This window comes from Larimichthys crocea, chromosome XVII (assembly GCF_000972845.2).
Source record: "Larimichthys crocea isolate SSNF chromosome XVII, L_crocea_2.0, whole genome shotgun sequence".
NCBI lineage: Eukaryota > Metazoa > Chordata > Actinopteri > Sciaenidae > Larimichthys > Larimichthys crocea.
Window position 1 is genome coordinate 20,086,193 of NC_040027.1, and position 243,793 is coordinate 20,329,985.

At 40.7% G+C, this 243,793-nt stretch overlaps 7 protein-coding genes across 19 annotated transcripts in view; 2 read left to right on the plus strand and 5 right to left on the minus strand.

Annotated features, from left to right (window-relative positions):
* The window catches only part of osbpl9 (oxysterol binding protein-like 9), a 29,649-nt gene extending 8,369 nt beyond the window's left edge, over positions 1–21,280 (minus strand). The window contains exons 1-9 of one of the 8 annotated variants that reach the window (XM_010743830.3): positions 21,097–21,279; positions 18,805–18,855; positions 15,725–15,803; positions 8,193–8,269; positions 4,220–4,315; positions 3,808–3,855; positions 2,587–2,616; positions 2,441–2,491; positions 1,863–1,901 (exon numbers count right to left, since the gene is read on the minus strand). In XM_010743830.3, the coding sequence (XP_010742132.1) occupies positions 1,863–1,901; positions 2,441–2,491; positions 2,587–2,616; positions 3,808–3,855; positions 4,220–4,315; positions 8,193–8,269; positions 15,725–15,803; positions 18,805–18,855; positions 21,097–21,207 (582 nt within the window). In that variant the 5' untranslated portion in view covers positions 21,208–21,279. Of the gene's footprint in view, positions 1–1,862; positions 1,902–2,440; positions 2,492–2,586; positions 2,617–3,606; positions 3,760–3,807; positions 3,856–4,219; positions 4,316–5,279; positions 5,523–6,738; positions 7,099–8,192; positions 8,270–15,724; positions 15,804–18,804; positions 18,856–20,361; positions 20,602–20,735; positions 20,854–21,096 lie in introns of those variants that run through there. The other 7 variants (XM_010743833.3, XM_010743834.3, XM_010743831.3 and 4 more) reach the window with 7 other exon arrangements.
* A 3,057-nt stretch (positions 21,281–24,337) lies between these two features.
* On the minus strand, positions 24,338–48,135 carry abl2 (c-abl oncogene 2, non-receptor tyrosine kinase). 4 transcript variants are annotated; one of them, XM_010743836.3, is made up of 11 exons: positions 47,315–48,135; positions 35,249–35,410; positions 32,274–32,569; positions 31,872–32,144; positions 31,572–31,656; positions 31,259–31,436; positions 30,939–31,123; positions 30,686–30,838; positions 30,354–30,443; positions 30,029–30,211; positions 24,338–28,358 (listed from the first exon to the last, which is right to left on the minus strand). In XM_010743836.3, the coding sequence occupies exons 1-11, from the start codon at positions 47,529–47,531 to the stop codon at positions 26,527–26,529; spliced, it is 3,654 nt and encodes a 1,217-aa protein (XP_010742138.1). In that variant the 5' UTR covers positions 47,532–48,135; the 3' UTR covers positions 24,338–26,526. The 4 variants fall into 4 exon arrangements, with proteins under 4 accessions (XP_010742138.1, XP_010742137.1, XP_019118394.1 ...); XM_010743835.3 differs by having other exon boundaries at positions 35,249–35,413; positions 47,315–48,134; XM_019262849.2 differs by lacking the exon at positions 47,315–48,135 and adding an exon at positions 35,623–35,841.
* A 340-nt stretch (positions 48,136–48,475) lies between these two features.
* On the minus strand, positions 48,476–56,006 carry soat1 (sterol O-acyltransferase 1). The gene is made up of 16 exons (XM_010743839.3): positions 55,869–56,006; positions 54,882–55,027; positions 53,881–53,939; positions 53,180–53,328; positions 52,948–53,007; positions 52,673–52,780; positions 52,284–52,569; positions 52,028–52,106; positions 51,817–51,901; positions 51,687–51,732; positions 51,461–51,590; positions 51,227–51,324; positions 51,043–51,141; positions 50,737–50,872; positions 50,473–50,618; positions 48,476–50,372 (listed from the first exon to the last, which is right to left on the minus strand). The coding sequence occupies exons 2-16, from the start codon at positions 55,024–55,026 to the stop codon at positions 50,295–50,297; spliced, it is 1,704 nt and encodes a 567-aa protein (XP_010742141.3). The 5' UTR covers position 55,027; positions 55,869–56,006; the 3' UTR covers positions 48,476–50,294.
* Positions 56,007–57,984: 1,978 nt separating this feature from the next.
* On the minus strand, positions 57,985–73,952 carry LOC109139317 (collagen alpha-1(I) chain). The gene is made up of 60 exons (XM_019262613.2): positions 73,929–73,952; positions 73,434–73,472; positions 73,240–73,293; positions 73,036–73,089; positions 72,206–72,313; positions 71,993–72,038; positions 70,682–70,735; positions 70,550–70,594; positions 70,390–70,443; positions 70,191–70,235; positions 70,055–70,108; positions 69,928–69,972; positions 69,797–69,850; positions 69,672–69,716; positions 69,505–69,558; positions 69,363–69,407; positions 69,132–69,185; positions 68,929–69,036; positions 68,780–68,833; positions 68,619–68,672; positions 68,488–68,532; positions 68,338–68,391; positions 68,089–68,133; positions 67,849–67,902; positions 67,409–67,462; positions 67,263–67,316; positions 66,982–67,035; positions 66,766–66,819; positions 66,617–66,661; positions 66,306–66,350; positions 65,619–65,726; positions 65,067–65,120; positions 64,861–64,914; positions 64,623–64,676; positions 64,385–64,492; positions 64,108–64,161; positions 63,912–64,019; positions 63,322–63,372; positions 62,985–63,038; positions 62,794–62,847; positions 62,632–62,685; positions 62,409–62,516; positions 62,272–62,325; positions 61,857–61,910; positions 61,594–61,647; positions 61,456–61,509; positions 61,271–61,324; positions 61,064–61,117; positions 60,924–60,977; positions 60,762–60,815; positions 60,615–60,668; positions 60,483–60,536; positions 60,357–60,374; positions 60,170–60,232; positions 59,795–59,980; positions 59,518–59,656; positions 59,307–59,413; positions 58,776–58,856; positions 58,465–58,674; positions 57,985–58,192 (listed from the first exon to the last, which is right to left on the minus strand). The coding sequence occupies exons 3-60, from the start codon at positions 73,266–73,268 to the stop codon at positions 58,040–58,042; spliced, it is 3,864 nt and encodes a 1,287-aa protein (XP_019118158.2). The 5' UTR covers positions 73,269–73,293; positions 73,434–73,472; positions 73,929–73,952; the 3' UTR covers positions 57,985–58,039.
* An 11,907-nt stretch (positions 73,953–85,859) lies between these two features.
* Positions 85,860–180,714, minus strand: cacna1ea (calcium channel, voltage-dependent, R type, alpha 1E subunit a). The gene is made up of 50 exons (XM_027290347.1): positions 180,631–180,714; positions 180,168–180,262; positions 169,945–170,507; positions 148,948–149,214; positions 140,110–140,215; positions 139,856–139,995; positions 123,869–123,972; positions 123,304–123,462; positions 122,011–122,201; positions 117,823–117,926; positions 116,985–117,100; positions 116,668–116,721; positions 115,248–115,289; positions 113,850–113,945; positions 113,411–113,620; positions 113,197–113,309; positions 112,895–113,007; positions 110,884–111,015; positions 110,214–110,283; positions 109,938–110,055; positions 109,479–109,546; positions 109,173–109,264; positions 105,520–106,428; positions 103,825–104,072; positions 103,296–103,407; positions 103,066–103,195; positions 102,445–102,504; positions 101,805–101,911; positions 101,578–101,589; positions 101,284–101,380; positions 100,246–100,406; positions 99,325–99,462; positions 98,412–98,613; positions 97,932–98,096; positions 97,062–97,172; positions 96,893–96,973; positions 96,606–96,791; positions 96,326–96,417; positions 95,390–95,552; positions 95,021–95,148; positions 93,152–93,248; positions 91,823–91,928; positions 91,570–91,677; positions 91,179–91,279; positions 90,699–90,805; positions 90,346–90,520; positions 89,949–90,077; positions 89,478–89,625; positions 88,718–88,893; positions 85,860–88,541 (listed from the first exon to the last, which is right to left on the minus strand). The coding sequence occupies exons 3-50, from the start codon at positions 170,472–170,474 to the stop codon at positions 87,987–87,989; spliced, it is 7,629 nt and encodes a 2,542-aa protein (XP_027146148.1). The 5' UTR covers positions 170,475–170,507; positions 180,168–180,262; positions 180,631–180,714; the 3' UTR covers positions 85,860–87,986.
* A 1,489-nt stretch (positions 180,715–182,203) lies between these two features.
* On the plus strand, positions 182,204–214,245 carry cep350 (centrosomal protein 350). Of its 3 annotated transcripts, none has more exons than XM_019256833.2 (38): positions 182,204–182,606; positions 185,192–185,279; positions 185,474–185,517; positions 185,625–185,733; positions 185,853–186,018; positions 187,345–187,994; positions 188,161–188,274; positions 188,831–188,956; positions 190,531–190,650; positions 191,873–192,609; positions 192,724–192,842; positions 193,481–194,445; positions 194,619–194,760; positions 195,034–195,191; positions 195,341–195,518; positions 197,174–197,364; positions 197,572–197,735; positions 198,121–198,231; positions 198,334–198,474; positions 198,659–198,798; positions 199,014–199,121; positions 199,219–199,436; positions 199,548–199,762; positions 199,937–200,215; positions 200,326–200,475; positions 200,672–200,826; positions 202,412–202,534; positions 204,233–204,483; positions 204,639–204,832; positions 205,206–205,356; positions 205,890–206,050; positions 206,138–206,271; positions 206,379–206,440; positions 206,542–208,361; positions 208,837–209,379; positions 209,934–210,080; positions 210,297–210,419; positions 210,783–214,245. In XM_019256833.2, exons 2-38 carry the CDS (start codon positions 185,204–185,206, stop codon positions 210,948–210,950), a joined length of 9,453 nt encoding a protein of 3,150 aa, XP_019112378.2. In that variant the 5' UTR covers positions 182,204–182,606; positions 185,192–185,203; the 3' UTR covers positions 210,951–214,245. The 3 variants fall into 3 exon arrangements, with proteins under 3 accessions (XP_019112378.2, XP_019112379.2, XP_010742142.3); XM_019256834.2 differs by having other exon boundaries at positions 190,534–190,650; XM_010743840.3 differs by lacking the exon at positions 202,412–202,534.
* Positions 214,246–216,434: 2,189 nt separating this feature from the next.
* On the plus strand, positions 216,435–243,387 carry qsox1 (quiescin Q6 sulfhydryl oxidase 1). The gene is made up of 13 exons (XM_027290184.1): positions 216,435–216,961; positions 217,664–217,764; positions 218,685–218,733; positions 218,953–219,052; positions 220,093–220,183; positions 220,422–220,567; positions 223,324–223,458; positions 223,547–223,676; positions 231,339–231,461; positions 233,744–233,888; positions 234,978–235,154; positions 240,707–240,868; positions 241,519–243,387. Exons 1-13 carry the CDS (start codon positions 216,670–216,672, stop codon positions 242,310–242,312), a joined length of 2,445 nt encoding a protein of 814 aa, XP_027145985.1. The 5' UTR covers positions 216,435–216,669; the 3' UTR covers positions 242,313–243,387.
* Positions 243,388–243,793: the final 406 nt, after the last annotated feature.

Sequence of the window (243,793 nt, forward strand, 5' to 3'; positions counted from 1 at the left end):
CACTGCCCGATGCTCGCCTGGTCCACGTGCCTCTGTAAAAGTAAGGCAAGGGCTGCTAATTATAGCCAATTACAGAAATATTGGTCTGTCATGGTGGGACCAGCTCGTGGCCTTGTAAAGCTAAAGCAAAAGCAGCAGCATCAGAGTTAGAGCTAAAAACGGCTGTAAGCACTGTGTCGTGATCGATAGATTTTTTTTTAGTGAATGTAATATTAATGTGGCAGGTAGCTGGAGGAGCAGAGCGGACCTAAACCAATCATGGAACATAAATTATTTTGACAGATAAATACTGAACGGGCTTGGTTTAAATGATTACTGTACTTTACAGCAATTCTCCCAGTGGTGCGCAGCTTGACAGGGTCAATCAAACATGCTGCTTGTGCTTCAACTATCGTAAACGAGGGTCTGCAGTGTGTTTTATATTTGCTCCACATTATGAGCAATGCAGGCAACGTGACAGATATTTAGACCTTCAAAGCTGTTAAGATATCTTTTACCACAAAGCTTATCGTATATATGTACAGTTAGATGTGTCGGCAGAGCTTATGCTGTGCTATTTATATAACGTAATACTGTACTTAATGACTGTGAGATTAAGTCAGCTATAAGAGTAATGCAGGCCTGTGAGCTGTACAGCCGCTGTGGGATTCTTGCTTCAAGGACCACACTGGAGGGTTTTAATGTGTCAGTCCATTATCTACAAACAGTTCACATTACATTACCCACCATTTTCTGAAGCGCAGTTTTTAGATTGATTTTTTTTAACCTTCCAGGTTACCCACTGGGTTTTGTTCATTGCAGAGTGATCTAAGCTCTCAGTACACGTTTCATTTGGCCTTCAGTCCTCAGTTTTAAATTTCTAAACTCCCCAACCTTGACACTAGTATAAAAAACTACATGCAACTCTTCTGTTGCAATAAATTGCATGGTAATGCTGTTTTGAGGCAGGACTGTCCAGAAAAAACTTTCTTAGTGGTGTTTTTAAATGCTCCAACGTCTGATTGAAACGTCGATACTTGAAAGTTTATCATTTGGCAGCCCATTCTCAAATTGCAGTTATCTTAAATTACCTTAAACAGGAGAAATCACTGCTTACAACTGCATTACCACAGGATTAAAATGTTGTTTAAAACTTCATGTTTACCGTGAGAGATCATCATGGCATATCTAAGGCAGTCTTTTTTGCAACAAACTACTAGGAATGGAAACAAATGACTCCCTGTAAGATAAGAAATCAATCTAAAAACTGACAGTGAATACTTTGGAAAATAATCGTCTGCAATTTAAAATACACATGATTTTTAGATAAAACACGAAAACCCCCTTGGCACGAAGACAGGACACCTGCAGAGGCAGTAAAGTGATTTCTGAATGGATTTAGTGCTCGATGGTTCAATAAGCAGGCAGTGTGTACATGATAAATCAATGGTGAACTAGTTGACTCTAATTAGTGGGTGAAATGAAGTGCAACATCCTCTCACAGACACACATGCAGTAGAAGTACAGTCCATGTACACATAAGTGTGTGCCTTTTCTATGTTAAAAGGTTTCTCTCACACACACATACACACACAGATATACACATTTTCTATCTTGATGAAGAAAAGAATAGTTCCCAACCACTGCTCAAAGAATTCAAATCTCAGATTAAATCAGGAAATTATTAATTTGTTCAACAGGACAGTGGTGGCAGACATGAGGGAAAGAGTTTGAGAAAGAGCTTATCTCCAAATTAGACGGCATGCACTACAGAGATCTGATTTATCTGATTCTCTACAGTGGAAAGTAAATTAAGCAGGAAAAGAAAGTTAGCGGTTTGCTTGATTTCATTTTTTGTCATGGACAGAGAATGTCAAACTTACTATAAGTCCGTTTGCGTGTTGCTGTTCGTTACTTTGGTCCTTAAAATTTTGAGAAGACAATGTTAGACTACTTGTGTAGGAAGAGTCATTTCATAAAGCAATCCTGAGCACCTGTGGTGTAGAGAGCAATGAGATCCATCCCTCTCGTCATAATGGAGCTGAATAATATTCACTAGCTTGCCACATGCAGTAATCCTTTCATCACATGGTAAAAGCCCTGATTTCTGTCAGTATCAATGAGAACAGGATTGCTCAGTCTGTAAAGTCTCCACACTATCGTGTATCTTATTCATGTGTGGAAGAAAAAAAACAACAAAAATGCGTCACCTAACAACAGCATGAAGCAGAAATGATTGCTCCATTTCCCTTTTAACGGGCTGAATGGAACATGTGATGAAACAAGTACTGGGCTACACCCTCATCAACCACCGACCCAGATAGCAACTGAAAGCAGGGAACTACGCCAGAGACATATGGCAGGTAACAGAGTGAACACACTGATATGGTCTCACAAGAACAATAAATGTGGTGAAGTGGCAGACCAAACTACAGAGAGCGATGACTCAAAATGTGTTTACCTTGGCGATTTGCAGCAGTACAATACAGTGCTTGATGGACTCTACCATGCTCTGAAAGACAAAGACAGAAAAAGAGTTCAATAACTAGGAACTGGCTTTACAACTTTAAAAAGAGGGGAAGGATAATGTGTCAAGTTCTGACTTACACACGTAGTCTCTTTCAAATTTTCAATTTTCTGTAAGAAAAAAAAAGAGAGAAGAAAAACATCAAACAGCAATTTAAAAAACAAGAGCAAAGGTCAAAAGTAGATGCGCTGAGGCAACCAGTTTAACAGCAAATGAAGCATAACTGGGAGAAAACATCAATGTAATGATGTCAAACTGCAGCTGTTTTTGTGTTCTTTCGAAATCTGTAAGATTGTTTCCCATACGGAGAAGAATGGTGAAGTCACAATGACAAAAAAAAAAAAAAGTCAAAGTGACCAAAAGTATTAATGTCACTGAGGAAGTGAATCACACAGCTGCCGGTAAACACCTGAGACACCCTGAAACTGAACTCCTCCAACAATGCAAAACTGCTTTACAGAATAACTTGACTGAGATAATCAGTAATTTCAGTTATTTATGAAGCAAATGTCTTCTGCCACAGCTTCTCAGATGTGAGGATTTGCTGCTTTTCTCTGTATTATGTCATCATATCATAACATATCAGGTATGGAATTAATCTGTAGATTCTTCGGTTCAACATGAGACCAAACTTTTTTTTGGACGTCTGTTTTGGAGCTACCTCAAAAGGCCAAAATGTGTTCTGCAGCAGACTTGGGAAGCCTTGCTTTTAGCCCAACTGATGGCCAGAAATGTGTTTTGTCATGCTGTAACGCATAATGTAAAATACTGAATACTGCACTCCTACCAACCAGTCGACAGTCAATTAAAAAGGTTTTCCAAAAATGAATTACTGCAACCACGTCGCAGAGCATGAAGTCATAATGTGCACAAAATATTATGTTGATGCATCCAGTGGTATACAATATTAGATGCACACAGATACACAGAAGTGAGCAAATGCATGATTTAATGCTGTATGCATAAAGTATTAAAATTATTAATTGCAAACTTGGAACCGTTTTGCTAGCTTTGAAAAGCTAAAAAGCTAAAATTCTTCTTTTTCAACACAAACACTGAGGAACCGGCCATAATTAATTAGTTTGAACCAATGCACTGACCTTTAAAAATATTCTCACCGCTTCAAACCGACTAGCGACAGATATCAAACGTCTGCACCACACTGACAGCTATCATTTTTCGTTCCTGATCGCCGTGTGTCAGCTTGCTTCCCCCTGCTGTTAGCCCGGGCTCTAATGACAGCGAGAACAGCCGACCAGAGAGCTGACACACAAGGACAGAGCAGCACTGCTGGTACTCACTCTGCGTGATTCATCCTCTTTGCAGTCCTTGATCTTCTCATCAAACAGCTGTGTGTGAGAGTGACAGAGAACAGGAGATGAAAAGGGGGGAAAAAAGAGAGAGGTAGAGAGCATGAGCTAAGATTGGTACACAGATGAGTGTAGAAATAATCAGATCTCCTCTCACAAAGGAAGAACACTTGCAGTGTTTTTTATTAAGGCTTTCTGTCTGAGACAACATGCTACTACTTCTTTAAAAGACATGGTTTTCTGCTTCATCACCATGCTACCACAAAACTTATTTTTATTAACTTCTGCTTCATGTGATCAATATGCAATATGATCAGTTTACAGTACTGTACTACCTCTGGATGTTACCTAAACATGAAAGTGTTAAATATACCTGGTGTGCTGTTGCTGCATTGAGTCCTACCTTTAACTGGTCAATCAGAATCTGTAGGTAAGCGTCAGCTTCAGCTAGCTTCTTATCAAAGTCTTGAACACTCGGAACAAATCCCGTCTCAGCCTCCTGATGATGGAGAAACAAACACAGCTTAGCATTAGTGCAGCCTTAAACAAATCATAAATGACAAAAGGCCATGCAAGTATTTGCATAGTCAAAAACAAAAATACACAGCTACAACCAATAATATAAATCACATCATGTATTCACATATTATCCATTCATTAAAAAAAACAGCTTGTCTCGTTCACCTCCTGGCCAGGTGAGCTTTGTAAACTGTTACACAAAATGGTGGACAGAAACATCAACAGTTCAGGAGAATCTTCCAGCAGCGTACTGTACTGAGGGAGATATGGACACTATTGTTTAAAGGCTAGCCTACATAAAAGGCCAGCAGGTCTGTCTGCCTACCCGCCTGACTGGAGGCCAGCGAATTTCAGGCTTCAACAAAACTGAATCAAGGAACTCCAGGCTGGAGAGAATGTAGCTATTGACAGAGAAGCGTGTGTGTGTGTTAATGGACTGAGGTGCACTTAGATTCATCGTTTGTTAATTAGCTTCCCTTAACAGCCCCCTATCAGAATCAGACTCCCCACACACTCACACATGCAGAGAAACTCAGGCACAGACGATTTCATTACATAATATCCATTAAAAGGTAATTACTAGACTATTGGCAGGACAGACGTGACCAAGCATCTGTCTCTATCTGTCTGAGCTCAACCAAGCAGGAACAATCCAGTTGGCTGCGACACAAAACCCAAAACAGGAAAAAGAGCAGATAAATGTGCACACAAGACTTCCTTAAAAAAAAGAAAAAGCTACATATTTAACACTGGAGCCTGTCAATAGCAAGGACACTAATGACAACACAATAACCCCTCTACGTCAAGCCGCGATGACTAACACAGCGCGTGTCAATGTAATTTACTGCCACGCAGCAGTTACTCTGACGTGGGACAAAACACAACACCTTTTACGTGAAAAAGGAGAGAAACAAACAATAAAACTGATCGACAATTAATCAAACCGTGTTGGGTGCTACCACTGCTTTGGGTTTGCTGCGTGGCATAGTCCTGGTGTGTCCTGAGTCTGTGGGGGCTTTTCTTCCTGCTAAAGACGATCTCACAGGAATGTGCAGAAAAGCCATCAACACCTAACACCGTTGTCAGCTGCCTCGGCTCGAGGCGTTGCTAAAGTTTAAACTGTAAAGACATGGTGACTTTATAGAGAACAAAGTCTGAGCTAACGCAGCAGCCATGAAGCATTCAGTTAACTGGTCAAACTTCCTCAAAAAGGTTCAAAGGTACTTTCACTGTTAACTCTGCAAAATATAGCTGGCCACATGAGGGCCTGAGCAAAAGTCAGAAACTATTTTGGAGCAAATGTAAATGTTTTTATATTACATTATATATAATGTGTGTGTATGTGTGTGTGTGTGCGCATGTGTGTGTGATTGGTACATTAATTTCAAGTGTGAGTAACCTACCCTGTTTTCTCACTGGAAAAATCAAAGAAAATGAGCTGTTATCTTTTATTTTTACTTCCAACAACAAAACATCTGGAAAAAATCTGCAGGTGCTGAGGTAAACACAGGGTGTGGACTACCGTGTGAATCACATAATCCTCTAATCTTCAAATTTCATAGTGGATTGTTGACATTTATTTAGCTGTTCCACCTCAAGATATCGTGGGGATAAACTCCATCCTGAACCTCCACTCCAACATTACAGTATTTATAAAATAACACAAACACCTTACAGTACAATAAAACACCAAAAGTGTAAAAATACTGTTGAATTAAAATGTTACATGCATCTAAAAAGGTAGTATTTACCACAGAGTTTGTATATTTGTCTGCACTTGTGGTGTGCCATACATTACTTCACAGACCTTGTGAAAAGAAGCTAAAACTAAATTAGAGCAGGAAAAAGAAACCTGACACAAAACAGGACAGAGCCCCTATTATTACGTGAACAATATGTTTTGTCAACACGCGCATAATGGAGGGGAAGTGTGTTTTTTCTTTACAGTCAGAGCAGATAAGTTTGGAAGCAGTAAGTCAGAGGCAGGTGGTTGGTTTTATAAACAGCCACTGTACCATCACGTCATGGTGCTCACGTCGTCACAGTTCCTGAAATATTCCCAGACGTCTGCACCTCCTCTCACACTCATTCCCACCATACAGGCAATGCATCCCTGTGTGTGTGTGTGTGTGTGTGTGTGTGTGTGTGTGTGTGACTGTGACATAGTGAGAATATTTTAAAGCGGCTTGCAAAGACTCACACATAAACACCAACAAACCCACCTAATCACCCCAGACTCTACAAACAACACTGCCCTGTCACCCCGCCCCTCCCCTCCCCGTTTCTATTTGTCTTTCCACGCTGTGTGACCCACTTTAAAATGCTGCTGCCCCAGCAGCGCACTGCAGCCGTTAAACTTCTCCTTGCTCTGGTGCATTGGCGTCTGTGTGTGTGTTTACTTACTGGGTGCCTCGCTCCAATGGACATGCTGCGTTAAACCTCGCACATCTCTCCCATCAGGCCATCTCGCCTGACACAAGATCGTTTTCTCTTTCTCTGCTTCAGTTATTCTATTTTCTCTCTCCTACAGCAACAAACCACCAGCTCTGCTGAAGTTAGCGTTATGTCTCCCTCCTCCTCTTCCTCCACAAACAGAAAACAATCTCCACTGCAATATAAACCACAGCAGCAGACTGTGAGTTAGCTGAGCAGCCTGTCTGGCTAGAGCATATCCTTCGGCAGCAGTTATCAGCTGAGCGTTAGGTATGAAGGCAGACTGAGCCGAGTTAATCCAAGACCCTCCCCTGGCAGGAAAGGCACACTTCCTCTCACGCAGGCAGTAGAGAAAACACACAAAGCAGCAGCAAATGCTGACAGGGACCAGCATTAACAGCCACTCTCATTGGCTGAGGCAGGACAGGCAGATGTTTGGTTGATCAAGCAAGCAGGTATCGGATTGGCCGCTGCTGAGTCACGTGACGCTACGACAGCAGCGCGCTAACACTGCATAAGTGTGTGTATGTGAGCACCGAGCAAGCAGGCACACGTAGCACATCAGAAGGATTTGCCACAGGAGGGAGGGGAAGGTGGGGGAAAAAAAAAAGGAAGGAGGGAGGCAGAGCAAATGAAAAGACTGGTCATGAGGGTGGAAAGAGCTGTACGTAGATGATGATGAGAGGGGAACAAGGAGGACGGTTTGGTTTCATGAAGGAGAGCAGGAAATAAGGTTGGCCAGAGACACGCAGGAAAAAGAAGTGGCTGAGACATATTCTCAAAAATCATTAAAAAAAAGACACAAAATAAAAAAAATGACAAACCTGGCAGCAGTAGAACAACCAGGGAAAAGTATTTCCAGAAACCTAAGCCTGGTGCGGATACCTGTCTACAACAGCCACACAACGTGCCCCAACATCCTCCTTTTATGATGACTTCACTATCAAGGACTCATCACTGACTCACCTGGTCTGTTGACCAGATAAAACGTGCCAGACACTTAAAAGTAAAAAAAAAGTGCTAATAACGAGACATGAGCTGTGAAGTCCCTTTCAAAGTCGTCATATGGCTGTTGCAATGCAGCATAGTATATGATTTACAGAGTATGCAAACGCGTGCAATCTGAGGTTCAATAAAAATCCCACAAGAAAAGCTTTGGTATCTTGGTAACCCATTTATCTTCACTTCAGGGTTTGGAAATTTACACTCTGAAACTATTCCAGTACATTCATCGTGTATTTGTTTAGGAAAATAGATGGTAAACAGTAAACCTGCATTGCTGACATAGGAATTAGTATAAACAGACATACAAACAGCAAGGAGCCCCACAGCATAACGACTTCTTCTTGTAACTACAGAGGATGACTTAGACACACAGACTCCCAGAAACACACACATGTACAAACAAGTGCAAGGTGACATACCCGGAGTTGGAGGGTGTGACGGAGGATAGTTCCCTCTAAGGCGTGGATCCACTTCTCCCGCTCGTCTGCATCTCGGGCTGAGGGCAGAAACACACAGACACGCCCAGTGAGCCATGTTTTCCATACAGACAGCCATTACACATGTATTACACGCTGATGGCACCGAAACACAAACACTGAAATGACATGGAGTACTGGTGAAGCAGTTGATGAGGCTGTGTATTCATGTAGAAACTTTAGTGTGCTTTCAATCTAAATTCTGCTGAACCTCATGTTCAGGGCTGAAGAATTGATATTCATACATATATGCAGTTTCACAAATAAGACAGTAAGACTATGAGCTAAAGTAAACACACAGATAAAAAAGAGGCAATAAAAAATAAACAGATTTAGATGAGTACATACGTTTATGGCTGAAAATCAAATACAGAAAGATGTCTGGAGATAAATATTCTTCGACGAACAGCTTGGCATTTTGGGAATATGCCCGTTCACTTTAGTGCTGAAAATTAGATGAGAAGATTGATACCACTCTTTCATTTGTCACTTAAACATAAGGCTACAACTAGCAGCAGTTAGCTTAGCATAAGACTTGAAACATGAGGAGACAGCTAGCCTGGCTCAAAGGTATACAAAAGTTATGGTTTAGCTGAGCAGAATCTTTAAATAACAGGTATCTAAATTATGTTCTCCTGAGCATCTAAAGCTGAAGTGTATGTACGTAGGTTAAGCATGTTGTTCAGGTGACAACAAAACTGCAGAAAGTCAATGCGCCTGCACAGAGTCAGGCCAGCTGTTTCCTCCTCCTCCTCCTCCTCCTCCCAGTCTTCATGTTTAACTAAGCTAAACAGCTCCTATATATTTAACAAACAAATGTGAGAGTGGTGTCGATCTTCTCATCCAACTCAAGAAACAAAACCAATAAAAAGAAAATAACAGGTAGTAATAGTCGTACTACAATACTGGTTACCCAAAATATCGAACTATTCCTTTAAATTAGAGTAATGAGCAATGCTGTGTGTAAATAGCAGCTTCAAATTTAGCAGCTGTGCTGCTGTACTAAAATATAAAAAAAGCTAGTTTTAATATGATGGATTTAAATACACACTAATCTGAGAATCTCTAAGTGAAGCATGATAGGACTGTACCTAAATATAGCAAAACATGTATTTAAGCTGACTTAAGCATTATCTGATCAAATACACAAACACACAGAATGTGACCAAGCGTTCACATTTTTGTTGGGCGTATGAGGGATTTTGATACCCGGCCCTGTGTATGATAGTGATGGGTGAATCGATATGTTTGAGATCGTTGTAAAAATGAGGCATTAAAGCGCCGTCAGAGTGGTAAGGTACTACCGCTTCCTGTCTGTTTGCTTTACATGGAGGCTTTGGGGTCTGTGTGTGAGATGGATCTGGGCGAGGCTGCACCCTCAAAGCAAAGAGAGAACAAACAGACTGGCAGTGACATTAAACAGTGACCCAATAAGGCCCTGACATGTGCCACACACCCACACACACACACCAGTGACATACAGAGATGTCAGATTTTGTCCCCTGCCAACACACGGCCAGACTGAATCCATTCAGGTTATGAGTGCAAGTGTTTCATGTATTCAGAGGCTGAATTTCCAAGTATTGGATTTTCAGTTCTTGCATGGAAAGTAGCTTTAGTGTGTACGTGGCAGAATTACAGTCCAATGCTGGTAAAATAGGTGGCTGGTGGATTTGCTTCACTCACCAGCTGAAGAAACGACGGTACATTTTTGAAAGCTGGTCAAATCTGAACACACTTCCATTTGGATGGTTCATTTTGCCTTCTGGTATGTGGATAATGGTTACCACAGTCAAAAAAAACAAACAAACTATAACTCTACAAGCTGTGAAAGAAGAACTTAACAAGATGGATGCCATTGAATTAGCTGGCAAACTATATTCCTGTGCAAGAGTCATTTTTCATTGAGCTGGAAACAAGATGAATGGCTGTGCAAGCACAGAGCAGTGCTACAGCAGAAAGGCTTTTAAAGACATTAAAAGGCAGCAGAGGCTCAGGCCAATCCACTCAGACAGCGCCTCGCTGGCCTCTCACTTTCCCCTCAGCCAAACAGACTCTCCAGAGGAACAGATTACTGCGGCTAATGTTGTATGGCTCTATTCATGACACAGGAGAGGTAGTAGCGGGGTCACTGAACCAAAACAAATACTGTAACTATATGAACTGGGTCGCCAGGTTCAATCTTTGTCATTGTCTCTGGCTCAGGTGCTCACACCACGATTTATATTCTCAGGTGGAGATAAACGGTTAACTCAACAAATCTACAATGTTAGCCTATCAGCGAGCAGGTCAGTTCCCTAGTAGGCTAGTCACATGAGGCGACACGCTGCAAAGCCTGACAGTGACTGTCATCATGTGCCCCCTTCGGAAATTCAGAATTACATATTTAAACAACCTGCAAGTTGTTTGTCCTTTAAGTATTTACCTGTCTTAAGCTAAGGGGAGAACGAGCCAAAGCTCAAGTAATGTACAAGACAGGATGAGACCGGGGTCTGATTTACAGCTATCTGAGCACAGCGTGGTACGGCAGGTATCGTGCTTCCTGGTGAGTCGTAACAGTTGTTAGTGGTGCTGGAGAAACAAAGACTTGTAATCATAAGTCGTAATAGAGCCAGGGAGAACTGAAAATGTTTTTTACTAAATGCTTAAGGTATTACGTGTTTTTCAATTCTCTCGATTGTGAGATGAGTAATGAGGAGACTTTTACAGTGAAAGTGGTTTAAAGGTCTTGTTACGTACTGTGTTGCAACGCTTAGAAAATTTCATAGAGGAACAAAAGGGGCAAAAGTCAGTCATTTTTTCTCCTATAACCGCACACCTGACCCTAACAACACACACTTTTGTTTTTACGATGCCGTTTTAGTCCGCGAAGAGAGAACACAGTCTCACAGCCTTGCTGCTAATGAAGGTGTGCTGACTAAACCTTATTACTGTAGGCTCTGATGTTTCTCTGCTAAAAGGAAAGCATAGAGGAACAGCAAGGCTATCACAAGAAGGAAGACATACAGGAGGGTGCTCTACCTCCAATAAACTGCAACCTATCCACCCACACACACACACCTTCCTAATAACTACAGACAAACCCTGTCAGATATTGGATCAAGACCCAGGATAGATAGATATTCACAGCACCAATAAGGCCATAGTTCTAAAATACCAAATGAAACACTGAGGTTCCAATCCACATTGACAATGGAGGTAACATATCAGACTGACAGCAGTGTGTAAGTCAACTAAACCTTAATATAGAGATCATCTGAAGTTAATCTAGAGCCACTTTGTACTCCAAAAAGAACCTACGGTAATACTTCACTTAAAAATGTGACATACCTTTTACGAAACTGCAATTACATATCTCCGTTTAGGAACCAGGACCGTCCTACTCAATTGTAGAAATCCATTTGCTCCTCTCCCATGAGCCTTCTGAAGTCAAAATCATGTAGGCCTTAACTCTTTCTCTAACAATGATGCAGTCAGTGACTGAACATATATTTTACTTCTCAGGGGGAAGTTACCAACTTCCACATACAGTGTGATGTCATGCGAATGCCCTCTGTTCAGTCTACTTTTTTCATACTCATTTCATGTTTTCAGTATCTTTACCTTTACTACAACAGACTAAACTAAAGTAAAGAGCTGGATGGAAGTGAGGGGAGTTAAAACAGACATGCAAGGCTGCACTTGAACCAAGGACATTGCAATTATGTTGCATCTCAAACCCTCTGGCAGGCATAATACCGCTCTTCTATAGCTATATTCTGAAAATGCAATAAAATAGTGTTATTATACATCATATACACCAATAAATCGGCTTACTGCTTGCATCAGCATACATTCACAAGAAAAGTAATATTATTATTGGTCCAGTATCATTTTTATGCTGATACTTGGCCAACTGTAAAGCAAGCAACACTGTGATAAAGTCTTCTAAGAATATGTCGCTATACTACTGCCAAATTAGTAATTGACTTAAAGTATCACAGCCCTCTTTTACATTTATCAACATAGACATGCCTGAAAAACTTGTTTTTCACCTGTTGTACATCCTTTGTAAATGTTTCTTTAGCGGGTTATTAACCAGAAAATCTGCTCCACTGTTGCCTGGTTATATCTGCTACTGTGTTCAACAAAAAGTAAACAAAGAGATGGTGCTTATATCTATATCTAGCTTATACAATAACCACACACGTAGACAGCTACTGTGTTCAGACAAATGGACAAATGAACACACTAAGCAAACATCACCAGTGGTGTATTCCTAACCCAAGGATTCTCCTCTCATCTCAGTGGTCAGGGTAGATTTCCCTTTACAATGCTCAACCTCTCCCCATAATGCTGCTCCTCCTTTCTCCAAAGGGCCTGTGTGAATTATTCATCCTCCCCTCTTCTTTCTCTGCCTGCCATCTTCAGACAAGCTGATGAAATGTTTCAATACATGCTCCAGCGGGGACTACAGAGGGTCTGATTCTCAGGACTGCAACCAGCCATTAGGCAGTAGCTACCCAAAATCCACAACTTCACAATGAATACAATCTGAAGTCACATTTTTGAAATAATGTCAGAAACTACGAGTGGCTGTTCAGTACTTTGCTCAGTTGATTGTTCTGCCGACTGTGTGTCAAATTGCAAAAAGATCACATCATCATATTCCTTTGGACTGACTGAGTCATGCATGTGTGATTTAGTTAGAAAAATGATGCACTTGGGAACACCTTTCTAATGAAATACACAAGGTATACAAAAAGGGCAGATGCAGTCCTGAAAACAGTGGTGAAAAAATGATGACTCAGGTAGGACATTTAAAAAAAAAAAAAAAAAGGGATGAAAGCATACGGTGCAGGTGATAACAGGGTGAGGGAGGACCTTGGAGACAAGGGAGAGTCCACAACAGGGGTCTCTCATCCTGGACTGATGCTCCAGGCAGTTTGGGGCAGTCTGACAAAAAGGGAGGGGAAGACAAGAGATTGATAGCTACTGTAGATAAGAGGAGGCGAGCGAGGGCAGACGGGGGGGGGGGCTAAAGGGCTCTCAGGCAACTCTGATGCACCACCGGGGGAGAGGGGCTGATGAATAATGGATGCTTCTCCAAATAGAAAGACAGTAGAGAGCTAGAGAGCTGCACTCCAGGCTAGCACAGAGGCCGGCTGCTTCAGAACTACACTTTAACCTGTGAGCTGGACTGTCCCTTTGAGAGAGTACTGGGTCTTGGAAAAAAAAATTTTTTTTACATGAAAAAGTAAATCTGGTATCTATAGTGTCTTTCTTTGCCCACAGATAATGATGCACACACACACACACACATGCCGCTGTGAATCCTGGGAGACTTACTGCATAACATGCTCAGACCAGGATCGTTTTACAGCAACAGAGAAATCTCCTCCTGCCCAACATCCTGTGCATCTCTTCATATCTAAGCTAACAGCTGATGTATCCAGAATCTCGTGTTCAGCACACATTCAGTGCTAATTTACTGCCCCGTTCCTGCATTGGTGATACATGAGATACATGACTCCTCTGGGTATCTGGAGAACAGATGTGTGTTACAGTGACATATGTCATTGTTGTCTCTCAAACAAAAAGATAATCATGGGGGTGGTGGTTCACAGTGTGCTGCAAAGATTCAAATTGTCCTGTGTAAAGATATGCTGCCTTCAAAGGCTTATTGCCACACGGCTGACCACTTAGCTGAAAAGTTTAAACTTTAAACTTTAAAGGATTAGTCAAGGGGTGTTTAAATGATAATGATAAAGGGATGTTAATGATATTTATAAATACCAATACCTTTCAGTACTGCATTGTCACTTTTATTTATTGTAGCTGACTGCAGTAATGAAGGTGTTTAAATAATGCTTCTAAATTAGGTCTCATTAAATTATAATCAGAATATAATTTGCATACATTTCTGCTGTTCTCCTCTTAGTCTCTCAGACAGATAATATCCACCAACAACAGACCATATAAAATTAGAAGAAGAAAAAAAAAAATCAAATGACTGCACGCTTCACTGACATTATGGCTGATGCCAAAGACTCAGACTAAGTGGAGCACAGAAACTTCTAGAATAAATTGAGACCATGACATTTGAGTTATAATTCATTGACAAATATCTCTTTAAAAAAGGTGCATACAATTATATTTCCTGATAGAAAAAGAGATTATATCATTGTTTAGTCAAACTAGGACAAACACCAGTAACATCCTTTTCTGAATAACACACCTAGTCTTTGCAAACATTTGACTGATTCGGGACGCTGGACACACTCTCTTCTCCTTTTTCATTTCTCATTGCCAACAACCAGTAAACAGAATACTTCACACTGCTCTGAACTGTCCTTGAACCATGATAACAAACCAAAACACCCGAGAGCTACAGAGCGTACTGCTCCACCCTAACTGCACATCCCAGAAGACAAACAAACAACGCCTCCTCTCGATCCTTTTGCCCAGGATTGGCATGCATGCGGACCATGAGACGTGCACGGTTTTCTCCTTACCCTTCCGTTTGTAGAACCACAGCATACAGCTTCGGAACACAGACATGGGAGAGGGCATGGAGGAGGTGAGAGTGGCGGGGGGCCCATGGACTGTGGCTGGTGACCCTCGAGAAAGAGGTGAAAGGGGGGTGCTGGTGGTGAAGTGTGAGGGGTTTGGTGTTGCAGGAAGGGGGGGGGGGTACAAATGGACAGATGGAAGGACAGAGATGAAGGAAAGGTGGAGGAGGTTAGTTAAAGACCTGGTGGAGTGATAGAATAAAAAAAAAGGGTGTCTGCGATGTACTGTACTGGACAGCTCCCTGTCAAAAAAGAGGAAAGGGTTGGCAGGACGGGAGGGGGCGCGATGCTGTAGCCAGGAGCCAATCCTGTCCCTATGAAGTGACTGGTTGGTAGATAGTGAGCGGTGGTGGCGGCGACGACGGCGGCGGCAACGGAGTAGCAAAGGGCGAACAGTGGTAGCAACCAGAGACCTGAGCTCAGCTTCCAGCTCAGCAGTATTCCCTTATTATTCCCAGAGGCTCAGCTGCAGAGAAGAGACACAAGCAGCAATCTTCCTCCGCAGCCACAGTCGGGAGGACCGAGGAAAAAATAAATAAATAAAAAGCCTTACTTGCTCGTTCTGTTCCAGAGGAATCTGTCTAGCTTGCAGTGGAACAAATCATGTTTATATAGAGAAATACGTGTCAGTCCAACTTCACAGAGCTGCTTGGAGAGAAAAAAGCTCAGATGCAAGCAGCACGCTTTGACATTGTGTAGATGCCTGTGTGCATGTGTTTCCTGGCATTAGTGCAGACCAATCCAAGTCTTTAAAAGGTGGGGAGGGATAGAGGAGTGAGAGAGAGAGTGAGAGTAGGCGAGAGAGAGAGCAAATGAACAGCAGGGATGGATCCATAAGAGAGAACACGGAGAAAGGACGCCGGTGATGGGAACACAGAGCAGAGCGGGCATAAAGAGAACAAAATGAAAAGGGGGACATCTCACCTTGGAAATGGAAAGTCTTCTGGTCCACAGTGATGGTGAATGTGCTGTCGTCCTCGTCATCGATGCCGATCACAGCTCCCTGGGCAAACAGAGAGGGGGTGGGGTGGTGGGTTGGGGGGAAAGCAGATAGTCAGACAGCAGGACACGTCATACTCCACTTTCCATTTCTATCCTCGTACCCTCCACATGTTCCAGCAACCCCTGATCAGCTCTCTCGTATAAATTACCCTTGGTCTGTCTAGGCACCTCTCCCCTTCACAAGCTCCTCTTGCCTCATCATCTCCTCCTCACAATAACTCTGTGTTTCTCTCTAAGACACATCCGAGTGCAGCCTTTTGGAACATGGGAGAGAAGAAGGGAGGGGAGGAGGAGGTGGGATTTGGGAGAGCGAAGGAGGAGAAAGGCAGTGAAGGGTGGAGAGAAACAGACTTCGGGGACCGGCAGCTAGCAGACAACGGGAGAAAAAGAACTGCAGAGGAACGGCCTGCTGGCTAGCTGGGACATTAGCTCCTAGCAACAGAAACAGGGTGTGTGACTCATATAGCAAACCTGCAAATAATAAAAACAGCAACAACAGGGGATGAATAAAAGAATATGAACAGCTGTAAAATATTTTGCAGTCCAGCACAAAAGCTCCCCATAAAATCCACAATTTAAAAAGTTATTATTTTTAATTAATATTTTATTTCAGAGACTCGTTGAGGTGTAAAACGAATACATAATCATCATCATAAAGTATAGTTGCCTGGCTACGTCTCTTTACAGCATTGTGAAAAACTAAATCCCACAGTGTTACATTTTCATTTTATAAAAATACATTCTGATTATAACAATGATATCCAGCAAGGCATGGCCTTTACTTCTGAGTGTAGTCAGTTTCGTAAAAAAAAAAAAACTTAAATAAATACAAACATGTGGCCTGGTACAGTATCTTGTAATGTAATCAGGCTCAACAAATGAATAACACAAGATCTACTTGGGATATTCTCTGAAGGATCCCATGCTTGGTGTTTTCTCTGAACCTCCCATGACATCTTGTAGAAAAGCCCAAACTATCAGGGATGCGTTGTTGTTAGAAAATGATATAAGAAATGATCTGTCAGATATAAGGACAGGTATTAAAACTATTAATGTTCCTCTGCTCTCTCTGTAAATGCCAACATATGGGGCCTGGAGAGGGATTTTCAAAATGAATGCATATATCAAGGTCTGCATGAAGAAACAGATTACAGATTACTCTACAGACACTCCTCATGCCTGTGGCTCATGACTGGGATGCATTATACTACGGTCTGATATGATCAGTGTGAAAATGTGTATCTGTTATCATTTTGTTATCTGATAGAATAATGTTAACTTCAATGGCATTATCTATAAAAAAATAAATAATAAAAAAAAAAATCTTATCTCTCCCCTTGTCTTGTTGAGACCAGTCAGTATTTTAAACCTCTAAGTGGCCAGCTGCTTTCCTTGTTCTGCCCAAGAGTGCTTGAATGCTTCCCTTTACTGACCACAAAGTATGGCCTCATAAATTACCATAAAGTGTGTCACCAAAAACTGACACATAAAGGTAATGATTCCTTGAAGGCTATTGCAGTGACCTTATTTATTTTATTTTTTGAAAGACGGTGGATCATTTGATCCAACACAACCAATATAACACTACATTAAAAGGCTATCACTACACTGTTATTTCAAACAAGAAGACTACGCATGCCTGAACCTGTGGGGGAAACACTACAAAGTTAAGAACAATATAACGATCAGGGTCTGACAAAAGCACATTTATAAAAATGTCAAAACAGACAAGGTTGTTTATTATAAAGCATTCAATTTTTATTTTTTTAAATTTATTTATAATGTTTTCATCAAAGTGTAGTTTTTCTTCCATTCATCAATGTCAAAAATCCTGTTTCAAAGCGTAAGGGAAGTGACTATTTTCAATAGCCTTTGTAATTGAGAGGGATTCATTTTTCAGCTCCATGATGCACATTATCAAATTACCGTATCACAATTAATTGTGTCACATTGATCCAGCCCCATCTGAAACCTCCGACCTTTGACAATGTGCCCACAAATGACCCTGGATCCTGTTTTGAAGGTAGTTTCAGTTGATACTTCCTCCCTTTAGTGTGTCAACACCTAAAACATTTAATATGGCTTTTACTACTGCTTCTGTAAAAACTCATAAGAAACTTCACCTCCTCGATTTTAGATGAACCATGTGACCAATAACATGATGAGAGACACTCAGTGTGTGGCTGACAGGCTCAGTCCAGGCAAGTATACAGGTTCTGGTGTGGGAATGCTGCAGGTGGTCTTCAAGCTTACAATGTATACAGGTGAAAATTTGAATGAGGAAGAAAAGCCCAGCCCTGCTTTTATACAAACTTGAGGACCGCCTGAAAAAGGTAAAGTAAGGAGTAAAGATACCATAATGAAATTTCATTCAACTTGCTCACCTCACAACTATCAGTAATAAAGAATCGATAAAGAATAAAGTACGAGAAATCAATGTTTCATAATTCATCAATTTAAACCAATATATGTAATCCCAGCAGGTCTGCCATCTTGTAGAATAAATACAACATCGTATAGTTTCAAGAAATTAAGAGTTCATTAAGCAAATTACCTTACTAATGTAGGCTCAGTCCGTTCAAAGCCATACTGCATTAGTCTCTCTTTATAAGAAGTAATTTAACAGATGCCGTAACAGGGCAACTGCTGCCATCTAGTGGACATTACTCGAAACTGAAAACACATTGCTACATGCAAATGCCTTCACTGGGGGAGCAGAAAAAGTAGTGCAACAGAGCTGTGGTTATGGCTGCAGGAAAGTACTGACACCTTTTAGAAGTAGGCCAATAAATCAGCATTAGCATCCGATATAGAGCAGAGACCTTCTCAGAAAGTCACACATGGGATGTGTTGTACTGCACTCTGAACAACAACGCCCTGTGGAAATGATTCCAAATACCAAGTAAAGCAGGGCCGCAACTCAGCCAGGCACGCAGAGTATGTGTTTAATTTATCAACAGACAGCTGCAAAGACCAGGACAGTCTTGATCCTGAGATCTTACCCTGAGTCGCACGCAGCCTCTTCTGGATCCTCGCATCATCTTGTCCTTTGACTGCAAATCAACAACAGAACAAATTAGGGATTAATAAAGTCAGTATGCAGGGCAGGGTAGAGGATCTTCATAGTTATTTTTCCACTGAAGACTATGATATATGACGATGACGGGAAACTTTCAGGACCTCCTTATTGTGCGTCCTGCCTCACTGTCATTTGGCTTTCTGGGGCAGAGCCATCGCTAACATAATTAGTAACACGTGCTTTTTCTGGTATGACACTTCAAAATGTCTGCGGTGAAAAAAGGCCTACAGCTACAACAGAACAAGTTGTTTTGGTTACGTTAGGAATATTCAACAGACCGGGCTGCACATTATGTACAAAACATTTTGTACATAGTCAGGTTGTCCTGTATGTCGTCAGGCTATTAATATCTACGAACTAACTATAGTCTCAGAGTCCCTGCTCTTAATAAGAGTCTACTTCCTTCTGAGCCTTCAGAGAGTCTTCTCTCTGAAGGCTCAGAAGGAAGCAGAGAAAAATGGGACTAAAAATCATACGCTGAGAGAAGGCAGATGAGGTGGTGTGAAATCATATTACTTGATCTAAAATCTAATGAACTGGTTGAACACTGGACATGTTGACTTATCACAGTAGGAAAAAAAAACACAGGTTGACTGGTTGACTAGTGACGATGGCTCAGTTCCATTTAAGTGTTCCTGAAACAGCACGCACAATAGTTGAACCTCCCCAAAGTGGAATGCAGCTCTCGCAAAGATACCTATGAGATACCTGTTTTACGTGTGTGCAACCAGTTGTTTCACTATTCAGACATGATTTATGATGACTTTATGATGTAAGAAGGGGGGACTCATTTGAAAATGTTGATACATTTTGCAACACATCAGAGTGGGACTGCAACTAATCGATATTTTTATGGTGAATTACCACCAGATGATTAAATCATTCTGTCTACAAAATGTCAGATAACATTGCCTAACACATTATCTCAATCAAACATGACATAGTTCCAAAGTGCTTGTTTTTAATCAGAGCAACGGGTCCAAAAGTCCAAAAAGATATTGACTTTTTTAAATAAATAAATAAAATAAAGCTGCAAACTATCACACTTGAGAAACTGAAAGCAGCAAATATTTGGCATTTTTTTTGTTTTGGGGAAAACCAACTTGTTGTTTCAGCACCAAGTCAGACACGGTGGGATTGATCATAAGACTCTTGTTTTGTTTCGATTTGACGTCTTATATTTGTGACTTGTTCACAGCTCTGGATCAGTGAGGCTTTTTTTTCTTCATGAAATATACAATAGCTGCAGGTTTATTCTAACGACTCACCAGTCACCATATCTCGACCAGGACTCAGGCTAGTGTCTGTACATCCATTAAAGACAATACAGTCACTGATTGTTGCTCTTAGACTTTCTGTTCTGTTTCTGACTTCAGATTTAGGATGTGAGCTTTTTCTCTGGATGTGAAACAACGCCTCTGGACGACTGAGGCTTTGCCATGAAATATTCAATAACTGCAGGTTTGTTGTCACAACTCACCAGTCATCATATCTCGACCGAGGTCCATTGTAAACACTGAGGTCACTGATAAAACTACTGCTGTGCAAGTAAATAAGATAAAACTAACTTTCTGAGAGGCGTGGACAGCCCTTAGTTGTTCTTCTTTCTCTCTTACCACCTGTTTCACCTTCAGTAACACTGACAGCTTGTTTTCTAGCTCGCTTTCATCGCCGTTAATCAGATTACAGCCGGTAATTTCCGTTGGACTTCTCTAAAATCGAACTAACGTTCACCTAGCAACCAACTGTCTCCGCGCGCCTTGTCTTGTTAGCTCTTCAGGCTAACAAGACAAGCGAGTGTCGGGACTTATTTAACTAACTGACACGTGTCGTCTCACCCAAAAAGAAACATACTTAAGTTTGCCTCTCTCGTTCTCTCCTCCATGGCTGTGAAACTGTTGTCAAAAAGTGTCTCAAAGAGTCTGTGTGTTTTAGCGTTTTAGCTTCGCTGGCTAACTGGTTAGCTCCATTAGCGGAAGTGTGGAAAGAGTGCCGCCGTTTGATTGGTCAGTCGGTCTTCGACGAGCGTTCCTATTGGCTAGAGCGCGGATCCGTCGCGACAGGGACCCGCCTGTTTTGCCAGCTGAGACTCCCAACTCCTGACAAACACAAGGCCCCTTATCCCACTGAGGGTCTGACAAGCAGCGACAACTTCTGCAGTGTAAGCGCAGGGACGGACCCGTTCAGCGTTTACAAACCATTGCAATGAACGTACCGTGTAGTATGACAGCAAGCCGGCGTTGTAGTCCAAAACGAACCAGCGATACTGCCAGCCTTTCATAACGTTAGTCCACTTGCTTAGCGGCCCCTCCATGATGGACGCCATCTTTACAATAGGCTACGGTCGGGGAGGAGTCGGATAAGGTGTGGGCAGGCGTCAGAGGCGGGATGCTGCTGCTGGTGGTGGTGGTGCTGCTGCTGCTGCTGCTGCTGCTGATGATGATGATGCACCCCATATCAGGGATGCTTACCCCCTGGCACTGGTGGAAGTATTGAGAGATCCTTTGTAACAATACCATATTACAAGTAAAAGTACTGCATTGAAAATGTTATATTCTATATATATATATATATATCTATATATTATTATATATATCTAATCTATATATATATATATATATATATATATATATATAAAATCATGGAAATGTACTTAAAGTAGTGGTGTGCGATAATGCAAGTAAATACGGGCCAGTATCGCAGATACTGATACCGATACTTCTCAATAAACAAGGTGGATGCATCATTGAACTGCTAAATCTCAATTCATTTTCATGACCTTAAGTGTGTTTTGTGATGTTTCCTTTTTAATATACTGTTACTGGTTATATTTAACTGTTATTTATTTCAAAAACTAAATTTCTCATATCTCACTGTTACCTCACTGTTACTTGTTTTTTATTTTTTACAGTTACTGGTTCTATTTAACTGTTATTTATACATGTGTAGTGTGTATATATTGTTTAAAATAGGATATTGTATAGGGTATATTGTTAAAGCTTTGTTTTCTTACTATTGTTTTTCTTGCTATTACTTACCGTTTGGGAGCTGCGGTAACAAAAACAATTTCCCTACGGGGATTAATAAAGTACTTCTGATCTGATCTGATTATTCTTAAATACTTAAAACCCAGGAAAGAATTAGGACAAAAATTATAATTTAATAGAAAATGCTTTATTATCAAATCTTAAATTAAAGTACTTGCAAACCAGTAAACAAATTAAAACAAACATATACTGTTGAGAAACTGTAATACAAAAATTTAATTTAAATTCTCAACAACAAAAACAACAACTGGTGAAAACGACCAGCGATCTGGCTGTTTCCTCTTTGCCGAAACTGCAGCATTGCAAACAAGAGCGTAACTTAAAGAAAACATTGATCTCACCAGGCTTGTATCGATCCGATACCGATACCGACTTGGTATCGATAATATCGATATTTGGATCGATACGCCCACCACTAACTTAAAGTACTTAAAGGTGCAATGTGTAAGATTTAGGTGGCTCTATTTAGAGGCCATGACAGCGACTGAGTGTAATGTGTGTATGTTTTCATTTCATTAGTGAAAACATACACACATACATAGTGTATAATCACCTGAAAATAATCAAGGTTTTGTTACCTTATAATGAGCTTTTTTTTATCCACAGAGACAGTGGGCCCACCATATTAAATATATTTCTACAGTAGCCCAGAAGAGAGACACTAGATAGATAGATTATTAATATATGCAACTTATTATTATCTTCAATGTGTTAATCTGATGATTATTTTCTCTCTCTTAATCAATTAAGTGTTTGGTTTGTAAAAAATAATTACCCAGAGGCCAAATCGACACCTTCACAACGCTTGTTTTGTCCAAATTGTTTAAATTTAACATTATAAAAAATAAAAATAAGATATTCGCATATGTGGTGCTGAAATCCCCAAAAAATGATTTTAACTATTTATCAGGATATTTTCCAATTCCTTTTTTATCAATCGACCAACTGATTCACATATTTTATTAGCTCTTTTGTAAGCAGAACTAGTAACTAACAACATCAAATAAATGTTGTGGAGTACAATATTTCCCCCAGACATGTTTTAGTTCAAAAGTATAGCATCAAATGGAAATACTCACGTAAAGTTTTAACATATTTAAAAAACATGTTAAAGGTTTGCTTAATGAAGAGGCTAATGTGCCCTCTGCTCTTGAGCCACAGACACTATTTGTTTAAAAGTGATTAAAGTGTTTGGAGGAAGATGAACAACCAAAAGTGAAACAGTATTCATCAATATCTTTATTATTTACAATAGGCTTAACACTGATAAGCAAAACTTCACAGTAATATAACGTGAGCTTTAAATAAAAAAAAACAAAAACACAAAATATATATTTTGCACAATAAAAAAGTTAATGTTAACATCTCTGCCATTTTTCATCCCTGTTTAGATTCACATATTTCCATAACTGTGTGTGTTTGTTTACATTGCACTCGTACAACTGAAGAAGTGGCCTTTGGTATAATGATGTGTACACACGTTCTCCAGAGCTGTTCTCCAAAACAGGGAGACAAAAAAACAAAACAGATACAGAGGATAAATGCAGGCAACATAAAGAAAGACAATGCAGAAGACTGGTGATGAGAATGAGAAGAAATCTGTGGTCAGTTCAAATATGAAACAGCATCGCTTCAGATATGAGATTTGAGGAAAAAAAATCATACTAAATTATATTATTGAATCAAGTTATGTAATCAATGATTGAATGTCTTTAAAAAATACAGTCCAGAGTGGAAATGTGTTTGATTCTGGGAGGTTTTTCTTTCACTATTTGATAAGGCTTTTAAGTGAAACCTACTCCAGAGAGATGCACTACAAATCGACGGAAACTTAAAGGAAAAAGAGGCCAGACTGCAGCTTGGTAATTGTAAAGAGACAGATTATGGCGACAGAGCAGTTTGGGTAGAGTGCAGCAGACTCAGTTGTTAGAGAGGAAACATGGCGTGGCTGCACTAACAGTGTCAATGGCCACCAATAAATAGCCTTAGTAACTGAGTATCTAGATTCATAATCTTAATAGACAAAGTGCACCTTTCGGTTTCAAGTTTGCATTTGACCATTAACCTCCTAAATAACAGAAATGCATGCTGTAGTGATACCCTTATCACGATCTCATGGCAAAGGAAAGATGGGTTTCCTTTCCTTAAATCCTAAAGGAAATAAAGGACTTTAGCCATAACTGTGAGTCCTCGCAGTGATAGTGTACTGTACTTAAATTATTTCTTCACAAAAAGGCACCAAGAATCATGAAAAACACAAAAGGAAAAAAGACGATGGCATTTGTTAAACTCACATTGAGTAGAAATTTCATCATCAGTTTGTCTCAAAGGATGTTTGGCAAGAAATTGGACATTTATACTGACACACAGTAACATGAAATGATGATATGAAATGCACCACAATACAAGTTGATAAAAACTTTTACTTGGCAATCCATCAAGTGTCATTAACAGGCATTTTGAAAGTGTTATGGACCTGCAGTGTTTACAGATTCGATTTTGTAGTATTAGTATGCAACATGTGTCAGTGAACCAATGTGTCTGAGGCCTTATCCAGTGTACATTAAGATGTGAGCCAAAGCAAAGAAAATAAAGACATCTGTGAGTTGAGTGTGTGTGTGTGCTGTACACAGTTTTGTTTGTGCTCAAAAAAACAGAGCAGCTGTTTCTGGATTTTGAATTCTTTAGTGTGACCAAAATTCCAAAAGTATGGGCCAATAAAACTATTACAATAAATTAAAAAAAGAAAGAATGGCACCGTAAGAGATTAAAGAGTCATGCAGATGAACATTCGACCGGATTCAGAACGGAAGAATAATACATTCATAAAGCAGATATTCAGATCTGGGTGGATGCGCCTCAGGCTTGCAATACATCTCTACAGTCCAAAAACATTGCTCTTTATGCTGTAACCACACATAAATCTTTTGTTTCCTGGATATGAAATAAATCAAATATTTACATAACTTTTTTCTCTCAAAATAGGTCTGTGCTTTTAATAAAAAAAAAAAAAAAAAAAAAAAAACAGGAATAATTTAAAATTCAAGTTCATACATAGACATTCTAAAAAGCATTTTTTCTTTGAACCAAATAATGTACAAATCGCTCATGTGCTGAAGACATACTGCAGTTTGTTTGTTGAGAGATCAGTACTGTGTGATTAGTGTGAAGTAGGTCTCTGCGTTTCGCAGTGTTCATACATTGAAGAATTTGAGGCACTGAGGCCACGACAAGGCTACAGGGAATCCAGCACTGTCCATACTCAGGACATTTATAGAAATACTGTCCCACTTCACCTCCTCATGCGCTACCCTGTGCTCTCCCTCTCTCCTCACTCTACTCTTTTTATGCTCCATCATACAAGGAAGAAATGTAGTGTGCAAGGATAACTGGTCATAAATATTGAAATGCTTTAGGGAACTGGGGATCCCCCCCCCCCCCATATATCTGTGGCACTGTGTTAACGTGTGAACATTGGTCACATCACTGAAGCGAAGACAAACGCTGTGCATATGATAAGACGCCCCACGTTCATTTGTTATGTTTTAGTATTGTGGGGACTAAATAAAATAGATTCATATCAATCTTTTCTTTTTCTTCTATAGATTTGATAAGCCTGTATTTGGTATTACTGAAACGTAAACCTGACGTCTCATTTCAGCTTATTTACACGCTCGTCAAATGCACACAGCTTTCGATGATGTACGTGATCCCTTCAGTCTTTTTTTCTCAATGGTCGCACCTTGTGTGGACACACGGGAATGTCAGCGTTAAAAAGCAGGTGATTATTCTCTATTCAAAAACAAGGCTTTAATCTGATACCAACAAAAGCAGTTTTGGGGGGAGATTTATAATTTTATCACATTTGTCCGTCTACCTTAAAGTACTGACTGTCAGTTGCAGTCTATGAAATGATATTAGAAGAAGAAAACAAAAACATCTGCACATAAAAGTGTTAAATTGAGACCCCCAAAACCCTGTTAAATCCTGATGTTGAATTCTTTAGAAAACAATGGCTTTAAATAAAATGGCTTATGGTCACTCAGTTCCCCAGACGCTGAGCAAAATACTCCCAACCGATGATTCACGATTCACGCATTTGTGAAACACTGCTTGAGCTTACTCTGTGAAAAGAGTTGAGTTGTCTGGCGTTCTCAGTAAGGCCGGGAACAACCACCATCATTCTCTCTCAGTATGTGACAGACTGACAGATATCAGAGTGAGCTTAGACCTACTCTCTGGGCTGGCTACACACAGCTGATACACTCGACATTCATTGAACAAAGAGGCCTTTGTCGAGGCCTGGTGGAGACGTGGGGCTAAACATTTCATGGTGTGACTTAAACCACATTTAGTTTGGTATAAACATTTCTCAATATGTACAGATCAGAGCAAAATTAGTGTCAACACTGGCATTTTATGAAACGGTTGTTGTAAACAATAAAAAGATTACATTTTTGTAGTGATTTCTCTGAGGTACTCTGAGATTTTTTTCTCATTTCGTCCCCCAAAAAGCTGTCAATAGAACCAGAAACGTAAAAAAAGGGAATATAAGCGATCTGTCTGGTAGTTAGAGGTGACAGTTGGTGTCACAGTGGCTACCTCTGTACTACGTCACTAATCTCTTTAATACAGCTGTGCAGGTTGTCCAGTACAGTGTTGGGCCCCACACTGCTCAGCCCTCCGCCTCCTGAGGACGAGGCCCTCAGTTCCTGCAGGCTGAGCTCCAGCTTCCCCACTGCCTCTCGGAAGGCAAATTTGTTCCTCATCTGAGGGATGCAGTCCACATAACCTGAGCAGTAGTCTAGCAGCTGGTGGCCAGCATCCAACACCTGGCTGCTGGCGGGGCTTTCGGAGCTGGCGTGGAGGGCGCTGCTCAGGCACTCAGCACACTCCAGCAGGGCCTCGCGGCTCACCCGCTCCAGAGGCACCCTCTCCGCTTGCTGCCTGATCCGCCGGAGTGCCACTTTGGAACCGGCAGACGGTGCTGTGTGTGTGGAGGAGGCAGTGGTGGTGGCTCCGTTGGCCATTTTGGTGGGAGTCGTGTTGGTGGTGGCAGAGCAAGACGAGGAGAAGAAGGAAGAAGACGCAGGAGGCACTTGTGGTGGTGGCACTGACGGTCTGCCCGTCGTTGCTCCTCCTGATGTTCGCCCTGACCTGTGACCTTTTAATGTGTCTCCGTTCACCTCCACAGGTGCTACTCCTACCTGCTCCTCCCCGTCGCCGCTGTAGGAGTGCTGCAGGCTGCGCAGAGTGGGAGGGGGAGGAGGAGCGCACTTGGGTTTTACAAGTCGCGGTCTGTCCCGGTCTGCTTGGTGTTCAGACAGCAGTTTGAAGCGGTTCCCCTGAGAGTCCAGCCCGACCAGGTGCACGTCAGCTGGGCTGTGCTTCAGCGTCGGGGAGATCAGGACTGGAACTTTGTGGTTGTGAGTCGGTGCACCTGCTGCAGCTGATGAAGCACTGGAACTAGAGGTCTTAGAAGGAGATGACCAACTCTGCTGTCTGTCTAGCCCTCCCCCACTCTCCTCTCTACTCTCCCTGACCCGAGACAGACTGTCCGATTCCCCCACCTCCCCCCCGACCCCTGGTGCCCTCACCCCTACAGCAGAGCCCCGGGGAAGTAGCTTGGCTTTGGGTCTTTCCCTGATCTGTGCAGTCCCCTCATCCATCCTCCTCAGCAGAGTTTCTGAGGGCCGTGCGGCCCCGTTCTCTGGCTGGGAGGTTGTAGAGGCAGTCCTCTCTAAAGGGGGTTTAGCACTACGGTTCCTGGGTAAAGTCAGAGCCATGCGCTCCAGGTCTGGCAGCCCAGCAGACATTGAGGAGGTAGAATTGGACCTAGGGAAGGGTTTAGACCCTCCAGCTATACTTCCACCATCCTCTGAAGAGGTTGTCTTTCCTGTCCGTAGCCCCAGGGTCTTTTTAATGAGTCTAGGGGTGAAAAAACCAGCTAACCCACTCCAACTGCTGCCGCTTGTCACCTGTGAACCGAGGCCCCCGCTAGAGGGTTTCTGGCCAAAAGCAGCCCCACAACACCGTGACTGACCCTGGGTGGGTTCCCCATGGGAGTGAGAGGGAGAGGCAGAGAAGCCGCCGAGACTGTCCGACTGGGGTAGGGGAGGAGGAGCGCTGAAATCAGCCGTAGGCTCGTATTTCTTGTGAGGCTGCGTTTCCATCTCGCGGAAAGAACTGCTCCTCTTGGGTGGCGTCGGGAGGTTGTGTTGGAGCTGAGAGGATGGTGAGGAAGTAGAAGAGGGAGGTTTCTTCCTTATGAAGGAGCTAAAGAAGCCAGTCTTGCGGTCTCGTGTAAATGTGCCCATATCCTGTGCATCCTCTAAAAGGTTGGCAGGAGATTTATCTCGTGGCTGCTGTTTTCTGGGTAGAGCTGGGGAGCCTGACCGGCCATCCCCTCCAAACAAAGAGGAAGCCCAGCCTAAAAAGAGAAGAGAAGACTAGGATTAAAACAATACAAGGCTGGGCTGAACTCATCAGGCAACTCAGCGATCTTTGTTTGAAGGTTGCTTAACATCTTGCAAAAAAACAATGAAGAACGCTCTGAATTCTTTTAGTCTCTCAATATGTTTGTCTATACATTAGTGTCATTCATTGTTTCAGACAGCCGTGCGCTGTTGGGATAAGATGGACTATTCCCTCTCTCTCTCTAAGCTTTTTTTTTTCCCCCTCCGTGGGGACTCACGAATAAAGAAAAGCATTTCAGAATAAAGGATGTAATGTCCTGAAGTCATGCCAGTCAATGTTTCAATGATGAAGTTGCCCTTGTAAAACTGGATGGCTAATACACTTCTAAGACTTAACATATACCAAACAAAAGATGCCCAACCCTTAGTAATAGGAGGGCTGTTGTGTAACTCCACTCAAAGAGAGATATTCAATTTTACTGTTGTGTTGGCATTTAAATCAGAACTGTGTACAATGTTCTCGAACTAGGTAATGAACTAGGAAAACTGCAAAACCTAATAAATTTAAACTACAAACGTGTGATTTGACTAAGGCCACCAATCCTTCACTCACACATAGTATTTCATACATGACATGGTGAAAAGCACTTGCATGTATATAGAGATGTATACAAACAACCATTTTTTATGAATATAAATACAACAACAACAACAACAACATGAAGTAAATACATGCTGAGGTTGGAATGTTCAATGAAATGTATACTTCATATTTGATAGGAATTTTGTTTTGTGCTTTGTGACATTTGTGCATGTTCACACAACTTTAACTGGATTTAGAACATGATGAATGAAACGATTCATCTTCATATTTGTGAACCAAAACATAAAAGCTTAAACAAAATGGCCACAATGGAAGAAGAAGTGAAAAGAAAGACAAAGACAGACTTCAGAATATCTTCTTTACACATCAGGTAAACGCACAAAAAAACAAACATTTTATTTCCAATATATAACAAATAAATAAGCAATAACTTAAAACAAGACAAGACAAACAACAAATAGTATGGAGATTTAATATTAGAGTTAGGGTTAGCAAATAGGAATACACAATGGGTTGCCAAGTATTGATTGTGATGTGAGTACAAATAGACAAGACATTATCAACTTCATTTCATCACATAACACGTGTATGTGTGTCAGAGACAAGGATCAATGGATCAGTTGAATATGTAATGTGTAATATTTTATGGGATGTAGACAGTCAGATAATATTTTCTCCAAGTACTACATGAGGTTGGGTGATGTAGAAGGAGATTATTTTAGTTTTTGTGGAATACATTTTCATTTTGTGTATGAATTAAGATTTGAATGTTATAGATTTGTTTTACTATATATTTAACATGAGACGTGAGCACTGACGTTTCATTGCTCAGGCGCTAACACAGTTGTGATTCTAGGCCAACGTATGGGAACTACATCAGGCCGTGCTTGCATGATCGTCCCGATGACAGATGCTGGCACCAGTGTCAGTCTGAAAGAAAAATGACTGCTCTTCTTTTTAGACGGCGGGCTTGACGGCGCTGCAGATGACTCTGTGAATCGGTGTCCTCTGGCATACCTGCAGAATTATAATGTGGTGCATCTGACTGGTTGGCAGTAAGGTAGGGATGACTGGCAGTACCTGAATGACTGTGAGTGCCGTGATCAGGTCGTCCGTCGAGTCCACCCTCTATGTTTTCTTTGTTTTCTGTGTGCTTGTGGAGTGTGCGAGATTTGGAAGGCAACAGGGGCATGTCGTGACTGAAAGAGTGTAGCGGTCCGCAGTGACCAGAGGACGCGGTCTTACATAGCTCCTCTGCTACCTCTGCAACGCACAAAAAAGAAAGAAAAGAAAGAAAGAAAGTCTATTAGAAGACAGTCATTTTCAAATTTTACACAGCTGAGCTAAATATAATCGGTGCAGCGTTTTTTAGACACTTAATGAAAGCAGGTATGTGTTACCGTACCTTCAGAGATGCTGGAGTCATGGAACATTGTTTCAAAGGCTTGGTGGATCTCTGCAAACGAAGGCCGATCCAATGGGCTCCACTGCCAGCCTGTGGAGAGACAGACAAAAAGGGCATGTTACTACAGGGCAGTATTCTATTTTAAGATTAAATACAACTTAAAATCATATTTTAAAAAAGTTTTATAATAACAGGAAGGCAGTAAACTGTGATATATCAATGATTTTGACAGATATCAAGGAATAGCTAAACTTTTTTAAATCCATGCTGTTCACGTCTCCCCACTGGAGTGGGTGAATAAGTAAGGCGTAGATAAGACAGCTACTACTCACATGCTCTCATGAGTTCATAAACTTTGGGTGGGCATCCCTCTGGCTGTTCCATACGGTAACCTTTCTCCAGGAGGTCATAGACCTGAGACAGATCGATGCCAGGATATGGAGACATGCCATAGGTGGCGATTTCCCATAGCAGCACTCCAAAGGCTGTAAAGGAAGATGAGAACCAGACATCAGCACATTGGAAACAAGCTACAAGAAAGAGAAATTAACATGTAGTATGAAAGTACGGCCATGTATTGCTCACCCCAGACATCCGACTTGATGGAGAAGGTGTTGTACGCAAGGCTCTCTGGTGCAGTCCACTTGATGGGGAACTTGGCCCCAGCATGGGCAGTGTAAGTGTCACCGGTCATCAACCTGCTCAGCCCAAAGTCTGCAACCTTCACAACATGATTCTCCCCGACTAGGCAGTTCCTCGCTGCAAGATCCCTGAGAGAGGACAGTAAAGCAAGCAGAGGAGAGCGAGACAGAAGAGGAAGAGGTGGGAAAGCAAGAGACATTAGACTACTTTGGCATATGAGGTGGACAAATGCATGGACAAACAAAACTAGACTATCCCCTCACCTGTGTATGAAGTTCTTTTTCTCCAGGTATTCCATGGCAGAGGAGATCTGTGTGGCCATGTACAGCAGCACCACAGCATTCACCTCCTCCTTGTCACAATCTCTCAAGTAGTCCAGCAGGTTCCCGTGTGGCATATACTCTGTGACGATGTAGAACGGAGGCTCCAGCGTGCACACACCTGTGAGAGTGGGTAACAGTTAAAATGAATGCAGATGCCAACAGCAACTAGTGTCAGATTTATTAAAATACATATTGTTTTTGAAAACAAAAGGTTCATCAATAAATACAATCAGTGGGTTTCAGCAATACTGACCTAGTAGCTGAACGAGGTTTGGGTGTTTAACCTCCTTCATGACTGCTGCTTCTTTCAGAAATTCTTCAACTTCCATGGTGTCCTCCTGTCATTATAGAAAAAGACATTTTATCAGTGGGCTGGACAGACATAGCAGTTTTTAACAATATATAGTGATAACAACGTGTAATACTAAAGTCCACCTGCAGGGGGCGATCTGTAACCATTATTCTATGTGTTCAGATAAAAACCATCAGGATACTTTTACAATTCAGATTAATGTTCAGTGAAACTTTAATAATGCCATCAGGGCCTTCATACCTTGAGTGTTTTGACAGCCACTGTGAGGTTGTACTTTTTCCAAACTCCCACATACACCTCTCCATACTGGCCTCCACCTAGCTTGTGCTTCATGGTGATGTCTGTGCGCTCCATCTCCCACTTGTCATGGATGGGTGACACACCGTACACTGTGGGTTTGTTACATTTGGGCGCTGGGTAGTGCAGGGTGGTGACCAGGCCATCGGCTACAGTGGAGTGGTGGTGGACCAGCTCGGCCAGGGTGGCAAAACGGCTCTCAGATGTCACGTACACCTGAGGAGGAAGGAAAGGAGGAAGCATGGAGGAGAAAAAAAGGAGGGACACAGTTAATAAATGCTGCCAAAGCCTTAACACCAACTAAAGCTAACAGTGCCACACCACTGGACTCTTATTTGACTCTACCTTTCCATCAGAGGCTGTGTTAATCCGATAGTGGTAGACTCTCCCCTCATAGCGCAGAGAAATTGACAGCTGTCCGGGGCTGCTCTCGCTTTCTCTGACTAGGAAACTGCCGTTGATGAGGGATGAGAGCAGGTACTCTGCAGCGCTGCGTGAGACTGGTCCATGGTACCAGCTATGCTTCTCCAGACTGTTGACTGGTGTGATGTAGTTGGAGGGCACCCAACCCTGGCCGTTCTTTGAGCGCACTTCACTCCATTCTCCATTCTGGTTGTAGCCCAGCACTCGCAGCTTCTCACCTGAACATAGGAGTGGCAACTTGTAAGTCTTGATCTATTGGTAGCAAGTCCTGGTTAGAAAGATTATTGCTAAGCAGTAGTTGTGTGAAGTTAAAGATTCTCTAATAATAACTTAAAGAGAAGATGTTTTATGATTACATATCTGCCATATGACTGCAGGATTTCATTTACTCAAATTCCTTAGAGAGACAACAAAGAATGAATGTTCTCATCAGGTCTCAGCTTTGGTCATAACACCTAAAAAACAGATCGTAAACAAGAGAGAGGAGTCATGGATACGACATGCCTCTCCTTGAAACTACATCAAAAGCTATGGAACAATGATAGGGTTGGGTAAAGGGCATATCTGTCATAGAGGGCTAGGCAAAACCAGGCGTGTAGTGACTTGGTGTGTTGCCTCTGCCTGTCTCTGACGCAAGTGCAGACATAAGACACAAAGGAGCAGAGCAACTGATGTGCTGGAGACAGTAAGAACGAGGGAGCTATCTGTACAACAAACAACAATGAATGAAGCAGTGATCAGTCCAACCGGTTGGATGGTGGATTGGAGAAATAGAACAGGGGAACATGAAAGAGAAAGAAGAAGGTGGTGACTCTCTCTGCCAGCCTGGAGAGGGAGGCAGAAGTATCTACCCACCTCTGCACTTCCACCACAAGTTTACTACCTTTTCTTCTTGTCTACACTCATCTTTATCTCCCTCTGCATTCAGACTCAAAGTTTCACACGCAAAGTATTCTTTAACACCTTGAATTCTTCTACTTTCAGCAGCTCGGAGCACTACATGACACGTTACCCTTTAGTGTGCGTTCAGAATCAAAACAGACCTGTGTTGCTGTGGGTGTTGTTGCTTCAGATACAGGTGAGGCAATTAAATTGAATCCAGGTGGAGTAACAGATTAATGTGCTTAAAGGCTTGTCAGATGCCAAAGCACTGCAGTGGAGAGGATTTCACAACTGGAAACATGGCAACACTTTGATCTTTCGTTGAGAAGGCAAATAGTAGAAAAAAAGCCTTTCAAAATCACAAAAAGTTATCCACCAAGAATGTGTGCTTGCATGTATTTGGCTGGTTCACAGCAGCACCATGTCGAATGACGTCGTGTTGCAGAAAAAGTTGAGCCAGGTTCAAATTTTTATGCCGGATGACCCTGTATTTTTTGGCAAAAATTGCACCGCCCAGGCTCAGGCCTCATACAGATGTATGAGGTGACTGTGGTTTTTCACTTAGGGCTAGAGGTGATCTCAATGCAGCTTCAGGCTATGCATTAAACTATGAGAAATAGCAGACACTGAACATCACTGAGTATAGTCAGTAGGACAACTGTGGCCTGCTAACATATAACCTCTAACCAGAGCTGCAGCAGTCCACAGAACTGCATTAAATAGAGATGGTTATCCACAACCAGCCCACCAATTCATCAGTCTCCTCTGTGTCTGTAGGTTTTGTGGGAGTGGAAACACTGACTGCCTCCCTGCTCCGAACTAGGAGCAATATGTGCCCGAAGCGGGGCTCTGGTCTGGCCTAGCCTGGTTTGGCCTGGCACGGAGAAGAGACAATGCTTAGCCCCAGACAGGGGTCTGCTAAGTCCTTCTCTGTGATCAGCCTGTGACCGCTGAGCTCATCCACCTGTTATTATTACAGTTGAACGTATTCCATATTAACGTAGCATTCGAGGCATGCTGGGTTGTTTCCACAGAGCAAAGAGTGGGAGAGATAGGAAAAGTGCAGCGGAGCCTGGGAGTGCACATGTGCTTGCATGCATGTGGGCAGGAATATGAGATTTACTCCATGAGTCAGGGTCTAAACATCATTTCCATCCCAGGCAGCTGCCGTGGAAGTCCTAAAACGATGGATAATTAACACACTCTGCCACGTTTAATGCTTTAGATCGGGTTGGGGACACGAGCCTGGCTGTCTCTGGATAATATTATGAGGATATTTTTAGCTCATTACTCAGGGGAGAGCTGGTTGACTGGTTAACTGCTGCTGGTTGAAAGAGAGGAGGACTGGACTGAAAGAAAGAGTGTGCGTAATGGAGAAACAGTGAAAAGATATAAGCATCAACAGTATTTCAGTCATGCTGTCTGCAGAGGTTAACATTTCATTGTTACAAACTAATATTATTATCTTTCAACTTCCGGGCTGGTGGATAATAAAAAATTGCTCACAGGTGGTGCAATAGACTCAAAGTACAGAGTGAAACAGGGGGGTGGGGTGAGTGGGCGGTTGACAAAGATGACTGTAGGCTGGGTCGGATACCTGCTGACGTCACAACAGGGAGAAGAGGCATAACGGGTCTCTAAGCTCTATTGACACACCACATTCTTCTGGCATAATTATACTTTTACTCATAACACATTCTTTCTGGGAGTTGCTGACCTGCCAATCACGGACACTGCCTGAAGGATTTTAGAGATGACTCTTTGCCACACGTAAGGAATCCCTTTGTTCTGTTGCAACATGTGTCAACAGGGTTGCTCAGAGAATTAAGTAACATCACGTAGCTAAGTAACAACCATCAGTGATGATGCATGGAAAAAGTGTACTGGAGGACATGTCTTTCAAGTTTCAGCACATAACCCAGAGACAAAAATCTCTTTTGTGAGTCACGTGGAAGTTAATAAGTAATCAACATAAACATAATCAATTACAGCCATAGCGCCGTGCCATTGTTTACCTTTAGTGATGCTGAGAGTGTTGTCTCCGCTGGCGACAAAGTCATAAAGTGCAACAAAGAGGTTAGGGTCGCTCTCGGCCGCCCCCAGCAGGTTCTCCTTGGAGCTCCAGCGCACCGCCTCCGTCAACGCCGCTGAGTCCAGGCCGAACGGCCGGTGGAGAGCTTCTGGAGGAAGACAAGGGGCAGGGGTCAGAAAGAGAGGAGGGAAACTGTGAGACAAAATGTGACTGAGAATGCAACATAATTTGAACAGGTAAAAACTGTGGAAAAAAACAATTTTGAGACAGAGCCCTTCAGTAGCATCACAGCCAAAAGCCAAATACTACAAATTGAATTATCCATAACCCCAAGACTCTATTTCACAGATGGTCTACCTGTCTGTCCAGGTGGGTTCCCCTGCCTGAGCCCTGTGTGGAGATGACAGCCGCTTAGAGCAGCCCACTCTTCCTCGAAACTGCTGCTTGCCTGCAGGCACCTCAGAAGCATTACTTTAACCAGTCCACTCACTGACAAGCACTGTAATCACTAGCTACACACAGAAGCCTGCTGTGTCTAGCCCAAACCAGGTAAAATCTGAGGTGGGAGTGTTTTTGTGTGTGTGTATATACACTGAGAGCGAGAGGGAGGAGCTCCAACACCGGGATAAGAAAGCTCCCCTCTCCAACACAGGATACAGTGATTACCATGGTGACATTACACACACCCACGGACAGACAATCATCAACTAGTAGCCGGCATACGTACTGTATTCAGCACCTGCTGCCAAAGTCACTGCGTGTGTGGACAGCTGCTGAGCGGGTGGGAGAGGAGGGTGGTGAAGAATGAGAGTATACAGGCAACACGGGCAAGTTTAAAACAGAAAAGCAGGTATAGAGCGAGGCTTTTCAAAATAAAGTGAAAGTGGTGACGCAGACCTTAAACTAATGATCCTCTATTTATTTGTTAATATAAGGATTTTACCTTGTCCATAGCATCTGTGCAAAGCCTAGCACATTCAGGAAGCACCAGCTGTAATCTTAAACCTCTTTTACTAAAAGATCCAAAACAATCAGCCATGTTTATTTAACTCTGTGGTCTTTCGGGGAGTTGTAGTTAACGTTATAATTGTAGAGGATTGTGTTATCCGTGTAAGACAAATATTGGGAAACAACACGGGAAGCAACATAAAAATATATGACTTGTATACATGCAGCTCAAAATAAAAAAGTGGTTTGGCAGTCAGCTACATTAGCACAGACTACTCATTATTTCTTAATGATGGTGTGGTCCAATTTTTTTATTTTAGTCAAAATGCAAATAAATAGTTAATGTTGAAATCTTTTTTTTCTGGGAACCACACGGGTATGACTTTTTATTTTAGCAGAAAAAGTCAACATGAAGCACTTACAGGGATGGCTAAAGGTTATCTTCCGGTTTTCAACATCTGCTTAAGGCTACCACCTACACATCCCGGCAAAAGTATGACGAAGAAACTAGTTGATTTATAACAGTTTCTTCCTCCTGCAGCAGTTGTTCTGTATTCTATTCACTTTCAGCCTCGGACAAATTACACCCTCATGTCAGTAATATAAATGGTGCTTTTAATAAGCACTAATTAGCAATCCTGTCGTATCGTCTTTTCACCTTGAAGCACCATCGACTGATTCTGCGGTTGTAATTACAGCTGGCAGTCCAACATTGAATGTAATACTCTTAACATAGCGTTCATTATCGCCATCAAGGTCAGGCCTTGGTAAAAAAAAGAAAAAGAAAACTCTGCGGAGTGTGCGCCCCAGGTACGAAAGCTCAGTTCTTGCCACAGCGGCCCAGCGTTTGAATCCAACCTGTGTCATTCCCCCTCTCTCTATCATCACTTTCCTGTCACTCTTCAGCTGATACAATACAATCAAGGTTCAAAAAGCTCAAAAATATTTTTTAAAATAGTATGAAAAGCAGCAAGAACTGATGTCAATGAGAAAAAAAAACGTGCAGTGTAGATATCAGAGATATATCAGAGATATCTACACTGCAATGAGAATGATGGAGGCTTTTCACTCCCAGCTTCTGAGACACTGGCCATTAAACAATGTTAAATACTTTTAATTGTTCCGTGCAAATTCAAAGTATTGTGTGAAAACTGTGTGTCATCGCTCTAATCTTGTAAAGCTGGCAGAAGTTCCTCTCATAATTAAGCATTTCCCATTGTTAGTCTACACCATGTGGCAGACACATGCCATGCATACGGAGGGGAGCAGGGAGATTTGAAGAGAGAGTTATGCTCAAACTCAATATCTTTCTACTAAAAAAATAAATCTGTAACCGGTCCACATCTACACACAAGGCTTGCCCACCTTTGTTTTGGACCAGCATGCACTGCAGCGCAGCGCTTGCTGTGACCTGGCTCAGCCACAGTTCCCAGTACATCTTCTGCTCCGGTCAGGTCAGCTATCCAAAGAAACACTGCAGGTTTTCCCGATCCCCTGTGCTGTCTCTGAGCAGTTGTTTTAAAAGCCTGACTGTGTCTAAGACGACGGAGACTGAAAAGCACAAGTGTTCATTCTTCTGGCAAAAAAATAAATATATATATATAAAAAAATTTAAAAAAGGAGCACAAGCTACTTCTCTAAACTATCTCCTTCACTGTGGGAGCGCAAATGCTGTACACGAATGGAGAGAAACGGAGACCCCCCACACAAAGTATTTACCCACGCTGTCCTTGAATCAAACCACCTAAACTTCTGAAGTTACAGTAGTGACTAGCAGCCTCCTGCTGGGAACTCCCAACTAGCTTTGATGTGGCCTAGGGGAGTCAAGATTTCCAAGGTCCATCTGGAGAGCACAGACATCCATGACTGATGTTCTCTGCGGTTTAATGCGCTGTAAGGGACGGCAAAACGTGGCAGAGAAAGGGAGCGAGAAAGGCGTGCGGTGGTGGTCGTATCTGTATATACAGAGGAGGGGTGGTGGTGGTGGGTGGGTGTATGGTATGGAGGAAAGTTGAGCTGAATGTGACGTGTGTGCATTTGTGTGTGTGTGTATATGTGCGGTGTGGAAGTGTGTGTGAGGCCTGGACCAAGAGCACTGTGGCCAACAGCAGATGGTCGTTCTTGTTCCCCTTGGAGGGGGGGTGGGGTGGCGGTGTGTGTGGAGGTCCTAATGACCCACACTTTTCCTCTGTGTGTGTGTGTGTGTGCATGTGAATAAATGTGTGTAAATGTGCATGACTGCAACTGCCATAGCCAGGCTGAGCCAACTGTCAGAGCTGCTCCTCTTACACAGCTACGTATCACATCACTCTTGTCAGGAATGTTTTTAATGAAATAGAGATATTATGCCATACGCATTTGTCAAAGGTCTCAAAAGAGTAAGACACGAAAAAGAAACTCAATCACAGATTAGTCAAGTATTCCGAGGCCCAAATCAAATAACCTAATTACATCAAATTGTTTTCATAGCATGATCCAGATTCATTAAGTTGATCATATTTCTTAAATTGCTTCTAAATCCTTCTTACGCCAGACAAAAAAAAAACAAAAAAACAAGATGCTGTTCCACTTGGCCGAGCCTAAACCCCTCGTGCGCTGAGTCGTTTTGATTGAGGGAGCAGTTGGTCTGCGTGGGGTATGTCGTGTGCCCGTCCGGGTGCCTCACGGTGTGTGTGTGCTGTGAAGTGTAAGCACATGTGCGTTCTGAAGAAAACTACGGCTTTGTGTCGAGCGGAGCACGCCAAGCCTGCAACCCCCCTGAGACAGCTGGGACAGAGGTGACCCTGGCCCTAAGGCGCACACATGCGTAACACGTAGACACACATCAATGGTGAGACTATTTCCTTGGCTGTCCCACGATCCTGCTGCTTCCCCCTGCAGCTGTTTGTATGAGTTTGTGCCTCCATGTGTCTATAAAGCTTTCACTTCACCGACCCGCCACCTTGTGCCAAAGTATTAAAACACAAGAATAACATCACTTACACGCTCTAATCAAAAACAATACAGTTTGTATCTGAAGCCCATGACCAGCGAGGTAAGGGTGTATTTTTAGCTGCTGGAGAACAAAACATAGCAGCATGACATCCAGAAATAACTCTGCAGAGCACATAGTGATGGTAGTGCGGAGATAGATGGCCGGCTGCCTGCAGGAAGTCCTAACAAAAACCTGAGACAATGACGCGGATGAGACCCACGTACACAAGACATTACGTAAGCCTACAGGACGGGCCAGATCAGGTCCTGTGGCAGACTGAGACAGAAAGGCGAAGAATACAGGAGAGTGGAGCCAGAGAGACTGATTAACAGTGAGATCTGCTGTATGCTGTAATCTAGTACCACCATTTATTTGTCTTCTGATAGTCACTCAGTGAATATTGAAGTTGTAACAACTTGTTTGACCTGACTCATGACACTAAAACACACAGAGTTCATGATATCACTGCGGAGGATTTGAAGGACCATTTTAAGACGTGATTACCACGAGAAATTTTAAAAAAAGTAGGGAGAGGTGTGGGCCAGGTTACACCTTGATGTCTTTACAGTCTGTACAGCATAAGAACCCCATTAACTCTTCCTTACCAGTGAATCGGATGACCCACGTTAAATGTGGTGTCAAACTAAATTAAGCAGTAATTATTTAGACAGTAAAAGATAAAATCAAGAAGAAAATGGTTCAAATGTATCAGATTTTCTGCTTTTCCTGTTTTACATCTTTGTAAACTGATCAACTTTGGAGTTTAGACTCTTGGACGCCGAACAAGGTATTTGTAGATATCGTCTAGTTCTCTGGAGTGTTGTGATGTGTATTGTTTTCAGATGATTTGAAGACCACCAAGAGAGCCAAATACTGACGATTAACAGAGAAAATAATCAACAGATTAATCAGTAATGAAAATAATCATGAGTCACAGCCTTTTATAGTATTCGACCAGGGAAAATGAAGTATCAACGCTACTAAATACAGAAGAAATAAAGTTTAAAGGGTTGTCACGCAGGCTGAATGTGGGCTGAGATGAAATGTCAATCAACCAAAACACCCTGTGGATTTATTTGCTTGGTTTAAATGTTTGACATAAAGAATGTGACTTTAGCCATATGTTTCTGAAGGGCTGTTTTGAAGCTCAAAATCTGTGCTGCTGGCCACTGCCATAATCTAAAAATCAGAAAAGATGTGGATCATCGGGGGACCTAAGGTGGGCCGGATTACTCCTGTGTGCTCAAACAATCTGTAACGGCACCTAACTGTCAATCAAAGCAGCCATTCTGTTAATGTATGTATAAATTTAAGCCTTAATATAATTTGAACAGGTGAGTTAAAAAGAAATTTAGACTCAGTACAGTTTTCATGAACGGTGAAATTAGCTATAGAGACCAAAACTGATTTTTGTACCAGGCTGTAAACATGTTTATTTCTGCTGTGAAGTTGGACAGTCTAACATGGGGACTTATGGAGATTGACTTGTTCTGTAGCCAGCCTCAAGTGGACGTTTGAGGAACTTTAGTTTTTGGCACTTCAGCATTGGCTTCACTTCAGAACGCCGCTCGGTTCAAAATAACGACCAAGGGAAATACAATGCATGTTGAACATGTTTTTGATAGGTTTACTTTGTAGTCTGGATTAGTGATGTTAGACATACTATAGAATAAAAGTTCATCAGATTTATCAATCAGTATATCTAGTATAATCAAAACAGTGAAAAAGAAATTGTATGTAAGTTAACGTGCATGTCTCTAACATTTCACCAACAGGATTTAGGAGCAATTCATCTACTGTCTGAGAGGCAGTCCATCGAGAATCCACGGCCAGAAAGGAGAGAGGAAAGTCAGTTGTTGTTCATGAGGACTGGACAAAGGACAATAGCCTCATTAATGCCACATCACAAGTGTGTGTGTGTGGACAGACTCAGGAAAATATTCCCTTGTTTATGGAGGACAAGGAATGTATCGTGTGAAAACACAATACTTCTGCTTGCTGATATCAGTCTGAAACACCCGATGAGTTTATCAGCACTGGGACTTGTGTATACAGTCCCATAGTATAGCATATATACATGTCTATACCGGCAGATTCACATGCCTCACATTACCCAACACATCCGGGTGTTGAAAACCTCTGAGTAAGTAGTTACGCACTCACATGCAGGCCGCTGCCGGGAACGCGAGTGAATGTTCTCTATTCAGCTCTGTCTATATGGTCATCAAGTCTGCTGTGTACGTGGAAATACATCAATCAGTGGACAAACACCAGTCTGGGCCTAAGGGCCTGTGGATCATCCTGCGATGGAGAAGAATGGAGCTCTAACCCATGCCATGCCCTGCCCCTCTCAGGGCTTGTTATGGGTTAATAATGGACTCTAAGTGCTTCCCTTTAGGTGTGCTGGAAACAAAGCTAAGTGCTCCTTTATGTGACAGCACAGAGGATGAGTGACTTGAAACAAACTCCTCATCCACACTAGCTAGAGTGATCTGCTTCACACACATAGGCCAAATACTGTGCAAGCAACTAATTATATATTTTAATAGATTGGTTACATTTAAAAACATGCACAAAACAGAGAGTACAGTGTTTTTAAAAAACATGTCTTTGGATTGTTAACAAGTATTTCTACTTCGGAGCTTGCTCAATTCCCAAGTCCAAAAGACAGCCTGTTTTTCTGTCTAGCAGGAGCCATAAATTTACACAAAAGTACACTGAACGGAAATTTTAAACTGACATGACTACACTAGATGTCAGAGCACCATCCTCCACTGCAGATCTGCCCGCTCTTGCCCAAACCGTCATGCAATACACGTGGACGGTGTAAAAAAATGTCTACGTGAGGTGTGTGTGTGTGTGTGTTTACGTTGTCGAGGTGTGTTCGCCACAGCAGATCTCCTGTAAAGAGAGAGACACCCTCCTTGCTGCCTCCTCCTGCTTGCTTTTCATCTTTCTTCGCGGCGAGGGTTTACAGAAGAATCCGTAGACTAATCTTGAGGTCTGAACAGCTAATCTGTGTGCGGTGTGGTTAAGCTGTGCTGGGATGCACATTTAAGCTGCTTTACAATGACTCGGTTTAAAAAGAACCGACTGGACCCCGGTAGATTTTACTTTCACTGTGCTCTTTAGTTCAGATAGCTGAGATACCTCTGGCTGCCAAACCAGCCCAGTGAAACATCTACATTCAATGTGCAGTATGTGCCAAGCCATGCCATTCCTCGCTATGGTTTCTCTACTCGTCTTACAGATACAGTTTCAAATTCAAACTGGATTAACTGGATTATTTGCCTTGTGTAATGATAACATATAACACGACAGTGTAGGACTAGGGTAGCAAAGTCATTAGTCACTCGAAAAACGAATTAGCCGAGGTTGACAAGTAACCTGAAATCCATCTGAGGAAGTGACTCAAAGTAAAAATCAACAACTTATAGCCGTCTCTTCTCACAGGACATTTGAGGACAGCAGTGCCACAGGACGCCCAGATTAAGGTTTTCTGACTGACTGGTCAGCTGGTGGGCGATTACACAAGGAATGGGACGTGCTTGATAATCCCTCGAAAGAGCTGCGCCACATTACAACTTCAACGATGAGACTGAAAGAGAGACAGTGCGACGGAGAATGTGTATATATGCATGAGCATGCGTGTGTGGGTGTTTACAGTAAGTGTGTGCAAAGTGTGTGTTGCCAGCCAAGTCTCCAGCCTGCAACCCACAAGATAAGCAGCAGTGATAATGCCAGCAATGGAGGACTGATCCTGGAAGCGAATCAATGCTTAACAGGCTTGGCACAGGGACTGCCCCCCCCTTTTCCCACTCCTAATTTATTTTTCCCCCCGCTGCACCATTGCAGCCTAAAGACTAAAAACTGTGATTTAACCAGGAGCCACTGAAAAACAATTTGGCTAGACCTCCCCACAAAGTCTAAAACATTTGGTGTTTTTGAGCCGACAGATGCAAGGGATGGTTTCACCATCTGCACAGCCAATCGCTCACTGTTCTGATTAATCCTCACTCTTTAATGATATAAACTGCGGAGAGCCGAGGCCAAGGAATAAAAACTAGGACTGTGGTTTTGGGAACTACAGAAGGTTGACTGGTAGCAGATGCAAAGGCTCAAGGCTGCAACTGGGAGTTTGGGTACAGACGCACACAGCGACAAAAACTTTACGGGGGGAAAAAACAACAACAAAAAAAACTCAGCTCTGCTAAACTTTGTTTTAATTATATGATCAGTTTCATGCAAATAAGCCAAAACTCTTAATTTTGTTTTCCGTGTGGTCGTATTAGATTACGGCATATTACAGATTATGAATGAATCTGTATTTTGCTCATTTTTAATGGAATAACTCATCATGGAGAGATTTATAATAGGCTGAGGTTTAACATTGATTCTACGCAGGCAGAGCTGGTAAACTGCAGGGACTAATAGCAGAAGCTCAGGCTGGGGTATAAAGACGCTTGGCAGTCAGTTGTAGTACAGCGCAGGCTGGCGACGAGGACGAAGGCACAGAGAGACATCAATTATTTAACAACCATTACACAGTGCACAGTGGTACACGCAGTCTTTAGACATGAACCGTGTTTGATTTTGTTAAAGCTACCTGCACAGAGACACCCTTTGCTCCTGCAAACATCCATCTAATCCCACTCATTCCCAACTCTGAGACTATCAGTCAGACTCCTCAGTTTGGCCCTAATTTCAAGGCAGTTTCACCCAGAGGAGGTGTGTCCATGGCTCCTCCTAGTGGTTAATGGCAGTCACTAGGACTGACTAACTAGTTTTTTTTTATTAATCAACAAATCAAATCATCTTTACTCCAAGATATTATCTTTTAAAAACCTGTTAAAGTCTCACCCATGGCATCTAAAATTTGATTTCCCCCAGATATTGCAGTGGCTGTTGTGTGACTTGGTGACTGGTTGTTGGGGTTTTAGCACATAAGACTCCACATAAAAGTGGATTTGTCTCTAATCTAATTTCACCCATGATGCAAATCAGCTTAGGTCCTTGGATCCTGGATCCAGGCATCTCTCTTCTCTTCTGAGGAGCTTAAGCAGCGCAGCACTTTAGGTATGACAATCGCGATCAGTACTGCTGCCAAAAAAAATATTCAAATCCACTCATCTGCCCCAATTTCTATGATCTGTTATAAGCAAAAATAGATTAGCCCATCACTTTGTCGATTTTATAAAAAGAATCTTAAGAAGTACCGGTACCCGTTACACAAATATAGGAATCATTTAACGAAAGCAAAATATAAGACGTGTAAAAGTGACAAATACTGAAACTGTAAAACAACGCTGCAGTATCATCATTTCAGCAATTTCACCTCACTATGACACTTCACAGGACTACCCCCACTGCAGTGTGTGTATCAGATGAACCCACTGCAGAGACGGAGATCTCTGAACTCCTGACAAGGCCAAAAAAAGGTGAAACCGTCAATATGTTGCAGCCACTGATTCACCAATACAATACTGCACTTCAACCAATACTGAGAGGTGGCTGTCTCCCTTTGAATCAGCACAGAGGCAGGATGCTCCCTGTCCGTCCTTGTTTAGCTCAGTGTTTTCGAGCTGGCCTGTCTGTCCAGGAGGGTAAACATTGTCTTGTTTGGAGACAGGGCAGCTAAATTAGTGATGAGCTGGAGAGAACTGCTGTACACCTGAAAGGGACAGGAGCTGACTCACTTTGTCTAAAGTGTAGAAAAAGAAAGACAGCCCAAAGCTGGTATCTATAGATGTTGAAATATTCACTACTACTACTACTAAGGAGAGAGACGTGAAGGGAAAGGGGAAGTAGAGGACACTGGGCCAGGCATATTAACAGCCAATTTACACCAATGGCCTCCAGTCTCTTGTTTGTTCCCTTAAAGTGACACAGTGGTTTCAGGCATACTGATAGAAACTCTAGTGGAAGCATGTGCTCATATGATACCCACTGGAAAGACAGGCAGCGACACACACAGGCATGACTTCAACAGAGAAAAACGCATTCTTTGTAGACTGGCACCTTTCAATTACATACCAAGAAGGCATCGCTTAGTCTCATGGGTATGCTAGTCTGTTATAAAGCTGAATTAATAAAAACCGCTTCGACATGTTGAAGCCATTCTGCCTACGAAAACACAATTAGATCCTAAAACTTGAAGCAGATCTGCTGTCAAACAAACACCAAGTAGTCACGCTGGCTGACTGTCAACTATACTATGCATCTGTTCTCTTCTGCTTCCTCTTGCTGCTGTGGCACTTCAGTTTCCTTGCATGGGATCAATAGTTTATCTTATCTTAACTTCCTCTTCATCAAATCAACAGAAATCAAATCTAGTCTAATTGTCGTGGAACAGATTACTCAGATTGTGTCATTTATCCCATATATGACACTGGATACATTCCTATATAGTCAAAGAGATAGTCACTTAGATTTTTTTTTTTAAATTATACATCACGCTATAGTATAAAATAACATACTTGACGGGTGATAACGATACATTTTTGAGCCCATTCGAACAATCCAAATTAAGGAACAGAGACATGTGCGCTAACGCTGCATCATTATCACATAAATAGACTACTAGAAAAGGGGCACTTTGATAGTCAGTGCACAGTCCCAAGCACCCTTACTTAAGAGTCTTTGTTCTATTATTGTGTGCTTTGAAGAGTAGCAGTCTCTCTCTGCAGAGTGACTATGTGACTGCATCCCGGCTGCTATAAAAAGGCCACTCCTGCCCCGACATCGAAGAGAACAGAACAGCGCAGACACTGAGTGGTGCTGCACTTAGTAGGTCTGTCTGTCTGTGTATGTACTTCAAGATGGCTTTCGAGATGTGCCAGCTACGACTTGAAAATGTGTTCCATTCCTTAAAGCTTGCACCTTCTTATGTGCCCTTTTCTCTGCAATGGCGTAAGGGAAGTTTCTGGTCTGGGACGTCAGCGGAAACTAGGGAAAAAAGTCATGCCAGCAGCTTTACATCTATGCCGCAAATATGAAGAGTGAAAAAAAAACAGCCAACTGCAGGTAGACGGACTTTAAGCATCCCACCGAGATTACAGTCAAAGTTGAGCACATGGTGTCACAAACACACACACAGAGAAGAAGGAAGAGTAAACCTGCGCTGTAGTGGTGATGATGAGGATGATGATGTTATGCACGCCGCAGTTTAGACATCCTGTCATCCTTGTTACTTTTAAGCCCAGATCAGCCACTTAGAGATCCTGCCTAAGGGGAGGAAAGAGGCAGGCCATCTAGGGCACAGGGGGGGTTAGTGCCGGGCTATTTCTCCATGACTCACAGAGCCAGATAACAATATCAATGCCTAGTGGTTGCTCTAAGGCAGGAACACTGGTGATGGCAAGTAGTGCCACACCTCTATATTGTGGCCCTTTTTTAAAAAATTATTATTATTCCTGTAATACATGAGTCACCTAACGTATTCCCTGATCGTGTGGGAAGACAGACATAGGATATTAAAATATAATCACATAAGACTAGCTTTAAACTTTGATGTTTTGCGTGAGCGTAATCTTATAATGACACAGAGGGTGACTTAAATAATTCACACAGATTTCCCCCCCAGTGGATCAAAGTGTGCAGTCAGCTTGCTTGAGTGTTTGTAACAGTAGACATTATCAGACAAGAGGATGTAAGCGAGCATGTGAAAACCACTAGGTACTGTAATGTGAGCCTGTTAGTGGCTGCTATAGTGAGTTAATGGGGTGGAATTGCTACTCGACCTCCGGAGGCAAGAATCACTGTTTACCAAAGCAAAGTATCACACAGAGGAAAAACACAACGAGCCAACCCTCCAGCTTTGACCCTGAGGCTGAGCACAGTGGACTGCATGCAGCACATACATATGCTCCCGACATACTGCTACAACTGAGCAAATTATGTTCCCGCACAAACGCCCCTGCGTGTCTGTACACACAGACAATGGACAAATTAACACACACACGCCGTAAAATGGATGAGACACACAAAGCTAAGATTGGTTGGCATGGCTATTTCCGCTAACGCGTCGTTGTCAAACTAGCACGCACTCGGCTAGCAGCAGCAAACATACATCAAAGTAAAAAAAAACAAAAAAAAACACCTCTTTCATTAACGTGTTTATCTTGTTACCTGAATGCTGCGTGAATATATTGATCCCTGGGTCAGGCACGTTGGCTGCAGCAGCCCTGCCCGGCGGTGTCCCGGTGCTACTGCCGGGTTCTCGGGGTCTCCTCCCGGCGCCGCTCCCCCGGTTCCCCTTCCCTTGGTGCGGTTGGGACGCGTGGGGCTGTGGTGGCTGGAGTCCGGTCGATGTGCCCTCACCGACGCGGCCTACCTGCTGTCCCATCCCGGTTGTTTGGCGTAAGGACGTGTGGGACGAAGCGAGCAAACCCCCCTTGCGTACCTCTGTGTTCACATTCCCCCCCCCAAAAGCTGGAGCGGCCTGGCCCGAATAGTCTTCCTCAATCCCCTCCCCGCTCTTCTTCACCGAGCTAACGCTGACTAGCTCGCTCGGTTAGCCTGTTAGCCTAACGTTAGCAGCTATCAGAGAAACCCACCCACCCTGCCTTTAACAATAAAATCGCAACCCCGGCGTGTGACAGCGATTGTCTCTATCCCGGCGATCCAGATGGTATCCGAGCAGATATTGACGGTACCCAACGAGCGGGAATCGGTCAAATCGGGAGCTTTTTTCAGGATCGTTTTGCCGTTGTCCGGCCGCTACGCGCCCCCTCTGACGCCGCCATCTTTACCGCAGAATAGAAGATGTGTTGCACAAGGCGGGGGGTTCGATCCCCTGTCACCGTGATCCTCCACCTCTCCAGCACCGACACCAACCGGGTCCCGACAATCCCCCAAAACCGGTTCCAACGGGCTGAAATGGTGCCATCTGAGTCCAGAGTGCTGGAAATGCAGCAAAGCTTAAAAAAAAAAACACCAGCTCCATCAGCTATTGTTTTATAAAGCAAATGCAGGGTGGTGATTTAAAATAAGTACCTCAATATGTATAATAAAACAAAACAATTAGAGATTATGTTTGCTGTACAAGTACATAATTATTCCAATAATATAAAACTATACAACAATTCTGCTGATGAACCTATGGTAATATAACATACCCACATAAATAAATGTATAGACTATAGCTTTCATTACACTGTATACATTTGAATAGAGCTTCATCTTATTGGTACTCTATCTGATTATGTGCAAACCAACTCTAAATAATCAATGCTAATTATTAACCATTTAATTCATATCGTAACAAAGTTAAAAATAAAGACATAAAAAGAGGTCATACTTCATTTTTAATTCTTAATAGTTGTGTCTACATCCAAAAATAGAACAACATACTGATTCATAAAATTGTCACCTGACACAATGAGCTATCCAAGGCCAGAAAAAAAAATCAGAGATCAGAGATCACAATCAGCACAAATATGACAGTAAGTAAGCAGACAATGCTCTGCTCCCAAAAATAATTATCTTATCTAAATAAACAGCCTTTCTATAACTTGGCTCTTTTCACTACCATAAATATTATCCTTATTAACAAAATCTCAAAGGCATAAAGCGAGATTAAAGCTTCAGCCAAATGTGGAGTTCTCAGAAGTTTCTCAGTATTAAGTACCACAGGGTATTCCAATAAGTCTGCTATTATCTGTACATATTACAAAAATAAGTTGCTGGTACTTGTATTGGTTCATATAAAACTGGTAAGGGACTCTAGGGAAGCCTCTCTTGCTCCTGATCACAATCCACAGTCAAATTGAGCAGAGGAAAGATCAAAAGTAAAAGCTTTTAATACAGTGCCACCTTGTGGTCATAAAGTTTTTTGGAAAGTGCAGAGATTTCCATTGCTGGTTTTCTTTACTTTACATTGTGCATCTCATTATTCACATGGTCTCTCCCTGCATTGAAATACGTCAGAATTGGCACCATTAACTGTGCAATAACTTTGTGAATTCCTCGAAACACAACAAATGTGTGCACACGTTATTTCAAGACCACATGAACTAAAAGCACAGAGAGCATATATTCCTTATTCCATTAGTTTGGCGTGGAATTTACAGTTCAGTAAAATGTATGATTTAAACAAACACCGTCTCATGTAATGTAGTCAGAATCTGACAAAGCAAACCGTAGCCCTTAGTGCTATTTGAGTATCATCACTCTTTAAATGTTACAACGTTCTGGCAGCCAGCTGCAACAGTTACAGTTGGTTATTCTTTAGTGATTTCACCTTCACATAACGGTCAACAATGCTCAAAATAAAACATAATTTACACTCTATAACAAACATGTGTGCAAAGCAATTCAACTGAAAGTATTCAAATCATCAAGAATACATTCAGCAGTCACAAAATATATTAACTCCATACAGCAGAACTGTCACCTCTGATTTGTTTGTTTGAGATAAAGAGAAGTTAGTATTAAATTTGGGATCAGTTTATATGTACTACAACCTGTCTATGTTCTTCATTACACAGTTGCAAATTTACTATAAATTAATGTCCCAACTCTATCAGCGTGTCAAATGCCACATTCATATTCCTCTTTAGGGAAGTTGACTGCAGTCTTGAAGTTATGATAAGGACGCCACAGTTTGTCATAGATTTATACAAAACCCCAAAAAGTGGCCATTTTACAAAATAAATGTTATTGGCAGTGAATGTCTTTCCAAACAACACACTGAATGGTATTTATACAAGAGGAGTAATTGCAACCTTTGTTAAATATTAACTATTACTGCATATGCAAATGATGCTTGAATAGTGTGACCGTTTGTATTCAGCTGCCATCATATTGGCACAAGAAGTGGTTTCACAGTTGATCAAGCCAAGCATAACTGGATTACAAACGAAAAATTAGTAATACATAAAAACTAAAAGAGTTCACATTTAGTTTTATGTGAATTTTCTTTTTGAAAACATAAAATGGGCAAATAAGGCAACACTCTGACTTTGCCGTTAGAGTAAAGAACATTTTGGTAGACCTCAGTGCAACAAAATAAAACAAACACGAAAGACCAGAAGTTATGACAGTAACAGAAAGGCTGGTCAAACTTAAAGTGATCAGTGAAGGTCCTCTGCAGTAGTCCAAACATAAATCAGAGCCTATTAGAGTCCGCCATCAGGCCTTTCTGACAGCTCCAGGAGCGAGGCTTCAGTAACTCAAAGAACGAAGGCTGAAATACAAACAAAACAACAACAACAAAAAACATCATCGCATGAAGCTAAATTTGTGTCTATGCTCGGAGAAGCTGTAAGGCAATACTGCTTGTTTACCTCCTTCAGGGGGCAGTAGAGCTGGGCATACCACTCTTGGGAGTACAGACAGATAATGACTCCCTGACCCAGGAACAGAGCTGTCCACATGATAATGTTCCAGATAGGTCCTTTCCTTTGGTCATGTAAAATGAAGTTGAACATCACTGCGAGAAAGAGGGTGGAAGCATTATGAAAAGATAAATACAGATAACTTGATAATAATATTTAATAGCTTTAGCTGAATTTTGGTGTGAGAATAGTGAGGGAGCTCTTTTTCCATACTTCCAAAACACATGAAGAGGCAGAAGAGCACGGGGTAGAAGAAACCAAAACAGATTGCAAGAATGTACTCGTGGACCACTGCGGACACCGTAAAAACAAACAGCATGGCGGCTGGTCTGAAACGCTTCTGAGAGATCTAGAATGACAATGACAGACAGAACAAACAAATCAAAAAACAGTGGCGCACAGCTTTAATCTGGTCATTAGTAGTAACTTGAAAAATGTGTTTAAAATCGTAGTGAATTTATAATTTATTCTATCATTTGAAAATAGTAAATGAAAACCAGAAATAGCAAAACTACTCACCCACAGGAAGTCCCGGTACACATAGTAGTACAGCCAGTCGTGGACCACTACGTTCCAGGTGCGATAGTAATTGGCAAAAGAGGTTGAATTCCACCAATCCTGGTGATGTGTAACAAAATGAATCAAGACAAAGATAGAAACTTCATTTAAAAAATGCTGTAGCTGGCAGTGACAGCTGAGGTACCTTGTAAAACATCCTGTCAGCAAAGCGGAGCATCTCAGCAAAAGCATTAAGCCAACAGTGGAGGAAGGCAAAGAATGCCAGGAAGAGAACCAACACTCCTGCAAATGAAAAAAGACAGAAACTGTGACTGGTGTGTTACTACTGCACTCCCTTTAGTCTGAGCAAGGGGTGTATGAAAGGGTATTTGTTGATGAGAGTATAAACATACACACATAAACTAGTTGCCGATCTTACCTGGCAAGATGGAGTTAAAGACACAAAGGACCATGGCCCTCGGGTCAAAAATCTGCAGACTGATGCTGCGGAACTGAGGGATGCACAGCCGCACGAACACGTAATAGGCATAAAACAGACTGCCTAGTACCTGTGGGGTGGGAATAGTTCAAATTGTCAGGACAAAACTGGCTTTTGCTTGCAATATTAAATAAGTTTAGCCTCAAAATGTGAAGGAGGTTGATACCTGAAGTAACTTTGTGGCTACGTAGCCCCATCTGATCACTGGATTCCTAAATTAAGTAAGAAAAGTTTTTTTACCAAACACACAAAGCTGCTGTATGAAAAATGTATAAACAATGAGAGGATCTGCTTACCTGGGGTACTTGTCTCTGTAGATGAGTGTGGGTGCAAACAGAAAGTAGAGATACTGAGAGACCTGAGGGACCACTGGGCTGGGGCCTATACATGACAGAAGAGACTACTTATCAACATCAGAAAAAAGGAACACATTAGCTACGAGAAGAAATTGTATGAATTGGCAAGTAAGAACATGGACATGGATACTGTTGCTAGAAAGTTACATACTGCTCTTGTCTTTAGCCCAGGTCAGGATTCTTGGCACATTCTCCCTGACAAAGGAGTGGGCTTTCATCATTAGACGCACCTGGAATTAAATAATCAAATAATAAAGTCTTGTACAGTAGATTACAACTCTTGTCTACATACTCAATTCAAAAAGGGAAGGTGTGTCTATATATCAATTTTGGCACAATATAACATAACTGTGGATGTGGTTCGACTGATCAAACAAAAAGAAAAATCAGCCGTGCTGGTCATCTACCTGTTCTAAGATAATGATGAAGCAGGATGCAGGTGGCAAACTGTTGGTCACCACCACATATGTAGGCAGGAATCCCAGACCCAGAGCTTGGTAGAGCAGGAATACAGAGCCGAACAGCAAACTGTGCAACCTTGGGTGACGAGAAGACCCAGACTGAGTCTGTGACCACAGCTGGAACAGGGTGTAGGGAACCAGCAAAGCAGACAGGAACATGCAGATCCATGTGCACACCACCAGAGGGAACTGTCCAAATGCATAGACCAGCAGGTCAAAGTCTAGCACCAGTCTGACGTAGAAGGAGACAATTTAAATAATTATTAAAAGCTAAATTTTGGCAAGTTGAGTGTCTTAATTGACAAGGTAAAACATTATACACAGCAGTACATTACCTGCCTTCATCAATGAAATCTACCACCAGTGTACTGAGGATAAAGAGAATGAGCAGGGCGATAAACATGTGGTAGATAGTCCGGATGTGGTTCACCTCAAACAGCTCACTGCAGAAAAACAGATGATTAGACTCTGTACAGCCACACTGAGGTGGACAAACAACCAAAGCAGCAGAAATCTCAAAGATATACACTACGTCAAACAAACGTTTCAGTGCACTTCAGGTTTCAGGTAGCAATATTTACATTTTTTTCAGATCAATGTGTCGACTTACTCTAGGAGGGACCTGCGACTCACGAAGTGCTTGCCCTGGCCATGAGGAGGCCGAAAATGCCTAAAGGAAAACAGAGTGACATCAGCAACCAGCAAATTTGTCTCTGCTGGAGAAAAAACATGTGTATGACCAAGAGATGAATGGAGAAAGTTTGTGCTGAAACCCCACACATCTGGTATCAAGTACAACTTAAAACAAAATTTGCTTTGATAGTTCAGAGAACAGGCAGTACCTGAGTTTGCTCCTCTCCTTGTCTGACAGCGGAGGTGAGAAAACGGCAGGTACAGGTGCAGGCTCCAAGCTGGCCGACTCCTCAATGAGACTGTCCATGAAGTCATTAACCTGACTGTCAAACTGACGCATCAGGTCACTCTTCAGGTACTGAGCAACAGCAAAAGACACATAAAGATCTGTCATCAAGTTATCATTATTTATGTGGCAATAATGATGTTCCTTCTTAAAAAGGAGAACTGGAACAAAGATTTGGTGTTAAAGGTGAACATATGAGAAAATCATCATGTTCCACAGGCAGAACACGTGATAAACTTGATTTCAATGTATTTATTCACTTTTATCAACGGTCATGCTGTTCTTTCTTTTAGTCATTAACACTTGCTTAAGTTTACAGATAATCCACATTTTCTGCTGTCAAGAGTGAACAAAGTGGATTTAATGACACGGCTCATGGAGGAATGAGAGAGACTGAAATCAAACAGAGATTTGGTCTTAAACAATGTCCCATTAAAACATAAATAAAACATAAAGTAAGAGCTAAAACGCTGCTACTGATAGAAATAAAACATAAATGGGATGATAAAAGAATCATATATCAAACAGGAGGAAACCCAAGATCAGATCTTAGAGGTTGTTCGATGTGACTAATTCGAAACATGCAGACTGAGACTTTTCTACATTCATTACTGATTGACTAACCTCTGCTTTTCTTTTCAGCTGCAGCTTTTTGCTGATCACATGTTCCACTTCAATTTTTCCTGAAATTGGAAAGAGAACACACAAGTCTGAGTGTGTTATAAAACAAATGATGTCAACACAGTTATTTGCAATCTTCCAATATTATTATAAAGCCAACATTGACAGAGCCAAATGAGTTGCCAGGTTACCTCGACTCCACAGAACTTCGACCTGGGAAATGCAAACATCAATTCACGCCGTGTCCAATATTTTAATAACTGACCAGAAGATAATCTACTAAGGCTATCTGTGGGTCTTTTGAGGAGATGGCTCTGGTGTTTTTAATAACACACATAGCCCAATGTAAAATACTTTTTATTACTAGACTGAAATCTGACAGTGATTGAAATACTTCATATGGTGCTAGATAGTCGAGTACTGTAGATTTCAGTCATTGGGCAACAGTCTGGAAAATAGCAGAAGTCAAATTGCATCTTCGAATGTAGTCATATCCTAAAGGGACACACCTATGACAGTGTGTATGTACAATCAGAAAAGGTTACTGTAGGTTATTAAGTGTAGACAGCTGTCTGATGATGAACAAGTTTGTTCTGTTACCGAGGTTAATCACAGTGATGAGCAGCAATATCACTCCACCCATAAAGCACACAGGTCAATATTTTTATTCTAAATGCACAGAGAGTTGATGTCAGTGTGACTGTTTTTACAGTCATCATATCACATGATCACTTACTGTCTGTGTCACCACAGTAAGCAGTCTCTACACTGTCATTTTCTTGCCCTGGTAAACCGAACAACTGTGCCAAAGGTCACATCACATTTGCTTAAGAGCAACTCATCCTATGACATAGTTCCAGTGAGCAACACTTCAGGGGAAATTCACTAAAATCAAGAAAAGGAGGAGGAAATGAAATGACATGCACATCGCTTCTCAAATATCACTTAAGGTCAATGTCCTCTCCCTCGCCCCCGATAAAGGAAGTTGAGATTTATTTTCTCACCATTAGCAGTAACGTGGTTGTCTCCGTTGCCTTGCTCATGTTCTTCTCGGTTACACCCCTCATCCAAAGAGTTATCCAAATCAGGGAAGGTGGGGATCTTGGGAACGGCTCGGCAGCGAGACCGGAGGACGCTGTCATTCTCCATCCTAACAGAAACAAGAAAAATAAAGTGAACGCATCACATCATAAATCATAAGCAGCTCGCAAACACGACTCTTTAACACCAGCATGACTTAATATAGATATAGATGCTGCTGCTGCACTATAATTTCCCAGCTTGGGATAAATAAAGTATATCTATCTATCTATCTATCTATCTATCTATCTATCTATCTATAGCACTGTTAAATTTTTAGATATATAGATATATACATGACACACATGATTCGACATGCATATCCACATATTTGAAAAGGTGTATATAGTAAGATAAGATAAGAAAGGGGAAATATATAGAAAAAAAAGTCATGCTGGTGAATAACATTTCATTTTATTCTCAGTATATCTTAGATTTATTTCTTATTTATGAGTATTTTTCTTATCTTAATTGTGTGTGAGCTGCTGTAACAAGTGAATCTCCCTGGTGCTGGATCAATAAAGTCTATCCTATCTCATCAGTGCTCACACCACCTCACATGGATTGAGGATTTAAATGGACAAACAAAGCAAACCCAGTTGACAATCACTCTCACATGACAGCCAGCAGACGGACGGACAGCTAACACTTTAGTTAGCGGACACGAAGAGTCTGAATTCACGAGATAACAACAACAACACAGCGTCGAGCTCAGAAATCAGCTTCATGTTGGCTGGTTTACAGGAAAGTGTCCCGGTGACACATCGCGGCTGCTAGCAGGGTAACCTCTAGTCAAATTAGCCAACTTGTTGACGTCCATCGTTAGCTATCACCGCTCAGGTTCACAGACACCGACTCGGATATTTAAAATAAATAAATAAATAAATGCGAATGACTTTGTGGATACATACTCGCATCAGCCGCCGGGTGCTCTCCTCTCAGGTCGACCTCCGTCGTAGCTGAGTTCAAACTCAGATGTGTTTAATCACAACAATCTGCTGCCGCTCACCTTCCCCATTGTGGAGATGAGGAGCAGGGAAGCGGACGCTGATTGGTGGAAAGTCTCTCCTCCTTTCGACGTCATCGGCGAACACAGTGTTGACCGTCACACCCAGCAAACATGTGCAACTAAACATGACATCCATCACACATGCAGGGCTGCAGACCGAGGCGTAAGTCATCAGGTTTATGGTTGCCATGTTGTACATTTTGATTTATATAAAACAACACACGTCTTCTGTTTTTATGTTCTTCTGTTTCCTTGTTTTATCCTGCTTTGTTGGTTCTCTGTTGCTATTCTTACTTGACTATCCTGTGTGTTCCTGTCTGTTTATAAAGGTGCTATATAAATAAAGGTATTATTATGATCATTAATAATGATTAGCATTGAGGGGGGAAATATTATGACTTATTTATGTATTATCTAGTGTAACTGTAATTTGTGTACTTTTGTCAACTTTTTATTTTTATTTTTTAAACTTTTTATTTGTTATTTTGTTTTATGTGTATTGTTTTAAATGTGTAACAAATAAGAGACTCTGTAGACTCAGTAGAAATGTGCATCTGAAGAAAACTGTCACCAAAAATAATCTAAATTCTTCCCCCTTATTTGCGTATTCTATTAATTTATTCAAATCATTGGCGATTGGCAGTTGTCCACTTTGCTTTGTTTGAATTCAGCCAGGTTTATCTTTTCTTTCAGAGGTGTATATGATATAGTATTTCCCCAAATTCTGTGATAAAAGTGCATGAAAAGTGCATAAAAGTGTGCATGTGTGCCATCCAAGCAAAGCTTTATGGGTCATAATCACAAATTGAACTGGTCTTATGAGCTCAGCGTGGAAAATAGAATTAACTGAAGACACAGGGACACATTTAAGAAAATCATGAACTACTACATTATCTAATACGTCTTCAACTGATGACACACATAACCACAGATTTACTTTCAGACTGTGTTGTGCATGATTAAAGGTTAAAAAAAGGATCATGAGTGCATTTGGCGGGGAGCAAGGTGGGGGCTCTCAACATGATTAGTAAAAAGACAGTTATCATACTTGAACGATTCTATATGGTCTGTTGGAAGAGCTGAGACCATTTCAGCTACCTTGCTTCAGGCCTTTTCTGTCACAACAAGGCCACTTTGTGATGTGTTCTGGCAGTGGTGCACAACCAAATAGGCATAAAATGTGTCAGATGTTCCCATGGTTATTATACACCCAACAATATTTGCATATCTGGGAATTCCTGAACATGGACACATGGTAAGTGGTTACTCTATTCAAACAGACTGCACTTGTGATGCAAAACTGGGAATTTACATTTCAGGACTTTTCTCTGACGCAAACCGGAAAGCCACAGCAGAGTTCAATGGTTCTCATGGATCACAGCTATACTGAAATCAGGGCTTGATTGAGTTTGCTGCTGTGTGGTCCTGTTCGACACCTACTACAAATTAGTCATATCTCCATTACATTTTTATTGTTCAAGGTATCTAGTTTAATAAGGATCTCAACCTACAGATTCTGTAGTCACGTCAAAAATCTGGTTACAGTTCAATGCTCACAGTGGAAAGAGCAAAAATAAACATTGTAGAGTAAGTTGTAAATATTTTAAGGTCATGATCTAATGTGCAGGTCAGCTTCAGTAGAATTACAACAGACACACACATTACAACATTTTATTCCACATGTTCAAAGTCACAAATTTATTTTGATAGTGCTCAAAAACACATTGCACAACATTCCCCTGTGAGGATGATAAGACACTGAATACACTGGGTTGCAATATAAACAATATAAGGTCATTTTTGTTGCTACATAAACATTTAATAACAGTTTATAAAATGCTTCATATCATCAGCTTATGACAATTCAATAAATATGCATAAAATACAGCAACATTAATCCTGACTAAAGTGTTCATGTAAAATATCTAGACACCATATATCCCTGCTTTCTATATGAAAGAGATATTTACAGAATGTCAACATGCACACACCCACCTACACACACACACATGCACAAGCACACACACACACACGCACACACACACACACACACACACACACAATCATTATAGGTCACAAGAAGCAGAGGGGTCCCAAAACAACAGTGATCTCAGGCACAAGAAGAGATAACGACCTCATCTCGACACCCAGATCTCTGACAGGAAGTAACTCCATATCACCTCGATGTAGTTCTGTGCTCCCCCGAACCTTCACAGCCACCTCCACCTGCAAAATGATATGTATACTTTCTCGATATGTGATATGCGTTCCTCCTGGATTTATAACTTCAGAATCATTTCATGGCGCAGTGGCAAATGTTTTTTGTAGCATAAAACATCTAAAAACAGCATAAAATCTACAATTGATTAATTAAATCACATCTAAAAACAGCATAAAATCTACAATTGATTAATTAAATCTCCTTCGTTGTTAGAGAAAAACTTCTGAACTGACAAAATTTGTGTTTTTTTTACAGCAAGTAAATATTGCAGTCTTACCTCGCAGCCTTTCTTGGACACGGTGGTAAGGTGTGAAATAATTTCTTTGCCAGAGTCCCCCAGGAAGTGAATAATCCTATTGGCTGAATTAGCCGTGCCAGCAGTAGTGGACTGGTTTGCTGTACAGCTGACAGTCATGTGCTGGAAAGATGTGTGGCTGTGTAACCGCAGAAATCTCAGCTGGACAACATCCACACCAGCATACTCAAACTGTCAGAGACAGATATTTCATTTTAAGTCTGAGGAAATGGCTCACTGATGTTAGATGTATTAAATGTTCCTCCATATATCCACAAACGTTACAGTCTTACCTTGTTTTCATCATGCTGCTGACTAAACCACTGGATAGACATTTTTGACTTCTCCATTTCTGGTTCCCAACTTAATTTAATCTAAAGAATAGAATAATACTTATATTTTTAAAACCACCATGTATTTAATTAATCAAAATATCAATAGCAGTATCAATAGCAAAACCCATCTTTCATATCAGTTGTTTAATTAATATTTATCTTAGTACCAAGCCCATACTGCCTTGGGTAAAACACTTCTGCAGTCTGCTGAAAAATCACTTAAAACTGCAAATATTGGACTCACAAACTTTGTGAATTTAAATCTTTGCTGTGAAAAATTAGGGTAATCTTAATTAAATGTTATAATGTATGCTATGTAACTATATTGTAGCATAAAACCGCAGGATTTACATATATGTTGTTTTTGCTGCTGAAAACAAGACATTTAATGTTTTCTATGTTCTTGTAACTGTGCTATGGCCTACCAAAAGAAAGTAAACCCATTCCTCAAACAGCACTTTGTGTAGTTGTAAGTGAAAATTAGTGTACCTGCGATTGTAAAGGGTCAATACAGGTTGTCCCTCCAGCTGTGAAGTTACAGAATACCTTCAAAGCATCATAGGGACAGCCTTGGTTTGGGTCCATGTAAAAGGAACCTGAAAGATAAATGCACAATTACTAGGACTACTTTGGTATACAGTGTATTGTCTGAAACAGGTTCATATCACGTCAAAGGTTATGAGCCTTTTCAGACCCTCACCATCATTCAGATGTGGGTGTATGAGCCCCAACTCGTAGCAGGTGGTGGCAGGGTCGTCTTTGGTTCCCTGGGGCCAGCTGAAGGATTCCTCAGCCTCCTCATCTCCTTGAAACCATCTACTAGACCCCGGCCTTGGCCTCTACAGTGGAAACCGTCATTTAATCAGACAAGCACATATTTAATCATAATACGGCTCCTTTAATATAAAGCATAATTGAACACAAAACAAATGAGAACATTGTGTAATTAAAGACATGAGAAGAAAGCTTGTACCAACTTTTTTTTGTCCTCCCCTTCGCTTCAGGAGGCTGGTTGTTTGTCTCAATCTTGGCACATTATTCAGTCTTGATCTTGTACTGGGTCTTGTTTTAGGCCGTATCTCCTTTCTTTGACCTGGTTTCGGCTGAGGATTTGATCCCCATCTGTGTGTAGGTCTGCGTTTTCCTGGTGCACCTGGTTTTCCCTGTAAAACAAATGACTTAGTTTTCAGAGCATGGTACAACCTCTCTGAAATTAAGCAGTATTCACTGCCAACATGCTCCAAACATATGTTAAAACCTAACAGTATGATACAGATAAGTATGTGTGTTTATCAGGTCAAACATTTTTTCACTTGTTTGTTTACTTGTATCATGTGAGCAAAATATCTTACAGGAGGTCCACGCTTGCCCTTCACTCCCTTTGGTCCACTCCCACCTTGAACACCTTTCATCCCCTGTAAAGGAAACCAAGGTCGTTATAGAGCCAATTAAAAATGATGAGCGTCTGAAATCATTTTAAAGTGCTGCCAAAGTGAACACTTAATACTATAACTCCAATTTCAGAATGCTGTCTCTCACCTTCTTTCCAAGCTGACCCTGGAACAAAGACAGAACAGAAATAACTTGTAATAAGATGTTTGTTTTTTAGGTTTTATGCTTTTTAAAAAAGAAAAAAAAATGGGGTACAGGAAATACAGTACGTACAGGAAGTCCAAGGAAGCCTTTTGGACCACGTGGACCAGGAGGACCGGTATGCCCCTGTGGAAATCAGTCAGCTGATCAATAACTTTCTACCTACTAAAAACAATGCGAAAAGAGAAGTGAAACACATCTTACCAGCTTTCCTTTATGACCTCTCTGACCTTTTAGCCCCTGCAAACCAGGATTCCCCTGAGAAAAAAGTTAGTAATGTGGAAGATTAACAAAACTTAGGCCTTTTCTGCATTTTAAAACTATTTTATATTTCAAATAGCTTCAACCAACCTTTAGCCCAGGTGGCCCGATTGGACCCAGTATACCTGTTTTACCTGGGAAACCCTGTAGGTGAAGAAAAGACAGATGACAGATTAAAAACTGCTTCACAATTACAATATAGTAAGAGTAAGTGGTAAACAGTTTAGTTGGTGCACTGTGTCTGACTTTTACCTTTGGCCCAGTACGTCCAGACTCGCCCTTCTCTCCTCTCAGTCCAGGAATACCCTGTATTAAGATCAGTGATGATTACTCGAGAAATTATTCAGTTAATTATTAGTGATCTTATTAATATTCTGCTGAACAAATTATACCTTAGGCCCCATTGGTCCAGGCGGCTCTTGTTTTCCTTTTGGTCCAGCTTTACCCTGAGAGACACAACAGGACATCAGTAAGACACACACTGTTTTTCCAGACACAGTGAATTACATGAATGAAAAATGATAATTTAATACATATATTCACAGTGAATACACTGTAAGTATTATCTTAAATTTAAAAAAAATGACATGTTTTTGTACCTTGAAGCCTGCTGCTCCGGTGTTTCCCCTGATCCCAGGAGGTCCAGGTTTCCCCTGGAACATATTTACAGATACATTTGATATAATAATTTGTAGGCCAAAGTATCACTAGACATTTAGGAATATAGGAAAATTGGTTTTATAATGCAGGATTTCATATTATCCATGTCTGTATTAGAGCTTACCATTTTGCCAGGCCTGCCAGGTAATCCAGGAGCACCTATGAAACCAATATCACCCTTTGGGATGAGCATGGGAGGGACTGAATTTAGTAAAAAGTTTTTAAAAACCCACTAAATTGCAGTATGGTGCATTTTTCTTACCGGATCGCCTGGATTTCCCTCAACCCCTAGCAACCCATCCAAAGCGCTTAGGCCCTATGACCAAGATCACAAGACAAGAAACCAATCGCAAAACATTTCTCACTTCCTGCTAAAATACAACAATTTAACATAGACTAAACTCTTTGGTTTGTGTATTTCTTTAATTTTAATACTTGAAATGGGCAGTGATTTCAGGTTGTAGTAATGGATTCTGTATAAATTGTATGTATGTATGTATTTTATCTGTCAAAAGGGATACTTGCGGGTTTTCCAGGTGGTCCAACAGGTCCTGGTCTACCCAGTGGGCCTTCTGCTCCCTACAAAACAGACTTCATTAGATGATGAACTGACTCTGAGGCCAAGGGTAAAATTGATTTGGTGATTTAATCCTACCTTGAATTCATTTTTGATCTGAATTGTTCATCATTTCATGATATGAAGTACATTACTCAGGAAATGTAATAAAAAAATGTGTGAATGGGGGATCTTAGGCCAATCCAGATATGTTAGCATAAAGTACTGTACAAGCTATAATTTTTCAATTCTGTGTTTGTTGTCTGATTTTGACAGATAGGGAAGTAGAGATTAACTCAAAGACCACAAGTTATCTCAATCAGAACAATTGTATCCAGTGTTTGTTTTATTTTTTTCATTATTTCACATTAAAATCAAACTCACAATTTTTCCAGGAGCTCCTTTGTTTCCTTTCCTTCCAGGCTGGGCTCTTTTTCCCTTTATAAAAACATTATGACAGCTGTTTTATTTCTTCTTATATTTTAGATTTTCATCTGAGCTGAACAATGGCTTCCTCTTACCTTTGACCCTTGAATTCCTTTAGTTCCTGGAAGACCTGGAGGACCACGAGGTCCAGGTCGACCTTTAGCACCTGGAATGCCAATGAACCCCATCTTTCCCACAGTCCCCTAAAACACACACTCACAAACATAAATTATGCTATAATATGACTTGATTTTTTAAATGATAGAATACTAGAGTAATCACGAACACAGAGAAGCTGATAATACTATGTTTTCTCACCATTATTCCTCTGGTCCCAGGCTCTCCTTTTGCACCCTTTTTACCTCTAATGTCCTAGGGATTACACACAGACACTCTGTCACTGTGGTTACATCTTTAGACACACCATTAAATATGCTTGACCAGAAAACCAATGCCCACAGGCTGCAAATGAACTCCTACCATCTCTCCTTTGATACCAGGAAGACCGGGTTTTCCTTTCTCACCATGAGTTCCCTGAGTTGCACAAACACACAGCAGAGACATCATGAAATTCTGAAAACTTCATTAAGTGAACCTTTACAGCTGGACAGATCAAACTTGCAGCACTGATACATTTCACTGCATCCAAATGAATAAATGGTACATTACACCTTTGGTCCAAGACCTCCTTTTTTGCCTTCAACACCTCTGTTGCCTGGCAAACCCTAAAAAAAAAGACACAAATTTGTATTTTCTGTCCTATTTGATTAAATTAAATCAAGATAGTTTCAATGCACCTTCAAAAATACATGCTGAGAAACTGCTTTTGCTACCATCTAGTGGCTGCACTTGTAGTAAACTTAAAGATCAGGATGGCCTGCGTATAACTGGGATGAAACTCATAAAAGTCAACACAACCATATATATAATGCTGTAAATGCTGTGGGGTTTCTCTTGAATATTATGTGTTAAACATGTTTATGCAATATTAAATCTAATAACACATACTGGTGTTGATGGTCCAATTTGTCCAGGGGGACCTATACTGCCATGGGGGCCCTGAAATCAGAAGGTATAAACACTATTATATACAGCATCCCTTAAAAGCAATTACCTGAATCACAACTAAATATATAATGTATACGTTTTAGTAACCACTGACACTTAAAGGACCAGTGTGAAGGATTTAGTGGCATCTTTGTGTGTAGCTGACTGCAACCCTTCTTCTTTCTAGTTTAAAAGAGAAACTACAGTGGGTGTATGATACCTGGAAAGGATATCTAGACCCAGTGTTTGTTAGTTTGTCCATTTACAAACATGGTGGACTCAATGGAAGAAGCCCAATGTCCGTAGATATAAAAGTCTAATTCTAAGGAAACATTTTTTTTTTTAGGTGATTATACAGTAATGATAACATAGTTATGCATATTATGTTCCATTTCTGCCATATTCTGTATAGAGAGTCCTCTAAATCTTACACACCGGACCTTTAAGACAAAAAAGGCAAGCTTGCTCCAAGGATATAATACAGATAAATAGAATGTGAAGTTGTTGACCATCAATCATTGACAATCATAGAATTCAAGTGGGTTACTAACAGTGTGTCCCTGGAGCCCCTTATGGCCTTTGGCCCCTGCTGCCCCAGTGTTGCCACCTGGTCCAAACTGTCCAGGTCTGCCTGATGGACCTCTGGTACCTGGTTCACCCTGTGAATAAATCGTGTTGGACTCTATACCAAACATTCAACAATCACTTTGCAGACTTTTACATTGCCTCTGATTGGAAAAGACTGACCTTGAGCCCTGGAACACCTAGTTTCCCCCTGTCTCCTCGTGCACCCCTGTATCCCTGCAAAAGAGGGTTGATGGTGAAGACAGGCGTGTCCTATTTTAATTCACACTCATCAGCACACTCCAGTTAGTCTCAGAGGTCTGCATTAATATTTTAGACATCAGTGGCTGCCTGACAGACTAGAAGTTTTAAGGATGCAGATCATTATCTCGCACTGTATAAAAGTAAGAAGGGTTACAATTTTCTCATAAAATATACTTTAGAAACAACTCCTACCCACCTGTTTCCCTGGTGGCCCCTTTGCTCCCTGTGGCCCTTGGTTACCTCTGTTTCCTTCAGTTCCCTTTGGCCCCTTTTGTCCAGGAGGTCCAGTGTTCCCCTTGTCTCCCTAAAATGTAAGTAAAATAAATGGGCTTCAAACTTTGATTGGTACAATTATATTTGATGTACTGACAGGGGCCATGAGGAATATGCAATAGAAAAATGATCCACCATGACACAAAATGAAATTTACTCACAGATAAGCCTTTCTGTCCAACTGGCCCCTCAGGTCCCTTCTGTCCAACTGGACCCTAAACACAAAAGCCCTGGGTTACTCGTACACATGATCAAGTTATAGTTGTCTTTTTGTGAAGTGAAACCTAAAGGTCTTTAAATCTGTGTTTTTAGAAAATCTGACATTGTAGCACGTTTGTATTGCGTTAAATGAAAAAGATAGAAATCAAATCTGTGACAAACACAGTCTAATCAATCTACCTCCTCACCATCGAGACCAGCAACTCCCTCTGGTCCCAAAATTCCTCTTGATCCCTGAAAAGATGACAGAGACAAGCAGAAACAACTGTGATGTGTGATGAATTATCGAACTTCTTGTTTACAGCATTTTCTGGCACATATGAACAGCCATAAACTGCAGATATCTGAAGCATGTTCAAGGTAGCTGTACAAAAGAAAAGCTTTACATTATCTCCTTTGACACCAGCTGAGCCAGTTGGTCCTTGAAGTCCATCTTTACCCTAAACATAGAGAGTAGAGCAGCATTTGTACAAAAAAGACTAATGGACTTCATATTGATATTCATATATTATAACAATTGTGGAGAACATGTCTCCAGGAAATAAAAGAGGCAAATGCTGTAGGGTTAGCTAGGGATGTAGTGATGTCTACACCCTCAATGGGAATCCCGAAAATAGTAGTAATTAGATTAGGCTCAACTGTTTACCACAAATACATGAGAAGGCCTTAGAAGCCCCCAGAATGTAGTCAAATCTAATCATTCCCAAAACATGTGCCCGACTGTTGCTGGATAACAAATGGCACCTAACAGAAGTGAGATCAAAATTGGGATAATTTGGACACCTTCTCTCTCGTAAAATGGAGATGTCAGACACAGGTGAAAGTTTTTGTGTACTTTTATTTATTATACTAAGTTTATTATTACAGACAGCAGGGACAACTCTGTTTATGCTCAGGCAAGATTATACTTGACAACAAAAGCATAAAAATAAACTTACTGGGTAACCTGGAACTCCAAGGGGGCCAACTGGACCATGTTGCCCTGGGTCACCTGGAAGGCCACGGGGCCCAATTTCCCCCCATGGTCCAATGTTACCCTGAACACCCTGGTAGAAAAAAATATGTAAATGTAAATATGTATTCATAAAACAGAAAAACACAAACTATTTGTGTATCAGGACAAATTTCAGGTCAAGTCAGGTTTATTTGTTCACCAAGTTTCAATTTTCAATTGACTCATATTAGAAATATAAGAAAATAGATACAAAAACTTAAAGCATGAGAAACAGTCTTGTAAAATAAGCTCACTGCTGCTTGTAGAGTTTTTAGTAGTAAGTGTGACATAGGGTCGAGTGTCATCTGCATAGAAGTGCACAGTGCCAAAAAAAGTGTGGTCAATCAATGGTAAGCACATAGTATGTATAAGAAAACACACACTTAAGACTAATAATGACTGAAATAAATGAAAAATGAATGGAAAAGTGACAGAAAAGGGAAGTATATCTACTGTATATTTTCCATTAAGAGTTTACAAATCTCTCAACAATCTAAAGCACATCTGTTATATGGGTGAGCAGGAAAAACACTCACACACTGTCAGCACAAAATGTATTAAAGTCATGGTAGGACAATATTTCAATCAAATACATGTTGACTTAATGAATGAGGAAGTGAAATACTCTTACAACAGATCCTCTGTATCCCTGTGGTCCAGCCATGCCCATCTCACCCTGAAGGACAGCAAGACATGATGTTAGTAAAGACAGCAGAAAAAAGTTTCAAGTTTCAGGTTTATTTATCATATGGAGGTTAACACAAGGTCAAAAATACAATGAAATGTGTTGGACAAGAGGAACCATTCAGCTCAGCATTAAGAGTGGTAAGTAGTAATGTAATTAATTCAAACTTATCATAAAATTGATATCATAATATAACGTAGACTTTGCACTATATAAACTGTAGCAGTGAAAAAAAAAACATAAAATAATTCACTTACTGGGCTGCCCTGTTTCCCCCTTGGTCCATCCTCTCCTCTCTTACCCTTCACAACAGATATAACAAAGTGACCAACATTTGTCAAACAACATTATGCAATACTGACTGATATACAGTAGTATTAACATGAAGCTCTGAATAAATGCTTACCTTTAAGCCTTTACTTCCTAGAAGCCCTCCTGGGCCTTGTTTACCTTTAACCCCCTAAAGAAAACCAACAGTCATTTAATCTCACCATCATCATGGCAAGATAACTCATCTTTTCTCAACAATCTCAGTATCAGAGCTTTTATTGTGTTGTGCTACCACAAGACAGAGTTTGCAGTGTAACATCCTAGAAAGCGAGATGATGATGTTGTAACTTACTCTTCCCCCTGGCTTTCCTGGTGTCCCTTCCATTCCTCGGCTGCCAGCTTCTCCCTGTTGATTGACACAAACATACAGCTATATAAATTAAGATATTCCATCAGCACCACATATTTATATATTTTACAATGCTGAGTAGCCTAAAGTGATGTGGTACGGCTACATAACTACACATGAATGACATTAACAGTTAGTGTCTTGCTTCCATACAGATCTTCCAATTCACTCTTGACAAACATGTGACCTTTTGTTTCATTCAATAAGAATCTAATAACACTCACACTCTTCCCAACAGGTCCTTGAAGGCCAGAAGCTCCAGTCTTCCCAGGTAATCCCTGTGTAAAATATGTAGTAGAGTATCAGGTATTGATTTTTGACACTGTGAGGCAAGCACATTTACTTGTTTATTATAGATGAGTGAACTCACTTTTGGTCCAGGAGGTCCGGTGTCCCCATTCATTCCTTTTGGACCAATGGGCCCCTAAATGAAAGATGATATTTTGATATTTTATCACATATCCATTCCTATCCTGGTTACCTCTTTATTAATCATATCAAATATCAAATCAAATATAGACCACTATCTTTAAAGTTGGTGCATTCATCAACAGTTTTCTTATATAGTTTGTGCTGTGTATCTCCAGGAATATCAATTACATGGCCAAAACAAACAAACAAAAAAATAAATAAATTATACACTCTTCATGGATTCTGAAAAAGTCATATCAACATACACAGCATTTCATTGAAACGTCTTTCTTCTCCTGGAAGCCAAGGCTTCATTTATATAATATAAACCCTATGAGGTGAAGTGTGATCGGACAAAGACAGAAATATGCATGCTAAAACATTGTTTGGGGGTCTTACCGCAGATCCAAGAGGTCCATCCTGACCCCTGTTACCTAAATGACCATGAAACCCCTGAGATGGGACACAGTGACACAGTGCATTAAATATCATTTATTAGAAGTGAAAGGTTATATGACATCCTTTGACTAATACAATTACAAAAAAACAGTACATCATCCTTATTTTCAAATGAGACATGATTTCAATAAGTTTATTTCACAATACCTGACAATATTTATATACTGTAATTCTGATCACCTTTTGGCCTTTAGGTCCAGTCACTCCTGGGACTCCAGGTGTTCCCTACACAAAAGGAGTAGACATATAAAAACACATAGCCTCATTCACAGTCACAGACAATACTAACTTACATTAACATATTCATTTTGCATTGACCTAACTGTGTTAAACTCATTAAGCCATTAAATAATAAATACTGTAAAACTATTTGTGATGTTTGGACTGAACACCATAGTCACAGAATAAGAAGGGTAGCCTTATAGGAACCTTAATACCAGGTTCTCCTTCACGTCCTCTCTCTCCAGATTTTCCCATTTCTCCCTGAAAACAGAAAATACAACCACATGAATCATATTTATTTAGCGTATTACTGATTACTGTCTAGAACAAGCTTAATCTTCATTAATTCATACTCACAATTGGACCTGGCAATCCAGAAAATCCTGCCCGACCTTCTCGACCCTTTGACAGGAAAAATTAAATTTAAATTTTTTTTCTTCCATTCACTACACATTAATTCAATTATTTACCACCCATCTTTGTCCTACCTTGTCGCCTCGAGGCCCAGGAACTGCTTGAATACCGCTTGGTCCTCGATCTCCCTGCAGTAACAAACATGTATGTCAACGCATGCACATTCACAATTTCACAAACATTTATTTTCCAAAAACATGCAAGTCATGATTCTTTAACTTTTCTATAAACCGACCTTCAGTCCATCTTTTCCCTGCTTTCCTTGCTCCCCCATGATGCCATCAAACCCCTACAATGATAAAGGCAGGTTTAAAGACTTGGTTATTACAGACACAATATGATCGACATCGAACATGTCTTCATGATAAAGTTTATTTCACTCACACTATATCCAGGAGGTCCTGGTGGCCCTGTTGGTCCTCCAAGTCCCTCAAGTCCTAAAGGACCTTTACGCCCCTTAGATCCTTGTTTTCCTGGAGGCCCTGGAGGTCCCTGCACTCAAACAAGTTGTTAAACTAATTCAATGATCCAATCAATGAACTGACCAGCAATCAACTGAACAGATAGAGAGGAAAGATTAAACTCACCAGGTCTCCCTTAAAACCTAGATCACCCTTCTGACCTTGCTTGGCTTTAGCCCCCTGGTGGAGAAAAGCATGCACACACACAAACAGAAAAAAATGCACATTAAGATCAACATTTAGGAGCCAAAAAGGCTGTTACAGCTGGATATAAGATCATTAAATATTTGCATACAGTATATTTGATGAAAACATGTTAGCTGCAGTCAATATTGAAATTGCTTTAAGTAATCTTACGGGATCACCTGAGGGTCCAGGCTTTCCTGGATTCCCATTGGCTCCCTAAAATGAGAAAAAAAAAACAAATACTCCAACATGACAAGCATGTGGATTCATATATTCATATCTTCGCTGGTAATTTTTGTCCTTGTTGTCTTACATTAAGTCCAGGTGGTCCAGGTTCCCCTATGTCCCCTTCATCTCCTAGATCACCCTGGTGAAACACACAGATGGCAAATGACAAGAGTGACCCTAAAGTGAAGGCTACAATTTACTGCTGCATTTACAACTTTTGTTTCTGGTTGTTTCTCTTTAAAATGTACTCACAGGGTCACCTTTAGGACCAGGAGGTCCATCTGGTCCTGGCTTTCCCTGTGAGGAAAAAAAGTTTCTTTTTTGTCTTCATGTGATAAAACTGGAAAATATCACTGCTTCAACATGGTTCGTTATACCTGAGGGCCACGGATGCCGGGAAACCCAACCATGCCTCCAGGACCAGGCTCTCCCTGAAGCAATACAAGTATATACAGGTTAAAGATTAATCATTAGATTATCATTATTCAGTCTTTGTGTGTCATGTCACCTGTAGTCCAGCTGCTCCTCTGGGGCCCATTTCACCTTGATGACCCTGATTGACAAAACATTATTTCACGATTGTATTCATATTACAAATTTTTGATTACAAATTGATCAACTAGTTGCTCACTTACGGGAGGTCCTTTAACTCCTATGTGACCCTTTACTCCTATGGGTCCCATTTTCCCCTGAGCAGAAATCAGATTAATAAATGTACTCTATTTTATGAAGACTTTTTTTTATGATTGTATGTTATGTTAGAAAACTTACAGGTGGGCCTGGCGGTCCACTAAAGCCTGGAGCTCCAATCTCTCCCTGAAAATAATCAGCACAGCAGTATATCAAACAAGATATCGCTATCATTAAAAGCAACAGGCTGTGGGCCTGATGATCAAGATGGAGTATATTTATATATAGTTATTGTTATTCATATAGATAATTGTCACCCAATGAGCTGTCTGACACTGACCTGAGGTCCTGATGGTCCTGGAAAACCATGAGGACCCCTGGCTCCAGGATGTCCCTGCAAACATAAGACAGTTCAGATGTTGCAGGTTTACACAAATGTCGTGATTAATGAGTCATGAATATTTCACTTTAACAGCGATCAATAACAAAAAGTTACTTACTATGTAGCCGGGGACACCAGCGAGGCCTCTGACTCCTTTATTTCCCTGCTTACAGAAAAGACAGGAAGATTAAAATCACATGTACCGGTTCTCTACTGCAGGAAAAAGTGTACAGAACATGCAGAATCCGACCTTGTCTCCTTTTTGACCTCTGTTCCCCTGTGGACCAGGCTCCCCTTGATAACCCTAAAGACAGAAAACAAAATGTTTTGACAAATAACTATAAATAGAATTTACCTGTTGGACAATATAGTGACAACTTCACAAAAGTTTTTCAGTGTTTGCACAATACTTGTGTAGTACCCAGTGCTAACAACTCGACACGTGAATATGAGCAACTAAAAACAGGATAACAGAGCTGCATGGAATAAAAAGCAAAATGCAACAATACATAGACATTTAGGCAGAGAGATAGATATACAGGTATACCGTATATACAGATGAGTGACAAATTAATGGAAAAATCAACATGTGTGTCTTTGTAAGGTGTTGGGCTACAAGAACAGCTTCAATGCACCTTGGGTCTCTGAACTGTACTGGAGGGATGAACACCATTCTTCCAAATGATATTCAATCATTTTATGTTTTGATGATGGTGGTAATGAGTACAGTCCATCATCTCATAGGTGTTTAATGGGGTTGAGATTAGGTGAGATGACATTTTCATACTCAAGCTCTTTGGATTGGGGCATTGCCATGCTGGAAAAGACCAATCCCATCAGGGTTTTATCATTAAGTTGAATAGAGCAACTTTCAGGCCTGTGCATTTCTTGGTGTACGTCACACATGTATTTGGCCATTTGTCAATAATATGGTGAAGGATGGCTCATCTGACAGTATAATTTTTTCCACATATCTGTAAACCGGTGCCGATAGTTTTTACACCGCTGGACTAAGGAAAAGTTTATCTACTGCAGCCCTACTGTAATATCTCTGTATGTAATTGTTGAGACTGCTCTTGTTGGCAGTCTGACCACGTCCTGTATTGATGTCAGACTCAGTTGTTTCTGGTCTTCCTTACACATCATAGTCATCAAATGTGTGCTGTTGACCACCCTGTTTACTGATGTCTTTTCCATAGATCTAAATGCAGATGTCAGTTTAGTTACTATCCCTATTGAAACCGCTGGTTGAGCAGTTTTTGTGATTGAAACTGTTGTCTGTGCCTCTACAATGAACCCTCTTTCAAACTCACTTTGATATTTTCCTCTTACCACCTTGATGCAAAATCACAACTAATTTGACCTGATTTGATTTGTTTTTAATGGATTTAAATTCTCTCATTGTACCATGCACTGCACCTGTGTGGAAGCATCTGCATTTGTTATCTTTCTTTACTCATTTATGCAGTTTTTTCCATTAATTTCTCACACGTCTTTACTCTGACCTCCATAATTTTAATATCCATAACATTAGAAGTCCAGGTCAATCTTACCCACTCACCCAGCTCCCCTTTGCTGCCCTTCTCTCCTCTGTAGCCTGTGGGCCCCTATGGAGACAAGCACAAAGTGAATTTATTAAGCTGCATTAGCATTGCACTCACACACACATACACACATGCATACATGGGTGAAAATACATAAACCAATATATAAAAGACCCTTTTAATAGCATTACAAATACATACATATTTTACATGTCTCTCAGCAGATTTACCTGTTCTCCAGGTAAACCTGGTGGGCCTGGATCAGCGTTCCCTCCTGGGGTCCCCTCTTCTCCGGGTCGGCCCTGGGGACCCGGCAAACCCTGTGGTCCAGGACTGCCCTGAGGTAAAACAAAACATGTAATGCAGTTTGCTTGGTTAGCTCTCATGAGAACTTTGATGGAGCACAGTTAGGGTTTGATGCTCAAGGGCACTTCAGCAGCATCCAGGAGGTGAAGTGGCATCTCTCCAGCTACCAGTGCACTCCATACTGCTGGACTGCCACCCACTGGTTCCAAACAGACTGAGCTACTGCCTCCCCAAAAAATCTTTGACTGGATAGAGGGAACTGAGAATCGAACTAGTGACCCACCACAGCTGCCCTTTATTGTATTGTACCATATTCAGGTTTTATGTGTTTTTATTGTATTGCTATTGTTTATGCTGTTAAGAAATATAATAAGTAGTGCTGTGTATTAGGACACCCAGGTATTCCAGCAACTATCCAGAGCAACCACTCAATCATACTGTGGCAGCAGCTCTGAACACTTATACAACTTAAATGCTGTAGCAACCATTCGTAACGCCAACTATGTAGCAGCATCACAGTAACCACCTTGTGATATTTGCTAAGTCAGTAGAACATGAGCATTCATTTTTCTGTTTTGTTTGTAGTTAGACTATCACACTATCACATTATTTGCAGTTTAACTTTATGTTGTTCTTCATAAATCAGTCCATAATCAATCAAAGTGACAGTCAAGTGTTCAACGTGAAGGTGTTATCACAAGTAGTGCCACAATATACTGTGCATAAAGCTTAACAATAAAGTAGAGATACCTACGATTTTCCCTTGAACTCCTTTTCGTCCTTGTTTCCCAGGAATTCCAGGTGGCCCCTGAAATATAAAATAAGGACAGAACAAGAGTTGTTTTACAGTCTGTATGTTTGGTATTGTCATGATATAATCAAACCTCAATAAAAGATAATATAATAATGATATAAATGTTGTCTTTTGAAGTAATCAATAACACTTTTGTCTACTTACAATTGGACCGTCATCACCAGGAGGTCCATGCGGCCCTGGAGGCCCCTTAAGTTTCTGAAGATGAAAAAAACACAGTCTTATCATGGTATATATGTACTTTTTGCAGCAGACACACTGCAAATAAAGTAATAATACATTACGTTGTTGTAGTTAGTTGAGGGAATTCCAATTACGTTCATTCAAAAAACACCTACCGGCCAGGTAGAAATCAGCTTTTTATAGAACTTCTCTTTCTGTGAGGAAATGACAGATAATATATGTTTTTTATATTGTAAACATATTTCTCTCACATATGATCCTTACTCAGACTTGCATTGATTATATCAGATATATATCAGAACAATAACTCAAGCATGGGAACGTGACAATGTAATTATCAACAAAAAACATTGACCTGACCCAGTTAAAATATTTATAAAATACATATCTAAACAAACTTGTAATAATAATGTTTTAACACCTTTATATCATTATATATTAAATATATTTTTGACACAAACAAACAAACAAATACACAAACAAACACTGTAAATATTCATGCGAAAACCAAACTATGTGTTGTTTTTTATTTTCTGTATACTGTATTTAATTCAGCCACTTATTTCACCTGATCAGTAGTCATATTTAACATATATTCAAACAAGTGTGTAGCAGCACAGGTGAGTGGTGGTGCCACAATAGTAGCTTACCTTGAAAGCCTCCCACTCTTCTTCAGAGGTTTTAAATACAACAATGGCAGGCATCCCAGGAGGACCAACGGGGCCCCTATATCCTGTCCGCCCAGTCCTGCCCATAACACCTTGATAGCCCTGAGTGGAAGGAAAATCAAATGTTTGTTTGTGTGGAAAACGGGATGAGTTAAGATTACATTATTTAAAAAGTTCTGATTCAAGGCTGCATTGAGCCATTTTAACCACTAGGATGCAGAAGAACCCCACAAAAAGCTGCTCTTGGGACTGTTGTTGTGTCATTTAGCTTCAGCTTAAGTTAATGATTTAAAATGTTAAACTTTCAAGCATCATCTTCTCAAGTTAAATCTTAAATCTGACTGATTGTGAAACTTATACTGCAGATGTGGTCAAACATGAATTAACTAATAAACTATCAAAAGTCATGTATATGAAAACATGACCTATAGTATTTCACAGTGTAATGAGACCTCAGAGATTTCATCGGTTAATTATAGTGGATACAGGTCACGTGGAGACAGAATTTACGGTTGTATATTATGTTTTACAGTTGGGGAAACTCTTAATGTGTATGAAATTCATATTCTATCTGCATTAATTGATTTTGTGATCATTTGGCCTACAATTGAAAGTAAATATGAATGAATCGATCATTTAATGTATTAATAAGCAGTTCCCACTGATTGTAACACACAAGTTAATGTTTGACTCTCAATTCAGCTAAGTCTGTTTAATGTTTAGTCACAATGCCACAGCCCTTATGGCTAACCTGTAAAATACTCATCTATCTAGCTGACACAAAGCCACGTGAACATCCGGACAATTGTAAAGATAATATTTACTCACGCCTCCCTGGTGAGAAAACTGTAAATCCAATACTTTAACTGTTTATACACTACATATAGCTAACCATGTGAAGTGTTAATCCATTGCCTTTGGGTGACCAGCTATATATTTAAACCATTTATCCATTAGATTACTTTCAGCCAGCTATTTCAACAGTTTATCCATTACTGGCCAACCTTTTCAATGATTTGTCACTTTTATTTTTTTCCTTATACCAATTATACCATTTATACATTAGCTTTAGCAAACTATTTGAACTGTCTCTCTATTAGTTTCATTCCTAAGCTTTCAACCAATCCATCACTTTTAGCCAGCTGTTTCAACTTCTGTGCTTGCTTGCTAGTTCTTACACATTGTTGAAATGTGGTGTTCAGGTGTTTTAGCTGACTCTATAAGAGGATATGTTAGGATTTTTTCTTTTTTTTTGTATTTGTTGAGCTAATCCACATTTCTTTTTTACATGTACCGCCATGCAACTGCAGAAATACCCTCTGGGGCATGAGTACCCTGCTACATACCAGGGCTGCATAGTTGGGCAGTATGTTGAACACTCTTTGGTAATATGTGCATTCCTTTCAAATTACACAGAGTCATTTAATTCAGTGTTGATACAAATTTCCTACAGCTTTTCTGATTAATTAAAATACATACTTTGTCTCCTTTAGGCCCTGCTGGTCCTGATAGGCCAGGTGGACCCTGCAACCCAACCTAAAAGAGTGAGGTGAAATAGTTAGATATGGACAATCATCACTACCAAAAATAATGCACTGTAATCCTTCAAGATTTATTGATCAAAGAAGGGTGGGACTAAAAAGTTAAACATTAACTGTGCTGGTTAAACATTATCCCCTGGACAAAAAACAGTGAAACTAGAGCAGATATGCCAATTTATTATGTTTGACTTATGATTAAGCTCATATTTGTTTATTGTGATGATGGGTAAGAATAAGCGTTAACATAGTTTGTGAACTTCTGGCATAAAATAAACTATATACAGTCTTAATACTGAGATACCAGAAGCCTGCACAATTGAGTACCACAGTGTAGCCAGAGGAGGGAGATAGTGGCTTTCACCGAAGAGACTAACCCCTCCTTTCTACCACACACACAAACACTAACACACACACACACACACACACACACACACACACACACACATTTGCATGGCTTTCTAGGTGCTAGAATTGACACAGATATATGTTGCCATCTCCGTCATCAAATCAGCGCCACGCAAACTCAATTTAATCCAAGGTCACGACAGAAAATGAGATGAGAATATCGCACAAATATGATTAAAATTTCCTACGTTGTTTGTTTATGCATTTATAACACCATTAACACTGTGTACTCAGCACCACTGTGGATAAATCAGACGTTTAAAGTATGCCAAGACCTATAAAGATAAAAATAACTTTAAATGTGAAACCCAGCTTTGATTATTTATATGACTAAATGTAAAAAAAAAAAAGTCTTACCCTTTGACCTCTGATGTTTGGTTGTAATCTTGCCTTGTCATGTCTGACTGTGTATGTAGGCAGCTGAGTGGTTACTTCAACAGTCTGCTGTGCTGATTCACCCTCTGATTGGATGAAGGGATCTTCAGTGGTGAACTGGGAGATCCAATCAGGTGAGGACTGAGTAAAGTCTTCAAAGATGACAGTGTCATTCTCATAGCTGTCTCTCTCCATCTCTGCATGTCTCTGCACTTCTTCCTCCTCCTCTATCTCAAAATCCATTTCATCTTCATCTGTCTCTGTCCCACTCCCCAGTTCTTCTCCAGGAAGTTGTTGTTGTGGTGTTTCTGTGTTGGGTGAAGCAGTTTCCAACCTGTCTTCAATATCCTCTTCTTCTTTTATCTCACTGACTGATACATTACTCATCTCATCTTCCATGTTCCTGGTACTTAATGCTTCACTGCTTTGTAGAGTAGGAGTGAAAACAGTCAGGTTTGAGGCTGGATCTGTCTGAGGTGCAGCAGAGCCCTCAGTTGCTGTTCTGCCTAGTGATACATTTTCCTCTGTCTGTCTTAACAGTTTAACTGGTGGGTCTTCTGAAACTAAAGGTGTTATGACTAGTGGTGATGCCTCCTGTCTCTCCTCTTTTACTCCTCCATCAGATGAAGGGTACATGCTGGAAACGACTAACCCTGATTCTGTGATGGGCCCTGAGATGAGAGTAGATGGAGTAGAAAACTCAGAGTCCTGTGGGCCATTAGACAAAGATCTCTCTGTACTTGCAGTTTCTGCACCTCCTGATAAGACTCCTGGAGCTGTGGGGTTCTCTGGTTCAACATTCGGGCTTGAAATGGCAGTCTCAACACTTTCCAAGACAGATGCATCCTCTGATCTAGAGCCCTCCTTTGCTGGTTGATGAACTTGATGAGGAGTTTGAACTATGTGGAGAGAAGGAATCCTGGTTATGATACTTCCTTCTGTGCTCCATGGTTTCTCCATCGTCTCTAATATGTCTGGGTGCAAATTAGACACATGCTCATTTCCATTCAGAGTCTCTGCACCTTGATTTACTTCCTCACTCACAGTTGTTGGTTTGGGCTTTTCTTTGTTGGTTGAGCCTTCAGTGTCTGTGTCAGCCTTAGTTTTCACTAACGCTTTGGTGTCAACATCCTCTGGAGCAGGATGTGACTTCAGAGGGGAAGCAGTGCTCACTGGATCCAGTCTTGGTGTCAGCTTGGTGGGGACAGCCTGTAGAGTTGTGTCCTGAGAGGAATTTGATGGCTGAATGGTCACCTCATCTATAGTTCCAACTTCCTGGCAAAGGTTTACATAAAGAAACACATTATTCTGTATCCCCACCCTGCACTGTGTGTGCTGAACTCCTCCATTTCACACATTTTAGTGAGAATAACTGACAACAGGAACATTTTTAATAGCCAATCTCCTCAGTCCAATTATTGAATAGCTCTAAACAATCATGGATTAGTCCATTCGAGGACAAGTATATTTAACAACCTATGCCCAAACAATCTGCATACAAAAAAAAATGAAGACCATAGCTCCAAATTGTAAAGCAGAAATTACAGTTCAGGTCATGCTCTCTGTGATGGTGTGAAAAGAGTCTGTCCAGAAATGTAAACACTCTTCTGGGATCACACACAAATATAACATGCAGGTAGAGTCCAAAGCAAATCAATTCTCTATGATGTTAAACATCTCTGAGACAATCACTCCCTGTGTGGCTTCCACAGACAGACAGGAATGGTGCTACCACAAATGCTTTAACCAGCAGAGCACTGTGGATAAATATTATGAAGGACCATACATTCACACTAACATGTCATCACTAAATAAAAAGAACTGCTACTGTCTCATCGAGGGCAGGCTTACGTTTGAGAACTGCAAACATAGGATGGATGTAGTGTGGCTGAGAGAGACCGTTAAAGGTCCTAAACACCCTCAGTTCACCAACACAGGTGTTCTCACTTATTTTACCCAATCACACCTCTTCTAATTAGACTGTGTACAGACTAAGCTTAGTTGATATCTCCCTGAACTGTCTATTAATTTTGTTGCACAGGTTTGGTGAGCTCACATTATAACCATCATAGCTCCACCTAACTTCAACCGGTTCATGGGCAGCTTAGATCAAAGTTCAGATAAGTCTGAAGTCATGAATTGTGGGTAAATTAAGACGTTTTTTTTTTTTTTTTCAAAACAACTGCTACGGCAGAAAATGTGTGCCTGTGTGTACTCATATACAAATACAAAAATAATACAAAAGACTTAAAATCTCAGTGTAGTGCAAGCTAAGGGTGGGTACTAATATACTAAACTAAACTAATAAAACAACAAAAAAACAATCTATTTTTGGATGAACAGCATTAACAACTAGTCTATTTACAATTAAATATCCTTTATTTATTATCTGTTATGCCCGCCTGGCTGTAAAGTTTAGAGTATCAGAAAAAAAGAGCAACAAAAGAGATGTTATCAGGACGTAAACCTTGTGAATAATACCCCACAGTTCAGTGTCTGGTAGGCAACAGTGGTGTGTTGTTTGTACCTGTGTGTCTGTCAGAGTTGAACAGGTGTCGCTGTGATCTCGACAGTGCTGCTCTGCTGCTGTAGGATCTCCTGAGACAAAGATCATTTGCTGGATGGAGCCCTGAACACACACCACAGACACAGAAACACACAAAGACAGAAGATGACCAGTTACTAGTCACTCTGGACGATGGCTTATAGCTTCAGAAAAGTGAGTTGTATTGTTATGATAGCAGTCAGTGTGTATTGCTGTCTGCTAGTGTCTTTTTTATCTCACTAGGGGGCGCTATGGTTGGAAACATCCAAATGTTACACAACAGGCTGTAAAGGTTTCCACAGTGTTATTCCAAACTTTTATAACTGAACGACTGTGATGCAGCAAATACAAACATTTAAATTCCAATGACCATAAAGATTAATATATTTGGAGCCCACTCCCATTGGGCTGACTGTGCCATGGATTACATACTACTGCTAGTTTTTAGCCTTTTTTCATGCAGAGAAAGTGGAGAAAAAAATTAGAAATGGACAGATGGAATTTGCACTTGATTATGTATTCATTGTTTTATTAATTTACTCATTGTTAAGGTGTGAGAGGAACACTCTTGACTCATTATATAACTAACTAACTTTGCTGACAGACTAAATTGTGAAATAAAAACAGCTTTAATGACAGTTATCAGGTGAAATAAGGACAAAGAAGATATCAAGAGGAGTCATGACAAAAAATGTCATTATGTAGCACTGAGTATGATAGTTTATCTACTGTTTCGTAAGGGCTCACTGCATCCTCATTTGTCTATTTTCTAGAATTAAATACTTCTCTGCAGGTTCACCATTATTGATACAATGCTTAAAGTTTCCTGTGGTGACAGAATTGGATGACATTTTCCAGTTACAGTTTTTTTTTTTTTTTTAACGAGATTTACTCGTTGATGTGAAAACCTCTCCTTTGCCTCTTATCCTCTCACATGCACATGTAAGAAACCCGCAAACCTGATGCAGAAATATTTGAGCTTCTGGTGATACCGCCACACGAAGAAACTCACATACAGCCAATCATAATGTCTAAATTTACAGAAAACTTAGTCAATTGTGATTTTAAAGGTTATGAGATGATGTACTCTATCAAAGATACACTAACTGAGTGTTTTGACAGCATATTCCAATGTGGCATGAAACAAAGTAAAACTCAAAAGACAAGAACTCAAAGACGATGTAGTCAAAAGCACTCAATAAATAACACTTTTAGGAATCAAGCAAGGCTAAAATCTATCTACAGCAACATTGTTTGATAATAACAGTGCTGGCAAGCTTTTTGCATTAATAATTTATATAGACATTCAAAATCTAAACAGACACAGTTAATCCCTCTTCTTCTCAGTTTTACCACAAGTTGCCAGAAAGTTAAAATCTAACCTGAATCCATCAGCAGCAGTTTAACAGAGACCAATTGTACAGACAGTCTGACTTACGCAGCTCAGTAGCAGTAGCACCACCACCACAGCACCCTGCATGGCTTCTGATAAAGGCAACTTCTGGACTCCTCTGACTCTCAGCTGCCTTACACACTCTTCCAGAGGCTGCACTTTAAAAAACACACACCCCTCCCTGGAGGACTGAGCCCAGCACTGGTCTGACTGACCACACCATTTACAGCCCAGAGAAATGATGAAATCAACAGACCAAGCCAGACAACCAAAGTCTGATATAAGCACGCACAGCATAAAACACACATCCACACACACTAATATAAACCCTCTGCTTCCTGTGGCAGCACAGTGCCAGACAGGCCAGTGTCCACCACTCTGAAAGTTAGCAAGTGAATCACGCCTCAGAGTGTGAACAACAACAGACACAGGTGTTTTGTCTACTGGGTCTGTCGCTGTGCAGTAGGTGTAAGTCCTTTGTTTCCCACGTGGTCCAGACTGTGAAATCAGGCCAGATTGATGGTGAAAGTGAAACTTTATAGAAAACACTGCTGTCACTAATGGGCTTGAGATGACTTATTCCTACTCCAACTTCATCGGTTCACACAAAAGACCTAAACTTACAGATCTTTACATGTGCTGTATTTCCTCTTTTTCCGCAATGATTTCATAAATGCACAGCAAGGACAGATAATATGATTATATTGCTCAGAGATTTAATTATTTTAACCGATTAAACCTTTACTATGGTAGACTTTGTGCTTAATTCATAATAAATTAATCATCTGATGACTACATTGCCATTGAACTTCACGTTAAACCCTCCCTCCTTCATCTTATTTTGTCCAGGGTCAGGAGGGGAGGACTGTGGCCCAGGTGAGGAATGTGGCATGAAGATCAGAAGAGCGAGAGGCTGCAGCCTGAGGAGGGTTGTGTCGGGTGAGGTTGGGGCTTACGGTAAAGGGTGTGTGGTTAGGACGTGAAGCTCCTCCCACGAGTGTCAGGCCTAAAGTGTCGATCTGAGGTCCTAGGCCCTGACGCCAGGGGGTGCTCTCTTGTAGACTACAGTCCAGATACAACTCCAGTCTGGACAAAGATATGGACAGCGAGAGGGTGTGCCAGAGTCCATCCCACAGAGGAGCAGCAGGAAACCTGTCAGAAACACCTGTAAGAATTTTATTTTCACATACAGCAAAAATGGCCATTGCCAGTGTGTTCAAAGTCTTGACCTAACAGCAGGATGAAAAATAGTGTTTTACTGTCTGACCACAACCAACGGTGATGCACTGACACACCCTGGAGTGCACTTTTACATCACAGGCGAGATGTTAAATCACTGCAGGTCACAAGTCAAAACATTTTCACGGGGTGTTAAATTGCTCAGTGGTAGTATCAGAAGATGAATGGGACAAAATGCTGAAAGCAACACAGACACAGAACAAATGTCCCCAAGATAATAATAATCAGCAACTCTGCACATAGTAACTTTAAGGCTCGCTATGCTTTCACTTTCAGGTTTCAGGGAATGAGTTTGGGGTTGAGCAAATTGGTTAAAATCAATGAGCACTTATGGGAAACAAGGGTGCTGGCTCCAGAGAAAAATCCAAAGATGCAGACTCTGTGTCTATGCGACTTATGCTGGGTTTTTAAGTTTTCAGGAGACTAACATTCAAACTAATATCTTCGGTTTTAAGTAGCGATCACTGACAGTAAAAGAATGGACAGAGTATACGTGACGTCATCTACAGGTTTCTGAAGAGCCGTTTTGAAGCTCAAAATCTGTGGCTCTGTTTTCACTCCTGCCTTTTCTGGCTTCCGACTAACCTAAAAATTGGCAAAAATGTGGATCATTAACAGACCTGAGACAGGCTGAATGAAACCTGTGTACTCAAACATGCCAATTATAACGGCACCCACCATCAATAGACCAACATGTTTATTTCTGCTGTGAAGGACATTTTAACGTAGGGGCTTATGTTCTGTAGCCAGCTTTGAGTGAACTGCAGTTTTTGGCACTTCTTGTGTATCTTTGAGGAAAGTGTACCACACATAGGTGTAATTCCTACTGTTTGCCTAAAGGGGTTGATATTGTTAAAGACAACTGTAAAAAATAAATATTTTTTCCCTATAATACTCTCTTTTAATCATTCACTTATATGTATATTGTATGTGCATGTGTGTTTTGTGTTTCCTCACTCATAGTGTTGTTCCCAGGCACTGATGACAGTGAACAGTCTTGGCCCCACCTTCAGCTGAAAAAGCTCTTCCCCTTCCTGCCCTAAAATAGCCAATAGCGTCATCTCCTCTGACCACCGTTGACCCAGACGTAGACGCATCAGCACACTCAGCTCATCTGGAAAACTGTCATGTAAACGTTAGCACAAATAAATGTACACGTGCAGAGGACTCTCCCACACACTCATACAAATGCCCACATGCACATTTCATTCACTGGACATGGACAGTTGTGAGATGAGTATACATGACAGTATAGATTTTAAACACACGGCGGTGGTGTCACAGAGAGATTAAAGACTTTCCTCATAGAGAGCTGCTTCACAAGTGAACGTAAACTGTATCACAAAGCTGACAGATTCAGACAGCATTAGTACTCTGTGTGGAAACATTCAAGGTCAAGTTCAGCACCAAAGCCTTGAGCTAAATCCTTTCAACATACACGTCATGAGAAGAAAAAACATCCTAGCTCTCTGCAGTCACGTGTGACCTTGTCAACTCTCTGAAAATTAAAAATCATCTTTTGTTGTAAAAGGTGCAATAATCTGTTTTAGTTGTTTACAGTCACTACTTACTTTATTGTGTATGCTTGGTGTTTTTTCAGTAAATGTGTTATGGGCTAAAGAAAAACACACCCACTCTTGATTCCTCGCTTCCTCGAGTTATTGTGTGAATTGTAAATATTTACAAACGGAGTCTTATTATATCCTCTTTAGTTACCATTTGAAACAACACATACTGATCTGGGATTCCTTCATTATCTTCAGGTCTGTTAAACTGTTTGAGTTATCGGCAAGTCAATAGTTGATTTGTTTGATTTTCAACATGTTATGATCATCAATGTGCACTGAATAACATTTACACATTATAAATGTTAATCTAAAATGATTAGAAACCTACAAATTTATTTGTCTTAATCTTATTCTGGCTACAAATGTTATTGTTTCTATATATATGAACACCAGTTGGCCACTTCATTAGGTACACTTGTACAATCCAATGTCATCTAACACAACAACTCCAATGCCAAAATGCTGCTTTATTTTTTTTTTTAGTTTTCCCTGTCAGAAAGGTATTAATTTAACTATCATCTTTACTATTAAAGTTGTAACTTGCAGCAGTGTTTAACTGGACTACATTATATTGAGAGGTGTTTCTAATATTTTGGCCGCCCCATTTACACACATGAGAGGGCCAAAATATTAGAAACATGCTTCAATATAATGAACTCCTGTACAACAAGTGCACCCACTAAGAACTCAATAAGCCCTGGGAATAATAACTCTCTGACAGTGTCAACATAAACTGAAACATTAAAGGCTTCATAAAAGTTGAAATTATGGCTGAGTGGTTGTATTGGATAACACTGTATTATACAAATGTACCTAATGAAGTGGCTGGTCAGTGTATATGTATTGAGAGCAAAGTGAAACCAGAGCCAAACTCCTTGTATATGTACACATACCTGGCCAATACAAGTGATTCTGACATTGCTGCTCAAACAGATGAGGCAAGAAGTTTTGATAACATGATAAAAATAGCATAATCTGGGTTAGTACAAAGTGAAAGTTTGAGATGATACAACTTCCTGTTGATATCCTGGATATCCATCTTGGAATGTACCAGCTAAATAACTAACTGATAGAGCAGCAGGTTACATTAGATCCCTTGTTAAGCCTAATAAGTAATACTTACAGAGGGCCAGATACTGCAGCTGTTGGTAGGAACAGTGTGGCATATTGTCCAATCTGATATGCAGGACATCCTCTGTCATCTTCTGTTGTTGAGACATTGTAGTGAGTGGCTGACTGCAGGTCCAAGAGCTGCAATAGATCCACCTCTGCAAACACAAAACATAGATTATAGATGATTCATTTGGAGAAAATAACTGATATAATTGAACAATAACAAGATTGATTATGCCAGAATTTTGCCCTGCATTGTTTGAGAAAATAAAAAATAAATTAAAATGTTTGTTGACTAATAAACACCAACGGTAATAGACAATAAATTCACAAAAATCTCAGCCATCCAAAATGTACGTCTATATAAGATTTCCTACCTTTCACGACTGCAAGTGTGACATTTCCTCTCCTCCCATGATCCTTTGCTTTAGGATGGAGGTAACACTGCTGTGGTGTGCTCACTTTCTGAGACAGACTGTCTGGTTTCACTATAAACAAAAAGGCCTGAACACAGAGCAGCGAGAGCAAAGATGAGCTCGGCATCACGTCCTGAGTAGACGGCAGAGAAAGAACTGATGCTGGAAGAACATCTCAGCTGATATTACACATGGACCAGAGGGCCGGGCCTAACTGGCATCACGGTCTTCTCACACACTCAGCTTACGTTCTGATCTCTCAACAACAAACTAGATATCTCACCTATGTCTCTGCTCTGTTTCCAGGGCACTGAAACCTTCACACCTGGTTATTTAGGGAATATGTGAACATACACACAGAAACACGCAAAAACGCACGTTCCCAGAGGAGTCGGTGAGTTCAGTAAAAACCACAAAATGACAATAAAATATCATAAAATTATGTGCACATGAAGCATCAAGATGTGTTATTTATACATTCATATAGTAATGGCTTGCAGACTGTTCTGGTGCTAATATGAAGATTATAAATATTAACTTGTGCACATAATCTGTCTGATCAAAGATATGTTTTAAACATTTGATTATTGATTATTACATTCATTTGAAAGAGTGTACGTGTTATATTTTAAGTATATTATCTTGTTTTTTATGTATATTAAGTTGGAGGCATGTTTTCACATAGTAAAAATGTGTTAGTTGCCATATTTAATGATGTTGTACCCTTGAGGATGTCAGTAATACATTATGAGAGCTGTATTCCCTGTTTTATTTTGTTGTTCTCCCCCCGCTGTGTCTGTATCTCCTTTGTTGCACTTTCCCACCAGTTTTGACAGCGCTCCACTGCAATCAGGCCTATCACACACCTGTTCTCAATTGGCTCAGTCACCATTTAAGCCCCAGATCTCCACACACTCTCTGGCAGATTTTTAGGTCATGTTTCCATCTGGTTCTTGTCTTTAGTCCCTGTACCGGTCTTCTGAAAACCTGTACTAGAATTTCTGTTTGTCCCCGTTTGACCTGCCTGTTTGACTTTCTGCCTGATTTTGTGATTTTGGGTTTGTTTGCCTGTGCTACACTCTCTGCTGCTGGTTCCTCCCATTTAAAAAAAAAAAAAGAAAGTAGATCAAGAACTGTAACCCACAGTCTTTGTGTTGAATCTAGGTCTATCTCTAGGCTGTTACACTCTGGTAGATTTTGTTGCATGCCATTCCCCATAATGAAAAATCATAAAAGACAAAATATAAAAGACAAACTATGAACATATATCGTTACATTGAAAGTATTCAAAAGCAGTAACATCAGCCAGTACAGAAAAGACAAGTGATCTCTCTTTAATGGTCCTTTGAACAGATATGTAAACACTTCTTTTGTTAAAGTCATAGACAGGCATCATGATTCAAATAAAATATAAACAGTGCAATAAATTAAACATGGATTTTTTTTTTTGTACAGTTTATACTACATATTTACCAGAAAGCTTCTCTATCTATGAATCCAGGCTTGATAGGGAACTCTTTGAGGCGAGTTTCCCCAGGCACAGATTAGGCTGTCCTGTACAGAGACAGACATCAAGGTTAAGTCCTAGGCTGCACTGTACACGTTAAGCATGGTCCTATAAACTACAGGCTGAAGCCTTAACCTAACCTGTATACTGTATAAATCCAGCCTCGCAGTTGACACACTTCAGAGGAGGTTTCTCTGCTAAAATACATCTTATTCAGTCCAGGACTTTTTGTTTGGGGTTCCAGCAGGTGAGCGTGACCTCTTCTGGCCTGTGGATCCTCAGTCCAGATATGTCCTATGTTCACATTTCAGAAACATGTCAAACTCAACATATTACATTAACACAACAGCACATGATATAAATATACATCTTATTTAAGGGGGAACAACAAATGGTGAAAAGCTGGAATGTTCAAAGATATGGACAGTGAATGCTGAGATTGTTTCATCATTACTCTGTTGATGACATGGTTTTAAATCCTATTTATTATCATGGATACATTAAAATAAGAACGATCAGGCAGCTCTAAGACACATTTCTCTCACATATCTCTCATTATCAGTCACCATGATCATGCATGTGTGAAAATTACTATAACTCTGGAGCACAGAAAATATCATAATGCTTGTTTCTACTGACCAAAACGTGTGACAAACAATGTGGCAGTTGACGTATAGACAAACCATACTGTGCCTGTGATTCCTCTTCTGTAAAAGCGTCCATGTTGCATCACACGTAAAAAGTGACATTAATTTCTCATCGTTTTCGTCACCACTGTGAAAGAAGGCAACACATCCTGAAGTAGACAAGTCCCTGGCTCTATGTACCGGAAGAAAATGGCTTTAGTCACCTCTCTGACGCAACATTGACAGTGGTTATCCAGCACAGCAACGTGAAGAATGAGAATCCATTTGCCTGCCCTCAGGCTGTCTGTCGTACAGATGGTTGTCCTTGTGACAGTCTTGTCATGTTGATATCATGCTGACTGTAGGGTTAAGAAACACTTCTTGTCCTGGTTTTCTGAAGTCTTCATTTTGGATCCCAGGTGAACAAAATTTTAGATGATTATATGTTACAAATTCAGTGATCCAGTATCCTGAGACAAAACATCTCTTATTCTGTAATCTGTTCAAGATTTTTAGCATCTTTTTCACATCACTCAAGGGTTTGCTTCCTTTAATGTCTGGAACTTCATTTCCCGTGTTGACTATTTATTGATTAGTGACTGTATAATGCCCGTGAACCATGTGGAGACCGTGTAAACAGGATCTGTGTGGAATGGCTGGCTGCCAGTTATAAAACCTGTAAATCTGAATCAACCCCTGTTTCACTGCTACTCTTACAACTATGCACAGTAAAGACTAACAGCAACCCTCTCAAATGACCCCAATATAAGAACCAAAAGCTAAAATACATTCATCGTATTACATTTTTACATGCTACCTCTATGTTTACCTACACAAAACGCACTTAGATCAGTTTCTTGGATTCCACGAGAGGTTTGGACACCTTGGATCGATGTCTCACCATATTTTGTTCAAATAACAATCAAAACACAAACATGTGTGGGAAGGCTTGGCAACACTTGGGATTGCCTTCAGTGATCTACTTATATTAGCAGCCAGTCACTGCTGTTTCTTGATTTGGCAAATCTTCTCTATTGAGAACACACGCACACATTAACACACACCCGTGTCCACACACGTAGCCTTCCTCCAGCTACAACAAACACACACACACAAGAACATGTTTCAGACAGACACCCAAGTATCCAGATAAATCGCAGTGGAGTTCAGTCCTGCTTGTAATGCTACTGGTACTGAGAATACAAGTCCTCAGAGCCACAGAGCAGCTAAGAGCCTTGTGGTGCCATGTGGAGCGTCTCTGAGGTGCCTTTCTCGCTTCTCGCTCTGTGCATCATCTTCTTCTCTGTTTTTTTTAGCAGCGGTCATCCTCATCTGTGTCACTTAGAAGCTCGCTGGCTCCAGCCGGACTCGCCTGGCCCAAATGCTTTCTGAAATGCCCGTTAGGAACCTGCCAGGAGTGTCTGAGCTGAGGGGCAGAGCTTATGGCGTTGGCCCGGCCCAGGCTGGTTGCCATGGCCGTCTCAAAAGTGAGGGTGTCCTGCCTCTCGCCTGCCTCTCCACCACTGACATCCTCATGGAATGGGAGGTAGGGCTCTGAGATGTAACGGTGAGGAGATGGGTTGCTTGGTCCTGAAACTGGACCTCCGGATGACCCCTGAACTGCAGCGAGGGGGCCGCCCTCCTTGTCAGCCCTCCACGAGGTCTCTGTGGAGACGCCAGGGCCATCCTGAGGCTGGGTCTGTCCCTCAGAAGAGCTTACTGGTGTGGGAGAGGTGTGGGCTCGGCAGACTAAAGGGGAGTAGGAGATGTATGGCCGCGGGCGAGAGGGCGTCTGTGGCAGCTGTCGCCTATTACGGGGAGTGCTGGACTCTGGGGCTGAATGTGCAGGACTGTCTGTTGTGTTCACCTGCAAATACCACAAACACAATAATGAGGAAAGAACTGTAATAGACTCCTAGTAATACAGTCTCACCTTCGGCAGGAGAGGCAGAGTACAGCTGGTTTTCTGGTCCCTTCAATTTGTACGATACAAATCAACACGACTTTAAGTGTGTACAGTACTTCACCCTGTTGTCCTCTTACCTGTCTCTGTAAGGCCTGTGCACGTCCCTCGCTAGGTGACCGTCTCCTTTCACATGATGGATCCTGGCTGCGCTCCTCAGAGTTGCAGCGGGACACATCAGGAGAGAGGAGGTGGCGCCGTTCCTTAGATCGCCCTCTCTCGTGACTGCTCGTTTCTCTGTGGTTGATTCTTGGACCTAAGAGGAGTGTAGATTTCAGTTTACAAAAGCTTAAAGGACTGAGAAGCACCTCCGTTTTAGGTCAAAGTGAAGAAAAGCAACCTTATGGATATCCCGGTCCTACAAACATATCCAAATTATCCAGTTCAAAATCCAAAATAGTGCTTTTTCACCATATACATTGTAAGTACAGTGTTATAAAATTATAGGAATTACACTCCTGAATCTTATTCAAATACTTATTTCTAATTTATTAATTAGTCATTAGTCCATCTTAACAACTAACCTGAATACATCAGTGACCTGATTTCTGTTTTGTTTACTGAATTATTTTTGTTTCTGTAACCAGCTGTTCACACCCAATCAAAATGGGTTAATAATACTCTTTTTGTTTCAATTTTAATTTTGGTTGTCAATTCAACATAAATTAAACTCAAGATTCAATATGTAATGAGGACTTTTCACTCAGTCCTTCAGGTTATTCATGCATAATAGCTTCAGGGCTGCAGCAGATACTGCACACAAAAAACAAAAAACCTATATTCAGAATAAAACATTGCTATGAATATGTATCAGGAGGAGTTTCAGTAATGCAATATGACCTCTGTAGCTCCTCTGCCGAGGCCTGTATGTGCCGTCAGGACTGACTCTCTCCAGAGAGTGCTGTTCCTGCCAGAGGCCGTTCACGCATTGGTCTCCGATGGTGGAGAAGGAACGCTTCATCAGCTTACTGTCTGCTGACATCCCAGGCTACACACACAGCGAACAACCAGAAGGAATCACTTAAGTAACCATGAATGACACATAATCAGCAAACACATCCTCTCTCTCTAATAACCAAACACACACATATACACATATAAGCATAATATAGACTTTAGTCACATTATGTGCTGAGCTACCTCTACAAACAATATAGTATATACTGTAATGGCTCTTTTAACGTGTGTGGACAAATTTAAGTACACCTCATGTGAACCTTTAAATGTTCATTTAATTTTAATCCTCTTTATGACACAAAATTTGTTAAGAACTGAATATAGATTCAAATAAATCCCAACAGTCTTCATTACCTGTGGATCAACAGCCAGTCTGGGCATAGAGGATGCTCTGATAGATGCTGTCCGCTGAGGTGATTTAATAACTGTTGGGTCCTGCCTGGCCTGCTGCATCACTTGGTTATACTCCACTACATCTGGCACCTACATGAAAAAAAAAGAGGGGTGGGTGTTTCTCATTTATTTCTCATTTCAAGTCTCAAGAATCAACTCTTTGTTCACCTAAATTAGCAGCAAGACTTGGACATCTCATAATTATGCTACTTTCCACAAGGCTACTGCATTATTGACCGCTGATGGGTTTTGTTGACCTAAAGTTCGCCGTCAGACAACTTTTCTTTGACAAAGCAGTGATTATGCATGTCCAATATGGAGATATTTTGTTTTCTCAACACCACGTGTAGGTGGTTACCAGTGTGTGTAGATGATGGTGGTGGTGATGATGTGGGTGGTGGTAGGGGTGATAGGGTGAACGGTGGTAGTCGTCGTCATCATCCTCCTCCTTTTCCTCTCTGGAGCAAGACAGCGGCTGCAGGAACATCTCTTGTGGAGAGATCGGACTGAGTGCCACGAAACCTCCTCTGGTGCTGAAGGAGCACATGCAGACACAGACATGGCAACTGTCTTACATACCCACATAAGTTAGTCAATTAGTTAGTGATGTAAAGTAAATTAGTGGGTGAAGTTGGTGACCAAGATATTTTCTATTCCTCTCAGCATAAATAACTACAAACTAAAATAATAACAAAAGTTGAATATATTTACAGAGCTGATCCGGCACTATGTCTGAGGAATGAAAGGGATTTGGCATTGCATAGGATTTCTTGAGGCAGAGAGGAGGCATCCATACGCTGGAACATAGGAGCATGTTTCTATGGGAGACAGAGAAACACACAAGGGGGAGATGTGAAATTCAAACTACAAATACAATCCTATCATCACCACATGAATATTCACAACTGAATGTCACTGAAAGAAGGCTGTAATCATGACTTTTCCTGTAGATGGCCAGTTGGTTACACAGTTCACATCTAATTTTTGGATGAATGTGCCATCTCTTTTTTTTTATACAATAACCCATGCATACTTCAATGTGCTAAATAATGGAAAGAAAAGATTTATACAATATCAGTTGCTGCTGGGTGCCTCATGGGAATAAATATAACCCAAACTTTGTCATAATATGGCAAAAACTGCTAATAAATATGTATATGTAAGTATAAAAATATACAAAATGAAAAGTACCTGCTCCTCCAGTTGCTGCCGGAGCTTCTTGGCCTTGCTCTGTTTGTAGTAGTCCATGATCATCATGGCAGCATAGATCTTCCCAATAGTCATATCACTGGCTGAAAAAGGAGAAATCAGATACCATACTTGATTTGATTTATGGATATTAAGGACCAACAAATCCAAAAGATAGCATGTCAGTTTCAAGCATGGTCCCTCAGAAAACAGAAACACACACTCACACATAACCTGGAGAGAATCTCTAAAACAATAATCAACAAACCCTTCAGAAGCATGACACTTATATAAAAATACTATTTACTACAACAACTACTATGACAGGAAAAGTCTATTCTTTTCTTTTTCTCTTCTTTATTTTTTACTGTAAAGTTGCAGGTGTAGATGTCACCTCTGTGAATGGGAACCAGTAGATCCAGTGACTTCTGAGAGAGATGAGGCCAAATGACACTAATCTCCTTCTGCAGATCCAGATCCATCTGATTTCTGTCCTCCCCTCCTGGAGATAAAAAAAAAGACACACACACACACACACACACACACACACACACACACACACACACACACACACATACGTACACTAAGTGTTTTACATCACAGTAAATGTGATGAAAGGTGTGTCAGGTTTTGATATCCTGTCTAACCTCTGGCTATCTTGACCTCCAGGGCGGTGCGTATGAGGGCCATGAGGGTGGAGGTGAAGTGAACGGACATGTCCTCGTCCACAGGCATGTTCATTAGGACTAGTCTCTGATGGCAGCAGAGAGAAAGTGTCATAGTCAGTCACACAACTAACAATTAAACATCATATCACGATACAAAAGTGGACGCCCAGAGCAGCTGTGGTGGATCATAATGTTTTAAAGTGCTTTTATCTTGTGGTTATAATGACTTAATAAACTCATTATCTCAGGATAATTAATTACAGTTTTGTGGTGCTCTCTCAAGCCTACAGACATAAGCAGGAATGCCACTGTGCTACTCTATTAGAAACAACATTTGAGTTTCAGGTCAAAAGAAAACTGCTCAGTTTTCTTCTGTCACATAAATCTGTTAGATCATTAGATAAATCAATTATGATTTCTGGGAAACTAGCTTGAAAAAGATTATAAGCAACCACAGCCTGTCTGGGCATCAGAACAAACCGTAAGTTTCGCAATTTCATAAAGCATGGCTTGCTTTGTTTAATTAAAATCAACTAGACTAAAGTGCTGGATACAGAAGGACGGAGAGAACGTGTAGTCATTTACCAAATCTTGTTTTGAGAACTTATTACTGTGTACCAAGGCTGAGAAGTAATTAAAAAAGACAATTGTGTAATCTCAACAAAAAAGGCCTGATGTCACAAAACAAATAAACTTACAAATTAAAAATGTATTCTCTCCTCTCCTTCTGTAAATTGACATCTACACAGAAGTGGTGTTTAGTTTCATAAAGGAAGATAAAACTCACATCATCTGAGATGGAGCATGCTTGCAGGCTCACAAACTCACGCACACAAACATACAACACATCAAGTACACTACATATTGAACACGGATATATAACACTGGGCTGTGGCAGGAGGCACATGCAGACAGATATATGTAAGAAACAGAGTGTGTAAGTATGAAAGACATGAGAACATTTAACAGCAGATTTAGCATGTAGATGTTTGACAACTTTCTGATTCATGTTCTTTAACTAGCTTTGACTTCACCAAGACTTTCTCATCAGATAACAGCAAACAGATAATGGCGTCTTATTTTTTTCTGCCAAGATGCAAAGCAAAACAGGCAAATCATTACCAAAGCGCTAATCGTCTGCCAATGAAAAAAACTTTAAACTGTTTCAACAAGCAATACTGCATCATGTAATCAACAGAAAAAAATGCCTTGCTTTTCCAAAGTATGACACACAAAATGAGCTTTTACAATGCTTGTCCTCGCTGATTCAAATACGAATGCCTCTTTGATCTCTAGTGATCAGTCTACCTTATATGCCAACTTGGAGGGGCATTTCTTGCCCAGGCCTAGAGGTGGCGACATGTTGGTCAACATCTCATACATGTCAGTGTAATGGATACGACCACTGGGGGCGCCAGGTTTCCATGAAGATGGAAAGAGTGGGGAAGGAGGGATGGAGGGAGGGAGAGGAAGAGGGCAGGGAGGGGAAAGGAATGATTGTTGGAAGTGGAGGAGAAATTGAATAACGATGGAGGAGTCAGGGAGTGCGTTCCCGAGGGATGTTGAAGGAGGAGAAGAGCACAGGAAGGGCGTGAAGGGTAAAAAAAAAAAGAGTATGGAAGAGATACAAGAGAAAGGATTATTCCAAGGCATCACACGAGAGTAGAGAGTAGAGTAGGAGAAATCAAACAGGTTGTATTCTTTCTATGCTGCCATCAGGGCATAGAAATCTGGGGAAGGAGAAAAACCTCAGACAGGATGAGCAAAGGAATGACAGCCTCACTGGATCTGGTACAAATATCAAATACTTACATGGTATAGCGGAGTATGTGTGTGTGATATAGCACCAAAAACAACTTTAAACCAGATCCAAAAAGGTAGAAAGAGACAGGCTTCCCCCACATTGTTCCACAACTACATTAAAATCAAGATTTAAGCATTTGAAAATTTGATAAAAATCAAAATTATGTTCACTTATAATCCTGAACGAGGGATGTCCTGTTCCTCAGTACCATGAGACTGGAGTGTCGTCATTCTTTGACCTGACTAACACACCCCTAAAGGTCAAGCACGGCGGTGACAGCCGGTGAAGGGGAAAAGAAAAGGAGGGATAGGAGGAGGTCAGGAGAGATCCCACACGAAAGAGGCAAAGTGGGGGATTTTGTTGACATGGGGGAACCAAACCTTGCATGCCACCCTGTGCGGGCAGTTCTTTCCAAAGCCCAGGGGAGGCGAGATAGTGCGTACAACTTTGTACATCTCCTTATAGTGGATCCTACCACTGAAAAGAACATACATGTCTTTAGTTGTGTGTCAGTACAGCTCTGTAATCCGCAGGAAAGTTGAATGAGGCCTAAGTGTAGCAACAGCATTAAATCACTTTTTTTTTTTTTTGGTTCAATCCATGTAGGCAATTTTTATATGAAGATTGTTAGAAAATTCACAATTATAAGATTTTAAAAACAATACCAGGTGAAATAGTTTGGGCATTTTAACTGTTGCAGCTAATTCAGATGCTGTTAAACACGCCAGCCAGACACCCCAATATTAGACACAGTGTCAGCTGATAATGACAAAGTGTGAGACAGTTAGCAATTATTGTTTGCTGTACAAAATCTATTCCAATAGTATATTATTTTACACCAACCACGAAAATACTCGATAGATATATTTTATTATATTATATAGTGATGAGTATGTCTTCCTTTCCGTTATTTCTGTAACCATACTTAACAGTGATTCTGTTCACTGTGTTACTTTAGTGTAATCTACTCCTCTTTCCCTTTCATGATACCAGTTGTTTGCGAATGCCTAATGTGCTTTTGAAACACATTCAATGAGACAACTTCATGTAGTTTCACTGTCCCAGGTTAGTAAAGTGGTCATGGTTTTGTCCTGGTTTCATGGAAATAAGTTCCAGCAGCCTGGTTTAGTAAAGCTCAGTGTGACAGATAAAGCTGACATATGTACACATATGTATCAAAATACTGTTTCTCACTGAAGTAAATGTGGATTAAGCATAGCAACCCTTACTTCCATCCATTGGTGTAAGTGTATTATGGGGCTGATTTGGTCTGCTTGAACATCTATCATCACTGAAAACTGTTGCATGTGTATGTGTACAGCTGCCTTCTCGATAAAAATTTGGGTGTAGCTTAAAGACCGAGAGACACTGACCAGGCAGCCCGGTCATACTCCCCCCAGATCCGAACAAACTCATCCAGGTGGTGTGGACCCAAGATGGATGAGTCTCTCGTCAGATACTCAAAGTTATCCATGATGACAGCCACAAACAGGTTTAGCATCTGGACACAAGACAAACAGAAGAGGAAGGAAAAGCTGTATTTCTTTACATGAGGTAGTCGGGAAAATATCAGCATAGTGCTCAAAATATAAAGAACAGCTGCTCATTCTAAGATAACATAAGAATGAGAGAAATCTGAAATGTCACGTTAATCCCCTTGATGGAGACACCGGGTTAACATATAAAAAGAGGTGTTGTTGTAGTTTGGAGAGATCATTCACACTCCAGCATCCTTATCTTACCAGGAAGGAGCTGAAGAAGATGAATGAGACAAAGTAGAAATATGCAAAGTCAGAGCCACAGCCTCCCTCCGGTTCAGATGTTGGTACTGCTGGATCCGTCTCACACTTCTGTCCCCCCAAACACGACAACATGATCTCCTGCCATGACTCCCCTGTGGCACTCCTAGACACACACATTACACAACACCAGGAGGAGGAGGAGGAGGAGGGTTGGTTAAGACTCGAATGGTCCAGCTCACAGTTTATTCACAGTTGTGTCTGCCATCTGGGAAGTGCAATCAAAGCATCAAGGCTCACACCAGTTGCTTCAGAGACAGCTTGCTCTAAATGTGAGACCTATAGTTGTCTCACGCATGCATTTACAATACAGTCTGTGTGCAATGGTTCTGCCGTTTTAATATCTTTAAATGTTAGAGTCATCACTTTATCACTTTTAAGCATACAAATAAACACAATATCAACACTTAACACTTAGGTCTAGATAGCCATTTCATTATTTGACTCACTCTGCCTTTCATCATTGTCAGATGTTAAACTCTCAAAGTGCCTGCAAAGCTGTTAGGTAAAGAGGTAAGTGGTACAACAGCAACATCTATCACCCCTTGACACGGAGTAGCCTCTTGGGTACTTATAAAGCAAAGGCTTACTACTGTAACCTAGCAACATTATTCAGACCACATTAAAGAACGAAATGTAGCAAATCATAGTTTAGTAGTTTGGATCACAGCTGAATCTCAATTTAACTGACGCAAAAGATGGTAACTGCACTGGAGCACTGAAGCTAAGGCACTGGATTAAGAAGAGTGTTGAGGGACAAAGTCTTGAGTTTCGGATCAATGGTTCAAGGAATAACTTGTAGCCTTGATCTAAAACATGAAACATAAAGTCCAAAGCTACCTAAAGAACAGGACTAGGGATCTTAAAAAGGTGTCCGACCTAAACAGCAGCATTAGGGCACCAGAGAAGGTCTTGAAGTTGTTGTGCTGGGTAATGTGAGTCTTGTCATTCAGCTTGATGTTTCCAAACACCTGATATAAATACACATATGCAAAAAACATGGAAAAACAGGTCATCACATAAAAACCATGAAGGATTTCATTTCTCGATTAAACAAATATACATATGGTGCTGTGTGGGATGTTGGATAAAAATGGTAAATGTAGCATTTTAGACACCATCTTCAAGGCGAAACAGAGACTGATGAAGTCTCCCTAACCTGCATGCCAATAATGGCGTAGATGAAGAAGAGCATGGCGATGAGCAGGCAGACATAGGGCAAAGCCTTGAAGGACTGGACGAAGGTCCACAGGAGAATCCGGATGGTGTAACCTTGTCTAAGCAGTTTGATCAGACGAGCTGCCCGAAACAGCTTCAGGAAACCCATGTTGAATGTGTCATCAAACTGGGGCAAGGTCACAGGACAGGGGAAGGAAATTAGTGTTTACTGGTGGTGTTGTTTACAGGTATACAGTATTAATGTAGGAAAAAGAGGCTGTGCAGTACCCGCAAGTCTACCACAATCTCTGTAATACTGCCCAAAACAGTGATGAAATCGAAAATGTTCCACGTGTCTCTGAAGTAGTTCTGTAAAAAACAGGAAAGGTGCTTTGAGTCATTTCTCAAAGGAAACCTTGAATTCACATTGAGGCTGCGTGATGCTCTTTTCTCTCACCAGAAAGCCGAAGGCCATGATCTTGAGGACACACTCAACGGAGAAAAGAACAGTGAAAGCTGTGTTCAGGTGCTTCAATACGGCGTCATATGCGGGCGGGGCAGAGTAATACTGAAAATAGAAAGGGGGCAGGGGTTAAACTATAAGGAATATGCAGTATGAGTGGGATAAAAAAAAAAAAGTAATCTTCCCTAACCAGTTCCTGCAGCATAACCGCATGGTACCAGTCTGATATTAGTGTTAACTTCAGACCTGCACCCTGCAGATCTGATCTACAGGTTGATGGAAGATTCCTCCAGACCCATAAATAGTCCCTCAGTCTCTGCACCTCTCATCTGTCGCACTATAAAAGGAGCCATTCCTCTGGGGGCGGCAGCCACAGTTAATGAGGTCATGCTAAATAGCAGCCCCTGGACATTATAGATCAATATTTAATACAGGCTGAGTCACCCTGTGTCTGTCTGTCTGACTGTCTGTCTCTCTGAACAGCCAGCACAGCCCAAGAAAAGGCCAGTTCAGGAAATAAATAGTGGTGAGAGAGGGGTGGAGGAATAAAAAGCCTAAAAACATCAGCAGATCCAAATGAAATCATCACAGTGTGTCGAGGTGGTACACATCAGTTTCTACATACCCATGTTTCTAGTTAGGAGTGACACATCATGGTTTATTTTAAAACCACAGTGTTAACAGTCGCAGGTTCGTGACAGAATATGTTGCTGAGAAGCAACACAAGGTGTGTTTTTCCTATCAGCAAACAAGGACGTGGAAAATTCAGGAGTCATTTTCAGGAGAGAGAAGATACGTATAGAACCTGGTGCACCAGTTGTTGTCCTCTCATTATGCTCCAACTAAAATGTACTGTTTCTTTACCTTCATCATCAGTACAATGGTGTTGAGAGCGATCATGGCCAGGACGGTGTACTCAAACGAGGGTGACACCACAAAATGCCACAGACGGTACTGGAAAGTGTGCCTGTTCTGGGGCATGTAACGGGTCAGGGGCTTGGCACTGATGGCAAAGTCTATGCACGCCCTCTGAAATACAGAAAACAGGAGAAACAGTCAAAAACACAGCACACGGTCTAACTATCCACCTTGTTAAAGGGGTTCTTTAATTTTTTCTGTTTGCCTTAAACTCTAAAGGAAGAAGTAGATGTTTCCTACAAGAACATCTCTGGAGTTCATTTCACTAATTCGGCTTAACAGACTAGACTGTTAATTTATACTTCGCATAAAATAAAGAGACAGAAAAAGGGAGACAGACAGCAAACAAAAGGGTGCAACCAAATTATGGGTTTATTGTTTCTCCGTCTGTGTTTGTTCATCATTCTCTGATCAATCGTCCCTCACCTCATTCTTTTCCAGGCTGCACTCCTCCATCATCTTATCCCCTTGTTCCTGGAAGGTGATGATGATGAGAGCCACGAAGATGTTGACGAAGAAGAAAGGAAAGACGACAAAGTAGATGACGTAGAATATAGACATCTCCATCCTGTTGCCGTGGCTCGGACCTCTGTCCTCCTCTGTCACATCCACTGAGTGCTGCAGAACCCTGGAAGAGCAGAGATACGATGCTAACTAATGCGACCACAAGCAACTACAGAAGAAAAACTGCCATCGTTTGGCAAGACAGAAAAAGCACAAGAAAGGGAATCACTTATTTTAACACTCCCTGTCCTGCAAATACATCAAACTGCTTTTATTCTTTCACAAACTCAAGACTCTTGCTGGAGAAGAAAAGTCTTCTTTAAAAAACAAAAAACAAAACATTGTGTACAAGAAAAATCCCCTTTTCAATTGTTTGAACTTTTAAAAGCAGAGAGAAAAATTATACTACCATAGCTTTTCGTTTTGGGCAGAAATGATATGGAAGTATTTGTTCACTGGGGTGGGGATCAAATGCTAATTTCCTATTTGAAAGAGGAAATCATTTTAATTCATTTCCACAGCCACAGAAGTCAATTTACGAGGGTTGGAACAGTACAAACCCACAAGCACTGTCAGTGAAAAATTGGTTTAACCTTATTGTGAAATAATGAATGGCAAAATCTTTGTTAAGTTAATCACATCTATTATATTTCATCCATCAAAGGTCAGATTTGACCATTATCAAAGAACAAGCCAGATGTTAAAAGGTTATAACGCCCATAAAAGGTAATGAGCCCTCGAACAATGGAAAATGATACGTGGGAAAGCTCCTCCTAAACTTCCTCATCCAGCATGAGAATTAGCACACATCCGCTGATTCCAGTCAGACACTCACTGAGGCCATCCCTCTCCAGTGGAAACAGTGAAGAGAGTGAGCAGAGCCCAGATGACGTTATCGTAGTGAAACTCGTGTCTCTTCCAGTCTCTTCTCTTTATCTCCTTCTTGTCCTTCCCGTAGTCAATGTAGTAACCCCTGGAGGAGAAGGAGGAGACCAAGAGCAACAACAAAAATGGGTCATATAATAATAAAAAAAAACATTAAGGAATGGTAAGAATGATTTCAGAACACTTTTAACAACTTGAAGGATGAGAAGAAGAAAGAAGAGAGAAAAGAGACATGGGGGGAAAAGAAGGGAGGAACAAAGAAGGGAAAGGAATGAGTTATAAAAAAAAGGTATGAAAGAGAGAGAGGTGGAAAGAAGGAAGAAAGAACAGATGGGAGGGAAGAAAGAAAAGATGAAAAGAAGGCAGGAAGGAATCAAGAAGAAAAGAAAGAAAGATTTATAAAAGAAGGAAGGAAAGAGAAAGGGTAGGAAAGAAAGAAGAAAGGAGGGAAGAGTTAAACAAAGAAGGAATTAAGAGAGAGGGGAAGAAAGGAGGAATGAATGGGTGGAAGAAAAGAAAGAAACAAGGAAGGAAGAGAGGGAGAATGGAAAGAAGACAGGAAACAAGAAGCAAAGGAAAAAGAGGGACGGAAAGAAAAGAAGAATCGATGGGAGGAAGGAAAGAAGGAAGGAAGGAAGGAAGGAGCAAAGAAAAAGGAGAGTAAAAGAAAGAAGGAACTAAAAAGAGGAAGGAAAGAAGGAAGGAAGGAAGGAAGGAGCAAAGAAAAAGAAGAGAGTAAAAGAAAGAAGGAAGTGAAAAGAGGGAGGAAAGAAGGAAATAAGGCAAGAAAGACAGAGTGAAGGAAAGGAAGTAAAGATTAATATAAATCTGAATGCAGGAATAAAGGAAGTAAAAAGGGGGAAGAAGTTACTGGCAGTCCTTCTCTGTGTCCTTCGAACTGTCGGTACAGTAGAAAAACTTCCCCTTGAAGAGCTGCACAGCGATGACGGCAAAGATGAACATGAAAAGCTTGTAGACGATCAGGATGTTGAAGACGTTTTTCAGAGATGTCACCACACAGTCAAACACCGCCTGGAAAAGAGAGAGAGAGAGAGACAGGTGAGCAAAACATGTGGTGAGATCAGGGACGGTGACTGTGCAGCATGAGACATGGTCCCCATTCTTGAAATATATTGGCACTAGACTGGCGACCCTCGTGTTGAAGGGTTTGGTGTGTACAGTTAAGATCCAACATGGCCCTAACACAGTCAGTGTGTTTTTTTTCCACACATCTTTACTTCCTCTCCCAGTGAATAGATGAGAAGTAAATGGTATGATTACCTATTAGCACACTCAGACTGTCTGGCTAGTTCCCTGCCCTCACTTTCAACCCTCCCCTCTCCTTCTCTTATTGATATTATCTATTATTTTATTTATTCATGCAGATCACCCTCCATCTCTCTTTCTCCTCCTCACTTTGTATTATCACTTTTAGGAGTAGTGTATTTGTTCCAAGGAATATCCACCTGTGCACGCATGAGATTTCATGTTTTGATATGTCCTACTCCCCTCTCCTCCGTGTTTTCTGCCTGTAGACAGAGTATGTGAGGTTTGCAGGTCCCAGACCTGACAACATGTCTTCATGCCCTGATGCCCACAGTTTGTCACCTTATCTTGTCAGCTTGTTTTTTCTCTGCTCTCGGGTTTGTCACTTAGAGTTGTAAAAGACGAAAGAGGAGGAATCTTTAAACCATAGGGTATGTTTCTATCAGTCTATGTGAGTGTGGAAAAAAACTCAGTATATGAACAGGTGCAGTCTAGCCTGCTAATTCAGGAACATACACAAACAAAAAAAGGATATTACAAAGTAGATGATGAGAAAGGAAAAGATCTTCCCTTCTTTGCACGAAATATCTATTGACATCACGTACTGGTCCAAATGTAAGTATCATGACAGAGCATCTCTGACCTTGAGTTTAGGAAGTCTCTTGATGGTCTTCAGTGGTCTGAGGACACGTAACACTCTCAGAGATTTGATGGTCTTAATGTCCCGTCCTTTGTTGTTTCTGTGCAGAAAGACGGACAGTGTGAGCACCATACCATATTAAATATCACATTTTAAGAAACTTTTTGCTTTGCTGAACTGTTTTCCTCCTCCTTATTTATCCATTGTTAAAGTATGTTTAACATCACATATTCTACGCACGTTGCACATTGAAAGATGGTATTTGTTCTAAGAGAGGAAGACGTTTTAGTTTTTTACCCCATCACATTGCTGGTGGTCAATCCCACAGGGACATCATCCAAAGACGAACAGCAAAGAGGGACATGTATATCAACAGTTATAATGTTATAAACAAATGGAAGAGATGACTTCATGAAGTGAAACAACGTTTACAGCAGAAAAAGCCAATTTACACCTGATTTAAAGACACTTTGACGTTTAGACATATGATTAGTGCTTTAATTAAAATAAATCATGTGACTGACGAGAGGGCGAAGGCCACCAGTGCTCCCACCACGACGATGAAGTCTAGGATGTTCCACAGGTCTCTGAAGTAGGAGCCATCATGAAGGATCAGACCCTGGTCAATCATCTAAGGACAAGACAAGGGTGTGTGGATGAAAAATGTCCTACTCGTGGATAGTTTCCAAAGATGGAGTGAACTTTAAATTCTTTTTTCTTTTTTGGTATTTCATGTTTCAGAGTTGGAAATTTAATAAGAATCGAGCTCCTGAGCATCTTGAATGAAAGGAGCATTGGGCCTGACAAAACTGTTTGTTACTCCAAGCGGAACATAGAGAGGTGAGGCTCATGACCCCCATGAGGAGTTGCAAGATAGATTTGAGCAGTCGTGAGATGGTTAACAGCAGAGGAAAGTAAAAAACATATTCCTGCTGCACAATGTTAGGCTTATTTTTCTGCAAGTTTGTTTTTGATCTGTTATCAGACAGCTTTTCAGATGTGATGAAAAAGGAGCTTTAGTTCGTACTTTGATTGTTGAATTTAGTTGCTATGGCTCCATCCATCCTGGAAACTCTTTGATGTACAGTATTTAAATGTTCAACCACCATTTCTTACAATGTGTCACCACACAGTGACATATATCAGCTTGAGACGGTACCTCACCTTTATAATCATCTCAAACGTGAAGACTCCCGTGAAGACATAATCAAAATACCGCAGAACCTGTCATGAGTGTGAGACAGGAGAACAGCCAAAGATAAAGATCAGCCGTATAACAGATAATAACAGTACATTCTTCACAAATAAAGGTGATATTCTTCAGCTTGTTGCATTGACTTTTATCATATTAAGCCATATTTTACTTCATAGCCTCTTATTTTGTGGTGCAGTAGGAAACAGTCCACTGAAATGATGTAATACAACACAAGATAATTAGCTCAGTTCCTCCCATGAACAACCAGGCTCAGTGTGTCTCAGATTTCAATCTCCTCTCTCATCAGCGATTTAACTGCCCCCCACCAAGTCACATTAGTGGCCTTTTGCAAAAACAATTTAAGGAAATGTTGTTTTTTATAAATGTTTTCTTCATGGTACTTTTGCTGCTTAGATGAAGGGCACTATTAGACCCAAGGCACAGATAAAAAGTGATTGAAATCGTATCTCAGGAGTTAACAGAGTGATTCAGACGTCAGCAGCAGAAATATTCTGGCTTCCATTAAGTCATTCATTTTACAGCTGCCCCTGTCAGACAGATGATATACACATGAATGTGAACACACAAACCTTATTCCAGTCAGAGGAGGTGGCTACAGGGTCCTCAGCAGCCAGTGCTATACTACTGGCAGCTATGACCAGCAGGATGGACATTTCAAAGTACCTGAGGTTCACCACGTAGTGACACGCTCGACGCACCCTGAGGCAGAGAGTGAAGATAGATGTCATCTTGGATGTTGTGCAACTAATCTTGACTGAAAAGATTACAGATGTGAGAGGTGTGACTGGTAGCAACTTACGGATTGTCAGGTTTGAAGATGAACATGCTGTCTGGTGTCACCTTGTTAACAGGCTTTGTCTCCTCTGCCTCCTCCTTCTCTGACTTGCAGGTTTCAGGGTCCTTACTGTTGACTGGTGGATGTCAAGAGGAAAACAATGTAAAGGCAGGTGAGAGGAGAAGAAGAGTAGGGTGAGATGAGAAGACGGAGGCCTCACAAAGCCTCCTTAAAAATAGCAGGCTAATATAGTCCGATACTCTTGAGCTGCAACGGTGAACTATAAGGACTAGCTTAGACAAAGACATGAGTCAGTCCTTCTCAAATTGAACTGTGGAGGAAACAATTTAGCCTCAAGCACAAATCTGCAACTTCATGGCCATATTCTCATGTCAGATTTCCAGAACAGTTGTGATGCCAATACACCGAACCACAATGAGTGAAGTGAAAATGATGGGCTGGCTTTGTAAGTTTAGATTAAAGGTAGCCATGTCTACTAATGTCACCAGCTGTATTTCTACATTACATTTCATACATTCTACACCTGTTATACCTGTGATCGTGGAGAGCTCCAGACATGACTGAATGTTGGGCACGTCGATGATCACACTTGAGCTGAGCTGCGATTTATCTTGGTCCTTTTCCGTCTCATCCTCTTCTTTGTTGCTGTTGTCTGGGATGGCAGGTGGCGACGGGTCAGATTGCTGAGGAGGTTCTTCCTGCTTCTGAGGATGCTGATTACCACTGTGGCTCTGGTTCTCTGGTGGGTGAGCATCTCCTCCGTCACTCCTGTCATCCTGTCTGAAAATACAGAGGCAAAGACGTTACTGCACACTTACAGTATGCTTGATGCTGTCAGATGGTGAATCTATGGCGCCGTGCCGCAAGAAACAAACATGTATTCATGTAGATACATCAAGCAGTGTAGTTGCTGGCTGCAGCCCCTTTACCTCACCCTCTCCTTCCTGGTGTGAAGAAGGAACTACAGTGGCTGTGAAAAGCATAGAACATATGAAGCCAGTCCGCTGCAAACCTGCAGTATCTGTAGATATAACAGGCTCGTTCTGAGGTTCTTCTTCTTGTTTATACACTAATAAAAATATAATTATACATATTATATTCCATTTCTGTCATATTCTACAAATAGAGCCCCTAAATCTGACACACTGGAGCTTTAAAGGCTGAACAATACTCTTCAAGGACAAGTTCAGTGCTGCATGTAGACACTTGTTGTGACATGGGTGACAGTCACAGCACCAAGAATAGCATTGTTGCACATTAGCAGAAAAACTGTAGCATGGAATGATCAAACACAGCGAGATGTTCGACTCACTCTGAAGTTTTGTTTATTTAGTTGGCATTAATGGGGAAACTATCTTTACAAAGACAGATGCTCATAAACGCAGAGAAGGTCGAAAACGTAGCTTAAACAGCCAAACAGGCCCTTTTGATGGCCATGGAGTTAAAGTGCTCACTGCCTAGAAACCAGAGAAACCAGAACGTCCCCAGTTTGGATCCAGCAGGTTGAATGTCATTCCTCATCTCTTTCCTCATTTCTGCAATTTCTCTACTGTTGACCATCCAATTAAGGCATGCAATAATCATAATAATAAAAGAGCAGCAATACAATAAAAACTGGTCATTTGAGTGTGCAACAGAGTGCACCATTATTTGTATCCTTATACATTTTCTGCAACTGCTTATCCTCATCAGGGTTGCGGTGGGAGTGGAGCCTATCCTAGCTGACTTAGGACGTGAAGAGGGGTACACCCTGGACAAGATGCCAGTTTATCCTAGGGTACATAGAGACAAATAACCATTCACACTCACATTCACACCTACGCACACCATTTAACCTATTAAGTGCATGTCTTTGGACTAGGAGAGAACCCACGCAGACACAGGGAGAACATGCAAACTTCACGAGGTGAGGAAATAAAAATTTAAGGGTTTTGCAGGTGGATCTAGTTTGTGGTGAAATTGACTAATCTTGGGTTGTAATACTGTCCTGTGCTTAGATTTGCTACACAGACTACATAAAAACTTATTTTCTGTCTGTACTTTCTTACATAACATCTCCAGGACAAGAAGATCACTGGCACTAAACATATAAATGTGAATCTGGCTGGGGACCTTTCTTGCATCTTACCTCTTGTGTCTCTTGACTCTGATTTAATGTTATCCAGATCTAAAATATACTACCAAACAAAAAACACATGTTGGATGAGCAGCTTTTGGTCTGTCTCACCTGTTCTCATCAGGTTTGGAAACCTCTTCTTCCTTTTTGCCCTCTGTTTCCTTCTCCTCCCCTTTCCCTGGATTTCTCTTCTTCTCTCTGCTGACTGAGCGACTCGACAAGTGGCTTCCATCACTGGGTGATGAGCTTCCGACTCCGCTCTGATGGTCACAGTGATGCAGCGCCCTCCTGCCCCTGATACCACCATGACCTCCCATCTCAGGAGTCAGAGTGTCAAGGTTATCTGGTGGTCTGAACTTCTTTACTGCCCTGTGTTGGCGCTCGCCATTCAGTCTGGGGCTCCGTCGCTCGCTGATAGTGTTGGTGTGACTCTGATTAACACCAAGTTTTCCGCTCTCAGTGATGGGATCTGGTATGGCCGCAGACTCAGAAGCATCAGGAAGGGGGACGTTCATAGGATCCAACGACTCTGGCACCAGCACCGACTCTGGCGGTTCTGGTATGTCACCAGAGAGCACAGCATCAAGAGGGATATCCACAGACAGGGAGGAGGAGCCTGAAGGTTGGTTTTTCGCTGGGGAAGCCAAGGGCTCCGCCAGGCGCTTTAAGCTCCCAGATGGCGTGTGCTCCATGGCCTTGCGATGCAGTGACAGGGGATGTCCAAGCTGAGCCTGGGCTGGAGGCCCATCCTTCTCCTCGCTGGGATTGCTGAACAGGACCTCTCGGCTGGACATCTGGCGGTGTCTCCGCAGCTGGCTGGTCCTCTGCTCCCACACTGACATGGTCATCCTTTTTCTCCTCTCTCTCCTGGACATGAAAGAGTTAGAGGGGTTGAGTGGTGGGGGTGGGCGGCCCTCCCTGATGCTTCCCTGGGCCTCTTCCAGGGAGCAGGAGTAGGTAGGCCGGCTGCGGTGGATGGCTCTTTTCCTGTACAGGTAGGGCCGCCTTCTCCGGCTTCCCCTGAGAAGAGAAAGAAAAGATAAAATATCAGCATACAGAAGGAGACATCAGTTATATGCAGCGCCACATTTAACATACACAGGGTTTAAATTAAAGTTAGTGTTACAGTGTAGCATTTGATTTGATCTATTTAATTTTAGCTTGTTTTGATCCAGATCTGAAAAAATGTTTACATGCTAATAGTCTAATTTGATTTGAAGTTGAATTTCCAAATGTGCTTTGATGGGCTCATAACTGTTTTGAAAACTATGAACTATGAAAACTAGCAAAACATGAATATCTATATTTATTTGTATATAACAGGTGCTTTGGTTAGATGTTTGAGCACTTGAGCAAAAACCAAGAGCAATTTCATTACAACACGAAGCAATTTACTGGATCAATGAAGATGTTTGGTGATAAATTAATCAAGCCAGGAACTGACTTTAATAACAAAAAGAGTAAGATGCAGAATGAAATCAGTGGAATAGATATAAAGAAAAGTGGAATCAAATAAGGTTGGAGAGTTGGGGAGGAACAGGACAGAGCATGAACAGAATACTACACAAGATGGAGTCTGGGACATTTACCCATTTAAGCAAAATCAGACAGGCGTTAGTGAGAGATTCAGAAAGCTGAACAGTCAGTGTTACTTACTGGAGCGTGGACTCTTGTGTGGTCCGTGTTATCAATGAGCGATTGGTTGAAAACAAGACATTAGTGCTTTTGTGAGCAAAGACAAAACAGACCAGGAGACACACAGCAAATGATCCTCAAAGATAAAACTGGCCTTTCACCCAAATCATCAAAACATAGACTGTTAATGCCGTTTACCATCTGTTCTGATTTTGCAGTACATTGGCTTGAGGGTAAAACAGCTCTTTTAGCTCTACATGCACAGATTAATTATTAATTTCATATTTAATCACTACATCATATATTCTGTTTGCAGAATATTCCATTGCGCACATCCCCCCTTTAAATGAATAACCCTTGGAAAAACTGACTGGACTCTCCATGCTTTGGTGTGTGTCTCCATTGGAGCCAAGCGGCACATTGACAAACAAGATGGTAGCAGTATTAGGAACAATTAAACAACATTCATAAACATTAACAGTAAGCGCAACATTGATAAGAGGACATTTTAAGTAAGACTGAGCTACAGTATGGGTACAGGTAGAAAACACACAGAGATGGGCTCCATCAGCAAACACAGGGAAAGAGTACATATTTAGATACCCTTTGAACAAAACCATCACATTGGGATGCAGCTCTGTACGCCACCTCAGAACATTCACACATTAGCATTCTTTTAAGACATGCTAGTAGAGCTAAATGAGGAAATTCATGTGCTCGGTCTGGAAATATGAGCTTAAAATGTTCAGAATACTGAAGAGTAGCAGTTCGGGGAGGGATTAGAGACTTCACAATGGAAGAAAAACTGTACACACACTGAAATCGCGGTATCACTTTTTATATTCTAAGTGAAAAGCATTGTCAGCGAGGGTGTGTGTGTGTAATTTCCGTTTTTCTTCCTTTGATCATGCTGACCTGATGCATGCGTTTTATAAGGTGAAATCATCATCAACCTCCAACATGCAGCATCTCTCTTTTTTTGTTCAGCAAATGCTGTCATGCAAGTTTCTCCAGTGTCAGCGGGGGCAGGTACCGCTGGGGTTTCATAGCTGACATTGGAAATGAGACCAGAAATCCTTAAAGTTCAGAGTGCCTTCTCTGAATACAGATGCCTGCCCGGATGACCCCGTGGTATTCCAGTGTTCTCCATGGGTTCTGACAAGAGCCTGACCCTTAGCTGGCCAAACTGAAACTAATGCAACATTTCTAGTTTTCCTTCTGCTGTGTTATAATTTAATTTCCGTGGAGTAAGTTTGAGCAAAATGGCTTCGAGAAAGAAAGAAAGGAAGAAAGACAGAATGCAAGAGAGAAGGAGGTACATCATGTCATGTTAATAAAATGTTATCTTGTAAAGTCTTCCACATGCCCATGCAACAAACTGCTCGTTTCTCAATACACAGCGTGCACACAGAGCCAGAGGTCCCCACTCTTGTGCATGCACATGCACTTCCACCACCTACGACAAGGCACTGTGCAATCAATCCCTGAGAGAAAGAAAATACAATCTATTCTGCAAGCTGGAAACCTGAGCATTGAGAAAACAAGTTCATGTTAACTTTATGAATCAAATTTTCCACAAGTGAGATCAAACACATCAAAGCCTGCACACACTTTTTTTGACTGCCCCATACGGTCTTTCCTCTCAACAATTACAGAAGTATATTACTGTAATGGACACACCATGTTAATTTGGACACTAAGTAACCCTGTCTCTATGACAACAATATAAGCGCCTCCCACACCAGAGGGGAACCAGTAACCATGGAGACATACATTAGACTTCAATTTGGCAGCAAATTACAGTGTTGGGAGCAGGCGGAGTCCAGATAGCAGTGAAGACGTATCAATAAGTCTCTAGTGGGACAGCAACAAACACTGATTCTCTCAACAGGCCCTAAGTGACATTTAAGTGCACAACTATTGATGACCTTTGGCCTCCATCGATAACTGTTCTGCACCACTTGATAGATTCACCATTTGCTGGAGGCTACAGCGACTTGTGCTAAGTGTTGGCACATTGAGTTATATAGACAAGGAGGAGGAAGGAGGGCAGGGAGGAGGAGGAAGAGTGAGACAGAGGGAGGAGAGGAGGAGGTCAGCCAGGGAGAGTGGTTGCATACAACACTTACTCTGAAGACATGAAGGAGGACAATGGTCCGACCTCCTTTGCCTTCTGGAGCGCATGCTTCTGGTTGAACGCTGCCTCGGCTTCCTCTTCATCCTGATCAAAAGAGCAAAAGAGCAAAAGACGACTGAACATCTGTAAAATGAGTCAGTTTGAATAATTAAACAGCATCAAAGTGACGAGGAGAACAAAGCAGAACTGGATATGGCCGAGTGGAGAGATTATTAAAACTATGTAACATGAATAAAACCAGATAAGAGCAGCCTTATTCTTCCAGGTACATCTTTATTGTTATTCATTGTGTTATTACCTTGGTAAGCTCTTGAGCATTGGCAAGATTATCCACAGCAATGGCCAAGAAGACATTTAGTAGAGTGTCTGGTCACAGCTGAGTTAAGGACGTGGTCAAAGTGTAACAAGTCAACCCTGGCAACATTGACTGACACAACACTGACGACTCCGTAAGAGACACATGGTTCTACCAGAGCCTCTAAAATTAAAGCTAAGACTAGATCAAGATGGCTACAAGATTAGTGAATATTTGTATCACATTCAACAGGTATCCGGAAGCATAACTCCAACAAGTTGCTGTGTCTGCTACATGTGTGGTAAGCAGGCCTTTGCTGATACATTAGCCACATAACTAGATGGTAAACAGTTTGTGGTTCAGAGTTTTAGCCCTTTTCCTATCAAGAAACAGACACCAATTTTAAAAATCGTACAAAAGACTGAATTTGAAATAGAGAAAGATAAGAAAAATGATGGATACAGTTTCCAAACAGTGTGAGCACTATAAAGTAGATAGAGGACCACATGCCAGACTTCACTCCTCCTTGAGAGCGAATACCGTTGTACATCACCTCGTTCCAGTCCTCTCCAGTCAGGATCTGAGAAAACACAACCACAGCAATGACACAATATCATCCACAAAACTATCCTGAGCATCTCTATAGTGCTTAGCTATAAACTTCACATATGCTAAAATGTCGTTTCACTCCAAATTACATTTCCTGAATGATTGTTATTCGCTGTCATATTTTCAGACCTGAAAGACGGTCATGATGGCTGCAGGAAAGGTGTCAAAGTTTGTTGGAGTGTAGTCTTCAAAGATGAACCTGTGGGAAAGATGAGGTCACATATGGTCTTTGAAAAAGCAGAGCTGGGTTTAGTTTTTTTCTTATTTTGAGATTTTCTGAGATAAATCAATTCTCCTCCTCTCTAACTGGCTGTCTGATGTTTTGTTTTTTTCATGTGCTCTGTATTCTGGAGGCCAGTTCATTCACAAGGTCATGCTCGTCCACCTCAGCCAGCCTTTCTGTAAGTGACAGCTTAGAGAAACAGCCTCAGACTCAGCAACAATGGCTGTGTGGGTGACAAAGGCAGTCTTAAATCTCGATCGAGCTCACACCGTCTGCCTCTATAATATAATGAAAACAACTGTGAACACGCAATAGGACAATCTGTTTCCCCTCAACTGTGTGTATTCAATAAAGAGGAATCTACTGAGCCATGAAGTCTACTTTAGCCTTGTTTTTATGTTTGTGTCTTTACTGGAATCACAGGATGTACGCGCTGAGTCGAGTGGGAGAGAAAAACAATTTATGTTTTCTGCCTGATTTATTAGATTTGTCTCTCTGCCTGGGCGGTTCCTCGCTTTACTCAATTTCTTTATGGACTTGATGTCGAGTGATTCACAGAACTATAAGCAATGTTACCTGCCACCGAAGAGCTGCATGCCAAGGAGTGCAAAGACAACGATGAAGAGGAAGAGGAGAAAGATGAGGGAGATGATGGACTTCATGGAGTTCATCAGAGAGACGACCAGGTTTCTCAGAGACGCCCAATACCTTGACAGTCACAGGATATCACATTAAAACATTTTAATAAAGGAGAACTCCATCAGTTACAGAATAAAGTCAAATAAAAGAGTTTACCAGATCGCCTCATCTTTGTTTGAGGCTACATTAGCAAGCTGTGAAGTGAATAAATGCAGAGTACAAAAAAACTGCAGTTCCTCGAACGACCACTTGAGGTTGGCCGCAGAACATGTTCATCTCTATATTAAAATGTCCAACTCCACAGCAGAAATAATGTTTACAGCTTGGTACAAAAAACGGTTTTGGTCCTTATAACTAATTTCCCCATTGATGACAAGTGTACTGAGAGTAAGTTTTTATATAACTACCAAGTTATACATAATTAATAGCGTGGTCGCTTCATTTGACAGGTGGATGAGCACCCAGGCGTCATTCAGCCCGCCTCAGGTCTGCTAATGATCCACAACTTTACTGATTTTCAGATTAGCTGAAACATGGATGAGACAGGACTACTGTAGTGGCAAAATAGTCCAGGAATTAAAGGGTTATTTTATATTTTAGATTAGTCAAGTGTTTATGACATGCCTGCCTGTTTGTTATGGCTTGAAGTAGATCTGTTCCCAGGAAACAATGAGAACTTTCGTGGACATTGTCCTTTGACTTTATATGGTCATCTTCCAGCTAAACGATGCAGAGAGACTGTGAAAGGATGTTGTGCAACTGAGATATGAATGTTCTTATTGAGAAAGTAGTTAGTGTCGGAATGTGTCCAAAGCATGCCAAACCACACAAGGAGGAGAGAGAGAGAGAGAGAGAGAGAGAGAGAGAGAGAGAGAGAGAGAGGGAGTTAGGGGGGCCTCTTGTACCTGCAGGTCTAAGACGAGAAGCTGCTGCAGCAACTACAGAATTTTGGCGTCACAAAGAGACGATTCAAAGTTGATATTTGCGTCTCATGTATTCACATATCTCAAGTAATTATCTGTATCCATTGCATTTGTTTTAAGTCATTAATCACAAATACAATGCAAGAGCTGAACAAGGATTTTGCAACAGCTTACAGGCAAAAGTATAATCCTACCAAAAGAATACAAGATCTGATGCATCATGCATTTATTCTGTGTGTAGTGAAAACTATACTGCTTAATGGTTTAACATTTAATCTACAACATATGTGCAACTTTTAATCTATGCTCAATGCTAATTATTTGATGATGTTTGGTTTAGACCAACAGGCTAGAGATAGCGATCACTCCTAGGAGGGTCACAGGTGAATTTTTACCTGTAATGTCAACATCAGGTGTGTGTGTGAATTAAGATAAATGGACTACATTAAGAGGAAGTGTATGGTATGACTTAAATGTGTATTTCATGGTTTAAGAACCCTGACAGGGGGGAATATGTAGGTTATTTTATATTTTATATTTGTCAAGTTGACTTCCTGCCTGTTATTTTTTTGGTCTGCCGACTACTGAAATTGTTCTACAACACTTGTCACATTCATCCATTCTCACACACGCATACACTTATGGCAGAAGCTGCCATGCAAGGTGTCAGCTGCTGATCAGGAGTGCTTCCTACCAATGTGCCCATAATAATATGAATACATAATATATCAATACATACACACTCAGTTTAGTATCTTTCTCAAGGATGCTTCAGAACAGGATTTAAACCAGCAATTATTATCCACAGCCGCCTTTATCTAAATATTCACGTTCCTTTCAGTATATTTTATTTGTTTTATTGTTATTGTAGAATGTATTGTTTGATGCAGAAAAAAGTTTATATTTAAAAACTAAAAAACAATTAAACTGCATAGCACGCAGACATGACAAACACTGCAAGCTTTAAGTCAGAAATGATTCTCATGAATAATATGAATATGAGTGAGGAGGGCTGTAGGACTAACTTGGTGATCTTGAAGATTCTCAGCAGACGGAGAGCACGCAGGACACTGATGCCAAATGAAGTGCCAGGCCTGAAGAAACCCCACAGCACTTCAAAGATGCTGCCAACGATTACCTACAGAGACACATATTTATAAGGAATTGTGTCTTTTATAAAAATCACAGAGGAGTAAATAAATGTGCACTCACATCTAGGACAGAGTGACAGAGAGAAGGGTGTAAGATGCTACATATTTCAAGAGCACAAGTAGTTTGATTTTGGGAGAAATAAACATAAATGTAGAGATAGACACAGAGTACTGACACTGCAGTCAAAGCAGTTGAAGGAGGAGTGGAAGTAGAGACGCGGTCCCAAGCTGTACATCTTCAGAAACATCTCAGTCAGGAACAGAACGAGAAACAGGAACTCTGCATAGTCTGAAACAACGAAAACATATTTACATTTTTAAAAGCAAGTATATTATAAAGCAACAAATTTAGGGAGAACATGAACTGAAGATGTTACTGCAATGACTCACAGAGGAAGTTGGACAGCCACAGAGGCTGTTTGTGGTGAACAATGGCCACACACAGCGTGTTGAGAGCTACCAGACCCAGCACTGTCCAATAGAAAGTGTGTGTTTTCACCACGCGGCGGATAGAGATACGCAGGAGGCGCTCCTTACGGCGAAAATACGCCCTTGGACCTCGCTTGGCACTCCTGATACTCGCTCTTGCCATGGGGATGCCTTCGAAGGACAGGAGAGGGAAAGGTAGAAAGAAAACAGTTTCTGTCTACCTACAGTAACAGTGTTTGAACAGTTTCCACTCTGAATCTTGAACTCTCAACAGCGTGATGTTTACAGTAGTATCAACATGCATTTCTAAAAACTGCAGCAGAGCACAGTGTGTCCTCCTGCAATATGCCTTACACTTTTATGTGCCCATATTTATGAGCCTCTCCTGACTCCCACTCACCCACAGAGGAGATATCACCATATTGTTCTTCTCCTGATTGCCCTCGATGCACCACATCCATCCCTCTCCTCTTGATGGTGGTGGCTCTCTTCAACACTGCAGACAGAGCAACATAAGAACATAAGAATTCCCAGAACAAGCTGTTCGAAGTGAATAATCACACTCTGTGAAATTAGAGGGAATGTATAGGATATTAAAAGGATATTGACACAAAGCTGACTTTTGGGCACAAAACACACGTTTTGTTTTGATCATTCAGCTGCATCAGATCAGACTTTCTGCAGGTTGTATGTTAACACGGCCCAAAAAACTGCCTTGTGCATAAAAACCCGTACATCTTAAAGACAGTCACATGTATGACTCAGGCAGTATGCAAGTGCAAAAACGTATAATGCAATGAAAAGATGATGACGCAAATGAGAAGAAGAAATCGCTGTAAAGATCATCTGCGCAACGAGCTAATGTCTGTGGCGTTTTAGCTGAGAGGGAAAGTTGAGCTCATTAACGTTACAGTTGAATGAGATAAAAAATGATCATTTAATGTTAGTGTAATGATCCAAACAACTCAACGCAAGCCCTCTGCCGCTATTTATGATCTCCGTCATGGCAAACCATGCTCCGAGGCGACTTGACGGCCCATGCATTTTCTCTTGTTTGAGCTGCGTTCAAGTGCTACCATACATTATCAGGGGACACGCCGTGCGGTGCACACATGCTGAAGAGAACGTGATGAGTATGTTTTGACCTTTTTAGCTGAACGGTGTGTTTATGATGATACCTTTCATCCTATCCTACCCCCTCTCACACCTTCCTGCTACCTTTGTGATTTCTGAATCTACTTGTGGTCAATATTTGCTTGCCGACTTTTGTTTTAATAAGCTACTGATCTAACACACACAGAAACACTAAAATATTGCTACCACTTCACACACACACACACACACACACACACACACACACACACACAGGAGTGTTTGCTAAAGGCAGGAACACTGAGTCAACACACACACACACACACACACACACACACACACACACACAGATATACAAGCACATGCTGCTGCCTTTTCAGACCAGTGGTTGCTGAGGCAACCGCAGTGCGCCACCTTTTTCTTTTTAATCAAAGCTATCACAGCTTCTGCATTTATTTCCATCACAACAGCTGGAGCCACTATCTGTTTTTACTACAGATGTGCATCCTTCAATTTATTTTCACCTCGTCAGAGCGTCTTTGCACTTTAAAGAGACAGAAACAAACCAGACAAAAAAAGGCTTTGCTTTCTGGTTTCTATGTTAAGGTGCTTGTGTGTGTGTGTGTTCGCAATTGAGTGGCAATGTGCGGCAAATGGGGTGGTGAAGTTGGTGAGGGAGAGAGCAGAAACAGAGGACGGTTCTCACCATAGGCACCACCTGTACTCCACTCTGGGAGCCTCCTGAGAGCTGCCAATCAATCAACATTTAATAAAAGCCCTGCTGGTTTAGCGAGGAGGAAAGGTCAGAGTTGAGAGGGTCAGAGCAGGCTCTTAGCTGTCTGTGAGGCACCGTCTCCAGTGGCAGGTTTAACACCATTTATGTTGATTCTCTCTATGTGGCACTGAGAGTTGTAGTGAGCAATGTAATAAGTGATCTGTGCAAGTGCACCACAGCAGCAACAAAATCTGTGCAGCGCAACATGTCCTGAACTGACATACTGCAGCGTAATGGTTCTTTTCGTAATTATAGTCGACTTTCAGGGGTGAAATTTCAACAAGCCATACTAAAGACTCTGCGAGGCTGAAGACATGGAGAATGTTTAACGTGTTCACCATCTTTGTTTAGCATGTTGGCATTCTTTAACTAGCACTAATCAGCTCAGTACAGCCAGTATTTGTTGATAAACCAAAGTAAAATTTTGTCCTGATCATAACATAAGCATACTAACACTTACTCATTCCTATGTTCCCAGGGTCAGGATTAGGGATATGAGAGTTATTGTGTGTTAACAGAACTGAACTGAGGAACATAGGACCCCCGGGAAAAAATATGTTTACCATATTCACCATCTCAGTTTAGCATGTTTGCATGCTAACATTTGCTAATGAGCACTAAACAGAAAGTAGAGCTAGTTTAGTTTGGTCAGAAATTCAATGGACAAATGAACATTTTTGACCTTATGGTGGTGGTTAGTACCGTCCAGGTATTGAAAACCAAACGCTCAAAACCACGAATGTGAACCTCACGGTTGTGAAAGTGGAAAACTAGATCACTAAAGTCATTAGGATTAACTGTCTAAGAATACATCTGGTACATCTGTAAAAGGTTTATGCCAATCCATCTTGTTGAAATTGAGATATTTTACTGCTTAAGTGTAAAATTTGTCCTGATTGTGGCGCTAGAGAGCAAAATCTCTAGGAATAATCCTCTGGGAACCATGAATGTTGAACAAAATTTCATGGCAATCCATCCAATAGTTGTTCAGATATTTCAGTCTGGACCTGAAGTGGTGGTTTGACTGACTGACGTTTGCCTTCATGTTAACGTGGATAAAAATTCAGATTGAAATGGAGTTTAACTTCACTGAAAATAAGTTTTATTCCAATATCTGCATTTTAAAATGAGTGTGTCAACCTAAAGTCACAGACAAATACATAATATATATTTATAAAGACCTTAATAGCATTTGCTTGAATAGCATCTTTAAAGCACATTTGCATCAAGTATTCATGCCAGCATTAAACTGATTCAGTCGAACAGAAACAGAATGTTAAGCAATGTGAGGATAGAAGAAAGACAATGTGCACAATGATACCAGGAAAAACTAAAATCTCTGCTGACTTACCATCAAGGGCAGAAGGTCCTGCATTTTTATTCTCCTCAGCAAGCATCACTTCCTCTGGAAAGCCAAAACCACAGAATCAGAAATGAGCAGCAGATGATGGCTTAGATGGAAAGAGATATACCGGCATCTTTTCTAACTATATTTATATCTCAATTGTGGTGGAACAAACGGCTGAAAGAAAACATCAGATAGTCCAGTCGTTCCACAATCGACAGGATTAGTCTCAAAGCTTGAAGTGAAATATCGATTTTCCTTTTGTCATCAAGAGCCAAATCCTTGGTCTCCCTGACTGAGACTGAGTCTGAGACTAAAGCCACCTGCTCTGTCGATCCAGGCCCGGTAACCGTTGAGTTCTCTCTCAATCTGCTGTTGGCGTCTCAGTTTCATGAAGGCCCTGCGGTTTTCCACCCTCTCTCTCTCTTTGGCAAATTCCCTGCAGAACCAAACCAAACCACAGAATAATGTATTTTCTCTTTGAACGTACAGGGGATTTTAGTCACACACATATTTAATTCTTCTAGGAGACAATCACCGGGGAAAAATCGAGTGCTGTCTTGAACTAAGCTTTTCTCACTGTTCATTCAACCACAAGAGGAGAGCAGAGACAGCACTGCAAAGGGGGTCTTTTCTCTCTCAGTGTGGAGATAATGACAATAGATCCCTCATTAACCTTTCTGTAAAACTAATTAACTTGTATAGACTTTGACACCGTGTACTGAAACAGCACAGTTCTGTTTGACAGTAACAAGTTTGCCAGCCACTAAAAAAGCAAGTTGCACTGTGTCTTCTGTCCTCCAGCAGAACCTGCCAGATCCTAAATCAACAGGACAACAAAACCAGCTGACTTGTATGGCTGAAGCTGATTAATCTCCACTTCAGTAGCACTTACACACACACCAAACTTTCCGGTTTTATTCTTATGTATACACTTTTACAGAGGTGTTTTTGTATGGTTTTCTGGCTGTTATATTTTGATTTACTGTATAATGATAAAAGAGATATACAAAGTGTAAAACCATATTGTATAGTTAAACATACAATTTAAAATATATATACATCTTAAAGTAAGTAACCAGCTTGGGAAATTTTATGGTGATATCACATTTTTTTACCTGATTCACCTGTAGAGTCTGTCCTTAAAATGACTGAACTTACCCAGAGAGGACTCCCAGCACCAGATTCAGGACAAAGAAAGAGCCGATGATGATGAGGGGGATGAAGTAAAGCCAGTTCCAGTTGGGGCCCAAGGCATCGTCGGTCTGAGACATCAAAATAAAATCTAACATCAGTAAAATCAAGTCAAGGCTGGGGGAGACTCATGCTGCCACTGGGATACAAGACAGAAATACACAAATGTAGGTGTTTGGGTGGCTGCTGAAGGTTCCAGACTCCAAGAGTCCAGGGGCAGCATTGAACAGAGACATCAGGTGTATTGATCTGCTGTGAGTGTGGAGGAGAGTGGAGGTATTCTGTATGAAGCCAATATAGAAACAGAATATTGTGTTTTCTCCTTTACTTTACAGCACCTGGACCTGAGAAAGTTAGAAAATGAGCCTCAAACAGCACAATGAATGTGCACCTCTGTGAAGGGTTGTCAAAAGTATTGATACTTTAATACCATGTGTTTACATGTGTTTTCTGTTTTTTACACATTCGATAGTATCTTAAGTATAGAAGTTATTAAAAAGAAGAGATTAACTGCAATTAACTGGTGAAAAATCTCCATTTTACTCTCCTCCTCCCGTGTGGTGGACTGACAATCACACAGCTCTGCTGCAGACACAGAGACAGAAATGTTATCTGGTATAACATTGAAGACAGTGAACACACCCAGTTGGTGCTGATGACATTGGATACCATGTTGGATTCGATAACAAGCAGTTGAAAAAAATCCAGAATGCAAGTTTTTTTTTTTTTTTGCGTGACTTAAAAAACTTTGCTGTTCCTGTTTGACACAGTGAGAGAAAAACTGAAAGTGGCAGCGTGTGTCTGGGTGTGTGAATGTGGCAAATAGAGAAGGAAGATGAGCAGGTAAAAGTAGTTTGTGAAGAACACTGACATAAGTTGGAGAATTTGAAAGGTGACATGAAATAATCTACTAGAAATATGGTAATGTAATGCCGTTGTCATTATTTGGGAACCAACTGGTCCTGTGAAATCGAAAGCAGGGCAGGCCGTTGGCATAAACAGTCCATGCGGTTGTAAAGAACTGCTACAGGGGGCCACACATTCACTGTGACATTCACTCGCTCTTCACACTTTGCACAGTGTTAAGGCTGCCATCTCTCACTCAATGACGTCAGACCCACACAACTCTTACACCACGCGTCCATTACCCTAAAGATTAATATTTCTCACTTTCCTCCTGAAAATCTGAAAAACTCACCGCTGCACGGTGGAACAGGAGACTGTGAGTCACAACTTTGAAAGCACCTTTGACATAGTAAATGAGAAAAATGACTAATCCAAACAGAATAGTTCAGCTAAAAGCAAGAAGTATTTTCTCGCTCTTCTATTTCTAGGCTGACATTCTAGTTTAATAACAACCAGGATTCACAGGTCTTTGAACAATTTGTTCTGCATCATTTACTTTTCAGATAATGTTACCGTTTGTATCGGTAGATTTGATGTTAATTCATTTGTCCACCTCTATTGTGTGCCTGTGTGTGCTCATTCAGTGTGTGTTGTGTGTAGTGTATTTGTTAGCTGCACTGGGAACGTTATGGTGGCCACAGACAAAATCTTGTTCAGGGCCACCAGAAGCCCAGGCCTGGCCCTGATCAAAGAGGTATCTAGTATCATTTTTGAATACTAGTATTGGATCAAAGTTTAAAATTCTGGTATCGTGACATCATTACCTGTGTGTTGAATGTTTATTAAACTGTCCCTCTCTTTCTTCCCTCCCTCATTGTTCATCAGCAAAGCTCATTCAGCATCACTTTAGACAACATACTGTAATACAATCACTCGGGCAAATCATCCGCCTTCATCCATCTCAATAAAAACTGAAAGAGCCAGCAGCTGACCACAATTATACCCTGGAACAGCAGTTTGTGTGAGTGAGTGCATGCTTGTGATTGTTGCTTTACTGACATAAACTACAACAAAAAATTAAGTCAATACGCTACATTATAGACATTTTTTAGTGACTGATAATTTTGATTTTTGACCACAATAAGAATGTTTATATTTTAGAAGTAGTACTTACAAGAAGCATAATGGCCTACACACCTGTTTGTCTTTTTTCTTTTCGACTGATTAAAATGAACTCTCAAGTAATGGACATTTTTTTAGACTGCAAACCAGAAAAATCTTCAACCATGTTGATTAAAACCCCTTATAAAACCTTGTTTTGTATGTAGTGAAAATCATGCTCAGGAGTTTTTTTGATAAATTCGGTTTCTGTTTTTGACCTTGAAGAAGAGTTGGGATGTTTTCTTTATTCTATTAAATCTTTCTCTTTATTAAATGTGTAGAACACCTTGGACTTGGAAGGATGTGTTTGGCCTTGAAACACTCAAAAACACTGGTCTACAAAAGCTTTTGGGAATATATCCTTCAAATCTGAAGCAACTGAAGGACCAAAATGTTGTTTTCATAGTTTTCTGCAATTGATTTATTTATTTAGCTAAAAACATAACTACAATAAAATAAAAATGCACAAAAGTCTACAAAATGGTCCAATCTGATCTATATAAAAATGAATTTTTAGACTGAATAACCTATCCATGCATCCTGTATCTGATCATGATCTCATAATTCAGATGCAACTGGAGTGAGAATATGATTGGACTTGATTTGTTGCATGGTCATGGAGGCAACAGATATATCAAATTAACAAATGGTGCTACTGCCTGCCACTGCTTGCCTTTCTGTCTGTGTGTGTGTGTGTGTCTGTGTGAGTCTGCCTGCTCCTTCCACTCTAACATAGACACTCATGAAACACTGCGCAGCATCTCATCCCTCTCTGACAGTTACTCCACAGCAGAAAATGACACTGTTTCTGGTTTCGACACTCATTATTTGTGTGTATGAGATGGAGCATGATACAGTATTTTGGTGTTTTATTTTTATTTTCAGAACTTTAGGGTAATATAAACATCAAAACTTTTCCCTTAAAATAATAGATTGTGGAGTAAGAAAGGCCTCTTTAAGGCTCCAAGAGTCGTTCAGCATCAATCTATCCCCCTAGTCAATCTTAGAAAGCATTTCTGACTGGGTACACTGTTATTCTGAATGAATCTTTGAACAATCATTACTCTGTGATGTGGATCAGGTGAACTTAATGATGTCAGTCAAGCAGCATGACAAAAATATGCATCCTTGGTCACAGTATATGCAAATGATCCAATATGTCACATTAACATGGGATAATAAAAACACTATTAGATCACGTAGATTACATTTCAAGTGATTCAAAGAGTGATTCTTATCTAGGGAGTTGGAGTGTGGAGTCTAATCTCTATTTAGGTCTTGCAGCAAGGTGCAGCAGGTTATACATTTCATCCAGGAGGAATAAAAACAGGAACCAACACAGCATTCTGCAGTTTCAACACAACACCATCAGTAACCCTCTTCCATGCTGGTTAAAGTGACCTTTAATTAGATTCATTATAGGGAAGGTTTCTTTTTGTTTGTTTGTTTGTCTTTATTTTACCTCCATGGCTGTAAAGTGAAGCCAATGTGGAAGTAGCAAAAACTGCAGTTCCTCAAACGGCCACTTGAGGCTGGCTGCAGAACATGTCAGTCTTCATAAGCCCCCATGTTAAAATGTCCAACTTCACAGCAGAAATAAACATGTTTACAGCCTCGTACAAAAAACAGTTTTGGTCTCTATAGCTGATTTACTCGTTCATGAAAACTGAGTCTGAACTCACCCGTTCAAATTATATTAAAGCTTAAAGTTTTACATTATTACCAGCATGGCCCTTTTGAATGACAGGTGTGTCATTTGAGCTCCCAGGTGTCAGTAAGTCGCCTCAGGTCCACCAATGATTCATACCTTTGCTGATTTTTAGCCGGGAGGCAGTAAAGACAGGACTACTAGGTGCCACAGATTTTGAGCTTCAAAATAGCTCTTCAGAAACCTGTGGTTGTCGTCATGGATACACTGTCTATTCTTTATAATGTTAATGGTTATACCACATACTGTGAATGTTATTGTTTGTTACGCGTTGTTTTCATCAATACTGCAAGTTTTTACTGTGGATTTGGAGAGAAGTGTTCAAATAAACCAGTAGCAAGCAATACTAAACTGTGACAAAACATTGCTTCACCTTGATAATTTGCAGCAGTCCAGAAAAATATTATTAGTGGCACATGTGCGTGTGTGAGTTGTCTTACATTGTAGAGTACAGTGGTCCATCCCTCCATGGTGATGCACTGGAAGACAGTGAGAACAGCAAACAGGATGTTGTCAAACTGAGTGATGCCGTCATTAGGGCCAATCCAAGTATCGCTGCAGTTGTATTTGGCCGGACACTGACGCACACCACACGGAAACTCCAATTCGGAAGAGTCCACTGCCTCGTTTTCTGAGAAGAAAGGTGCATAGATAAAAATGTTAATGAACTGCAATATTCCCTGGCATCAAGTTAATACTGTATGTCATCAAAGAAATGTTAAACCTTCATACATTTAACAACTTGTTGAATCTATTACAGATTTTAAATGTATAATTTTCATGTCTACTGATCTTTAGGTTTAAATCAGTCCTTGTACCCAGTGAGCAAAAATGGCCCATTGCAGAGTGCCTGAACAGTAACGTGACCATTCAGTGACAGAAAATACTCACTTCAGTCTGTCTGTGTTATCTAACTGTCCATTCAGCTTCAGTGTGATGGGAACAGCTTGGAGGTTAATGACAGCTGTGAATGTACAATGAGCTATTGTAGTGCACCGAATTGTTGGTTTTAATTATACTGGACAACACGGCCAGTTTGATTTGATCAAGTCTCCAGGTGCAGCCTGGCATGCCATTGTGTGTATGCGTTTGTGATTATGACAACAGAGCTGCTTCCTAAAGAGCTATATACACAACACCCGGCCACGCACTTGCAATAAGAACAGCAACAGAATGAGCACAGCACCGACTTTGACCTATGTGATAGTTTGCTGTCAAAAATAGTTCTAAAATAAGCCTTTTATCTGCACATTTATGAATTATTCAAAACCATTTTGGGCCCTTTCTACAAATTGCCCTCTTTTGTCTCATCCATGCCATCAGTGTGTGGCAGAGGTGTTGAGACAATTTCCTGTTTTGCAATGAAATTCAAATTAGATCTTGGCTCAAGATGAATAAAATATCTAAATAACAGTAATCACAGGATGTCACTATTGGCTACAAATCGAGTATTATGAATCATTGCATGTGTATTGTATGTGTGTGTTTGAACTGGAACACTGATAATGGACTCACAGTTACTTATGTGGACTAAATCACACACTTCTATTTACAACTCTTTGACTTCCTGTGTGAAATCCTGGATGGAAATATCTGTGCATGTGTGTGGTTATGTGCTGCATACAGGAAACAGAAAGCTTTTGTAGCGACTGAGTGTAAACAAGTGTAATTACTCACAAACTAGCAGGGGAACCATAGTGTGTGTGGAGAAAATGCGGTGAGTGTTTCTGTACCCAGAATTCCAGACTGTTGTTCGCAGGTGCGGTGCAGTTTGCCGCTGTAAAACTCCAGGCCGATGATGGCGAACATCAGGATTGCAAAAAAGAGCAGCAGGCCAATCTGAAGCAGAGGAACCATGGCCTTCATGATGGACTTCAGGACTATCTGCAGACCTGGAAGTAAAGCACACGGTGACTGGTAGTGTTCAGGTGAAAACAAACTTCTTACAGGACATAAATGTGAAACATTTTTCAGCTTTTTCCAGAGCTTTTTCCAGAGCTGAAACAGTTACTGGATTAATTGATTGGCTGATCAATTCTAAGAAAAAAAAACACAGATAAATATTTGAATGTTGTCTTTTATGATCGAAAATCATATATCTTTGGATTTTTGATTGTTGGTCAGACACAACAAGAAATCTGAAGATGCCCACTTAAGCTCAGAAAACCCTTTTGCAATGTTGCAACGCATCGTAAAATGCTGAATACTGTGCCCGACTGGTTAATTAAGGAGAAACAAGGAGTCAGCGGTGAATAAAACATTGCAATAAAAAGATACTGATGTAAACGTGTTACTCACTGGGGATGCCTGAGACCAGTTTGAGGGGTCTGAGCACTCGCACTGCCCTCAGGGTCCTCAGGTCCACTGAGATGTTCAAATGTGTCCCTGCAGCGGCCAGGATCCTACAGACGTAAACACAAACAAATGTGTATACACAAACCCACACAATCCCAAGACACAGATCAGAACTGTCACCGTCTTGCAGATGTATGTGAATGCTGCAATTTTACGGTTTATAAGCTGCGTCAAAAAGGCGACTCACACACACACACACACACACGTAAAGACAGTAAGGCCATCACACAGTGTTGGAGGATGGCTGCAGTGCTTAGATATGGAGTGTGAGGGTCCCCGGCAGGCAGAGAAAACAGAAAAAACAACAGGGATGCTTTTGGGGGCTTTTGGCTGTTTTCCTGTGTGTGGGAGGATGGCTGTGACAACTGCTATTTAGGAGGAGAACAAAGAAAGCGACTCCATCAGGGGAAGGCAGGACACCCTGAGGCTGGAGAGACATGAAGCTCACGGACAAACAAGAGCGGCGGACAAACCGTGCGATCGGATCGACCTGTTATCTGCTACACAAAGCCAGGCTCCTTCAAAAGTTCCATTTTTACTTTGTTTTGTTTTGTTTTGTCCTATGGCCTTCAGACCTCAGACTGATGAGAAAAAGAAAAGCAGTGTCTGGTGATCCCTCCTCCTCTCTGCTCCCTCATTAGTCTGCCCTCCTGCTTCCCTTTTCTCTCTCCTCATATCTTGCTCTTCAGCCATAAACCTCTCTCCTCTCATCTCCCTCTTTCTTTTCGACCTCCTTCCCAATTATGCTCACACCTCTGACTCCTCCTCTGTTTTCCCATCCTCCTCTGACCTGAACGCACATGTATTCCCCTTTCACCTAGATGGCTACTGTATGAAAGACATAGATGGATGGAGAAAGGAGGTAAAAACAAAAGGATGTGTTGAAAATGGTGTACGGGGAGTTGAGGAAATGTTTCGGCAAAAGCGAGAATGTCGCAGCATTTTATTGAAGCCAGAGATTTACCAGATTTTCCTGAAACTGAAACACAAAATTTATACTGAATTTCTTCTGGTTGCTAAATAATTACACTTAATGAAATAATTATTTTTGATCCTGAAGAGAAGAACAATCTGAAGGCAACAGCATACAAAAGAACAATTTCTGAAGTAAGATTGCAGCTGCACTGCAAACATGATTTATGTGCAGCACAATGTTAAAGAACCGTCTTTGTGCACTGTAATTTGGTCTAAGATGATAGCATACTTGATTAGCACACAGCTGGAGAAACAGCAATGCAGACCAATTACATTCCTGTGATACAGTGGTGAGAATTAGTCCCATCTATAGTGTTAGGAGGCACAGAGCAGAGCGTCATCTGATTTAATTAAGAGGGGAGAGAGAGAGAGAGAGAGAGAGAGAGAGAGAGAGAGAAAGAAAGAGAGAGAGAGATTAAAATAGCTCACCATCATCCACACAAATATAGAAATAGAATTATCCTCATGAGTTTCACACCTCAAACAATTTTTCCACGAGTCCCAATACTCTATTTCCTTCTACCTTTTCTTGTCTCCTTCTCTCCTTTCACTCCCTCTGCTGCCACCTCTGTCATTTCATCCCCCACTTCCCCCATCTCTCAATCTTTCTTCAGACCATTACTCAGTCGTGGCTGCTCTTTAGTTGTTATGGAGACTGGGGAGGGGGAGACTAAAAATGGCTTCCTCATTTAGCCCACTGTTATTCAGTGAATGTCCTGGGCCCAGTTTTCCACCAATGACTGTTTGTAGTGTTTTTGAAAGGAGGGATGCTCATAAAGTCTTTTAGATGTTCTTTGTTGGCTTGCAGACACCGCGATGGAAAGAAAAGATGTATATGTTTGTGCAGATGCTGGCTCTTTTGTCCAACTCCACAGCAGAAATAAACATGTTTACAGCCTGTTACAAAAAAATATTTTGGTCTCCATCAACCATATTTGCCACAATCTCCTTCAGCCAATAATGTCTTTGATGTCAAACTTTAAATCTATTCTCCTCTCTGCTGCTGACATTTCAGTGTGAAATGGCTGTAACCTTCCTCCTCCCCATTTACGTCTAGTTCATTATATCGAGTGTCCAGGTTGAGCTCATCATGAGTCCGCTCTTCATCACAACCAGAACTTGAGCATCCTCTTATCCCTTCACCACCACCACCACCACTGTCTAGACTCCATCAGGGTGTTTGCAGTATCAGAATCGGAATCAGAAATACTTTAATAATCCCAGGAGGAAATTATTTAAATGATCATGATCACTGATCATGGCTTCACCGATGATGTCATGATGGGATCTAATGGCCAAAGGCTTTTCAAATTTCTCATTTCTATTGTGTAGATGTCAATAAATATATTTGTCAATTCAAAATGAAGTCTGCCCTGATTGAGATGTAACCTAATTTACAGTGGGAGTTTCCAGCTTGTTGAATTTTTCTGTCCCTTTTCGTCAGATCTGATTGCCAATCAACAATACGAGAGGCCAGCCGCTCCTCCACTCTCGTCTTTCAGTAGGTACTTCTCAAATATAAGAAAAACGGCTTACTTTCTACATCTTGTCTGATTTTTTTATTGACCTTGGTTAAACAAGCGTCACGTAGTCTTGTCAGGAGCTGGACATTCTCTATTAAATAAGAGAAATTACTAGTTCAGAGACACAGTAAAGATAAAAATGAGATATATATTGTGAAAATACTGCAAAAAAATCCAGTGATCCACACTGCCCCCCATTACAGCGCTTTATAATTATCATTATGACAGACATGGTGCCCATTACTGCCGTCTGGACATTGGCACATATGACAGAGATGAGGAAGGTGAAGGTTGGGCACAGAAACTAGCAGATGTAAATCTGCCAAAGGAAGCACAACACATGGTTGATTTGGCACAAATGAAAAATTGGCAGACAGTTTATTTCCTCCCTGTAGCTTCCCTTCGCCCTCATTCATTTATCTGTTTATTGCTTGTGTTAGATTAGGTCTATTTTATGATTTAAATGGAAACATACACGTGGTATTACAAACCATTTTATTCACAGTGTCAGCGGTCATGATTACAGCATTGACTAAAGGATTCAATGAAATTGACAAACATGATGAAGACTGTTCCCTCTGCTGATTTTTTTTATTATTAAACATTTTCTATTGGTGCATCAGAGGTGTGTTAATCTAATAATTCTAATAATTTCTTAAGTCAATTTCTAAGTGTGTCTAAGAGTGTCTTTTAATGTTTGTTTTTTTGTTTGGCATTTTCTACTTTATTCGATAGCAACAACTAGAGAGAGATAGAGGAAATTCAGGGGAGAAGGAGTTGAAGACATGCAACAAAGGACCCAGGCTGGAATCAAACCCTAGCGGCAAAGACTTGAAGCTGGGTGCATGCTGCGCACACGCTCATCATGCAAGCCACTGGGGCGCCCCAAAGAGCGTCTTTATTTAGATATAAAGACACAAAACTAAAATTCAACATAAACTGGATTTTATATCCCTCTGCACTTCCCGCATTTGCCCAATGTCTCTGTTTTTTTTTTTGTCTCTTCCAATCAAGCAACAGATCTCTGTGTCACAGAGGTCTTGGAGATTGAACCGGTTGAAAAGCGGTGGTCACTTCCTGAACTGATCACAGAGACGACATGCATGTGACTGGTGCTCGATATATCTAGAAGTTATTAATAAAGTCTCTTAGCCACAGTGAGGTGTCACGCATTTGTCCACCCAGCACGTGTCTGCAGGCGTTATGTGTGAAACACACGGTGGTGAACCGAGCTGATGCCCTGGTCAGAGTTGTCAGCCGTGATAAGTGAGTAACGATGACATACCCTGCAGAAATGACAGCTCTCTGCTGTGTGACAAATCTGTCGTGACAACCGTCAAGCCGTGATACTGATAACGTTGTGACTTATGCTCCATGTCACTGTCAAGCTGCTAACTAACATGAGCGCACCTGACTATTGTAATGATATTAATTGCGCAGCATGTGTTATTTACACCACTGGCTCTCAGCTCAAGAGGTTTGGTGTATGAGAAGATGCTGTCTAATACAAAAGTCCTGAAAGAGAATTTTTTTTTTCCTCTCTAATATTTACGTCCAGCTTGTGAAACACAACATACACTTTTAACAGCCTCTCAGACACTTTTGACAAGGAAATGGATTGAACCAAAAATGAGTCAGCTTCAAAGAGAAAATAAGCAGTTCCCTGAATTGCTTAGAACTGTGGATTGCAGGTTTGTGGTGAGAGTGTTGGTTAATTTTAACGTCTGTATTTTTCAACCTTATTTTCTCGTGTTTTTGTGACAAATGGGGACTAAGTTTTGAATTTGATCCTGGGAGTGAGAGTGCTGCAGCTTGTAGCTGTAAAACGGGCTACAGTCTAATTCTTGTGGGCACCATCAACATATTAAAGGTGGTTGTTTCTGTGTGTGACAACCTAACCCTACACAGAAATGAAACCTTCTCTGTTTCCTTTATTTGATCTGCTGTTTGTCTAGCCAAGTTTTGCTCAAGGAGCAATTGAAATCTCGGGAGAGGTGACTTCACGAGGTAGAGTGGGTCCTCCACCAATCAGAAGATCGGTGGCATGATCTCTAGCTCCTTCAGTCTGCATCTCAAAGTGTTCTTGGGCAAGATAGTGAACTCCAAATTGCTCCCAAAGGCCGTGCCAACAGTGTGTGAATGATGTGTAGTGTAGCCTTGAGTGGTCGGAAGACTGGAAAGGCATAGAGTCCATTTACCATTTACTTGTCGCAAGGAGTCAACAGTGGAAACAGAACGAGTTTGAGGTGTTGGAGCTTGGCTTAAAGTTACATATGGCTTGATAACTTCTAATCTGATAGCAGAGGAGGGTAAACCCGAAAAACTGGCGGTGTTCCTGTGGATGCTCTGACTATATGCCAACAAAGGAGGTTAAGACCGGATCAAAAAGTACAGAAAATGTTTAATATTCCTTTCCATAATGTTGTCAGACACGATAATAATAAAAAAAGAAGTTACCCATTAGGTGTTCACAAGCTAAGAAACGTTTGAGAAAACTTGATTTGTAAATGAATCAAAGTACTGACATACGTACACATGATATAGCCAACAACCTCTTGCAGTTAAACACAAAAAAAACTAAGGTCTTCATCCCTGTATCTGATCCTGTAGCTCCAAATGTTGCACTGGATGTTGTACTTTGGATCGTTCTCTCCAGCTATAAATCCTCCTCTTGGTGTTATTTTCAATGAGGCTATGCTTCTTCCACCTGAAGCAGAAGCATTTCCAAACTTAGGGCCATTATATCACAACCTAAACTACATATGATAATTCACGTTTTTTCTTCCTGTCTAAATTATTTTCACCGGTCTCAGCAAGGCATCTCTGGACCATCTACAACCATCTGCTTTACACTGGCTTCTCCTTATGTTCAGGATTCATTTGAAGGTTCTTCTTTTCACACATAGAGGTCTGCACAGTCAGGCAAAATACATCTCTGATATGCTTTATCCTTACATCAAAAGGAAGGTCACTTAGATCTTCTAGACAAGGCTTACTGGTTGTCACAACAGATACAACACTATTGATTGCTCTTCATGTAGACTCAAGTTCTGCGGTCTCTGCTGTAGCCTTTAAAAAGCAGCTCAAAAGCCACTTATTCAACCCAGAGAACCCAGCTTAACAGAAATGTAAAAGTTCACAGTTTGTTGTTACTGATAATATTAATGATTGTTTTCTTCCATTAAAGCCTCTTCACACCTGTGGTCCACCCACACAGATACCCACTGTGTGGGTAAGCAGGAGGCCTTTAAGTGCCCCAGCATACACATTTTTATGGACCTGGAACTGGCCTATTTAAATAAAATGCAGTCATTATCAATGTTATCAGTTACACCTGCACTTTCCTTCCAGTAACCAGGACGTCTGTGGAAGCTATTTGATGATACTACATATTGGTGATACAGATATTGTACTTAGTTCTTGGAAAGTTGACTTCTGGGAGGTTTTCTACCCAACTAAAAACAATATATCATTATGTAATTATTGTACAAAGGGGCAGGATTTTCAGTAGATTGCATCACCAGTCGGAGAAGATCTAGCAGCACTAAGCACTATGGAGAAACACACACACACACACACACACACACACACACACACACACACACACACACACACACACACACACACACACACACACACACACCATGAGATAGTAAAGCTGGATAAAAACAGAAACATCTGTGCCTTGTGAAGCGTGGACAAAGAATGCAAAGAAGGTGGATATTAACTATCATAAGACGGTGCAAGTCAACCATGGTAATCACAGGCTAGACCAAAGATAGAAGCAGACTTTAATACAGAGGACATTTTTGCCACCCTTGTTTTGATTTTAAGAGGCTTTTTGGCATAATATTATTAAAGAATACATTTCTAAAGCACTCTGAAAATACTACCGGAAATTGGCAGTGGATATTACAGCAATAGATTTTGCAGTTTTTCACTTTTCTGCCCTCAGGCGTCAACTTTCCACCTTGTTAAGGGTTTTTTTTTTTTACGGTGATTGCTTTTATTTCAACGTTTTCTTTCACTGCGATTAGTTGGCATATTCCTTTACTGTCTGTCTTGTTACTGATCTTTTTTAATGCCTGAGGTTGTATTCAATAATATTTAAAATTATAAATGGCCTTCATTTTCTTCACCCAGACTGCACTGGACAATCTGCTAGACACAAATGTCCAGCAGTGGCTCAGGTGGTGCATTTAGGAGCATTTAAGAACATTTTAGCCCCTGGGGACACATTGATTTCTGACTTGATAATATCAGCAGCAGTATGATAACCTAACAATTGTATGTGTCCTTCCATAGTACAATCTTTTGACAGACTGCTCAAGTGAACATTAAATGCTGTGACTGCAGATTTCCTGAAATAAAACACAAAGTTTTGCACCTACACTATTGTGCAGTGCAATCTTAAGGGAACCGTCAGGAGTTTTTTTTTAAATAATATACATTCCCACCTTATAAAGACCTGTGATTCTGCAGGACGATGAATTAATATAACTGCTCTGGGGGCCCACAGTACAGTGGGTGGTGTGTGTACAGCGGATTGTCTTGACAGAATAAGGAATTGTGTGGAGCAACTCCTACAGTGCTTCTCTGGATGGTTTAGTTAATATAAGCCTCTCTGCCTCCCACAGTGTGCTCTCTCATTTTTACCTCCCCCCTCATCCTTTTTACTCTCTCTCTTTCTCTCTGAAACACACACACTGAACCCCCCTACATTCACACACAAGACATTCAAGTTGTTATGCAAGATCAAACGTTAGTGCTCCTTATATCAACAGCCAGAGACGTTGGCCAGGCTCGCTGTTAATCAGTTATCATTTGAGCATCAACATGCATACTGGTTTATGTATCAGTTAGCTTAATGTTTGCTCTTTAGCCAGAATGAGTAATTGATTTGTGTAAATTATTTATTTGCCATCTGTTTGAAGAGAGAGAGAGAGGGGGAGGGAGAAGATGGAGGGTGAGTAAGTGAGTGAGAAATGTTAATTTAGTACAGTGCAGAGATGTGTTGTTGGCATACAAACTCCTGCTAGGTCACAAAAGTTCACATACAGCACGCAATGCCAAATAAAAATCACAATGTTCCAGCATATCAGAACCACCCGCTGTGCATTAATAAACCCTATTACAGGCAAAGCAAGGACACTGCTGAAGTCAAAGGTTTGGAAAATATAAAACACATTGCAAAAGAGTCAAGCAAGTTGAACATAAAATAAGTTCATCTCTTTCTGCAAACAGTGCAGGAAGAAGTTACAGAGGATTCAAAATGTTTGTGTACTAGTGATATCAACATCATTTATTTATTAGCCCTTATGTAACAAAACCTCAGTTTGACAGACCTCCTGTCAGTGTTTTATTGTTGTTTATATAACAGCCGACCAAGTAAACTGACTGGACAAGAGACGTTTCATGGGGGCTGATATGGAGAATAACAGCACTGGGACCTTTAACTGCATGTATCACTTTGAAATAAAAAGTGGTTTGGAGCTGTTCTGTCTCTTGCAGACAATGAAAGTCAAATGCAGCACAATGCTTGTTGGCAACAATACAACTCTGACAGCCACACAGTTCAAGAAGCTGCTTCAACAGCAACTCTGTAGTGACCATGGACAAAACATGGTTTCCTTAGACAACACTAGGCTTTATTTAACATCAGTCACTTACTATATTATTATATTTATTGACACCTAGTGCGAATAATAGAGACTGAAGTATGATGACGTAACTTTGCTGACTCCAGTCTTTGGTTGATTGATGGGAAGATCCTTTAATGTATGTATATAACTTCTACCCCAGCCAGACTCATACAGATCGTAAAGGGGAGTTTCTATAGGTTAGGGCCTCTGAAATCTCTCACATACTGAATGTGTGTCAGCCAGACAGTAGTTTCTGCATGGATTTTTCTCAATAAAGAGTGTAAGAGAGATCTTGCTGGCTCTGCTAGTCCAAATACAAAATTCATGATATATATTATTTTCTGCCTTTAATTTTTTTTATGCCACTAATAACTCTGCACACTGGGCCTTAAGACACTGAACACCAGGAATATTTCAAACTACCTACAGTCTCTTTGGTGCACTCAACATCCCTGCCCTCTGGACACTCATCCATTTAGTCTAGCTGCTTGTCAGAAGCATTCACTCCAATACAATTTTCAACATCCAGGAGAGGACAAACGGATGTTAGCTGGTATTAGAAAAGTCCAAAAACAATTTCTCCAAATTAATTCTGTTTCTAACTCCCATGTGGATTGTGTACAAAAAACAACTCAACATTTGCAGAGAAACTGTGGCTGTAACAGAGCACACACGTTTCTCTTGCCAGCAACACTGTTAGAAGACATCTGATGCTGGTTAAAACGAAAAAACTAACTGTTAACTGATAAATGCTGCTTGCGTCCCACTGTGTTTTTACTGTGATTTGGTATTTGTAGTGATTTTTCACCCCCAGTTTCAGAATGCAATATCACAGTCCAAAAATATGGACAGCTGTATATGTGTATTTGTTTATTGTTGAACATATTACTTGACAGCCAAACATTAAGCAAGTGCAATAAGACCATAGCAGCCAGCTAATATTTCTAGTCCAACAGCAAGAAGCCCAGCTCGGCGTCTGTCTTCCAGCAAGTCCCAGATTTACTCTCGTCTGGCAGCCTCTTACTCAGTCAGTTCCTCTCTTCCCTGAACCCCAGTTATGTTGTCCACTCGCCTGGCTCCAGTTCTGGTGATAATTCCAGTGTCGCTTCCCATCTACATCTCTTTATCTCTGACCCACCCGAGCACTGATATCTTGGGAAATACACTTAATGATTTTTTTTGCTGTGAGTTGGATGAGAAGACTGAAACAGAGGGAAACAGTTAGCATGGTTCTGTCCAGACATAACACCTCTAAAGTTCACTAACTGAGATGTTATATCTCATTGTAAAAACATTTTACAGAGGGGTTAGGTGCCGGACTATTTCTTGACTGGAGGCCAGTAACTTCATGATGTCTCCTCTTGTTGCTTGGCAACTGCTGTCATATTTCTCAAAATGTTGCACTGCTGCTTTAAAACTTTGATGTTTGAGAGACTTTAATTTTTATCCTGGGACAAAATTTTTGTCCTTGCAAGACTTGCCTCTCTTTGCATACACTGTTTGAGTCTAGAAATTAAAATGACACATATTGTGTATGTCACCCTGTCTCAGTGTGGAGTGAATAAGGTCTTTACAACTCAGTATGTAGATTAATTACATTCTAAACAATGTCTGACGAGATTCAACAGTAATTTATGTTGTGGGAATATTGTGTTCCTCGTGTTATTTAAATCTTTTACCCAAGCCTGTGCAGGAACAAATGTCACATTGGTAGACTGAATGTATGAATTCATTTCTCATAAAATAGTTGTCTGATTCAATTTGCCAGTTCATGACTTACAAATGTTTGAGTGACTTTCATCTCAAACTTCTTTCAGTTTTACCAACTTTCACTCGTACCTAAACTGACTTTAATTTGTTGTGAACTCCAGATAATATCAGGATCGCTTTAATCTTAGCGTAGCACCTCATCCTCTCTGATAGACTAGGCTGCATAATGACATAGTCTTTGTTTCATGGCCCACTCAGCCTCTTTAGAAAGATGGAGAAAAAGGAAGGAAAGAAGGAAAGAAAGAGGGAGGGCATACGGTGAGCTAGTTAGACTGTCAATTTCCTCAACACCATCATCATTATTCACTGACTTAATTCAGGATCACAGCTAAAACGCCACTTTCACTCTGAGGATGTCACTCGCTACATGCTCTCTCTCTCTCTCCCTGCATCTTAATCTCATATATTTTGATGTTTCATTCGGTTTGATTTGTGAAACAAAAGCTTGTTGAAAAGTGAAAGAAAAGTGTTTTTCTTGTCTGTCACATGCACCAAAAGCAGGTTTATAAGCAATATTCCTCCATCGGTCTATGAGGAAATCTATCATCGTCTTGTCTAATTGTAGAGACATTGACCAGAGAAGCAGCGGGACTGGAGCCAGTGACAGCCTGACCTGGGGCGGGGTCCTCAGTCACCACGGTAACAGCTCAGGGGGACATATCCACCCCTGCTGTGTCTGAACTCATCAATCGATCAGACAACAGATGGGAAATGAGATTGGAGAGGACATGACTGTCTGTGTATCTGTTTGTGTGTGGCTGAAAGTATCTGTGTGTGTGTGTGACAGTCCTAACAGGTGTATGACTGCCAAACAGACAGAAGGTGTTGTTGGCTAAAAGACATGCAGTAGTGGCACATTTGGTTCATGCACATGAATGCACAAACAGACACACACACACACACACATACACACACACACACACACACATCAGACAGATTGTGGTTTCAGCTTTCAGTGAGTCAGGTACAGTGACAGTATGTTCACACCCCAACAACTTCGCCGAGATAATAATATGACGCAAATGGCGCAGCTCAACTTTAGCAACACTGGCAGAATTATGTAGCGGGAGGAAAGATGAGGACAGGAAATGAAACAAAATGAAAAGGACAAAAAATAAAAGGCAAGGAAACAAGGGAAAAGGAAAAAGGAAAAATAATGAGGAGTGGAGTAAAAGAAAACAAAACGTAAACATGTATAAGCTACACAACTCATTAATATTCTTGCATTTCTCTCGCCACCTGATATCAAGGGTGGTGCGATCGATGTGAAACTCTCATCTTAGCTCTCCCTCCTGGCTAGAAGTGGCAATAGAGTAGAAATAGCCCAGTTTTGACACCCAGTGAGGAATAAAGACAAATGGCTGCAGCATCAATCCGTTCACATAGAAAAGAGAACAATGCCTCTCTCTTTTAATTAACACTGGAGGCCTAGAACAACTCCATAAACTCCATCTTATTCTAGCCACATAACAATGTGTGCACCAAAATTAAACACACACAACTTTAATTGATGAACTGATTCCACACAATTAAAAGATTGCATATTGCTGTTTGAAAAGCAGTAATCTGAAGAGATTACTTTGAGAACTAAACAAACAGCTGTGAAGTGAAGCCAATGCGGAAGTACCAAAAACTGCAGTTCATCAAATTTCCACTCGAGGCTGGCTACAGATGTGAGTCAATCTCCATAAGCTCCCATGACAACTGTACTGAAGGTGATTTTTTTTTTTAACTCACCCATTCAGTTCAATTATTATATTATAATTCAATTATATTCAGGCTTAAAGGCTGCCAAGATGGCTGCAGCCAGAGTAACCACAGCTTCAGAACGTCTCTTCAGAAACCTGTGGGTGACGTCACGGATACACACGCCTGTACTATCAATTTTTGCAGTTTAATGAGTGGATTATTTGACTTAATTGATAAATATGTACTATATAAAATCCATCCTCATTTATTACTGGTTTAAGATGATGACCATGTCCTCACAATGTCTCCAGTTTGAAGCCAGCTGGGGACTTCCATAAGATGTTATCTCTCTTCTCATTTCTTGTCTTACTATATTAAATAATATGCAATAAAATGCCTTTTCACTGGTTTTAATGCTTTGTGTTTTAATTTTAATTCTTCTGAAATAGGAGAAAGTCCTCTCCTCTACAATGCCAATTCTTTTGTTGCAGTCAGATGATATGAACAGTAAAATAAGCTTCAATTTCTTCAATTTCCAAAGTAAAGAGGGAAAAGGCTGAACCATCTTGACAACAGATTTCTCAGACATGTCTGTGTTCCATAAAACTATCCTGAGGGTAACGGAAATGGATGCCCTTTGTTCCATCTTTACTCTCATTAACTACCTCTGAGCTAACTCGATCTCAGCTCCACTCTCTCCATATCCCCCACGAGGTGTCTGGCGCATAGTGGTGACACAATCCCTTGGTGGGCGTCACCCTCTGCCAACTGTTGCCAGTCTAATTGGAGGGCTTGCCAGCAGATGAGACTGCCAAGGTGCCAATTAGTACGTACGATTACGCATAGAGGCATCCTTCTTGTTTCCTCCAGCTCCATCTCTTCTCTATTCTTTACTTTGTTTCTCTTCTGTCATGCTTTCCTAGGTTTCACCTCCCCTGGTCTTTGACTTGCTTTAACAACTTTAGCAATGGTATCTGGCTGGTAAAGCGTGCGTGATGGCCTTAGAAAACCTGCAGGCCTGCTATTCGAATTTCAGTCACAACAGTCCTCAGCTACACGATAACAGCCTTTAAGGAAAACAGCAAGAGCCATCTGGTTTTTCATACCTCCCTCCCACTCACTCTCTCTATGTAATACAGGCCATCTTAAAACACCAAGGCAGCTTGCTGAGGTAATCATGGCCTCCAGCGTCGACACTGTTAGCAAATGGTTCCATAATTACACGTGTTCACACATAATGTTGAGTGACTCAGGGGTTTCCACTGTGGAAGGGAACAGTTGTGTGTTCTGCTTCGATGGGCAAAATATCTCTATGGTACAGTTAAAACAGAGTAAACCTCAGCTCAGTGCAGTGACGTGAGTTGAATAAACACTTCTCTGACACAATGTCAACAGAACTTAACATTATAAGCTTCACAGATTACAGTATTTACTGTGTTGCAATTGGGCTGAATTGCTTTACATTCTATACATACAACAAACAGGTTTCTGAAGCACAAAATCTGTGGCGGTGCCCGCTGCCATGTTGGCAGTCCTGCCTCTTCCACCTCAGGCTAATCTAAAAATCAGCAAAGACATGGATCATCGGCAGACCTAAAGGCAGGCTTAATGATTACTGGGTGCTCAAACAAACCATCTGTAATGACATCAACCTGTCAATCAAAGCTGCCAGGCTGGTAATTACACATAACTTTAAGCCTTAAGCCTTTTGAACAGGTGAGTTATATAGAAATTCACCCTTGGTACAGTAGTCATGAACAAAGAAACTAGCTATAGAGGCCAAAACAGTTTTTTGTACCAGGTTGTAAACATGTTTATTTCTGCTGTAAAGTTAGACATTTTAACATTGGGACTTGTTCTGTAGCCAGTCTCAAGTGGACGTTTGAGGAACTGCAGTTTTTGGGACTTCCGCATTGGCTTCATTTTCACAGATTTTGAGCTTCAAATTGGCAATGGATGCCTATGGGTAACGTCATGCATACTTTGTCCATTCTTTATATTGTCAATGGTTTGCATGCATACTGTGTGTGAGAGCAGTGAGTTAAGAAGGTGTCTGTTGAGTATTTGTAACACAGTCAGTGACCCCTCCTGTCTGCAGAGGCCAACTAATTACTAACTGATAGACAGCACCAGTGACTCATCTAATATTATCAGCAGTTCTCATAATATTCATTCTCTCTCTAATAAGGTTGCAAACCTTGAGTGATGGCCTATAGGTGAGTGAGTGTGTCCATGGTAGTGTGAGTGTGTGTGTGGTGGGTGGTCTGTGTGTTTCAGAGAAAGAGGGAGGGAGAGAGTGCGAGGACATTTTCATCAATTTATCTTTGCTGTGGCCAGAATGATAATTTAGAGAGGGATCTATCTGCAGCTCACTTCATCATGCTGAATATTAATACAATGAGACCTGGAAAGCTATTTCATCCAGATCGAGCACGTCTCCACCCTAAATCACAACTGGTGGCTGAAATTCAACCAGAGAACATAAAGGCAGAAGAAATACATTGAAGAAATACATGTTTTCTGATTTTTGGGGTGTATTCATCTTACTGCAAAATAATGGCTCAGTAAATTAAGACTGTATTATTTTGGATGAATCTAATGACTTCAGCCTCAGCAAACACTGACCTCTGTGCCAAGAGAAGACGACACATCAGTACTGACTGTCTGTGTATACAGAGCTCACATTCAGGTCTGATTACAGCATCTGTCAGCCTTAACAGGCTTTGGTCTGTTTTTATCAAACAGGTGAGATTAGAACAATCTATTAGTATGCATCTGTCTCACTGCGGTTTAATTAAGCTTCTAATTTTGGTCAAGTCGTAATGTGGGGTTAATTGTCCTAAACCACTATCACATATCAACTGAGGCTGGTAGAGCAGGAAGCTTGCTGGACAAACCTTTCCCTACACCCTTCCACAACAATCCCTCCTCTGCTCTTTTATACCACTTTTTTCCTCCAATGTGGCATCCTCCCTCTCTCCAACAGCGAGTGGAGTATCGTTAAGAAGCAGAGCTCGGATCATCAATAATTGAACAGCCAGAATCATGTAGAATTCTCTAAGAACCCTGTCTGTCGCCCTTTGTACTTCTGCGCTGTGAATTGATTAATATTTAATTTGTGTGTGTGTGTGTGTGTGTGTGTAAGAGAGAGAGAGAGGTGTTGAGTTTAGTTTAATCTGCTGTCTCATCAAGCTCCTCTTTTGAAATCATAAACATTTCCTCACTCTGCTCTGACAGCGAGGCACCTACTTTCTCTGAGAAGTTGCCTGCTGTAAATTGGCCTTTAATCTAACACCTTTCCCCCGCACAATAGACTAACGTAAGCCCCCATGGGCCTTTAACTGCCATGTAATTGATGTACTGTAAGTACAAAGAGTGAGGTGATGGTTTACAAGCTGTAACCACCTCACAACAGTCCACAGCTGCTTGTGGTTTGCCTCCAGCTCCACATCACATTAATCCAACATGGTACTTAGGTAGTAACAGGTTGTTTTCAAAATCCCAGCACAGTTTTTTTTAAACCAACCAGCAACCTCTGACCCTTTAAGACAAATTATACATAATTAAGAGCGTGTCCACTTTGATTGATAGGTGGGTGCCACCACAGGTGGCTTGTTTCAGGTTTCATTCAACTGGCCTCAGCTCCACCAACACATCTTTGCCCATTTCTGGATTAGCCAGGAGCCGGCGGAGGCAGGACTGCCAAGATGGCAACAGTCTGAGCCAACACACTCTGAGCTTTGGCACTATGTTTCAAACGTACACTCAGAAATATCTATGATGGAACACAAACAAATAAACAAGTAGAACCCATATATACAGTATGTACACCAAGTTCCACAATGTAATGCTTCAGCTTTTATAGATGTGTCACACAATGACAGTAAGTCATCAGTGTCCATCAGTGATTAATTAAATTACATAAATGCCATCCAAATTGCCATCGGACAGATAGCAGATCTTCAGAATCACAAAATAGAACAAGAATATAATTTTGTATTCACTGTGAAGTGAAAAATAAATAGTAAATATAATGAAACATGTTAATGTGATGATAATTAGACCAACACCAAAGTTCTAATATTGCCGGGTTACCAAAACTCCATTAAACAACCTGCTTATGTGACTTTTCTTCACAGGCCGTGGATCCCTTTGGCAATAGTGTTAAATTAAAATTAAAAATTTAGGAAAAGTCACAAGCAAGCAAGAAAAAAATATGAGCAACAAAACATGATGAAATAACTTGGAGCCTTAAATAAATACACAAGAAGAAGGGTGTTTTGAATACAGTAAATCTCACCGAATACACACAAACACCCCGTGCGACTCACCCACTGAGGACCACGATGAAGTCCATGACGTTCCATCCGTTCCTGAGGTAGGAGCCTTTATGAAATACAAAGCCCAGGGCGATGATCTTTATCCCAGCCTCAAAGCAGAACATCCCGATGAAGTAGGGCTCAGTCTTCTCCTGTAGATGCAAACAAGACACGAAAGATGAGATCATCAGATCAGATGAGTGACTTGACAGAAAAGCATTAAGTGTGGTTGTGTGTGCAGATGTTTCCATATGTGAATATCTCACCAGTCTCTTAGACATGGGTGTTTTGTCCTCTCCAGGAAGGTGCTGCTCCAGAGCCAGGACGATGCAGTTGGCGATGATGGTGGTGAGGATCATGTACTCGAATGGAGTGGAAGGCTGAAGTTAAGGAACTTCTGACTGACCTCATGTTGAGCGTCTAATAAAGTATGTTAATATAAAGGATAAGGCTGGTGAATTTTAACCCCAACCTTGAGAAAAATCAATACCAAACACATTATAGTCAGTCAGGCTACTTTCAGGTCATGTGTATTAACTTTTTTTAAAAGGCTCAATAATTTTCTAAAACATTCCTCAAAAAAAAGAAGAAAGAAAAGGTGTATTTGTTAGGGACTATTTTAAACCACAGATTTGGTGCAGTAGTGAGTATTTACTGCAGCGGGATAGCATATCTCAAAATAAACTTTGGTGCTCTTATTCATGGTAATGAGGGAACATGTCACCCAGTGCAACAATGCGGCTCAGTGATGTGATCTGGATACACGTGCAATGTTTGTTAGTAAGATCGGTTCATTGTTAGTTTTGGTATTTTCATATAACAATAAGAAAAATATTACCAATATTACCAGCCTCATTCTTTAAGTAAGTGGATTTAAATTAGACATGGGTTGTTCACAGAATAGACAGAGAGAGAGCGCGAGAGAGAGAGAGCACTAAACAGGTTTCTAGGTCACAGCCCAACACAAGTGTCATGCGATCTGTTCATCAGAGCACAATAGCGGTTCAGGAAATGTGCGTAGTGCAATTAATGGTACTAAAAATATTTCTATAATGTCTAAACAAAGCACAGAAAGTCTATGGACTTAGAATAGGAAAGATTCAGTTAAACGATTGGGCAAAATAATTGAGGTAATTACAGCAAATCAATCCCAGCAGCACTGCAATTACACTGTCATGTAAGCATAGATAGACAGGCCGACATTAATTCCTCTGTATGAAACAGAATTAACCTGGCATGTTATAAGCCCCGGGGCGGTAGACACAACCAGACACAGGCTGTACCTTATTTGAGGTCAGCTGCCACAGACAGTGACACACACACACACACACACACACACACACACACACACACATACACATACAACCGAGGCAACAGAAGGCTTATGGAGGTGAGTGGGTGGACCTAAGACATGATCTTATAAACAGGGTCACTGTCGCTACAAGCTTCACCTCCTGTTCTGTGGGACCAGCACTGGTTGTCCGTTCAACTCAAGGCACTCTGGGGTTGAGTTAAACCAGCAAAGTACTCTATCTAATGCTCTGCGTGGGCAGTCTTCCTTTCTCCTGGTTATGTGCAGAAGAGGTAGGAAGGAAGGAAGGATGGGAGCTTAAATCTGCAGAGTGGAGACAGGGAGGGAGAGAGCGGAAGGAAGAAGGAGGCAGAGATAACAGACAAGAAGACACAGGGAAAAGGTGATAAGGAGGATGAAGGATGATCAGTGGAGGAGAAGATGATGGCTGCATAGAGAGTTAGGAGCTTGCGAAACCGGTAGGTGAGGAGGAGGCAATGAGACCAAATAAGACTGACATCGATGTTGCGCTGGCAGCTGTACCCAGCAAGGTTACTCAGGGACATGTAAGCCATGAAGCTAAATAAACAGAGCAAATACAATCTTACTCCCACCAGCCCACAGGGATTCTAACTTAAACCTTGGCTGAGCCACAGATTGACTCAGTGATTTCGTGTTAATTGCTGACAGGTTTTGGAAAAACAAAACCGTAGCAGCCATCAGCAACCAGTAGGTGATGAGCATGAAAACAAATAGTAAAAAGTGGTTTCATTTAATAGTATCTGCCCGGGGGATTTGTTTGGCTTTTTTTTGTTGTTGTTGTTGTTGTCCTTTCACGAAGTAAGGTGTATGATTTGATTCGCTTCTCAACAGCAACTAGCATCAGTTTAGCCTCACTGAGAGAAGCAGCAGCCAGTCACCACACCCTGCATTCCCTTAAACACACAACAAACAGGAGGGGGAAGACGAGATGAAGGGAGACAGAGGGAGACAGAGAGAGAGAGAGAGAGAGAGAGAGAGAGAAGAAAGGGGGGGAAAGAGAGAAAATGAAGATAGAAAAACAGAGGTATCCACGGCAACAGGCTTCTCTTCCAGCCAAAAGTCAATGCTATAAGACGGTTACTGGGCAGCTGAACTATGTCTGTAACATACACACACAGAGGCTACAGCTTTGTGCTGTATATGAGGCTAATTTTAACCACTACCTGACAGATCATATCTTATCATTATTGTCAAAGGCATCACCTAAAAATGTTTATGACTTTGTCGTATATTTGAATGTGTGGTCATATCTTGAAGTAATGTTGATAGACATAAATGTGATACATTACATACATTCTTTATATTGTTATATGCTATAAATATTTTTATATAGTGGTGATAGTTTTTTTTTTGTATTTGGGGTCATCACATCAGGTGATGGAACAATGTTGGTCGGTGTGCTGTCTATATAGAGCTCCATGTTTAATCAATCTGTTTTTAAAACCCTGCATCTAAAAACCAGTTGATGTTTTAATCAATTACGCATAATTTTTTGTATTAACTTTTCTCTTTGTTCTGCCCGAAAGTGCCTGACTTCTTTTCTGTGACTTAAAAAGCACCTTAAACCTGCAACAACTGATGTTTTGGACACTTTTAAGTTGATAGCCTCTTACACAGCTCCGTTTTTGGTCTCCACCAACTCCAAATAAAAGCTTTAGTTTCAAAAACTTCCCAAATAACATTGCAAAAAAGTTCTTATGCTTGGTTGAGGAGGAAAAGTTGATGTATTGATAAAAGCAAAATGCAACAACGTGCAACAGATTTGGGGAATAAATCAGTAAATTATATGTCCACTGAAGACAGTTCTTCAAATTAATACATCAAGCGTGAAGGTTTGCTTTCTTTACATTGTCCTACATATGTTTTCCCCAACTGAGGTTTGACGAGCGCTCATTTAATTATGTCATCTTGTTACGCCTTCTTCCTCCAGCTTAAGATAAATCCTGACACTGGAGAATTGGCAGCTGTTTATCTCGATGCACCAACTCCTAATAATCCCATAACAATACTGAATGGAGTCGTGAATTTTCTCTAAATTCAGATAAACTTTGTGCTATTTTTGGATAAAAAACTAGCTTGTGTCTATCTGCTATTTGTTGCTGGGTTGGTAGTATACAGTGGGTTTTTCATTGAAAACAGCAGCCAGCTGTGGCCACAAATGGCACAATGGGAGTAGTGAAAGTCAATCATAACAGCAAAGTTGTGAGGCAGTAAACAAAACAAGACCTCTGCAGAGCTGAGGGGAACTCCACATTCTGTGATAATACTCTGTGATAATACAATCTCCTCTATAAGCAACCTCTGTCTTCTTGTCAGTTGTCACCTACCGACACAGCAGGTCCTCTTCCACACTGTCCACCATGTTGAACTACAACATGGCTCTACAGTGGCCCACAATGGACAAACTAAACACTGGTACCAGATAGGGCCTTTCACATTTTTCAACATAGTTTCTCCTACTGGCCTTAGTCTGCACTTTCTGAGTGCCTTTGTAGTTATTACTGATTTGGCCTCTGCAACCTTTTTGATGCACTCGTATATTCTGCAGTCTCAAAAGTGTGTTGACTTATCTGCCCAAGAGCCTCCAAACAACAGATGGGTTATACCTGATATGAGTGATATTCCCTGACTAACCCCAGGCCTTTTAATAAAGTCTCTCCATAGAATACAGAACCAATCAATACTGGATTCACCATAAGTTACACACTCAACAAGTGTCTTCAACCAAAAACCCGTCCTCTCCCCTGCTCTGTGCTGTTTTGGTTTGTGACGTTAATCACGGATCGTCTACCAGCTTTCGCAGCTCGTGAGCAATCCTGTGAGTCACAGTGACGCTGGCACTCTGCCTCGATTCCTCAAACATGCGTGTAAAAATAGACATGGAGACAGAGTGTGATGCCCTGTGCATCTGTGAATACGCTCAAGCCCAGACTGGATCCAAGCCCCTGTGATTATTATTACATAGAGGTGAAAATCAGAAGGAATCACAGGCATCTGAGATTGGCTTATTGGAAATCTGTGAATCATCAGCTGCCTGTGTGTGTGTGTATGAGTGTGTGGTAAAGACAGAGAGTAAAATTGAATATAAAGACACAGAACAAAGCCAGGCGTGTAATCCCCATTTGGAGTAAAATTAACTCTATTTAAGCCTGAGGAATGAAAACACTGATACACACTACAACTTCAAACTGTGCCGTTAATAAAATATCCATAAGATGAAAGATGCTGTCAAATGAATGGATTTAATAGACCTGCTGCACCAAACACAGTTCAATCTTTCTTTAATTCCACATCACCTCCACACCACAGTGGCCTGTTTGAGCCAGCCGATCAATCCTGAGGATAAATAAATGCGGCCATAGTTCAGCCAGCCCTGTGGGTAAACCATATCAACTCAGAGCCACAGCCAGCTCGTATATATACCTCTCAGTCAGGAAATGAAGAGGCAGCCACAGTACCTGAGGCCCAGAGATAACCAGAGAAGGAAGGTGAAACATACAATATGTGTGATGTTTTGCGGATTGGTTATATTCATCTTCTCTGCACAGATTGGAGAGCAGTGCATAGTTGAGCATAGTGCAAGGCTGCAATTACAAGCCTCATTTTCTTCTGATATGTTCACTGTAAACATGCTGTCTCATTAAAAGAAGTAAAAAAGCAAGAATTAAGTAGAAAAATGTTTTTATAATTGGAAATAAATGAGAGTAGCATCATAACTACACTGGGGACACACGGGTCATTTCCTTGATAATTTTCCATTTCCATTTTTCATGCAAGGATTGAATTTAGTTAGAGGGAAATTAATGGCGTTTCTCAAGGATAAACTCACCCTAGAGGCATATACAAAGAATTTTCAACCTAAAATGCAGCCTTAATTCAATTTTCATGTATTTCAAACCCTGGTTAGGCCTCTGACATTTGCCATAAAAGCATAAAGTCATTTGTAGCATTTCCTATCCAGTAACCGAAAATGCCTACCTGTCTTGACACTTAAAAACTGAAAGCCTGACAACCAGCATGCATATGGTTATTTTTGTGTGCCCTGATGAAACAAACTATTAAATCCATCAATCAATTATTTAGAGGTGTACCATCTCAATGGGAAACTTCCCACTGCGGGAGATCCCAGTGGGGATCAGACAGGAGGAGCAGCTGTAAGCCCTCACCAGGCCTGCTACACTAAACTCAGGCCACACGCTTAATTAGCCCTGCCTCTTCCCTGCCAGCCCTCCATCAGCCTTTCCATCGACCCTCAGGCAGGTAGGCTGACAGTCAGGCTCACACATACATGTTCATGCATATTTAACTACCTCTTACTCCTGTGAGCATGTCAGGGGCATATAAGAGAGAATACGTACTCAAATAAAGATCAAAACATAGTGTAAGATGCTTTCATAAGCCCACACACAGCACTCTGAGTGCTCAGTCATGGAGACCTCTGGATGATTCCTGAATTGATCATCTGTTGTTAATTGAGCACTCAGAGAAAAAAGAGCCTCTTATGGTGAGGTGACAGCTCCAAACACAGGGCTGACCTTTTACGAGATGTCCTGCAGAGATGGTGTGTGTGTGTAAATATGTGCATATTTGTGTGTGTGCTCCTTTATTTCTATTTCTGTGTGAACCAATACGTTTTAGACAATGAAAGATGAAAGCAAGTACTTTTGGGGGAGGTGAAGATGTTTAAAGGGCCAGTATGCAGTATTTTTCTGTCATCTAGCAGATATTGATTGCAACTGCCTTGCTTCACCTTCCCATTTCCCTGCGTGCAGGAGAAACTATGGTGGCCAGCGTTTGGTTTGTCCATTCTGGACTGCTGTAAAAACATGGCAACATGGTGGGTAATGGGACCCAATATCCCGGCTCATTCTAAGGTAAAATGAAAATGGAAAATGAAATTTCTCCTTAAATGAAGCTTTTCATTGTATACAGTGGGGGAAAAAAATCATAGATTAGTACACTGAAGAGCCAAAATGTCTAATGGGTGACAACCTCACACCAATGACAAGACTGCATGAAGTCACTGCTCCGGGCCAAAAAATAGCCCATCCTATAGTCATCAGCTGTACAACCATAGTGCGTCGTATTAGAGGTATTTTTTTTTAACCTTTAGACAAATCCACGCTATTTGTTTCCCTCTGTTTCTAGTCTGAGCTAAGATAAGCTACAGAGAATCATCACCTAAATCGGCAGATCATCAGATTTTATGGAGCCTTAAAGCAAGTTTCAGCTCATTGTTTAGGCCTGCAGTTTCACTGTTTTGGTTCACTCTTTCATGCTCTCATAGAGTCCTTTTCAGACACAACAGGAAGCTATTTATTTATACAGGAAACAAATCTTTCAAAACCCACCATACACGTCCTGCTCAGCACCAAGCAGCTTGGAGACCCAGGTTTGGTGAACAAAATCGAATGTTTAGCATCTAAAGAGCCAAATATATCCCACAGGAGCCGGTAGAGACCAAAAAAAGAGTAAATATTGAACTTACAGTCGCTATGTGGACAGAAAAACGACTCCAAATAAATGATAATGTTGCTCAGTAAGTGCTGGATGTGTGAATCGCCACTGTTTGCTAAGATGTTAAAGATCTTAAAAGAGGATATGTTAATGTTTTGTTTCCTCTTAACCAAAGAATGTATCAGTGAGTATATTCACAAGTATAATAGATATAAATGTGTGTACCATTATCAATATGTTTGTGTATTTAACGTGCATGAATGTTCACACTCCCAACAAGTTTCCTATACTGTGTATAACAGAGCCACTCATCACAGTCACAGTGGATATTTACAAGAACACAGCGACACTCAACTCAGCATCACTCCCCTCAAAACCATATTAGCGAACAATATAATATAGATCAACTAAGTGAGTAATGACTTGTTGTAATATTATACGGCACAGCGATCAGACATCATTACATATAATTCCTGTTAATGTCTGTTAATCAGATACAGTAGAGCTCATTAGATGTAATGAGACACTCCCTCCATAACAACACATTAACCTGGAGGTTATTCAGTCTGACTCGTTTCCTCCTGGTCACTACAGCAAACACATTATTTTGACTTAAAGCCGTCTGTACTCTTGACGCAGCTTGTCAGATGAGCCTGTAGGTGCACTGTAGGTGTACTATTGTTAATGTAATGACCCAACCAACAACAAATACAAATACGCTTCAACATTTTTTCCCCAGCTGTTGATTGAAATTCATCCTATATCTATTTTTAACCACCTCAATAAATGGACAAACCCAGAGGGAACAACAATAGACAGCGATCAACAATAGATCGTTTTTATAGAATGTTTTTTTTTTTTTTTAAATCAGCAGTGGGCCAGTCAGTCAGTCAGGAAGCAGTTGAATGAAGCAGAACAATAGCAGAGAAGAAGCCACACCTGGCCTGGGCACCTGGTGAGCTGCACAACAGCAGCACAAACACGCCACCAATGGACGCTTGCGTGTGGTCGTCCTCCTCAGCAACAGGCGGAGGAAATTATTTAGTCTCTCCCATTTCAGTAATAGAAGTGTGAGTCATTAGGTTTGAGAAAGCAGTAGTCATTAATGTAATAGCGATACTGAAAGTTAATAAAAGTGTTATGTAATACAGATTTGGATAATGCCACTCTCTGATTTAATAGCTGGTTGTTTATAATGTTTAGCTCAGTCTATTGTGTTTTTAGTGTACTATTTCATATTGTTTTTGATGTTATGTCAAGTGTCTTTGAGTACCTTGAAAAGCGCTAAATAAAATATATTATTATTATTATTATTATTATTATTAGCAGTATCTAGGCAGATAGCAGCAGATACATTTTGGTTGGTTGGCTTGTAATGAGGGGTTGCAGTTATCACAAGGTAAAATAGCACAAATATGACTATCACAGTGTCCTAAAGTCTAAGTATATGTCTTATTTTGTCCCATTACTGGTCCCAAACCCAAATATATTCAGCTTACAATCATATAAAACACAGAATAGCAGCTAATCCTCACATTGGCATCTTTACTCAAACAATGACCAAAATTATTAATATCAAAACTAATTGATTATCCAAATAGTTGCTGATGGATTTCCTCTGATTGACTGACTAATCATTGCAGCTCTAGTTGAGCTTGATATGTTTACTGTATATAACTCTTCAGGAGGGACAGCAGGTCTTCATAGCCTTTTGTTGACAGAGAAGATTTACAGCCATAAACAGAGAAACTCCTGTGTGTTCCTCTAATCCGTTTTCCACTGACACCACCTCCCCCTTCTGCAGTACGTTTTGTCTAGATAGAGATATATTGTCATAACATGACTCAAACTCAACAAAGAATGTCTTCTCTCCTTTATCAAAACCTAATTTCCTGTTGCACGGTGTTGTATTTAAATTAAGCAATCAACTAATGAACCAAAAAATGTATCACTCTTTTTTATCACAGTCTTCAGACTGATCTCTCTGTGTGTGTGTGTTGGTTGAATTTCTCATGTATTGCTCTGTGTGTGCTCTCCATGGTGCTGAAACAGAGAAATTATAGGCAAGTGTTTAAGAGATTCAGCCTTCTGTGAAATCGTAATTACTTGTGGAAATGTGAGATATTTGTATTAAGTTTGGGTGCCACAGATGGATTATAATTTGTTGTCTTTGTGTTTATGTCTATTAGTCAAACTGGAACAATTTACCCACCTTTGTAATTCACTCATACCTGACTTCCTTACACATTGATGTGTTTGTATATTTCACATGTTTAACCGGCTTCATTTGCACCATGAAGCAGAGAAAGGATATGGCCACTCAATGATTTTCTTGGCGTACTTCCTGACCACGTTGTCCTCACCAAAGATGAACAGGGACCTGTTGACGGTGAAGCAGTTCTCCCTGACCGGGATGGGGTTGTACAAGGCCATGGTGCGGGCACGCTGTGCTTTGGTCTGCTTGAAAGCTGGGGAGATGCCACCTGTGGACACGGCCGCTCCATCGCGGTTCCGGTTGCGCTCGGACCCTCCATCCCCTGAGCTCAACAAGCCCGGGACGTCGTCTCCAAAGCGAGCCATTCTGTCAAAAACAAAAAAAAAATCACACGGAAGGGAAGACAAGTGTGAGACAGGAGACAGAAAAGGAGGTTATAGTCTCCTTGGAAAGCAGGGCGCGGTGCTGCGCGTTCGGTGTGAGAGCCGCGAGAGAGTGGCGAGATCCTGACCAGTTTTAGTCCATCATCAGTTTTATTTTAAAAAGAAAAAAAAACGCTCTTCAACTTCTATCTGTTCAAAACATTTACGGATTTGTCTCCAGCGAGGAGCCCAGCACATCGATTCTCTCCGTTCAAGTGCGCAAATAACAAAAAAAGGGACCCAAATCCAAAATAAAAGTACTTCAGTCCCGCCTCATTTAACAATCCGTCTTTTAAAAAAGCTGTGGAAACTGATTCATTCTGCAATGTTTTATCCATCCAAACACAAACAGCTTCAAGAAAAGCTGCAACAGGTCACGTCTTCAGCCATCCTCAGTCCCCTGAGCGAAAAGCAGAAGAGCAGGTTGATCCATGAATTTTTAAATAAACTAGTGCACTGAGTAATTCAGAGCACATCACTCATCTCTCCTCTCTCCTCTTCTGTGTTGACCATCTACCACAAGAGCACTATCCTACTGCGTGCGTAAGAGGACGACCGGAAAAAAAAAAAAAAAAAAAACTTTGGCATTTTCCACGATATTTTTCCCCGAAACAACGCCAACAAAACAAGCTGTCAACTACGTGTCACACAGAGAGGAGGGGAAAAAAATCCTCAATCCGTGTGGTCTGCAGTGGGATGGTGGAGGAGGATGTATCTCTTTCTTCCCCCGCACTGTAAGAGCAGGAGGAGAGAAGACAACAGTGTCTCCTAATGCGACAGGATCAACACACCTCTCCTCTCCTAACCTCTGTCCAACCCCGCACATGCAGTTTGCTCTGCGCAAATCTAGTTAACAAACTGAGTGTGTTTCCAGACAATAAAGAAAAACAGAGACGTGCATTCAACTGAGAAAGTCCAATTCAAACAAATATATCAGATGATATTTTGACAAATAGAGATTATGTCAAGCAAACATATTGAACATTTGACAGCGTGTTAATAGATATTAACAAAGACATTATGCTTTTTATGCTGTAAAATACTAAAAGCTTACTCCAGGGTCACTTTTTTAATGTGACTACAATTTGAAGAGGGGGGGCCACGCTGTGATATTGGCTCCAAGTTGTGTTGTTCATTCTGCGTGGTCACGCCTCGGGGCGGGGAAACTGAATGCTGGTCACGCATCAGATCTGGAGGGGAGTAAACACCTGTTCTGAAATGCACAGCCAGTAAAAGACACTCTGGAGGACAGCAACAAGCATCTTTGGTTAATTACAGGGTTCAGAACCTACTATTGCATGGCATGATAGTGAGGGGGAGTCGTGCCGCTGTGTGCTGGCTGGAAGTGATCATATCTACTCTCATGGGGACGTGGTATTTTCACAATGAAGGAGGGGAAGCAGGAGAGCAGGGGATGATGCATTATGGGTTGGAAGGGTGGGGTGGGGATGATCCATCTGTCAGATGAGAGTCATGACTATAGATCAATTTAAATAATTTTAAAGGATCAATCTGGTGACATTTCTCTTAATGTCAACAAATCTCAATAAACTCTAAGTAAGTTGATTATACTAACAAATTTTGTCTGTATAGCTTCCTTCTTTTTGTCAAAGTCATCCATTATTATTTAACAAGACTAGTGACGTGTCTTGGTTTGCATTCTTCCTTACTTACACTCGCTATTTATTTTTTAAATGGAAAAATGCAGTGTACCGGATGGTGTTCTCATAATGAACAAAAAGGTGAGTGTGGGATTCAGCGGTCACCATTTTGGATATGTAGTGGAAGTGGAGAGATTGTGAAAATGGTGGCGAGAAAGCTGCTGGAGCTAAGTGGTTGCGATGAATACCACAAGATACAAGTGTAAGTTGTACACATGTGTTATGTTTATATTTTGGCGGTCAAATGTTGGTGCTAATGCTTCACCCGAATGCAATTCAGTGAAGAAGTAAAAGCGGTAAAATGTTCTCATTTCTGGTAAGTACATAATGGCCATACTCGAATTGAGACAACACTACTGTACTAATGCAAGTATCGGAAATTAAGACACGGCATAAGAGCTCTTCAGTTGATGGTTTAATATCAGCACTGAGGAGACCACAGACAATCTTGTTCAACATGGAAAGATACAGCCTTAATATACGTTTGGTAAATTCCAGATTTGGAAACCTTTTACATTTCTCTGGCCCTCCTCCATTGTATCTCTAATCAGAGTCCACTTCTGAACCTGAACCTATAGGACTTCAGCAACGCCAATATGTGTCTTGGGCCTCTGCCAGGAGTTCAACCAGATGTGAGGCTGTCAAACTGATGAATGAATACAAACATACCTTTACACAGGACATACAACTTTTATCACATATACGTCCTAACTTAGAGGAAAAGTGAAAACTTTGGTGACGTTAAATGAAAACCTACCAAAGTCAAGAGGATTTATTCTCTGGACACCTTTATTTGTTATTTGTACACTGTCTTCTGTACCAGGCTGTACACATGTAAATGTTTATTTCTGCTGTAAATTTGGACATTTTAACATAAGGACTTATGGAGATTGCTTTGTTCTGTAGCCAGCCTCAAGTGGAACTGCAGTTTTTGAAATTTATGCATTTGCTTCACTTCACAGCCACTCTGTCTCAAACCAAAGTGTTGGACTGACAGACATACCAACATTGCCATCTGCTAAAAACTATTAAAAACACATCCAAACCAGACCTTTGCAGTGGATAACATGTTCCTTTATCATAATGAACTCACCTTCTGCTGGTGTAAATAGCACCACATGTTTATTAATCCACACAGAAAACACCTTATTTTAACAAACGAAGAGATGAACTAACTAAAAAACATGTAGCCTTATTGTTTAAATGATACTCAGGGACTCTACACCAACAAAACCACTGTCCCAAAAGATATTCAACATGTAGAAGATGCCTGATGCCTGAATGAATGCCTTTAGTCATAAAGAGCATCAAGCTGAGAGAGTTGGTGTGAACTCACAAGCCACCATCAGTTACTTTTTTAAACTGAGACAGTAAACTGATTGAAAAAAAAAGAAGTCAAAAAAAGATGAACCACAGGAGAGATTTAACCACACGCTGACACTAATGGGTATTTAGTGATGGTGGTATGACGAAGCCAGTGATCAATGATGTGTGGCCTCCGACTCATTACTGCTCCAACACATTATGAGTATTAAAAATAGACCACATAACAGACAAGTTTCTGACGTCTGCTCGTTATAAATGGTGAGAAGACATGTACAAAAGTCTTTTTTTCCCCAGTTACAAAGACAAGAGAATCACATTTTACTTCCTTTTTGTTATTTCAGCTGAAGTGTGATAGAAACGTTACTTCTACCACTTCCTCTGTGCAGCAGTAAGCGAGTGATATCATTACAATGTTTTCTGCCAGGAGGACAGCGTGCAGCAGGCACAGCTTTCTTGGCTGAGAGGTGAGGGGTGAATTATGGTAATTAGGTGTTAGCAACAGGGATGATTAGGGTGGAAGGATGATGGTTCTTTCCTGGAAAAAGGCAGAGAGCGAGCAGTTAGAGCCACTTTGTTGTGGATGAGGATTTGAGTAGGTAGTTTGTTCTCTAATTATAAAAACAGCTTTTGGAATCAAACTAGTTATTTTATTGAAGGACTCCGATTGAACCCAACTGAAACAGGACTGCAATATATTTGAGACTCAGATCAACCAATTTCAATCAAATCAATTTACTAATGCCTTATAGATCAGTTATGAACCATTAACAATAATAATATATAAAGCAAATCCTTTTATTTGTAGTTGGTATTAAAGTTTGCAGTCATAAATGTCAATACGTGGGCACCAAGATATAGATTAAACAGCACGACAACGACAAAGGTTTGCTTTGGACTGGTCACAATGAAAGGTCACTCAAAAATGTGTAGTTTTATCTTATTTTCCAGGAGGGCAAAGTCATGACCTGCCCTACTCTGCCTATTATTATTGGCTTACCCTGATATTCCTACGAAGGCAGTGAGTATTAGCCAATCAGAGGTAGAATATTGTGGGTTATGAATGCCCTCAGGAAAAAAATGGTATCTGTAGCCCTTTGTGAAATAGCCACAGTTCAGTGCCAAATAAATGTGTTTATTAATGTATTTGTTAACTCTAACTCTGTGGATACTGATGTACAAACTACAAACTCAGTACTTCAAAAGGAATAAAACATCCTTCTCGTAGAAGTAACTGAAAGGATTTTTTAAATATTTATAGTAACTCTAAAATATTCTACTCTAACAGCTGAAATCCAATCAAACTTTTTTTTACTGGGTTATGGACTGGCTGTATTAAAAACAGCAGCCTACCTAGTGAAAAAACAATACAGCAACTATGATTACATAAATGAAAGCAAATATTGGCAGAGAACTGACATTTAATTTGACATTGTATTGTCAATGTTGGGGTATCTTCTCCGTGCGGTAAGAGATGTCGAGCTTGCAAAAATCTAGCTGAGGAACACAGGGTTACCAAGGTTACCCGCTGTCATGACAGCAGGTTGACAGTACTTGCTGTAGTAATGGGACTTTGTGCCACAGGACTGAGGTGTGAACAAAGATTTCAACTCAGAAATAGAACGTATGAACGGAGATACCTGGTAGGCTTGTATTTGAAACCTGGTCATTATCATGCTCCTCACTTGATAGTCGTGTAACTAAATTAGTTACTCACGCTGAGACAAAAATAGTTGCGTGAAAGCCCACATGTGAATTCACAGTGCACATGTGTTTACACGTTTTGGCTATCATACAGTATGTGACCATCTTTTCCTGGCAACATCTCCACAAAGGCTTCACGCTTTGGATTCATCCCACGTTTTCCGTGAGAACTAAACACAAAAACTATTTTCATGCAACAGTGAAGAGTTTACTCCATTTCTGTCCACACAAAACTTAAATTAATTACATCTACAACACACACAACCATGGTGGTTGTTGACTATAATGAACAAAACCCTACCAGTTGGTGATTTTCCATTTGCTGTGTTCAGTTTAGGGTTAGTTTATATGATTACGCTTGAGTTTTGCAACTCGGTCCAACACGGATTTGGAATAGTAAGAAGATGACACATTAATAAGGCATAGCGCAGCTATGTGGTCTGCTATAAATATCGTATTCAGAAACACCACAAGTTTAGTTTCCTGACATGTGCCAACTCAACAAGGACAAAAGGACCCTATAGTATGTAAAAAAGCAGCACAGGACATATATTTGGAGCAGGAATTTAAAAATCTCTACATAGCAAGAAATAAAACAAGTAGGAAAGGATGAAGGAACACCAAAACACATCTTAAAAAATATTATCAGGAGTTGTTTGGTTGTGCAGTTTGAATCCTATATATCAATTCTGAATGGAACAAAAACTAAATATAAACTTGTATTCACACATGTTCATTCATAAACTAAATACCGAGTAGTGTAATTAGAGGAGTGTAAGTACTGGCAGCTAGTGCAATGACTAACGCATACAGCAGAAGACACATTATTTACTGAGAGAGAGACGTCACATAAGGAATCTGTGTGTCTGTGTGAGTAAAACGTGTCAACACATTTTCATCAGTGTGGTGAACCTACTTGTTGACTGTCATGGGAGGGGCTTTAAGTGTACAGGTATAAAAGATCAGTTCAAAACACACAAACATGCTGTGCCATCATAACATCAATATCCTATAGTTCACTGCATTGTTTTTATTCCACTGAGTGTATCTTCTATCTTTTAAAATTCTCAATTTCAGTCTACATTTTCTTTATTTAGGAGGTCTGAGCACTATACAAATAAGAATCCTTGCACCAAAGGATGCTGGGTAGTGTAGTGTGTTGTATAGTTGTCAATCCAGAAGCATTAAGGCTTTGATTGATCACAACAATCTTATTTATTGGCTTGATGTAAACTCTGCATTGCTTTTTTTTCTCTCTTTTTTTTTTAACTTACGAACCGAACATAAAATTGTTTTCTGCCTGTCATTATCAGATTAGTTTCTATAGCAACGAGACGTCCATGAAGAGATGAGCTTCTACACATACTGCCTGCAATTTGAGCAACAAAGTGGTCTTACCCAGTTGTGCTGCAACAACAGTTTAAAACATTTAGCCATCAATGTCATGTTATCCAACAAGCACAAACTCTTTATACTCTGCAGTTTATTATACAACATAAAAATGTCAAGCAGCAACACACACACACATTAAAGATAATGTCAAATAGGCAATTATCACATGGCTGGGAGTATAAAAATACTCTTAGTTTTATGTTTTCAAAGAGTAAAACCTTCCACAACTGCTCCAAACGATCACAAAACAGGGAACCAGATGTGTCATCCAAGTTTTCAGTCACAAGGACAGAGCAAGTTTTTTAAGATTTATCCTGTTTTGCAGTAATTTATGATCCGCAGTCAACATAACAGGACAACCTTAACACAGAGAATGTTTTGTTTCAGACAAGAGCCTGGAAGCTCACTTGGACTATTATCTAAGGGACACCCTTGTGTGTAATCAGTTGTGTGTATCCCTCTCCTTTATATGTCATGTATTTAAGAAGGACTGAGCAAATAAACGGACAGGACGACTGCACATTCTGCAGGATTCACTAGTCAGCAGTTCAGCTCATATTCAACTTCAAGTTGAGGATAAATTACCACAGAGCCATAACTCCCCATCTGCTCTTTGTTTGGTGTTTTAGCCCCCTCTCTCTACCAGTTGATTACATTTTATCTTTCCCACCTCAACCATCCCTCATACCTGTGTAAATTTGCTCCCACTCTTTATAAGCAGAGATTTGAACACACATCTCTTATATTTCCTCCTGTTATTTGCATGTTCCATAAAATATAAGCATATGGGAGGGGTGGATCTCACTAATTACAGGAGACCCAAGACAACCCTTCGATCGAACTGCACTTACAGGTCAGTGTGCGTCAGAAAATACACAATCAATGAAAAGGGGACTGTCGTCCACTTTGCTTTTACACCCAAAAGACATCATTCAATTTTAAATAAAATTTCATTTGTTTCTTGAATTTGCACAGATGCCAGCTTGCTTGGACTGAAATCAAGTCTGTTTTTGCACATCACTTCATAGATACTGCGCAATAATTAACACACAATAATTATGGACTGGTGGAACATGTAGAACTGCATCAGCATAAAAACAATCTGTTCCCACAGTCTGTCCGCACAGCTGACAAACTAATTAATATGAGTGAAAACCTAATCACGTTGGCAAATCTAAAAAACTGAATATTTTAAAAACCACTTTCAGTGGAAATGAGCACAGTTGGAGGTTTGCTTCAATAACTGCATCGGGTTGAGGATAATTATATTAGAATCATAGTTACTAAAACACGCTTTGATTTTTGATATTATTCCCCTATAACAACATCTATTTAACATGGCGTCAGTATGTGTCAGCTTGTATATGAGGTGATGCTCAGATCTCCAAAAACACATATTGAACCCACTAAGTTCCCCAAAAATAACCACTGTGCTGGGTCAGTGTGCCATCGGCCAGACCCCAGAATTCAACATGACACAGAAAAGCTCAAGGCAAACACAGGAGAACGGACAGACGACAAAGCCAGACCTATTGATGTGGTGAGATGAAGGGGCCATGGGGGGATTGGGCTATATTTAGCTTCATTGAGATGGTAATGGTTGGAACATGAGAGGACATTTGTGTGTGTGTGAGTCTGTGTGTGTGGTTTTGCATGCGTCTGGGTGTGCGTTATTGATGAGCTGTACGAGAACCACCATTTGAATTTCTGGGCTTTACATTGGGAAACTGTTTTTGATCATAGAAACAGGAATAATTACAACTGGGTTGGGCCAAATCAATAGTCAACTCTCACTCTAATAACACATCATGGAAATAGCAGCACTGTTGCTTTCTTCCCTGGCCTTGATCGGCGCCTGAAGGAAATATGATGAAACACATTTACCCTGTGGCACGATTTCTCTGCCTGTCTCTCTCTCTCCGTCTCCCTGTCTTACTCTCTCTCACCCTCCTCTATCTCTCCAGCTGTCTTGCCCTCTTTCTCTCCCTCTCTCTCTCTCTCTCTACCCAACCCAGATTTCTGCCTTCCACTGTTGTCTTCCTCCTACTTGTTTCCTAGCAACTGAACTGACATGCCCCCTATTCTCAGCCCTGTGAATCTGTCGTCGTAACCCCAGATTTCATAGAACAACCTATATAAATCACCGTTCCCCGCGGGCACCTGAATTATGGTCACTGTCTGCAGACAAACGACCCGGTCCCCAAGCATGTTGTTAACCTGGTTTTCTGACATAGCAAGTTTAGTGACCAAAGCAACAGTTGGTTAGTAAAAAGGCATGCTAAAATCATCAACCAGATAACAAAACAAACATAAACACTGACATTTATACAGCTGTCTGAGATGCTCAATTAAGTTAAGTAACTTAATCTAGAACAACAGAGAGGAGTGTTTTCGGGTGTGCGACAGCTGTGTTTTTCTCTTATTTCCAAATCTGCTGTGGTGAGGATTATCCTTACACTGACTCTGATTTTGAAATTTGTTCAGAAAACGCATTCGCAGACTTTGAAGCTCAGAGAAGTTGAGCAGCAGACAAAAAACACTGCAGTGCAGTCTTTGGCAACACACTGCCCATGTTAAAATGTGCATGGTGATGCCTAAACAGTAACTGTTGGGTGGAAAAACCTCTGAAGCAGCATTTACACTTCTATAATGTTGTTTTTTGAATCACATGTATATTCTCATATCTAACTGAAATTACATTTAATTTCTATGCCTAAATTTAACTGCAGAGTTTAAATTTTATAGATGAAAACAAGCACATATATAAGCCTGTTTTACTACTGTGTAAGTAAATGTACTACGCATTACTGATTATCAAACTTCTGACAGCATCATAGTTGTTATGTCATGTTTCCTTTCTAGTAAAAAAAGTACATTAAATTGGGAGAGTGTTGATTGTATCTTTTAGTACCTGTTTCTTTAAGTCATACATCAAACTAATGATACTGGAGATTCTGTCTGGGAAACATTACGTTTAAATGAATAATAAATTCATGAAAGCTATAATTAAACAGGTAATGGAGGAATCAATTGTGCAAAGAAAATTGGATATCAGGTAGTTTAAATGTATTCTCCAACAAAGAGCCTCCATCACAGTGCAGGTGGATGGCATTTCTTTGGCTGAGATCTAATATTAAGGCCAATGTCAGCTTCATATATTAGTCCAATAGTAATTTATGTGTACTTAGATTGCTGTCACATCAAGCCCTTCCTTAAATAAAGTGGAGAGCGGTTGGACATATGATAGCTGAGCAATTATCTCCATCTAGTGACAAATAGAAGTACTACATTATTTAATGGGACATCTATTTTAGGTTAGCATGTGTCTGTGTTTGTGTGGATGACCTGATCATCACGATGTGTATGAACCCTTAGGTGTTAATTCCCCTCAAAAGCAGACATATTTTGTAAAACGTCTGATGTTTATAAGAATAAATAAGAAGATGAAATGAAATTAAAATGGTCCTGCGATATCACTGAGGAAGATATTGGGAAAATTTCCGGTTAGTATTTTTTTCTACAACGTTAGACAGCTGTGAACCATGTGAGAGCTCTTTGCTTTTTTTTTTCATCTACCTTGGGCATTGCAAGGATTGTTGCTCTGAAGTCACAATTCAATTCATATGAAGAGCTAAACAAATAGCTTGTAAAATGTTTTCTTGCTCAATGAAAATAACACATTTAGGCACTGAGTCAGGAATTGTTTCTATTACACAGAATTAATGAGCATTTCAAAAATATGGTGTAAAAAAAAAAGAAAGAAAAAAAAACATTAAATCCTGATGATGGAAATCCATCATTATATGCAGGGAAAGGGAAGAAGAAGAAAAAAAAAACAGGAATAAGGATTTCTCAGTGACTGCTTGGTGCTGCAGCCATTTACTTTTTAAATTAAACCATACATTAGTCCATATATCTCTCTGGCTCGATTAGATTAGAGTGAATGAAAAGAGTATTAATAATCAAACTGGCAGCCCGAAAGATCAATATTGTCAACAGGCGGCTGTAAATCTAAAAACAGAGGTGTGCAAGGACTTGCAGAAAGCTGAAAGGTTGGTAGACCAGGGAAAGAATTTAGGAGTGTGTGATGCAGGAAAAGGACAGGAGAAGGTCAAAGGTTCAAAGATCTATATTTTCCCCAGATTTCCCATCCTGGCCTTTTCATACCTCTGATCCAAGCAAAGACCCAAATGAATATCTAGTTGAACTATGTCTCTAAACTTTAAACAATATTAAAAGTAAATCTCAAAAGACCCAATCCAAGGATATTACTATGACTATTCCAGCAGCTGCAGATCACTTATGCTTGCTTTCTTACATCACCATGACAGTAGTCCCTCACATCATTGGCTTCTTAAGTGACAGCTGCTCTGAGCGGGAAAACATACTGAGCAGACTGTGGATTATCAATGCCCTCTGGTGGGCTCAGCAATTATAATTTAACACACGCACACACACACGATCAAATCAAACTTTGGCTTGAGATGAATGAGATGAAAGAATGATTCATCAGTTCTCTGTGTGTTTGCGATCTCAGTCACTGTTTTCTTTATTAATGTTTCAGCCTGCAGAGGGGGCTCCAGTGTGCCAAATTAAACCTAAAAAGAGCCATAAAACATTAAATATGTGAGGTGTCACTTTCTCATTTCTCATTGGTCCCCTGCATGACTGATTCTCAAGAAAATCTAGTTTACTTATCCAACTTCTCTTGTAAATCCCACCAGTTGGACTTTGACACCTATTTCAACATTTTTACCCATCAATTTCAAATGACATCACATTATAAACAAGCGAGTCCGATCTCAGGCTAAACACCATCCATTTGTCTCATGAACGCATCCATGAGCCTGTCTGCACAGTAGGAAGTTCTCAGCAGCTCCACTAGGGGTCACAGACATGCTGCTGAAATCGCCGTTTGTTCCTATGTTGGATATTGATGGTGGCTCAGTTTGCTTACCCAGCATCTTTCTCCCCATTTGTCAGACCTACTCCCTCCTGGAGCAAAAATCAGTCACGCAGCTGCAACACTGGGCTCCCTCTGGTTTTGGAGGGAAATCAATGTGATGAATACCTCACACACACACTTCAGACGTGTCTCTGGCTCGTTTCCCATGCATACAACAGCAAATGTGTGGATTTTGATGCTGACCACATACTACATAACAGGTTACTGAATTGCAATTTTAAAATAGGGGCCAAAAGAAGGCAATTTAGATATAGCTAAGTCTCCCTACGAAGCCCATTTGGCTTGAAAGCATCAGAGGCTGAAAGAAATCCTGTTGCACTACAAAGGTATTATTTGCCCCAATAAGCTAACAGCATTGAACTCTCAGAGCACAGCACAATCATCTTTGATATTTAAATCTGAAGCTTTGAATAAACGAATGGAGTGAATTCAAGGTCTATGACGGGGCACACATTCATCCTCCACAGGGTGTCAGGACTTTAATGTCCAAACAAGCATGTGACAGATTGGCCAGTTTCAGTATGTATGCGCACAACACATAAACACACCGCCTTCTCCCACACACACAGAGGTACTAAATCTTTGTTTTAAAATGGTTAAATCCGCCTGAATACATCTCACAGGCATGATAGAAATAAGCATGTGGGACCGCTATTACATTTCAGTGGATATACAGCCATAAAGGTAATAACATGGCTGCAGAAGAAGCAATGACATTTTAATAATTTGTTTTCATTGTTGCTGTTTGTGTATATTTTTGGGAATAGATGATAATCAATGGTAGATTGGATTTCTTACTTATAGCTTGACATTTTGCAACCTGGAACATTCAACATCCAAATCACTTTCTTCCTCATGCTAGCTGCTACTCTGTTCCTATTTTTAAAAAGAAGGTGTTAAAGGTCTCACTTCTCTAACCAAACATCATTACATGAGAGCTTTCTATTTGTCTGTGTGTATGTGTACACACTATTGGAACAGGTTGACAGGTCACATTGCTTCCTGTGCTAAATGGTTTCATATCACAGTGCAGTGTGGGAGGTCAACATAAAGTGACGCTTTTTGTAGCTGAACCCAAAACAGAAAACCAGTTGCTCATAAAAATAAAATAAAAAATCTCTGCAGTACAAGTAAATCAAGTTAAAACACATTTCTAATATGAATTAATTTTCATGAATTCACTTTTGATAGAAGGCTGATGAAAGATGCTTCCAGGTCCGTAAATGATGGATCAAGTGTTCAGATAATTCTGAGTAACTTGGGTATCGCTCTCCTCAGGCAGCTTTCTGTTTTATTGTCCAGAATTACAGTTAAGACAGCTACACTTCTTAGAGCACACTCACTTACTTAAATATAGATGTAAAATGACATATAAAATTCCTTCCTGCAGAAAGCTCGAGACATTATTTTAAGATATTGCTTGTAGGAAGCGAGTATCAGCACATCTATAGCCTTTAATTATTAAACAGATAATAAATGTTGATCTATGAAAGTGCCTGCTAACCATATGCGTTTGTACTCTGACTCACAGCTGTGCATTGCGTGTGTTCTGTCTATGCCCATGTGAATGTGAACGTGCAATAGTAAATGAAACAGCATGCTGCCGTCATGTGGTGTTGAATGGGAAGACTAGGGGCCATATTTCATACAGAGCTCCCCAGGAGATGTAGCTGGTGTCAGTAAGCAGGGCATGAGCCCAGAGATGCATGGTAGTAACAACAGGGAATGGGAGCATTCAGATGATACGCAAAATGTAGGCCATGAGAGGGTGTTGAGATCTAAACAAAATGGCACTATCGGAAAAAATAATGAAAATAGGTAATGCTCCTCCTGATTAAATGTAATCACTTTCATGAGCCTCTGACTTTTCCTTCAGCTCCATCATCAGGTTAAAATTTAAATTTGTCCGACAGACCTTTTCTCACAGCAGCCATTTATTTTGACATGAAATAGTAGGTAAACACAGGTGTTACTAATGATACTAATTAAGGTTTCATTCCATTCAGTCAAACAGAGTCAGGGTGCAGGGTGTTGGGGGTGGAAACGTACAATGTACTGCTGTACAATGTGTTTAGTAGCAATGTTAGCATGCTAATATGTAAATTAAGATGGTGAATATGCGGCATTGGCATTGTTGGACTGCTTTAAAGCACCGCTGACTTTAGTGAGAGGAGCTGGTACGGTTGTTAGATTCCTTTTTGCCGTTTTTGCCTTCTTTGATACAGAAAATAGAGAGAGAGGGAGGGATGACATGCGACAAAGGTCCCCGGCTGAAATCGAATGGGAAACATATGCAGGCATTACAAAAGCAATTTTTAAAAACACTAATTTCATCAATCTTTGGAGTGTCTTTAATCATCAGAACCAAAGAGAACAATGACTATGCAGTAATTAGGGCAATTAAATATTCATTTCGGGGCCTTTATACAAGTAGATGAGAGAGCAACATAAGGTCAGTTAAAAAGAAAAAAAAAAAATCAGTCAAAAGAGTTCAAACCACTTCCCACTGCTTCTCTTTGCTGCAGTCCTAAACTCTTTCCCATCCCTGCACTGTCATCATTTTACACCCCCGGGCAACATTTAGTCAAACTTGGACACCGTCATCTTCTGACAGCTCTTACATCTTGGTAACTCATGATCTCTCTCCATCTCTGTGGCCATCAACAGTGTCAGTTTGCAACATTTTCCCATCCAAACACAGGAAGACAGAGAGAGATAGCGTAAAGAAAGACACTAAATAGGGAGGGTGAGTGTGAGAATGAATGCAGCAGTATATCATTTTATCATTTAATGATACATTTTAATTATATTAATGATTAATCTCGGCCGTGAACGCAGCACAAACAAATATATCCTAGTCTTAAAACAAACATGCCAGCTTGAATTAAATGAAAACATTATAAGAGAAATTGTCAGTGAACAAACACTGACACGTTTCCCTCGACACTCATTCTCTCTCAATAAAGCTGCATTCTCCGTTCTGCATATTGTTTGACAGACACATGGTTTTGTGGCTCGGAAAATGGCTTTTCAGCGTGTCATCATTAATAATTCACTTATGACAAACAGCTCTGACATTTACCCTGCGCTGGGTGTCTGTCTGACACTGACAAGGAGACAATAATGAAGGAGAAGGAGACCGATACAGGGAGAGACAGATTCTCTCTCAGTTGTACACTGATTAAATTAAAAAGGGTTAGGCCTAATAAAGTGTCAAAGCTTCGGTAGTAAAACATTGTTGGAAGAAGCAAGGCCGCCTGTGTTGACCTTTTCAGAAATCGTCCATTGACCTGAAATTGAGTTTAACTGAGTAACTGTAGCTCAAACAACAATGAAAAATAACCTAAGACTGCCATCAAGCCCCTTAAGCAAATCTTGTGAAATTGGTATGAATGAGCAAATAGTGGTGACATTTGGAGTACATGCCTTGCTGTCTAATTATGCCTCTGTTTGAAACATCAATCACACACTCCCTCAGACAAATCTGAATAAAAAATGTGTAAATGAGCTGCTGGCAGAGTTGTCAGCTGACTATAACACAGACTTTGTAAATCCCTGTCCGTCCTCTTGAATATCCGTGGCTCAACAGGTTGAGAATGAACACGATGTGTGAGGTCCTCCGAGGGCAGCAGAGTGCAGACGCTCTTTCAGAGCTAATGCTTCGTGGGCTGATAAAACACTGAGAGAAGCAGACAGATTGAAACCAGAGGTGGTGTCACTGTTTCCCTGACTGGATTATTGCTTCTCCACTCTGTGAAGCAAACACTTAAATCATATCAAAGATAGGTCGACAGACATGGAAGCAACACATTGCATGACTGAATTGATACTCCAAGATATTTTTTTCTTTGAATGTTATTATGAAAATAATAACATCTCTGCTAGAGGAAAAAGACACAATGTGATTTCCAGTCTAGCCTTAAAAAAAACCCTTTTCTTTCGTGTTTTAAGTTTTGTATTTTGAGGATTATCAGCATGGTTTTAATGAGCCTTTGAACAATTGCAAATTGGAAGCTGGATACATAGAGTATTAATGCATATTCGACATTGTATGGGTGTTTAGCCAAATCAATGTTCATGCTGAAAATCAGCAAGTATCTTACCAGCTTTGTAACAAAATTACCTTCACTCAAGTGTTTTCATTAAATGATAAATGGAGCTTTCTAACAAGAGGTGACAGCAAGATAGCAGCTCTTTGAGGCTGACACGGTGCTAGCTAACATGCTAAGAATGGTGATTTTCCTCTCACAGAAATCTCATTAGTTTTCAAAGTATTTGGTCACAAAGTATTGGACAAATTCAAATATCTGATGATGGTGCTATGTCTCTATATACCCCTGTGCCCCACCTCTAAGTGAGCTGGGATAAGCGAGGATAAGCAGTTAAGGAAAATGAATGGATGTATCAATGACGATGGTGCTAAATTAAAAGAAAATTGAAATGAAACATGTAATGGGAATCCATCAAATAAATGGAGGCCATGAATTTCTGTATAAAATTTCATGCCAATCCAAACAGTTGTTAAGCTTTTTCAGTCTGGACTGGTGGATTAACTTGTTATTTCCAAAGCTATGGCACTGGCATGACTAAAACATTTTGTTATGGCCTTGCTCCATGTAGTGTTTCATGCAGATATAAACTGAAAAAGAACACCTGAACCAAAAAACAAATAGTCTTTCTGTTCTTTGTAGCGGAAAGAGTGGATAAATAATGAAGCTTGTGCTCGGTGTGTAAGGAATGGATACACAAACACTACTTTAAAGAAGCAATTTTCCAACTGCAGCTGTGAGCAACGAGGTTGGGCAGATGCTCTATTGATGGCCGGTGGCACAGCCAGTGTGCTCCAATCACGTTGTGATCAGAAGAAATAAAGATCACACAAAGTGTGTCCAAGTAAACAGCCCTACTGAGAACAGAACCAACACAGCAGAGTCCTGCACAGATAACACAATGCACACCCAAAGATATACACCCACACAAACACACACACAGTGGCAACAGCAGTGAAAATGGCCTGGTGCCTTCATCTTTTATCTGTAACCACTGAGGCCTGTAGCGTTTACAGAAAACATCACCTGTGAAGTATTACATGAATTGTTGATTTGACATCCTTTAGTGTGTCTTTAGTGTGCAGTGGTCAGCACTGCAGACAAGGAACTGCAACAGCACACAGACAATATGTCAGGTCTGTGATGTGAGTTATTGGTTTGTGAACATTGGAATGATTCAGCTAAATAACTAGTGTCATATTTTCTCTAAAAATCAAAATACAGCTTTAACTAGTGAGATCAGATGTTTTTGCCCTGCACTGCTGGTTTGAACCCCAGCTGGGGCCTTTCTGAGTGCCGTTTGCATGTTCTCTCTGGGTACTCCCACAGTCCAAAGACTTGCATTTGGTGACTCTAATTTTCCCGAGGTGTGAATGTGAATCGACATGGTTGTTTATGTGTATGTGCCCTGTGATGAACTGGTGACATGTGCAGGGTGTACCCCACCTCTTGCACAATGTCAACTAGGATAGGCTCCAGCAACCGTAATAAGGAAATGCAGTTACAGAAAATGGATGGATGATTTGGTGATGATGGTCCAGTAGCTGGTTTCACCTCACATCAAGAACTAAAGTCCAATGACAAGTTAGCAAAGTTACCTTCATATTTGTGTAGAAGTAGAAGTAGAGTGTTTTTGAACACCACCACTGTCTCATCACAGCACTCAGCCACTTCAGTTTCATTCATCCAGCAGTCCTTTACTGTAAATATGTGTCGGCAGAGCTGAGGAGTATGTAAGAACTCTCAGATATAGCAGTTATTCAGAGCAGATGATGACAAACACACAAATGTCAGTGTGACATTAGTCCAAGAGGAATGAAAATCAAAATCAAAGCAATTTAAGACTCTGCATGAGAGCAACTCCCGGTGCACACGAAATAGCTCTTTGTGCCCAGAATGCATTAAAAATCATCCAGGGGCAGAGCCTCATTCAAAGTGCTGCCACTTGGAAACTGGCCTTGTGCTTATGCTAGATAGCCACTCTTTCATAAATGTGACACAACTTCCATGTTCAGCTTAATGACTCATGGATTTCGCATATGCTGCCATTAGTTTAACAACTCTAACTGCCTTGAATCTCTAGCTTCCAACATTTAAATTAACCACTAGCAGCCAGGAGCTCTTCTGCAGTGAGTCTGTCTCTGGGTCTGAATAATAAACAGCAGGAATGTGAAACAAAAAAAACAAAAACAAAAAAAGGTGGGTCAGTTTTATGCTGTACAGAAGAAGAAAAAAATCAACTGAACTTTATTCTAATTTGATTTTATTTCTAGTGGCAAACTTTTGTGAATTGGGTTTACAATTGTGTTCCAGTTGATGCATTGGTACAACCGTAAAAACCGTGACATTTGGGCATGGCATTCTCCCTTTCCCTCAGAATTGGATACACACACACGGACAAAAATACACACAGCACCAAGGTCAAATAGAGACCAAAACATGTTGTTGTAGCTGTCCTCTATTTGTGATCCGCGCTGACTTCAGCTGCTTTTGAAATAGCTGATTTATTCAGCCTGATTACTGTCATTATTATCGCCAACTATAAGTACTGTTATTTCATCAAGCACTTCCGGAAGGATCTTCATCTTAAAAATCCGGAAGGGTCTTTATCCAGATCACCATATGTCAAATGCTACAAACGTACGCACACACATACAGACATCTGCCAACACAAACACTACTAAAAGCAGAACAAGATACCAGTAAGACTCTTTAATTGCTTCATTTCCAAAGCAGCATTTGCTGTTTCAACACATCTTTCAAGAGCAGCTCTGTGTGTGATGTAAATCTTTTAGAAAATCCCGACTGAAAACACATTAAAAAAATAAAAAAACAAGACTAAAATCCTTCTCGTGTACAAAACTCTCCAAAAACAGGCCCGCTTCATACCACAAACACGATACAAACATCCTGCCTCATCATACAGGACCACTCTGTAGAGGGTTAATACACCTAGCAAAGGTTTATAGTAATCGGACATCAGATGGTATAACAGGTTAGGGGATTACTACAATTTTAGACATAGTTCTCTGGGTACTACACATCTCTATCCAAAATGTCATGGAAATTTGGCGAGCAGGTCTTGAGATATCTTGCTACAGACTAAAGTGAACCAAACCACCATGCTTGGGCTCTGATGATAGCTGGCAAGAACTCACAGAACAACTTCCTTTTTCATAACATATTATTCTTGCTTGGTCTGAAATTAGACTAATTTCCTTTGAAAAACAAAAGCAGGTGCACCATCTCATTTTCCATCCTCCTGTCAGGTGTCCGTGTGTTGCTGATAAGTGGCCCTGAGAGGTGGATGTTCATGGTTGTAACACATCCTGACTCACTGTGGTCGTTGTCCTCTCAGCAGCAGAAGTGGAAATCTGTCATGTAGTATTGTAATAATTATATTAGGCAAGGCAGAGAGTAGTTATGTGGTCCATGACCGACCATCTCTACAGGCCTGGCAATCCAGTATTCAACCACATCCATACTGCTGTCACATGGACTTCAATACCAAATGCAAATTAAAAAGGAGGATTTCATACCTCAAATTACTCCTCTTATTTCTAATTCACATTTTGTCTAGAAGAATGACAGTATAAAGAATGAACAGAGCATGGGCGACATCACCCGTATGTATGGTGCTGCTTTGAAGCCAAAAATATGTGACGCGGATCATCAGTGGACCTAAGGTGGGCCGAATGACACCTGGGTGCTCTAATAAGCTTTAATGGCACCCACCTGTCAATTAAAGCAACCATGCTGTTAATTACAAATGCAGAACTTTAAGCCTTAATACAATTTGAACAGATGAGTTATATAAAAATTCACCCTCATTACAGTTATGAATGGGGAAATTAGCAATAGAGACCAAAAACGATTTTTCTACCAGGCTGTGAACATGTTTATTTCTGCTGTAAAGTTGGACATTTTAATATGGTCGCTTATGGAGACTGACTCATTTCTGCAGCCTGTCTCAAGTGGACACTACACTTCCGCATTGGCTTCATTTCCCAGCGACGGAGGTCGCCCCTTGGGCTATACACACACACACATCATCTCTTCCACTACATTCATTGTACATCATCGATCTCCTCCCCACCTCCCATCTACACTCCACTTTCTCTTTGCCGTCACTCTCCCCTCTGTCTCTTAGCGATAGACATCGCTCAGCTTGGGATGTGGTGGCATCCTGTACCTGTGGTGAGGACGGAGGCGGAGGGCACAGAGGGTGCCAACACCACTAGAGGTGAAGCCCCAGCTTCAGCAGGGGAACAGAGGGGGGTATCATCGCTATAATCAGCTAGAAACTCCACAGCACTGTGAGGCCGGAAACCAGTAAATACATTCACACAGGAACATTCACATACACCCATGCGTGTGGTATGAGCATGTGAATGAGAATACACGTGCACAGAGACACAGTATGGTGACACTGACTGAAAGGAAAAGTCCCATTTAAATGAATAGTTTCTACATTTTGGGAAATATTGAGAAGATTAATAACAATCTCATGTGGCAGCAGGTTTAGCAAAGACGTCCTTTTCCTCATCAATGCATTCCAGCTACTCCTGGGTCATTCCCAGGCCAGATAGGCCACATAGTCCCTCCAGCAGCTCTAGGTTTGCAGAGATGTAATTATGAGGTTCCCAAACCTGACACCCACTGAGAAACGTCTTTGATTTTATGCCAAGAATACGGACACTTTGTTTGGTCGTACAAGGACTGGAGGCTTGTAGCAATGACGCCCTTACCCTACACTCCCATACAGCCAGTTATCTTAGCTTACTAAAGCTCAATAATTAACATGTTATATCTCATGTGTTTAATCTGTAAGTGTAAAAATGAAAAGTTCCTGTTTATGGTGGGTTATGTGATTGACCTCCTACAATCTCTGCTGGCTTCCTTTCAATGGCTCACAGCCAAGACACCAGAAAAGAAATCTAACACCCTTTAAAATGGCAAGTTATTATTTCTAATCTTAATCTTTTGCTCAGATGTCAGGGATGTTTACAGTTATCAGTAAGCGGATTTTGTTTGAGAGGAGAGATGTTTGTTTAAACTATTTCCAGTCTGTATATTAAGCTTGGCAATGAGTAACTTGCAATTATACCAACTAAACATATTGGTAAGACACAAACTCTTCATTGAATATGTTTAACCATTTCCATTCATGTAACTCCTTTTAACATTACTAATGAGAAAATATGACACCTTTTTGTAATGCATGCATATTCTTTTCTAATTGTACCCTGAAAAGTGCAACATAGAAATAAACTGATATTAAAAAAGATCACTATAAATGTACAAAATCATGTTTGTTTGGTACTATTTTTATAAACCCCAGATGTTGTTGTTGTATTTAATTGAAGGACATTTTTGTATGCAGCTGTGTTGCTGTAGTGTTTTGCATGCTGTGAACACTGTAAGTAGATCTGAACTTTAGATATTTCAGCATTTCAGAAAAACAGCACAGAAGAAAACTTTGGTGATGTAGATGCTATTTAGGATAAAGCTCCGGATAATTTAGCAGGTAGGATGAAGTGAGAGCCATGGTTCTGTATTCATATCAGCATCATACTCACTCCCACTCCTTGCGTCGTGCTTGTGGTGTGCTTTGAATCTTATGAGCCTGGTGGGCTTTGACGATGTCCCTCTGCTCGATCAGGCCACCGCGACGTCGCTTGATCACATTTGGACTGACGGCCAAATCTCCATCCACCCCCAGCATTCCCCCTCCAACTTCAAAAGTCGAGCCCACATCAAGAGAGAGACCAAGACGGTTTGGTTGTAGAGGTGGAGCAGAGCCAGACATGTGTGGGAGGTAGAGGGTGTCATAGCTGGTTGAGTGACTTTGGGGCTCCAAGTGAGAGTGGGACTCAGAGAACAGGCTTGACCCCCCGACTAGTCCTGTACGATGCTTCTGCCAGTTTTCACAGTCCGCTGAGGACGAGGGAAGTATGTGGTGCCTGGGGGTGCTGCTACCACACATTGTCCCCATGCCCAGACTAACCACTGGACACTCATGTCCCACTGGGGCTCTCGGTAGCCCCAAAGCATTGTGATCCCCTGTCAGAGACTGAGAGCTGACCGAACAGGAGCCCAGTTCCAGCATGGTGGGAAGGCTGCCCAGGATCTCAGCATAGTGCTGCAAGAAGGAAAAAGTAGAGAGGAAATGGAAAGAAAAAATTAGATATACATAAAATGAATGTACAAACTTTAACTGAGTTCATTGTCTGAACGCTTTTATTCAGTGTAGCTTCACTTCAACCGAGGTTATATAGACTAGGAATGTAAACAAACATAATTACGTTATTTGGCTAGAAACAAAAAAAAGTGACAAGCTGAAGTTAGGGATCCTGTTAAAGATAAATGAAAAAGAATCAATCAATATCAATAGTTTCAATTTTTCACTTCAGACAAACTTCACATTCATCTGGGCTTCCTCCCACAATCTCTAATCTACAAACAAATCATGCAAAAATGAACCATTGCAATTCTGTCTCTCATTTCCCCACTGTGTAAACCTCCTGTTCCATTTCCACTATTTAGTTCCTCTCAAAACAATGGCACAGATCTTACTTCGACTCAGCTTAGTGAAGCATAATCTCTACAGACAGCTATTTAAATCACATAGATATCCTGCTGTTTATACATTGTGAAGTTATTAACAGTATTTACAATGACGGATCAACACCACCAGTGTCGCTATGAGCTTTGAGCTGTCATTATAGAATAAAGTCAATGAATCAATAAATAAAAATAAAGCCGTTTTCACTTCTGTGGATCCTACAGGAGCTGCTGCTGACAGGACAGCTGTTCTGAGGACAGAGTTGTCCCAGTAACAGTCAAACCAAAAGCTCCCTTTAGCAATTACACACTGCGTCTGTGTTGCTTTTAATGTAGATTCCCAGTAAGGCTGTAAATGGCAGCAGAAAACAACCAAACACAGAGAACGAAGTAGCAGGTGACACTCTCTTCTAGTATACTGTAAATCAGGATACTGCTAAATACCCAGGAAATGTTGTGGAATTAACTTAATGAATTAATTAGTAGCTTTGTGCTGCACCTCTCGTGCAGACTTGACAGGATACTTACACTTACAGGCGCAGACAGTTTATGCTTGGCTGTTTGATTATGTCTACCTCAATGTTAAGAAATCCAGCTTCTCTCGACGTATGAATTTGTTTAGCTAACCCTCTGTGATAGCTCCCTCTCTTCAGTCAGCTTAAAATATTACCTCTGAGGATCAGAACCAATTAGATAAGCTGTAACACGGCCCTCAAAACAAATAATCATAATACTGCCAGTGCTGTAGTTAATGGTGCAATTAGGAAGAGGGGAGAAAAGGAGAAAGGGTGATTGTATCAGCCCATCTTGTCTTTTATCTGGTAGGAAAATTAAGTAATAGTTAGTGGAAAATGGTTTCGGGTATGTGCAAATCAGCATATGCACACAATACATCTGATTTTGTCTGACATGCCGTAAAAGCCTTCACATTGTTGCTGTTCCTACTGCAGTCGTCACCATCTTAGTTAGCCAGATGATAGATCTCTGGTTTTATGGTCCCCTTGAGAGAAACAGCAAAGAACGTGTGCAGTGAAAATATTGAGCAGTATAAAAAAAAGGGATGTTGTGTAGTTGAATAAAGCACGAGATGAAAGCTATTCAACTCTCTTGAGCATCAGCCTAAAGTCCATTAGACTGCTTAAAAGCCATTAATTAGACTGCTGTCAATAAGTGGAGAAACTGCTATGAATGAACTGATCAGAAATCCTCTTGAGTTGATGATGCTGATGGTATCGCTTGTGCAAGCTGCACCTCCTTGATTTCAAGAAGGTCTCCACTAACACCTCAATCATTTTTGCACAAGCTGAAATAACTAATACTTGATTTGCTTATATTGTGTGAGTACCGAGGAGAACACAAATAAACCAGCAACGCTCTGACTTAGGAGGAAGAAAGGATAATAAAATAATGAGAATTTCCCCCCAGACGTTGGTGGAGACAATAACTAAGCTTGAATGAGTCTGAATATTGGATTTAGATTTGTCTGATAACCTTAAACACAATGGCAAATGAATGCTAATGCCTCTCTATGTCTGCTGTATAAGTAAATAAGCCTGTCAGCTAGCACATTCAACAACTTTACATGGAAATAAAATGTCAATGTACAAGCTTGTTGTGCTGCACTAAGGGGCCAAAAATAAGCAAATTAGTGCATTAACTTTAACTGAGCATAATTCCAAAACACAAAAACTAATTTTACCCACAAAACTAAAATCTTTGTTCTATTTGCAAATCTATGATTTCCTCCAAATGCAGTCAAACATTATAATTATTATGAAACATTTGGAAAAGCCACCTACATTTCCAGAGATTCAAGTGTGTGAGTGCTTTCTCTATTGTCTGAATTAATTTCAATTATAAAGAGGAGAGACATCCAATAAAACAATCAGTGGTGATTACAACAGGTTCAATCCCCTTTTGAGAGTCATTTTTAATGTATTTTTATTACCCTACTTATGGACCTTGCTGATTAGAATGACCTAAGCTGCATGAACTCAAGTTATGAAATACACTTTTACAGTTTCTCTTTTTAAAAAAAAGGCACACAATCAATAATGTCTCTATAGTTTCTGATTGACCATTCCCATTACCTCTGACACCTTAATAGTATATAATGATAATGCTGTTGCGCTAGAAACTAGGGAGCTATGGGACCATAGGTTAAGTGGCTTTAATTGTAGCTTCCAACAGTGACAGAAAACACCTGGAAGAACATTGGTTCTGGCCCCGTCCTCCTCTACCCAGCTTTACTGAGTGTGCCAAAATGATGTGAATAGAGTGAGACTCATTCAGAGAAAGCCAGTGAATCATTATATATGAGTATAAATATATTGTCCATACAATTGTTCGTTATGTGGTTCCTGGCAGGAGTAACTGTCTGAGAAATGGCAGGGGAACCTAAATCGATCTAGCGCTTACTGAATCCATTTCGCAAATTATGTTTTCATACTGTCTGAGCAGGAATGCCAACACAATTAGCTGATATATGCGTACAGCCAGTTAAATCTGAGTATAACACTGCCAATAAAACACCAGCCACATGAACAAAATACAACAAAGACCAAATAAACTGACTCAGAAAGGTGCCATGATCATATTCCTGACTGACAAAAATAAAATAAGATGGTATAAATATTTAAACACCAAAATCAATTTGCTAGATATGTAAGGTAGAACAAGTCAATTTCTTCACACGAACATGGTTAGTAAAGGGCTGAACAACAAATAGTCCTCTTCCAGAAGATGGAAGCTACTAAAATGGACACATGTACTGTATATATGACCTTAAACCGTGACTCTATATTGCCACAAGACTGCTCTTTAAGTCACTCCAGTTCTTATCATAAAACAGCGAGAGGACTTGGTTCATCGATGGTGCATTTATGTAAAGGGCATTCAGAGTGTATTTATGTACTGTTTGCATAGCATTTGTAGCCTACATTGTATTCAATACTGAGGCACTTAACTCACTTGTTTATGGTCTACCATATGCTAGAGAGATTGAGACAATGAAATGAAAAAGAAAGAAACAGTCCCTTGTGGGTTGTATCTCATCTTTTGGTATCTTGTTTGCGCTAAATATAAAGAATAATTACAGAAACACTTGACTTGTGTACATATACTTCATTTATGTTGTGGTCATTTTAGAAAATACACTTATCTGCTTTCTTGCTGAGAGTTAGCAGCACAGTCTCATGCTGAAGCATGTAACAGACTTGCTTATCCAATACGAGACACCATGCCAGTGTATGATGGTACCAGCAGCAGTATGAAGAGGGGGATGGGGGAGGGATGGATGGATGGATGGATAAACTGCATACCAGCAAGCTTTATTTTCAAAGTGTAACTGGATGTTGAGCATGTGGTGAAAACGTCACACTGTCACATATAGGCGCTGCAATGGTGGACTGGCTTGTGTATTGCACACTTTGGCATAATACTCGGTTTGAGAAGATACCACTCTCATGTCTGTCTTCATCTCTGCTCAAAGGTAACAAAATCCGCCTACCAGCGCCTCTAAGGCTCACTGATTAACAAGTTGTATCTCATCTGGCACTGGTAGGATGGAATTTTTTTTACCTGCAAGAAAGCGAATAAGCACATTACCCAAAATGTTTAACTGTTCCTTTCCTTTTATTGTCAGGAAAAAGTTGAGGCAATGAAAACAATGTTTTATGACCAGGAAGGAGGATGAGGTATTGTATTGTATCATGAGACAAAGATAAAGGCTGAAACTTTATAAAGTATCGACCATTATCACAACCATTAGTACAACCAGACGTGTACCACAGAGCTTCACCACAGAGGTCTGAAAAACACCCACACGGAAATGCACAGATGAAAACATCAAGGCACAGCTGCTTCCTCTGCACTCCACTGTGGTTGCTGAACACAATTATTAAAACCATACTACCAAGAAAGTTGACTGTGGTCTGATATAATTTTCCTACTTAGCTTTTAAGAGGCTGGTTGTTGATTAGCTTTAGTCACTGAGCTTTCACACTGCCATTATCTGAAACATCCAATGTGCGACTTTCAAAGCTGTGTGGTGCCTTTCCAGAGGCGAGATAAAACCAACCAGAGAGTGCGAGTCTCTCTGACAAAATCTGAATCACAATTTTAGATAGGCTGAGTTGTTTTCCGTCAGGTGTCTGCAAGGTTGCTAATGAAGACTGAAGGAGAGGCTCAGGCAGGCGAGGAACCTTCTCACACCTGCTGCCCTCAACATCCCACACAACTGCCTGATGACACATCATATTTCACCACATCCTCCCCTCAAACCTGGATGTCAACCTGGTGAATGGCCAAACATGTGTCAGGAAGTGCTATGTCCCCTGAATCTGCTCTAATTGGTGATGTGTTTGAAAGGAAATCAGGGCTAAAATTTGAGCCACCTGAAAATAACCGTCATGTTTGCAGCAAGATGCTGGAGATACAACCACAATATTAAGAAATCCAGAGGATGGCTTAAAGAGTCCATAAGAGGAATCAAGGAAATACATTTAATGTCAGAAATCTGATCATTTCACTCACCGTAATTCACAAATATCTGATGCCTGATGATGGCTTAAAAGATCAAGTTGCTGTCCTTTTTTTTCTAGTTACCAACAATATTTCCTATTACTTAAGATTTAAGTATGAAATAATATGACGATAAAACAGTTACCAAAAAAAGTTTTTCACTTTTCTACATTTGTGTGATGCATTTAGAGTTTGAATTGGTAAGACAAACTCCTTTAGGACTTCCCACTGCAGTGGAAACTGAGTGAAAAGACCAATATTCTGTACACACATATGACTCAAGTGACCCCACCTTATTAGTATTCAATCATTTTTTGGTCACACTGTATGCTGTGGGTTATCTTGCTGCTTTGTTTGCCTTGTGCAAACAGAAGAACAAAGACCAACTGAACTGAATAGACAGCTCATCCCTGAGTAAGGAACACTGACTGTTATAAATACTGTAGTACCTTTGTGACTCACAGTATATTAAAGTGTCCAATATTCTCTTGCTCATCTAAATTTGAGCAGTGACTCTCAAAATACAGCCAGTGAATACTGTTCTGTATCACACAGAGTGCATTACGGCATCGCCAACATCTACATTATGAAATTTGCAACTTTTCTATTACACAGTGTGGTGCTTTACAGTGACTGAACAGGAGCAACAGATATGCAAATGTATAGAGTGTGATAGGTAAACGTCCATTCAAAGAGAATACAGATGACATTTATACAGACCAGGTTAACAAGACTATAACATAACTCGAGTGAAGGAGCAGATATAAGCACAACGATGCTTCAACGATGCTTGTCAAGGTAACAATGAAATTTCATAATGTAAATCCCTGTATTTGAATTATCCACTATCAAACATTATCTCGTTATGTACTCGACTTAATATCCAAAACTTATTAAACTTATACAGATAACGGATACAAGGACAATAACTAAAGCAGTAAAACTGTTCTACTGCATTTTCCTAATCTCCTCTGTTCCTGGAAAAAAATATGAACATGACATTTTTTTTCTTTGCAGATGTAACACCTTGTGTACATGTGTCAGTGTAAATACTAGCATGTTTTGCTCATCCTGTATATGTGCTGTTAATTCAGTTTGATTCTTGTCTGCTTCTCATTTTTTGAGTGTTATATTTAATAATTATACAGTGTATATGTTCTGTATGTATTTATGTCATATACACTTTTTCCACTTGTTTATTTGCAATTATTTTGCACACCCTGCACACTTGCTACATACTCTTCCATAGTTTTTATTCATACACTGCATCTCTACTTAATACATTGCACCTTGTGGCGATGTACTTGCCATTGATTTCATGCATCAATCTGATTTAGTACTTTTTTTATATATGTTATTCTGCAACAATGACAACCTAATTTCCCTGCAGGGATTATTCATTCAGGTTTTATATTATGATTATATAAGCATTGTGCCATGAACAATGGAATAAGGAACATTATTAAACAGTATATAATTCAAGGTATTTATGACATTTAAAAGAGTCACTTCTCTTTAGTAAAATTCTTTAGTAATTTATTTGGGCATTTATCAGCATTCTTTAACTTCAGCCAGGTATATCATGACATGTAACCTTCAGACGATGAAAAAACACTTCTCAAATGGATCCTACTGCTGTGATGACCTTCTAAGATAGACCATTATATAACACCACTGACACAACAGATCAGTAATGATCAACACTGCTAATAGGCCCACCACACTGTTATGGTCAAATCATTGGAAGGTAAAGACATCTCATGAGGTTTAAGATAAGGAACTGTCATGTGATGGTTCATGATGCATTTCAAGTGCTGTAATGATCGTTTGGGCATTATAATCTGACACATAAACATATTTGAGAACTGTATAATGCAATAAAATAAAACAAGATATCACAGCAGTGTAAATGGAGGTAAGAGCAGAGTAGAACCACTGTCATCAATCATTAGCTTTTGTTTGTTTTTCCAGGTCTTGAATTCAGTGTTGATATAGTAATATTTTTCAAACAAGAAATGATTTAGTGCTTTAGGGGAACAAAGAGGTGAAACTGTACTGTGCACTCTCTCTGATGTCTGATATGTGAACATAAAACATAAAAAGTCAATGATGTTTAGATGTTTAGCGAACAAGGATGTCAAAAAAGGTGTTCAGATAGATACTTTAGGATTGCATCACAGGCAGGATCTGATTTCCACCTCAGCAGCTGATGGATGTAAAAACATGCTTCACTACACATTTTGATGATTTCTGTTGCATGCATGCTCTTCGGTTCAGACAGTCTCACCTCAGTGCAGCCTGAATTGAATAACATATTGATATAAATATCAAATGATTGAATTTAAGAAGTAATTGAATTCTGTGGAAAGGAATGGTCAGAGCGTAACATCGTGAAAAAAAAGGCTTTTAGTACATAATGTCTGCCCGATTACATAATTGCATTCCATCCTTACATATATATAATAAGTAAGATTGGTGGTTGGTGGTTGCACAACTAGCTGTGGAAATACTGTAAGTATCTGGTGTATTCATTACAGCTCAATGTGAGGCCACTACACTACTATACACAATAAATGAAATCACTGTCATGCACTGTGTACCTGTAAACAAACCACGTTAGTGTAGCATGTAGTTAGGCTACAGTGTATAATGCAGCATAGAACCATCTATTCTGTCAAAGTAGCATTGAACTAGACCTTAGAGCAAGACCCTGCTCACTTGGGGCAGCTAAAGAATGACAAGAGAACGGGGAGAGAGAAGGTGGATCACGTGCAGCAAAAGGCCACAAGTCAGAATCGAAATGTGGGCCACAGCAACAAGGACTGAGCCTTTGTACATGAGTGTACACTCTACCAGGTGAGCTACCAGGGAGCCCAAATCACTTCCAGTCGTTCGACCCAATACCAAAGCTTAATGTATGTGTCTCATTAGATCTTTTTGCCTCCATTTGTCTGCCTTTGCCTTAGGTGCATTGTTATCAGTTGGTTCCTAAGGTTCCAACTAAACCAATGATCGCGCATTTGACATTTCAGATTGCCCTCAGCTCAGGATTAATTTGTTTTCGTTGCATTAGATTTTGTACGTTCTTTCTGTTCATGTGTTTGTCAGTAGTTTAACAGAAAGACTGACAGAATGTGGCAACTGCTGAAGAATTAAGTATTTCTTCTGAGGCTGCAAAAGATATGATTGATTGTCTTTGCGAATGATGAATCACCATTATTCAGTATTTGAAATATGTAAGGAACATGCAGATTGTTTCAGTTCAAGAGGTACAGGCAGGTTCAGTTCTATGCTGAATAGAGGCACTAATTTATACACCATGAAAACCAATTTGCACCCTTTCCAAGGAGAGCGATGTTATTCAATCAGGACAATCAGAGCACTTGACAAGAAAAGACAATAACAGGGAAGTATAGCCAAACTAGATTGGAGGTGGTAAGTGACAAACGTTAATTTGATTAAATAATTAACACTCCAAAGAATCAGAATTGATCCAAGCAATAGTACATTTGCCCTTATTCAAAAGGAGATAATTTGATCACTTCTAGCATAGAGATGATCACACTACCTGTTAAACCACCAACCAGTAAATGGGTATAGTATGAGACTGCATGCCGGCACTTTAAAGGCTCAACTTTAGGAAAGAGAGATTTGAGGTGACAAAGTCAACTGGCAACACGGCATTTGCCTCCAGCAGCCTGTCATCTATAACAAAAACAATGATTATTCAAACTGCCTCTTCCTTTATTGTCAAACTCCCAAGACTTGAGAAAATGGGCTGTTTAACTCCCTCTGATGGATTAGTTTCTTTAAATAGGACAGTGACAAGATGACAGATGGATGACACAACTAAATCATGATCATTTAGTATCTAAAACCTCATCAACAACTTGTCAGACACCAACTTCCTTTCTATTGACTGCAGCAAATGAAGTCTCTGTCTTTAATTAATTCCTCCCCCCTTGGGGTAATGATCGTTGCCTTTGAGATTGGACCGGGGACATTTCTTTTTCTACACTTGAAATTTTTATCATTATCTGGTCTAAGGCCCACTTGTCAATTAGCATAACCTTATTGAAGTGTGTCTCCATGTGGTCCTTATACTGACACCTGCTCTGTCACTCTGAGCAACACTGAATATGAAGATTTGAATCTTTTTGTCTCAGTGTAATGACTCAGTCTCCTGTCTGCCTCATACTGTTGCACTGGTAAAAGCCAAAGTGAACAGAGGTTAACTCTCTGTCACGGTATTAGTACATTGCTAATTTGGTCATGTTTTGTAGGTTAACTAAGTATACAACAAGCCAAGGTGAGTGGAGTTGAAAACATTTAGGACCAAACATTTAGAGAAAAAAATGGATGTGTCCTCCACAGTCTCCTACAGTGGAGGCTAAAAATGACACATCTCATTTAAAAAATAAGAAATAATTACTGTTGAATTGCATTAAGAAACATGTTTTACATGTTTGTTTTCCAGCTGTCATGTTACAAGTCACATAAAGCTCCACAACCCTGCACTATTTCATTGACTGAGGGTTATCAATGAAGATTCCTCATTACAAAAAATCTCTGCACCCAGTTCCTCTGGGTGGCACACAAACATAACCTCTGCCAAAAAAAAAAGAGCTTTAGTTGTCGGATAGTCGATAAGCTCAACACAGTCGCGTGTTTTTAACAAACACCTGTTAGAAAATATCATTACGGAGGATTTTCTTACCTAAAAAGAGAGAACTCGTTTCCATTTCGTTCACCTTTTCCACAGAAAATGAAAATGTGGCAGCAGAAACGACCACGTCCGACGTACTAACCCCCCTGCCAGTACAGAGAGAGAGGAGAGAGAGGGGAGAGAGAGAGAGAGACAGAGGGAGGGAGAGCCGTGCCAGGTTATTGGCCAGGGAGGATCGGGGGAATTGGAGCAGTTGCCAGTTACAACACCTTTTATTGACAGGACCCAAGAATACAATCAAAGCTGCTGTTATATGACATACTCGACATCTTAATGACGTTTCATGTAACCATGTGTTTAGTTCCTCGTGAATGTGAAGCTCATAAACAGCAGAGCACAGTACAGGTAACCTACATGTTGCCTTCTGCATGGTCAAACAAAGTAACCATAACCTGGAAACCTGGATGCTCTGGCTCCAGGCTGCACCGCTGCACTTTATATATTTATGACTTACCTGTTAACAGTGAGCACACATCCTATCATCAAACTATTTCCCCCATTTTTACGATGTGCACTCCATTTGTTGCCATAGGGACAGAAAAATCCGAACTCGACACACAACACAAATCAGGCCAAGGGAGAGAAAAATGAGGCAATATCTTTAGATTAAAGATGTGTTCATAGTGGGTTTTTTTATTATACTTTATATACTCCTGTACTTTATTAGTAGTAGTTGTAATTGTAATAGAAGCAGAACAAGAAGAAATGTTGTTATTAGTGCTATTATTATTGAATGAGTGGAGTGTTCAAGGTGAAGCAGCTCATTGCCTGTACTTGTGTGTCTCTGTGTGTTTGATACACACTCAGTCCGCTGGATGGCAGTAAATGCACAGACATTGTACTGAAGCAATCTGCTCTCTATGTAGACTCCTTGTGTGTGTGGCTGATGATGATGATTGGCGACGATTTTCGATTAATCTCTGCTCTAACTTTTTTCTTTCTTTCTTTCTTTTTTTTTTTTTAATAAACTCATCAGTATTTGCAAACCTTTTCCCCAGCAGCCATTTTAACACGCAATATCAGGGTAAACACAGGTGTTTCCAATGATACAAATTAAGGTTCAGTTCCATTCAGGTCGAACAGAGTCAGGGTGCATGTTGGCTCGCTGGAAAGTCGGAACCTTAATTAGTATAATGTTAAACACCTGTTTTGACTCTACTATTATTCAGACAAAGCAGAGCAGTTAAACTTGCAAATGTACTGTACGTATTACATTAAAACCTTCTGCACTGAATTTGGTGTTTTATTTATTCACAAGCTTATAGTTAGTTAGTTTTTCTTATTTGTATTTTATTGTATTAAATCATAGTGTAATTTGCCCTTGTTTGACTCATTTTATCACCAAAAAAAGTCAACTCAATCAAAAAAACAGAAAAGAGGGGAAAAAAACTAATATAAAGTCACATATAGACAATTCAATACATGTCCAATATCAACCAATATGTACTTGAACTTTGAACTTACAATTCATTATCATTATTATTATTTTTCAGAATCAGAAATACTTTAATAATCCCAGGGGGAAATTTCTTTTGTTACATATCAGTATATAAACAAAAAAACCTATGTACACAAGTCTTATATATATCTATATATATTATATATTATATCTATATATATCTTATATATATATCTATATATATATATATATATATATATAAAGATCACATTTAGTTAAATAATGTGCAACCATTATTTGTGTCAGATTACAGAAGGGGGGTGAAGATTATTCACGATTATTATTGTTATTATTATTATTATTATTATTATTATTATTATTATTATTAATATAATCAGAATCATTTTTACTAAGGAATTTGCCTGGTTGCACTTGTATTATGTACATAAGATAGATAGTACACAGAGTGCACAGTATGAGTACATTGAATTACAAGTGGTGATATTTACCTTTTTTTTTTTTAAGTTAAATGTAAACAGTGAGAATAAATACTTTATAATGGGTGTACTATGGGTGTACGTGTGTGCGAGCTCGCAGGGGGTGGGTCTTTCCCGGAGTTTGACGTGGCCCAACTCTCGCGATATTTCGGCCTCTCGGTTACCGACCCGTCTTGGATACCCCAGTTTCACCGCTGAGAAACATCAACATAGTAACCCGGGAAAGGCAACCTCAGAGGCGGGTAGAGACATTTCTCTCTAGGAATCTCACCGCCGACCTGGATATTTTGTTCCCTTTTTTGTCAACAACAACAAGAAGAAGAAGAACAAGAACAAGAACACGAACAATGGCTGCATGCCGCTAGAAAAAGTTGCTAGCTTAGTTTGGCACAACTGTTAGCTCAACGTTAGCTGGCTAACGTTAGCTAACAGCTGAACGGAGCTGAAGGAGTCTGGAGAAGTTTGGGATTTTCTTACTGCGACGAAGTCACCATGAATGTGGACAACTAGACACGTCGGATCGTTTCTCTAAAGGTATATGTTCTGCCTCTTCAAAGAGGCGTTTAACCAAGTTAACTCACGACTTTCCTGTCAGCTAGCGTCAACATTAACTCTGTCTCTGTCGCTCGAGTTGGCGGCTCCGACTATCGCCTGGACCGCAGACACTGAGAAATAAGTGTCGGTGAAGTTAGATGTTATCATGAGTCGCTGACACATTTTTTTTTACGTACAACGAGGGTATTAGAAAAAAAGAAATGTGGTTGTTTTAAAAGTTGCTGTTGTTTCACAGTGATTGTGTTTTTTAAAAGACGGAAATACCCTGATTGTTGGTTCACACCCGAAAGTAGATTAATGACGGCTTGTGTTGGACGAGTAATTCCTGGACGGGGACACACTTTGAAGTAGGAAGTTACGTGTCATTTAGTATTGTTATAGTTAATTATGTCAAACACAAAAGACAGCTTATCTCTTGAATAGCCCTTGTACAATTCCCGGTGTATTATCAGTTTGAAGCAACCCTTTTTTTCAGGCTTTACAAAATAATAATTCAAATTATAAAGTCGCTGAATTGAAGGTAAACCTCGCAGCGACGTATCCGGGGACAAAAGAGCGATGTCAGGCGGGTGTAAACTCCTTTTTAAAAACACCTTTTTACTGCGATGCAGTGAGTGGGATTAAAGTTAAAGTCAATACAAGCCCGTGTAAAGTCAAAGATGGCACAGTATATCTTCCTCGGCTCTGACGGCTGGGTGTTTGTTGAAGCAGCGCTTTGCACGGTGGAGACTTTAGTGGTCGGAAGCTAAACTGCAGCGGTCCGTACGTGCTGACGTCAGTGTTTTTGTAATGTGAGCGCTCAGCCGTTGGGAGCAGCACTGAGCGGCTGTTGCCGAGCAACGAGGCGTAGAAGGGATCGCGCGACATCTTGGATTTGAGTTCACAAATCAGCCACACACTCCCAAGTTATGTTTCTGTCACACAAAGCTGCCAAGACATTTTATTTAGTTGTGTTGATAGGTTGCTGATAGCTTCACCCTTTATCCCACCAGTATATACTTTTCAAATAGTTTAGTTAACGACCTCCAAATACATGAGTTATGTGTGTGTGTTCACAGGAGCTGTATACCTGTAGTATTCAGAAATACTTTATTAATCCCCGCAGCGAAATTGTTTTTGTTACAGCAGCTCCCAAACGGTAAGTGAGATAGTAAGTGATAGCAAGAAAACAATAGCAAGAGAGCAAAACTTTAACCCTATACGATATCCTATTTTAACACTATATACACATGTATAAATGACAGTTAAATAAAACTAGTGACAGTAAAATAAAAACCAAGTAACAGTGAACTATGCGATATGTAAGTCTAAACCTTATAAAGAATTTAGTCTTTGAAATAAATAACATTATTGGATCAAGCCTGCTGTTTAAATTTGACTGAATCAGCTGACATTGGCACCAAGTTTGTCATATAAAGGTTAATTACTAACTACTAGTCGGTGTGTTGTATGTGTTTTCTCTCATGCTGGTGTAAGCACTTTTCATTTTCAGGTCATACTTTTTGTCAAAAGGAGCTAACGCCAGCTTATTTCAAGAGTCAAGGTGACACTGAAAGTGTTAGCTCCCCGTACGACATTATTAATGTTATATACGGTTTGGTGGCGTATCATCATTGTATCCGCTTTTCGTCTCCTACCATGTGTTTTGGATTCTGATAACAGGAAAAACACAGACCTGTCCACTGTCTGGTTTAGTGAACATTATTTAATCCACACTGTCTCATAATCAAGGTCGTCAGTGTGTGACTTTATGTTAAAAGGGGGCTGTTATGTAACTTCTTTTTATGTAAGCAGAGATCATCTTAGTCTTATTCCTGTTTGCTCTCTCAGCCTGACATGGTCTCCTCAGGGCTGTGTCACTTGATTGCTATGAGTAAACGGCATGACCACACATGACTCAAGGGGTGTAAATATGAGTGAGTATGCTAGACTTGCTTTGAAATCCATAGTACAATAAACTTATCAAAGTGGCCACTCTTGTTTCAGGGCGATGGTTTCCCTATCAAAAACAAACTGGTGAATTTAGCTCTGCCACTGACTTTATCAGAGCACAGCACCCGCCTATACTCTTGTATTACAGGTGTTTTAAGTAAACATCACATGACTGACAAACTTTAGTTTTACTTGCCTTCCAGCCTTTGAGGAATGTGTTGTTGTTGAACCTGTTTTAAATAGCAGTGTGACATTAGTCTGCTCTCAACAAGCTGTTCGGGTAGTTTCGTGTGTTATAGTAGGAAATAACTGGTCACATGTTGGACCCGACGAGCAGCTGTAGCTACAGACTTTTGCCTCTTGCGCTTATTTCTGCCTGAGTCATATTCTTGTTGCGAAAGTGCTTGATGCATTTTGTTTCTGTATGTTGTTCCTTCTTTTATTTTATGTTAACATGTTTGGTTTTAGCTGCCGTGTTGCTGCCTTTGTCTCCAGATTCTGTATATAATATACAGTGTAAGGATACAAGAGTGTATACTTATATTGACGTTTTGCGTTGATCTCATTTATGTCTCTCTTATCTTGGCTCAGTATTGGTTTTATCATTTGCATATGTCTTATCTTGGCTGCAGGTGAATGAGGAGATGAGGAGCAGCAGGAGGATTGAGGTGTCTGTTAAAAGCTCTGCTCAGCAGCTCACAGATCACAATATTGGTACAGGTATGTTTTTAAAAAAACAAAACAAAAAGATGACATTCAGCTGTAGTTGTGTTTTATTCCAGAGTTGGTACAGTGTTTTCACAATCACCTGATTTGAATTCTGAAATTCATAATTTAAATGTGCGATAAGGAGTGTTTACATAGCAGGAGCTTCTGTGTCACCCGTTGTAATGAATTTTATTCTCCTTTTTCAGAGCTGACAACTGCATGGAAAAGTTTGGCTCAGTCAAAAGCTGCTGTAAGTACACCCGGAACAGTTTTTAGATTTAAAGTATCGAATCTTCATCTTCAATTATTTAATCTTCACATAACCCAAGGAGTCTGATGTGTCTTCTCCATCTGTAGTTGCGGCATATAGAAAACCGTTTAGAGGCAGCTCCAGGGACAGGGGTTCTCATGGACTCTGTCATGGACCCTCCCAAGAAGAAAACCTCCAGGACGGTCCGCTGCAGGGGTAAGTTATTGCAAAATGTAAAGATATATTTAGCAGATATCATTAGAATTGTTAAATTCTACACTAAGATGCTTATAATTTAAACTATAATTATTTCAACATTGCTCTCTCTATCACAGAAGGACAACAAGCTGATAACAATAGAGGGTCTTCAAAGCACAGGAGGCGTAGTCAGCAGAGTCCAGAAAAGAGCAGCTCACGCAGCCCACTCAGAAATACCACCCAGGACAGCAATGTCCGCAGGAACAACAGCGTGGAGTTCAGGGAACCGCTGGCCTCCTACAGGTATAACTACTGCACTTAATGCATTTTTGAAGCATCCTTAGCCACCTCTGTCTTGATACTTGGCTATATTTGGATAGGACAGTTTTCTGTCACAGGACTGGATATTCAGATAACTTCAATAATATTATTTTTTTCCCAAATCTTTAACAAAAATATAAAACTAAAACTATACTGGAAAGCGTACAGCTTTTATTTAACATGCATACAAAAACAATGTCATTAATACTAATTTAAATGACATAAGACACTGTTTATCTCCCTATATTTTCATTGTAATCATTGCATCACCTCATTGTTTTGGCTTGATACACCAGGAGAGCTCTTTCACCAACAGTCAGTCTTCAACGCTCCTTACTCTTCAAGACTTCCATTCAGAGATCATATGTTCTTGACATCTCCTTTGACTAGCTCACAGATACTTCAGTACCTCAAGGCTGCAGTGTATGGGGTGATACTGCAAACCTATTTGTTTTATTTTGTTTCTAGTATTGTCACAGTATAACAGAATTACAAATGTTGATCATTTACAGTAAATAATATTAGTTGTGTGATTGTTTTATTGCTAAAAAATGTCAGTATTTTATCATAAAAGCTGTATTTAATATTTTTCCTGACAACATATGAAATGATGACAAAAAAAACAATGTGACAGTGGTAAAGGAGTTACTCTCAGTGATGAACGAACAGAGAATTATTATCTGAATCTGCTGCTCCCCTTGGTGTTACAGAGCTTTATATTGAGTTTCAGTTCATTTTGAGCTGTCAGACCAGCAACTTTATTATTCAGGTCACACTCTCACTTTAGCGTTGTTTCAGCAGCAGCAGGCGGCAGCTGTTGTTTAGTGAGAAAGCACAGTTGGCAACTACGTGGTGAATATTGTGGAGCATTTAGCAGCTACCCTCAGGACCTGGTAGAGTCCAAAACCAGAGCTAAAGGAAAATGAATATTGGATTTGCATTCACCACTGACCTGAAACACGACTCTAAATGAATGATGATGTTGTTTTGAAATTGCTGGTTGGGTAAATAAGCAGCTGTTTGTTGACAAGTTCACAAGATGAACATAAGACGTGACAATATGTCAGTGTTCACAACTTGTTTCCGCTGCCCCCAAGTGGACAAATAAAATCACTCATTATTGTTATAAATAGTTTTTTTTATAGTTTTCATTTTTGGAGTGACGTCTTGTGTGAATATATCATTCCCTCCTTCTATATGATTTGGCTACCTGTAAATGTGCTCTTCCATACACGTAATGAGTGGTAAATTAAGAGTAAATCATGTTAAATCCCCTTCCTGATCCTATGTAATCTGGTTTGTCTCCAGAGAGGCCACCCCTCCACCACATCCCTCCACTCAGCTGGAGGCCTACAGTCTGCAGTCTGTGCCAGCGTCTTCGTACCCATCGTCTTCACCTCCATCAGATCCTCTGCTCAGCCAGCTGGTCTACCAGAGAGACAATAGGGACAAGCAGACGGACAGGGACCTGGACAGCACACGCTCCTCGACCCTGGAGAGCACCGAGGTCCGCTACCTCAATGACCAGCCAGCCTTGGTCACCCTAAGGACTATTGGAAACCATCATATGGGTGTACGAGTCCCTACAGGGGAGGGGGCTGAGGAGGAAAGCACTCCCAAAGCACAACTTGGCAAGGACAGCCACGAGTCAAGCCCATGTCTAGCTCAAACGCCAGGCTCCATACGCAGAGGGGACAGCACCCCCTCCACCAGCCCTGGCTCAGCTTCCCAGCGGTTAGAGAACCTAAGACGACATCAACCTGATGATAAGCTGGAGAAGCTCAAAGAGCGTATTCGCAGGCAGAGACAACATCTGGAGGAGGCTGCAGAGAGAGAGAAGCTGCTGGGTTATCTGGAGCAGCCCATACCCGTGGGGAGTAACAATGCTGGTACTAGCAAGATGCCCTCAGCCAAAATACGGAAAGTAGCAGCTGCACCGCCTGCACCTATTTACAAAGGTACCATTAAAGTAGGGTGTATCCCAAACCTAAACGTTCTTGTTTGTTTGTTTGACATTTCGTTAAATAATAATAAAATATGAGATATGTTTGTGAAATACTGATTTTACCCCTATAGAAGGAAAAAGGATGCCACAGCTCATATTTTCAATCACTTCACTCTCAGGTTTCAACAGTACTGAAACAAAGATACGGACTCCTGATGGGAAAGTTTGGAAGGAGGAAGAATTTCATAACCTAAGCAGAGAAATATACAGAGACCTGTCGAGACAGTTTGCTGGTAAGCACAGTACTCAGACATTTTCCTTTTATTGCTGCCATTCCTTATTTGTGGCATTTTCTGCTGTGGTCAGGATGTCACAGATTTTTTTCATTAATGTTTTTGACCTGGACTTGTAGTTGCCATTCTGAACTCTGTTTCATGAGGTAAATGACAGTGATTGATTTTCTCTGACATGCATAGGTCCTTGTGTGTTCCTGGGCTTTCGTCCAAGTTTTAAGACCCTATGGCGTAAAGTATAGAGCTGTCTGAAAGACTGCATTAGCAAGCTAATGATTGCATATGCATGCATGATATTCTGACCATCTGCAAGGAAGACAGGATACAGTTGGATTGGTGAAGGGCTGCTCAATTAAATTATTAACACAGAGTTGTATTTATCAATCAGAAGCACAAACCGATACCACATTGTGAGTTAAGTATGCAAGTATTGCATAAGTGATTTTTGACTTTGGGCACAGGGCTCACTTTTCAGCCAACTTTTGATTTAATTAAGAAAAGTTTGTTGGGTTATGTTGCTTTGTGGCTTATTCCTGAATGTGTCTTGTGTGTACAGAGAGCACCAGATCCAGGGATCAGCAGAAGGAACAGAGGGCAGACAGGTCTAAAGAGAGGAGGCCTCCCAAACCAGTCAGAAAGGTCCACAGAGCTGCCTCTTCGTCTGACCTAAATGCAAAACCAGGTATAATAATCCTCTTATCTATTTTTAATTAGTGACAGTAGAAAAGCTAAGCATGTGGAACAGTCTGATGGGATTTTATCAAGGATCAGTGCACATGGCCCAAAACTAAGAGCTTCAAATGTTAGACTATCTGTGTGATTTTGAAGGTTTTTCTCAACTGGCTTTGCTGTGATAGTGTTTGTCCTCGTCAGCTGTATTTCTGCATACATTTTATTGTTCTTTTATCCTGCAGACATGCTCTTGCTGATTTGGCAGTTTTCATCTCTTGGTCTTTTAGTATTTACATGCAAGCTAAACATAACAAAACTAAATAATCCAAATATGAACTCTTTGAATCCAAATGAGTTAAAAACATAAATGCATCAAAGAAACTGCAGAAAACACGGTGTTCAGACTACAGTATTTGATGTGCTCTTTCCTGTGTGGGTTCTTGTACATGAACCAGAGACATTTCTGGCTTCTGACACCGTGTTAAGCCTTTAATCCCCAAAGAAATGTCCAGTATGTTTGACATGCAGTTTGTAACTAGCAAGTAGCATACATGTACCTTCATAGAAGAATTATTGCTACATAATATGGTAACTTGAGAATAGCAGACCTCTCCCTCGCTCACTCAGAAAGATGCCTCCTAAGGCACACATCCTCATGTCTATGTCTGTGTACATCTGGACACAAGGAAAGTCACTTGTTTGATATATATAATGATGCTTTGACACAATCACCCCAATGAATGATTGAGTCTATTCACAAGACTCATTGAAATACTCAGAACAAGACAAAACAGATGAAATCTGGATAATCCTAAGCGCTTACTGTAAAATATCTCTCTTCTGCTAAAGCTTTCATTCACTCTGTGCCTGGTGTCTGCTTGCATTCCTTCCAACTTTTGTGTTTGTGTCTCTCAAGTCTGACTGGTTTCTGTTTCGTGCTAGCGCGGCACTATAAATAGCCCTCTGAAATCTGTGGCTAGGTTCAGTTGGCTCATCTACCCAGCACAAACAGCTGCTTGGTTAGTGGATGTACAGCTTCATTACCAGGAATTTCTCTTCAGTAGAACACACAGTCACAGTGAAAAGTGTTGTAAACATTATTCCAAGTAAAGAGGCAGTGTCGAAATATAATTTCCCAATGCTTACAAACCACAGCACCACAAACGTAATTCTACTCATACTAGGCTGGTGGCATAAAATAGAGCAGCATTGATGGGGAAAGCTGTGTGAAATGAAAAAAACAAATTTATCTACCGGAAAGTTACTAAGGCCAAGGAGGACTATATACTTTGTCAGAGATTTGGGTAAACTGTAAACCAGGGTAATTTGTTACATCACCTTCCACGCATAGTCACGGCCTCTATAGATATCTATATATCTATATCTATATCTATATCTATGCACCTTGCCTATCAAATGTTTTTCTTTTATGTCTTCCATTCTCTAAGCTGTGTGTGTATTTGTGTTTAAGTGAGTCTGCTCTGGTTGTGTGGGCATGTTTGCACATATGCGTGCAGTCAAACCATATTGAATTGCAGTGCCGTTCACAGGCAGATTACACAGCGTTTATGTTCTGTTTCTCAGCAGTGATAAGTCCTGCATCGTGGCGAGAGGGCCAAAAGCTGGTAAAGATGGTACTGGGTCCGGTTCCCAAGCTGCCAAGGGAGGACAGGCCCCAGCCAACTGATGGAGTGAGCAGAACAGGTGGGACTTAAGAGACCTACTGATAACTCTTTGCACCCAGTATTATGTATTATTATGTTGAACCTTTTCGTGATACCAACAGCCAAGTTAGCTACCTAAAATCCAGTCATCTCTGCTGTAACCATTTCTCCAATGGTCATCTTGCACATCTTGACCTACTAATTAGTGTGTCAGGACAGAAATGATTATGAGTAGTCTACTGGACTTTAAAGAGCCACTCAGAATGTGTCAGCAAGATGTCAAAAATGTTTCCTCTGCTTAATCACAGACGCGTGAATTAGATTTTACTCTTGACTTTCTACCCAGCCCCTCCCGTCTTTCAGACACCTTGTATCTTCATTTTGCTTTTTTTTGTTTCCTCATGTTGCTATTGAATTTCACCTCTAAAATTAAACATACATTTCTCCTCTGGCTGCTATTACCTGTGACAAGGTTTAGCCATGTGACTGGATGATGTTATAAAATAAATGATCATAAGTTTGTTACAGAGGTTTTACATGTCTTGGATGCACAGTTTGACAACTAAGCCAGCCAAAGAATATCAATAAATAAAGAGCGTTTGGCTGCTGCTGTTCAAACACAGCCTCTATCTCTGAAAGCTGCATCTGTACTGGGCACCACTGACCGTAAGAAATAGAGATTGACTGACTCTTTTGGTTGGGTGTACAATCAAACGTGGCCTGGTTTCCAGCGGTTGCTCCCAGTACAGGCAGCATACACCCGGGTAATAGCAGTGTGAGGCAGGGAGATACAGTGAGGCTCACTTTAGCCATAATCTGAAAAAACACTGTCTACTGTAAATCTAATCTTTTCTCATTTTCAAATTGGCTCAGAGTAGAGTTGCCATGGCAAGCCTGCCACCCAAGTCTCATTTAGTATGCATACACTGTCGAGATGTAGTGCTTTAGCTTTGGACTTTTATTTTTTGTCACTTGTTGGAGCATCCTAATCTTTTCAAGCTGTGATGAACCTGTTTATTGCAAATATCGATCATAGATAAACAGACACACTTTATAGGATTTTATAGCCTACTACTAACGTGTCACACACTCATATCTCTGATTTAAATTCAATATTTCAACAAATTCAACAAAGCTTCCACTTCTAAAGTCTTGGTTTAGCATTGGAGCTGTTGAGCAGTATGTGTGTGTTTTGTTTCCACTGATTGGTTGATTACCAGTTACGAACTGTAACATTTTACCTTTCTTTAAATGTCCTCCAGCTTCCCGTCATCGTTCCAGTTCAGACCCGCGCTCAGAATCAAAACCCAGGTCTCATCCTAACAGCACAGAAAGGCCTCATAGAGGATTTCGGGGACAATCCAAAAGCCAGTCCACAACCACATCGACCCTTTCATCTGCAGGTCAGGACAAGGCCCCAGTGGGTGTAAGCGCAGACCTGCTGTCAGCAGATATCCAGGGAATACTCGATGACCTCCAGCTAGAATGCAAAGCAGCTGAGAGGGAAGAGAGGGCCCGTCAAAGGTCACGGGGTGGGAGCAATGGTAGGAGAGGCAGAGGGGGATCAGGGTCACAAACGAGGACTCCTGTCTCCGCTTGGGGAACTACTGTAGGTAGCTCCTCAAGAGGCTGCCGCAGTGCCAGCCCCACTTCACACCGTCCAGAGACTACCAACATGGCTGATGCAGGAAACAAAAAGCGTCACTATGACGCAGATACTGTTCGCCAGTACATTTCCAGACAACAAGAGGAGAGAAAGAGGCGTCATGCAGAAGAGAAGAGGGCACTGAGAGAGGAGGCAGAGAGGAGAAACCAAAGGTTGCAGGAGCTCTATAGAAAGCAAAAAGAAGTGGTTAAAACAGTGGCTCTTACCAGTGAGGCCCCTGTGGCCCCTGTACAAAGGCGACTACAGGAAACCTACAACAAACTGCTGCTGGAGGAGGCCCAGCTGGGCGAGGAGGCCACACAGACGCAACCAGCTGCTCCTTCTAGTCAAACGGTATTGGTCACTTGTTTTATTGGAAAGTTGTCATGTGTAGAATAAGTAACTAAGTAAAATAAATAATCAAATTCTGATTTTCTGACATGTGTATTAATATGTTGTCTGTCACAGAGGCCGATGTACCAGCCCTCAGGAGAGTCCGATAAAGAGAACAAAAGACTGGAGGCACCGCAGAGCCCCTCGAGCAGTGACAGGTCTTTAAATGATCACCCACCTCCACCATTATCCAGGTACGTGCACATATACACATAAGCTTCCCGAATAATAAACCTTCTGCACTCAGATTTACTGACACAGATAAACAACAAACAGCTCTGGGAAAGTACATATAATCTGGTGTCTTCTGGAAATTGTGTGTAGGGAGACAAATTCTAGGGAATCACCTGACTATACCAAACAGAGAAACTGTTTGTTCCCAGATGGCTGCTTTTTATGAACCTTGCAAGTGGTTTAGAGGCTTTATTGCTCTGCATTTTAGTACAGGATTAAAGGAAAATGCTCTTTTATAGTCAGTGATCCTATTTTAGCCGCACGAAAGAACATCTCCGTTAAGTGTCTAGAAATAAAGGTGTGTGTGTGTGTGTGTGTGTGTGTGTGTAATGATTTTACTTGTCAAACAGATTGTAATCATCTTTTTCTGTGTATATTGAGTAATTAGAATTATTCTGATTTAGAGTTTTCCATCCAGTTCCAGTGTATGCTCTATCCTGTTCAACATGCTCTTTACCACTCAGTTACTGTAAATAACTTAATAATAAATAATTATTATGAATGGCCGTGATGGCCTTACATGTGTTTAGTGTGATCATTGTTTTGTTTTATCTCTCCCCTTTAACTTCTCCATTCTTTGTTGCTTTCCCTATTACAGGAATGATTTGGATGTCGGCGTTTCCTCTTTGCTTCAGCCTGGCCATCTGAGCCCAGCTGTTCGACCTATGACCGGTCCCAGCGGCAACGCGCTTGTCCCCTCAAATGACCATCTCCTCTCTCAGCTTCTAAGGCTGGAGACTGCGGTGGCAGCTAGTAACATCCAGCATGCACAGCGAACAGCTACAGCACCTTCCAACAGGTCACAGGCCAAGATGTCCCGCATTGAGGCCCTCAAGGCCACAGCTGCGTCCCTCTCCAACCGCATAGAGAGTGAGGCACGTAAGTTTGCTGGGGAGGGGATCAACTATGGTACAGCAACTTCAATAGACGTGGATACTATTTTGGCTCCAAGGCCCTCTCAAGCTCATCTTGATGCTGGATGCTGGGCAGAAACAGCTGCAACAGAAAATAATGACATTGCATTGAGGATCCAGAGGATTTTGACTAGCACAGGTCATAGTTCATTCAATGGCACAGCTCTTCCAGGAGCAGGCAATCTGCACACTCTCAGGGGACAGAACAGTTATACACCTGAAAGGAGAAAGCTAGTCAATGGCTTGGAAAAGGTAGAGAGAATTGATAAAACGTCACAAAGGAGAGGACATGGATTTACAGAGGATAAGAATCAGACAGATCTCCATGACTCAAGTGCTGGCTCCATCAGTGAGGGTCCTCTTCTGAGTGAGGGGAGTTTTTCTGAGGATGAGGCAAGCCCTCCTCAACCCTCCAGCAATCGTACACCTAGACCAGCTGACCGTCTGGAGGCGGTGGACTACTGCGCGGCTCAAAGAAGAGATTACCAGCGTTTGTCAGAGTTCCAAAGGGAGGCAGCGAGGTGCTCGGCCCTCAGCTCACCCTTTGTGCAGCATGATGGCAGCAAAGCAGCCTGGGAGGAGCTTAATAAAGGAAGCCCTCTAAGTGTGATCAACATTTTTACGAAGAACCTTCATGGCTATGGTCGAGGTTAGTTCACATTTTTTCTTTCAATGTCATTATTTGTGGCTACACAGCAAAAAAAAAATGTATATGTTAAAACCGTAGTGGTGAAACTACCAACAGATACAAGATACTGACCGTCAGTCTCAGGCAAAATCATAAATTTTCCTCCTCTATTCTGTCTCTACTTTGTCCCGTAGTGAGTGAGAGACACTCTCCCCCTGCCCATTCTTTACACTCTGGAAATGGCCCTGTAGACGCAGCAGTCTATGAAGATGATTTTGTGTCATCACATAGCAGCGGAGCCAGTGGACAGTTACAGAGAAGCTCCAATTCACGCAGGTAAGAGAAATGAAGTAGACATGTTTTCAAAGTGACCACTGGATGGCATTCATGTCACACAAATAGAAAGCTCATGCAGCTCTCACAGACAGCAAATCCCTCTCTGTATTCTTGACTTCATAGATTTTTTTCCTTGCAGGCTTTTTCGAATGAGGTCTCTTTTTTTTTTATCCCATGTTCGTTAGACCGAAACATTTTGATTGTTTTTGATTCAGAATTTTATTTAAAAGTGATCTTGAGTTTGATCATGTCCCTTTATCTCCTCTCTGTCAGCGTGAACAGTCATTTTGAGGAGCTGATGAGGAGGTCTCCTTATGACAAAAGTATAGGAGGCATCAGTTCCCACCATTCATCCAATCACTCACCACATCTTTCTTCTGGCTCACCATCCGGCTCCTCACCCTTCTCCAAACACTCGAGTAAAAAAAGAGGTGAGAATTAATATTTTTGCATGATTCCTGTTATGACTGAAATTTCAAAACATGTTTTTTATTAACAAGGTCTCTCTATGGTTAAATGCTCTGTTTTTGCTGTCACAAACCTCTCTCTTGCACAATATAACTGCTCCATTCCTCTGCAGGCACAGCGTCAGACCAGAGTGATGCCACTCTGGTGGAAGAGCAGGGGAGCTCCTGCTCACCTCCCTCAGAGGCATTGTCATCTGACTCCAGGAAGAGGGGTTCAGACAAAAGCTCTGCCCACAGCCAGGCCAAGAGTGTCCACCATCATGAAACTTTAGGAGAAACTACTCATCAAAGGTAATGACCTTCTGCAGACTGTATTGAAAGGGTTGTTTGTTACTTTTGGTTTAGTTGTTGATATCAAACTGAAGAGACTGTGCAGTGGTATCAGAGAGATGAATGAATGGTGAATTGTGTTCCCACAAGTTTAAATTACCATGCTTCCACTTGTCTCTGGTATTTCCTTCCTTCCTGGTTTTGAGTAACTTTTAGTGCAATACTGCTTTGTGGTGCGATTGGATTACATTAGGATATTTTCTGTTCTGTCTTAGATATGGTAGGTTATAGATGTTTCTTTTAGGGTCACCAAATGATTATATTTCTTTCTTTCCTGGTGCTTATTTAATTTCCTAATTAAACTTTTGTTTTCACTGAATACAGATTAATCCATTTAAAGTAATATTGAAATGAGCCCGTGAAGCCACAGTGTTTCCTTCCCTAAGTATTTCCAAACTAAACTAAAATGGAATTTAAAAATCTGCATGCACTCAGGGATGAATGGGCTCTTTTCAGCACTGGGTCATCTCTGACTCAGAAACCTCCACTTGGTATATACTGTAATTACCCAAAGGTTAATTTATCTGGGCATGACTAATTACTAAACTACTCTTAGAAAGCTGTAGTTGAGGCTGCCAGTCTAAACAGTCTTGTGGCTCGCTGTTCTGCTGAAGGCCTCTGAGTTTAAGCAGCTGTGTAGTGCCCAGCAACCAGTGGAGGCTGCAGTTCGACTGAAGACAGAATACACTGGTTGTTTTGTTTGGGGGGCCTGCATGGTGGTTGGTCGGGTCAGCCAGCTTCACCACAGCTTGGGCCTCCTGCCAGAGGAAAGAAGAGTTCTTTTGCTTTTAATCTCAGTGCCCAGGAGTGATATTTGAGCCCTCTAATGGTTCTCTGAAGCTCAGGTTGAAGATTCCTGCCATTCCGTGGAGCCTCTATGTCCTACACAATTAAAGACAAAGTATTCAGATAGGACTGTGTCCTCCTTAGCGCCATTTACAAAGCAGGTTGTTCTTATTTTACTTTGGAGGCGACTTGTGACAGAAACAATCTTAAATATGGTTTCTTTATGGAAAGTTTTCAAGGAGTTCTGGCACACTATATTCATATATGTCTGTTCATATGACAGCTAACTGGTTTAGTATTAACATCATGGTGTCATATTTGTTATAATGATATTTTAATTTGCTGCGACTGTTATCTTTGGAGTAAAACGGTGCAACTGTCTACTAACCGTAATAGGAAAGCAGCGTGTATCCTGATCTCTTCAGACATTGCCCTTGGCCTCTGATCATCTCTGAGCAGCACAATATAGCCATTCATAGTCTGGGCCTCTCACAGCAGGGTTTTGCTGCCTCAGTCAGTTTTCGGTTTTGCAGGACCAGGGGCCCCCTCTTTCTTTATCATTTGGTTAACCTGCTCCTCTGTTCAAAATGGCTAACCCACTCTGCAAAGCTTGTAACATACCTGTGTGTGTGATTTTAAATTTTTAGAAAACAATTAAAGCAATGTGTTATACTAAATGTCTTACTATTTTGTTTTTGTTTTTTTTCAAAAGTTAAAGTCATACATTTACCTACTACACAAACATTTTAGAAGAGGTGTTTTCTGGTTTCACGGTAGCATTTGATCTTTTATTAACTACTTTCTTGTTCTTTTTCTGAATGTGTTTCTAGTTTGGCACTTGACAGTAAGAAGTCTTCAGCAGCCAGGCCCAAACAGGCTTCTCCTTTTGGCTCACCAGACCCAGGTTCTCCTCCTGGTGCAGACTCTCCCAGTGAGCCAGTGAGAAGTGGCTCTCTAGGGACAAATAACCCAAACACAGGCACCACAGCTCGTAGTGGTAGAGCAGAGACCAAGACGACAGGTAAATAATACTTATTAATAATCAACAGATGTTTAGAAAAAAAAAAAGATTTCACAACTGCAAAGATGAAGATGGCAAATAAATGACAAAGTTGCAGATATCTAACCCTTTTGATTTTGTACATTTTACCTTTTTATTTCATCATTCGTGCAACATTCTACCAACATCCTGGTTTATTAACCTTTCTCTGTTCTTCCTTTCTCCCAGGTGAACTACAGTATTCACCTGCTGTCTTGCAGCAGCGCATGGCAGCAGAGCTCCAGTACCTGGAGTCCATTGAGGAGTCAGTCCGACAACTGGGGGACGTGGAGAGGCTTATGGGTGTGGCCATGGCTCAGCAGGAGAGCGCGTCATTAGCCCAGATGCTCAAGGTGAAGAGGCTGAGTGTTTAGTCAGGTGTTACATATCAGAAGTTATATTATTATTAAATGAAAGTGAAATTAATGACAGCTTAATGTTTTGATGATTTTAAGACAGACGCATACATTATTCTTTGCTTTTATGTATAAATTTGTAGAAGTTACAACATCTGCACTTGACATAATGGATCATACTAATATGAGTTATACATTGTTGAGTATTTCCCAATAATTGCATTTATCCGGAACTTAAATTAATTATTGATGCTGCATAACATCTACATAATAAATACTTTAAGAGCTTTTTTGGCCTCCATAAATGTCAGTGACTTACTACCTCACTAATGTCTGTATTGATGCACTGTATTGACCTGCTCTCTGAACTTTGACCCTGCAGGCCAAGCAGCAGCGCCATGAGCGTGACCTTTACGAGCTGAAGATCAAGGCTGAAAGGGAAGCCCTGGAGACGCAGCTCCAGATGGAGGAAAACAGGCAGAGAGTGGCCAGGGTACTTCTATGACACACACAGTTTATCAGATCACCAACAATATATATATATCTCTCTCATATCTTAGCTTTTATTTTTCTGTGTGTATGATACTTGATCCAGGCTCAAATAGAAATACAGGAAAGCTTGGCAGGAGCTCAAAAAGAGACTTTGGAGGGACTCCAGGAAGCAACTACAAAGATGATGAGTCAACAGGCTGAGGCAGCGCGGTACACAGCCGACACTGCCCGACACATCAAGGAGGTTAGTAATCACAGCCTTCCGCTGTGCCTGGAAAACAGCTTGTGTCTTCATTTCATAACAAAAGCTGATTGACTGTTGAGTTTCAGTAAAGACATAACAATAAATGCAGAGGAGGAAAGCATAATATCCAGTGTAAAACTCATCAAATCTTACATTTAATCTGTGTTGTGTTCTTTCCTGTAAGATGACAGAATTGGCGAGGTCGCAGATAGCAGGAGCTTTGGTTGTCCCCCATGTTGCCACTGATTCCTCCATGTTGGATGAGCGGGATGAACAGCAGAGCTCCTATTCAAAGCAGCAACAGGACAAAATTGACTCTGACAGGTAATCTTAAAACATCTGCCTTCTGTCTTACATTATGAATAGATCTCAACATCTCTAAACTCCACTTGTGTTGTGAGTTGATATTATGGCTTAAATTTAAGAGATTATAGTGCTTTGACTGATGACAGATGACCTCTTTTGTTAGTGGTAGTGTATCAGCATTTACCATTTTATTGTTCTGAATGTTAAAGTCTCTCCTGCATGTTCTCTTACAGCTTCCAGAGTGAGGTGTCGAGCAGAAGGGCCAGGCCAGAGGAACCCCTGTCTTCTCTGAACAGCCTTAGTCACTCTGACTCTCTATCCTTCAGAAGACCAAACCACAGGTACCAGGCCTCTCATTTAGCACCAGTTTCAATATTTTCCATTTATATCTGGTGAAGAGGAATTTAAAGGGAATCTGTTCTTTGTCCCTGTCCTCAGTGGAGCAGATTCAAGCAGCCACCATAGCCTATCGCATGTCTCCTCGGACCACAGAGGACGGACGAAAAAAGATGCTGTAGAGGGGAAAAGGAGGAAGGGGGGAGCTGAAGAGAGGACGGAGAGGGAAGCAAGCAGCAGCTCCATAGAGGAGGAAGTTCTCACAGCAGCCAATGAGTCCCTCTGCAGTGACAGCATCCCCTCTGTAGTAGATGAGAAAGGTATCAATACACAATCCACCTCTTGCCATCATTTGATTTATACTAGCACCAAAACTGTGTATGCAGTCTACCCACATATGGCACCTAAAAATCTTATTTTTGGCTCTCCAGGAGACAGCACATCAGTAGCAACAGAGTACTCTCTCAAGTTTGATGAGTCAATGACGGAGGACGAGATAGAGGAACGCTCTTTCCGCTCTCTGCTGCCATCTGAAGCGCACCGACGCGGAACTAAGGAGAAGAAGCCCCGTCACCATGAGGAATCAGAGGATGATGGAACCAATCACAACACAACATTGATTTCAGGGGCACACAATATCTTAAAGGTGAGAGGGCAATTTAGTCATATAAACATTTGCCAATGTCAGTGGTTGACAGTTGTAGGTGGCTGTGACCACTGACATTGATTTGATTGAGCAGGAGGTTTACGTCCGTCTTTTGTCCTCTGATGCACCAGTACTTGTCTCCTTACTTCTTTCTTCACCTTTGTTCTCCTGAAGTCTCAGGATGCAAACATGGCCTTCTCTGGTGGACAAGACAGCTTCTCACAGTTCACCATGGACATGGTGCGTCAGTACATGAAGGACGAGGAGGTAAGACTGCAGCACCAGAGCTCTTTGCTGCGTCTTCGCCAGAAAGCTCTCAAAGAGAAGACCAAAACTGAGCTGGCCTGGCTAGAGCACCAGAAAAAGAGGCTGAGGGACAAAGGCGAGGATGACAAAATGCCACCTATCAGGAAAAAGCAGAGGGGCCTTCTGCTAAAACTACAGCAGGAGCAGGTACATATTGGTGAAAACATAATGACATTAAGTAACAATTGAGCTTTGGGATATGCTCTGATCTTAACCGTTACTAAATAACCAATTTTCCTGCTATACTCCGTTTCCAGGCTGAGATCAAGCGACTTCAAGAGGCCAACAAAGCAGCCAGGAAGGAAAGGCAGCTGTTGCTGAAGCAGCAGGAAGAGATTGAGCGGATGAGAAACTCTACACTTAGACTGAAGGAGCGTCTCAAGTGTGCTGGCGGTGAAGCGCCACCTGTAAGTAGTGCAACGGTCACTGATCAGCTTCACAGCCTATACAGAGGAACAGATATATTTCAGTACTGTTTGTTCTACAGAAGTATAATCTTAATGACGTTGAGAAAGAAATGCTGCAATGTTCATCTTAGGCTCTTTTTTGTATTGGCTTTACTGATGCTTGGCTTGTCTGCATGTCCATTCATTCATCATCCAGGAGACTCCTGTGTCAGAAACCCCTGAGGCAGCCTCCCCCAACATGAGACATGCTGAGGATGTCCGCAGCCCCTCTCCCTCGCTCTCCATCTCTGGAAGTGAGACTAGCAGCATCATGCAGAAGCTCAAGAAGATGCGCTCTCACATGGATGAGAAGTAAAAATACTTTTATTTTGGTTTCACTCTGCTTACTAACAATTGAACATCTGAATCATCAGATGCTCCCTCATCAGTGTTTTTAACAGTGTGTACTGCAGGTGTGTCCTGTTTCCTTTTCCTTTTCCCTCGAGGTTTTCTAAAGATATTTTCTAAAATCAGTTGAATTTTTTTGGTTTGGCCCCCGTTCACAGTCCTTTAACACTTAATATGCGCTGAATAACACAGCTGCACAGTTTACACTTACAAGGGGGTAGCTCTACACTTACTAGTGCATAAGTATGTAAGTAGTGTATTGTGCTGTTTGCAACAGTATCTTTTTTTACATTCATTCTCAAAATTCCGAAATGTTCTGATTTTTATACATGGGAGCGACTAACCTAATTAAAACTAACCGGTGCTTGTCATCTTTCCTTTGCTGTCTATAATGCTGTGGATGTGTGAATGTGTGGATGTGAAGATAAGCATGCTCCATGTTGTTCTCCCTGTAGACTAGACAAGAATCCACATACTGCTATAAAAAAACAACAACTTCACATTTGTACAACCTTTAACAGTTCACTGTTACACTAAGAGAACTGACTTAAATAATTGAAACACTATGTAATCTTAATACAGCAGCTATACCTACAGAGGTATGATTATTTTCCAGATAAGTTGTGCATTCCATATTTTTTTTATTACAGCCGCTTCCTCTTGTGTTGACAAGTAACTGCATGTGCAAGTTTTAGACTTGGCTTGCAGCTTTAGTCAGGTGATTGTCGAGCTCCTCGTGACAGGGTTGCTCCAACAAGCAGGTTAATTGTTCAGGGTTTTAGGATTTATAACTTCTAAATCACAAGCCAATCTTCCATGGTAGCATTTCAAACATTTCTGGGTCCAGATATGTTTAAATTCATACTAGCAACACAATTGTGTTTGTGTTCCTATTAATGTTAATACATTATAAGGTTCACAATCACCATAGGACATTTAGATCACTCCACAATAGGATTTCGAAGAGGATCTGACAAAAACTGTTTAAAAATTTGTCTGGTCATGCTTTCATTGGCTTGCTTGCCATCCTTTCTAATTAATTATAGATCATTTCTTTCCTTTCCTGTGTCATTCTCCCTTACCACTGTCCTGCTGTTGATCATAGCCAAAGCAAAAGTATTCTCTACATCTTGACCTAACACACTAACAAGGTTGTTTTCACTTTATCTAAGACTGTAACTGTTACCTCACATTGTAATTTGTTTATGAATTAGAGTTACTGATGAATCATTTAACCTCCTCCATAAGCAGGTTTGCCAGTGATCAAAGCCCTGATCAACCCCAGACGCTAGTTTAAATGTTCATGCTCGTCCAAAATATTTTTAAAAGTAACAATTTTCTAACAGAAACCTGACAGGCTGGTGCAATAAACCCACATTTGCTCATACCACTCTTCTCTCTCCCTTTCTCTCTACTTGTCATTTCTCTCTATGTTTTTAAATGTGCCCCCCCCCCTCCCTACATTGTGTATACGTGTGTGTGTTGTTTGTTTCTGTACCCATGTTTGTGTGACTCTTTTGACTTTGTTGCGTGCTTGTGTGTGTTATAGACACTGTTCTCCTGTCCACTACTTCTTCTCTGTGTTCACGGCCCACCACTGGGCCTCCCTCAGTGTCTGTCTTCCCAACCTCCACCCTAAATTCCAGCTCTTTATCTACAACCAGTTGGTCAGGTACTGTACAGTGCTCTATATCTCTTCCCCCAGCACCTCCACCTAGCCCTGCCCTGCCTCACCCCCACCCCATGGAACATGCTTGTGTTCATCCACTGGCACTGGGACCTTGTAGGGGTGGGATGGTGAATGATGAGTGATTGGATTTGTTGGTTTGTGTGGGGTTCATTTCCTTTTATTTATTTATTTATTTTTTTTTATTCCTAGGATGGCTTTGTGCAGGGAGGTGTTTGAGTGAAAGCTTAAAGAGTGCCCAAGGAAAGCTGCTGAAATAAGCTAACCTTTTAACAACTTCACTTTGATTACTATTTAATATTCATGCAAACGTTGTTTGTTTGTGTCGTCAGTCAGGTAGTCAATGTATTTCCACTAGCATGTGCACTACAGGACACTACTCGTGGAACAATTTTTAAACCATTTTAATTTAATTTCAATTCAGTTTTGTGAAGGTTAAAGGTTATGTTTATTTTAAAAACAAAGCCTTCCTTGTTGAATGGGAATCTCAGACTCAGTGCTGGGATTTCTGTGGTGTTTAATTTGTGACTCTTACCTCCTTTCTTTCTTTCTTGCCTCTTGGAATGATTGATTGAGTACGTCTCTCCTCAGTGTCCTTCATATTGTGGCTGCTGACTGGTCAGCTCCAGCCCAATCATTGATACTAAATGTTTTGATATTTAACCACACTGTGACATGGAAGTAAAGGACTTTTGCAGAGACCAGACCAGAGATGGAGTGGTCTATCTCTTTAATGAGCTCAGTAAATCTTAACTTGCCCTCTTTATTAGGTAACTGTTGCATAGGATGGGATAATAAGTACAGATGGCCATTGGCTATAATAGAGTTTGGGAAGGCACTAAAAGAACCCCACCCCCCTCCCCCGCTTCCAGCCTGGTTCTTCAGTATCTGGCCTGTCATCAGTATACATTAGGTCAAGAGAAAGGCCTCTAAATTAGATCAAGGCTAAATAATACTGCACTGTAATGGCACCCATAGCTGTGGGAGACCACATTACACAACAGCTATACCTGACATCTACATCTGCAGAGATATATGTACAAGAGACCCAGTGGAAGTTTTTGAATTACAAATACTGCTGGTTTTGCAAGGCAAGAAAACCTTTGCATTTAAGTCTCGTTGACCTCATTGTTCAGTGGAGTACAGGCGGTTGAGGTGTGTGTGACTGCACCCAATCAATGTTCAACCCCTGGGTCTGCATGAATCTGACATCTTCACCGTTGTTTTCCTGCTCCTCTCTTCTCCCAACTGACATGTCATCACTTTATGTTTGTTTATTTGAAGGGTTCTCGTACACTTCTTTATTTGGATGATTATTCCAGGGAATGAAATACGTAAAGCATGTATTGGGTGTGTATGTGTGTGTTTTCTTCTCTGAGTGTTGGATAGCGGTTTGAGGTGAGTTTGAAGTGATAAGTGTATGTCCAGGTGATTTGGGTGTGCTTACTTCTGTGATGTCATGTTTAACACTCCTGATGCTTAATGTCTTTGTTCTACTTCTCTTTTCTCTTCATACCTTACCTCAATCCTTCAATCCTCACCACCCATCTGCCTCTTTCCTCATTTTCCCATTTGCTCACCTACCATCTACAATCGCCATCTTCAATTTCTTCATCCACTCCTTCCTCGTCTCTCTATCCTCTTCTCTCTTCATTCTTCATTCTTACCATCCCCTTTCTCCAGGTTCCTCACAAAGCGGGAGCAGCAACTTATGCAGAGGCGTCATCATGCCGAGGAGCTGCTGCAGTGGAAACAGCGGCTGGACCAAGAGGAGGCAGAGGTCCGTAGGATGGAAAAGGAGGCCCTGGCTGCATGGGACAGGCAAACACCTCGGGACAATGACATGGCAGAGAGTCAGAAAAAGGAGATCTCGGACATGAGTCCCAGCCCAAGTCACCATCAAAGCTCAGAGCCCAGAACTGACAGCGAGAAAGGTGAAACAACAGGATCCTAGACGTTTTTTTGTTTGTTTTCAGGTTTAAAATAAAAGCAAAGTAAGACATAGGCCATATGTTATTATTTGGCAATAAGGTTAAAATCAGTCTGTGCAAATAAAGATGACATGTTTATCTGTTTTATGTGTTTTCAGAGTATGCGAGTGAGGACAACTCTGTGACACCTGAGTCCAGTATACACACTGAGGAAATGGGGTCCCAGCAACTAGGAAGCCCAGCTTCAGTACAGCCTGCATCGATCCCCGAAACACCTTTGACCTCTGTCCAGTGCAGCCCCGCGAATTACACCCAGGACTTCACTTCAGCTTCTCAGTCACCGAGCAGACAAGTACGCACCAATGTGTTTTTCTTTCCTTGTTGTATTTAGTCCCATCTCTTTGATGGTAGCTGAGTTGATTTTTGAGCGCAAATATTGTTACTCTAGGACTGTCCTCGCATGCCTAAGAAAGTGTAGTTTGCTATTGTGAACACATTTTTGTCAAATTCATCTTAAGGAGATCTCTACAGATGATGTATACATTATTTGTAGCTTCATATTGTTTGAGGGACATGCAAGTAGATAAATATGCATTTGTCAGTTTACTGTACATGTAAAATATGAATCCAAGTATGCCTCTGTTAGTCCGTCTGACTGTTTTGTTATATCCTAAAGTAATATTCCTTTATCTTCCCCTCCTCCTCCTCCTCCTACTCCTGTTTAGTCTCTCCAGTCTCCATTCAAAGGCAGCCACAGCCCCACTGCCTCTCCTTCAGATGGTAGCAGCAAAACCAAGATGCAGCTTCGCTCCTCCTCCCGGAACGCCAACCAGGCCCGCACTCAACTAAATGACTCCCCCGTGGCCACGCAGACTGGTGAGTTACCCAAAGACTCAACACGCATACACTGAATCGTTAACATTTTTGGAGTGTTTAATAGTTCCTGATAGTTCTTCGAGAAGATAGAAGAGGGAAAGCAGAGAGAGTGGACATAATGCAGCTATATTGCTGGCACTGTGTAGTCAGACATAATGTGATGCTGCCAGGAATACATTATGCAAGCACTTCCCTGATACCTAACCTGCTTAGCTGTGTGATAGGAGGAGAGAACACTTTGCATTGCACTTAGTTATCGCACAAGCAAAGGCCTGGCCTAGTATTGTAGTTGAATATTCTTTATTCATTTTCAGGCCACTGTTTAAACCTTTAATCATTGTACTATTGTTTGTTCATTGTGTACTAGCTGAAGGAACATGCACAAAAATAACACATTCTTGGTAAAGAAAATGTACACTAATCTCTAAAGGATTGGGTTCGAGTATGCACAAAGTTGGATTATTCTTTGCTAATCAGTTGTCTGGCACTGGTTTCACATTCTAACTGTGATTTATCATCTAAATTTCCTTCAGAACCCATTTCAGACCAGAGTGACATAGAGAGCCGTATCAAGGCCCTGAAGGAAGAACTGAGAAAAAGAAAGTTTATGGCCTACCAACTGAAGAAAGAGCAGAAGAAAAGGCACAAGGAGCGGCTGAAGGCACAGGAGGCCAGTCTACTGAAGCAGCTGGAGGTAAATGCACACGATTGTATTTGTGCGTTTATCAGTGTACTGTGTAAGCAGATTTTTTTCATACCTTAAATGTTGTTTTCCTTTCAGAGCTATGACAACTTCATTGAGAAAACGAAGGCAGAACTGAACAAGGAGCCAGACTCTACACCTGATACAAAGTCCCAGATCATAGATTCCATATCAATTGCAGAGCAGTCCAGTATCAAATCACCTGTTCCCAGGTACCAGAACAGCTGTAAACATGACACTCTGTTGCCAACAGATCTTATACTGTGAAATAGGTTAGTACAGATTGGTGTTGATTTCAAAGCAAATTCCTCTTTTTCAGGTCTGAAAGCAGCAAAATCTCTGACTCTGGAAGAACGCAAATTGATGCCTCATTAGATCACAGTGAGTCATCATTACAAATATATACTTGATGTACGGTATTTCATTTGGATGACTGGAATTGGATATTCTAATAATAATGTGACCATTTCCTATTATGATAGATGCCCTTCATCAACCTGATCGTAGTAGATCCACCTCAGTGCCTGAAGAACTGTCTGATGAAGACCCACCAACAGTCACTCCAACTCCAGTGCACGGCAGCCCAGAGCGTCCAACCTCAGAACAGAGGAGCCACCTGTCGACAGAGGGTCTTCTTAGACCTTCGTCTAAGGAAGCCCAGGCACAGATGAGTGATTCTGTGGATGAGCACATTGAGTCTTATCAAAGATCTGACATTCAGGAAGAGCTGGATGTGGATGTAGGCTCCATAATTGAGGACCGACATTCAGAACATCTTCTCAAGCTAGAAAAGGAAGACCGACTTGACTCCCAGGAGAAGCTTCCTTCCATGAGTGAAGAACATCGATATTCTCCATCTGTTAGCCGGGAACAAGAAAAAGATCAAAAGACGAGTGAGACATCTGAAGCTGAGGAAGCTGTAAAATCTACCCCTACCTCTGTCTTGCATGACTTAGTTGCCTTCTCTTCAAAGAAGGAGGCACCCATAAAGGATGTGGAGGCCTCCTCTCCCATAGTAGATAGCTATCATGATGACTTTGAGTCATCAGTGTATTCTTCACCCAGGGAGGAGCATCATAGTTCCAAGCCTGGCTCTCGCATCTTAGATTCCCCTGTGGAGATCAAGGGTTTGACAAAAGACTCCCCCAGCAGAGCCACACCGTATGACAGCCAGGATGAGGAGGTAGAGGAAGAAATAATTGAAGATCTGAGTCACCATTCGGGTATTAGTGGGGGTAGCTACCAATCTGAAATACTGCTAGATCTTCATAACCAAACTCAAGACTCCAAACATGACGACAACAAGGACATTGTTAGTTCCAACCACTCTACACCCATCTCCCCTTTGCAGGCCCCTCTCTCTCCTGTCATAGATGAAATGTCAGGTTTTATCATTGGAGATCGCGTTCTTGTTGGTGGTGTTCAGCCCGGCACCTTGAGATTCAAAGGCCCAACCAGCTTTGCTAATGGCTTCTGGGCTGGTGTGGAGTTAGACAAGTCAGAGGGGAGCAACAATGGCACTTATGACGGAGTGGTATACTTTGAGTGTGATGAGAGCCACGGTATCTTTGCTCCTCCAGACAAGATCACACACCTGCCAGACAAGTTTGAGATCTACACAGACACCACGGAGGATGAGGACTCATTCTTTGATGATCTGGCAGATAAAGGTGGGGATAAACATAAAACCGATGAAGATGAATCCCAGAAAGTCGGAAATCTGAACAGTAAAAACGAACAAACATCTCTTGAAGTCTCTGGAGATAAAAAGGTTACAGATGAGTCCGATCATAACTCTGGAACCCACCTCAATTCACAGCATTACAAAGAATCTGATCATCCCATTTCTAATGGCAACACTAGGGACATCATTTTGGAGTTCGAGGATGGACCAACCACCCTCCTCATCTCTGACATTGAAAAGATTGGCCTTGGGAAGCAGAGTCAGAAGGACATTACTACCCTTGATAATAGAGAAGACGTAGAATCTCAACACCAGTTTACTCCTGCAGAGCTTTCCACAGATATCAGGGATGATGGGAGAGAACAGAAAGGTCTACTGGACACATATGCAGACAAGCTCCTCAACAATTTTGTTAAGGACACTGTGATGCAGTTTGCTGAAATTAAAAAGGCTAAAGAGCAGAAGATAGAAGCCGCCAACCAGATGAATGGAGACCTGTTTGGGGAAAATGTTGAAGAAGAAGAATGGTTCTCTTCAGCAGAACAAAAGGATGGACTGCCATTCTTCTTACCTGCAGAAAAAGAGGAGCTGTCTTCTCCAGAGCTGTGTAACCGACCGGTGAGTGTATATTTATGACTCTTTGGTAAAACCTCATAACATTATTATGTCTCCATCTGTATTCTGTAATAACAGATATATGAATCGAACTGTCAGTCAATTAGATATTGATTGATATGATTGAACTGTGGAATGTTCAATGTTTGGAAACCCCAGTAATGACATGAAGTTACTGATAAACAGTATTTGTCGATTTGACCTGGGGAGCTCTTGTTTTCGTTATCTGTTCAGCCAAAGTCCAACTTTATGTTGACAGACTGTATTGAATTTGGTGATCTTTGCTAGAAACTGTTTTCTGTCTGACACATCAGAAAGAAAGAAATACTCTTTAAGACCAGATCGAAACCATGATTTATAATGGAACTTGTTCTGTCACGGTGAAGTTAGATATTTATATTTGTGGAAGGTTCTAATCTAAACCTGGAAGTAGGAAATGAAATCAACTTTTTCCTGTTTTTTTTTCTCCCCCCAACAGGAGAGTCCAGTGTTGGGGGCCAGTGGTCAAGAAGAGCTTGCCAAGCGACTAGCAGAGCTGGAACTGAGCCGTGAACTGCTCGATGAGCTAGGTGACGATCAGGACTGGTTTGATGAGGACTTTGGCCTCAGCTCCCGTAGAGAACAACAAAGGCTCAAACAGAAACAGAGAGAGGAAGAGGAAGAGGCGAGGCTGGGAGTAGGAGGACTGGGGAGGTCTAGCTCATCAGCTGGAGCAGCCCTGGGGGGGCTGGTCTCATCACCAGGTGGGGAACAGCAGGTAAAGACTCCACCTAGACCTGAGCTACCTCTCCCCCTTCCTCCCAAACTTCCCGAGCAGCCTGCCATGGTTGTGCCCCACTCAGCAACGGAGGTGGAGAAGATGGTCCATGCTGCCACTCAGGAGATCTGGGAGAGCTGTGGCCTGGGGAAGGAGGGAGCACTGACCCTTGCACATCTGCCAAACCCCAAACCTTCAGAAGTGTATCTGGGTATAGAGGCCAGCAGCCAGGACCAGGAGGCCTGCATCCGTAGCTACAAACAGGTGAAAAGGACAACTTTTCAAAACATCCATGAAGGTGTCTATATAAAGAACATGCAGCCCAGTGAAAGTTTAAATACATGTTTTGTATTTTGTTTTGTAAAACATCAATCTGTAAAATTGAAGAGAAGGAGGGGAAGAGCATCCTTGACTGACTTTTCATCCCTCTACCAATCACACAGCACACAACTGTCAATGCCCACAGCAGCTGGGCTTGCAAGTGCAGTCTTACAGACAGCACTTACTCATCTGGCACTCAACCTCAGTTGAGTGCCAGATGAGTTCCCATTATTCAGCACATTCCTTGTGGTTTAGCATCTTAAAGCTTTCAAGGCTACACAGCTATTTCAGTTGCTTTTGACTTCAGACTCCTCCAGATATTGTTTTACTTGGTGAGATGCTTTGCTTTGAATGGAAACACTTGAGGTGTTGGGTAGTAAATATTTCTGACATGTTATCCCACTCAATTATGTTCACCTAACATGGGATTCTTCCACCTGAGAGACCCACCCACTGCAGCTTTAAGCTTAAGTATCTCGTTACTCTTTTCATTTCAGGCTGTGTATGACCTGACATGGGAGATGCTTCAGGAGATCTATGCTGAGGACCCCAATGCTGATCAGCCTCAATGGGTGAAACCACGTCGAGTCAAGTCTTCCTCCTTCCATAGAGTGAAGACACCTGGAGACATCACCAAAGTCCAGGTACAGTACTGCAGGACAATCACCACCAACAGAAAGAGACCCATGTTGAATATGATTGAACCTTCAGTGGTTTGTTTCTTATCATCCAAAATATCTGGAAGTATAAACAAACTTTAGTTTTTTAAATTCTCCTTGATTTATCATCTAGTTTTTATGGAGTTCCTTGTCACATGTGATGAGATGTTATATTTTGTTTTGTTTTTTACTCTGTCCCAGGAGTTCATTGCAGCAGAAGTACTGAAACTGTACGGCCTGACAAAAGATCAGAGCCAAAAGACTGACTGGCAGAAGATGCTCAAATTTGGCAGAAAGAAGCGTGACAGAGTCGATCACATACTGGTAGGTGCTAAAATCACATGTTTGTGGTGGGGGGCCTTTGTACATTTTACATTTTTCTGTCACCAGGACAGACTACATAACTCACATGGGTTTCAATTTGGGGTTTTTTTTCTTCTGGATGGCAACAACGGTTTTATATATAAAACCTTTAAAGGTTTGACATGTTTAAATTTAGAATTGAATCCTTTAAAGCAGAACTTGATCTGAATAAAAAAACCTGTTAGCACTATAGTTCCTTCTATCCCCCATATAGTTCCACACATGTAAAACGGTGTGTTGTTGACATTTACCTTTAGTCATGACATTTTTCCACTGAACTTATTGCATTATGTGCTACAGTAGTTGACGCTGTTTGTTTCTCAGGTTCAGGAACTCCATGAGGAGGAGGCCCAGTGGGTCAACTATGACGAGGACGAGCTGTTTGTAAAGATGCAGCTGGCAGACAGCATTTTCGATGCTTTGTTAAAGGACACTGCGAACGTGCTGACGCAAATCTACGACAAGAGGGCCAAAAGAGACGCCCTCTCCTGACAGCTTTCCTGCTCCGATTTTTAAACGACAACCTCTAGCTCAATCCTAGTCTTTCCTCACCCCAGTGAACTGCAGCCAACCTACCACCGCTCAGTCTTCCACCAGCTGATGTGCCAACAGCAACCCTCAGATGCCTTTGTTCCCAGCATTACCTCCTACTTATTTCTGTGACGTTCATTTGCTGAATCTGTGTCAGCTAACTATAGTAGTTCTATAATTTGTTCTACACACAAAACACCTCTTGAGCAATCCAGCCTTCTTAAACCTTAACACCGTCTAGTCTTTGTTCTCGGCTCCTGGAGTAGTCCTTTTTGTAAATTCCAGTTGGAGAATGAGTCGATGTTTTGATAGAATGGACTGTGCCATTTGTTTGCATTGAAGTCCATTGATGCTGCTAAATTGATTGTTCCATATCGGACTGTAATATAAGATCCACTTGGAACAAAAGTAGGTTGTTATATTTTGTATTGAATCTTAAAGTAAATATATATGAATTCAAAATTGTAATAGAAAAGATAGAAGATAAAAAATATACAGCGTAGTCCATAAATGATTTGACAGTGACACATTATTGTGTTGGCTTTGTAATCCAGTACATTGAAATGAAACCATGACAATGGTTAAATATTTAATCTGAGGGTGATTGATTTTGGGCGATTATGATGAAATTAAATATATTGCTAAAATCCTTGACCCACAAGCTGTATGTTTAGCATCATTGTCCTGCTGCATTGTCATTGGAGGCTATCTTTGGAAAGAAATTCTAACACTGTTCACCTAATTTGGATATTAACACCTTCAAACACCATTAAAGAGTGTCAGTCCAATCACCTTTAAATCACTGTTGGGTTTCAAATCCAGTGTGCTGGAGGACAGCTACAACTCATGAAATTTGTCACTGATCAAATGTTGTCAGACTGCACTGTACGTTAGTGAGATCAGATATTGTATGAAACATTTTGCTTCCATAATTATATTATTTATTGTATGAAAATGTTTGATTCGAGGAGTAGGGAGCATTTTGAATTTTAAACGATCTTGTCGACATATAGAGAACAGATTTTAACATCTAATGAAACTGTAAAAAGCACAAACAAATGTGAATGTGAAAAATGGGCAATATATTATGTAGGAGGTTTAACGAATGCTATTAAAACGAGGAAAAAGAATTTAATATTTAAACATTGTAGCGTTAATAATTAATTGAAACTGTTCTGTATGACTTTTATTGTGGCCACAACAGTCCGGTTGATCAACACAATCACTGTGTCCCACTTCCGTACGAAGCATACACTGTGTACTGATATTAACAGTTTGAAATCATCTCGTACAAAGAGTAAAAACAAGGTCTGCAGTTTATTACTGTTTCTGTGCTGTAACTGAAGGTTTTGCACCCCGTTCAACATTGTTTTTCACTTTTTTAGGCGTGTGTGTGTGTGTTAGCATTGGGGGGACAAACGTCCACTAATTCCAGTATCCATCCATTTTAAAAAAGTCATTTTTGAAGTTTAAACACACTCCATACTGAAATCAGACTGAATATATAGCATGCAAGTGGGACACAAAGGACTGGCAGCAGTGACTTGATATTTTTAGAATGGCATCATAGGACAGTACTGAAATGGTTGACTCGATACTTACTTACCCTACAGTCTGTTTACTTTCTATGACCTGTGGAAACACCTGGGGTTGTTTTGTCTCTTTATCAGTGGCCCTGGTAAAGGTTGCTAACTGAACATTTGCCCCAGTCCAAAAAAAACAAACATTTACTCGTGTAGCAGCATGGTTATATGCTCCTCTTGCTGCTGTGAGACATTTGGCTTCACAGCAATCAGCGAGTTCAAACCAGCCACCAGAATGTAGCTCAGCGATGTAGTTGGACAACAAAGCATTCAGTTCAAGTGCCTCTTTAAGTTGACTTGTGGATTTATAACAAACTTTGTTGATGTCTCAACATTCTTTGGACCTATTTTCTTTGAATGTCTCTTTTCAACTGCTGTAAACTACCATTTTGTAATTGATCCTTAAATGACTGCTCTTCCTTCTAACCCGTTTGCCGGTACTTCAGTTTCTGCCTTATCAATCTTTCTGAATCGAAGCATAGTTGAGAAAGTTTTTTTTTTTTTTTTTTTTTTTTTAAGCCTTCTCATTTTCCTGTGCCTCACCCTGAGGAAATGTTTGTAATCTAACACGCTAAATCATTCTAAAATTTCAACAGCTTCTTGTCCATGTAATCCCTGCATCTGTGCATATTGACACCACTGAGTCATTTTATTGATGAACTATATCAGGAACTAGTTTGTGGACACTGCGTGCGCACACACACACACACACACACACACACACACACACACACACACAGGTTCCAGCCCACAGCCTGCACAGTGTGAGTCATAGAGCTGATGAGGCTGAGCACGTAGGACTGTATCCAAGGGCTTACTTTGGTCCTCACCGTCAGCGCTGCTTTGATCCAACAGACTGTGTACAAACGTATTGTGGCATGTGTGACAGAGCTTGTTGATCTTCACTGACTGGAGCTAAAGTGACCTTAAACTGAGTACTTTTTTTGTTTTGTTTTTTCTACCGACAATGTTTTAAGAGTTGCTAAGGTGTGTGTTCAAACTGTAAATTATCTAATGTTAAAAAGAAGAAGAAAAAAAAGACCAAAAACATTTGACACCAACCTCTCCATGCTGTATAACTTGTATGTCTGGTCTGTAGGCATATGTAACTGTAACGGTGACATGATTAGTAACTTTAGAAACACTTTCTGCAAGGCTTTATTGCAAACCCTCTAGGATTGTCCTCTTGAATTGATTGTATGTGGGAGGAAGTTAAGCTCCCCTCTGTAACTATGCAGTACTTGGTCTTTTGCATTGCTTTTATATGCATGGACCAAACAGCTTAGACTTCTGGTGTAGTCTGTAGATTAAATAAAACCTCGAAGAAGCTCGAAGCTGTTTGTGTATGGTGGAATAGATCTGAATAACTGAATTTAAAAGGTTAGCACAAAAAAACGTTCTCAAATTAACCCCCGTCAGGCTAGATTTCTCTGTCCAGCTTTTTGAAATGTTTATGAATATTTATAATAATGTGCTGTGAGTGCACACCAAGTGCACTTGAGGACTTGTACAATTCTTTTATGGGTGTAAATATACTGTCTATCCAATCTGACCCACTGTTTAACGTAATTGTTGTAAAATAAACACTGTTTACTTTGCAAATATGTGCATAGTATATATTTGTTAACTAAATGAACTTTGAAATTGTAAATAAAGCTTTCATTGTTTGTAAAGGAAGACTGACTTGAAATGTTTTAGTTCAGAGTATGTAGTAGTTTCTTCAGTGTTGTTGCAACACTGGCGGGAATCTCATCCTAATGTTTGGGTTTGCTATCAAAGGCAGACGTTAAGATTTGTTTGATGGTTTCCTCAGAACTGCAAATCTAAGATTATGTCTATGGATGTGGTTGTGAGAGAGTTTAACAATGTCACATTAAAGGCCCTATACTTAATGTATCTAAATGTTTGAACAACAAAACTGGAGATTACACTTTCAAAGTACAGGATGATTGAAGCTTATTACTCCTAGACTGATGGACTCCAACGCTATAGCAGCCATTGTCTACATTTCTGAAATATACACTTATTTTACATATTTGGATTTTAATGGTTGGTATTTAATATTTGTAAATAAACTCTTTTAAAATGTGACTTCTTAAACAAAGAACTACTAAAAAAATGGTGTGTGAAGATTACATTTAGTGAAGATATACAAAAAGATTAATACATCTGTTGAATTATGTGTAAGTAAGTTTTTTTTTAAATACACAATGTTTTCTCATTTTAAAAAAAAATCATCAAATGGGGTTGTGGTGGGGAAATTTTGACTTTTGTTTTGCCTTATTTATTTATTTTTAATTGTTATTAAATTTCATCTAAACCAATGAGAGCCGTTTTAACACAAAGACATGGACTGAGTAAGGACAGAAAATGAACACTAAAATGTGTTAGAAGATCACTTTATATTTTGGCAGAAAGATCAGTTAACCTTTTTTTCACAGCAGCCATTTTGACATATAATAGTAGGTAAACACAGGTGTTACCGGTGATGCTGATTAAGGTCCTGTTACATTCAGGTCAAACAGTCAGGGTGCTGTGTGTGTGTGTGTGTGTGCATGTTGGTTCAAAAGAAAGTTTGAATTTATATCTTTGGAAACACTTGACCCTACAGTTTTATGTTTTTTGTTTTTTTTTACAGTTTTTAAAATGGCTACTGTGAAAAGGGTTTATTGGTTTTTCATTAACAAGTCATCATCTTTATTTATATCAGTGTGAATATCACAGTACTCTGATTTGACAGGAATGCTTAGCAAAGCCTTACTTACTGACTGTTTTGTTAATGAGAACTAAAAAACTATTAAAGTGCTGGCCATTTTAAATAACTATGTATACTTCTTGACAGTTGTCAAAAACTAAAATCTTAAGCCTTTAAACAAAATCTTTTTCTGACCTTTTTTGTCTCCATCCTTTCAAATTCTTGAACTCTTATCAAACTTTTCGCTTAATTGAATGAGCGATTATTGCTTGAACAAAGCCAGGTCACAGCAGGAACCCAACATGAAAGACGTCATAAAATTGCTTGCACATTGCACTGAGCAACCAAAATGCTCCATCATTCATTACTGTAACGCAACTAAACTGTGTTTGGCTTCTCCACTTAATGTAATTGACATTTATTTGACCAACCTGAACAACATGTCAGTGAAAAGACACATTGTGTGCTTTATTGTGCAAGAAGTAGTAGAATATACCTATAATTTATGTAGAAAAAAAAGGGTTTGGGATTTTAAAGGTCCAGTGTGTAGGATTTAGTGTGACCTAGCAGTGAAGTTTCAGATTGCAACCAAATAAATACTCTCCCACGCCTCACCCTCTGCTTCCAACCATGAAGGAAAAACTCTAGCTGTGAAATTCACATAAAAAGCAAAAGTCCATATCTAGATCAGTGTGTGGTTTGTCTGTTCTGGGCTACTGTAGAAAAATGACAATTTATAACATGGGTGGCTCCGGGGAAGAGGACCCGCTCTCATTTCAGAACAGTTTCAGATGATTATACACTAATGTAAACAGAGTTATGAATATTATATTCCATCCATGCTGATATATATATTTATAAATCTTAAACACTGGACCTTTAATAATATTTAAACTTTACTTAGCAGCTTATAAACTCATCTCATGGACTTCCTCAGTTGCCATGGAGATATTGTTGAGGAAAACCATCATTTAAAAAAAAAAAAACAGTAAGTAAGACCTTGAGTAAAGGTTTGTGTGTCAGTCAAACTGATGGTAACGAACTTTTACGCTCAGATAAATATTAAATGGTGACATTAATACTCATTAACAGTTATTTCCGTGTCTACGTGCTCGGTGTCATCGCCCTTCTCGGATCAGGGTTTAAATGTCCCGGTGATCATCGTCTTCATGTCGGAAAGAGGAGAAAAAACAACAAACGTTTGTGCGGAGGTGTGCGTTACTCTGTCATGAGTGGTGCGGGCACTCGGGATTTCGACAAGTGGGAGGAACCGTGAAGCCTGCTGGCCAGGAAAAAGAAGGGCAGAAAAAAGTTGTGAGAAGTTGTGTGAGCCTCGGAGGTGGAAACTTGGTTCACACATCCGTCGGTTAACGGCCGCAGCTCGGACTCAGGGGGGCGGAAGATGGCGCGGCGCCTCGGCCGTGCCACGTCTCGGTTTACTGAAGAAATACAAACATATCACAAAAGGATACCAGCGTTTGCAGTATGGTTATGTTTCTGTCTTCTTTTTCCTCCTGCCGCGGAGGCTGGACTCTACTCCCCTTCTGACCAAATCATCTTGTTAAATCCGGAAAATGTGGAGTCGGTTTTGGCCAACTCCACCGCTGCTATAGTAGCCGAGTTTTACGCGTCGTGGTGCGGACACTGTGTCGCCTTTTCACCGGTGTACAAAAGCCTGGCGAGAGACATAAAAGGTTGGTACGAACCTGTTGAGAGTCACGTAGCAGCAGCAGCAGCTCTTTACAATGCCACTTCATCATTTGTGATTTAATCTGCATTGTTTGAGCTTGTTTATCCACATTTTAAGGAGGACTAATAGTCCTATAATTAATTTGTCTGCTATTGTTACATCACCCTGTAACACCAAACTGCTGTTCCTCCTATCTGTTAATTAGAGCATGTGATCTAATGAATGGTTTTATTCTGCTCAGCACTGTGGCTCTCCATCACATCCATCTGTTTCTGTAGCCTCATGAGCCAAAAGAAATATCACACAGACATGAGAATAAATATAATTAGAGTGATCAGTCAAGGGCAAAGTTTGTGATGGTGGCAGGAGGCCTGACACAGTCATGGGGTATTTCAGTCCTGTGTTTCACTCACACACACACACACACACACACACGGTCAACAGTGGCAGCTGCTGTCAAGAGTGTTTGGAGTTGAGCTGATATTTAAAGGAAATTCAAGAAGAATTAGGCATAAACTTTCAGATGTCTTTATTTTTTTTTACCTTCCTGACAATATTGGCACACAGCCTTCATCTGTATTGATATACTGAAACACACATGCCATATGGACAACACAGGACTGGTGCTGGTAAGCTGTGCAGTAGACAGTACACTAAATATTTACAGTGGCTCTTTCTCTTCCTCTGTTTGGCCTCTGTTCTCCAGAGTGGAAGCCAGCCGTGGACCTGGCAGCTGTGGACTGTGCCGCACAGCAGAACATCAAGCTCTGCTCTGCATTCAGCATCACGGGGTATCCCACGTTAAAGGTATTATAAAGTAAAGTGTTTACACACACACCCTGCACACTTTTTTCTGCATGGCCACTGATGATCAGCGATAGATGCGATTAGACTGATACTGTATGTGCATTAGGATGTGTCTGGGGAGAAATATTATTTTTGGGTACTTTACAAACGTAGTCAATAATCTGGCCAGGCTTTGTGAATCATCTCATGTCTGTATGTTTTTGCTATGAACTGTTTTGGATGTTTTTTCATATATATTTCTGAAGCTGAAGTTTCATTTTAGTTTAATAGTTTGTGTTTTTTTTATTTTTTAAATGTGACATGTGAATTTTATGAACAAAAATAACCTATTTGAAGGCAGTTTCTCATTAGGTTAAATCAAAAGATAAAGAATCCACTCTGAAAATGTTATTATTCACTCAACATGGGACTTCTTAGCAGTAGTGTTAGCATTCAGTGTAATTCTGAGTGTAAGAGCAGCCCGGGTGAGAACGTGCCAGATTGTGTTAGATACTTCAGATGTCTTTTTCCCAGTAGAGTGCACTTTCGCCTGATCAGCAGTAACACTGCACAAACGCTCAAGCTTCAAACATCTGCATTTGTATTTGCAGCATATCTGACTGGTCAGCAGTAGCAGTGTGTTTAAGATTGTGCTCTCATTCCTTGTCTCTCGTCTCTGTCATCAGGCTAGAGCCAATGAAACAAAGAGCTCCTTCTGTCTGAACACACAATTGAGCTTTAACATCTGCGACTCATTTCAACCAGGAAGGATTTAAGGGTCAACGCGGGCAGAGGGGAAAGCTGCCCCCCCCCCCCAAACATTACACAACATCGCTTTGCTTCTCTCATGAGTGTGTGAGAGCTGTCTCATCTGATCTCACTTCTCTCTTTCTCTTTACTTCCTTCCTAACCCAAACCCTTTCTCTGTTTTTACTTTTCAGTTCTTCCATGCTTATTCCAAGGCTGATTCTAAAGGGGAGGCTTATAAAGGTACCGCTTCACACACACAGAAGCAATTCAGACCAAACAAATATAAATTATCTTCGAGACTTTGCAGTTTCAACAAGCATCATATCAGTGTAAAAATATGCATACTGATTATAGTGTTGTCATCTTGGGCAGGCTCGTGTGATATCGCAGGAGTTGTTTGTCTACATGCTCAAGTAACAGAGGTGTATAATGTACTCTTGATGCTCTTTGACCTTTTAGCTTTCCCTCGTGATGTTCAGGGGCTCCGTCACATCATCATAGACAAACTAGAAAACCAAGAGCCCTGGCCCCCTGCCTGCCCCCCACTGGAGCCCACCAGGTAAGCACACATATCCATTTTACTGCAGAATTTAAATTGTTGGGTCGTTTTAAGTGATCAAAAGTGGCAAATTGCAATGGTTGTTGTTGGATGTTCATTTATTGATCTGTCTGTTCTGCTGATTTGCTATCAGTTGTTGCAACCTTGTGTTTCAGTTGCTGTAGAAAACCATCCACAGTGTTGCAACATTTCATCTGATCTCATCTGTACTGTTATTCATTAGTCACATTAATCAGATTGCTCAGTTTACACAATCACCCTAAGGCTGTAAGCTTGTTGTCAGAAATACATGAAGAAAATGTGAGGCACTCTTTATTAGAGTCTGACGGAGCAACATGGCCCCACTAGCAATAGTCTTCTTCAGTCCATCCTGCTCTTCCTGGACACTGCTTTTCATGTATTCAAATACAGGCACTGTCGAGTTGATTACAATGCTGATTCAGGAAAATGAAGCAGGGAGTTTATTTATCTTTCCAGCATTAAAGGGAACACACCAGAGAATCATGAGGTTTCTTCTTCTCCCTTTTCTTTTTTTATAAAGACTAATAAATAAATAAAAGCATAAAAAATGGATTTGAGCTATCATACTTCATACAACAGAAATTCATAATTGCAGCTGTTTTGTTTCTCAACGAAAAGAGCAAGAGTTTATGATTGTGGGTGTGGACCATGATTAAAAAATAGCCTTGTGCTGTGATGTTTTTGTTTGTCTTATTTGCCTATGACTCGACTATAATGTGTACAAATGTTGCCTACAACTAGAACAAGAAAGAAGAAAATGTATATGTTGCACTGTTGTTGTTGTTGAAAACTGAATAACAAATAGGCTAAAAATTAGTGTTGTGGAAAGGTGATCCCAGGCAATTTAAAAATCAGGAAACGTCTAATTAAAATAAATCCTTTACAATTTAATTTTATAATATTCCTTTTTTAAAAGTTAAAATATATTCTCCACTTGTTCAATTCTTCCATTTAAGATTTATCAGTGATGTTTCCAGTCTTCCAGTCTTAGGTGTTTTCTTCTGCTCCTCTCTCTCCAGCCAAGCAGAGATCGACAGCTTCTTTGAAACCAACAATGTTCAACACCTGGCTCTCATCTTCGAGAAAGCCTCATCCTACATCGGCAGAGAGGTAACATGTTTCCAGCACCTTGAGCTGTTTGTTTCCTCTTTGTCTAGAATATTATTTTTTAGTATTTCTTTTTTGGGTAGCAGAAGAGACATATTGTAAATCTGAATAGGTTTTGAGTTTCTCTCCATCTTTGTACTATCAAAGCACTACTATGGCTGACTTTACAACTTGAAACAGAAAGTGAAAATAACAAATGACAATTTTTTTTAACACTGTGTCTGTGTACTGTGTTCTTCAGGTAACCCTGGACCTGTTGCAGTTTGAAAATGTTACAGTGCGCAGAGTCCTAAACACTGAGCAAGATCTGGTTACCAAACTGGGAGTGACAGAGTTTCCATCCTGCTACCTGTACTATCCTAAAGGCAACTTCACTAGACTGAAAGTGTGAGTGTATATATATATAATAATAATATAACTGCCACAGCATAACTTTAAAATTAGTTATCGTCAAAATATTTGGCAGCTTTACCTCATATAGATAAAAATATAAGAACATATGTATGTAATTAATATGCTAAATTTAAGATTCAGTTTTCTTTTCAAATAGACAATGACAACAACAACATTTTAACATTTTAATTATAGATGTTTTTTTTTTTTTTATCCCTAATGGTGAATATGGATTTGTGATACAGGTTCGTGAGAGCTAACATATACACAGTCGGGGAGGTGCTGACGGAAATAGTGTGTTTACATTTCAGGCTTCACCTGTAATAGTTGATACAAGTGGAGTTTTTTTCCCCCTGAAGACACGTGATGTCTTTTTGGACGTCATATTTGTGTCATATTTCTGTGATGCAGTTTAGGGACGGTGAAGCAAAGGATTAGGTTATGTGTGCTTCCAAGTAATATTTGTAAATGTCAAGATATTGAATTACTAATAAGAACTCCCTGTCTTAAGGTTGTATTATCCACCTCCTTTGCACACTACCTGGTTTGAGACTGACAAACCTACTTTGTAAACACACAAAAAGAGGAGGCCGGATCATTGTTGAGCCAAACTGTAACAGTACGCACCACCTCCTACAGGATGTGACAATGCACTCAACTTCACTTACGCCCCGTGTTCTGTGCTACACAGAACAGTATGTTGGCACGAAGTGGAAAAAAACAGTGTTGTTACTGTTCTGCATGTGTTTTTCCATTCGGTCTGCGAGCACCAGCTGGCATACAATAGTTTATTGTCTTAAGTCAACGAAGTACAACAGGCTGCATTTACAAATTCCACACCAGGCATCAGCTGCTAGATTTTCAATATTATTATTAACCTTAAGAAAGGACAACACCTGATGTACTTTGAAGCAATAATATTTCTCCATAATTAGGAGGAACATTTAGAATAGACGGACATGCAGGATGCACCAGTAAGCCAAAGAGATGTTAAACTGTTTTAATTTACATTGATTGGGTGGATGTGGTTGGAAGCCATGAAGCTCATTATGTATGTATCTTGATAACATCACAAACTTTTTACAGTATTTTTTTTATTTAGCTTGATCTAAAACACACAAACATCAAGTGTATCTCCCTTTGGTTCCTATTGTTTCATACGCGACAACTTTGCTTGCCTCTGAAAAACATTCATCGAGTGCTCATTATCTGAACCCTATTCATGAGAATACTTTTAAACATCTGGCCTCTTAATGGGATCAGAGCATCAAAATCGCTCCCATTATTCACTATCATAAAGCGGCGCTGATCATTCCTCACCCTGCAAATTCATCTGCTGTTTCTGCCTCTTTGTTTGGCTGTTTCAATAACTTGGCATGCAAAGAGGACTCTTTTTAGTTGACAAATGCAAAAAGGAAATGATTTATTGCTGATTTATTTATTCACCCTCCATCTCTCCCCTTCCAACCCCCCTCATCTCCATCACTGTACAGAGGGGAGGTTTTTTAATTTCTTGCATGAAAACAATGCCATTGCTTTTCTGGCTTCACCTGCCAAACAAGCCCCAGCCGCACACGGCGACAGATGGCCTCCCATCATCACTGAATGTCTGATTGATCCTGGGAGAGCACAGTGTGCCTGTGTGTGTGTGTGTGTGTGTGTGTGTGTGTGTGTGTGAGGAAGAAAGAGAGAGAGAGAGCGAGAGCGTGCAGGGGCGTCTCACATCCGTCATGCATGTAATGGTTGTTGGTCCCAGGTGAATGCATTCCCTCCCAGCCCCACCCCTGATGCCTGCCTGCCCGTCGGCCCTCGGGATCACTGGATGAATGGCTCTCCCTCCACATCTGTATACTCCCACCAGACACGCAGGTGTAATTGAGTCCCAGGCTTGTGTGAGTGAGCGTGGGCCCAAAGTATCCATCCTGCTTATTACCATCCTGTTCCAGTTTTATGATGCTCTCTCTCGCTCTCTCTCCCTCTCTCTGTCCATGACAAGGGGAGAAAGCAAATGAGAGGAGGTGAGAGAGAGAAAGAAAGAAAGAAAGAGAGAGCACATTAATGGCTATAGTTCCAGTTGTAGGGTTATCCCGTGGCTAAATGATCAGCAATCTCTCTCTCGCTCTCTCAGTTCCACAGCACTCTGGCACCATCTGCTCAGTATTTGAAATGCGTTCCCGTAAGTGTGTAAAATATATGGCCACAAAAAATACAGGTCATAAAACATTTTTTTTATGGCGGTGGACTGCTGAAACAAAAGGTTGAAGTAAAAAAAAAAAAACAGTGCGTTTATTTGAGGTTCCTTGCAGGATTGGAGTCATGCCCTTGACTCACGGTTGTACAAACCAGACCAAAAGTGCATGGACAGCGTCACACCTGCCTCTGATTGTTAAACATCTCATTTCCAAACGGTGTGCTTTAATATTTTATTTTAACAACCTCTGATTTTGGAACGTAGCCTCATAGATTTGGCTCCTCATTCAGCCACGAGCATGAGTGAGGTCCAACACTGATGTTGGGTGAGACTTGCAGTTGGTGTTTCAGTTCATCCCAAAGATGTTTGATTGCCTTTCTTTGTGTATCATGTTAATATATGATACATGCTAATATATGCAGCATTGAGATGGGTCCAAACCAAGCCATGTAAAACAGCACTAGACGATTAGTACATAAAAGTAAGTGCAGAGAGGTGTCCACATACTTTTGTGATGAGTGACCTAAGGGTCCGTCTCACCTGTCCTTCTCTCCCTCAGCAACATTGAGGCTCGTACTTTCTACTCTTACGCCCTCCAGAGGCTGCCAGGGGTGGTGCGGTCAGGGAGGCCTCCGTTGGTCAACATAGACCACCCCACCAACAGCACAGAGGAGCCCTGGAGACCCTTCAACAGGTATGAATGACACATGCTGCACAAGACTCCGTTTCTGGGCTCATTCATAATTTGTTGACATGATGTTTGCATGTGATTGTGTGCCCAGGTCCAGGGTGTACATGGCAGACCTGGAGTCAACACTGCACTACTCTCTGCGTGTGGAACTGGCTGCTCATACTGTCATCAGAGGAAATGCTCTGATTTCTCTCAAGAAGTACATCTCTGTCCTGACAAAGGTACCGATACCAGAAAGAGCATCATACACACATTGATTAAGGCTCATGATTTTCAGGTGAATTTGGATTTTCAATTTCAATTTTCCAAAATAACATTTGCACTCCGTTGCATATCAAGCAGCTCATTCACTTTTACACCTATTTTACTCTTTGTGTTATCAAAAACATTTTGCTATCTGTCCATGTCATCAGGAGACAGATGATTGTTTACTGGAAACACATTTCAGATGCATTGGGACAAACAATCTGTGTAAAAAAATATATATATATTTTTTCCAATAAGAAAACATATGTTTGTCATTCAGTGGAAAATGATCAGAAAACAAAATGATGAGCCAGTACAAAGTACAAAGTACAATGAGCATCCACTCAACAGAAATATGTAGTTACAGCAGGTCACCACTAGATGGGGAGTAAGACAGCAGAATGTTTGATCACATTGTAGATTGGAGCTGTTGTTTTGCAGCATTTAGCTTAAAGGTCCCTCTTCATACCACATTTTATTCCTTTTAGAACCCATTAGCTTATTTTTGCAAATTTAACCCAATCAATTGTTTAGTCAAATGCACTTTTATTTTTCATCACACACACTTGCACACTTACACACATTATTGAAAGAAGAAGTGGATGTCATTGACAAGAACGGAAGCACAAATGCTCTCTCGGGTATTGTTGACCCTCTTGATGTTGGCTCCCAGGAGAATTGAAGCGTGGCTGCCAACCACTGGCCACCCACAGGGTACACACACAGCCTGATTACTAGCAAATCTCACTGGGACACCCCAACCATGTACTTGTGGTTCACCAAAACACCCCCCAATTTTTTTTTTTTTAAACTCCTGCCTCTTTCATGTCCATTTCTTTTACATATTTTATATTCAACAATACATTATTTCTTTTTAGCCTGTATTTGAGTGTCTTATTTGTTTGATTAATCCGCTTTTATTTACATTTAATACATAATCTTCCCACGTTCAGCTGCTTTCTTCCAGCTTTTTCTGTTACTCATCACATCCCTCATTCAATTTTCCTTTTCTTTCTTCCCTTCTGAAGTGTGCCAGCCAGGCAAACATGTTGTGATGATGAGGCCTGACCTGCTAGTCCTGTCCCTATTGGCTACGCACCAGGCTGTCTTACTGCCCTAGTCTGCCACCAATCTCTCTGATTATATCTCACTCTCTAGGGAGGCGTTGTAGCAAGCTAGTGTGTATCAGCGCACGTGTATGTATGTATGTATGTGAGTGCTGGGGGGTGCACTGAGCACTGTGGCCTCCCATTAGCTCCAGTTTGTTTAGTCAATAGCGGCAGGTCCCAGTGGTATTTTTAGCCTGTCCCCCTACTAGAATGGACCAGCCGCTCAACAGGGCTTTGTGTAGCCGAGGAAGCCGTCATTGTTGCATCTGACCCCGACTTTTGACAGATCTTATTGTTGTTTGACTGAGTGATCTCACTTCAAAGAGGTCGAATCTTTTCAGTCAGTCGGCTTGTTAGGAGCAGTTAACATAAAGCAAGCAAGTAGACTGTGAAACTGGGGATCATGGGTTTTGTGGCAGGAATTGCGTATAAGCCCAGCACATTGAAAAGCAAACACACATATACTACTATGTTAGTTCAAGTGTCCTATGATGAAGTTCATATGCTAAACATCTGAATTCTTGATTTAATTTCCTCCTCTGTCGTCTTTATATTCAAATGACTGACGCAATATGTAAAAAATCTGACACCTGAACTCCCCGCGTGAGTCATGTGATTAGATTACAGTGAAAGTGACTCACGATGTCCTGGTCACAGTGCGAGTGTCATCGCTTCACACTGGTGACACATTTCCTCAATCATGACGCACTTTTTAATTTTTCCAAACAGGATGATTAGCGGAAAGTGTATTTGCATACACAAGGGCGTGTATTTGCACGGCTGGTGTGGCATGGGCTTTCCATTATGCATGTGTGTAGGGCCCGCAACTAATTACTGTTTTCACTATTGATTTTCTTGATTAGTTGATTAATCATTTTGCCTATAAAACGTCAGAATCTTGTGAAAAATGCCCATCACAATTTCCTGGAGTCTAGTCTAGTTGGACGAGATGAAAGACAAAAAAAAAACTCACATCCAGAATCAGGAACCATCAAATATTTGGCACTTCTCCTTGAAAATTATTTATTTATCAACATAGTTGATTAATCGTTGTTCTGTCCATCTTGAGGACACACAAATCTGTGTGTGAACAAATTTGTGTTTCTCTTCTCCATGTATTAATTTCATGTAAATATATGTTCTGTCCATGAATTGTTTGTTTCTTTTCTATCCACAATCATCCCATCATTGCATCTCCTCATCCATCCAAATGGGGGTTGGGGGTGGGTTTTTGTGTATGTTTCATTTCCTTCTTTCTTTCTTTCTTGTTTTTTTTTTTCCAGTCATAATATTACTAGATTTACTGTCTTGTCAGGCTGAAGCCGGATTTATGAATCCTCTACATGTATATGAGGATTAAAAAAAGTGGATCTAGGGAGGCATGAGAGCATTACAGCAAGGTTTTTAAGGATTACACCTCTATCCTGCTTTTCTTGAAAGAAGCCCTTCAGCCTAGAGAGGACAGAGGGGCAGGGAATACAACAAAGAATTAAGAGGGGGGGCTTTTGTCTAAAGAGACACAGGCTTCACCCATCTCACGTCAGGACTCGGGACATATTGTTCACGCGCTACGCTTATATTACCTAAAATGCTCTGCGCAGATTCATTTTCAGGTGTAGTTTCAGTGATGGTAGAAAACAAGTAAATCTGTTTGTGTAAAGACGAGACTGCTTTTTTTTATCTGGTTTGGCACGTGTCTGCAGCGTCCCCCCCACCCCATGCTTCCTCGGGTGGATTGAAGTTAGATTATTACTGAGGGGGCTTCACCCCTGCCTTCTATCCGGGGCCTGGCCTCGTCCGCTCTGTTGCGGCCAACAGATGCCTCCCTCTCGGGACCATCACCACAAGGAGCTTGCGGTTTCTCAAGTGCTGCTGATACTAATCGGATCAGGGATGACATATTGCTAGGGTGAAGGGGATTGTCATGGTCCAACTGGGATGGGGGCAGGAGGGATACAGGGTTATAGGAGGGGATGTGTGTTTGTGCATGTTTACTCAAGATGGAGAGAACAAATGTAGAGGTAGAGTTTGAACAAAACATGTATTCATTCCAGATGATTATTAGTCACTACTCCCAATGTCCCGAATATCTAATTTGATTTTTATAATTTATTTCTGATTAAATGATTATGACGTCTGTTATTTTCATTTTTTATTTTTGAATTTAGTTTTTATTTCTGTTTCAACAGCTTATATACTTACATACATATTCACATTTCGTCTTTGCATGATCTGATTATGATCTGATTAATACATAAAATTATTAGAGTTATATATACGGGAAAAAATACACAATTAAATGAAAGACAGAAAAAATAAATAAATAAATGTGTACGTATGTGTTTGTGTAGGAAATTCAGATCACTCTACTGCACTAGTATATCCATGGCAGAGCCATGTTCCATCTGGTAAATTTTCCAGACCTTCTCGATCCACATGTTGTATTTTGGGGGATCGGGGTTTAACCATTTAACTCTGATACATTTAATATTTGTAAAAGATATTTTTTCCTCTACCATTAATGTAAATTCATATCAGCCCTAGAATTGGGATCTTTTCAGATTATTTTGTTTTCAGTTCTGGGCATGTCCAAAATATGTGGGTGTGGTTATCAATTTGTGTCCTGCAGCTTCTCCAGCACTTATCTGAGTCGGTGGGACACTATTGCTTGTGTCCAAATGACTCTTGCTATTACCCTCCACCTGAATTCCCACCATGTTATTAGAATTAGTAACCTGATGTCCTTCTGTACATATTTCCTCCAACATGTCTTGCTGTATATCTGTACTCATTGACAGTTTTATTTGTTGCTGTTGTGTAACTGTGATGCTTGTTGTAGAAGCATCATACTTAACTTTCCAAGAGTGATTATCCATGAAAGAGGTGAGGCAGTGCTATCAGTACATCAATAAATGTAGAAAACAGGAAATATTGTTTTTGTTAACGATATTTTTAGACTGAACTTAAATGCCTGATGTTTTACTATTGCCTAAAAATAAATCAGCACAGTGTAGGATGTCACTTGACTTGTCTTTGGTGGCTGTCACTGTTTTTGGCAAATAATTAATTTCAGTAAAATGTATTTGGTATATTGACTGACATTGAGCTTGATCACTGATTAATGCAATGAAGTCTGACAGGGAGGTTGAGAAAAAGAGAAATCGGTGTAAAATAAGAGAAATGGTGGTTAAGCAGAACAAGATGACACAGACACAGCTGTTTGTACAAAAGTTCAACATGGTAAACATTTTAGTTTTTAGGCGAACACCGGACCCAGAGGGCTCATGAATAGTGTTGCTTTGGTGATGCTGAGTTAAGCCCATTAGTGGGGAAACACCTGCCTTTTCTCTGCTGGTTGAATTCATATGGCTGTTTAATGAGCTTTTCTGACTGGTGGGCATCCAGACGCAGATCCACACTTAAACCTATTATATCACTTTCCCGGCAGTGAGCAGCACCCTTTGTCTGCTCTTTACATCCCACCTTTAGTATTGTGCGTGTGTGTAGAGGGCAATCTATTAGTAATAGAAAATGTTCACTATTCATATTGATTAAAGTTCATGATTAATGATCAGTAAGGATTTATAAAATTGTTTACTCTTTCTATCAGATTTGTAATTTTGTAATGTTGTTGCCGTCATAAGTATTGCATGGTGCAGTGGTGCGCATCTATTTTCTTATTATTTTTTAATGAGTATACTCGCAATTGACTCCCAAACAGTGACAGTGTAAAGAATGGATGCCATATGTGTGACATCATCTGAAGAGCCCTTTTAAAGCTCAAAAGTTGTGGCGATGGCCGCTGCCATCTTGGCAGTCCTGCCAAAAGATTGGTCATCAAGAACAGTTCCAACTTCAGTGGCCCAGTACAGACCAATATGTTGAGATTCAGCTGTTTAAACACAGAGACACAGTTTTCTGCAGGCCAAGATGAATTCAAGCTTGCTTTGATGCAGAGGGACACACACACAGGACAAAGCAGGACTCTGTTAGCCTTGGAGGAGGTTTAAGCAAATCACTGGGGTCTGGTTAAGTGGTCAGGGTGAAACACATAGATCCTGTTAGAGGATGATGAATAGACAGCTCAACCGTGGACTGAAAAGGCATGTGTGTGTGTTCAAGATTGCCAGTGTGTGCAGGTGTGTTTAGTTCAACAAATGGTGGAGGCCAAATTAAAAAGACAGAAGGTCTACATGTTGAATGACATTCAAAACTTTGTTTTGTGCACCACATAAACTTTGAAACATGCACTTTAACTTCCTACCATTCATCTATTTCTTGTATCCTCATCAGGGTAGCGGGGGGCTGGAGCCTATCCCAGCTGACTTAGAGTGAGAGGCGGGGTACACCCTGGACAAGTCACCAGTTCATCACAGAGCACATAGAGACAAGCAACCATTCACACTCACTTTTACACCTACAGGCAATTTAGAGTCACCAATTAACCTATTTAGTGCATGTCTTTGAACTGTGGGAGGAAGCCAGAGTACCCGGGAGAACTCCACATCCCATGGTTGATTGACGATATACCTTGTTCTGTCATGTCAAGTGCCGAAAAATTTGTTTAGAAAATAAATAAAATAGATCTGCAATAATTTACCAATTAATCAATTTTTGCTAAACTGAACATCTTTAGGTTTTGGACGGTTGGTCAGACGAAAAAACCTTTGACTCTGGACATTTTTATAGACAAAATGATTAATCAATTATTGCAACAAATAATCAGCAAATCAACCAATAGTGAAAACAATCTGTACCGTAATGTTTTTGCGTGCAGGCCTAAACGAAAGTTACCATGGAAGTACTCTATTTGCCTGTTGTTGAAGTCTTGGAAAAAGCTTGATCCCCCTATTTCTGAGAAACAGGACCATTATCACAAACTGCTCCACCGAGAGGCTTACAGTAAGAATAGGAAGCACATTTAACTGATATTACTGTCTGAACACTCAAGACATCAGCTGTTTCTATTGTCAGTATCGTATGTGTGAAGACACGTTTGTCTGTGTCTGTCTTCACTCTGTCATCACTGGTCTCAGACACCCATCAGCTGGATTTCCTCTTTTTCTTCACATACCTACCTCTGCTAACTACAGTATCGTGTTTCCTCCCGGTTGTGGTCGTTACCATGGTAGTTTGAAAAGATGTAAATACACAACAGGAGAAAGCAATGGCTAAGTGCTTGTTAGTGGCTTAGGAAATGGATCTTAAAGAAGGAAGAGGCTTAAGCTTGGCTGCTGTCACATTTTGTGGGTTTCTTTAAAGGTGCTGAGTTGGAAAAACACTCAGACCACAACGTTTGTACTGCATGTTACACCTTGTACACAACATTGAGAATGAGATGGCAACTGATAATCTAGTTATTACATTTCTGCTTGGTACACAGTGTGTAGTTGCCGGACAAAAATAGTGTTAATGTTGATTTGAACAGTTCATTTCAGGCTAAGGATTGTGCGTGATAAAGGACGTGCTTGCACATGGAAAACAACGCAGTCATAAAGCTATTATAAAATAATTAGCACAGTCTATATTTAACAGCTATTATGTGGTTCATTGAACTTTCCATATGCTAACATACAATTTACTTCAGAGCTAATAATATATTTTTACATATTTATATATAACTTTATAAACTATATCAGCAGAACAATCACAAGACACAGTCAGACAGATTTCTTCTCTGTAATTACTTTTTAGGACCTGAGACAAACATATGGACTAGAAAATCAGGATTTTTTACAGATACTTACAGCCAAGGGATTATTTCCTAAAGGAAATATGGAGCTCAAAAATATCGAATGGAGTGATTGGTGTAATAACACAAGTGTATAGTGGGACAAGTATCAATCAATCATCTGGGTTAACATGACAGGAGAATGGCTCAGTATGTGTGAAACAACAACACACAAATTCACAAATGGAGAGGGAATTTAGGTGGAAATTTTTGAGCTGCTTCTTCAATACATCTAACAAAGGGTAAGCAAAGCGGCTCACAACAACCATATTGGTGGATATGTGGGAGAAAAGAAGCGGCTCACAACAACCATATTGGTGGATATGTGGGAGAAAAGAAGCCAACCATGCACATATTTTCTTGGAATGCCCTAAACGGTGCTCTTTTTGGGACAATGTCAATGCCACAATTAGATATATTCTGGGATATGAAATACCAAATGAATGCAAAATTAGGTACCCTGGAAATGTAACTGAATGTGTCAATGGAAATGATAGTCAAGATACTACTAATGGCAAGTACAGTAAGAAGGCAATAACAAGAAACTGGTAGATTTGTATTCAACCATTTTGACTATAGATACCTGCAGCCATGACTGTATTTTGAACTTTGCTTCTTTGTTGTTTCTCGTTTTTCATTGTATATATGAACAAAAGCTTAATAAACATTAGTTAAAATACTAAATAATTGTTAGTTGCAGCCTTTCTTACATTTCATTTGCTCTGAATCGACAGTTTTGTGCATGTTGTTTAAGTTAACCCCTTTTTGCATTGTGCTCTGTTGTTTCATGTCTGCAGTACTTTCCAGGCCGTCCAGTGGTGATGAACCTTTTGAGGTCTGTAGACTCTTGGCTACAGAACCAGTCTGGTGGAGAGATTACCTATGAGGCACTACGGAAGATACTGGATAACTCTGCACAGGTGAGTAAAGACAGAGGTGTATAGACGAACTCCAATAAGTTTTGACCTTGTGCATCAATATCGCGATGAACTTGGGACTTTTTGTTCGTTCTTGTCAGTCAAGCCAACACCCAAATTGTTCTTAGTTAACTTATTTTTGTCTGTATTCCATCTTTGGTATTCATCGGATTCAGAAGTGGTCTGTCCATTACATACTGCATTGAGGAAGTACATGAATGCAAATTGAGATAAAGAACAGACTTTTGTGAGCCTGAGCAGGGAGGCTTCTAAAAGGAAAGGAAATGAAAGGAGGGGAGACCAGAACAGAAGGCACGGCATCACAAAATGCACCAGACTGATGTGAGGACGTCTGTCTGGGAGTAGCCTCGTCGTTCCTCTGAGATACCAAGGTCACCTGTCAGTCTTGCTGCTTTAATCAATTCAAAACCACCTCAGAGGTGCCAAAGTGAGGCCTATTCTGTCAAAGAAATGTCAAAATGTGATCTTGAACATTTCCATAAAAACACACCGTATGAGTAGATGAAAAGATATTTCTTAAATACAGATATTTCAATATGTGCTTTGTCCTTGTCTCGGTGCCAGCACATACAGCTGAGGATCTATGTGCTGTTGTCTTTGGAATGAAGCCTGCATGCCTCCAGTATACCGCCCCTCACAAATTGAAAGAGTCACTTACTTACATCATTAGCTTTTAGCAGGCAAATCAATGGATCAATGAATCAATGGGAAGGTATGAATAGACTTCGCCTCAGAGGAAATGGACTTTGTACACTCACACACGCACACACATGCATATATGCACACCAAAATCTTTACTATTGACATGTGAGTAACCCTGTCAATCACGTTAGAGATGGCAATGCAGTGCGGCGAGAGAAACGACTTTATGTCAGAGAAAATATGTTATTGGATTCAACTGTGACTCGTGGTTAGAGATCTCCATAGCTTCTGTTCATTAGCGGAGGGCTGAGCCATTAACCTGAGATTGACTTCCTATTGATCAAGAAAACTACGTGGAGCAGCTTTCATTAAGTTGAACAGGTTGGGATGCAAGGGAGACGACTTTTTTTGGATCTTTGGAATTTGGTCTCATTTAAAGGATAAAGCTGGCATTACCCTATATTTTTCATTTTTTAACAAATCCTATTAAAAAGACCAAAGTCATCGATGCAAAACCTCTCGGCAGTGGCACACACACCTAAGCACACTCAGTCCTACTAAAGATGTATTGGATGGATCATAAGTATACTTCAATTTTTTAAAAAGGCAGAATTTCCTAAAACTGAGTATTGTAGTTTCTCAGCAAACAGTACTGTACAGGATTGAATAATTAGTTTGTTGGAGACTATTTTCATCTGCCTATGGTACAGGGGTACCCCTGGAAATGCCTGAATATCACACGTTTCAATCACTGACGGTATAAAGAATGGACATCATATGCAGGACGTCACCCACAGGTTTCTGAAGAACTGTTTTGAAGCTCAGGATCTGTAGCACTGGCCGTTGCATGTTGGTCGTCCTGCCTCTTACACTTCCCTGCTAATCTAAAAATGGGCGTGAATCATTGGTGGACCTGAGGCGGGATGAATGAAGCCTGGTTGCTCAAACGAGCCATCTGTAATGGCACGTCAATAAAAGCGACCATGCTGTTAACTGTTTATTATTCTGCTGTGAAGTTGGACATTTTAATGTGGGGGCTTATGGAGATTGACATGATCTGTAGCCAGCCTCAAGTGGTTGTTTGAAATGAAGTCCCAAAAACTGCAGTTCCTCACAGCCACAGAGGTTACCGCTTGGGTTGAATTTGAGATTGTGTAAAAATCAGTTAAGAGTTAGTGTTGGCTAAAAGTAATGCACAAGTCCTTCAAATGTCTAGCCTCAGACAGTGATTGTGTTTGTGTTGGTTTGGTCATGTTGGCATTCATGCTGACATTTCAATTGTATGAAAAAAATGTTAATGAAGGAGCTGTGAGGGCACATTTGGAAAAACTGTTTGCAAAATAGAGTTATTGATGGCAGCAGGGCCGTGAAGATTTGAATACAAAACACCAAATTTTCATTCTTGTCACAATGAAGAAACATGTCAGCACCACATGTGGTTACTAACGGAGACCTGTAACACAGAGTGAATAAGCTACTGTATGTCAAGCTTTGGTTACACAGGGTTGTTTTTTTGGTCTTGTTTTGTTCACAATGAGAATATCACCAGGTTTATCCTTTAAGCCTTTCTTTCCATTTGTCTGTAATTGGTGTTTGTCTGTCTGTTTCTCTTCCTCTCTCAGTCTCCAGACACTGCTTTGCCTGAAGGAGTGAGGTGGGTGGGCTGTCAGGGTTCACAACCCCACCTGAGACGCTTCCCTTGCGGGATGTGGACTCTCTTCCATGTTCTTACTGTCCAGGCCAAGAGCACTAGCACTAGAGGCACAGGTACACACACGCACACACTTTGCATTGCTATGAATGAAAAGGGCCATTGAAAGTTCATGAAGACGGGGATGAAATGAGGATGAGCGCTTTGTGAGGCTTTGTAAACAAATTAGCCCGGGAATGTTTTTTTCCCCACACTGACCACACAGAGAAAAGACTGAACACACAGAGAAAAACACCGACACATTTGCAATACATCACGATGAAATTTGACCAGAAGTCTTTGAGGTTTTTGTCATTTTGTTGCAGCTAAAATTGGAGCCTAATTGTGACTGTGTGAAAAGAGATTATGTTAGATTAGTGGAATCTGAGTGGTTAATAAAACAGGCAGATGACTGGAGGCTCCACTCCTGGCAGGGATGTTAATCTCCCTTCAACAAACACACACACATATACAGAGGTTAATCCCGAGGTTTACAGACCATCATGTGACCTGCAGATGGACTGGCCAAAAGGGGGTGTCCATCTGGCCCCCCACAGACCACCGGTTTAATGGGTGGGTGCATACACATACTCACACACTGTACAGTCTTGACCATAATATAAAAAATTCACTGCATAAATTATTAAAAGTGTGAACACACACGTAACACAAGCCCATAGTTATTTTCATAAACACACACTCCCACCGTCAATACGTTTCATGTGAAGGTCCTGCTGAGCTGAGAACAAAAGCAAACAGCTCCAGGAAAATATGTTTGTGGACTGTTGAAGTCCTGAGACAACAGCCTCGCCACCATTCACACAGAGGGTTAACTGGATTTAATCTCCATATTGGGTTATCCCATTCCCATAGATTATTCATCTCAATATGGGGTTAACCCAGCTCTCGGTGACTCTTGGCCCACATAACCGTGGGAATCCAGGAAGCTGTGGACCCACACTGCCATTAGCAAGCTTTCAGGGTACAGTACTGGTTAACAGTACGTTATAATGTAGAGACAAACAGCTTCACAAGGGCAGGTGATTGTACTTTACATATGGCTTCAACTTGTCAAAAGGAGGTGATCTATGAGATTTATAAACATTGGGTTTAAAGTAACGTAAGGTTTTTCAAGCATTAACTGACCTTATGTCATTCTCCTCCAGATCCCAAGGAGGTGCTGAGCGCGATGAGAAACTATGTCCGCAGCTTCTTCGGCTGCAGGCCGTGTGCCGAACACTTTGAGAACATGGCAAGGGAGAGTATGGTGGAGGTGGACTCGACGTCATCAGCAGTCCTGTGGCTTTGGTCTAGACACAATCGTGTCAACAACAGAATCGCAGGTAGGAATCAGCATCATTATCCCAAGGTGTGTGTATGTTTGTAGGGTATAATTACAAACACACCCCTAGCCCATAATATCACTCTGCTACCTACTATGTCACAAACTAATGTTCAGCAGTTTTTTTTGATGGACAGTGTTAGCCAAAGATCACATCTCATTTCATATATTTATACATATGTGCCCCAGAGTTTATGATGAGTTATCAAACATATGTAAATACAAAGAGGAAAGAGAGGACATTTAATACAAAATGTAATGAAAGTGAAGACAACATTTCCCAGAAACCCCAAAGAGGATGTGGCTACTTGTGCTTTTATTTTGAAGGCCTAGAAAGAGAAGATATAATAAGACTTTAATCACAACAAACAAGCATTCACATTAAGTTGTTTTTGTTGAATCTTTTTACAGCATGAAGTGATTCAGCACTTCCTGTGAAACACAGTGTAGAGGACAGTTTAGGTAATTTAATGTGAAATGGATTTAGGTCCATCTCATTGTAAGCTCATGTTACACACCTTGGTGTGCTTAGCCATCCCTGTACCTCCCACTTTTTCCATCATATCCTTTCCTCTTTCCACACTCCTCTTTTCCGTGTCCACCCATACACACCTCGGGTCAGTCAGTCTTTGTAATACGACTAAGAGGGTGACGGGAGGAGGAAGGATGGATCCTCAGATCAGACACCAGCTGTCAGCCCGTCTTAGTCCCCCCAAGTATCATCTGCTTCTCCTGCACCCATTTTCTCCTGACCCCCCCCATCTTCCATCCTTCTCGCACCCTTACCTTGAGTTTTCCAGCACCCCACAGACCCGCCCACTATCATCGCACCAGTCGTCATGTCTCCTTTAAATTTATTTTCCTTAAATCCTGTTCTTGCCCTTTCCCTCATAGATCTGTACCCCAAAGTATCAGTTCAGTACAAGTTTTTAATGCCCGATTTCTAACTTTTAGTAGGTCATACACAGAAATGAGAATATTTCATTTTACTTTACCTTTTTTTAGTTTAACTTTCTTTGATCTGTATATAAATGTACAAAGTTTTCTGTCTTTTTTTGGCTGTGCTGTATCAGCATATTACACTTGTGCACATCAGTCTCGAGAGTATTAAACAGTTCCTGAGCATCCCTCCTCCCTTGTCTGTGTTCATATGATTTTATGAGGCACAGGGCTGTCATTAACAGCCCACTTTGTTAAATCACTATCTTTTGTTTGTGTTGACTGCCCCCCTCTCCTATCTCACGGACAGCTTGTGTCCTGAACAGCAGGGGCCAGAAGGACACCCGTGCCTTCATGTGTCTGCTCCCCAGACACTTAAACACTATTCAACCCACCGCCTTCATCCATCCGTCTTCCCTCTCTTCCTCTGTTCGCGTGGCAGTCTTCCCCTCTTTCCACTCACAGTCCCCTGGGACTCATATCATCCGCTTGACAAGTAATAGCACAGCATCCTCACAGGATGGGTCCCCCAGGAACCAGCCCTCTTTTGCGCACACACAGTTCCCAAGGTATTGTGTGACAGCAGGTGGCAAACACCATGACACAAGCCACACACGCTCCCTCCCTCCCCCTCCCTTATACACAGACACACGGCTTCTCCAAGCATGGGTCAAGTTGTGGCGTGTGGCAGCGGGAGTTAGTCATGGTGGAGGGTGAGTCGTGGTCCATAGGGGATAAGTCGGGTGAATCAGAAGGAGAGAGAGGGAGGAGTGGAGGGTTTGGCTGTGTTTGTAGCAATGAGTGGTGGCGTCTCCCTGAGGAGAGCACACTCCATCCCTCCATCCACTCAACCCCTCCTCTCCCCTTTGCCTAAAGTGGAGCTCTTTAGCAGGACGCCCCGCCCCTCCTTTCAGGAGCAGCCATGCATGAAAGAGCAGCTATTTGTAAAGCGGCCGAACAATTAATTTAGCTGGCAACAAAGAGGCCCCAGGGCCCTCGGCCTCCTCGCAGCAGCAGAATTAAGACCGGTGGCAGCTCAGTCCTGTTGCTGCTTGTCAACAGGCTGAGACTGATTCACATTTCTACAGACAAAACAGCTGCTGCAGCAGCCCGACTGTGCAGGACTGTGTGTTCACAGAGTTTGTGCTTTTTTTCAATTATAGTACCTGAGTTGTCAGTACATTGCTTTCCAAAATATTATGATATCGCAGAGTATTTTTGTAATGATGGTATTCTTGAAGAAAAAACTAAATAAGAAATACAGTTTTTTTTTATTTCAAAACATTAACTTTTATTCTTTATTTAGTCATATTTAATTTGGTTGGTAAGGCCTCACATCAGTCGTTAGGATTTCTTACTCTCGTACTAACAGTAGTGTCACTTTTGCTGTCCGACATGTAGCATGCCTTCTGTTTGTTTGTATGACATAAACATTTTAACCAGTATCCTTATCAACAATATAGTATGATACAAATCGCCTTGAGAAATATAAATTTTTTTCTACAAAGCCCCTATAGATAGATAGATAGATAGATAGATAGATAGATAGATAGATAGAAACTATAACTCACGTAATATGGTACGTAATATTTATAACAACAGAGCCTGTGAGTATCTCAATGTCATGTTCAGTAACTAAATGGCTAATCTGTTCTGTTGTGCTAGGACAAACATGTTTTAGAGGGTTAGATGAGCACATTAAAATAATAAGTAGCAACCACAATTTTAAAGAGAAGGTAAATTTATGGCATATTTACTTTTTTTTTGTCAGTCATTATATGATGAGGTTTTTATTGTGTGAAAATGAGTCTTTCATTTTGCCAACGCAGAATTTTTTGTAATCGTCTAGGATTTAATGTACTCTAGTAAACGTAGTAAAAGTAGTAAACTAAATATTCATTGCCAGTTTTTCTACTTATTTATACTCGACAGTTCTTTGTGCGTCAGCATCAATAAAAGCAAAGAAGGTCTGATACCCAGCCGCGGTGTTTCCTGGTTTAGCATAAAATGTCCGACATCATCCAGACTCCCCCAGCAGCCACGATGGCACGGTATGCCATGCAGCGTAGGTGTTCCTCACTTACAGAATTAGTGCTGAGGAAGCTAGTTTGACATGCTGAACAATACATATTTATACCTGATGAATATGTATGTGTGGCGGTGATGACATCTCCGTGACAGGCCATTGTGGCAATCTCAATATGCCTGGTATGGCGAAAGTCACCCTGGCCACAAACGTGGCAAGCTGATTAGAATAAGGGACGAGATCTGAGGTGTGTGTGTGTGTGTGTGTGTGTGTGTGTGTGTGTGTGTGTGTGTGTGTGTGTGTGTGTGTGTGTGTGTGTGTGTGTGTGTGTGCGCACTCTTACCTGCTGAAATGTATAAAAGCCCACACACACAGGCTGCAGCCCATCCAGGAAACAGTAAAATTGATGTATCCTTTATGTAAAGTACTGTATGCAGAGTACATACACACATGCATATGACTGAGATTAATCTTGAGCGGTGGAGAGAAGAAGGAGGGAGCAGGGATGGAGGTGGAGGATGTAAATTGACAGTGCTGTAAAGTGACAGACCTGCTGCAGCTCTGCCTTTTTTTCCTCTTTACACACACACACACACACACACACACACACAATGGCCTGTTGGTGACAACAAGCAATTTATTACTAGATGCTGCCCTGTGTGTGCAGAGTGTGTTATATATTTTTGTCTGTGTATGCCCATTCCTCTGCCGGTCTGTTTGCATGAATGCGGTGTTACATGTGAGTGACGTGGGGTGTTAGTGGGCAGCGGCTACATAAAAGAAAACATGTTAAAGGAGAAAGTTTCTAATTCATTAGAAGGGCAGCTCCCCTCTGAGGTTTCTGTTGCTCTCATGTTCAATTTAGCGATTGGACTCGGCTTTCAAAGGGGTGTGAAAGGACGAGACAGGTGCTCCTGAGTACCGAGGTCTGCTGCCTGAAAACAGGGGTGTGTGTGTGTGTGTGTGTGTGTGTGTGTGTGTGTGTGTGCGCGCATGTGGGGAAGCTGTCCACTTTGGCCACATCTATTATCTCACCACCCCTCCCACTGGGACATCCCAGAAGCCCATTGATCATTGTTAGACCCTGTCATACACTCACACACAGACACACACACACACACACACACAAATATCAATCCCTAGATTACATGCACACAAACACAGACAAATGATTTACATATACACACTTAAACACATACATACACATATGCATAGGCACTTAGTTTTTACGAGCACTGTGACAAGATCAAATGGGTTCAACACAGATTGCGTCCAGTCCTCAAAGCACTTTACATCCTCAAGTCAATGCACCAACAAGGAGAATAAAAGAAACAACAATGGATGAAGTAGCTGACTGGGCGCTTTATGTTGTCTGATTCTTGTGTGTGGCAATGAATCTGGATCCATACAACGTTTTCTGACCTTGTATATCATCTACAATAAGTTAGATGAGGTGCTTTAAGTCAGATGAAAGACTTTGACAAAGCTGCAGACTCAACCTCATACAGTTCAAGGTCCGCTAGCATCCGCTTCTCCGAACCCTAATGTGTCTAGCAGTTGTGACTGGTGTAGCCATGCCCCTGCTGACCTAAGCCACATCTTTTATATTTGCTCTAAATTACAAACTTTCTGGGGCATAGATTTTAAAACATGATCTGACATTCTTGAAAAAGATCTTCACCTATGTCTCTACATTGCCATCTTCGGCGTAACGATCCCAAACCTGCACGGGGAGGAAGCAGACATCGTTGCTTTCTCTTCCCTCCTGGCACGTTGGTGGATATTATTGTTGTGGAAGTCATCTGGCCCTCCATTAGCATCCTCCTTGCTGGGGGGACGTGATGTTTTTTTTCTTGAGAAAATAAAGTTCACAATAAGTGGCTCGGCAGAGAAATTTTTTGTCAGGTGGCAACCCGTGATCACATATTTTAAAAATTGATCAACTATAACTATCTTCTTACTTAGTACAATGTGCCAGGGTTTACTTTTATTGCCAGACTGTTACTTACTTATGTGTTTGTTTTATATATTATTATTTATTTATATTTATATGTTATTGTTTAAGTAAGCAGCCAATATATAACAAGTAAAAGTACTCAATTTCTAAGACTATTATAAAAATATTATCTGGAATCATAATGTTATTATACATATTATATGCATTTGGGCAGTTTAATGTATCACAGTGCATCATGTTATCCGAGTTAATCATTTGTTTAATATTCTGCAAAGTGACTTGAGTATCTGTATCTGTATCTGTCAAATAAATATAGTGGCGTAAAAGTGCATTGTTTTCCTCAGTGTAGTGAAATAGATCTCATAAATGGAAATAATGAAGTAACAATACTGTTTGTTTAACAGCATTAAATAAATAAAAAAACATTTATTTATAGAAAAAAGGCATGAGCTAATATATGCATGCCAGTATGTTTAATTCTATGTTTACTTTTCAACCACCCAGCATCCTTTTATGGTCACAACTCTTTCCCACCCCATACTGCTCTGCGCTTAATCTTCTTTCCAGTACTACAGTGATCACGACTCAGTGTTACAATAGAGTAAACCTACATCTGTGTTTATCTCTGTAGGTGCTTTGAGTGAAGACCCCAACTTCCCAAAGATCCAGTGGCCTTCACCAGAAATGTGCTCAGCCTGCCATACAGTGAGGGATAACGGGGACCACAAGTGGAACAAGGAGCAGGTTCTCCCCTTCCTCATGTCCTACTTCTCATCCAACAGGATCCTCACAGGTACATTTTCTAAAGAGCTCGTGTCTCATGAATTCAAGGATCTTAAGCAAACTACAGAAATGGATTTCTTCTCTCTACCTTCCCGTGTTAACAGCCTGAAGCTCAAAAAGCATGAAACCTATTTGCATTTCTACATATTTTAACATATCTTTTATTAAGCAGCATGCTTCACATACAGATAACAGTGATTCAGTTGTTTCTCAGTCTAACATAATCATAATGGCAAAGGATGTGATGTCTCAGCAAGTGAAAAACATAAGAAGAGTAATGCCAACTAAAAAATCAGGAGCAAGGTAACACAGAGCCCAGACAATCCCACTCTGTCACCCTAACCCAGCTTAATTCCTTGTATATCTTTGACTGTGAAATATTACAAAAATTATAGATTGTCTTTAATCTCGTGCCTATTTTGAGTTCACCAGATTTGATCAAATTGAGAATTTATTTTATAAACCACATCAAATCTTTTCTAAATATAAGGCATTAATTATGGACTGTAGTTTTTCTGTTTTTGCTGTAATGAGTGAAAATCTTTCTGAGCTGAAGTAATGTTAATTGGTTTAGATAAAACAAGGATGCTAAAAGAATTATCTGATTCTTTAGAAATGATGTACTTCTTATGTACGTCTTTCTTTTCCTCGCCCTGTCAGACTACCTTGAAGATGAAAGTCAGGTCCTGGCTAAACAAAGGGAAGCTTTAGCGGCTCAGAAACATGGAGAGAGGAGAGCCAGGGAGGCCTTGGACTCCGTGACACATCTTCTCCCATCACAACCCACTGTGCAAGAAGAGGAGGAAGAGGAGGAGGATGAGGGGACTCAAGATGAGACAATGGCAGATGAAGAGGAGGAAGGTGGAGAAGGAGCACCAGCACCAGATGAGATGGGGGGTAAGACATCTGAGCCGACCCCCTGGGCCAAACCTGAAATGGAGTTGGGTCGAGGCCGGCAGCGGGCCCACAACAGGCCGAGCATTGTAGGGATGAGGATGCGAGAGCCACAGGAGGACATCGTGGATCTCGACTCATTTGTCAACCAGCATTACAAGGCCAAGGCGCTGCGACTGGCTGCCTCCAGCCGGGTCAAACAACGCACCCTGCAGAGGAAGGTGGAGCAGGAACCCGGGCCTGTGTTCGGGCTCGGCATGGAGATGGATGCAGGGCTCGGCATGGTGGGCCTGCAGCCTGTAGAAGCAGACTTTGACCTGGATGTGGGGAGGCAGAGAAAGCGGCTGCAGAAGCGAGAACTGATAGGTCAGTACTATGTTGAGGAGGCCGAGTTGAGCCACAGGGGACGCTGGATGTCTGTGCTGAGCATCGGATTCTCCAAAGTGGACATCAGCCTGTGTGTCATTCTTTACTGCCTGTCCTCCATGTGTCTTGTGGCCATGTACCTTTTCTTCAAAAACCGTCTCAGGCTAAGGCGAGCTAAAGTATCCCTGCCCTGAACCAAAGTGTTTCCTAATTTGAGTCAGCAATGATTAACTTCCATTAAGTCCAAGTAGGCTAAAGTTGGGTTAGTGTAAGGGGATGTGTCAAGATTAGTGCCATTTTATGTGGTCCACTTAACCGTTACCAGCAACCAAAGTAGACAACAGTGTGTTTCACCCTGAATGTCGTAGATGTATTACGTCCAACTGGAGAAGGAGGAGAAGGGAAAATTAGATCATCTTCTAGATCTTTTGATAATTGGGTAATTATTCAAATTCAGACTTAATGTGGCCTCCAGAGCTTTTTAGGCAGCACCTCCGCTGTGGAAAATCTGTGCATGTAGCTGTATGTTTCCATGAGTTTGGTGTTTGTACTAACCCTGATCAGTTTGTGCTTTTGATTCTGTTTGACCACTTACAAAGGATTATGTTTTTAGTGATTTTTGTTGCTTTATTGTTGTCGTTTGTATCTCACTGTACGGCGATTCACCTCGAAACAGTACGTCCCTGTGACCCAAAAAATTCATAATTTTTTGATATTTACACTTGATATTTACAGTTTGAACTAAATTCTCAAATAGGTGATTTAAAAAAAAAAATCTTTGCAGGTGTACTGTTTTCCCTCCAATTTTGGGGATTTGGAATTGTTGTGTTTTTAAATTTTTACATTTATATATTTAATTTAATAATCAGATGGTTAAATAAAAACAATCCCAGTCCCTAAAGGCTCTGTGGTTGCATCATATTGTTGAATACTGTGACTGGTCCACACTAACTTTCACCACCAGAGATCCGCCTTTTGTTCTTCACCACCTTCGAGGTGGCTTACTGTACAATACACTGAGCATTATGTCACGTCTTTTGAATATTACATCACACTGCTGAGTCCACATAACAGCCACTCTGGGTGTTTTTGAAGTGTTGTGGAGCGACGCATATGTTCACACTGGACAAGGTTTTAGAATAAGCAGGATTTGTTTTTGGCTTGTGTCCACGATGTAAAGCTTTGGCTGGTCATCTCAAAAACACTGTGTTTTTTTCCGTTTGCTTCTTTGCTTCTGTCTGAATCAATAAAATTATTTTTGATAAGGACTCATCTGTCACTGAAACCTTTCATTTGTTTAGGTTGGTCTAATTAAAGGCCCATCAGTCACACCTTTTTACAGAGCAGAGGTGAACCATCTGTATTGTTAATGGAGCCTCCCAGATGTTCTTCATCACAAATTTCTGTGTTTGTGTGTTGTTGTTTTTGTTTTACCAAGACTGCCAGGACGTGGGGCAAGGAGGACCCCAGGGTGTTACATGTAGAAATGGGCGGGTTAAAACATCCAAGGTTGAAGGAAAAAGCCTGTTGCCATCTGCTGTGCAGCGCAGGCTAAATCCTAACAATTTCATTGGGATTATAGCAAGTGTGTAATCCAGCTTTCCTTTAGGACTCGAGGGGAGAGATTACCCTTGAGGATTAGCTCCCTGCACATAATAAACTTTATTAAAACGCA

What these genes read in the sequence shown, in the direction of transcription:
- cep350 (XM_019256833.2), top strand. Translation starts at nt 185,204, where the DNA reads ATGAGGAGCAGCAGGAGGATTGAGGTGTCTGTTAAAAGCTCTGCTCAG. An exon ending in CAGGACGGTCCGCTGCAGGG is followed by an intron (nt 185,734 to 185,852) that starts GTAAGTTATTGC and finishes TCTCTATCACAG; the next exon opens with AAGGACAACAAGCTGATAAC. An exon ending in CCACCTCCACCATTATCCAG is followed by an intron (nt 192,843 to 193,480) that starts GTACGTGCACAT and finishes TCCCTATTACAG; the next exon opens with GAATGATTTGGATGTCGGCG.
- qsox1 (XM_027290184.1), top strand. Translation starts at nt 216,670, where the DNA reads ATGGCGCGGCGCCTCGGCCGTGCCACGTCTCGGTTTACTGAAGAAATA. An exon ending in CCCCCACTGGAGCCCACCAG is followed by an intron (nt 219,053 to 220,092) that starts GTAAGCACACAT and finishes CTCTCTCTCCAG; the next exon opens with CCAAGCAGAGATCGACAGCT. An exon ending in AACTTCACTAGACTGAAAGT is followed by an intron (nt 220,568 to 223,323) that starts GTGAGTGTATAT and finishes TCTCTCCCTCAG; the next exon opens with CAACATTGAGGCTCGTACTT.
- cacna1ea (XM_027290347.1), bottom strand. Translation starts at nt 170,474, where the DNA reads ATGCTGGAACTGGGCTCCTGTTCGGTCAGCTCTCAGTCTCTGACAGGG. An exon ending in GCACGACGCAAGGAGTGGGA is followed by an intron (nt 149,215 to 169,944) that starts GTGAGTATGATG and finishes TGTTTTTGACAG; the next exon opens with AATGGCTCGCTTTGGAGACG. An exon ending in CATAGTGCCGGATCAGCTCT is followed by an intron (nt 90,521 to 90,698) that starts GTAAATATATTC and finishes GTGCTCCTTCAG; the next exon opens with CACCAGAGGAGGTTTCGTGG.
- soat1 (XM_010743839.3), bottom strand. Translation starts at nt 55,026, where the DNA reads ATGGAGAATGACAGCGTCCTCCGGTCTCGCTGCCGAGCCGTTCCCAAG. An exon ending in CAACCACGTTACTGCTAATG is followed by an intron (nt 53,940 to 54,881) that starts GTGAGAAAATAA and finishes TTCCAATTTCAG; the next exon opens with GAAAAATTGAAGTGGAACAT. An exon ending in AGTCGCAGGTCCCTCCTAGA is followed by an intron (nt 52,781 to 52,947) that starts GTAAGTCGACAC and finishes GTTTTTCTGCAG; the next exon opens with TGAGCTGTTTGAGGTGAACC.
- abl2 (XM_010743835.3), bottom strand. Translation starts at nt 47,531, where the DNA reads ATGGGACAGCAGGTAGGCCGCGTCGGTGAGGGCACATCGACCGGACTC. An exon ending in TTATGAACTCATGAGAGCAT is followed by an intron (nt 30,444 to 30,685) that starts GTGAGTAGTAGC and finishes GTCTCTCCACAG; the next exon opens with GCTGGCAGTGGAGCCCATTG. An exon ending in TGACTCCAGCATCTCTGAAG is followed by an intron (nt 30,212 to 30,353) that starts GTACGGTAACAC and finishes TGTGCGTTGCAG; the next exon opens with AGGTAGCAGAGGAGCTATGT.
- LOC109139317 (XM_019262613.2), bottom strand. Translation starts at nt 73,268, where the DNA reads ATGGACCTCCTGGTGATGACGGTCCAATT. An exon ending in GGGCAGCAAAGGGGAGCTGG is followed by an intron (nt 70,736 to 71,992) that starts GTGAGTGGGTAA and finishes TTCTGTCTTTAG; the next exon opens with GGTTATCAAGGGGAGCCTGG. An exon ending in CTGGACCCTCAGGTGATCCC is followed by an intron (nt 69,186 to 69,362) that starts GTAAGATTACTT and finishes TTTCTCCACCAG; the next exon opens with GGGGCTAAAGCCAAGCAAGG.